This window comes from Myotis myotis, unplaced genomic scaffold (genome assembly GCF_014108235.1).
Source record: "Myotis myotis isolate mMyoMyo1 unplaced genomic scaffold, mMyoMyo1.p scaffold_m19_p_15, whole genome shotgun sequence".
Classification (NCBI taxonomy): Eukaryota; Metazoa; Chordata; class Mammalia; order Chiroptera; family Vespertilionidae; genus Myotis; species Myotis myotis.
Window position 1 is genome coordinate 39,461,480 of NW_023416319.1, and position 283,955 is coordinate 39,745,434.

Consider the following 283,955-nt stretch of genomic DNA (forward strand, 5'->3'; position numbering starts at 1 on the left):
GTGGTGACCCCCAATTTCATTGTCACAAATTGAACATAATTAAAGCATAGTGATTAATCACAAAAACAATATGTAATTATATATGTGTTTTCCGATTGTCTTAGGCGACCCCTGTGAAATGGTCATTCGACCCCCAAAGGGGTCGCGACCCACAGGTTGAGAACCATTGAGCTAAGGAAACTAGTACCATCGCCATAAAAAAAAAAAAAAAAATAACACTTTCAAGAAACACCAGATCAGCGGTTCTCAACCTGTGGGTCGCGACCTCTTTGGGGGTCGAACGACCCTTTCACAGGGGTCGCCTAAGACCATCGGAAAACGCATATATAATTACATATTGTTTTTGTGATTAATCATTATGCTTTAATTATGTTCAATTTGTAACAATGAAAATATATCCTGCATATCAGATATTTACATTGTGATTCATAACAGTAGCAAAATTACAGTTACGAAGTAGCAACGAAAATAATTTTATGGCTGGGGGTCACCACAACATGAGGAACTGTATTAAAGGGTTGTGGCATTAGGAAGGTTGAGAACCACTGCACCGAATGCTTACCAGGTGCTAGTTCCTAATTTCACAATACCCTTTAAATAGGGACTTAAAATGTTTACTTTGTGGACAAGAAAACCAAGGACCCTGGTTAAACTGAGCTCTATAGCCAGCCTAGATTTGAAAGGCGGTTCTCTTTCTTGCTAGAGCCCGTGCTTTGTGCTGCACTGGGTTTTGTCTGGAAGAGCTTTGATGTCAGGGACAGGGCCTGTTCAGCTCTGTGCTCCCAGTATCTGGAACGGCACATAGTACAGATGTTCATTAAATGTGCTGAGACATGTATGCTGTACGGTGCCAGGCCCAGCCTTCCCCAGCCCTTCTAAACAGTAGGCATTGGGACTGGTAATCTGCAGGCACAGATTAGCCTATTTCTGGGAACCAAGCTGAGGTTTCCTTGGAGTGCCCTTTCCCACTAGTGGTTTAGAATTAGTTCCTAGCCCTGAGCTTGGTGTCTAATGTACCTGAAAGTGAATCAGAGATTCCTGAGGACTCATTGACTTTATCCTTCTTCTTTGGACCCTCCTTCACACTGCCCCTGGCCCACTGCATGTTTTCCTCCTCAGGTACCTGAAGGCCTGACCTGGCCCCAGCCTCATTAGTGGGGTCCCTCATTTACCATGAGCACTCTCCACCCAAGACCTGGGTATTTGTTCTTCTCTTAGCAGAGGACTAGGGGCCGGCCTCAACCTACAAACATGTCCTTAGCTCCAGGACCGACCACTTGATCATTTCCACATCTCACTCTGCCTGTAGCCTCCTGCTCCTGCAGGTCCTCACACAATATCAGATCCATGGAAGTCAGCACCAAAAGAGAGAGAGCCTGCGTTTGCAATACCCCTCCGACACTGGGCTTCTGACCATCCTCCTCACAGACCAATTTCACCGCTGAGTCAGCTCCTCCAGCCCCGACCTGCCATTGATTGCATGCTCACCGCTGCCTGTTCTTGAGGCTTCAGTGGACCCGACCGCTGAGCACCCACATGACTGCTGACTGCAGTGCTCAGGTGACAAGTAAAGTCCATAACCCCCTCCTTTCAGTACTGTTCCCCAGCGGCTAATGCCCAGTTGTCATATACTTTGTCACTCAAGGTTACTTGATTCACCTTAGCAAGTTTTCTGTGCTGCTAACTGATGGACACAGAATTGGAGCCCAGGTAACATTGGTTCCTGCCTCCATGCTCCCAGGTGCCATGCAGGAGGTAGATAAGTCATCGCAGGTGGAAGACAAAAGTTTACTTAAACACTTAACGATATTAGCCCAAGAAACAGACCTAGGGCACAAGGGTTCTGCAGAAGCCCATTATAAGAACCTCCTACTAATTCATCTCCCAAGTGTCCCCAGACGCAATGGGTCAAAGAAAGTCCAGGGTGCTGGCTGTAGCCCTCAATGACCCCTTTCTCCCGTGCCTCACTTTTCCCAAGAGGTCAGCTCTATTGGTTCCCTAAAATGTCTTTCCCAAAGTGTGTGTCCTGAAACTGTTATCCTTCAACAAAGAAAAGGAAACTCTGGTTTAACCAAAGCTACTAGTATAAGCTACTAGTCCGGTTTCCTGCAGGACTTTGTAGAGTCTTTACTATGATTATGATCTTTCTTGAAATGGGACATGCACTTTCCCAAATTATTTTTGGCCATGGAACCTCTTCATCTCAGAGGATCTCCATAGAGCTGTATGTACAGGAAACATTTTTGGAAAATGCAAGCTGAATCCACACTTTTACATTAAGAAGGGCGTCTTAAAACATTTTAGTAGTTGATTTTTAAAAAATATCTATCTTTACACTCAAAAGTGTTTTAACTCACCATTTTGAAAATAATGCATCAGCTCCTTTCCTCTACATTCTAGTCATTCCTTCCAGTCCTGAAGATTTATCTTATAAAGTTACTTGTGAGCATATAAATTATCTGGTAGTGCTGAGGGTGGGGTGGATGTGCTGGAAGAAGCATGTTGGGATTGGGAAAACTTTCAGGACAAAAAACTGGCTGGCAAGGAGGATGGTCTGAGGCTCACTGCTCACTTGGCAGCCAGCCCAGGATTCAACTGTGAGCAAGGAACCCAGAAAGGGAGAAGTGCCAGTAGAGAGAAGGGTGTTGGTGTCGGGCTCAGATTCGAACGCTGGCTTGATGCACAGTTTATTGTCCAAAGCCTGGTGGTGGGCACGTGGCTGTGAATAGCCCACCTCTGTTATTTGAATGCTTCTAATTATTGTCCAATTAACCCATTAACAAGAGAGAGACAAACAGAATCAGACCGTATATCCCTCCTGATGGAAAAACACAGCACCTAGTATACCTACTAAAAATGGAACTTGAATCTTATTAGGCCTCCATATCTAACAATAAGTTTGCACTGACAGAGAAACATGTTAAGTGATACCATAGGGTGGCAATCAGCAAAATCCAGCATTGAGACTCTTAATAGGACAATTGACTGGTTTGTGAGCAAATATCCTGCATGAGGGGGGAAAAGTGAAGAGGGGACCTGCTGTTGAAAGTATTACATATGTCCCCTTTTTCCTCCCATTGACCCCTCTGGCCTGCCCCCGTACCCCACCCCAGGCCTTCACCACCCTATTGTCTGTGTCCATGGGTTATGCATATATGCAGACAAGATCTTTGATTGATCTCTTCCCACCCACCCACCCCCACCTTCCCTCTGAGATTCGACAGTCTGTTCCATGTTTCTATGTCTCTGGGTCTGTTTTGTTCAGCAGTTTATTTTGTTCATTAGATTCCACATATAAGTGAGATCATGTGATACTTGCCTTTCTCTGACTGGCTTATTTAGCTTAGTGTAATCCTCTCCAGGTCCCTCCATGCTGGAATTAGATAAGAGACTAGAACCACATCAACCATATGCAATATGTAGATCTTGTTTGGATCCTAATTCAAATAAGTCAACTCTAAAACTATTTATGTGGTAATGAGGGAAATTTGGAGACTGATTTAATAATGATATTTGATAATAGGGAATTGTTCATTATTCTAGGTATAATAAAGATACCATGGCTATATTGTTTAAGTCTTTATATGTTAAATATACATACTGAAATATCCAAAAGAAATTATATAAGCGGGATTTGCTTCAACATAATCTAGGGAGAGGGAAATGGGTAGAAGTATAGGTAGAACAAGATTGCCTGTGAGTTAATAATTGTTGCCGAAACCGGTTTGGCTCAGTGGATAGAGCGTTGGCCTGCGGACTGAAAGGTCCCAGGTTCGATTCCGGTCAAGGGCATGTACCTTAGTTGCGGGCACATCCCCAGTAGGGGGCGTGCAGGAGGCAGTTGGTGGATGTTTCTCTCTCATCGATGTTTCTAACTCTCTATCTCTCTCCTTTCCTCTGTGTAAAAACTCAACAAAATATATTAAAAAATAATAATAATAATTGTTGAAGCTGGATGATAGGCATATTGTGGCTCATTTATACTATTCTTCCTGTCTGAAATTCTCCATAATACAAAGTAAAAAAGGGAGAGAGCAAGTTCATCATACCATATGAGCTCCCGAAATTAGAAAGAAACTAGTTGAAATTTTTCTTTCAGGGTAGTACTAGGTGATACTTTGGAAATGGGAGCATAGTTCAGAATAGGAGCAGTGCATCTTCAGTACTGGTGGTCAGCTCAGTGCCTGGGAGTCAAGGAGGTGACCCTCTTGCAGTTCAGTCACACCAGAGGCGGTCCTGGGCTCCCAGATGTCAATCCAACCTTTTCTGGTTCTACTCAAGCCCTTCCTGAAGATACACCCAGCTACTTCACCTGGTCTGGTCCCAGCCCTTTAACTACCATGAGGGGTGGTGGGGGAGACTAGGAGGCTTAGACAGACAAGTGGAAGGCACATTAGTCCTGGGGCGTGGAGCTCCATAAGAAGCTGTAACTGCTAATTCATGACATGGAAACATGGAAACTCCAGGAAACGTGGAGAGAGGTTTGGTGAACCGCATGAGGCTATCGTAAGCTAAAGCAATACCACTCATGCCCTGAATGGCTCCTGCAGAAGTGAGATGGGTTGTGCCAAGGGCAGCTCTCTGGGAGGAGGCTGGTCATGACCATGGGGGGAGAATGCATTCCATGACCAGAAAAGAGAAGACATTGAACTGGACCGTCCAGGGACTCATGTCTTTAGTTCTGCTGTGAAGTTACCCAACCCTTGGTGACATCATGTGGAAAATCTCCATGTGTGAGGGAGCGGGAGGGGGACTCGTCTCCTGTTCGGGGGTTTTTGCCCAGCTTCGGAATTATCACTGATAAATGGACCTAACTTCACATTTGGATCCTCAGAGGAAGCCCTTTGCAGAAGATGAGGCGAAAGCCTTCTCAGTCTAAACCAGTGCCCAAACATGGGTGAGCAGTATGGAGCCTGTGGGAAAACCATTTCCGGTAATAAAGTAGGAAATCCACGGCCTGCTTCACGGGATGGTGAGCATCGCCGAGGCCGTTCCAGATGATCACTGAAGGTAATGTTGTAGTTCATAAAGCAAAGGCAATGTGCTTAGCTGCACGGGTTTGTGCAGCCTAGATGAGCCTGGGGCCTTTCCTCAGAGACCACTGGCATCAGAAGATTTAATGCTTCTCTGTCACCTGTCCTGGAGGACACCTCAGTCAAGGAACAGGGTGAGCTGGTTAACTACCTGGCACATGCCTCTCCATGCAGCCTTACAAGTCTTGTAGTTGAAGGTGCCTTGTAGGGAGGAAATTTTGTTATGATTCTCAAGGCTAGAGAGCCCAGAGATTTTGGGTCAAACCACTTGTAAACATCACAAGCCTCACCCCTCTCTGCTTTTTTTTTTTTTTTTTTTTTTTTTATAAAGGAAACAGTGTCACTTAAGGTTCTCGGAAGAGAAAAAGCTAAATGAAAGCAGTCTTTAGTTAATTTAAACTAAAGAAAGATATGGAATGCTATGGGGAGTAGCTCACTAAATCAAAGGGAGCTAAACAATCAATTCTCGGGCAAGACATGAATGAAGGTGACCTGGGGCCATAGGTGCCATTGCTCTTGGCACCAGAGCACTGACTGTCATGAGATGATTCTGCTCCACCCCCCTGTCTATTCCAGTCAAGTTTTCAAATACCCAGGAGAGAGGACCCTCTGTGTTGGCTCTAGCTGTGCCTACGAAAACTGTACCATGGTCATGGGGGACAGACGGGCGGGGCGGGAGGGGGCGTGGGGAGTGGAGTTGGTTGTGAGCCAGGAGCCACTGCAGTTTGTGCCTGTTAGAGAAAGGAGGACTTTTTCATACTGCTCTATTGATGGGATCCGCTGAAGCTGTAGATAAAGGAAAAGAGTAATGAAGCATCTCACGGAAGCTGTGATTCTGGCGGTAGCACGGTTCTCCGACCACCGTTGCTCTGTCCGTCTGGGAGAACTGGCCTCCTCTCCAGTCCTCCTCACCCAGCCCCACTCAGAGGGGCTCCTCTCCCCTTCTCCCTCAGTGGCCACTGCAATGAAACTGCCTCTCCTGGGAGAGAGGAGAGCATGGGGGACATACGGCCAGGCCGGCCCACATTCCACCAGAGCGTCTGGCCCCGAAGAGGACAACCCCATCCCCAGCTACACAAAAGTTTCTGTCCCATAGGAGTGGGACCAGATCTTGATTATCCAGCTCTCCCCGGGGAATGACCCACCTGAGAAGCAGGACGGAAGCCGGGCCATGCCTATCACTGGGTTCCCTGGCCTTCTGGTTCTGATAGGACCTAGGGGTGGGCACGAAGGGCTTCTAAAGCAGCAGCCCATTCATTACAGGGTGAATTAAAATCTAGCATCGTGCCTGGGTCTTCACCTCTTTATTGAAAAACAAGAAAGTCGAATCAATCAGAACAAGGGAGAAATGAACAAGTTAAAGAATTCCCATACAACTTTAAGACTGCAGAGTTCAGTGGTAAAAATGTTAAAATCAAGATTTTAAACCCAGTGCTACTCATTCCAGTGTCCTGCTCCTGCCTATTTTAACAGGCCTATCTTGTTCATGTTTGGCTGGACTTATCATTATTATCTTTATTGTCATTTTTAATACCCAAGATTTATTAAAAGTGCATTAATGGGCACTGTAATAAAACATTTGAACATATTATCTTATTGAACTTCTCAGCAGCCCAGTGAGGTGGGTACAGTTAATATCCTCGTTTTACAGGTGAGGAAAATGAGGGCTAGAGAGGTTAATAAACTTGCCCCAGGGTCCTTCTGCTGGTGAGTGACAGAACTTGAGTTTATCTGACTATATAACCTTTTAAGCACTAAAAATATTACATCAATCCAAAGAAAACTGGCCTGCTTAAAACATGGAGCTGCAACATTGAACATCATGATTCAGTATTGCCACATGTCTTCCCCAGGCTGGAGACAGTGTGGTAAGGCTTTGGAGGCTTATATGTTTTGAATTTGTGGTCAGACTTCCAGGCCTTGGGTAAGTAGTGGCTAACCCCGCCGTTAGTCTGGCTTAGCCTGATCACCACGCTTCACCATTAGCCTCTAGTAAACAGACTCTAATTCAACTTATCAGTGGCTTGGGAAGACATCAGACTCCATTGGAACAATCCTGGGAGGATGCTCTGAGCCCTGCCCTGCCCATTAGTGGCTGTACGATTGTGCAAACAACCGTAAAATGGAACAGACCCAGGAAAGGACATTGATTTTCAATTGGCACAGTTCACCAGATGCTGTTTGGTCTAAGAGCTGCTTGACCTCTACTAGTGATGCCACCTGCCCTTGGCTTTGCAGGGTGTGTTCCCAGCGGGAAGGCCTCTCCACTAATGCTTGCTGCTGGAACTTGGGCTGAAGGCGTGGCAGGGTCCCCATATGTTGCAGGGGAGAGGCTAGCCATGCCTGGGCTTGGATTCTCTCTCATATCCAACCTTGGGGCTAAAGCTGACCCCAGGAGATTACAGATGCTCCCACCCCCAACTAATTAAATAGGTGGCCTCCTGCTGCTAAAAGGGAATGAGGGCGCGGGGAGGGGGGGGGCGGGCAGAGGATGCCTGATTTAACTAGGACCTGGCTAAATAGCTCACCAGCCAGACCCAGAAATCACCGATGCGTGCCTAAACAGTCTCTAATGGGTTAGGGTGGTTCTATGCTTGAGACCTGAAGTTCTGTGGGTTTTTTTGTTTGCTTTGGTTTTTTTTTTTAGCAAACTTTGTAGTTGTCAAATCCTGTGGTCCAAAACGTTTGTCATAGAAGCTTTACACGTTATTAAAAATAATATTACCTATTAATGAGTATATCTTACAATCATTTTTATTACCCACCAGCCCTTGTGTTAAAGCACTGGAATAGCTCTGGCCGGGTAACTCGGTTGGAGCATCATCCCATACCTGAAAGGGTTAGGGATTCAATTCCAGATCAGGGCACATACCTAGGGTGCAGGTTCAATCCCCAGTTAGGGTGCATACGGGAGGCAACCAATGGATGTTTCTCTCGTTGATGTTTCTCTCTCTCTCTCCCTCCCCTAAAACCAATAAAAAATATATCCTCCGGTGAGGATTTTTAAAAAACAACAACATCGGAATAAAAGTGACTATTAAAAGACACTATTTTTTCTCTTGGGACAACCTGAAGATGATTCTTCCATCTTAAAAGTGCAAGTGTACACACGGGTGTGCACACATAAAGAACAGGCTTCTAGATTCAAAGCTAAGTGTCTGCCTAAATTCCCAGTGCCCAATCTAAATGGCCATGCAATTATACATTTAGATAGAAGCTAAAATCATGGTTTGGATTAAGGAAAGGAACTCTTAGAGGTTTTCAGGAGTTCAGCCTATAAGTGAGTTATTAGTCCTGTTTTCCATTTTGTTTTTACTACAAATTGTTTAGAAAGAGGACTGCGATGCAAAGAGGAAGACAGCTGCAATAATAGGAAATTAGACAATTAAAATGATACCAAGTTACAGCATAACTTGGCCTTTTTGTCACCAACTTTTGACATTCTAATTAGGGTAAATGATTATGCAAATCTAGTCAGTCACTCATTGCCCCGTAAGCCAGCGTGGCTGTGATTCTGTAAGTAAAGATGTGGATGGCATAATTAAAGCTCTCCTAAAAAACTAATTGGGAATTGGAGGACAGCCTCCAAAGATGCCCTAATTTGTGCACAGCCCAGCACAGCTGTCCTTTTGTCCTGCCTGCCACCAGGACGCCTAGATTTGCCCATCAAGTGTAATAAAATGTGACACTTGAGGTGTTCTCAAGCCCTGGCCCACAGGACGGAGGGAAGACACAGACTGACGCCGAGGGTCACCTCTTGGGTGTATTCAGCTGAGGAAACAGGTTTTCAGGTGGATCCAAACATGGAGCACAGAACACCTGGGCTTGGGAGCATACAGGAAACAAAAGTGGTCATGAGTTAATAATGGTGAAACTGCCGGATGGATACATGGGAGTTGGGGGAGGGCACGTGGCGAGGGAGGTCAGAAAGAGTAACTATAGTATATGCTTTATTCTGTTTGAAATTTTCCCATAATAAAAAATTTAATACATAACTACTATTACATTAACTAAGCAAGGAGGCCTCTGAGGTGGTTCTTATGCCTTATTCACCTACGTAAGCAAACCCAAAGCTAAGCCTGAAAGTACCTCAAGGTTAAGAAATCAAAACCTAGCCCTGGCTGGAACGTCAAAACCAGTGGACAGAGCGTCAGCCTGTGGACTGTAGGGTCCCGGGTTTGAGTCCAGTCAAGGACACATGCCCAGGTTGCAGGCTCAATCCCCCGTGGGGGGCGTGCGGGAGGCAACCAATCAATGATTCCCTCTCATCATTGATTTTTCTATCTCTCTCTCCCTCTCCCTTCCTGTCTGAAATCAATAAAAATATATTTAAAAAAGAAATCAAAACCTAACGACAACCAATCACAAACAGCCAACCAGGCTTTCCCAAATAATGCTTAAACTATAGCCACCTAATTTCCTTGCTCAGCTTCCAAGTCTTCTCTATAAGAGTCTCTTGCCCCATCTCCTGCCAGTGGAGTGCTCCTAACCCCTTCTGGTTTGGCACTGCCCCATTGGAATCGATTTTTGTTCAAATAAACTAATATTTTAAATATGTGTCAGTTTATCTTTTAACACTACCAAAACATAACATCTGTCAGGAGAAGGAAGTTCTTTGTAACAAAAGTCAACTATGGTTAGCCTCTTAAAGGAGGAAGGGTCTTAAAACGAGTATGCTGTTCAGTTTTTATCACACTCACTCCACATCCCACATCCAAACTCGACTCTTCCCAGGTTTGCCCTAGCTTGGAATAAAGAGGAAAGACTGAGGAGAAACTAGGAGAGAAATGGGGCCAGGTGAGAGACCGAAGAAGGGAAACTGGCTGAGTGGTTGGGGTCCCCACATAATCTAGACTAGAGGATAATTGCGAGTTGATTATGAATTAATTCTCTGGCATAAAAAAATACAATCCCATTTGATTTAAAAGGAAAAATAACTTAAGTAGAACCTCCTAAATTTAAAAAATAAAGTGCCTGGTAGTGAAGGGGCAAAATCTCTCATTGTTAATGAGCTCCCCTTGACAGCTGTGAGTGAAGTTAAAGGGAAGACGCAATTGGTGGTTTCAGTGCTATAGATGGAGATTTTTTTAAAGATGGGGAGCCCCTTGCCCTGGTCGGTTTGACTCAGTGGCTAGAGCAGGGGTCCTCAAACTACGGCCCGCGGGCCACATGCAAATACAAATATTGTATTTGTTCCCGTTTTCTTTTTTTACTTCAAAATAAGATATGTGCAGTGTGCATAGGAATTTGTTCATAGTTTTTTTTTTTTAACTATAGTCCGGCCCTCCAACGGTCTGAGGGACAGTGAACTGGCCCCCTGTTTAAAAAGTTTGAGGACCCCTGGGCTAGAGCATCAGCTGTGGACTGAAGGGTCCAGGGTTCAATTCCGGTCAAGGGCATGGGGACTCAGTTGTAGGCTCGATCCCCGGCCCTGGTCAGGGTCCATGCAGTAGGCAACCAACGGAGGTGTCCCTATCACATCGATGTTTCTCTTTCTCTCTCTCTCTCTCCCTCCCTTCCACTCTCTCTAAAAATCAACGGGAAAATGTCCTCCAGTGAGGATTAACCAAATATAACAAGGATGGGGGCCCTTTGTCTACAGGAATCACAGCGCAGGGTAGCTGCAGGCCTTGGAGATCAGCAGTCTTCCCTGGAGCAGAAGGCTGCTTTTATCTTTATGTTTTAGGACTAGCCACGTCTGCGGTGACCGTAATTAATGAGCTAGTGAAAAGCTGCCCCGGCCAGGCTGTGCCCGGTGTTTCCTAGCTGTGTTAGGAGAACCAGTGAGGGCTAATTAATTGGTCTTCAGGTAGTAACTAAATCAAAGGTGTCTTGGGTACCCTGGGAAGCGGAGTCTCCTCTTTTCCTGAGAATCAATCAGCTCAAGATTGATGAAGGGCTGCTAAGGTCAGGCTTAGAAACACAAAACCATCTGCCAACTCTCTAGGGCCAGTACCTGCAGTGGAGCAATTTTAGAAGAACAGGTGTTCACTTTTAACTTACCTCTTCTTTTCTTTATGCTGAAATCACGATTTCAGCTAGAAAGGGCCTCCAGTTGGTTGATGAAATTGTAACTTAAAATAACCTGGCCCAAAGGTATTGTGATAACCTCATTCCGCTCTTGCACAAAGTCATAGACCACTCATCCCCAAGAATGGCCACTCTAGCCTCTCCAGACGCGTTTGGCAGCATCAGGAAGCAGTAACTACAAGGCATTTCCCAGAAAGGTGGTATAGACTAAATATTTGTGTCTCCCCAAAATCCATATGTTGATGCCTACTCTCCAATGGGATGGTATTTGGAGGTGGGGGTCTTTGGGAGGTGGACACGGCTTTGAGCTGTCAGTGTCAGATATTTGGACCGCTGGAGGACGGGTGCTTTATCCCTAAAAGAAGATTTAGGTTGAGCACCAGAATATCCACTGAAGTTGCATTGGGGATTTCTTTCAAACATTTAAGTAATTAATAATGCCAATATTACACAAACTCTTCCAAAGAATAAGAAAAGAGGGATTACTTCTCAACTCATTTTATGAGGCTGATATAACCTTGTCACCAATCTAACGAGGACAAAAGAAAGGAAAATTATAGACCAATATCTCTGATGAACACAAACTCAAAATTCTAAGCAAAATAGAAACAAATAGAATCCAGCAATATTTTAAAGTAACAAAATGTTATTACCAATTAGGATGTACTCCAGGAATACAAGTTTGTTTAACATTACAAAATCAAGGTAATTCACCTGGCCAGTGTAGTTCAGTGGTTGAGCATAGACCTATGAACCAAGAGGTCATGGTTCAATTCCCCAACCAGGCACATGCCGGAGTTGCAGGCTCGATCCCAAGTAGGGACCATGCAGGAGGCAGTCAATCACTGATTCTCTTTTTTTTTTTTTTTTTTTTTTTTTTTTAATATATTTTATTGAGTTTTTACAGAGAGGAAAGGAGAGAGATAGAGAGTTAGAAACATCGATGAGAGAGAAACATCGACCAGCTGCCTCCTGCACACTCCCCACTGGGGATGTGCCCGCAACCAAGGTACATGCCCTTGACCAGAATCGAACCTGGGACCCTTCAGTCCGCAGGCCGACGCTCTATCCACTGAGCCAAACCGGTTTCGGCCTGATTCTCTTTCATCATTGATGTTTCTATCCCTCTCTTCCTCTCCCCTTCCTCTCTGAAATCAATAAAATGTATTTCAAAAAATAAATAAAATCGAAGTAATTCACCCCACTAACAACATAAAGGATAGAATCCATAGATTCGTTTCACTAAATGGAGAAAAAAGAATTTTACAACATGCAAGATCCATTTACTGGAAAAAAAAATTCTCAGCAAACTAAGCATAGAAGGAAAATTCCTTAACCTGATGTAAAGTAGCTATAAGAAAGCTATAATTAACATCATATTCAATGGTGAAGTATCAAACATTTTCTCCCAAAGTTAGGAACAATACAAAGATTTTCATTCTCACCATTTCTATTCAAGTATTGTACCAGAGGTCCAAGACAATGCAATAAAGCAAGATAAAGAAGTAAACAGTATAAGATTGGAAAGAAAGAAGTAACTAAAGTGTCTGTCAATCATAGATGGCATGCTTGGTATATAGAAAATTCAAAAGAATCTACAAGCTATTTGAATTAATAAATTTTTTAAAATAATTTTATTGATTTTAGAGAAGAAGGGAGAGGGAGAGAGAGATAGAAACATCAATGATGAGAGAGAATCATTGATTGGCTGCCTCCTGCACACCCCGTACTGGGGATTGAGCCCACAACCGGAGCATATGCCCTCACCTGGAATCGAACGAAGACCTCCTGGTTCATAGGTGATGCTCATCCACTGAGCCACGCCAGCTGTGCTGAATTAATAAATTTTAGAAAGCTCACTGGAAAGAAGTTCAAATATAAAAATCACTTGTTATTACATATTCAGAATTAAAGAAGATGAACTTTTAAAAGACTTTATGATAGCATCAAAATAAATCCCAAACCTAGGAATAAAAGTAATGAAAGATGTATAAGACTCCTACACTGAAAATTATAAAATATTGCTAAGAAAAATTGAAGAAGACAGATATATGGAATGATAATCCATGTTCATTGATTGGGAGACTCACATTTGTTCACTTGTTTTAACTTTATTGAGGTAACATTGGTTGAGAACATGATATAAATTTCAGGTGTACAGCATTATAATTCATTATCTGTATACTCTATTGCAGTGGTTCTCAACCTTCTGGCCCTTTAAATACAGTTCCTCATGTTGTGACCCAACCATAAAATTATTTTCGTTGCTACGTCATAACTGTAATGTTGCTACTGTTATGAATCATAATGTAAATATATGATATGAAGGATGATCTTAGGTGACCTCTGTGAAAGGGTCGTTCGACTGCCAAAGGGGTCGTGACCCACAGGTTGAGAACCACTGCTCTACTGAGTGCTTACCACCAAAAGTCTAGTTTCCTTTCACCACTCCTCCCATCCCATCTGGTAGCCATCATTATGTTGTTTATATCCATGAGTTTGTTTTTGTTTTGAGTTTATTTATTCCTTTTTTATTTTATACTAGAGGCCCGGTGCATGAAATTCTTGCATGGGTAGGGTCCCTAGGCCTGGCCAGCGATCAGAGCCAATCAGGGCCTTCCAGCTGCCGGCCAGGGCCTTCCCCCTGGTGATCAGTGCATGTCATAGTGAGCGATCTAACTCCTGGTCTCCCAGGTTGAACTCCGGAGGGGACAATTTACATATTAGGCTTTTATATATAGAGAGTCCACATATGAGTGAAATCATATGTTTTTTTGTCCTTTTCCATCCACTTATTTCACTTAGCATACTACCCTCAAGATTCATTGATGTTATCACAAATGGCAATATTATATATTACTCAGCCATAAAAAGATAATCAAACATTGCCTATATCCCGCATCTTCTTTATCCATTTATTCGTCAATGGACAAAATGTGTTTTTCCCACATATAGGCTATTGTAAATAATGCTGCAGTGAACGTGGAATGCATATATTTTTTCAAATTAATGTTTTCATACTCTTTGGATAAATACCCAGAAGAGGAATTGCTGGACCATATGGTAGTTCTATTTTTAATTTTTAAAGGAACCTCCATACTGTTTTCCATAGTGGCTGCACTAATTTACATTCCCACCAACAGTGTACAAGGGTTCTCTTTTCTCCACCTCCTTGCCAATACTTGTTATTTGTCTTTTTTATAATAGTCATTCTAACAGGTGTGCGGTAATACCTTGTAGTTTTGATTTACATTTCCTTAATAATTAGTGCTGTTGAACATTTTTTCATATGCCTGTTGGCCATCTATATATCTTCCTTGGGAAAATGTCTATTCAGATCCTCTGCCCATTTTTAAATCAGATTGTTCATTTTATTTGTTGTTATTGAGTTGTATGAGTTTTTATATTTTGGATATTAACCCCTTATCAGAAGTATCATTTATAAATATCTTCTCCAGTTCAGTTGGTTGCCTTTTTGTTTTGTTTACGGTTTCCTTTGCTGTGCAGAAGTTTTTTAATTTGATGTTGTCCCATTTTTGCTTTTGTCTCCCTTGTCTTTGGAGGGAAGTCTGAATATTAAGAAATCCACTTTCCTCGAGTTGAGCTGTAGATTCAATGCAATCTTGCAGGATTTCGAAGACATCATCCTCAAGAGTTAGCCAACTTACATTTCTAGACACGAAAATTGACTATAAAGTTACATTAATTAAGAGAATGTGTTGATATGAAGATAGAGAAACAGGCCAGTAGAACAGAATAGAAAGTCCAGAAGAAGACCCACACAGTTACTTGATTTAAGGTACAGGCATTACTGCAATTTAGTGAGGAAAGTGATTCTTTTCAATACACGGTACTGAGGCAATTCGTTATCTGTATGGAAAAAGAATGAACCTTTATCCTTACCTCACACCATATATAAAAATTCATTTGAGATAAATCACAGATCTTTATATGAAAAGTAAAATAATCAGTTGTGTAAATGAAAGCATAGGAGAAATCTTCATATCCTTAAGGTTGGGAAAGATTTCTTAAACTGGACATAAAAAATACTAACTATGGGCCTAGCTGGTGTTTCTAAGTAGTTAGAGCGTTGGCCCTTGCACTGAAAGGTCATTGGTTCATTTATCTTTCAAGGGTTGTAGGTTCGATCCCTGTCCCCAACTGGGGTGCATGCAGGAGGCAACCAGTCAATGTGTCTCTCTCACATTTTTTTTAATTAAATCTTTATTGTTCAGATTATTACATTTGTTCCTCTTTTTTCCCCCCATAACTCCCCTCTTCCCAGTCCCCACCCCACCCTCTGCCCTCACTCCCCACCCACTGTCCTCATCCATAGGTGCACAATATTTGTCCAGTCTCTTCCCATATCCCCCACACCCCTTTCCCCCCAAGAATAGTCAGTCCATTCCCTTTCTATGTCCCTGATACTATTATAATCACCAGTTCATTCTGTTCATCAGATTATTTATTCACTTGATTCTTAGATTCACTTGTTGATAGATGCATATTTGTTGTTTATAATTTGTATCTTTACCTTTTTCTTCTTCTTCCTCTTCTTAAAGGATACCTTTCAGCATTTCATATAATACTGGTTTGGTGGTGATGAACTCCTTTAGCTTTTCCTTATCTGTGAAGCTCTTTATCTGACCTTCAATTCTGAATGATAGCTTTGCTGGATAAAGTAATCTTGGGTGTAGGTTCTTGGCATTCATCACTTTGAATATTTCTTGCCACTCCCTTCTGGCCTGCAAAGTTTCTGTTGAGAAATCAGCTGACAGTCGTATGGGTATTCCCTTGTAGGTAACTGACTTTCTTTCTCTTGCTGCTTTTAAGATTCTCTCTTTGTCTTTTGCTCTTGGCATTTTAATTATGATGTATCTTGGTGTGGTCCTCTTTGGATTCCTTTTGTTTGGGGTTCTCTGCGCTTCCTGGACTTGTAAGTCTATTTCTTTCACTAGGTGGGGGAAGTTTTCTGTCATTATTTTTTCAAATAGGTTTTCAATATCTTGCTGTCTCTCATCTTCTGGCACCCCTATAATTCTGATGTTGGTACGCTTGAAGCTGTCCCAGAGGCCCCTTACACTATCTTCGTATTTTTGGATTCTTTTTTCATGTTGCTTTTCTGGTTGGGTGTCTTTTGCTTCTTCGTATTTCAAATCTTTGACTTGATTCTTGCGCTCCTCTGGTCTGCTTTGGGAGTCTGTATAATATATTCTTTATTTCATTCAGTGTATGCTTAATTTCTAGTTGGTCCTTTATCACAACATCGAGGGTCTCATTAGATTTCTTGAGGATCTCACTATATTTATCGGCGGTCTCACCAGTCTTTTCGAGGGCCTTACTAAATTTATCGGTGGTCTCACCAGTCTTTTCAAGGGCCTTACTAAATTTATCGGTGGCTTCTAGACAGTTCTTGAGAGACCTTAAAAGTGTGGTTTTGAACTCTATATCCAGCATTTTGCCTTCCTCCATTTCTGTCCTGTTTCTTTGTCTCCGCATTTTTTATGCTTTCTTGGTGCACCCCCTAGTGGTCTTTGTGTGCTGTCTTGTAGTTAAGCCTTGATTATTGTAGGTAACACTGGGGGGGATTTGACCTCCAGGCCAACTGGCTGTCTCTCTCACATTTTTGATTCTCTCTTCCCCTACCTACTTCCCTTCCACTCTCTCTAAAAATTAATGGAAAAAATATCCTTGGGTGAGGATTAACACACAAAAAAATAATATGAAAGATAAAATTGATAAATTAAGCTTTATTAAAATAATTTCTGTCAATAAAAGACATAATTAAGAAAGTGAATAGCCCTAGCTGGTTTGGCTCAGTGGATAGCGTGTTGGCCAGCAGACTGAAGGGTCCCAGGTTCAATTCCAGTCAAGGGCACATGCCTGGGTTGTGGACTTGATCCCCCCAGTAGGGGGCATGCAGGAGGCAGTCAATCAATGATTCTCTCTCCTCTTTGAGGTTTCTATCTTTCTCTCCCTCTCTCTACCTCTCTAAAATCAATAAAAATATATTTTTAAAGTGAATAAACATGCCTACACTGGGAGAATATATTCATAATACATATATCTGACAAAAGATTCATGTCCAAAATATATAAAGAACCCTTACAAATCAATAAAAACACAACCCAATTACAAAGTGAAAAAAAAATTAGGCACTTTTACAGAAGATCTCCCAAGGTCCAATAAGCCTGTGAAGAGGTATTCCACACCAGTTCTCACTGGGATGTACAATTTAAAACTACAGTGACATGTCACTACACACTCCCCCAAGTGGCTAAAATTTAAAAGACTGATACTGTCAAGGATAGTGAGGATGTGGAGCAAGAACTTTCACACATTACTGGGGGAAGTGTAAATTCATTCCACTATATAGGAAAACCACTTGGTAGTATCTATTAAAGTTAGACATGTGCTAAAGTTCACTTAGCAGTTACGCTTCTACATATGCTATCCACGGTAAATGAATGTCTATGTCTACCAAAAGACATAAGAATGTTCACATCAGTTTTCATAAACAACCTCAATGATCATCAACTGGAGAAGGCATAAACAAATTGTAGCATAATCATACAGTAGACTATTGTATAGAAGAAAAAGAATGAAAGAATTTAACAGAGGTATAAATCTCAAAAATGTTAAGTTGAATGAATGAACCCAAACACCAAACACTATCTACTGTGTGATTCCATATATAAAAATCCAATAATGGGAAACTAATTGAGGGTGATAGAAGTCTCAGAATAATGGTTCTCTTATGGAATGAGGGATAGAAAGTTGTGTTTGTTTTTTACTGAGAAGGGGAATGAAGGAGCCTTCTGGGGTGATGGACTCAGGGGCACCAAGCACATATGAGGGAGGGATGCCAGACCAAAAATTGGGGGCTTAAATAAACCTATGCATGCCAACAGCTGGCTTACCCCACCCCAGGTTCTTTTCCTCACTTGGCTCCCTGAACTGAAAACTTACTCATGTCTCATTAGCCAGAGTTGTGTCACATGATTTATCCTAATCCAATGAGCAGGCAAGGGAATGTGCAGAATGGGGGATTCCAAAAAAAATCAGGACAACCTTGACGTTTGTCATCACCATCATCCTTATCATCCTCATCACAGATTTACCATATATGCTCATGCCATACAGACTTGACTATATCACCTAATAGACCAAAATTACACAAATATTCCTGCATCCATTATTCTGAGCAGCGTCTCCAACTATCAGATCCGAGGTCAGCTCATGGAGCAGCCACTGCAGGGACCAAGGGCCTCCAGCCACCTCCACGGTACCTGTCCGGCTCGCAGGAGATCCTTTCTGACTTGGCTAAGCCTGAGTAGCGCCAGGCCGCTGTGGCTTCCTCAGTGGGAGTTGGGCACTGCCTCCTTCACTACTCACAGTGAGAATCTCCCCGTCCGGGTGCTAGGAGGATGGTGTTCAGATGCTGCATAACTCCAAACAAATATAACAACAACAAAAGCATGAAATGGCTTCAATTTGAGCTAAAAATTGAAAACCATTTTCCTGTTCTTTAACTCTCCTTGCGTTTACCCGATGCCCCTTTGACTGAACGGTCTAGTTCAGTGATGGCAAACCTAGGACACGCGGGTCAGAGGTGACACGAGAACTCATTTTTTTTGGTTGATTTTTCTTCGTTAAATGGCACTTAAATATATAAAATAAATATCAAAAATATAAGTCTTTGTTTTACTATGGTTGCAAATATCAAAAAATTTCTATATGTGACACGGCACCAGAGTTAAGTTAGGATTTTTCAAAATGCTGGCACGCCGAGCTCAAAAGGTTCGCTATCACTGGTCTAGTTTCATTTTCTGCTCCAACGCCATGAAGCTGTGAATCCTCTTACTGTGTGCAGAGGGTGTGCCTGGTCTCTGAGAGTTCGCAACCTCCCACTCACCTGGAGCTCTCTGGCACCAAGGACTGCTCTAAGTCCTATCCCATCAATCAGTGGTCTCTGCTTAACAAAGATGCAGGATAGCCGTTTGCATGTGTGTAAAACAGAAAGTAAGACTGAACAGTCTTCCCCTTGAACAGACTCTCACCACAGTGCTATACACTGTTTGATGTAGGGATCAATTCCCATGAGAAAAGATTACAATATTAATTTGAAGTGAATGACTAACACTACCAAGCCAACTCCCTCATATTGCATAAAATAAAGTTTGTTTTAGCTCCCCTAAAAATCAGTGTTTCTTATTCTTGCAGGTCTCAGCAGCCCAACTTGTTCTGCATATGGTTGCATGTTTAATTAGTGATCCTTCTGTAAGTGTCTGCAATTAGCACCATGATGATTAATAAAATAACTCCTTTAAAGCTCCATTTAGCTAGCAGAACTGCACAATCAGGTATAATTAATTCATCATTAATAAATCATGGCTGATTAACTAATCTGTTTATTACCAACACATTACTGAACAGCTCCCACCTGAGCGCAGCTAATTTTTCTATGCCGAACAGAACTGGAAGCAAACAAAAAACCCCAGCTCCTCCAAAACTGCACTAAGCAGCAAGTATACTGGTATGGTCAGGGAGATTTTGAGACGATGCACATTTAAAAGTTATTGAGCTGCATAAACAATTGTTGCTTGGGAGAAAACGCTGGCTAAATCTGGAGGCCTGGACACCAGTGGTTCTCCAACTTAAGCACACACCAGAACCATCTGAGTTTATTGAAAAACCAGATTTCTGATCCCTGTCTCCAGAGCTTCTGATTCAGTAAGTCTGGCAGGGGGGTCGGGGGGAGGGCTGAGAATTTGCTTTTCTAACAAGCCCCCACCTGGTGGTATGGAAGCTGCTTGTCTGAAGATCATACTTAGAGAACCACAGTTCTACCCTCTCTCTTACACGGGGAATGACTCCCAAGTTCCTTCTGTATTTTTTAATAGTTAAAAAACGTCTTTCAGTATTATTTCTCTGGCCTTGTGTTTACATGCTACCTCTTCAACTGGATTGTTAAAGAATTACTTTCTTTTATTTCTCTCTCTGCCACCACAGAACCTAACAACTACTTTCTAGATGTAGAAACTACAGACAACACCCAGACATGCCTGTACCTCATCCTGAAATCGTTGTTCGTGCCCCAGTCTTTCTAAGCCTCGGCCTCAGTACTCCCCTGGCTGCCGTGGTTCAGTGTCTCTGCCATGCATAGCCCTAATCACTGACCATTGCACGTGCTCATTATCTTTTCATGAAAGGATGGGCCTGGCCCCCCCACTTAGAGTCCTTGGAGAGCGCTGTAAGCTCCTCTCCAATCTCCTTTGCAGCCTGTTCCCCGGCTCTCCACCTGCCAGCTTCTAGCGCGGTGTCTTATACACGGAGACAGCCAAGTACAGTTTACCAGTCATGTCAGATTGCTGACCAGCAGGTGTGCCCCACAGGCTGTGAATTCGGATCCTAAACGGACACCTAACTTTCAGAACACATGGGAGTAACAGCAAGGGGGGTTCCCACTCTGAATGGAACTTGGAAAGAAGTAGTCTCCCCTCTGAGGGTTCAAAGTATTTTTTAAAAATCAGAGAAGAGAAAAACAAGTCAACCTAAAACAGTGGTTCTCAACCAGGTGGTCACTTTTGCCCCCTGCCCCCACCTCAGGAGTATTTGGCAATTTCTGACAATGTTAAAGGAATAGAATGGCTTGACTGTATTCTGATCAAAGTGGAAAGACAGGGCTGGTCAGCAGTGGAGGGTCTGGGAAAGGTTACTCAGAGAGATAAGAGGGCCCAGCCAGGTCAGACCTGGGAGAGAGGCTCAACTGTGCTGAGGCAGGTTACATACGGTGGACTCACATCTCACATGAGTGCAGGCTAAAGTCATCGCGTCTTACAAAAATACTGTAAAAAATGTGTGAGACAACCAGGGAAGTAGAAATACTAACTGGATACTCAATAATATTAAGTCACTAGAGGCCAGATGCACAAAGATTCGTGCAAGAATGGGCCTTCCTTCCCCTGGCTGCCAGCACCGCCTTTGCTCCTGCCGGAGCCGCCTTTCTGCCTTCCCACAGTGCCCAGAGGCCCAGAGCGGCTGGGGCGGGGCAGGACCTTGCATCATTGCCATGGCGACGACACAAGTGTCCCGCCCTGGCCGCTTGGCCGTTAATTTGTGTATGCAAATTAACTCACCATCTCTATTGGGTTAATTTGCATCCTCCTGATTGGCTGGTGGGCATCGCGAAGGTATGGTCGATTTGCATCTTTCTCTTTTATTAGTGTAGATTGTTTCTCATTTTTCAACATTGTAGTAGTTTTCCACTGCTGCACAGCAATCACCACCAACTCCATGGCTTAAAACCCCACATTTCACATGTTTCTATGGGTCAGCAGACCAGGCCTGTCTTAGCTTCTGCAAGGCTGTAGTCAGGGGTCAGGGTGGGCTGGGGTCTCAGTCTCGTATGAACACTCAGCTGAGGAGGACAAGCTGCTTCCACGCTCACTCAGGTGGTTGGCGGACTTCATCCCTTGCTATGGCAGGGCCGAGGGCCTCGTCTTCATGCTGGCTATGCCTCGAGGCTGCCCTCAGCTCCCAGAGGCTACCTGTGATTGCTTCTAGAGTTCCCCAGCATGGGACCTTGCTTCTTCAGAGCCAGCAAGGGAGAAAGAGACACCAACGAGACCGGTGCTACCATCTAATGTAACGTAATCATGTCCACATAATCACATGTGCCCCATCATCTTTGTCGTACTTCATTGGTTACAAGCACTGGAGGCGGCAGGAATCAGGGGGTCACCCTAAGAGTCTGTCTTCCATAGATGTGTATTGGGGATGTGAGGGCGATCTGGCTGCGACATCTGTCACCCCATTGATCGCCAGGGTTGATTCGGCTGATCTGGCTGGCTAGGCGGGTGTCCCCCTCCTCCCTCACCGATCCATGTGCGTCCCTCCCGAAGCTGCGAGCTCGGTCGAAGAGGACGACCTTCCCCCCCGAGGAGAGGACCGGTCTTCGGTCAAGGGTATACGAGTAGCTGCGCTCCCCTGCTAGAACCTCCAAACAAGCTCTCAAGGTCCATAGATGTGTATTGGTATTGAGGTTACTATTTTTTAAAAAAATATATTTTATTGATTTTTTACAGAGAGGAAGGGAGAGGAATAGAGAGTTAGAAACATCAATGAGAGAGACACATTGATTCAGCTGCCTCCTGCACACTCCCCACTGGGGATATGCCCGCAACCAAGGTACATGCCCTTGACCGGAATCAAACCTGGGACCCTTCAGTCCGCAGGCCGATGCTTTATCCACTGAGCCAAACTGGTTAGGGCAACTATTTTTTTTTTAAGAGCTCTTATATTTTACTAGTAGAGCTAAGTACTGAAATATTTGCATTGAAAAAACGATGTCTGAGTGAGATTTGCTTTGGAATAATCCAGGGGGCTGGGGAAGTGGGTTGAAATATAAATAATTGGCCATGAGTTGAAAATTGTTGAATCTGGTAGGTTCATGGGAGCTCATTATATGAGTCTTTCTACTTGGGTGTATGCTTGAAATTTTCATAATAAAATTAAAAAGATAGCATGCATATGAGTTATCTGTTGCTGCAAAATTAATTACCTCACAACTTAGTGACTTACTAAAACAACAAACATTTATTTTCTCGGTTCCTGTGGGCCAGGGATCTGACACAGCTTAGCTGGGTGCCTCTGACATAGGGTCTCAGAAGGCTGCCATCCAGGTGTCAGCAGGACTGCGGGCATCTGAGGCCTGATGAGCTGGGGATCTGCTGCCAAGCTCATTCACGTGGCTGTTGGTCAGGTGCCTCAGATCTTTGCTCATGATGGGCAGCTGGCTTCCCACAGAGCAAGTGATGAGAGGAGGAAAGAGAAAAGAGACACACAGAAGTCTACCAGAACAGCAGATAGTCTTTTATAACCTAATCTCAAGGGATATCCCATTCCGAATATTCTATTGGTCACACAGACCAACCCTGGTGCAGTGTGGGAAGGCGGGGCACAAGGGTCTGAACAGCAGAAGGCGGGGATCATTGAGAGCATTTTGGAGTCAGGCTACCGTGGTGTGTAAGGCAAAAATTGGGTGTTGTCAAAATTATCCTTGAAAGTCCTTTAAATAACCTATTAAACATAGTGGACAGTTATACCAGTTTTTCTCCAGTGCTGGAATGCATCACTGTTTTCTTGAGTGCTAGATAAAAGTATGGTCTTGAACTAGGGATCATGGTTGTTCCAAAAGTAAAAGTTTCCTTCCCCCCCTTTTTTTTCTTTTTAAAATATTTTTTGTTTTCCTTTTTTGTTTCATAAATAAATATATTTTAACACTATAATCACATTTGGCCCTGCCTTGAGCGTATTAAGTTAAATTCAAGTAAATGAAGTGCAGCATGAGGGCATTCTAATGCATTGTGAAAGTGGAAAGCTGATCATATCTTGATGGCATCTGCCCTTTAGGTCCATTTTGCTGACTCCTTGTTTTAGCTCCATAGTCACCAAGCAGCTCTCTGATTATGAAATGCACCAAACAAAAAATACTCCGATCTAAACCATTTTGTGGTTATATTTCTCATCTAAAATTAAGAACTGGTATTCTGTCAAGTTCTGCATAATGTAAAGGATTTTCAGGGAAAATTATGGTGGAAAATGGGAGTAGAAGAGAAGTAAGACCTATTAATATTTATTTAATAAAATTCTTATATCAATAATATATTACTATGATACTGAACTTTTAAGGTACAGAAAAACAATTTTTCCTCATATTAGCTAGAACAGTTATTTGGAGGTATATATATTTGTTTATATGTAAATATTGTGTATGTGTGTATGGTATATATGGTTAGAACCACAAATTTATAACAAACAGGCCCATAATACATATAATTGTTATCCAAAAAAAAGAATTGGTATTCTCAAAAAAAAAAAAAAAAAAAAAAGCCCTAGCCAGTTTGGCTCAGTGGATAGAGCATCGGCCCATGGACTGAAGTGTCCCAGGTTTGATTCAGGTCAAGGACATGTACCTTGCTTGGTTGCAGGCCCTGGACAGGGTGCTTGCAGGAGGCAAACAATCGATGCATCTCTCTCAGATAGATGTTTCTCTCTCTCTGTCTCTCCCCCTATGTTCCACTCTCTCTAAAAATCAATGGGAAACTGTCCTCAGGTGAGGATTAACAGCAACAACAAAAAACAGTTGGTATTCTGGCTCTACATATCAGTCTAGATGCGCTAGGTTAATGTGAACCTGCATGTAATGTGGTACCTTTACATGACAGGCTTTTGAGCCTGCACCCCTGAATCCCCAGACTGTGATGAATTTACCCAAGTCATGCCGCCCAAGGGGGAGCCATCAGAGTGGTCTGTAAGCCTTCCCAAGGTGTGGCAGCTATATTTACTGCACACAGAGTATATGCATGAGCTCCCCACACTTCTCAGGTCCCTTGCTATCAGAGAGGGCTGTGTAACCAGTTTTGGTCGATAGGCTGTGAGTAGAATTGACACCTATCGCTTCTGAGCCAAAACCCAGTGCACTTTTCATACACTCTTTCCCTCTGCTGCAGCAACCATGGAGGCCACTTGTCGACGTGCCAGAATGCACATCGGCCTGGGCCCCTGCAGGACCATAACGGACAGAACCCCTCCTGACCTGTGCTCATTAAGCAAATCATATGAGTGCAAATAAAAGTTTGTTGTATTAAGCCATTGAGCTATTCCCTACATTAGTGTAACCCACTCTAACTCAGTATACCAAGGGATGCCCACGTTGCTGGGAGTGCGTTTTCAGTCAGTGGTAACCTTACACTTGAGTGCTGGGATCCATCTCCCACAGCCTCTCTTCACTTACCCCTATGCGCACTCTTAGTAAGATTGGAGAGGCATGTCTACGGCCATACCACCCTGAACGCGCCCGATCTCGTCAGATTGGAGAGGCAAGAGGCAGGCAGAAGCAGAAGAGGCCAGGAGAAACCTAGCAGGACTAGAGATATTAAAGTGCTCCCAGCCTGCCCTGCTCATATCAGCACGGATGCTAATTCTAGAGGCTCTATGCTCCTGCTAACTAACAATGTCATTTCATTTCCTCTTTGTATCTGTTGGGGTGTGCCTGGGCTTTCCCCACTCCCGCCCAGCTTCCCCGGGGCCACTTCAGGAGCACTGCCGCCACGGTGGCCACCCAGTCAGTCTTCAGCAGGAGGATCGAGTAAACACTAAATATAACAGTTGCCCTGACTATTCTGACTCAGCTGTCCATTGCTAAACGGAAAAATTTTAAATCACTTATAAAACTAAATATAGGGTTTGAAAATATAGGGTGAAAAATCAACTCAGAGGCTTCAAATAGCAACTTTCATGCAAAAAATAATAATAATAATAATAAAAGAGAGCTTAGAGTCATTTCAAGGACTTGTTTCCCAAAAATAGCTAGTAAGAACTTGGCGTACAGCCCAGCTGGTGCGGCTCAGTGGTTGAGCATCAGCCTATGAACCAGGAGGTCATAGTTTGATTACCAGTCAGGACACATGCCCAGATTGTGGGCTTGATCCCCAGTAGGGGGTGTGCAGGAGGCAGCCAGTCAATGATTCTCTCTCATTATTGATGGTCCTATCTCTCTGTCTCCTTTCCTCTCTGAAATCAATAAAAATATAATTTAAAAAAAGAAGTTGGCATTCATTTGAGAGCTAAAATTCAGGCCCTTCCAACTATGCATTTATATGAAATTACGCACACAAGCCAGCCCTAGGCTGGGCAGACCCTCCAGTGGTTCTCTCCCTTGGTGTCAGAACCAACAGATGAGTTGTGGGGAGCTGTGCAGTGTGCGCTGGGTCACTGGCTACTCATTAAGCTAAAGCACTGAAGCTAGTGAATTATTTTCTTCATTGCAAATTAGGGGAAACACAAGATTACTTCTGTAATAAATTCACTCTCACATGCCTTAGCAAACAAATAAAAATAGAAAGCATGGTGCTCTGGACCTGGTGACTCCGTTGGTTGAAGCATCATCCGGTACACCTGGGTCAGGGCATATACCTAGGTTGCTAGTTCAACCCCCAGTTGGAGGACATACATGAGGCAACCGATTGATGTCTCTCTCTCACATCAATATTTTTCTCTCTTTTTCTTTTCCTCTCTCTCTAAAATTAACAACAACATATCCTTGGGCACTGGCCAGTGTGACTTATTTGGGTGAGCATCATCCCATGAACCTAGAAGTCGCCGGTTCAGTTCCTGGTCAGGGCCCATGCCCGGGTTGTAGGCTCAATCCCCAGTGGCAGTGAGGGGGACGGGACTGTGCAGGAGGCATCCTATCGATGTTACCCCCTCTCACATTCATGTTTCTCTCTCTCTCTCTCCCTTCCTCTCTTTAAATTTTTTTTTAAAACCATATTTAAAAAGTGAAAATAAAAATATATCCTATGGTTAGGATTAACAAAAAAGAAAACATGGTAGCATTAAGGTGAAAAAAAAAGGACAGGAATTTCTAACTGATCAGCTAGCAGTTTTTGAGATGGCCGAGAACTGCCATCAGTGAGATCATCTTAAAGAAACACTCTTAATGACTTGAAAAAGTCCCCATCCCAAAGTCAATTATAGGCACTCAGTTTTACAGATTTAACTGAATTTAAAGTTATGTTAAAAACCCGTTTTATTAAGGTAAGAGAAGAATCCATTTTAAGTTATCACTCTAAAGCTGTAAGATAAAGATATTACATTACTTTTAGTGTTTAATTTTACTACCACACTAAATACATATACATTTTTTTAAAATTTTTGGGTTATTTACTTATATGTTCTTATTTTTGGCTATTGAACATGTGTGTTCCAATGAAGGAAATACTTTTTTTATTACATACATTAAAACTATTCCCAATCTTATTCCCCACAGATGAACTGTTTTCACTATCTTCATGACTCATCCTGCCCACATAGATTAATATTCTCACAGACAGCATAACATTGCTAACATTTTATAATCTGTAATTTTCTTTCTTAGTATTATATCATGAAATATTTTTCTGTATTTCCACATAGTTATTGGATCTTTTTAATGGCTGCAAAATATTCTATCACAGTCACCTACATTTAAATGGTTTGACTTTAACCATTTGTTCCTCGTTCTGTGATCAGTAGTCACAATCAAAGGTGACAACATTATTCTTCATTATGAATTACTTATATTTCAGACACACTCACAGGTGGAGCCAAAACTCCATAGTTAATTGGTACCCGTTAACTCTCCATTAATATGTCTTCATTTTTCTATTTCTAACATGTGGATTAAGTAGACTACCATGCAGGTTTGCTAACGGCCCCTGTGTTTTTCTTCATGGAAACAGTCATGGGGGAGAGCAGCATCAGCACAGCGCCTCTAGGCTGTCAGCGTGCCCTCTACAACCACCGCAGCACCTCCCCTAATGTCAACCCGGCCATCCGGACGCAGGGAGATCTCCAGTTCTCCTCCTCGGCAGGAACACTGAAAGGCTGGACAAAACAAAACAAATCACAAATTAAGATAATTTCCACCCTTTTTAATGAACAGCATATAGTGAGACACCTCTTATGACAAGTTCTAGAATCCTCCTAGGTCAGTTTAAAGATAAATGCTTTAAAGATAAAATTCTTTAAAGATAAAATCTGTCCATGGTACTGCCCAGCCCAACCAGTTCTCCTAAGGAGTGAAGGGCCACAAATGCACTTTCATCCGCAAAACACACAGCTCCAGGTCTCCCCTTCCTGAGCTACTTCCTCGATCACCTCCTGTAATGCCCAGGCTCACCCCACCCACAGCCTCCTCCCTGGCTCTGTCTAGGAGTAAGCAAGGACATGTGAAAAGATAGATGCAGGAACTAGATGTCTCGGAAGATAAAGAGGGGTGGTCTTGGCCCTCCTGAGAAGGCCCCGTCTTTCCAGGCCTGAATAAGACAAAGGGAGCTCATTCATTCATTCATTCATTGTGGTTACCAAGCAACCACACTGTCAGGCAGACAAGAGGCACATCTCAGCCTTCCTGGAGCTCAGTGCTTAGGGGAGTAACTAGTCTCACCTAAGAGCAGCCACCTGCTCTCCCCAAATCAGGCTCACAGAGGCCTAACCCTCCCACTAAGCAAGACCTCTAGGGTTGGACTCCTAATTTGATTATTAGGGCTACGTAGCCTCCATTGTCTGAGGCCTATGTTCTCTGCCCCTGAGAAAATATATATTAATCACCAGGAGACTTGGTTCAAAAGCAATTTGCATGATTCAACCCTGTGGCTAGTAATAGCAGTAAGAAGCCTTACTGATTATCCAATCTCCACTGTTCACATCATAGATAACTTCTCTGGGCCAAAGTTACACAGCTAGTTAATTTTCTTCAATAAGCATTTATTGGGCACTCACTGGGCTAGAAGTGTGTCTATGTGTTGGGAGAGACGGGTAAAAGATGTTTGGGATAGAGGATATTTAGAGTAGAGAGGTCAGGGTGAAGGAATTTAAAAACCTTTCATTTTCACGTGGGTGACACAAAACATATCTTCATGTGCATAGTACATTTGAGAAGGAATCCTAGTTTAAGATTAGGCTTTTTTATTTTTTAATTGAAAAAGAGCTGTCTTACCACGCATATCTTTCTTCCCCAGTTCTTGGGACCAGTAGCTGCTGAGAACAGTATGTGCAGACCCTTAAAAGAAATGAGAAGTTATGATACCGCACAAGGGAAACAGGGGCGACTTTGTGGTAAATTTATACGCAATTGCAATCAACCAGTTAGTCGTTGTGTCGGCATGGCCACAGCAGAGTGTGGAATTACGAATGGAGATAGAAAGGAAGGCACAGAATGTGTGGATAAGCGCCTCCAAATGATGCATTCGCAATGCTGCACACTTTCTGAAGGCTGAATTAAACTGCAGGTTTTCATTCTTGTCCTGTCCACACGTGACTGTCAGCCCGTGGTAGGAAAATCAAGTCCTTCACTTAAATCTACACCCTTCAAGAGAGACCATCTGCTTGCTCCCAGGATGCACATGCAAGGAAAGGTGGGAACTCTGACAAAATCCAAAATTTCCATCAAGCACACATTCCCAGATTTTGGTGGCAAAAGAACTGTCTTTCGGTGAGGTATTTTTTTTTAGATGATTGTGCCCAAGGTTTAGATCAGAGAATGGGTAGTAAAATGAAGGAACAAGCTATAAAGGAATAACTGTCAGAAAAGTCTGTGGGGCAGAAAAGGCTGGGTTGGGAAGGGCCCCTCCTTCAGGAAAACTTACTAAATGTTACGGGAGGTCCACACGGTGTGACCAACCATCCCAGTTTGCCTGAGACTGTCCTGGTTTTAGCACCGAAGGCCCTGTATGCTGAAAAATCTCTCAGTTTTAAGCAAACTGAGATGGCTGGTCATCACTGCCCAAAGACCTTTCCACTGTAGAAAAGCATTGTTTTAGGGGAAAAACTTGCCTTCTGTGCCAATTAAAATCTTTGTAAAGCAGCTGTGTATGTGTACATCCACTCAGAACTTCTATTCCATGGGGAAAGGCTTGAGTTGGACTGTTTGGATGTCATTTGGGCATTTTCCTGACATCCAAAAAGTGCTTGCTTACTGAGCTTTGAATTTCACATCTTTTGTTCCTCAGAGAGTAACTCAGTCATCCCAGCCCCTGCCATCTGACCAGAACAGTCTGCCCAGCCTCCTTCTGCCCTGGCCACCACCCCATGTGCCAGCCTCCTCATGGCCCCCTTTTGCTGCTCAGCCCACTCTTCGCACTGTGATAAGTACTTGACTGGCCTTGGGTTTGCATAACCCTATGGGATAGTATCTGTATTTTACAGAGGAGGGGATGGAAACGTTTAAAAGTGAAGCCCTGGCAGGTGTGGCTCGTTTGGTTGGGCATCGTCTCATGCACGGAAAGGTTGCTGGTTCAATTCCCGGTCAGGGCACATGCCCGGGTTGCAGGCTCAATTGCCCGGTGGGGTGTGCAGGAGGCAGCTGATCAATGTTTCACGATCACATTGATGTTTCTCTCCCTCTCTTTCCTTCTCCCTTCCACCCTCTCTAAAAGTCAATCAAAAATCTTTTTGAAAAAATAAGTTAAGCCATTTGCCCAAGGTCAACAGCTAGAAAGCTAGGATGCAAACCAAGGCTGTCTGACACTAAGGTTTAACCCTGCTATACTGCTTCTTTATTTGGGGGGGGCGGGGTGAGGGGTAAGGATATTTTTCCCATTGATTTTTTAGAGAGTGGAAAAGAGGGAGGGGGAGGGGGGAACATCAATATGAGAGAGACACATCAATTGGTTGCCTCCTGCACCTTCCCCAACCAGAGCCAGGGATCGAACCTGCAACCCAGGTACTTGCCCTTGACTGGGAATGAAACCCAAGACCGTTAGGTGCGCAGGCTGACACTCTAACCATTGAGCACACTGGCCAGGGCTGTACTGCTTCCTTAATTCTGTGTTTTTACGTGAAGGGATGGGGGAGGGGAGATAGGAAAACAAAGGCAGCTCAAAACCCAAGCAATCTGAAAGGTCACATGAAGGACACTTAAACAGCTATTTCTTATCCACCCCCTCCATTGTTTAACGCCCCCAGGACCCATGTCAAAAAGTACCTGTTACCGGGTCTTCTGCCACGCCAACCCAGGGTGCGAAATATCTGGAGTAAAAGTCGAATGCGTGGGTCTGCCCACTGGGCTTTCCTTTAAGAGTAAGAATGAGTCCTCTCACCTTCCCTGTATTCTCTACTTGCAGCAGATCCTGTGTGTTCACTTTCAGGTTCTCCAGAAATGACCTTGTTCATAAATGGGATGGGTTAGGACAAACCCCATTCCACAGACACCCCACCACCACCACCACTTCATGGACTCCATAAAGCAGGCCAGGGTGTGGCTGACCCACACGCATCAGCAGGGGCAGGAGGAGGAGCAAGTGGAATACCTTCCTACCCGAGAACAAAGCTCTCTGGCTGCAGAAATCATGGTTTTACTGGACAGAGCACAGCCAGACCACGCCAGGGCTATAGATGGGGGTGCTTGGCCCTCTCCAAAGTGCTGACGAAGCCAAAAATCTCGTTCACCTGTCGTAAGTGTCACTGAGCCGGACAAGGAGCTTCCGGGTGTCTGGGGAGTAGCGGATGTCCTGGACCAGTGTGTCACCTATGGCAGTCTGTGAAGACAGACCAAAGACTTCTCAGGCATGTGCCCTGGGTCCAGTCCTTGATCCCTTGTGTGGGAAACGACCTTCCCTGAACATCTGCAGAGTGCCAGGCACACCCCTGGTCTCCAGTCCCCAAGTTTTAGTTAGGTTTCTGGGCTGAAGGTGTTGCCCAAGGAAAAGGTCAGTTTCCTGGTGATTAAAGAGGCCGTTAAAGGAATTGAGCTTATCTTTTTCTAGCCAAAGATAGACATTATTCACAAGTGTTAATATGTGCCTGAACACACAACTCCTCAAATGGGTATTTTCCCCACAGATCAGAAGAAAGACTTAGAGAGGCCCAGGGTCACACACACATAACCTTGTTCATTTCCAACTAGAGGCCCAATGCATGAAATTCATGCAAGAGTAGGCCTGCCTTCCCCCGGCTGCTGGCACTGGCTTCCCTCCAGCACCCGGGACCCGGGCTTCCCTTGCAGCCTGGCTTTTGTCCAGAAGGTTGTCCAGAAGGATGTTTGGTCTAATTAGCATATTATGCTTTTAAAATATATATATAGACAGAATGGCGGAACAACCTAACAATTGGTCACTATGACGTGCACTGACCACCAGGGGGCGCATGTGGAACATGGCAGGCATCGACTGCAGTGAGATGGTGGAGCAGGTGAGCAGGGGCACCAGACCAAGGCCGGGTGCCAGTCGCTGTCATCGGGGCAAGCCTCTGTGTTTACTGAAAATTCTTTGCTCCTGCGCACCGCAGCCCACCGGGCGTTCACACCTGCTGCCAGCACCGGGCCTGCTCACATCCGCTGCCAGCGCTGGAGCCACTGCTTGCACCTGTCACCAGCGCCCAGCGCCAGCCCCGATCACTCGGCGCCATCAGCGGGTGCAAGCAGCAGCTGCCAGCCCCAATCACCCCTGTGGGCTTCTCCATCTCCCCCTGCTCCTGAGGGGCGATTGAGGCAGCAGCCGCTGCTCGCACCCACTAACAGTGCCTGCCCAGCTCGCACCCACTGCTGGCGCTGGCCCCAGTCACTCTGTGCAGTCAGTGGATGTGATTGGGGCCAGTGCCATCAGCGCGTGGGAGCGGCTGCAGCGGGAGTGGGGCTGCTGGCAGAAAGGAGACCAGGGGCTGCGGCGGGAGGGGCGGAGACCCACCCCAGTGCCCACCACAGCCACGCCACCGTGGCCCACAATTCCTTTCAAGGTGCATGAATTCGTGCACTGGGCCCCTAGTTACAGATAACATTGTTTTGCTTGTTTGTTGGCTTGGGGAGCTGAGGGAATAGATGAGGGGACAAAAGCCCCTTTAAGCACTACCAGTGGCTGTGGGCAGAGTAGGTGACAATGGCGATGACAGAGTAGTTGTCTGGCAGTCATTAGGTGGCTTCAGGTTTTCTAACTCTCTTTAGGGACTGAGCTGCTCCAGGTCCCAAGGCCAAGACTCTCTCCTTCTGGAGTGATGCCTGGAATGTCTGCCTCTGTGACCACAGCTAACCAATGTCCCTCTCTCTAGAAACAAATCCCAGCAGCCAGATCCCACCTGCTCTCCGGGACCTTCCAGTCTCTCTGAAGGGTCATCCAGCCCTTCTCTGCATGGGTTCTATGGCAATAAGATTCCCAGCTAAGAAAGTTTAATTCTCAGCTGGGAATCTTATTGCCAGTTCCTAGGAACACAAAAGGACATCCCGTGATAAGATGAATAACCCTTTGTCATGCCCATTTTGCAAACGCTGACCCGGAGGCTTCGAGAGGTCAGGTTAAGTTCTTTCTGCCATGAACAAGGTAGAAAGAACTCTGAATATTTCCCATTTTCCTGCCATCGTGCTTCACATAGCTCTCCCCACCCTGCCATGGAGGCTAATGCTGACAATGAAGAGTCAGGGGAAACTGGTCCATCTTCTCACCAAATAGATTCAGTACTACAGTTCAGACCTCAAACGCACTGTTCTGTTCATCCACGCTTAGATCGGAACGCTGATACCCGTAGCAGGCCTGTCTTTGGGGATCAAATGGTACCGAATCTTTGTGTTCAAATACTAACAAGTGTTCAAATAACATGAGCACAGGCTTGATTCTTGTCACTAACCTTTATCAAGTCCTTTACTTCATGGCGGTCCTACATGGGGAAAAAGACAAAACCGTTATAAAACAGGCATTCTGCCAGTTGTACACAGTTTATCAATTAGAAAGAGCTGACCTGGGGGTGGGCTGGGTAAAGAGGCAAGTCCAGGATGATACCATCCTCCGCTTTTCTGGCCTTTAGTTCCCCACTCAGCGTGACAAAGGTTAGAGTGCTATTCATATTTTCTGGCAAAAAAAAAAAAAAAGAATCTTATTTTGTCGATCATAAAACTGTTAGAAAAGGAATCATGAAATGGGAAAATAAACTTTGTTATATGCTTATAAGTCTGTTTCAGACACCGTTGTGTTGTCTCAGGTTCTCTAGCAGTGCTGCCCGGGTTTGGTTTGCTGGGGTCCACAGTGGGGTCCCTCACTGGATTCTAATTTGAGAACCAGGAACATGATTGATTAGACTTGGCATCATGCTGCAAGGCTTCAAATCCCAGCTCCTTACTGCTTCCTAGCTATACCCTTGAGCAAATTATTTAACCGGCTTAAACCTCAATTTCCACATCAACAAAGTGAGATAATAATTCAATCTATATCAATTTTATTTTACCAATAAAATAGGGCAATAATTAAGCCTGCCTCATAGAAATATTATGTTTTCTAATGCGATTTTAAAGTATTAACCTACAATTAGCATGGAATTATAAGCTCTACTAGTCAGTTTATAGATGACAAATAGAACATACAAGTTATGAACAACAGTCTGATATGAACAAATCAAGTTTATTTTAAATAAACAAAGCTAGACATAAAATTCTGATTTAAAGATTAGACTATAGATGCTGATATGATAGCCCTCCTTCTGTGTTTCTGATACAACTTGAGCCACTTATCTGACTTCAGTGTACATAACATTTTTGGTGAAAACAGAGATTTGGGACATAATCGTTTTTCACGCCCTAATATTTCTGTAAAACCACTTTGCAGTCCAACTTCTCCCTCTATTTAATCCTTTCTTTACTCCCCTGTCAATATTGAGCCCAAGAATATTGCCCGCAGTTCCTCCGGCATGAACACGTGTCCCCGAATCTGCACTGCACCCTGGCGGAACCTGCCCTGCAACCCCTTCCCTTACTATCCCCATCTACAGCAGTTCTCCAAAGAACCTCCTTTTCTAACTCCCCACTTCTTACAGTTACCCTGTCATATCATCCTGTTCACTTCTGTGTGTTGTCTAAACGTGTTCATAGCTGCCTCCTGCTGCGATTTAGGGCATCTCCAAGCATCTCTCTTCTACCCCGTTCCCACAAAGCCCTCATCTTTACCTGCTGTATATGCAGCTTAGATGGAAAGTGGTAGGATGAAGGACTAGGTGCTGCACCCTATCCTCACAAGTGGTAGTTGTAGTGTAAGTAGTTGGGTGCATGAATCTTTAAAATTCAGAGTAGCCCTAGCCAGTTTGGTTCCGTGGATAGAGTGTTGGCCTGTGGACTGAGGGGGTCACTGGTTCGATTCCGGTCTAGGGCACATGCCCAGGTTGCAGGCTCAATTCCCAGTAGGGGGTGTGCAGGAAGCAGCCAATCAATGATTCTCTCTCATCACTGATGTTTCTATCTCTCTTCTCTCCCTTCCTCTCTGAAAGCAATAAAAATATTTTATAAATTAATTAATTAATTAGTTTGTTAGTTAATTAAAATTCAGAGTAAAGAAGCTCTTGTTTCAGTGCGGGGTGGACATATTGAGGGCAAAGTGTGCCTTTTGGGTCCCCGAAATCATGTGTGTCACCTGTTCTTCCTGTAAACTCCCCTCCACAGAGACTGAAGACTCCAGATTTACAATAAATGGCATTCCAGGGAACAACGCTGTGGCTTTCCAATATGCCTGACACATACTCAGAAAGGCCAAGGTTATTGAAGGTTGATGTTTTTTATTCTGGATAATGTTTTACATGAAATAAACTCTGCAATGTCCCATTCCAGTGTTCATCACAAAGAACATGAGAATTTAAAAAAAAATGCTATTTGCTAAGTGGTAGGTTCATTTTTTTTAAATCACATTACTTATTTTGTGAAACAGCACAGCTGCCGAAGCCAGGGTAGCGTGACCACAGAGAGGGACCTCACTCGCCGGTGTGAACCACCTTAATCCAAAGCAGGAACCTTCAGGGAAAGATAAGCCATAGAGAGACGAGATCATTCCTGTGCAGGTGAGTCACAGACTTTTCGTTTTCTCATTCTTTTCTGAATTTTTCACCCATGTGATTTAATTGCTGAAACATGTTGTAAAAAGAGTGAACTCTAAGCATACATTCTAGGGTTCCTTGGTGCTAGGTCCGGGGCTGACACATTCAAATCAACCAACCCCACACCCCCAGATTAACTGAGAACCAAATCAGAATCTCCCCCCTCGCTCTCCTATCTGCATACAAATAGCAAATGGGCATTTCCCTTAAATATCACCCTCTCACTGGAAAAGCAGCTTCTCCTACCATAAACAATGTTTTTTTTAGAATGCTTATTTAAGGCGACAGGAGATTTGACTTTGGGTGGTGGGCACATGGTGCAATATACAGATCTGTAACATAGAAACCCACACCTCAAACCTATATGTTCATGTTCACCAATGTCACCCCAATCAAATTAATAAATAAATAGTTAAGAAAATAAAGAAAAGCCAGAAAGCGTACTTACTTTGTGAGAAGCTGTCACTTGGGTTCAGTTTTCGGATAAAGGCGGTTTCTGAGAGGTTCATTTCCCTTGCAATTTTTTGATGCATGTCTTCATCCAATTTCTAAATTAGAAACAAAAGGTTATTGAGACTCTAGAAACACAAATCAGACTTCCTTGGACAGCGACTGCCATTCGTTAATAACACAGTTTATTAATGTGAAAACTCACATGCTTAATAGGAAATAATTGCCAAGGAAGCCAGGCACTTTGATAAAGATTGGCACCTCATGAAGAAGGGCTGTAGGTGTGTGCGAAGCTGGAACAGACCTGAAAAACCTACTGGCCTGGCCTATCCTTTGTGAGATTATGACAGTCTATCTATCGGATAGCGTGTGCTCTCTTCTAACAACACTCTCCACAGATGGGGACTTCACAGTCTCCCTTTCTTGTTGGATAAAGATGTTTGGCACACACATTAGACAGGCGGGGCCCCTCTGCCCCCGTTTATGCACGGTTCACTCCCTCTCATGGGCCGGGCTTCAGGCCGAGGCCGCTTCCTGCAGGATGCCTTCCAGACTGCTCTGTCCAAAAGCACTGTCTCCTCCCAGTGCTTTGCCACCTGAAACTCCCCCGTGTGTCCTTTACTGTCAGTCCCCCCACCTCTGACTCGGAGCTCTGAGGGGGCACAGATGGACGGAATGGTGTTAGTTTGCTTAGTCCTGGCTTAGAACAGTGCTTTGTATTCATCCCAGGATAGGAGGGGCTCAATAAACATTTGCTGAAAGGATAATTACATTATTCACTTAATCTTCATTTTTAAAACCCTCAATATAGATATCTTACCCACTTACAGATTAAGAAATTAAACACAGGGGTTGTATAATATCCTAAGATCATGATATGCCTAATAAATGGTAGAATGATTAAGAATGTGGGCTTTGCAAATGGTAACAACCAGTGAATCTAGAGGAAAGGTATTATATGATTGTTCATTGTACCATTCTTGAAACTTTTTTGTAGGTTTTTAATTTTTCAAAAAAAAATGTTTAAAAAAATACCCCTAGCCGGTTCGGCTCAGTGGATAGAGCATTGGCCTGTGGACTGAAGGGTCCTAGGTTCAATTCCGGTCAATGGCATATACCTCATTTGCAGACTCCTCCCCAGGTCAGGAGGCAACCAATTGATGTGTTTCTCTCACATCAATATTTCTCTTTCTTTTCTTCTCTCTTCCCCTCTCTCTAAAAAGCAATGGAAAAATATCCCTGGGTGAAGATTAAAAGAATAAATAAAATAAAAATATATATAAATAATGTGGGCTTTGGAAACAGATAGAATTGGATTTATATCTGGATCAGCCCTCATAGCAGTGCAAAAGTGAGCAAGTCATTTGCTCTCATGGGGCCTCAGTTTTCTCACCTTTAAAATGGGAGTAATAGTACTTTAATGAAGACACATGCATACACATATGTATTTGCAAACACACAGATTCCTCTTAAGAAAAAATGGCTCAGAAGTATGTTTTCCTTTTGAGAATAAAAATAAATTTTTAATCAACATAATGCTTACTAGCTATAGTTTGTATTCCAAAGACAAATGAATTTTTGCTTTGACCAAACCCAGAAATAAGAATTATTACTTTATACTCATAAGTTCATAAGTTCATAATTCATTTATCTGAGTTATGCAAGTTAAGCACACTTTTTTTTTAGTTGTTTCAAATTCTTTTGAAACACTTTCCATATACTTGTATAAGGCATAAAACAGTAGTTATTGTGAAAAATCAGACATGGTTTTTAAACTATCAGCTGATATAAAAAATCCTAGCAATAGGTTTATTTAAAGGAGCACTATATTCAAAAATCTATAGAAGCTCTGAAGTCCTATAGAAAGAAACAGACAGAATTTGACTTAAGAAATTGATAACTGGTCCCTAGCTGGTTTGGCTCAGTGGATAGAGCATTGACCTGTGGACTAAAGAGTCCCAGGTTCAATTCAGGTCAAGGGCACATGCCCAGGTTGCGGGCTCGATCCCCAGTGTGGGGTATGCAGGAGGCAGCCAATCAATGATTCTCTCTCATCATTGATGCTTCTATCTCTCTCTCTCTCTCCTCTCCCTTCCTCTCTGAAATCAGTTTGTAAAAATTGATAACTTATTTTTTGAAAACCCAAACATAATAAATTGATTTTATTTTTACTTAACTTTTTTTTCCGAAAGATTAAATCCAGTAATGCATATAAAGTGTTCATCACAGTGCCCAACACGTAGTAAGTACTTGATAAATGTTAGCTTTTTACTTTGAGTGGCTCAAAGCCCGAGCTTTAACCTGCCACACTACACTGTCTCCCCATAACAAAGACACATTATCATTACCCTTTACCACATTGCAGACAGGAAAACCAAGGTCTACCAGATCAAATGGACTCCTGCAACGTTTCTGAGGGACAGCAGCAATCAATTGCTGAGTATTGTGCTGGGCCAGCAGCAGCAGCACCACTACCGAGGGAAGGTGTTAGAAATGCCATCTCAGACCCCATCACAGGCCTTCTGAGTCAGACTCTCCATTTTAACCAGACCCCCAGATGATCTGTGTGCACATTAAAATTTGAGAAGTCCTGGTGTATAAGATATGGCCCTGTGTTCTTTTTTTTCCAATAAATTTTTATTGATTTCAGAGAGGAAGAGAGAGATAGAAACATCAATGATGAGAGAGAATCATTGACCCGCTGTCTCCTGCATGCCCACACTGGGGATCAAGCCTGCAACCTGGGCATGTGCCCTGACTGGAAATCCAACCGTGACCTCCTGGTTCATAGGTTGACACTCAATCATCTGAGCCACACCGGCCGGGCTGGCCCTGTGTTCTTGTAGGGAGTCAAGGCAGATACAGAAAGCAACAGTGAGCAACACCAGAGAGTACATATGTATTTGAGATACATAGAGTATGTATAGTGTGTAATTGAGATACATAGATTTTGACAATAAACATGCTAGGCCTTTAAAGATGAGGCCTTGAAGTGGACTCAGAAAAAGGGCACTTTTTGGTGAGTTGGGCAAGAAAATGTGGGCAAAGAGCTTTGTATTGGGGATGCTTCTTGGGCAAGTTACTTGATCTCACGTCTGTTCTCTTGTTAAATCTTTGACACGCCAGGATTCTGTGAGCTGGGGTGAAGGGAATTAGGATGTCACACCTGTACAGTCCCACATGAGTAGAAGAAGTGGGGTGGTTGCTGGGGCATCCCAGCCAACAGGCAATACTGCTCTCCCGCTCGGAGCACACCCGCACCTTCCCTTCCCCTGCTTCTTCCCCCCAAGGGCTTTACCTTTCCTTTCTCTCTCCTGAGCTCTAAGGGCCCTTCTTTTGCTTCTGTCACTTTTCCCTGAGCCTATGCAGCTGAGCTGGCTAACTTCTACTAGCTCTGTAATTTTCTAAATAAGCTTTCTCTTATAATTTGGGGAGAAAAAAGAATTGAACTCAGGCACTTGCCATGGCTTATAGAATGTTCTCTGCGGAAACTGGCTCACATGCCTGTGCATACAACACCTGAGAGAAACTGAAAGCCATTTAATTCCCTAGTGCAGAACCTGCAATCTCAGGGCTCAACAGTGAATGACAGGGTGACAAAGGAAAGCTGGTGCTGGTCTTCCTGTGGTGCCTGCCAGTCCTTCCTCTCTCTGATCTGGTCAAACTCTCCCTATCCTTATCCTTCCTTTCTTTATCTATTGCTTCCCTCGACAAGACCCTCTGAGAGCATTAAAGCATCCCACGTTGTAGCCAAGCTCACCATCTTTTGGCAATAAATTTCCTTGCAAATGGGCTGTTTTGCACATCAGCTAGAACACAGGCTTTACTTAAACCTCTCTACCATATGACACCAAATGCAATTTGAACTTCTGTAACTTTAAATGCAATTTTAATTTCTGTGCCAGGACACCTGTTATTTGCCTGAGGGACAGAAATAATGTAGAAAATTTGGTAATCGCAGCCCTCAATACGCACCATTTGCGGCTGAATTTCTACAGTGGCACCAAAGGTCGAGATGATGGTGCATCATGAGAAGGCTCATATTGGTTCAACTTTGAGAACTTTAGAAATAAGAGAAAGAGGCTGCACACTCATTTAAAATACTGAGTTTTTGTTCAAATAATTTTTCCATTTTACACTACAAGCTTATTTTCAAATGCAGCACATAATAATTACAAACCAACAACTTTTAATCCTCTTGCTTTAATATCCATTTCCCTTTGGTAATGTCACATGAGACAAATTTCCAACAGCAAAACAACCATGATTTTTTATTTTATTTATTTTTTGAGTTCCAGTGTACTGCATGGGACACTGAGGTTCCATCACCATTAGGCCCCCCAAAAATTTAATAATCAGAAAATGAGTAAAGTTTTAAAATACCCCCATCTTGTGGCAGTTCAGAAACATGACAGCCTGCATATAACTTGCTCTCAGTCTGTGCCTCTGCTGCAGATGGATTCCAGCAAAGGAAAAACAGTTGGATGTAGAAAGTTCTAAATCACCCAGGAAGAAATGAGAGGTTCCTTCTGAGGCACTGGGACTTCTTATTGTGAAGTTATGTCCACACAATGCAGTGCTCAAGCTGTAGGCCATCTTAGTGGTTCTACGGATGCCTTGTCTCTCCAGCTCCAAATTGAGCCCAAAGTTCATTCTCACTTCCCATACCCCCTACCCTGCCCCGCCAAGGAGAACGGAAGACCAATGACGGTTGGTTAACCAGAACTCTTCAGAGATTTTGCCATAATTTAATTGATTACATTTTTACTTTCACTCAACAGGTATTTATGTGGTGCCTCCCGTGTGCTAGGCCGGGTGTGCTGAGACAAATCAGAATGGATCTAAGATCGTATAGAAGGTGCAGTCTGATGAGGAAGACAGGTACGGAGTGAATGACAAGAGTGATGGTAGTGAGCACAGTGGTTAAAAGCACAGGCCCCGCAGCCAGGCAGTCAGCCACTGAGGAGTGTGTGACCTCTGGCAAAGTACTTCCCCTTCCTCTGCCTCTGGGTCTGCATTTGTAAAATGGGGGTGATAATAGTAAGACCTACTCATAGAGTGGTTGTGAGGATGAAATGAGATAACATTATGAAAAGCAACTAGCACAGTATTGGGCTGAATGTGTCTGAAGTCACTGTTCCCAAAGCTGAGGGTTATGTTCTGGAAGCCAGTGAGGATACTTGGGAAGCAGAAATTCTACATTAACATCTCCTTTGCATTGCTCGCCCCTCGGTCACTGGGCAAAGGAAAACCCTTCAGTGCCCTAGAAGAATCTTCTCTGCACTCCTCAATCTCTTTTCTGGGCATAAAAATAGATATGAGGTTGAAACTCCCTAGAAACCCCAGGAGCCTCTGACGGGTGTGGTCACATCCCGAGAGCCTCTCTAAGGAAGGGCACAGAGTTGGGAAACGGGCAGTGATAAGCCTCCTGACATGAGTTAAAGCCTGGGTTTTGCTGTACACCTGTTTTTTTCCCTTAAATGCATAACTCGCTAAGCTGTAAAGGGGTTTTGGGTGTTCTCTAAATTTAATAAGGAAAACTGGAATGACAAATAGTTCAGGAACTAAAACTCAGCATTCCTCCTTAAAAGCGTGAAGCCAGCCCAGCGGGTGTGGCTCAGTGGTTGAGTGTTGACCCATGAACCAGTTCACAGTTCAATTTCTGGTCAGGACACATGCCCAGGTTTCGGACTCAGTCCCCAGTGAGGGGCATGCAGGAGGCAGCTGATCGATGATTCTCTCTCATCATTGATGTTTCTATATCTCTCTCCCTTTCCCTTCCTCTCTGAAATCAATTTTAAAACCAGGTTTTTTTTAAAGTGTGAAACCCATCCTCTTTGCTATCACTGGCAATGATTACTGGTGTTGAAAAGAATAATAACTAAACAACCAATAAATGCCAGCTGAATTGGAATAAATGTATATATTGGGCACACAACAAAGGTTTTCTATGAATAACTTTAACAGAAAAACTCATATAAACTTCTTTGTAAAAAGGTATCCTCAAAGCAGCAGATCTCAACTTCAGGGCCATTTTATTTTTTATTGATTTCAATTTTGTTAGAGAAAAAGATAAACATAGATCAGTCACCTCCCAAATATGCTCTGACTGGGAATCAAATCTGAAACCTGGATTGGTAGTCTGACCAGAAATCGAACCCACCACCTTTTGGTGCACGGGAGGACATTCCAACCAACTGAGCCACACCAGCCAGGGTGTTTTTTTTTTAATTGATTTTTTTTAGAGAGGAATGGAGAGAAACAGAGGGGGGAAAAAACAGCTGGGGGCAATTTTTGATTGCCATGACTGAGAGATGACTACTGTCATCTAGTGGATAGAGGACAGGATATTAGTAAACATTTTACAATGTACATGACAGTCTCATACATCAAAGAACTACCCAGTCCAAAATGTCAGTAGTGCTGCAGTTAAGAAACCTTGTGCTACACACACACCATATATATATATATATATATATATATATATATATATATATATATATATATATGGCTTTGTTAGAATATGAAGAAGAATAAATATGAGATACCTTACCCTGTTGATCTGTTATTTTCACTAACTATGAAGGCTGGTTTACCGGAAAATAAACAAAATATCACCCCTGAGCACTATCACAGTCCTCTGACCTATCCAGTAGTTGGTCATGAGTTTTGTAGTTTTTTACTCAGCTGTCACCATAATGTATCTATTTCATTTTTAAAATATTGTTTCGATACATTTTCCATGTGTCTAATGGTCTTTATTGCCAAACTGATTGTCACACAGTTTTTTAAGATTTTAAATATTTTAATCAAGTATGTTCCATTTATCCCTTAATTTGTTTTTTTTCCCCATCTAATGTACAGTGTTATAAGTTCCTCATGTGAGAACATTAAAAATGGACTTGTCCTTAAAGGAAAACAAAACAAACCTTTAGAAAATTATAAAAGCTCTTGGGACTCCATTTCCTTCCAGCAGTCTGTTATCAAGTATTCAAAAAGCAATTACCTGGTCTTTAGACTGTCCACCAGGTTTCTCTATGGTTAGTCTCATCTTGGTCAAATTATAAATAATTTTAAACAAAACAAAAAAGAATATCTGCACTTAAAATCTGAAGTATGTCCCCCTCCATAAAATCCAACATTGTCCTCTGAGTTCCCTTTGCACCTGGCACCTTCTGGTCCCCTAGCCTCTGAATAATGAGGAGGCTTACATTAGACTTAGAGCACCTCAAGCGCAGACAAATTTACTAATCTTTGTACCTCCCAGCCCTAGCCCAGAGCCTGGCTCCTGGCAGGTGTTCATAAATATTTGTAGAATATGTCGATGACAGGCTAAACACCTGAATTGTGGTCAGCATTATAAGGTTTAGCCCTATTTGTCGCTGATATTTTCCTGAGTTCACTTGTGTTTCAGGTGATCTCTGTCTCCAGCCATGGGTAAGGAATCCAAGGGCAGAAAACATAGTTTACACTTTCTTTATAATTTGTATTGATTATGAATTGGGGAAAGTGTTAAATTAGCATCCAGGAGAACAGGACTCTCATGTCCACAGAATAGAAAAGCTAGCAAACTAGTCTTCGGGTATCTAGTCAGTTGTCTCTGACAGGCCATCAAATTAGCCTAGTCTCACAGGTCCAAGGCCCAGAAGTGAATTGGGAGACAAGAGAGTGTCCCCGAGCTATGGACTTCCTTATCTTTTTCTTTCTTTCATTTGAACTGAAGCATTTTGCTTTGAATTATGTTAAGTTCTTTGTTAAAATTTTATTTCCTAGTTTTTCCAAATACATAAATAGCATGTAAAATATATTTTAATGAAGAGGTAGATAGAGAGATAGAGTTAGGTAGGTAGGCAGAGAGAGAGAGATCCTTGAGCCTGTTGCTTAATGAGTACATGAGATAAAAGAATGAGGAATAATGCTGATCCTTGTCATCTAGTATATAAATCACTTAAAACTATTTTCAAAAGTCTTCAAGGATGTTACGTATGGAAACATGGGCAAATATACTGAGATTCTTGAAAAGCAGTTTTACTCAATTTCACAATTCCTCAAGGTGGAGTTGTATTTGAAGATTGTTTCTTTTTTAAAAAATATATATTTTTGTTGATTTCAGAGAGGAAGGAAGAGGGAGAGAGAGATAGAAACATCAATGATGAGAATCATCAATCGGCTACCTCCTGCATGCCCCCCATTGGGGAGTGAGCCTGCAACAGAGGCATGTGCCTTCACTGGGAATCAAACCGCCACCTCCTGGTTCATAGGTCAATGCTCAACTACTGAGCCACACCAGCTGGGCTGCCAGATTATTTCTAAAGAAAGCTCATGACTTAGAATCTGGTTATTAATTACTCTCTTGCTAATCCTCGCAAACTGTTGTGTTACTTGGTAAAGCCTGTTAACTTTATTACTTTCTTTCAGCAGTGTGTGGTTGGCTAGTGCCAACAGCAAGGTTGCATAATGAATGCATTGTTAATGTGAGCGGAGGACTCTTGAACTCTTGGTCACCATTTTGCTGCTCCTCTTGAGAAAGAAAATAAGCACACCAAGGACTCAATTTACAGTATTCCCCTATCTCAGAAAACCTGTGCCTCTCTCCACCGTGACTGCACACTGGAATCACACACGGAGAAGGACAAGCAGGGCAGCCTGGGTCGCACCCCAGAGACTCTGCTGTCACTGGCTTGGTCTGAGGCCTGAGCACAGCAATGTGAAAGTTCCTCTGTGATTCTGGTGTGCAGGCCAGGGTGGGATTCACTGCACACGAATGCCCCAGCATGCACTTTGCCCAACTTAGTAACTTACTTAAGATCACGAATTGCTTGCTGTGTTTCTGAAAATTCTCACGTATACATACTCTGGCACTAACTGCTCTGAGTGGAAGGGTATTTTGGCTTGCTTCCTAATAATACCCAGGGACCAACACAAAGCACTTAAGGTCAGGGAATATTTAATTAACTTGTTAATAACTTAACCTAATCAAAAAGCCATTTTTAAAATGAGACTTTCAGTAAACTAAGTTCTCCCTATATTAGAGCTTAATTCCTTCTATCTTTCTACTTTATTCCTTACAGAACATCTCATTTCTTCATCCTGAAAAAAATCTCTAATTACAGGGACTATAGGTAAGATTAGAAATATGCAGTTTGGATCTTTCATGCTAAATGTAATTATCAGCCACGTCTAGTCACATAAAACTCATCTAATTTTATTCTCCTCCACATTTGGTGCTAACTAAATGAAAACCTGAGGGCTAAAAGGGAGCTGTGGTCCTTCCCTACGTGAATCTTCATTTCTCTAGAATTAAACTTGTAGGTGTAAGCTTTCTCGCCTAAATCAATTTGCAGACATGGACGTTGCTAGTGTCATTTGGCCAAAAAAAACACAAAGAGGTAAACAGCTGGTCTGATTTTTTTTAAAAGACCTATTAGTTCTCAGGGAACCTAGCATTCCAAGCACTGCATTTCCAAATGAATACTCACATTTTCCAGGAGACAGACAGCAGCAGGGTTCCCACGAAATGCTTTTGCTGTGAATGCGTCTGCTATGAAAATAGGGAGCTTCATTTTCCTTGCCGGCTGTCTCTGCAGGCTCTCACAAACGCTGGTAATCTTGTTGTTGCAAAAAAAAAAAAAAAAAAAAAAAATCAGAGAGTTAATGTTTTACTTGGTGTACAGAAGCAACTCACAGCTCCCAGATACAAAGTCAAGCAATTATTCTAACACACCTACATTTAAAGATATGTGATCCCTAATTTTTTAAGCCTCTAAAATGAATAGAACATTTTCTTTTCAAATTTTGTATTAGCGTTTCATACTGTTCATATACTTAACAGCATCATCATATTCTTTCTTAAAGCAGCCAAAACTAGCTTAGGCTATGTTTTTGATGAAGGGAATGAAACATCCAAGGGGCACATATGTGTTTATAGTCACCCAATGAATGTTACTACCCTTTTAAAAGAATGTATTTTTTTTCTAATTATAAAAAATATGCTCATAAAAAAAAAAACTTAGCAAATTAAAGTGACCCATAACCATGTAACAACATTTCTTTTTATTTTTGGACTTAGTATAATTAAAGAAGCCTAATGCTTTAATTAATTTTGTGTTATTTTATTAAATCTGTAGATTGGAGACTTTTGTGAGCTCATGATACAGATTAGTTAAAGCTTTTTACTAAAAGAATAATACTTTCTTTTTACTACAAATCTATCAAATACAGAAAAACGGGGGGGGGGGGGGCAGGGAAAGAATATCCTGTACTTCCACTGCCTAGAGATGAACTCTATTAATATTCTGGGTGTTTCCTTTGCTTTACTAGAAACATGGGCTTTGTCATAGTAATGGAGGGATTCCTCCCTCCCAAAGTTATAGTACTTTTTGAAGATTCAGCAAATTAGAGGGTGTTTTGCTTACACCTGAAAGAAAATGACCCATCTAACATGAATTTCTTGTTTTCAAGGAGAACATAAACAACCTGGGAAGCCCTGCTGGCTGCCCGAACCAGGCCCCAGCCCCCTTGGCAGCTCCCAGACCCACAGGTATTTCTGTTTCTTTATTTTTTGAGAATTTTCCATAAGAGTTTATTTGAATCAAACTGACAACAAACTGACCCCCTTCATTAACTTTAATAAGTTTGTACCTTTTTACCCCAAGCAATAACATTATTAATATTTTAGACATTGCTTTTAATCAGAATTTTTACCCTCTTAACAGTACTTAGGCCGAAACCGGTTTGGCTCAGTGGATAGAGCGTCGGCCTGCGGACTGAAGGGTCCCAGGTTCGGTTCCGATCAGGGGCATGTGCCTGGGTTGCGGGCATATCCCCGGTGGGAGATGTGCAGGAGGCGGCTGATCGATGTTTCTCTCTCATCGATGTTTCTAGCTCTCTGTCTCTCTCCCTTCCTCTCTGTGAAAAATCAATAAAATATATTTAAAAAAAACAAAAACAAACAAAAAAAAACAGTACTTAGCATAAATATTTTTCAAGGGAAATACTCTAGATACACTAAATGCTTCAGAAACATCATTTAAATAGATTTACAATAGTCTGGATATGTGCCAGAAGCCAGACCACCCTTGCTGCTTGACACAGTCGCTATGGGGAAGAAACATCTGCACAGCTTATGATTCAAGGGACCTGGCATATATGGCGTACTGTTCTTAATATGTTTGCTCCCCTTCTTAGCCTATGCGTTTTAACCAAGGTCACCTCTCCGAGAAAGGTTGTTTCCCCAGGTGGGGATTTTTATCAGTAAAACCCCTTAACTAAGTGCCAGGTGGGCAGTTAATCACTTTAACTACGAACAATCACGCTTAAGCTACATAATCTTTACTCCCTGGAATGGAGATAACAAACGCCCTAACCTTTGGAAAAGAATGGATAGGATTAAGATCAACTGGTATAAATACAGATATAGCAGGAGAAATAAGCACAGAACCTGGCTGGAGATCCTGGCTAGAATCTGGCTAGAAAATCTGGCTAGACTGCTGATCAACTGAACACTGTCTCCGTGTCATTCCTTCTTCGCCGACTCCGTCCACACCTTTGGGAACCCCTGGACCTGCTGGGGTTGGACCCCAACAATTGGCGCCCAACGTGGGGCACGAACCCACGACCCTGAGATTAAGAGTCTCATGCTCTACGTTGATAGCTGTTTACTACTTGGAATCAGGGAAGTGCCCGGAGTCCTGCCGCTGCCATGAACATGTCGGCCCACAGCTCACTCATGAAACAGCCGCCCATTCAGTCCACAGCCGGGGCCTTCCCGGTCCGCAATGAGCAAGGTGAGATTTTGATGGAGAAAGTGAAACGTTATGTGTCGGGAAAGAGGCCAGACTTTGCCCCTATGGAGTCCTCAGATGAGGAGGATGAAGAATTTCAGTTCATTAAGAAAGACAAAGCCTCAGTGCCCGCGCGGCTGTGTGGGCTGCCGCTGGCTCTGCAGCAGGCGGCGGCGATGGAGCACCGGGGGCCCAGCGAAGGTGCTGAGACATCGGGATCGGACCCGCAGCTGGCAGTCACGATGGGCTTCACGGGGTTCGGGAAAAAAGCTCGTACATTTGATTTGGAAGCAATGTTTGAACAGACTCGAACAGCTGTGGAAAGAAGTCGGAAAACACTGGAAGCAAGAGAAAAAGAGGAAGAAATGAACAGAGAGAAAGAATTAAGAAGGCAAAATGAAGATATTGAACCTACATCTTCAGGCTCAAATGTGGTCAGAGATTGCTCTAAATCATCTTCCAGTGATACAAGCAGTAGTGGAAGTGAAGAGAGTTCTGATTCCTCTGATGATGAGTTGATTGGCCCTCCTTTACCCCCTACCATGGCAGAAGAACCTGTTGATCGTATGGAGCAAACTATTGGTCGTTTACCTCCACCTCTTCAAGAGGAAGATGGTGATGATGATGATGGTGGTGGTGGTGATTCAGAAGAGGAAAATCCTGTTCAAAAGATCCCTGATTCTCATGAAATAACGCTAAAGCATGGCACTAAAACAGTTTCTGCTTTGGGTCTGGACCCCTCAGGTGCCCGCTTGGTGACAGGAGGATACGACTATGATGTTAAGTTTTGGGATTTTGCTGGAATGGACGCTTCTTTTAAGGCATTTTGATCCCTTCAACCCTGTGAATGCCATCAGATCAAGTCATTGCAGTATAGTAACACAGGAGACATGATTCTTGTTGTATCCGGAAGCTCTCAAGCCAAAGTGATTGACAGAGATGGTTTTGAAGTAATGGAATGTATAAAAGGAGACCAGTATATTGTGGACATGGCCAACACCAAGGGTCACACAGCAATGCTTCATACTGGCTCATGGCATCCCAAAATAGAGGGAGAATTTATGACTTGCTCAAATGATGCGACTGTGAGGACAGGGAAGTTGAAAATCCAAAGAAACAAAAAAGTGTGTTTAAACCATGGACGATGCAGGGTAAAAAAGTGATTCCCACCACGTGCACATACAATAGAGATGGTAGCCTCATAGCAGCTGCCTGCCAGAACGAAAGCATACAGGTCTGGGACCGGAACCTGACGGTTCGTCCTAAATTCCACTACAAACAGGCTCATGACCCGGGTACAGACACTTCTTGCGTGGCTTTTTCCTATGATGGTACTGCCCTTGCCTCTCGTGGAGGTGATGATACATTAAAATTATGGGCCATGCGACAGTTTAATAAGCCACTTTTTTCAGCCTCGGGTCTTCCCACCATGTTTCCAATGACTGACTGCTGTTTCAGTCCAGATGATAAACTCATAGTAACCGGCACATCTGTTCAAAGGGGATGTGGCGGCGGCAAACTCGTTTTCTTTGAGCGCAGAACTTTCCAGAGGGTGTATGAAATAGACATCACGGATGCGAGTGTGGTCCGCTGCCTGTGGCATCCAAAGCTGAACCAGATCATGGTGGGAACTGGAAACGGGCTGGCGAAAGTCTATTATGACCCCAACAAGAGTCAGAGGGGAGCAAAACTATGTGTGGTCAAAACCCAGCGGAAGGCGAAGCAAGCCGAGACTCTGACCCAGGCCCACATCATCACCCCTCACGCCTTGCCGCTGTTCCGTGAGCGCCGCCAGCGGAGCGCCAGGAAGCAGCTGGAGAAGGACAGACCGGACCCCCTGAAGTCGCACAAGCCCGAGCCTCCTGTGGCGGGCCCAGGTCGCGGCGGCCGGGTGGGAAGCCACGGCGGCACCCTGTCCTCATACATCCTGAAGAACATTGCTTTGGATAAGACGGACGACGGCAATCCCCGGGAGGCCATCCGGCGCCACGCCAAGGCCGCGGAGGACAACCCGCACTGGGTTTCTCCAGCCTATTCCAAGACTCAGCCCAAAGCCATGTTTGCACAAGTTGAATCTGATGATGAGGAAGCAAAGAATGAGCCAGAATGGAAAAAACGTAAAATCTTAAGAATCTCATAGGAGAGCTGTTTGCATGAGGGGGAGCATATTGAACAGGTGTTGTTTTTTTTAATGCAATGAAAAATACATTTTTTTGAACAAAACAAAAAAAGAAAAGAAAGAAAGAAAGAAAGAGGAAGGAAGAAAGCCAAAGAACAAGAAGCAGAGCCTGAGGAACAGGAGGGGGATTCATCCAGCGACCCCCGACGACGGCAGAACCGTATTGGTGAAGATGTGGAAGAGAGATTGGCTCGACATCGGAAAACAGCGGAACCTGAAGTCGTAGGAGAAAGTGACTCAGAAGTAGAAGGAGATGCATGGAGCGAGAAGACAGTGGTGAGGAAGAAGAGGAAGAAATCGATGATGAGGAAACAGCGGCGCCGTGGCACGATGCGTCAACGAGCACCGGGGAGACAAGATGAAGAGATGGAAGCCATGGAGGTGGAAGATGAGGGGCGTTCTGGGGAGGAGCCAGAATCAGAGTCCGAGTGTGAAGAGTACACAGCAGTGAAGATGAGATGGAGCCTCGCCTTAAGCCGGTCTTCATTCGGAAGAAGGACCGAGTAACCGTTCAAGAACGTGAGGCTGAAGCAGTGAAACAGGAGCTGGAGCAGGAGGCTAAACGCAGGGCTGAGGAGAGGCGCAAGTATACACTCAAGATTGTGGAAGAGGAGACCGAGAGAGAGCTGGAGGAAAACCAGTGATCCCTGGCTGCACTGGCTGCACTGAATACTGACGATGAAAACGGTGAGGAGGAATATGAGGCATGGAAAGTTCGAGAACTAAAGAGAATCAAGAGGGACAGAGAAGATCGAGAAACTCTTGAGAGGGAGAAAGCAGAAATTGAACGCATGCGAAACCTGACTGAGGAAGAGAGGCGAGCTGGGCTTCGTGCAAATGGCAAAGTTATTACCAACAAAGCTGTTAAGGGCAAATACGGGTTCTTACAGAAGTATTATTACCGGGGTGCCTTCTTCATGGATGAGGATGAAGAAGTATACAAGAGAGATTTCAGCGCACCTGCCCTGGAGGATCATTGCAACAAAACAATTCTTCCCAAAGTCATGCAGGTCAAGAATTTCGGGCGCTCTGGTCGTACCAAATATACCCACCTTGTGGACCAGGACACCACCTCCTTTGATTCAGCATGGGGCCAAGAGAGTGCCCAGAACACAAAGTTCTCTAAACAAAAGGCAGCTGGGGTACGAGATGTATTTGAACGGCCATCTGCCAAGAAGCGGAAAACTATTTAAAGGTCAACTACTTATTCTTCCAGCTGTGGGACACAAGGGCTATCAAACTCTACTGCATGTTTATACATTGAATTTTGAATTTTTGGACAGTCTTACAGTTAAAGACATCAATCTAGTTGTAAAGCACTGGTAGAGTCCTGCTCTATCTTGAAATTAAATGAGGAAAACTGGGTCTACAAAGTCATTAGAGAAAAATATTATCTATGTCTTTACGTATATACATTTGGATTTAACTTTAGCAATTGTGGGAAATAGTGGCTTTTTAAAAAAATGTTATGATTAATATAATCCCATGAATAACAAAATAATATCTTTTAAAATCTTGTAGCCCTCTCTATATGTATCCTTCTGTTTTTTATGTACACTTACAAATGCATGCTTACTATATAGATTATGTATACTCATATATAATACCTAGTTAATGCAAAAAAGCAACAAATGAAGGAATAAAGGAACAATAAAGACATAAGACATATAGAAACCAATAGCAAAATGACAAGCTTAAACCCTACCTGATTACATTAAATTACATTAAATGTAATTTAATTAAATGTAATTACATGTAACTCGCATTCCTCATTATTCCTCAGTATAATAAATTCTAATTCCAATTTTTATGACATATTCTATACCAAGTTTACTTAACCTGAGCCTATTTCCCAAACCTCCAGAATGTAAAAGTAAAATATATGTTGATGAATACCAAATTTATATTAATTAGCACATATTAATTTCCTCCTAGATATAAGCACTTGGATTGAACATGGAATCTCTAAATCAACATCCCCAACATTCCTATATTTCCTATGTCAGTTGCTGTCCCTACCACCCAACCCTAAACCAAAAATAATTCCCCTTGACTTCTTTTAACTCACCCATCCATAGCCCCTCTAATCAACCACTAAATCCTGCTGAAAATAGCTCCTAAATATTTCTCAAAGACATCCTCTTATATCTATCCCTAATACCATTGTTCTAGTTTAAGTGCTCATCATCTCTGCTGGGCCTTCTTCTCTCTTCTCCCCTCTCAATATCCATGCTCCCCACGTCAGCCAAAATTATCTAATTTGAGGTTGATTATCAACCTAAAAACAAAAGCTAGGGATCATTTGAGATCTTGCTCCCTGGCATATGTCATCAATTTGGTTCAAATAAACTCATAAAAATTCTCCACAGGTTTGAATTTTTCTTACATCAACATTTACTTGGCGTAATCGACAGGATTCCGAAGCCCACCCAGGACCACCCTGCAGAGCCGGATCCAGTGGTAGGTACAAGCAAGGGCTTGTCTAATAGGAATGAACCACTTTTATTAATAACGATATGACAAACACACATGAAATAGGATGGAACTAGAATTTTTATTATTTCAACTACTAATCACTACCCTATATAACAACCCACTTTAGAGGTTCAGCTCAGCTGGTGTGGCTCAGTGGTTGAGCATCAACCAAGAGGTCACAGTTTGATTCCCGGTCACGGCACATGCCCAGGTTGCAGTCTCCATCCTCAATAGGGGGCGTGCAGGAAGCAGCAGATCGATGAGGTTTCTCATTGGTATTTCTATCCATCTCCCTTTCGCTCCTTCTCTAAAAATTAATAAATACATTTTTAAAAAGAAACTGAGGTTCCAAAAAGTTAACAGCCTCAGAATCAAACAACTGGTAGGTAAGTGTCAAAACTGGGGTTGGAGCCTAGGCCTGTGGACTTCCTGATTATGAAGGCAGTTCTAAATTTTACCATTGATTTTCTTGGTAATCTTTGGAGCTTAATCTCCTGATTCTTCTATTTCTTGGTCCATTATAACTAGGCTAGATGGTTGTGAAAATTAGTTACTTAAAGTGCGTCCACCCCCCAACATAACAATCATTGGCATAGGTACATATATAATGAAACCTGCATTTTTATCTACCAGTCAGAAGCTTAAAATCATGTGGATGGGAGGGCAGGAAACAGTGTGCTACTCTTTTATCTGTGCTGCTTTCTAAGTTATTAATGTGCTTATGACACAATAAAATTAGTACAATAATTTGATTTCAATTCCTTAAGTAGCTATAATTTGTAACTGTTTTCCCTATTCTTCACATCAGTCCACTGGAACAGAAAGAATGTTCAATAATTTTAATTATTTTCAAAAATTAGTGTGGTAGCTCCTTCCATTTAAATTTCCATTTGCTTAGTGTATAATTATAAAAAGTGGGTGAGATCTTTGAATTTCCCTAGTCCCAGATGAGCACTTATATGACTTAAAGAAACAAAAAAGTATTAAGAGTGTTAACAGTGTAATTAAGCCTTGTCTTGAGAAACAATTTGGAATTATGACAAGGAAGATCACTTCTTTCTAAAGATGGTAGGTATATATAAGTCCAAGAACAAGCATTTCACAAAACGTTGGTAAGACAGATTTAGTGTTTAATTAACTACCTTAATTAGTCACACTTCTAAAAACTTAGTTTTGTTATGTTTAACATATATGCTTTTCATATAGGCAAAAAGATTATGATAATCCAGTTTTATGTTAATTTAGAAAGTCATTGGGAGAATATATGAACAACTATCTTAACCAATTTTTAGTTAATATGCCTTCCTCCCCCAGAAGTGCAAACTCTGGATTTCTGTATCTTTCTCTTTCTCTTAGGCTCTGCATGGAATTTTCCTCTCCTCTCCTCTTGATGGTGTAATACATGATCACGTGTTCACTGTCTTGTTTTCCCCTGGGTGGTGTAGGTACTTCCATTTCCTTCTCCCTTTTCATCTTTTCTCTCATTACGGCCCCTAACAAGATCCTCTCCAGGGTCCCTCTGATCTCTATGCTAATAGGAAAGCACTGAAATGACTGAAAGCAAGACAAATAGAGAGAAAAAAAAAAATCCCAAAAGCAGCTGGGAGCCCTTATTTCTAACCATCTCTATGGAAACAATTCCACGGAGATCCAGCTGGAAACAATTCTGTAGGGATCCCTGGAGCAGTGGGCACCGAGCCGTACTTACAGGATTCAACTTGCAAATGGGAATAGTTGATAGCCTTTTTTTTTTTTTTTTTTTTTTTAGAAAAATCGTAAAGTAGGAAGTCAAATAAAATTAGGTATATCTCTATATAGTGTACTTTTTTAAAAACTCAAAACTTCCTACTTGTTATAATGATAAAAAAGCAAAAGGAATATATATGTACTAGCTTCTACATGTACTAGCTGGCTTCAAGTTCTTCCTAAGCACTCACACTGGCAGAGTGCACAACACAAAGAAATTATGTCCAAAGAAAACAGCAAGGTGTGGTGGTAACAAATCATTACAGTGCTTTTAGGATTGTGGCCCATAACCACACAAAGTAGGTATGTGGAAAGGATGCCCCACTCAACCAGGCAGTAAACAGATTGTTCCAATTCAGGCTAGGGATGAAATGGATTACAGAATTCCATCTACCAAATCAGGTGGAAAGACTGAAAGGATAAAGTAGGGAATGTGACTTGAAACCAGGAAAGAACTCCATCTGAAGTGTGAGGTCTTGGAGTCTTTACTAATACAGCAGTTATTTTTAAAAAAGAAGCGGGTGGGGTGCTCATAGTGCCTGTGACCCAGAACAATCACGTTTCAGCCCTATTTAAAAGTCTCCAGCCAATGAACTGTTAACTGCAGGTCTCCTGTTCTGGTAACTCCAGTGTTTTTTAGGGGAAGTAACTTCAATTTGCCGGAATGATGACCTTAGCCCCTGGAGTAAAACCACCTGGGTTCAGATCCTAGCTTCTGCCACTAGGGCAGTGGTTCTCAACCTTCTGGCCCTTTAAATACAGGTCCTCACCCTAGCTCAGCTGTGGGCAAGCTATGGCCCGTTTAAAATGAATAAAACTAAAATAAAAAAAGACCGTACCCTTTTATGTAATGATGTTTACTTTGAATTTATATTAGTTCACACAAACACTCCATCCATGCTTTTGTTCCGGCCCTCCGGTCCAGTTTAAGAACCCATTGTGGCCCTCGAGTCAAAAAGTTTGCCCACCCCTGCCCTAGCTGGTTTGGCTCAGTGGATAGAGTGTCGGCCTGCGGACTCAAGGGTCCCAGGTTCGATTCCGGTCGAGGGCATGTACCTTGGTTGTGGGCACATCGCAAGTGGGAAGTGTGCAGAAGGCAGCTGATCGATGTTTCTAACTCTCTATCCCTCTCCCTTCCTCTCTGTAAAAATCAATAAAATATATTAAAAAAAAGAAATACAGTTCCTCATATTGTGACCCAACCATAAAGTTATTTTCGTTCCTACTTCATAACTACAACGTTGCTGTTATGAATCGTAATGTAAATATCTGATATGCAGGATGGTCTTAGGCGACCCCTGTGAAAGGGCCTTTCAACCGCCAAAGGGGTCGCGACCCACAGGTTGAGAACTGCTGAGCAATTTTTTTTTGTCACTTCTCTAAACTCGGGCACCTCATCTGTAAACGGGATAATAATAATTACTATCTTGCAAGGCTGTAAGGAGTCAGTGAATTGAGCACAGCACCTAGCTCAAGCAAGTTCTCAATAAACGTGAGCTGTTATCCCGGTTTTGTTTTCCTGTCTCTTGTAATGATGACCCTTTCTCTGGGGGGCATTTTGAGGGAGTGGGCTCAAGAAAGGCACGACAGCACCACGGCTTAGTCAATTTTTTTTTTAATATATATTTTATTGATTTTTTACAGAGAGGAAGGGAAAGAGATAGAGAGTTAGAAACATCGATTAGAGAGAAACATCGATCAGCCTCCTGCACATCTCCTACTGGGGATGTGCCCGCAACCCAGGTACATGCCCTTGACCGGAATCGAACCTGGGACCTTTCAGTCCGTAGGCCGACGCTCTATCCACTGAGCCAAACCGGTTTCGGCGGCTTAGTCAATTCTTACTGTCCCACACTTGCCTTTTTTTCAAACTATAAGAGAACGTTTATTTAGAAAGTCACAGAGGTAGAAGAAATGAGCAGAAGAAATGGGCTTCAGGAAACAAGTTACAGACGCAAAGGGAGGGGCCCTTTGAGCTTAGGAGAGAGAAAAGTCAGAGTGAGACCTCTGGGGGCAAGGGGAGGGGAGGGGATGGGAAAGGTGCAGGGGCAAGCTCAAGACTCTGTCCCACTTGAGCAGATTTGAGGCTGAATTAAAGTCATGAAGTGGAAGTTTACATTATCTGAAAGTAACTGGCTTCCCGGGTCCATCCTACACACCCAGATCTCATTGGAATTATTCAGGTTTCTTCACTGCTAACACCCTTTGTGCCCCTACCCCACCCTCTAGGCTTCCCAATGTCCGCCGCCGTACAAAGCGGAGTCGGACTGGATATTGAAGGTCTACACCTTAGTTTCCCCCTATCTCACTTCATGTCCGTTCCTACGTTTGGGCCTTCACTTGCATTCATCTCTTTACCATGACTGCCCTTCATCCTTCCCCAAAATTCAGCTTGCTTTTTTTTAATAAAAAAAAAAAAAATGAAGTGTCACTAGGAACCTTGGTGGCAAGTGAGCATAACCAAAAAGCATTTATTAGGTGTCACTTGTACGCACAATTTCCAAGAACGCAAAGCTCGATATAGGAAACCCGAGTGGGCGGTGGGCGCTGATCCAGTCACTCCGATTGTAAAGGGCGAGAGGTGACAGGCAAGAGGCATGCGAAGGCGAGGTGAGGCCTGCAGGGAAACGGCCGGGAGGGAATCGATCCAGAAGCCGCCCGACCAGGCCGGCTGCGGGGCCGCGGCGCCAGAGCGAGGACGGAGGAGCCCCAGGCCCCCGGCCCACATTGGTCTGGTGGACACCCGATCGCCCCAGCACTGAACAACTATTTTTACTGCATAATGCAAACATGGTGGACAAGGAAACCCTTCCCTGTGTTTGGCGGCTGAACCACGTGGCGCCTTTCCACGCAGGTGACGCTGGGGTGAGCGCGGGACTTGCTGGAATTTGTTGGGGGGGGAGGGAAACGGCGCATAGGGGACCGAAGAACCGCTCCAAACCGAGACACTACCGTTCGTCCAGCAACGCGGGGCGGGAGGCCCACTGCTCCCACTCGTCCTCCAAGAGGCCAGCGAGCGGGGCTCTGAGGTCCCGGTGGTTGCGCCGGAGGAAAGACGGGCGGAACTCCCCGCCCCCTCCTCTAACTGGACCCGCCTCGGCTCCCCGCCACGGCCGACTCAGGAGCCTAGTACCGCGCAAGCGCACTACCTGCCCGCTGCGCCAAAGCGGGACCAACGCTCTCGTCTCGCGAGAACGACGCCGCCGGTCTCCGTTGCTCTCGCTGTACCCACCCCCTCGCTCGCTCGCTCCCATCCCCCAAGCCAGTCGCTGTGCTGCGCAGCTTCCTCCGCGGCAGCCTCCGCCGGAGACGGTTGGAAGAGCCGTTGTGGGGGCGCTACTCGAGGAGAGCGAGTCCTTCCTCCGGCCGGACCCCGCGGGCGCTGCAGTCGCTTGACAGGGTATCTGAAGTAACAGGGGGTAGGTTGGGCTCGTGGTGCCGAGAGCGGAGTCGGGAGAAGGACGAGAGAGATGGCGGGGGGGTGGGGGGGGCGGAGTGTGGAGGTCGCCGTTCGGAAACGGCCCGGCTGCGCCTCCCCGGCGATCTCCCACTTCACGGGGGGCGGCATGTCGGGGGGAGGAACCGTTCATGTGGGATTCCGTGAGCGAAGCCGAAGCCCGGCGTGGGGGTCACCCAGCATTTTCCCATTTCCCCGCTGGTTTGGCCTCCGCCATCTTGGGCACGGTGGCGCGGCCGCCTCGGCTTCCCGCCCTTCCTCTCCGCTTGGGCTCCTCCGCTTCCCACAACGGGTTTGGAAAGCCGGGGGCCGGTCAGAGCGCCCTGGAGGGGGTGAGGGTGGGGAGCGGAGCGAGCGGGGAGCTGCCGGGCGGTGGGTGGGGGCGACCGGGGCTGGCGGGCGCGCTGCCGGTGGAAATGGCGCGGGGCTGGCCCGGCCTCCCTTCCCCCGCAGCTTCGGCGGGGCTCCCGGGGCCGGCGGTGTCTTCTGACGCAGATTCTCCCGAGGAGAGAGGCTGGCGCTGGGGGAGGAGAGCCCGTGGCGACGGAGGCGCTCCGCTCCCAGGTCCGGGACAAAGGCGGCGGCGGGCGCCTTTGTGCCGCGGCCGCCCGGAGGCTGGGGGCTGGTGCCGGGCTCGGCCGCCGGGCGGGCGGGGCGGGGCGTGCTCTCCTAGCTCTCCGGTCTCTAGGGCAGCTAGATAAACGGAAGGTCTCCGGGGAGGAGGACAGGACGCTTAGCCGGCCCTTATAGTCCCGATTTGGAACTTCGAACAGAGTACGTACTCATTTTCCAACCGGGTTTTGTGGTGTTTTTTTTTTTTCTTTTCTCACGCTGATCTTAAACGTATGTAAAGGTTTTGTGGGTGATTGGTTTGTGAGCAGACGCTGGGTGAAGTGTTCAGTAGGAATGTGAAAGGGGGATTTCACATCGGCCGTCTGGGCCCGGTGAGCTGTGTGATGCGGCTGATGGAACTGGGGGGCGGGGGGTGGGGGCAGGTCAGCCATGGTTTTGTGTCGTTTGGCACATCCTGGGTTAGAATTTAAGTAGGCGTTTGCATCTGGAAGGAAGTTAAAGCGATCCGGGATGGCGAAAACGTGTGTATGTGTAGGAATTGAGTTACTGTTCGAAGACCGGGGCGGGGGCGGGGGGGGCATTAGGCTGTAGAAGTAAAATGGCTTGAAAATACAGTTGTTTATTTTCTTTTGGTAGCTCATCATGTTTTTGTTTTTGTCTAGTGTAGAACTGTCGTAATATTTTGAACAAGAGCATAGGCCCAGTCCATATGTGGTGGGATGATGTTGGTCCTCAGAACACAGGAGAACTGGGGCGGTAATTACACTGAAGACAATAGGAAAGGGGGAGGCAGGGCCTGAGAAGAGTTTACAGTAATTCATAGGAATCTTTACAAGAAGTTTGTCTACTTTGGGGGCTTTGAAGGACAGGCCAGAGTTTACCTATTAAGTAGTATATGCTATAACAGCTTTCCTAACAGGACTGCCCCAGAAATCTTTTTTCTGCTCTCATCTGCATCATCATCTGGAAATCCATGTTATTGCCTTTAAATTTTTAACTGTGTGTGTGTTTTATGTCCTCGTTTTAGTAAACAAGTGGCTGAATGTAATAAAGAACAGCTCATTCATAATCCCTTTTTTTGAACTTACCTCCTTTTAGGTACTAGTGGTGTGCCTTTTTTTTAATTTGAGTGAGCACTTTGAAAGGGGGAATGATTTAAAATTAACATATCTTAAAATTTTTTGCCGAAATTTGAAGTTCATTCTCATTTTTTAGGACCAGAGGGTTATCATTTAGAAAGTTATTTATTGATGCATCAATCTCTTTATGTATTGTATGCTTAAGGGGATAGTATAATTTCTGTTATAAAGGAATTTTACATTTCATTTGCCCTCGGTTAGATGCTTTTACTAAGGAACTAAAGTCTTATACAAAACTCACTAAAATTGTCCTAATATTTCAACTGCTAATATTTTTAATTGGTGCTAACACTTGGAAATCTTAAAACAATTGTGATTGGCCATGATGCTGTTGCAAAGAAAGGATGAGATGGATTATCCTGAATAATTTGTAAAAACTAGGTGGTTTCTGAGACTACTTTATTAGGTACTAAAGTTGGTTGTATGCCTTTAAAGTTCATTTTGGTTTTGTAAGTAGAATTCTAGACTCAATTTTTGGGTTTTGAAGAGATAATAGTGTGTGCTTCCGTTTTTATTGTGTACTCTTTGAACACAGGTGATGAAGAATCGCCCTTTTAAAAGTTTCCTCTGAATCTGCTTAACTTTTCCCTAATTTAAAATTGTGTTTAGTGTGTGTGTCTTAATGTTCACCCAAGGATGCTTTTTACTAATTTTTAGAGAAAGCAGAAGGGAGGGAGGGAGAGACATGGAATAGTTGCTTCATGTACACACCCAGAGGCAACCCCAGGTATGGGCCCTGACTGGCATTCAAACCCACAACCTTTTGATGTGTGGGAAGACGCTGCAACCAACTGAGCCACCCGACCACAGTTAGTGTTTTTTAAAGACGTTGTATTTATTTGTTGTTTTTATATAGGTTCTCATTGGCGTAGCTGATCCTGAAAATCAAAACCTGGTTTGCTCACTAGTGCTTGTAGTAAAGATATACTATATCCTGCTTGTTTGTATTCCCAAAACAGTATCTTCACATTGAAAAAATGCTAAATGATAAAAAGCACCATACTAATAACATTTTTTCACAATAGATTAGATTGACTTTGTAAAGTTCTTAGATTTTTCATGAGGATGTGATGTGTAATGTTAGATCTCCACTTTTTTCCTTTATCCTTAAATCACTCTTTATAGGAAACAGCTATTTAAGTTGGTACTGTTTTTGTTTTTACAAAAGTTTAAGAACATGGTAGACCTTCACAATGTCTCTTTTTCCCCCAGACTGATTTGAGGCCTACTTTTAGGGCTACTAGAACAGTGTTTTCCCCTCTCCTTTAGACAGTTTCCAAGGAAACATAAAACTGTGTCCTTTTAAGACTCAGAATACTTTTCTGTCCTATAAGGTTCAACCTGTTATTTTGTGGTACATTTCATTAGTTCTACTGTGCCCTTAAAATGGCCACCATTGAGTGGTTATCACACCGCAGACCAGGCACTGAATAATTCTTAAAATGGTCCAGTGAGGTATAGGCACTACTGCTGCATTTTTACAGTTGGGCACAGCAGTTAAGTACTTTGCTTAAATTAAAGGAGCCAGTGAGTGACAGGCTTTAGGGATTCAAGCCCAGTTTCTTTTCTCTTAAATTAAGTCCATACCAGTTATTTGTGTGCATAAGAATTAATTGTAATATCAAATAAAAATGCATAATCTCACTTTGGGGATTTCTGTCTAGGATTAAAAAACAACAGAGCAGCCTGGCTGGTATGGCTCAGTAACAGCAACAATAAAGAACGGGCACCAGAAGTGATACATATGCAGAGCTGATAGGATTTATAACCACATTTGGGAAATTCTACATTAGTTTATTTTAAATGCAAGAATTCTAAGGAGGGGAATTTCACTCTTTGCAGATGCTGCCCCTAACAGTTGCACTGATAATTCAATCATGAAATTATTAGTGAATCCTGTTGGTATGAAATAATTCTTGAGCATAAAGGAATCAAGTGAACATTGTTTTGTTTACAGGGGAGGAGGTGGTGAGGGAAATTTTTGAAATAACCAGGTGAGTAGGATTCCTACAGTTGCATAATGAAATTTGTAAGCTCTGGTAAGTTTCTGCAGCTGAAGGACTTCTGCATTAGCCTCTTTAAAGTGTTCTGGAATCTTAAACTAAGGAAGGATGGTTGTCTTGGGAAGGGAACTGGGTGGGTGGGTTCTTTTTGGAGGGGAAAGAGGTCTTTTCACTGTACCCTTTTTAATACTTTTTGAATGTGAATATATTGTCATTTTTTAAAATTTGTGTCTAAAAGTAAAGCAGTGAGTAACTTTTTAATATACTATGTTCAGTAACTTAAGTAGCCTTTTTACCTCCATTTTTAAAATTCAACCTAGTTTAGTCATTTAAAACTTACTCTTGGGGAGTGGTTGAATCATTTAGTTACAATAGAGTTAAGAATTTTCCCCCTTCAAAAAATTGGATATGTTCAGAACTATAATGCATCTAGTAAATTTACACTTTTATGATGCCATTTTTTCCAACATTAAAGAAGTACTCGTACTTTTGGCGTGGGTTCTTCATGTGCGTGGATGGTGGTACTATGTGCAACTTTTGAGTGATCAGGTTTCAAAGGATTTGCAGAACTATTCAAGTGAATAATAAAATATGGAAAATGTGAATGAAAATTTGAGAGATGGGGCAAAGGTAGAGTTGATACTAAATGACAGGTTAAGAAATAGAGCTTGAACAAGAAGACTTAGAGTGGAATTCAGTAAACTTTCTTAAAATTAGGCAATGTATAATATTTGATCCTTAGAAATTGAGTGCTTTTTGGTGGGAGGAGTCAAGTTTCACTGCCTTTTCCCAATCTTTTTGCCTGACCCAAAACGGAAAGGTGGTGTTGTAGCATTGTCGTCATTGAGTCCTATGTTACATTTCCTGTTGTGCACCACTGAGAGGTGTTTCTTCAGTACCTCTGACAAGAGTATGTTTTGATTGACTGCTTTATGTGCTTGTTTATTTTTTTATAGCATTTAATCAAACGGTATTGAGATGGATTGGGTTATGAAACATAATGGTCCAAATGACGCTAGTGATGGGACAGTGCGACTTCGTGGACTGCCATTTGGTTGCAGCAAAGAGGAAATAGTTCAGTTCTTTCAAGGTACCTCTAGTATTAGTCAAAGTTTAGTAGTATTTTATTACTCAGTTTTTAATTTACAAAACCCATTTGCTTGTTTTGGGGGACTTTTTAATTTGAGTATATCTTGGTTAATGTATAGTTATGAAATTTGCTCCAGTTAATATTTGATACAGAATGTATAGAATATGTAAAACCTAACTAATGTGCAATAAACTTAATTGAGAGTAATTATGTGTGATTAAATGAACCATGAATTAGAAGATGGAGCATAGTTAAATTTGATTTCAGCTTTTTTTTTTTTTTCATGTAATATAGGTGGGCTGTTAGAGTATGTAATTTATAAAGACACTGATAGAAAAAATTTTTGTGTAATCCAGTTTTTTGAAAAAAATCTTCCATTTGTATTATGGGGTGATGGGAACTAAGCATTTTGTTTTGTTTTGTTTAGACTTGTTTTAAATATTTGATTCAGATGGGAATGTTTCAGCCTTTAACACTGTTCCCCTTGATGGGGTTATTTGTCCTTGGGTTAAAGGGTTGGAAATCGTGCCAAATGGGATAACATTGACGATGGACTACCAGGGGAGAAGCACAGGGGAGGCCTTCGTGCAGTTTGCTTCAAAGGAGATAGCAGAAAATGCTCTGGGGAAACACAAGGAAAGAATAGGGCACAGGTGGGGATGGAGAGTTTGGGATGGTGTTAAATTTTTATTTTTGGGGGTTGTGGGTCACTATTGCTTAAGTGGGGGGTACCAGTAACATTTTTCTGGGATAGTTTAAAAGAATTGATAATTTAACTTGGAAACTACAGATATGGGTGGGGAATTAATGCTAATAGTTTGCTTAAATTAAAAGTAGATTGTTTCCATTTCTCTGTAGGATGTTGTTGATAAATGCTTTTGTATAATCAACTATTTTCTCTAAACATCTATCTTGTGCTTAAAGAAACAAGCTAAAATTATATTTATATCTCAAATGATTGACTTGTCTATGTAAAACTTAAATATATTAATCATTAAGTTTGTAGGTGTAAAAATGTTAATTTTATGGTGTATTTAGGCTAAATTGGGTTATGTATCTAGATACAAAAAAACTTATTGCATTTTGCCCAATATCTTATTTACTCTAATACATTTAAGCTGAAACCAGTACCTTAAACCATTTTTAAATAGGTATATTGAGATCTTCAGAAGTAGCAGGAGTGAAATCAAAGGATTTTATGATCCACCAAGAAGATTGCTGGGCCAGCGACCAGGACCATATGATAGACCAATAGGAGGAAGAGGGGGTTATTATGGAGCTGGGCGTGGAAGTATGTATGACAGAATGCGACGAGGAGGTGATGGATATGATGGTGGTATGTGTATCTAATGAACAAAGGTTCTGTTGTCATTTTCTTAATGTTCCTGACACTTTGTCAAGAAATACAAAAATGGCAGTAATTTCAGTACCTAATAGGTTTTAAAACCTGTTCATGAAAATATGGATTCCCATGGCCAGCTGTGGGACTTGGTTGATGCACATATTGACACCTAGATAATGTATATAGAAGCTAAAATGAAGTTTTGGCACGTTTGGACATTTTCTGGTTGGCATCAGGGTAAAATTAAATCTCTAAATGTATTCTTTATAGATTTTTAATTTTTACCAAGTGTTAACTGCTTTTTTTCACATGTTGGGAGTTGCAATACTTTAGTCAAACTGCTTATACAAAGCAAAGTATGCTTTTGTAAACTATAAAATTTATCTCTTTATTCATGTATTTTCTCAAATTATACAGGTTATGGAGGTTTTGATGACTATGGTGGCTATAATAATTATGGCTATGGAAATGATGGCTTTGATGACAGAATGAGAGATGGAAGAGGTAAATATTAAAGACATACTCATTTTTAGGTGAATTTTGGTAAAGTCAATTCAGGCATATTTTAGTGTATTCCTACTTAGACCTTTATACAGATATATACTTACTGGTAAATTCTCCATTTGATGTTTAGAACAACTATAAGTGTTAAAATCTCTTGGGGTTGTCAAAAAGCTGTAAATAGGAAAAGATGTATATAGGGAAGAAATATTTTGTTGAAATGCTTTTCTACATGTATCAGTTTATGATCTGGAAATGTTTTTTTAGGTATGGGAGGACATGGCTATGGTGGAGCTGGTGATGCAAGTTCAGGTTTTCATGGTGGTCATTTTGTACATATGAGAGGATTGCCTTTTCGTGCAACTGAAAATGACATTGCTAATGTGAGTAATTTTAGTAATTAGTGGTTTTATACTAATTCTGGTATCTACATTTTTTTAAAGCATTTTTAATTTTCTTTTTAGTATCAGAATCCCTTTAGTGTGACTATATAAATCTTCAGTAGTTGATGAATATTTTTGTGTATGTTTTTGTGCTGACCTACATAAGATTGAAGCAAGTAAATGCTACAGTTACAAAGTCCAGTTAAGAATTTAGTGAAAGACTGATCAGCATAGTGGTAGTGACTGGGAGATTGATTGTTTCCCTTGTGTGGAGTTTCAAAAGTATAAATATATTTAACAAGTGAAAAGTTCAAGTAGTTTAGTTTGGCATTCTAGGCTATATGGCGAGCTGAAAATAATGGAAATAGATGCTGCTATTAACTTGAAACCTGGTTGGTTTTATATTGGTTAGAGAATCAGCAAACTTCAGCCCAATAGACCTAGTACTTGGCTCCCAGCGGCCTACAAAGCCAAGAGTATTTGTGTAGCTTTTATTTTTTTTATTTTTATTTTTTTAATATATGTTATTGATTTTTTACAGAGAGGAAGGGAGAGGGATAGAGAGTTAGAAACATCGATGAGAGAGAAACATTGATCAGCTGCCTCTTGCACACCCCCTACTGGGGATGTGCCCGCAACCAAGGTACATGCCCTTGACTGGAATCGAACCTGGGACCCTTGAGTCCTCAGGCTGATGCTCTATCCACTGAACCAGACCAGTTAGGGCTACTGTGTAGCTTTTAAAGAAAATTTTTGCTCTAACTCTTACTGGGAATCTATTGGCCTCAATTCCAGGTATCTGTGTTTCCCTAAGAGTGGTCTTATAGTCTTAGAACCACTAGTGTTGATGTAATTATTAGCCTTGTAACAGGGCAGTAAGAAGGGTTGTTTTAATGAACAAAAACAAAGGCATTTGGTAATTTCGGTAATATAAAAGTAACAAGTTTTTCTTTTCTTTAGTTTTTTTCACCACTAAATCCAATACGAGTGCATATTGATATTGGAGCTGATGGCAGAGCAACAGGAGAAGCAGATGTAGAGTTTGTGACACATGAAGATGCAGTAGCTGCCATGTCTAAAGATAAGAATAACATGCGTAAGTAGTATCCTTGGCATGCTAGCTTGTTTCCTAGCTGTGAACTTGTTTATTACAAGTTCAGACTTTCATAGCTTTCTAGGGAACTTTATATTGAAGCATTAATTCAGACTCTTAATACTTGACAGATAATTAGCGCTTAAGTTATTAAAAGGGGGAAATAGGTATGTTACTTGTCTGAGTTTCGCACCTTTTGCAAATTAGTATTACTTTTAAAAATATATATATATTTATTGATTTCAGAGAGGAAGGAAGAGAGAAAGAGAGAAAAATCAATGATGAGAGAGAATCCTTGGTTGGCTGCCTCTAGGGGACTGAGCCCACATGTACCCTGCCTGGGAATCAAACTGAACTCCTGGTTCATAGGTGAATGCTCAACCACTGAGCAATACCAGCTGGGCAGTACAACTTGTTAACATATATGCTGATCCACTTGGATAAGTTATTCCTGCATGTCATCAAATCAATTTTTAAGCCATTTAATTGTACTTCGACCAGTTATTCCCAAATCTGGCTACACATAATCACTTGGTACTTAACAAAAAGTTTTCCTGGATATTACTCTTAAGATTCTAATTTAGTTCTGTGATTGGGCCTGGAATATATTTTTAAGAAGTATACCAGCTGGTTCTGAAATAATGTATTAGTCCTTTTTATAGATAAGGAAACTTGTTCAAGATTACATCGTTTGAACAAAACTAGATTTTATCTCTGTCCAGCATTTGTTTTATCACTCCCCTCAGAATCTGTAAGCATACACTTAGGTTTAATATTAGGTAGTCAGCCTGTTTATGCTGTGATAAATTTGATCCATCATTTTTCCTATTACTCTTTTTTTCCTAAAGAACATCGATACATTGAACTATTCTTGAATTCCACTCCTGGAGGTGGCTCTGGAATGGGAGGTTCTGGAATGGGAGGCTACGGCAGAGATGGAATGGGTATGTATAGTTTTGTAAAGCAAATGGAGTTCAGTTAGACACTTAGCAATCAATCTCAAACTTGTTTTGTTTTGTTTTTAAAGATAATCAGGGTGGTTATGGATCTGTTGGAAGAATGGGAATGGGGAACAATTACAGTGGAGGATACGGAACTCCTGATGGCCTGGGTGGTTATGGTAAGTGTCTTTGGTTACTCTGGTTCAGTTTGTTAGCCCCCATATGTAGTGCAGACTGTCTTCTACTTTGATAACCTCCTATTAAACAATGTCTTTTTTTCTAAGGTCGTGGTGGTGGAGGCAGTGGAGGTTACTATGGGCAAGGTGGCATGAGTGGAGGTGGATGGCGTGGGATGTATTAGAGCAAAAACCACCAACATAATAGTCCTGACAACAGAATCTGGTCTACTAGACTTTCTTACAGATTTAATTTCTTTTGTATTTTAAGAACTTTATAATGACTGAAGGAATGTTTTCTCAAATCTCATTTGGTAAAGCAACAGATTGTGATGGGAAAATCTGTTTCTGTAGGTTTTATTTGTTGCATACTTTCACTTAAAATAAATTTTTATATTCAAACCACTGATGTTGATACTTTTTATATACTGGTTACTCCTAAGAATGTGCTGCTTTCATAAGATTTGGGTTGGTGTATTTTATTATTAGCTCTACTAGTAGTAGTTGTAATTTTAGAGAACAATGGTTCACCTCTGCATACGCTGCAAGTCTTAATAAGGAGACACCTGGAATAGAGCTTGAAAAAGAGTGTAATAACTTTTAATTTCTCCTGGACAATACTGTATAGATGGTTTCAGGAGTATAAATTCTAATTCTATATAATCTTTTTCAAATGTCACAGGCATAGCTCTGAAATGTTGATGAGGTATCTGGATTTCTAAATATTCATAATTGTGTTACCCAAGAATGGGAGTATTGGAAGTTTAAATTCTAGCCCTCGATTTTAGAATAAAATCCCCTCAGCACTTGACTGAAGTACCAAAAAATGTTTCCAGACGGTGATAGTTTTAAGTTATCCCAAGTGTTAGACTAGGTTAAGGTTCCAAGTGACATATGAGAATTCAGTACAAAGGTATTAACTATGGAGTATAATTCTCACAGGTGTATTTTCAGTTTAAGCCCAATAGTTAAAGCATTTTTTAAATAACTGTATAAATACCTTTAAAAAATGTAAGAGATAAATCCATGTTGTAGTCTTAATTAAAATGAGAGTCCTACAGTTGGATTTTGTATTGGATTATCTGTTTGGAGTTTCAGGGCCATTGTGTTAAATACTATATGTAGCAAGGAAAAGGTGCTTTTTACTTTTAATCCCTTTGATCAATATGGCTTTTTTCCAGATTGGCTAATGGATCAAACGAAACCTGTTAATGTGAATTCAGTTACTGAACTTGTTACTTGTTTTTGCTAGAATGTAATAAATATCAATGTGGGAGATAATAGTATGGCGTCTGTCCTAGAATGCTTTGTGTCAATTACTGATCATAAATCAAAGGTACTAAGTATATCTAACTGAAGATTAGACAAAGTGACTCCTAAGGAGTGATTTCTGCTTTAGAGAAAGTAGCTGTGGTAGCCTATATGGAGCCCGTCAACTAAGCAATGTTTCATTTTAATAATGCCTGTACCTTCTCTCCTAGCTGTATCCCTTTATTATATTAGTCTCATACCACTTACATTTTTTAGAGATCACATGTGCTTTTACTTTCCCATGAGTAAAACTATAAAATGTTATCAATGAAAATTGCTCATCTAAAGCACAATAAGTTTTCAAATCTTTTATTTTTATAAAATTCACATTTTATTTTAAAACATTACAGGGTAGAAGAATTAACAATCACAATTCCTTGGCACCAAGATAGCATTATTGTGATAGTACTGGCTAGATGAGGGAATGATATGTGAAGTTTGCAAATCTTCCTTGAAAAAAAGTGTAGGTTCACAAAGTACAAATGAAAAGCTTTTTAACATAAAATTCAAAATTGGTATAAATGTGTTTTGTTTTTTAAAGAGCTAATACTAAACTTTTGCCTACAAAAATCTCAATGTAGTGGTGATACATGAGTTTTGAATAGCAAAGAACTGAAGGGGAGATTAACCAGCCTTGGAATTTAAGCAAAAATCACATTTTTTAATTTGTTCTAAGCACATTAATAAAAAACACTTAGTATCATAAAAATGTTCATCCATCAATACAAAAGTTTCAATAATATAATTTATCTCTTCAACATTTCTATCAGAGCAAGACCACCTAAAAATCTGTCGGTTCTGCCAGAAGACCTCATATTGGATTATGGAGAAAATCTTAAGTAAAATACTAGTTTCAAACTTTGGCAATTTAAAAAAATAATTTTCACACTTAATGAAAGTATGTACTCTGAGGAAAAAATCCTGCAAAATAAGTAACCCCCATCCTAGGGGGTAGGGGGTAGCCATGATTAAATTCACTAAATACAATGCTCCTAGGAGTAATGTAAGATTATTCTAATATCACATTGTTTGAAAGGTTCACAGGGGTAAAGTGCATGGCTAAAATTTGACTTAAATAAAAAAGGGTAGGGCTCCTAGTAGTGATGCCATTCAAGTGATTTGTATACAAGGGTAACTTGCTTTTTACAGATTAAATTCTTGTATATGCAATAAGCAATACAATGAGATTAGTGTTTATTCAGTCTCATGCTTGAAATGGTTCAAGTATGTATTTCATGGCAGGGCTGAGACCACATCTTCATCCGCTAACCAACCCTGGTTTAGAGGTGCTCAGTATGTGGTAAATTTTTTACTCTCTATGCAGTAGCAGACCACTGCAATATTAATGCGTCTTAAAAACTACTGGAAAGATCTGCAAGTAGCAACTTAAGGTAAAAGGATGATGATTTAAACTTCCTTTCAAAATAAGGAAAAGGTTGTGGCAAAACAAACTCTTTAACCCACTGTATCTGAAAGATAGCAACTACAACACTGGTTTTAGGAGTAAGACCCAAAGGAAACAGCATAAAATATTGGCCTTTTCTAATGCAACGTGAGCAAAGGGCCAAATAAATATAGTTGACACCTTACCAAGCTAATTGAAAACCTGATGAATTGGGATATTAACACATAAAAAATTCTACACAATTCCCATCTTTCTCTAAGAACCATGAAGCTTTAAAGTGCATTAAGAAAATTACAGGCACCATCAAATATCAACTCCGCAATCTGGAGAAGAAAATCTGAAGCCCTGTTTTTAAGAAGGCCTTTATAAAATAAGGCAACTGTGTTAGCTACTATCTGGCCTTATCAATGTTACTAAGAGTTACATGATTATTACATGAACTAGGAATTAGGTTGAAGTTATTTTAAAGCATGCCCTGTTGAAAATTCTTTAATAATGGAAAGGAAATACCCAATTATGCAACTTTTTAATTCCCAATAATTGAAGATGTGAAAGATAAAACTGGTACCAATACTGTCTGAAAGCTGCTTAAGAAGGGCTGTCTGAGTATGTTGTGCACGTGTTCATACATAACATTCATCATCAGTACTTCCATACAATGAGGATTTCGCTTTAGAATCTTACGGCAAATTAGATGAGCATCTCTGAATGAGCAATGCATGACAGGAATCACAAACCCGTACTGGCTTTGGTGAAGAAGGCAAAGGCAGTTCGTTGTCAGAGCAAGCATTACAGAAAATTTCCCCACAGTTTCTACAGTGGTGCTATTAATTGAGGGAGGGGGGAGGAAATCAGAAAGAAAAAAAAAGTGAATAAAGTTAAAAGCCATATTTGCACTGAAACTTTTGGATTTGCTACTTCACTTACCTTTCTCTTAGAGAGTGAGAATTCCTTTTCACAGAGCTTACAATGTGTTGCTTCTTTGTCTTTCAACCAAACCAGTCCCTAGTAGGAGGAAAATGCTCAAATTGGTAACACTAAATTACATGTGGAAACATTTTTAACCAAGAACACTTTACAGGAATGTTTGAAATGAATAAAACTGAAAAAAAGAAAAGACCGTACCCTTTTATGTAATGATGTTTACTTTGAATTTATATTAGTTCACACAAACACTCCATCCATGCTTTTGTTCTGGCCCTCCGGTCCAGTTTAAGAACCCATTGTGGCCCTCGAGTCAAAAAGTTTGCCCACCCCTGGTTTAAACTATGAACAAATTCCTATGCACACTGCACATATCTTATTTTGAAGTAAAAAAACAAAACAGGAACAAATACGATGTTTGTATTTGCATGTGGCCTGCGGGCCGTAGTTTGAGGACCCCTGCTATAAGAGAACAAACTATTACTCTGCAAATAAATAGCTATTTTTCTCTGCCCAATTTCCAGAATGTAAGTCACCCAACTTATACACCACCACCACCACCAGACAGGACATTAGAGGATCCTTTTTCTGGGGAAACTCAACTGCCCCAGAGGGAAGTCCTGTTCTACCATTATTTGCAGAGGATACCCAGCAGTTTGCTAGTTAACAGATTTCTCTAAGCTGAAGCCTACCAATCTATAACAACCAACCCTCATCCATCCAACCATTACACGGGCACCCCAATTTTTTAAAAATTGAAATAGGGGGATTAGCCAACATTTGAGGAATGACGGGCACGAGATACTTTAGCCAAAGAAACAAATTCAGAATGAAATACAGAATGGCAGTACCAAAAAACTTTACAGAAACTATAATGAATATCCTGAGAGAGAGAACAATGCTATTTTTAAAAGGGAAAGTGAGCAAATAAGAGCCTGCTGAATATTAAGAATATGGCAGCAGAAATAAGTCTCTGAAGGCTGCATAAGCCTTGAGATTTCTTTAATGTCCAGTTTACAGGCAACAACAACATAGAAAAACAAGACTATGGGGGAAAAGATTACTCTGAGCAAGCAATCATAAAATTCAGAATGTAGTAAACTGTAGGACAGCTGTCCCAGACCCAACAACTGCTCAAAATAACACACATCACACACAAACCTATTTTCATACGTTTGAAAATCCGGACGTCTAGGTAATATTTTGTTAAAAATAGACATGGATGATAAAACTAAAGAAAAACAACAATGATAACACAAAATATAAAATTGTTACTATAGGGAGAAGAATGCAATCAAGGAACACACATACATGTTCTATTTATAAGCTAAAGCAGAGAATATGTCAGTATTTTAAAGCTGTACTATATGCCTCTTATAAATATATCTTTTAACAACAAAAAATATTTCACAGTCTTTAAATAATAACAGGAAGGCAAACATTCCTACCCATCTCCTTAAAAAGAGAGCAAAATAAAGGCATATGCAGATGTGCAAATTCTTAAAGTCTTTATCTTGGGGTTCACTTTCCAAGAAGTTACTAAACAGGGATAAATGCCTGAAAAAACAACTAGAAGAATTGAAAGTAGTTCCCTTTACGAGGACAGACCTAGGGTGCATAAGGGACAAGAGGATGAAGAACAAGAGACTGCTACCATAATTTGTTTCTAGCACTATCTGACTTTTTACATTATTTTCATGTAACACTTTGATAAGAAGAGAGCCATCTGTCACTAAGTACTCAAGACTATTTTCTGTGTTGTAGAAGGGATTCTTACATCCATCAAACGCATTCAGAACCATATACTGATAAATTATACCAATCACTTTCACATATCTTAACCTACCCAACATTCAAAGCAACCCTATGTAAAATCATAAGGCCATTTAAGAAGAGAAAAACACTTCATGAGAATAGACTTGCTGAAGGTCAAAAACTTAGTAATATAATGGCATAGGAACTCAAGGATTCTCCAATTCAAAGGCAATTTCAATCTGTCATGCCACACTTTGTAGGAAAATGGACAAATTATTCCCAAGGTCATTTCCAATACGAAAATAATTAAAATGTGGTTCTAAAAGTATAGGGAAGAGCTGGATCCCCATCACCCAGGCTCCCTATTCAATGTTTCTGCCTCTATAAATCCTAGGATTCAATAATATACCTTATATTTGTACTAGTGGCCCATCGCACGATATCGCATGAAGTAGGCTGCCCACCGCTTCCGCGGGAGGCAGCAGGAACTGCAGTGTGCCGCCAGGAGCCGCACGGCTTCCGCAGGAGGCGAAAGCGAGCTGCCAGCACCCACGGGAGCCGGGAGGGACCCCCGTTCATTCCATGGGAGGTGGGAGGGAGCTGCGCCGCTTCCACTGGAGACGGGCCCACCATCTCCTCTCCAGGCCTGCACTCAGCCGCGGAGGCTGCGGGCCAGCCCCCCCCCCCCCCCATCCCTGTCCACTCCAGCGCGGTGACGAAGCAAGCAATCCACCAGGCTGCTCATGCTGCCTGCTCTCAGCGGTCGCACTGCCCCCCTGGGACTGGGGGACTCTGGCACGGCTGAGAGGACTGGGCACCACCATCTTTGTGACAGAGTGACAGTTAATTTGCATATTACCCTTTTATTAGATAGGATGTCTACCTTCTACTGAAGACTTTTTTACATAAATATAACCTTCCTACTTCACAAAAACACTTTCTACTCACCTGCAATGCTTTGTTGGCTTCTTTTATATCTTCTATTTTAAGTTTGGATCTAAAAAGATTACAAATAAGTCCAAATTTCAGTACACATAATTAAATATAGGACATCTAGTAATTCATTAGAAAGGTACTGCTTTTACATAGAATATAAAATTGTATATCATACATGATTCTAATAACCTTTGGCTAGTGGGATTATATTTTTATTTTCTGTCTGAAAGCAAAAATGTATTCTTTAAATTTAAAAACTGCTTTTTAAAATACATTTTCATGTGATTATGACAATATTAGTATTAATAATAGCTACCGTTTATTGGTTTATGGTATGCCAGACACTATGCTATAACCTTTGCATGCATAATCTCATTTAATCATTTTTTGAGGGAAAAAAACAACACAAAACTATTTTAAAGATGAAGAAAGTGAGCTCTGATGAGGTTTAGTCACTTGTAACAAGTCACCGAAGAAGTAACTGGGGAAGCCAGAATTCAAACCCTGGTCTATGTAACCACAAAGCCCACATGCTACCATTATACACATTATTTGTCTAACAGATGCAAAAGAGAGGAGAAATTATGGAAGATATAATAGTAATACTTTAATTGAATGTATTGGGTGACACTGGTTAATAAGATCATATAGGTTTCAAGTGTACATTTCTATGACACATGATTGTATACTGCATTGTATGCCCACCACCCAAGTCAAATCATCTTCCATCACCATTTAATATTTTTTTTAACTTTTTACTTTTTTTATTGATTTTTGTTTTTGTTAATCCTCACCCGAGGATATTTTTTCATTGATTTTTAGGAAGAATGGAAGAGAGAGGGAAAGACAGAGAGAGAAATATCAATGTGAGAGAAACACATCCATTGGTTGCCTCCTGCATGAGCCCTTGACCAGGGCCCGGGCTGGGGAGGAGCTTGCAACCAAGGTACATGCCCTTGACGGAATCAAGCCTGGGACCCTTCAGTCAGCAGGCCGATGCTCTATCCATTGAGCCCAAACCAGTTAGGGCCTGTCACCATTTTTTGGCCTCTTTTACCCTTTACTACTACTCCTTCCTTCTCTCTGGTAACCACCATACTGTTACCTATGAGTTTCAGTTTTATGTAATACTTTTTCTTTTGAAAATACACATTAGTGAACATGCATATTACAAATAGCAATATTTAATTACCCGTGAGCCCACTATCCAGCGATGATAATCTCTACATGTTCATGAATGTGTGTATTTTAAATGGAATCATTATTGACACAAATTTCCATTACCAGCACTTACCAATACATCCTAAAAGGCTCAAAGCTACTGACTTCCTATTTAGTATCTGCCACATTATCATAGTAAATGGTTACAAGTATACCATAAAAAAATATAAATTTACGTAATTATCTACGGAACTTTGAATTTGTTTCAAATTTTTTGCCACAAAAATTACTCATGGAAATTGGAATGACCAAAACATTTGTATTATTTTTCTTAGAATTTAGAGATGAGATTACTGACTCAAAAGTTGTATCAAAGACTTGATGAAGCAGAACATTAGGAATTTGCTTCACGCTACAAATGCTGTTTATTCTAAGACATAAAAATATGGTAGGCTTTTATCTGGCTCATACTCTAACATTGGGAATAACCAACGTAAAATTATATAGTATAAAAATATTAACTGAATAATCCAATTTTCTTGTCTGAATTCAGTGCCCAAGGAACACTGATGCTAGTGGGAATAATGGCCAAAACAGTAACTGCTGTTTTGAAAGTACCTTAATGGCATTCACTAAAGAAATACTTCATGAAAACTTACTGGTATTAATATATTGCCAGTTAAAATATTTTCATTCACAAATATGGACTCTAAAAACCTTGCCTCTCTCTAATACAAACTGCCAAATATCCTAAAGAAAAGGGCTATCAGCCTGGCTTGGCTCAAAGGTTGAGCATGTACCTATGAACAAGGAGGTCACGATTCGATTCCCGGTAAGGGCACATGCCCGGGTTGCAGGCTCAGTCCCTGTGTGGGGCACACAGGAGACATCTGATCAGTGATTATCATCGTTGATGTTTCTATCTCTCCCTCTCCCTTCCTCTCTAAACTCAATAAAAAGATGTTTTAAAGTATTGAGCCAACTTCAGGCCCTCATCATCAACAAACTTTTAAAGAGAGATTCTTCATCCTTTGTATTAGGGAGGAATTTATTTTTACTTAATCCAATCTGATAACACAATCAGGAATAGAGGAAGAAGAGTATTTCAGCAGATAAACTGATACAGTCTGGGAAAACTCACAGGGCTATTGGTCCTTCCCTCCAGCCCTGATTAAAGTCTCATCACTGCAGAAGAGGACTAAAGTTGACGAAGGTAGAATGTGTTTTGACTCACAATTAGCCCTACCCATATCTTAGGGACTATGGATCTCAGAAGCAGAAAAGGAAAACTAATAAAGTTGCCCCATAAAAATTCAAACATTAGCAAGGGAAAAACTACATATATCCTAAAGTAAAAAAAAAAAAAATGACAAAAAGTGGGGGGGAAAAGATGAATGCTGTGTATAACAATTAATTTACAAAGGTCCCATAAGAAAAAGATAAGCAATCCAACCAAAATATGTACAAAGTATATAAACTACAATATAAATGGAACACAAACAGAAGTTCAACCCTACTCATGGTTAAAGAAGTACAAATCAGTATTTTCAGTTATCAAACTGGCAAAAATAAACATTCTCTCCTACTTCTTTCTGGAGGAAAGGTTTAACATTGAAGTGATGGGTAATTTGGCACTATCAAAAAATTTGAAAGCACATCCTTTTTGGCCCAGCAATCATCTCTATAAACTTAATTTTCAGATATACTCATTAATAAAGTATATCATGATATATCAACATATACATACAAAGATGTTCACAGAAATACTGGGTGGTGTTCATTTTTTAAATGTATTTTTACTTATTTCAGAGAGGAAGTGAGAGAGAGAAACATCAATGATGAGAGAGAATCATTGATCAGCTGCTTCCTACATGTGCCCTGACCAGGAATTGAACTGTGACTTCCTAGTTCGTAGGTCAACGCTCAACCACTGAGCCATGCTGGCCGGGCAGGGTTATTTAAAAAATTAGAAACAGTTTTTTAAAAATTAGAAAACAGTTTCAATGATAGCACACTCATGACCCTGGCCGGGTGGCTCAGTTGGTTAGAGCGTTGTCCCAATACACCAAGATTGTGGGTTGGATCCCCAGGCAGGGCACAAACAAGAATCAACCAATGAAAGCATAAATAAGTGGAACAAATCAATATTTTTCTCGCCCTAGCTGGGTTGGGTCAGTGGATAGAGCATAAGCCTGGGGACTGAAGGGTCCCAGTTTCGATTCCTATCAAGGGCACATGCCTGGGCTGTGGGCTCAATACCTAGTAGGGGGCATGCTGGAGGAGCCAATCAATGATTCTCTCTCATCATTGATGTTTCTATCTCTCTCTCCCTCTTCCTCTCTGAAATCAGTAAAATATATATATTTTTTAAATCAATGTTTTTCTCTCTCCCTTTTCCTCTCTAAGCCAATAAATATAAATAAAAATGATAGCACATTCATCCTAAGGCATATCTTTATGTACTGAGATGGAAAAACTTATAACGTATTCTTAAGTAAAAAAAAAAAAAAGCACAAACTTCAGAAAAAACATGCATATAGCTGAGTTACACAGGGATTAAGAATGCAGTTTACAATGAAAAATTTTAGCAGTCAAAATAACCCTTGAAAATTCCTTAGTCAATAAATTTCAGTATAGACTGCTGAGTGTATCTGGCCTTGAGCAGTGATTTTCATGAAAACTGAAATTTGAGAAACCATGAATTAGACTGAAGGAAAAACCAAGTCTGAATTCAGCTATCTGAACAGTCAAAAGACCATGCTTTTACTACAACTATAAAATTTCTCGTGTTGAATGATGGGTGAAAAGTAAGACACATTCCTTTTTTAACTATTCTAATCTGTTTTAATATTAAACCTTTATGATCTTACTAAATGTAAACATTTTTTGTTGTGGGGATTCTTCACTGTTGAGTCCCTAGCATTTAGAATAGTGCCTGGCACATAGCAGAAGGTCAACAAGAATTTATCAAATGAATGAATGGAAAAAAGGTAATAAGCACTTAGCACTGGATCTGGCTCAAAGTGCTAAGTAAATGGATGCCAGAATCACAATGCAGTTCTTTGAATTTGTAGAAATGAAAACTGTTAGAAAGCTAACGTTTCCTTTTGTGGTTTTAGTGAACTATTCTTTCCCCTGCCCTTGGAAACTTGTTTCAAGACTTCTTAATGGAATCCCATCTTTAGCAAAATGCAGACCACAGGAAACGAGGGGGAATATGTGAGACAGAACATTTCTCTCTTGTCTTTGTAGGAACCCAACATTTCATTGCAATAGAACCAACCACACTGTTTGAAGCCAAGCCCCTACTCCAAGTGGGATAAAATACCCTTCACTTCCCACAATGTTGGCTCCTTCTCAAAACACTCTGCAAAAGCTGTCTCCAGATATTTTTAAAACTTGGCTTCTGTTGTTCTGAGAAACAACTCCTGAATACTCTTATTTAAAGAAATTAAACAAAAGTCTTAGCTTTCATCTCCTAGAAAATGTTCAGAGCCAAGATCTAATATGAAAACTTAATAAAATCTCTCTACCCTATACAGTAGGTCCTCTGGTTACATCAGAGATCCGTTCCTATGGCCCGATTTAACGCGATTTTCAACGGGAGTCAGAACCCACCTACATAAGCACCTACATCACTCACATGGAGCACAGACACAGCAGTCATGAAGTGAAACAGTAAAAAAATTTAGAAGATAACAATTCCTGACCTTTACTATGGTAAACAAATGAAAAAAACATAAAGCACATATGTACATACGTTGAAATGACGGAACATTTTTTTTTTTATAAATAAATGGGAGATAGCAACGTAATGTAACCACGAAACGATGTACGTCGAGGCCAACATAACCCAAGGACTGTCTGTAATCTTATTTGTTAATCTTCAAAGTTTTTGTTTGGTTTTGTTTTTAATAGTTCTTACCTTTCTTTTCTATATTTAAACTTTTCTGCCTATTTGGTTTGGCACACTTAATAAAAATCAATGACTACTTAGTTGAAGGAAAAAAGAGAAATTACTCGCTAAGTTTGTTGCCAAGTTCTTGAAGAGCTTGCTCCTTTTCATGATATATTTTTTTCAGCTGCTGATTTTCATCCTGGAGGTTAAGGAACTCCTTCAAAACAGTAAAACAACAGAAAACACAATTTAAAAGAAAGAAACAAGAAAACTCCACATTATATACATACCATTAATTAGGAACACAAATCCTTTAGCTTTTTATAAAAAACAGAATTGACTGACAGATCTCAGAGTGGAGGGGGGACAGGAAAAGATTAACCAAAGAACTTATATGTATACTAGAGGCCTGGTGCACGAATCTCGGGGGATGTCCACCTGCCGACTTAGGCCCAATCCCCAGCTGGCAGTCAGACATCCCTCTCACAGTTCGGGGCTCTTGCAGCCTGGGACCCCTCGCTCCTTACTGCCTGCCTTCAGTGGAGGCAAGAGAGGCTCCCGCCACCACTGCTGCACTTGCCACCCATGAGCCAGGGTTTCTGTAGGAATGCAATGACCACCACGGGGCAGCTCCTGCGTTGAGCATCTGCTCCCTGGTGGTCAGTGCATGTCATAGTGACCAGTTGTTTCACCGTTCAGTTGATTTGCATATTATGCTTTTATTATATAGGATATGCCTAGCCCATGGACACAGACAGTAGTGCAGTGAAGGTGTGGGGTGAGGTGGGGCAGGGCAGGTGGACGAGGGCAAAAGGGAGAAGTGGGAGGCATCTGTTATACTGTCGATAAAAATAAATTTAAAAATAAAAAATTTATATGTTCAAAGCTATTTCATAGTTGCTCTATCAACTATCAACTATTTTCTATTCATTTAATCTCCTATTTTTTTAAATATAATTTTATTGATTTCAGAGAGGAAGGGAGAGGGATAGAAGTATCAATGATGAGAAAGAATCATCAATCAGTTGCCTCCTGCATGCCCCCTACTGGGGATTGAGCCCACAACCGATGCTCTATCCACAGAGCCAAACAGGCTAGGGCTCCTTACCAATATTTTTTAAGATGACTATTATATTGTTTCCTTGGTATAAATGTAAATTATGATTTGATTCTGTTTATAAATAACTTTCATCAAAATGTAATTTTTAAAAGTTTTACCACCATTTACTTTTTTAAGACTAATGATTTGTTGGGTCTCATTTCTAAGATGAGATAAAGCATCTTTTTCCTTTTGAAGATCTTCCTGCAAAGTCTGCCTCCATTCCTTCTCAATCTTCAAATCAGTTTCCAGTTGCGCCCTTGAATGACAAACAGACAGAAGCTCAGTACTGCTGCTCACATGACAGTTGTATGTATTCTTTAACAAGAGCATCTTTTGGATTATTTTTGCCTTTATAATTCATTTCTTCATATTTCCTTTCATAAATATTTTTTGATAAACAAATTAAGCAGCATGGCATTTTCTGATCCCAAAGCACCACTTTAATTGCCAACCACAAAAACTCCTTGCTAGACAATAATTTGCATAGAAAATGCCTGAAAGGCCACACTATACTATTACAACTGGTTACAGTAACAGTGTAGTGTGTGAGAAATATGGGGTTTTATTTACATTTCTGTGCCATGTGAAAAATTTTACAACTAATGAAAAGTACTCTTCTGATATAAAAATTATAGCAACTACTAAATCAGTTTAACATCAGTAATAGAAAAACCAGCTCTGGTGCAAAGAGCTACTTAGATTACTGTTAGAAGCTGACCAATTACAAGACGGTAAGACCAAGGAGACACTGGGGAAAATCCACACTGCCTGGAAATGCCAGTCCACATTTGAAAGCACTACTTCAACATTCTAACAACAGGTACAAGCTGACAAAACAGAAGTTGTGAAATTCCTTCATTTCGATAATTATTGCTCACAAGTAGGTATAACGGGAGTATATACTAATAATGCTACAGTTTCTAATACTTTACATTTTAATTACAATATATCATAATACTGAGAATATTACATTATTTCAATATCTTGTGTTAATATTTTTATTACATCTGTTTCCTCAATAAAGTTAGCATTTCCATTTATAGCCAGGTTCTTTTTCAATGAAGTAAACTTCAGATTTTATAATTCGAGTTGATGAGAATACCTCAAAATAGAATTTACAAATTGTTGATAAATACTATTTTACCTCAAACTTCAAAGGAATACATAGGGGCAAATATAATATTACTACCACTAAAATACCCCAAGTACAGAGTGCCTTACTGAGTGAGTGGCCTTATCATCATCCACAATCAGAAAAAACTAAGTGAAGTGAGCTCCCCTCCCCGCCACAGACTCCCTTCCTTCCCCACAGGCCAGCATCTCCTAAACTCTAAGGGTCCCCATGAGACTTGCATCCAGTGGAGCAATGGGCAGCAGCAGCTCATCTTGGGCTAAGCTTCTTGGGCCTGTCTCCAAGGCCCCCTTCTCACTTCTCAGTGAGCTTAAAGCAGCCCTGCCTGGGTCACTTGTCACTTGACTTTTACTTCTCAGTGAGTCCACAGCCCTGTGGGGCTCGCTTTCCTATAACTTTCTGGAAGGCCAACGCAGCACCGCCTAGGATCTCTCATGTTGCTGCTTCTATCCTAAGCCCTTCCTTGTTTCACTGTCCCCAACTGTAATAAATGTACTCTCAAAATAAAAAATACTGAGTGAAAAAACAAATTTAAAAATTTTTTTTAATTACTATAAATATATTGTCAAAACATACTGACCACCAAAAGCAGAAAATCAGAGAAAAAAAGGGAAAATGTAACTATAAAAATTTTAATTTTGTAAATAAAAAGCAGTAGACTATGAACAATGTTAAAAAATTAATAATAAACTTTAGAAAACTTTCACTATAGGTGAAAAACCTAGAGTAAACAGATAAAGAACTCTTACCCAAAAATAGGTGTACACGAAGGGAAAAAAATAATTATAAACTGACAATTCACAAAATAAAGAAATGCAAGCTATCACTTGTAGTCAAAGATATGCAAACTCAATAAAGCATAATTTTTCAGATTAAAGGATTTGTTTAGGTTAACTGTGATATGATGGTGTAGACCTATATTAAGTGATATGTAGTAATACAATAAACAAGATACTAAAGAGCATGTAGCATGATCCCTTCCTAAAAACCAAAACTACATAATATAAATATAACATAATACCAAAAACAAATAAGGATAGTCATCAAAATGTTTTTGTTTTGTTTTTTAAACATATTTTATTGATTTTTTACAGAGAGGAAGGGAGAGGGATAGAGAGTTAGAAACATCGATGAGAGAGAAACATTGATCAGCTGCCTCCTGCACACCTCCTACTGGGGATGTGCCCGCAACCAAGGTACATGCCCCTGACCGGAATCGAACCTGGGACCTCTTGGTCCGCAGGCCGACGCTCTATCCACTGAGCCAAACTGGTTAAGGCCTTATGTAATACTTTAACAATAAAGAATTTAAAAAAAAACATGCTTGAAACAAATGAAAAAAAATAGGAAGTTCCAGCAAAAATAAAAAGGGAAGAGGGAAAGGAAAGAAGGGAAGGAAGGAGATATAGAGCCAAATGGAAATCTTAGAACTGAAATATACAATAATCTCATTGGATAGACTCTCTGAGGGAAGGAAGATGAGGAAAGAATGAACTTCAATACAGAAATTACCCAATATGAACAACAAAGAAAATATAGACTAAAAAATAAAAGTAGGAGTGTCAGGGACCTGTGGGACTATTTTAAAAAAAGATCTGCCTGGCTGGCACGGCTCAGTGGTTGAGCATTGACCTATGAACCAGAAGGTCACGGATCGATTCCCACTCAGTGCACATGCCCAGGTTGTGGGCTTGATCCCCAGTGTGGAGCACGCAGGAGGCAGCTGATGATTCTTTCTCATCACTGATGTTTCTCTTCTTCTCCCTACCTCTCTGATATCAATAAAAATATAGGAAAAACAATAAATAAGATCTAACATTTATGTTTCAGAGTCCAGAAGAGAGGAGAAAGCATGTGAAACTGAACAAATATCTGAATTATGGCCAAAATTTTTCCAATTTTGGTAAAGATAAACCTAAAAATTCAAGAAGCTGACCAAAGCCCAAATAGGATAAATCTAATAAAAGAATCTTGAGAGTAATTAGAAGAACAATTAAAATGACAGTTTATTTTTCAGCAGAAACTATGAAGACCAAAAGAAAGTAGCACAACACTTTTCAAGTGCTGAACAAAAAGATCATTTTAGAATTCTAAGGATACCCTGAAAATATTCTTCAGAAATGAAGGTGAAATCAATCAAGATGTTTTCCAATGGAAAAAAAAAAAAACACATAAGAAAATTTGTTGTCAACACACCTACCCTCAAAGAATGGCTAAAGGAAGTTTTTCAGACACAAATAAGAAACTTGGGACATCAGGAATGAAGAAAGAATAACAAAAAGAAAATTTTCTAAATTATGCTTACAGGTTGAAGCACAAATTATAACACTGTCTGATGTGCTTCTCAATATTATGTAGAGAAAATACTTAAGTTGTATTTTATAATACAACTTAAGAGAGAGAGGGTATAACTTAGAGAGAGAGGGTATAACGTGGAGGTAAGGCTTCCGCACTTAAAGTAATAAAATGTTACCAGTAGACTGTGAAAAGTTGCAATACATAATGTGTAGAGCAAACACTAAAAAAAACCTATACAAAGAAATACACTAAAAAACACCTCAAATCCAGAGGAAGTAAACTCCACTGGGGCATGGATTTTCGTGATCCTTGCATCTCAGCATCTTGCCCCTCAGACCCACGGAACGAACTAGCCCTAGCGCAACTATGAACTTGGAGTAGGTGTCCAACGAAGAGAAGTTGAACCTGTGCCGCAAGTACTACCTGGGTGGGTTTGCTTTCCTGCCTTTTCTCTGGTTGGTCAACATCTGGTTCTTCCGAGAGGCCTTCCTTGTCCCTGCACACACAGAGCAGAGCCAAATCAAAGGCTATGCCTGGCGCTCTGCTGTGGGCTTCCTTTTTTGGGTGATTATACTCATCCCCTGGATCACCACCTTCCAGATCTACCGGCCCCGTTGGGGCGCCCTGGGGACTATCTCTCCTTCACCATACCTCTAGGTACCCACTGACAAATTCTTTGGCACAGCCTGGGACCTGATCATTCTCCCAGGATGGGCTCCTGTACTCCAAGCCCACTTTCAAGGCCCTAATACTTATTCCCATCTCCTGTGTTCTCTGTTGACATACTCCAATAAATGACCCTAATTCTAAAAACAAAACAAAACACTACAGATAAATCAAAAAGGAATTCTAAATAATGTTCAAGTAACACATGGGAAGGCAGGAAAAATGAAACAGAAATAAAAACCAGAAAAATAAACAATAAAATAACAGACTTAAGCTCTAATATATCAACAATACACTAAATATAAATGGGCTAACTACATCATTAAAAGAGAGGCTGGCCCAGCTGGTGTGGCTCAGTGCCTGAGCGTTGACCTATGAACCAGTAGGTCACAGTTTGATTCCCAGTCAAGGCACATGCCCGGGGGGTTGAGGGCTCGATTCCCAGTTGGGGGGGGGGGGGGGGTGCAGGAGGCAGCCGATCAATGATTCTCTCTCATCATTTATGTTTTTGTCTCTCACTCCCTCTCCCTTCTACTCTGATATCAATTTTAAGAAATTATATATATAAAGAGAGGCTGGCAGAATAGACAAAACCAAACTATAAAAAACTTACTTCAAATAAAATGATAAAGATAGGGCTGAAAGTAAAATGGCAGAAAAATCTTTTGTTTAATAAAAACACTCATCAAAAAAAGCGGAAGTGGCTAAATTCAGATAAAGTAGACTTCAAAGCAAATAAAATTACCAGAGACAAAGACGCACATTATATAATGATAAAAAGATCAATTCACTAAGAAGACATAGCATTCATAAATATGTAGACATTAAACAACAAAACTTCGGAATACAACAAACAAAAACTGATAGACCTGAAAGTAGAAATATCTAAGTCCAAGTTACTTGAAATTATAGAAAATTTAACCAATTCTCTTTCAATAATTGATCTGCTAGAGCAGTGGTTCTCAACCTTCTGGCCCTTTAAATGCAGTTCCTCACGTTGTGACCCAACCATAAAATTATTTTCGTTGCTACTTCATAACTGCAATGTTGCTGCTGTTATGAATCGTCATGTAAATATCTGATATGCAGGATGGTCTTAGGTGACCCCTGTGACAGGGTCCTTCAACCGCCAAAGGGGTCACAACCCACAGGTTGAGAACCGCTGTGCTAGAGAGAAAATCAGTAAGAACAGAGAAGAACTTAACATTTCAACCAATAGACTGTAAGATAGCTTAGCAGTTATGTATCAAACGTGCTATGTGGTCTTGTTTAATGATATGTTACACATAATACATAACTCTACTTTCTACTGTTGTTTTTTGTGTTTTTTAAAAATATATTTTATTGATTTTTTACAGAGAGAAAGGGAGAGGAAAAGAGAGTTAGAAACATTGATGAGACAGAAACATCGATCAGCTGCCTCTTGCACACCCCCTACAGGCAATGTGCCCGCAACCAAGGCACATATCCTTGACTGGAATCGAACATGGGACCCTTCAGTCCGCAGGCGCTCTATCCACTGAGCCAAATCAGTTAGGGCTGTTGTTATTTTTTTAATAACAAAAGTAATATATATTTTCTGGGGAGAAATACTAATGTTTATAAAGTAAAATTAAAATATCCCCGTCAATCCCAGAATCTGTATTCTTTATAAACTCTTTTCTATGTGTATGTAAGTATACACATATGCAGTTTTAATTTTATAAAAAATAGGATAATACTTAGCATAGCATACTGTCTGCAACTTTTTTTTTCAACTCAATAACATATACTGACATCCTTCTTACTTAGCTATATACAGACTTATCATATGAAGTACTCATAAAAATGTTCTCAGAAAACATCATGTTCTTTGATAATAGATGTTCCTTGGAGTTATAAAGGCCTATTATACTTAGAATCTAGAAACACAATGGCCATCAGATTAATATTAAACAACAACAGAAAGAATAAAACTCTCCTTGAGCAAAAAGACAGCAATACAGTTGAAAGCGCTCGATAAGCAATAAAGGTAGTAAAAACCAAGTTTTAATCATAAGTATGTTATCTAATTTTTTTAAGAACTCTACAATCCAGCTGGCACCATTAAATAAATGAAAATATATTTTACAACAGGTGCAAAAGAAAGAGGGGTGCGTGGAAATTACATTAATACAAATATTTTTTCCAAGAGCGAAATACTCACAGCTGTTTCTCCTTTTGAGAGATTTGTTTCTGCAGACTGTCGGATTTACTCTGACATTCTTGTAGATATTTCTTATCTTCATCTTCAGCTTCCAGTTGCGCCTTCTCTGCTTGCTGCAATCTGGTGTAATTCAAATCAACTTTGGGTAAAACTGAGGCTAGAACTAGGGTGTAAAAGGGTGAAGAAGACAAATAAAAGAAAAATGGGGAAATAGAAACATTTCTAAATGAAAACAAAGTTTGGGGGGAAACTCACAAACTCAAACGTGAAAGAGCCACACAATGTCTAAAAATTGTTTTGTGATTTTTTCAATATAACATATAATATGCCCAGAATACTATCTTCAAATTTGTTTTATTTCTTGTTTATAATTAACAATGCAAAGCAATACAGCCTTTACCACTTTTGTAGAGCATAATGAATCAACTGTCCAAGTATAATAGGTGTGTTACTGTCTTTTTACAAAACCATGAAAAGCATAGTACTTATGTCTATACTAGGTGAAGAAGCCACATTGTTATATATTATGTTAGATGTGGATACCAGGAATCAAGTGTGCTAACAAGGCCAAGAGCAAAGACCTGCAATTACTTCAAATAATAGTTTAGTCCGCCCCATAGGATCATTACATATTTACTAAATTATACCAAAGCTGTATGTATATGTGTGTTTGTGTTGTAAGATTTAAAAGAATTTAGTACTAGTTGGCAACATTCTCTAGAGATTATTTTTGATCCTCCTCATTGCATTTTAAAAATTGGCTAAAAATGTGATTTCCATTTTTTCTGTTTTTATTTGTAAGGCATTGCTTCTCCCTGTGCTTAGCTCCACTCCCTGACTCCTACAGCCATCTAGGATTTCTTATATGTAACTTCAATATATTTATAAGAGAACATCTACCAAATATTCAAGAGACATTAATTCCTTTTAGAGAATCCTAAGAGAAATTTCTGTTCAACTAACCAAAAATATTGCCTCTTCTTTTCTTCCTTAAAACCATACCAATGGGGAAACCTCACATATTTCAGAAGTATGAATGCTACTTCTAAGGAAAAGAGAGTAACATTCTAGTTATCTCTAAATTTAAAATATTAAGGTGGGGGGTAGGGGACACAAGTGTTTTCATAATGTTATAGAAACTAAAAGAAAAGTCAGCGTGAGGTAGGCCATGAAGCTGTGCTATCACAGAAGAGTGCTCAGGGGAACTAAAAACTTGAGGAGCTGCCCTGACGGGTTTGGCTCAGTGGATAGAGCATCGGCCTGCGGACTGAAGGGTCCCCGGGTTCAATTCCGGTCAAGGGCATGTACCTTGGTTGCAGGCACATCCCGGTGGGGAGTGTGCAGGAGGCGGCTGATCGATGTTTCTCTCTCATTGATGTTTCTGACTCTCTATCCCTCTCCCTTCCCCTCTGTAGAAAATCAATAAAATATATTTTTTAAAAAAACAAAAAAACCTTGAGGAGCTAAAGCACAAGATGATGGCCAATCTGGGTTATAAACTATTTTAAACATATTTTAAAATTAGTAAAAGAGCCATCAAGCAAGGAAGGGACCAATAGTGGGGGTAGGAGGGTGTGAATCTGTGCCAACACATTGTGAAACTAAAGATTAACTTATTTTTAAACTAAATTTTTATATTTTTCCACCAAAAAGTAGCAAAAAAGATAAAACTGCATTTGAAAATCCTGACCTCCAAAGGTCAATACTCAAAATCAGCCCTTGTGCACAGGGTCTAAGGATGTGTTTTGGAAATCCAAGTGCAGCCACTCTGCTTTATGGCAGTGTATTAACACAGCAGCTGATCAAGAAGTGTACAGGGTCCCTAACACCCTTTTAGAAGACTTAATAGCATAAATTCTTTTCTATTTAATATATAGTAAAATTGTTGATTCTCTTTTAGTCTATTTAAATGCAGTGGTTTTTAGAAAGATATATCTTTGACCAGCTTGTACTGGTCCTGAGTGTCACTGCTGGCACATTTCACCAATGACATTGCAATTGTCCTAGTTTGAGTTAACAAATCATTGTCACTTCATAATGGAATGGACAGAAATCAAAGACAGAAAAAGGTAATAAAGATGTCCAAAATGTAAAAATGGGGATAAAGAAAACAAAAAAAGAAAAAAGAAGAAAGAGGATGTCAATAAAAGAATATTCATGTCAATAAAGCATTAATAGTTATGTTTTTCATAAGTAGATTCAAAGAAAGCAATGATAAGACATATGTTGACACCAACATGACAGGTCAATGGAAATACATTACATTTTCCAACAATAAAAGTGAAAAATGCCAATATAAAACAATTAAGTTTAAACAAAATTATCTCTTGGGTTGAGTTAAGGAGCCTACCTCAAAGAAAACAACTAAACTGTCAACTCAGAAAGCCTGATTTCAGATAGAGAGATGGTGAATGACAAAGGATATGACAACCAATATACATGGAAACCAATCAGGAACAATTTCACCATGAATTTTGTTCACTTTACATTTTTTCGAGGTTTCTGTTTGTGTATTTGTTTTATGTAATGTAATAGATTGAACCACATGAAATCGCTGATATTAGGAGGCCTTTAAAATATATACATATAAAATGGCAAGTTCCAAAGAATCAGCTTCATATAAAACAAGTTGATTCCATGCAACAACCAAAACAAAAAAGGGAAAATTCTGCTGGGCTAAAAGAAAAATATGTCCTAATCTAAATTTTCCCAATTTTTTTTTTTTTTTTTTTTTTTTTTTTTTTGTGGCAGATGTCAGAGTTGAATAAAGAATAGGGGGAGAAAGAAAGGAAAAAAGAAACTAAGACTGGAAATGCTGTACCTTTGTTCCAGCTGTCTCATGGCTACAGTAATTTTATTGGTTTTTTCTTCTAGTCGGGCAATTATTTCATTTTTTTCTTGCAAACTATCTTCTGAACCCTATTTAGAAAAACATAAGAGCTATAGTGGTTTTGATTTTTAACCCTGAATATTTGTAAGTTTTGTATACCATTCTGCTATGGGACTCTTACTTTGAAATGAGCAGAGTTAATTTATAGATTAAAATACTCCTATGATATTAAGCAGTAATACTACCAGTCTTCATTTAAAATATAGTAAAGGAAAAGGAAACAGCCTTCAATGTTTTTGGAAGACAACAGGATGAGCCCTTGTAACATACACTATTTTTCAAATTAAATTGTAAAGGGATTTTGGCAACTAGTCTACTTAACAAAAATGTCACTTTATTAGAGAATTCACAATCATAGTAAAGCATTTCAATCAAATCTCTCAGGACTGTACTGTATAAAGAAGTTCACAAAGCTCAGCCTGTGTGGCTCAGTGGTTGGGCGTTGACTTATGAACCAGGAGGTCAGGGGGTTTGATTCCCAGTCCAGGCACATGACAGGGTTATGGATTCAATCTCCAGTGTGATTCTCTGTCATCACTGATGCTCCTATCTCTCTCCCTCCCTCTCCCTTCCTCTCTGAAATCAATAAAAATATATTAAAAAAAAAGTTCACAAAATGTCTTGCATATTTAGATTGAGTTTTCCCAAAAGATTTAACCTTCATGCTGTTAACCTTTCAGCATTAAAAAACAAATTCAGATAGGTGATTTTGTTTTTTAGTTCTTTTATACTTTTTTCATTGCTACATTTCTTAAGCTTCCATTTAGAAATAAAACAAACCTCATTGCTTTAAATCAAACCTTGTATACAAATATTCATTTTCAATTTATATAACAAGAAATTCCAAGAATTTAAGAACATTCCTTACCTGCAACTTTTGGTACATCTCTATGTTAATTGCTTTAACTTCCTCTAGTTGTTGTCTAAGGCCTATCAAAGTATCTTGTTTCTCATGGATATCTTTCTCCAACAATTTCATGGCAAGTTCAATCTCATGCTTCATACTAACTTGTACAGCTAACTCATTCTCCACATCCTGTAATTGCAATATATCCTCAATTCAGATGCCACTTCAAGATGTCAAAAGTCAGATACACAGCAGTTAATGAGACCAAGAAGGAGCTACTATTCAGCCCTGGCCAGGGGATCAATTGGTTGGAGTGTCCTCCTGGCACCAAAAAGGTTTAGGGTTCAATCCTCAGTCGGGGTGCATATGGGAGGCAACCCATCCAACCTTCTCTTGCACATCGATGTTTCTCTCTGTGTCTCTCCTTTCCTCTCTCCAAAATCAATAAGAAAACATATCCTTGGGTGAGGATTAAAAAATACAAGTTCTAGACCTAGCCAGTTCAGTGAACAGACCCAGGGACTGAAGGGTCTTGGTTCTATTCTGGTCAAGGGCACGTGTCTTGTTTGCAGGCTTGATCCCTGGCCCCGGTTGGAGCACATGCGGGAGGCAAGCAGTCAATGTGTCTGTCTCACATTGATGTTTCTCTCTGTCTCTCCCCCTCCATTCCACTCTCTCCAAAGAATCAATTAAAAAATATCCTCGAGTGAGGATTAACAACAAAAGAAGTTTCAATATGTAGACTACTCCTTTTGAGTTATAAGCCCCACTAAAGGGAATAAATCAGGCCCTATAACAACATTCTAAATATTTTCAAATGCAGCCCTGGCTTGGTAGCTCAATTGGTTAGAGCATCATCCTAATACACCAAGGTTGCAGATTCGATTGCTGGTCAGGGCACATACAGGAAGCAACCAATGAATGCATAGATAAAGTGGAACAAATTGATGTTTTTCTTTGTCTGTCTCTCTCTGCCCTTCTCTCTATATATAATCAATCAATAAATATTTTGCTAAAATGAAAAGAACTTCCTACACTCTGTCAATTATTACTATTCTACTGGCTCACGAATATTTTTTGCCACATAATCTCAGTATTGACTTTCCTTAGACAGAAAAATGAAGCAGTCCATATAAGTGAAAGCCAAGATAACTCAAAATTTTTTCTCAAACAATTTTACACCAAAAGGAAAAGATGTTTCCTAACATTAAAGACAAATAGCAAAAGGGATGATAAAGCTGACAATACTTTCTTCTTGACCTGCGAGGTAGTTGTACAGGTATTTACATTATAACTCATTAAGCTATACATTTGTATTTTTCTGTAGGTATTGTATTTCATAATTTAAAAAGGTAAAAATAAGTTAATTTTAAATATGATTTTACTAAAATTTGAATACGTCATTTTATTCTGTTTCCTTTTTTGTAATGCTGGTCACAATCTATTTCACAAACACAGACTGTAACAGTTTAAAAACACTGTTTAAAAAACACAGATACAATGGAAACTTAAAGAATTTGAGGGGATTAAGGGAATGAGATTGATTGCTATCCCACTGAGGAAAATAAGGCTGAAAGATTTTAAGTAGTGCTTGCTTAAGGGTAAATAATATCAGTAATAATAATAACTGTTATGCCGAAACCAGTTTGGCTCAGTGGATAGAGCATCGGCCTGCGGACTGAGGGGTCCCAGGTTCAATTCCGGCCAAGGGCATGTACCTGGGCTGCGGGCACATCCCCAGTGGGAGATGTGCAGGAGGCGGCTGATCGATGTTTCTCTCCCATCGATGTTTCTAACTCTCTATCTCTCTCCCTTCCTCTCTGTAAAAAATCAATAAAAAAATATATTTTTAAAAAATGATAATAATAATAACTGTTATTAATATACTCATATAACTTTAATGTATCCTACCTGTCGTAGCTGAGATTCATCTCGAAGCTGCTTTCTGGCTTCATTGTACATTTCATCTAGCCCCTGCCGAGAATGCTTGTATGTTTGAAGCTCAGTTTCCACATCCACTTTGGTAACCTCGGAAGAAAACTTTTTATTCTAATAACCACTATTGTTAATACAGCACAGAAATACGCAGTCTATAGCAAAGTCCCAAAAAGTAACAATTTCTGACACAAGACAGTCTGTTTGCAATCTGTCTATACTTACCTCTAAGTGCTGCTGTGTTTTCATTAAAATCAACTTATTTTCACTTCGTAATTGATGATTTTCTTCTTGAAGTTTAATGATATTATTCTTTGCTATTGCTAACTAAAAATTATGAAATAGGCAAGAAAAAAATTTAAACAGCTTTATTTATACTTGCTTTACAGGTTATGTTCACAGCTATCAATAATAGAAAATAAAATCCTAAAGCTAGTGAAAATCTCACAGCTACAAAAACTTTCATAAGAAAAATATGCCCCTATTATCCCAAGATACCAATGAAAGAAATTTACTAATTTCTACTATTTCCTTTTGTTAGTCAATATATTATGTCAATCGAAATATACTATGCTTATCTGGTTTACAATATGCCCTGAATAAAAAGTGCCTAAGTAAGCATATAAAGAATTATGTGTTAAACAACTAAACTTTGTAAAGACTTGTGTAAAGACAGAAATCTCTATAAGGAAAAAAAGTTTCACTATCATTGAAAATGACATTCATGATAACCAAATAGGATACCCTGTGAAACATGGCACACTGAGTGACCAGGGCCAATATGAATCAGCTCTCATCATCAGAATTAAACATGAATAACTAAGTGGCTTGGCTCTGAGGCCCAGAATAAAAAGAAGAATCCAAGGAAAGGGAAGCAGGGGCCACTCCACAATGTTGGCTCACAAGTAAATTTCTGAATAATTTATCAAGAATACAACTTGGCCGAAACCGGTTTGACTCAGTGGATAGAGCGTCGGCCTGCGGACTGAAGGGTCCCAGGTTCGATTCCGGTCAAGGGCATGTATCTGGGTTGTAGGCACATCCCCAGTGGGAGATGTGCAGGAGGCGGCTGATCGATGTTTCTCTCTCATCGATGTTTCTAACTCTCTCTCTCCCTTCCTCTCTGTAAAAAATCAATAAAATATATTTAAAAAAAAAAAAAAAGAATACAACTTGAACTTCACAGTGTGCCTAAGGCCAAGAAGAGGCACAAACCAGTGAGCAGCTCTTTCTAATAATCCCAAACTATCAAAACAAAGATGCATTCTTAACTGCAGACATGCAAACAACCATGTGTTCCCTGGTTTGAAAAAAATTGGGCAGGTTTTAAAAAAAATAATTTCAATTCATATGGAAAATAGCACTAATAAAATAACAGACTTCTTCCTCTACCTGAAATAATTCTGAAAATATAAAGCAATACATATGTGGTTTGATAGATATTTTTAAAAGTTATATAAAAATAGTATTAAAAGAAGAGCTAAGATAAATTTCTGGTTCTTGGACTACCAGATAGCCACTTTGAAAATGCAGAAACTGGAGCACGTGGGATGAATTTTACAGATGAGAGGGTGGAAAAATGGTGAATATGATCATGCTTGAAAAGAAAAGTAATCTGACTAGTGGAACAAGAGGGAGAGTATCATTTTAGTAGGTAATTTAACTATAGGTGAAGTATTCTATATGTACCAAAACTACTTTCTAATTAGAAAAACAATGAAATGTTTTCAATACATAAAAAATATGCACCATCTAAATTCAGGTCATCCAGATTTTTTTTTTTTTTTTTTTTATTGCTTAAAGCATTACAAAGGGTATTACATATGTGTCCATTTTATCCCCCCGCCCTAGACAGTCCCCTAGCGTCATCCAGATTTTAAAATGAGCGGCACAGCTTCTTTACAGAAGAGTATGTATGAGTTTCATCTCTGAAGCTCACTTCTAGAAGCTGACTATCTCGAAACAATTCAGATTCACCTGAGATATGTGGTTTCTCTCAAACGTCTCAATCACAATGAAAATGTGTGTGTGCTTATTAATACATTCATACTGAAAATGAAAAAGGATCACAAATACTAGCACTGTGATGACAATACCTCTTCAATCAGCTTAGTATTTGACTTTTCCAATGAATCAACTCTTGAATGGAGACTGCTGACTGTGCTGCTGAAATTAATGAAGAAAAAACTCATTCAAACTCACAAAGGCAAGAAAAAGTACGGGATCCTGGATTCTATGTTGAATGACATTCACCAACTGCCCTGTCTGAATTTTTTAGTGTGGGAAATTTCAGTAAGTCAGAATAACTTGATTTAACTAGAACAACAAAAATTGTAGCAAAAGAATCAATATATTTCTATTAAAATTTCAATTGATGCTGCTCATTTTTTGTCTTCTTAGGGTCCCTTTTACATGTTACTTATACTATTTAGGAATGGAAATTCCACATAAAGATAACTATTATTGCCCTAACCGGTTTGGTTCTGTGGATAGAGCATCAGCCTGCGGACCAAGAGGTCCCAGGTTCGATTCTGGTCAAGGGCATGTACCTTGGTTGCGGGCACATCCCCAGTAGGGGGCGTGCAGGAGGAAGCTGATCCATGTTTCTCTCTCATTGATGTTTCTAACTCTCTATCCCTCTCCCTTCCTCTCTGTAAAAAATCAACAAAATATAAAAAAAATATATAACTATTGCCCTGATTGGTTTGGCTCAGTGGATAGAGCATCGGCCTGCGGACTGAAAGGTCCCAGTTTCAATTCTGGTCAAGGGCATGTACCTTAGTTGCAGGCACATCCCTGCTAGGAGGTGTGCAGGAGGCAGCTGATCAATGTTTCTCTCTCATCGATGTTTCTAACTCTCTATCTCTCTCCCTTCCTCTCTGTAAAAAATCAATAAAATGTGTTGTTTTTTTAAAAAAGATAACTATTATTAAAACTAAATTTAAAATTATTTTTTAAAGGATAAACTTTAATGATGCTTATAAACAGTATTCATCAACAGAAGCCCCATTCTACTTCCTCTCTCCACTTTCATAATAACTTAAAGACCCCCAAAATCACTCATTTTTGAGAAATGCAAATGAGATACGTAATATCAGGTACCCAATCAGCCTGAAGCTAAGCAAATACCTATCTTTCAAGGATATAGTCAAAAATCAAGTTCCACTACATGAAAAAACTTGTTTTTTATATTTTTGTTTAAATCCATCAAGACTAGGCATTATTATACCTTTTACTGAATCTAATTTTCAAGTCCTGCTTGATTTTACCATTTCAAACTTTCTCTAATAAAATGTAATATGCTGTATACATTATAGTAAAAATCTAGAATAGATTCAAAAAATTTTATACCAGCCTCAGAAACAACTATTGGCATTTTAGTTTAGATGTGAAACAAGAAAAATGTTTTTCTATTTATATTAAACTAGAGGCCCGGTGCACGAATTTGTGCACCAGTGGGGTCCCTTGGCCTGGCCTGCAGGCCGAAACCGGCTCTCTGACATCCCCCAAGGGGTCCCGGATTGCAAGAGGGTGCAGGCCAGGCCGAGGGACCCCATCGGTGCACAATCAGGGCTGGGGAGAGACGTGAGAGGTTGGCCAGCCAGGGAGGGGCGGCAGGAGGGCTCCAGGGCGTGTCCAGCCCATCTCGCTCAGTCCCAATTGGCTGGACCCCAGCAGCAAGCTAACCTACCAGTCGGAGCGTCTGCCCCCTAGTGGTCAGTGCACATCATAGCAACCAGTCATTCCGCAGGTCGTTCCACCAGTCAATTTGCATATTAGGGTTTTATTATATAGGATTAGACATACAAACAGATCTCAAAAGACATTCTTCCCAGATTGAGTATTAACTAACAGTTTCAATGAATTTTTGAACCATCAAAATGATATAAACTTCCACCCTATCTAGCCTTTACTTACTTATTTATTTTAAATATATTTTTATTGATTTCAGAGAGGAAGGGAGAGGGAGAGATGGAAACATCAATGATGAGAGAGAATCACTGATTGGCTGCCTCCTGCATGCCCCCTACTGGGGATCCAGCCCACAACCTGGGCATGTGTCCTTGACTAGAAAGGAACCCGGGGCCCTTCAGTCCACAGGCTGACGCTCTATCCACTGAGCAAAACCAGCCAGGGCTAGCCTTTATTTTAAGGGTATAGGGATAAGTAAGAAATTCTATTTTTTGAATCCTCTGAAGATTAAAGTCTGACTTATTTTCTACTGAAAATGAATTCTCTCCAATAATTCTCTATATACTTAATTTAGATTTCCTATGTCTCCTCAACTCCTTCTCAAAGATGTGTAGAGGGAATAGGGTTAAGCTGGCCTGAAAAGAGGGGGACCCTAATACAATAGTCATAAATGTACTAAGTATTCCAAGTATCCATAATACTTACTTCAGTTGTCTATTTAATTCTTCAACATAATTCTTCTGGTCTAATATGGCAGCTATTTGAACATTCCTAGAGGGGAGAAAAGTAGTTTTGTGCTAATTGGAAAGGTATTCATTGTTTGCCAAAAATAATATCTATATCATCTAAAATTGTAAAGTCATAATGGTAAAACATTATTTTGCCTTTAAAGTAAAATTCAAGAATCTTCATAATCATGTAGTAGTAAACTTTGTACTAAGTAACTATAATCTTTGTTAAATAAATTACTTGTTAATACTAGATTTAACAATATCATTAGTGTACTTTTTTAAAATTTTGCATCATTATGATTTATTTTTTATTAAAATATATTGACATATAACACTGTAAATTTAAGGCATACAACATGTTACTTCGATACATTTATATATTATGACTGCCATAGCAATAATTAGCACCTCTATTATATTACATAATTATCTTCTCTTTTCAGTAGTTGAAGTATATTTTAAATTTAAACACAATTTAAATAAACAAACAGCCAAAACCGGTTTGGCTCAGTGGATGGAGCGTCGGCCTGCGGACTGGGGGGTCCCGGTTTCGGTTCCGGTCGGGGGCATGTACCTGGGTTGCGGGCACATCCCCAGTGGGAGGTGTGCAGGAGGCAGCTGATCGATGTTTCTCTCTCATCGATGTTTCTGACTCTCTGTCTCTCTCCCTTCCTCTCTGTAAAAAATCAATAAAATATATTTAAAAAATAAATAAATAAATAAATAAATAAATAAATAAATAAATAAACAAACAAACACAATTAGCTCTTGAAATAAACCAGCATATGTAAGCTTGTAAATAAGCTTTCATCCCTTTTATCACAAAACACAGCTATTAAAATGGGTCTATTAACTATTAACATGTAAACCAGAAGTTACACATCATACTAAAGCCTCCTTCCAAGTGGTTTTTGCTTTGTAAAGCTTACAAATGGAGTGAAAACTAAACAAAGCAGGAAATACAAATAAAGGAAATAAAAACCACATGGTAAATAGATGGACCTCATACTGATTATGAAGAGCTACATAAAAAAATACATGTGAAGTAACTTATGGAAATCGTACCTTTCTTTATTTCCAATATCATCTTCATTCTTTAAATACATGGAAAAATCAATCACTCCAACCTGAATTTATAAATAAAGTTATTTCTATTTAAAGGGGAGAAATATCAGATGTACCTTTAACATACAAATAAATTTCATTCTTAATTTTCCTTTACTGTTTAACAGCACTGTTTACAACTTATAGAGTAAGACCTGTATCAAAGCAGAACAGTGCAAACTGCAAACACTGCATTGGGTACTAGTCACTTCTACTTACTTGTGAGTCTAAATCCTCTCCCTTTACACACAAATTAGCATCTATCACATTCAGGCCAACCAGTAGCCCAACAATTACTGCTCCTTCTTCTTCCATCATTAGTGCATGATATTCATAGAATTCACTGTGAAAATTAAAATAATAAAAACCATAAATCACAAATTTATTTCAAAAACTAAATTTTAAAATCTCAGCACCTAATTACAAACATGGAACCAAAAACATTAGGTATCTTCAAATTAGCCTTTCTATATGTGAATAATTTAAAATTTTTGAAATTTAAATGTCTATGCAGAAAACATAAAAGACAGACTGAAGGATATAAAATTGAAAAAGAAATTCTGAGTGAGAGAGAAGAAAAGCAGAGAGAGATCAAAAGAAAAAGAGGCATCATTGAGGCCTAGAATGTTTGCAACTCTCAAAAGACTGTTACTGATATGATTACAACACTTTTTATTAGAGTTGAATTTTCAATTCTAGATTTAAGACCCTTGGGAGAAAGACTAAGGAAATGAATATATGAAACATTTCAAAACCCATGTTCAAGTCAGTGCATTTGAAATGTGTATTGCAAATGTTCTTAATAAATAACCAATAAATGGTACCTATGGATATTTATATTCTTAAAAAAAAATGTTCAAATAAGAGATCTTTGAAAGAAACCAGACAGTTTAAAAACTAATACTTGAGCCCTAGCCAATTTTGATCAGTGGACAGAGCGTCAGCCTGCGGACTAAAGAGTCCCAGGTTGGATTCTGGTCAAGGACACATGCCTGGGTTGTGGGCTTGATCCCCAATAGGGGGTGTGCAGGAGGCAGCCAATCAATGAGTCTCTCTTATCACTGATGTTTCTCTTTCTCCCTATCCCTTCCTCTCTGAAATCAATCAAAAATAAATAAATATATATACATATATATATTTTTTTAAAAAACATTCTAATACTTGAGCCCTAGCTAGTTTGGCTCAGTGAATAAGAGTGTTGACCTGCAGACTGAAGGGTCCCTGGGTTCAATTCTGGTCAAGGGCACATGCCTGGGTTGCAGGCTCAATCCCTGGTGAGTGGCATGCATGATTCTCTCTCACCATTGATGTTTCTATTTCTCTCTCCCTTCCTCTCTGAAATCAATAAAAATATATTTTTTTTATAAAACTAATATTTGACAATTTATATTCAAAGAACTAGTTATCACTGACCCATGCCTTCCTCAAGAAATCCAATGTAGCCTTGGCTGGTGTAGCTCACTTGGTTGGAGCATCATCCATGCACTGTACCAAAAAGTAGCAGGTTCAATACCTGGTTGCAGGTTTGATCCCTGGTCGGGACACTTGGGAAAGGCAACCAATCAATGTTTCTGCCTCCTCCCCTCCCCTCCCCTCCCCTCCCCTCTTCTCTCTCTCTCTCTCTCTCTCTCTCTCCCCCCCTTCTTCTAAAATAAATTTTTTAAAAAAAATTTTTAAAGTCCCATGTATAGTATTTAATCACTTCAGAAATTATTGAGAAATTGCAGGTGCTTAAAGTATAGTCATTCTCATTTACAAAGTGGGAAAACGAAGATGAACTGGAGTCACAAGTAAAACCAAAAATGACAAAATTCTCCCAAACATCAGACAAGCACTCTAAAAGAACAAGGGTGAATTGAGGGGCTACCATGGGCCCCACTTCCTTTAAGAACTGATTACCTTACTTTGAAAGTCTGTCGTAGGCACTTGGCTTTCAATTTAAACTGATAGTTTAAAGAAAGCCCACAATCCAGTCAAAACAGTAGTTGGATATTCAAGTTCTAAAAAGAGATCCCTTGAATTAAAGCCCCAAATTTCACTATATATTTTTATTCATAAAATTATCTGTAATTTAGAAAAAATATGTATATTAGGCTTCAAAAAAGGAAACTTAGAAATATAAATTTATCATTTTTTAAGCTAGTTCCTAATCATTGTTACATCTCCACCATGGTTTCCTCACTCGTTTCACTCCTCCCTGTGTTTATGCCATCTTGTTGTATTTTACGAGTCCTTTTTCACATCTTTAATGCTTTTTGGGAGACAGGATATCAATGAAATAAAAAATGAAAATGAACATAACTTAATGGTACTAACCTCAAGAGATCCCTCTGAATAATTAAGCAGCGAAGATAATCAGCCATTTTTTTCTGCATGAGGGCTAAACGAAGCCATGCTCTTGCACGACCCAGGGGGGTCCTGAAAAGTAAAACCAACTGGTAAGAAAATAGTCCCAGCCCAAAGAACATAAACCATATGTTCTATCTCTGTTGAGGTACATTAATTTTTTAAAAAGGCAATTTATCATAGTTTTGTCTTCATTTCTATAGTTTTAAACTAGCTTCTTTGAGCATGCAAACCAATCCCTGTGAGCTATTTAAATCTCTAAGGTAAATTTGCACCTATAGGACGTCTAGGAACCATTTAAAGCTTTGAGATAAATGACTCTCTAAAAAGTGAGAATATTCCTATAAGAAATATATTTTCAGATGGACTTAGCCTTCTATAAAACGAATATGCAAAATACATCAATAGGGCAGTAAAATGCCTTCAAAAAATAATTAACACTGTAGCCAAATGGCATAGTATTCCATCGTGTAGATGTACCACAGTTTTCTAATCCATTCATCTACAGATGGGCACTTAGGCTGTTTCCAAATCTTTGCTATGGTAAATTGTCCTGCGATGAACATAGGGGTGCATATATCCTTTCTGATTGGTGTTTCTGGTTTCTTGGGATATATTCCTAGAAGTGGGATCAATGGGTCAAATGGGAGTTCCATTTTTAACTTTTTGAGGAAACTCCATATTGTCTTCCACAGTGGCTGCACCAGTCTGCATTCCCACCAGCAGTACATGAGTGTTCCCTTTTCTCCGCATCCTCTCCAGCACTTGTCATTTTTGATTTGCTGATGATAGCCAGTCTGACAGGTGTGAGATGGTACCTCATTGTTGTTTTGATTTGCATTTCTCAGATGATTAGTGACTTTGAGCATGTTTTCATATGTCTCTTGGCTTTCTGGATGTCCTCTTTTGAAAAGTGTCTATTTAGGTCCTTTGCCCATTTTTTGATTGGATTGTTTATCTTCCTTTTGTTAAGTTGTATGAGTTCCCTAAAATGTTGGAGATTAAACCCTTATCGGTGATAACATTGGCAAATATGTTCTCCCATGCAGTGGGCTTTCTTGTTGTTTTGTTGATGGTTTCTTTTGCTATGCAGAAGCTTTTTATTTTGATGTAGTCCCATTTGTTCATTTTCTCTTTAGTTTCCAATGCCCTAGGAGCTGTATCGGTGAAGATATTGCTTTGGCATATGTCTGAGATTTTGTTGCCTTTGGTTTCCTCTAATACTTTTATGGTTTCCCGTCTTACATTATTCTTTCTCATCAATGTTTCTCTCTCTCTCTCCCTCTCTCCTTCCCCCTTCCTCTTTCTAAAATCAATAAAAACATCTTTTTTAAAAAAGCATCACAAAGCTAAAAAGGTGCCACACTGGTAATTAATTAGAGAGAAATCACCAGGCTTCTTGCTATTTTTCAAATGTTTCTTTTAATTAATTGTCCTTAAATATTAAATCTCATACCTCTCTTATCCAAGTTCTATCATTTATAAAGATAAAAAAGCAGCCCTAGCCGGTTTGGCTCAGTGGATAGAGAGCCGGCCTATGGACAGAAGGGTCCCAGGTTCGATTCCAGTCAGGGGCACATGCCCAGGTAGCAGGCTCAATCTCCAGCAGGGGGTGTGCAGGAGGCAGCCGATCAATGATTCTCTCTCATCATTGATGTTTCTCTCTCTCTCTCCCTCTCCCTTCCTCTCTGAAATCAATACAAATACATTAACAGGAAAAAAAAACCAACATCAAGTGTCACTATGCTGTACACCTGAAACTAATATAGTACTGAATGTAAACTGTAACTGAAAAATAAAACTGTAAATTTTTTTTAAATAAGTAAAAATAAGAAACATCAAATGTAATATCACTTGCTATTTAATTCTAAAAACTGGGTTTGAGCCTGGCCAGCGTGGTTCAGTGGTTGAGCACTGCCTATGAACCAAGAGATTTGATTCCTGATCAGGGCACATGCCCAGGTTGCAGGCTCAATCCCCAGTGTGGGGTGTGCAGGAGGCAGCTGATCAATGATTCTCTCATCATTGATGATTCTCTCTCTCTCCCTCTCCATTCCTCTCTGAAATCAATAAAAATATTTTTTTAAAAACAAAATAAAATAAAAATTGGGTTTGAATCCTAACTCTGCCATTTATTAACTATAATTTCTCTAACCTTTATTTTCATATCTATACACTTATTATAATAATCTGTATCCTAGAAGACTGATTTAAGCACTAAATGAAATAATTCATGTAAAATAATTATATTATCCTGATGCAGTGCTTAATAGTAGCTGCTTACTGTATATCACTTGATTAAGTATAACTTGTAAACATTTAGATATTATGATAGCCAGAAAACACTACCATATTCCCTATAACATATAAACCCTAAATTGTAAACCTGTCTAAAAGAAAGCAAACTGATGATCTGACAGGAAATGCTAAACATAAAAAAGTTATCTCATTTACAAGAATTAAGATATACTAAAGGGAGCTCTTACATCTTAGTCATATCATGACAAGTGTAAGATCTCTGCCCTAAGAACACTTTATGACTGCAAAAATTTCAACACTCGTGAGTTATTAGCTAGGATATTCAGCTTTTAGGACATCTCATATACATTTGTTGAGTGAAAGAGGCAGGGTACCCTACAGGACCTAATTTTCAGAGAAAGAAAGTAATTTGCACATGTCTTATCCATGATAATAAAGGCGTAATATGCTAATTAGACCAGACATCCTTCCGGACGACCTTCTGGACGAAGCCACAGCAGCGGGGGCCGAGGCAGAGTCAGCAGCTGCCGCAGCGTGGGAAACCCCTTGCACAAATTTCATGCATCAGGCCTCTAGTGTTACATAAATGGCTTATCTGAGAACTCAAAACCTCCTGAGCCTTTGCCTAGATTTAGCCTAATCAGTCTCCAACAAGCTGTTACTGTTACTGACTGACTGCCTATTACTGCAAAATAGCTTAACACTCAGGAAACAGAAATACATAATTGACACATCCTACCTTAAAAGGACTTGCAACTTCATGCATTACAATGCTGAACTAAAATCCTATATAATAAAAGGGTAATATGCAAATTGACCAAACGGCAGAACAATTGGTCGCTATGACGCGCACTAACCACCAGGGGGAAGACGCTCAATGCAGGAGCTGCCCCCAGCCCACTGGCCCCAATTGCCCTATCGGGGCCTGCCGCCAACCTCTCAGTCCCTTCCCCAAGCAGGCAGGCTCCGATCGCCCGATGGGGAACAGGGAACTGGGGGTGGGTGGCGGCGGAAGGTAGGGCCGGCTGCCAGGGAAGATGACCCTGATCGCAGGCCAGGCCTAGGGACTGTATTTGTGCATGAATTTTGTGCGCTGGGCCTCCAGTAAGTGATATAATAAGGAATGACTATAGTGATTAGAGTATTTAACAGTTAATTCTTACTGACAGGACTAAGAAAAACCATAAAAGAAATGAAATCTGAGATGAACCATAAAGATTGAACAGAATTTTATTAGGAGAGAATGGAAGGAAGCTATTTAAGGCCAAGAGAAGATAAACTAGAACAGTGATGGCGAACCTTTTGAGCTCAGCGTGTCAGCATTTTGAAAAACCCTAACTTACTCTGGTGCCATGTCACATATAGAAATTTTTTGATATTTGCAACCACAGTAAAACAAAGATTTATATTTTTGATATTTCTTTTATATATTTAAATGCCACTTAAAGAAAAATCAACCAAAAAAACGAGTTCGCGTATCACCTCTGACACGTGTCATAGGTTCGCCATCACTGAACTAGAATGTGAGGTACTTTTAAGGAACAGTAAATATACTTCTGTGGCCTGGCTAGTTTGGTTCAGTGGATAGAGTGTCAGCCTGCGGACTGAAGGGTCCTGGGTTCAATTCCGGTCAGGGGCACATGCCTGGATTGCAGGGCTAGGTCCCCAGTGGGGGGCGTGCAGGAGGCAGCCAATCGGTGATTCTCTCTCATCGTTGATGTTTCTACCTCTCTCTTTCCCTCTCCCTTTCTCTCTGAAATCAATAAAAATATTAAAAATGAAATATATATATATACACTTCTGTGATTAGAAATGAGCAAGTAATAAGATTCCTTACTTAAGACCAGGTAAATCCCGGACACTGGCCCCTATTTCTTCTGCTTCTGGGTACAGCTTCTCCACCAGTTCCAAAGGACCCCAGATAGTTTTATTATAACTCAAAAATGATTTTCTTACTGAAAAAAAGAAAATATGATGAATATGACTTCAACATGTGTATATAACTGTACTAACTTCCTTTTAAATATTTAGTTTCAACATTTCTAACAACATACAATTATTCAGAGACCTTACCTCTTTAATCACCACAGCCCTGTTGATCAAGAAGAGCCTGTTAACCAGGATCCTGATATTTGTCCTTATCAGAAATATGCAGGCAGGTAATTACGGTGAAAAAAAAATACTGTAATAAGGGCTCATTATTTACCAGTATCAAAATAAAGGCTGATCTTTATCAGTTTATTAAGTAAACCAGATAAAAGTCACTTTACTTTTAAACATGTAAAACTTGTGGCTTTACTTTTCCTTTTATTTTCTTCTGAGGTTTGGGTAATATAAAACCATGAAATCACTATCCATTTCTTTCTTAAGACTGACCAGCTCTCCTGCAGATCCCGTGTGCCTACAACATGCACCAGCCGTGGACAACCACAAAATAGGCAACTTTTCCTTGGGGGAGAAAAATCAATCAGCACAAAGTAGCTTTAAAGTGATTCCAACAAAATAAGCCCATGACTATTAGGACATGCCTCGTGTTATCCTTTGAAGTAAAGGAAAATAAATTCAGAAAAGAGTTTAAAATTTAATTATTTTGGCCATCTTTTGGCAAATTCCATTTCAGCAGGTGGGGGGAAATAAAAATCTAAGTTTCTGCTATTTTTAAAAATACAAAGGAACTTTCAAAAAGACTGATAGTATCAAGAACAGGCAAAAATGTGGGGAAACAAACACATTCACTGTTATTTGATAAATTAGTGAAACCTTCATAGATGTCATTTGCCTATTTTGACCCAGTAATTCTACACCTAGGAATTCTAAAGAAATCCTAGCACATGTGCACAAACATGTATACCCAAAGATGACCTTACAGCACAATTTTAATAGCAAAAAACTGGAAACTAAGTGTACATTAAGAGGAGAATACTTAAAAAGTTATGGTGTGCCCTAACCAGTTTGGCTAAGGGGATAGAGCGTCGGCCTGCGGACTGAAGGGTCCCAGGTTCGATTCCGGTCAAGGGCATGTACCTTGGCTGCGGGCACATCCCCAGTGGGGGGTGTGCAGGAGGCAGCTGATCGATGTTTCTCTCTCATCGATGTTTCTAGCTCTCTATTCCTCTCCCTTCCTCTCTGTAAAAAATCAATAAAATATATATTTTTTAAAAAGTTATGGTGTACATATACGATGAAACAGTATACAACCACTACAAGTGTGGTAAGGACACTTACATAAACGGACACATCACCACACCATGCATACCGTCATGTTGTTGTTGTTTTTAAAAGAGGAGAAAAGGGAAGCCACAGAATAACACTTATAGCACAACTCTATTTAGAGTAAAAGAAAAAAGAGACAAAAGGAAAGAGCTAGAAGAATGACAAGAATTCCCTTTAGGGAGGAAAATGAAGGGAAACTGTGTTTTTGCTCTATGTGCTTCTATGTTATTTGATGCATGTACAAAAAGAGTAGATTTCTCTATTGACATATTTTTTAATTATCATAAGCCTTTAATTAAAAAGTGGAAGCTAAAAAACAAATAAACAAACTCATAGATACAGAGAAGAGACTGGTGGTTGCCAAAGGCAGAGGGTAGGGGTGGATAAAATGACTGAAGGAGCCAAATAAATCATGGGGATGTAATGTATAATATGATGACTATAGTTAGCACTACTATATTGTATACAAGAATTACCATAATTAGACCTTTAGTATCTGTAGAAGTGTATATGATGATCACATTTAAGAAGTATAGCCTAGGCAGCATGGCTCAATTTACCTATGAACCAGGAGGTCAAGGTTTGATTCCCCAGAACACATGCCCAGGTTGCAGGCTCGATTCCACAGTGTGGGATGTGCAGAAGGCAGCTAATCAATGATTCTCTCTCATCACTGATGTTTCTCTCTCTCTCCCTCTCCCTTCCTCTCTGAAATCAATAAAAGTATTTTTTATTTAAATTTAAAATTAAAAAATATATATGAATAACCACCTCAATAATGAGAAGTTGCTGCATTTTAATAGGAGACCCTTTTGAGTATTTCCTGATGAGTTGCTCTTAGCTGCCAATCTGACCCACTTTTGCTGCTCCTAATCTTCTCTTCAATGTATACAAAACATAAGCTACAAGAGGAAAATAAATATATAAACTTAAATAATACTGTATTGCCCTGGCCGGCTTGGCTCAGTGGATAGAGCATTGGCCTGCGGACTGAGGGGTCCCGGGTTTGATTCCGGTCAAGGGCACATGCCTGGGTTACGGGCTCCATCCCCAGTGTGGGGTGTGCAGGAGGCAGCCAATCAATGATTCTCTCTCATCATTGATGTTTCTATCTCTCTCCTTCTCCCTTCCTCTCTGAAATCAATAAAGAAATATATTTTTAAAAATAAATAAATACTGTATTATATTTGAAAGTTACTAAGAAAATAATCTTAAGTTCTCAATACAAGAAAAAAACTTGTAACTACATATGGTGATGTTAACTAGACTTGTGATCATTTCACAACATATACTAATATCAAATCATTTTGTTGTATAACTGAAATATGTTACTTGTTAATTATATCTCAATAAAAATAAATTAATAAAAATTTTAAAGAAAAAGAAATGAGTACATTAATGTCACATAGGGTTTTCTCAAATTTTGGTGCCAAGACTCCTTCTCAATTTATTAAAACCATATTTAGATAAATATCCTCTTTTGCTTTTTACATTAACCCACACTTTCATGCACCATAGTCAGAACTTCTAAGCCATCCTAACCTACTCAGGCTCCAAGTACAAACAAAGAACCAAGCTTCTTTTGCTTTATAATAGTCACCTTAATATAACTTATATAGCCCTCTACACAGATGCTGATAATATGAATTAAAGACCAAAACTGTCAACAACTGTTACTAGAAGTGCAGGAAGCCACCACTTGGCTAATACTGTCAATGCACCAAGGAACGCAGAAGGCCGATGGACCTTGGGCAGTGGTCGGCAAACTGCGGCCCCTTGAGTGTGGCTCTTCCACAAAATACCAGGTGCGAGCACACACGTACAGTGCGATTGAAACTTCGTGGCCACACTCAAGGGGCCAAAGAGCCACATGTGGCTCACGAGCCGCAGTTTGCCGACCACTGACCTTGGGCATTAGCAGGGCTGCCGCTAAGCACCTCGTCTGTTGAGATAGTGGTGGCTCAAGGCAATTTCCTAACCTGATAATCCTTTTACTGTTTACCAAACGTTACCTTTGATAGCCTGTATGTATGCATTGCTAAAGCGCAAATGTGTATTCAAGTAAAAAAAATAGACCAGGACAGAAGTAGGTGTGCGTCTTCAAGAAAGAGGCTCCACCTGGCTCCCAATGCCTTCTAAATCCATATTTCTTGTATAGTATTTTCATTTGTGTGTTGCCCCTCCTTCAGGTCCTGAACCCCACCGCAAAGGTCATGGCAAGTAGTTATTTTAAGTGAAAGAACTGGTATTACACAACATATGTTAAATAACTAAATATAATACAAATATTTTACACACATTATTCAATATGAACTGTATAGAAGAATATTCACTATTATCATTGTTTTCAGGGAGCACTCATATTTCTACAATAATCCAATCCAGAAGACATACTCCCATGCACTATGGAGGTTTAGATTTCAACTATCAACTATTTTAATTTTTTATTTTATATATATTTTTTATTGATTTCAGAGAGGAAAGTAGAGGAGAGATAGAAACATCAATGATGAAAGAGAATCATTAATCAGCTGCCTCCTGCAAGCCCCGTACTGGGATCAAGCACGCAACCTGGACATGTGCCCTGACTGGGAATCGAACCGTTACCTCTGGTTCATAGGTCGATGCTCAACCACTGAGCCATGCCAGCAGGGCTCAGCAATCAACTATTTTAATGTATTTGTTCAATAGGGCTCAAACTAATAAGAAGAGTTCATATCAGGATCACCAAAATTAACATTTTAAAAATAATGCCATAAATGTCCTAGAACAGTGATAGCAAACCTTTTGAGCTCAGCGTGTCAACATTTTGAAAAACCCTAACTTAACTCTGGTGCCGTGCCACATATAGAATTTTTTTGATATTTGAAACCATAGTAAAACAAAGATTTATATTTTTGATATTTATTTATTTTTTTTAATATATTTTATTGATTTTTTACAGAGAGGAAGGGAGAGAGATAGAGAGTTAGAAACATCAATGAGAGAGAAACATCGATCAGCTGCCTCCTGCACATCTCCTACTGGGGATGTGCCCACAACCAAGGTACATGTCCTTGACCGGAATCGAACCTGGGACCTTTCAGTCCGCAAGCCGACGCTCTATCCACTGAGCCAAACTGGTTTCGGCTTGATATTTATTTTATATATTTAAACTAGAGGCCCGGTGCACAAAAATTTGTGCACTCGGGGGGGGGGGGGGCGGGGAGGGGTCCCTCAGTCCGGCCTATGCCCTCTCGCAGTCTGGGACCCCTCAGGAGATAATGCCCTGCTGGCTTAGGCCTGCTCCCGGGTGGCAGAGGGCAGGCCTAATCCCTAGGTGCAGCCCCTGGTTGGGCTCAGAGCAGGGCCAATTGGGGAGTTGGGGCGCCGCCCCATCATGCACAGAGCAGGGCGGATTGGGAGGTTGCGATGCCACCCTCAGTCACGCTCAGGGTAGGGCCGATTGGGGGGTTGGGGCACCGCCCCCGTCACACTCAAGGCAGGGTCGATGGGGGGGTTGCAGCGCCACCCCGTCACACACAGAGCAGGGCCCATCAGGGGGGCTGAGGAGCTCCCCGCTGTCACTCACAGAGTAGGGCCAATAGGGGAGTTGGGGCACCGCCCCCTGTCACACACAGAGCAGGGCGGATCAGCGGGTTGGGGCGCCGCCCTCTATCACCCACAGAGCAGGGCCGATCAGGGGGTTGGGGTGCCGCCACTCTCATACTCAGGGCAGGGCCGATGGGGAGGTTATGGCTCTACCCCGTCACACACAGAGCAGGGCCCGTGGGGTGAGGGGGTTGGGGCGCTGCACCCTGTAACACACAGAGCTGCAGGGCAATCAGGGGGTTGGGGAGCTCCTCCCTATCAGGCACAGAGCAGGGCCGATCAGGGGGTTGGGGCACCTTCCCCTGTCAGGAACAGAGCAGGGCCGATAGGGAGGTTGTGGCCCCGCCCCCTGTCACACACAGAGCCGCAGGGCGATCAGGGGGTTTGGGCGCAGCCCCATCACGCTGATCCCGGTGCTGGGAGGCATATTACCCTTTAACTATACAGAATAGAGGCCTGGTGCACAGGTGGGGGCTGGCTGGTTTGCCCTGAAGGATGTCCTGGATCAGGGTGGGGGTCCCCACTGGGGTGCCTGGCCAGTCTGGGTGAGGGGCTGAGGGCTGTTTTCAGGCTGGCGGGTGACTGAAGCTCCCAACTGCTCCTTTTTTTCTTTTTCTTTTTTAATTCTGGGCCAGCTTTAACTCTGAGGCTCCAGCTCTTAGGCCTCTGCTGCTGAAAGCAGGTATCTGGTTTGTTTCAGTTCTATAATTGAAACAATGTATAACTCCAGCTCTGAGATCCCGGCTTGCTGAAAGCAGGTTTCTGGGGTTTTGTTTAGCTTCTATATTTGTTACAATGTTTCAAACTGCAGGCTCAGAGGCCGGCAAGGCAGGCAGGGAACGTTGGTTTCCTCCCTCACTGAAGCAAGCAAGCCTCATGTTAGTTTCAAGCTGCCTGGCTGCCCGCCGCCATCTTGGCTAGCAGTTAATTTGCATATCGCCCTGATTAGCCAATGGGAAGGGTAGCAGTCGTACACTAATTACCATGTTTCTCTTTTATTAGATAGGATGCCATTTAACAAAGAAAAATCAACAAAAAAAATGAGTTCGCGTGTCACCTCTGACACGAGTGTCATGGGTTCGCCATCACTGTCCTAGAAGATAGGAACCAATTCAGGGTATGTTGAAAATTTTAAAAATTAAATATGCTTTTTAACCAAACACAATCAAGTAAGCATTTTCAAAGACTACCCATTTCAAAACATAAAACAGTACGACATATTCTCCCAAAACCAACCCACTGAGTATTTTAAAATATAAAGTAACAGTAATTATGGCCTCAAAACCACCACATTTCTAAGGATGTTTAAGATTGGGGGAGGGGGAAATGATCTTAAAGTTAATTAATTTTTTAAAATGATACCTTTAAGACCGTGTTTCAGACAGTGTTCCATAACAACAAAGAACTGCTGCAAGGGGGGATAGTCAGAATCCAAAGTGCGGCCAAAGCTGAGAGCAGATTCAATGAGTCCTTTGATGCTCAGTTTAGCCATGTTTAACAAGTTCGCTCTCTCTACGGCTGTGGGGTCTTTTGTAGCTGAAAGCACAAGAAAGGAGTCCAACTTCATTTGCAAGACATGACATTGAACAATATACTAGTACAAACCCTTTCCTTCCCCTATGAAACCAACGGCTGCTTGCGTTTCCTTGGTCGACAAATTAGTCTTCCTAACGAACCTACAACTTCTCTTTATGTTTCTCTCACATGCGCTAGAACTCTATCATGCCCACTCCAGTCAAAGTTAATGAATTATCCCCAAGATCCTGCAAACTGGCTAGTCTCTGGTATTTATTTTACTTTCATGGTACCCCTTTTCAGGGAGAATAAGCTTTTGTTTTGTTTTGCTTTGTTATTGTTTTCATGAATTTCTGTAGAGATAAGTTTAGACTAATAGACAACATGTTTAAGGGTCTCATGCAAAAGGTGGCTAGCAAGAACCATCCAAAGATGAATTCCCAGGCAAAAAAATTTTAAAAAAAGTTCAGAATTATATTGGTAACAAAATAAAAGGTAGTTAAAATTCTAAGATTCCAGTATTACGAGTAACAACCATGACAGGTATATAAAAACACACTGAGAAACAAGGGGATACAGGGGAAGCCACTCAATTTCCACTCATTTTAACTTGTTTTTTTCATGACAACTCTCGGCCTGTGTTGCATGACTCCTTCCTTTTCCCCGAGGACATAAAAACGGGGTCCAGCTTCACAGGGAGGTTCCTGAGCTCGGCTGATTTGGCTGAATCACAAGTTAACCGAGACATTTCACACAACTGATCTCAATGGCTATTTTCGGTTGACAAAAAGGTATTTTTTCCTTCCCCCCAAACTGTATTGTCAGCTTACTCAGAAATTCAGACGCTACCCCACACTCTCATCACTCTCATCACTGCTGTGAGGGGCAGGAGTATGGTCAGCACACAGATGGCAAAAGCACGTGCGGAAAAATAAAGCACTTGGCGAAGCGGTCCATCCTCTGACAGGTTCAACCCAGCGCCCGTTTTTCCTTTTCCCTGAACCAGAAGTCGGGGCTCCCAGGGACCCCGCATCCTGCTCTGACCTCAGGCAGGAGACGCCCACGGCCCCACCGGCCCGGGCCCCGCCCGCAGGTGGGACTCGCCGCACCATCTCTCCAGCCGGCACGGAGCCAGGACCCCCCTTCCCCTGGGGACGAACCCCCCGGGTGTTGCAGAACCGACGGGAAGTCTCCCTCGTTCTCAACAGCGCTCGTCACCCTCCGATGCGACGCCCAGACAAAGGCCTGCGCCGCGGCGGGAGGCAGGTCGGTGCCGGGCGCCGGCGGCCGCCGCGGAGGAGCGCTCCCCCGGCCGGCCCCTCCCCGCCCCGCCTCGCGGACGTGGCCCCGCATCTTGCCGGGTCGGGAGCCCCTTCTCTGCCTCCCCATCTCCCCCCACCAGGTTGTCCACAGGCTCGGGGGCCCCAGGACCCCCGCGGAGGGCTCACCCGGGCGCTGCAGCCGGCGCTGCCCCCTCCCCCCACCCCCAAACCTGGGGGGCCTTCGTCCCCAACTCCCCCGACCAGGCAGCGGCACCGCCGGCCCGTCCACGCGCACGGGAGCGGTCGGACCCAGAGCCCTCGGCCTCAGCTCCAGAGCGGGGACCGGAGGACCAGCGCGGCCGCGCGTTGCCATGGTGACCCCGGGCGCCCCCGGGTCCCCGGCGGCCCCCGCCCAGCCCCAGGCCCGGTTCCGGGCCCCGTTCCGGCCCGGGGGCCTCGGTGCCCACCACCCCCAGTCCTCCTGGTCGGGCCGCGGCCTCCAGCCCCGGACGCGGGACCCAGCGGCCGCTCCCGGCCGCTCCCTTACCCATGGCGGCGGCGGCGGCGCGGTCTCGGGCGGGGACAGCCGGGGCCCCAGCGGCTCCCCTCGGGCGCGCGGCGGCCGCCACGGCGTCAGCGCCAGGCCCGGGCGGCCCACAGCGCTCCCGGCGGCGGGAGGACGCGGGGCGCGGCGCCGCGAGGGGGCGGGGGCCGCAGAGCCTGCGGCCGCGGGAGACAAGCCGCCTGCGCGGATCCCTCGGCGTCTGCGGCGCCGGAAGGACCGGAAACGGAGCGGAGGGGTCCCGGTGCGGGCGCCGGAGGGCGGGACCCGGTCGTGCCGCGGGAGCGCGTCCACGCAGAGGCGGGCCACGTGCGCACGTTTTCGCCCGCGGGGTGGCTGCGTCTCACCGGCCGCACCTGCCTGCCTCCGGGGCACCTGCTCGGGCTCCGGGAAGCAGCGGGATCCGGGAAGTCCGCAGCCGGAGCAGCCGGCAGGCCGCTGCCGACGCTGTGCGGACAGCCCGAGGCTCGGCGGTCACCGGGACCTGCGCGGTTTATAAAACGCAGCGAGGAGACCAGGCTAGCGGAGGGTCACCTCGTGGATGATCAAATGCCCAACCTCTGTGCCGTACGCCTGACCCTGGTAGAACATTGAATGTCAAGTACAATTGACCGTTTTTAAATGATGGGGAAAAGCACTGAGGGACGATTTTACTGATCAGAGGAAACAGGTGTCTTCTCCTTTGAGGCCGAGGAAGCAGCGTCGTGGTGACGACCCTGTGTGAGGCTGGGCCGGCTGGGAAGGTGTGCTGTTCCTCAGATCCGCAGGTGCTAGGAACAGGCCGAGATGTTTCGCGAAAATGGGGCGAGGTGTTCTGGTCATCGCTTTGGCCATTATCAAGTCCTCTTATGCCTCTGTACTGCTTTGGGGTTTCAGTTTTTTTTATTGTGAGGCGATCATACATGGACAAAATGTATAAAACATATACACAGTTTAAAGAATCATCGTAAAATGACCAGCTGGGTAACCACTACCGGATTGAGGGAGCATCCTCCCTGGGAACTGCCACTAGGCCCCCCTCACTCACCATCCCCCTGGAGGTAAATACTATTCTGACTTTTTAAAGAATAATTTCTTTGCTTTCCTTTAATATATTTTTATTGATTTCAGAGAGGAAGGGAGAGGGGGGAGAGAGAGACATCAGTGGTGAGAGTGAGTCATGGATCGGCTGCCTCCTGCACACCCACTGCTGGGGATTGAGCCCTCACCCCGGGCATGTGCCCTTTGGAATTGAACCCCGGGACCTTTCAGTCCGGAGGCCGAGGCTCTATCCACTGAGCAAAACCAGCTACGGCCAATTTCTTGCTTTTCTGTATGTTACTACCAATCAAGTATGTGCCCTTAAACAATGTAGTTTATTTGTAAACTTTTCACAAATGGAATAATACTATGAATTTTGTTACTTGTTACTTGTTTCACTTGCTGAACATAATCTACGTCCATGAAGAATTTCCATGTTGGGTTGTTCTAGGGCAGTGATGGCGAACCTCTTGAGCTCGGCGTGTCAGCATTTTGAAAAACCCTACCTTAACTCTGGTGCCGTGTCACACATAGAAATTTTTTGATATTTGCAACCATAGTAAAACAAAGACTTATATTTTTGATATTTATTTTATATATTTAAATTCCATTTAATAAAGAAAAATCAACCAAAAAAATGAGTTTGCGTGTCACCTCTGACACGCGTGTCATAGGTTTGCCATCACTGTTCTAGGTTGTACATACATCCTGGTGCAAAACAGCCTTAAAGGCATATGATTAAGAATAGAATTATTGGAAATTGGGTACACCTTTCTTAAATTTACTAGACATACCTTTCTTAAATTTACTAAATAATGCCAAATTATTTTCAAAACTCCTCAAAATTAACACTCCTATCAGCAATGTAGCCTTTCTGTAACTCCATCTCCATTCTAATGCTCGAATTGTGAGAATTTCTTCATTTTTGGCCAATCTCGTGGGTAGACGAGTATACTGGGTTTGTTTTATATTTATCCCACATGACATTGAACACTTTTCTCATGTTTATTTACTATTTGGAGATTCTCTTTTGCAAAGAGACTGTTCAAGTTTTGAGCCTATATTTCTATTGACTTATTGTAGGGTCAGGCCAGGATAGGGCCCAATTCCCCCTCCCAGTCTGAGGAGCACAGCAGCGGGAACAGAGTGTTTCCCACGTCCTCGATAGCTAACAAGCTTCACGGGGCTGTCTGTCCTTGGTCTGCTTGCAGGCCTTTCCCTTACCTAGTTTCTGCTAGATAAGCACCCAGCCTACTCTTGCCAAGTCCAGAAACTCAGCCGAGCGGCTGCTATGGGCTGCCAGAAGTCAGTAATAAAGGCTATGTCTTTCCCCTCTGATCCCCCTGCGTGGTTTTTCGGACTAGCAAAGAACAGCATGGCGCTCCCTGGGTTGGAGCTCCTGCAGTACACTTATTTTTCTTATACAAGTTACTAAGTATTTACCTAGTACTTTAGTGTCAGTTACTAGTATGTATTGCCAATGACTTCTGTTTAATATCTTCTCTCTTTATGGTGACCTTTGATAAATATAAGTTCTTAATTTTTCTTGGGGATGGGATAGAGGGGCACAATGGAAGGAAAAAAGAGGACATCTGCAATACTTTCAACAGTAAAGATAAATTTAGCCCTAACCGGTTTGGCTCAGTGGATAGAGCATTGGCCTGCAGACTGGAGGGTCCTAGGTTCAGTTCTGATCAAGGGCATGTACCTTGGTTGTGGGCACAGCCCCAGTAGAAGGTGTGCAGGAGGCAGCTGATCAATGTTTCTAGCTCTCTATCCCTCTCCCTTCCTCTGTAAAAAATCAATAAAATAATATTTTTTGGGGGGGAAAAAAAGATAAATTTTTTTAAAAAAGGAAAGAAATCCTCCCTCACCCTGAGGTCATGAAGATACTCTCTTTTATATATATATATTATTGATTTTTTACAGAGAGGAAGGGAGAGAGATAGTTAGAAACATCGATGAGAGAGAAACATCGATCAGCTGCCTCCTGCACATCTCCCACTGGGGAAGTGCCCACAACCCAGGTACATGCCCTTGACCGGAATCGAACCTGGGACCCTTCAGTCCGCAGGCCGACGCTCTATCCACTGAGCCAAACCGGTTTCGGCTGAAGATACTCTCTTTTTACGAGTTACATAGGTTTGCCTTTCAGATTTAGGCTTGTAATTGCACCCAGAATTGACTTTAGTTAATGGCAGAAGATAGGGTCAAATTTCACTTTTCCCATATATTTGTAGTCAACTTTCCCATCATGCTTTTGCCATTGATCTTCCATGCCCCCTCTCTCCTATCAATGAGCATGTATATGCAGATCAGTTCCTAGCCAGGGTCTCATTTGATGTTCAAAACCCACCCCAGTTAGAAGGAATAATCTCCATTTTGCAGATGAAACCAACCTCAGAAAGATTAAATAACTTACCCAGAGTCACAGAACTAGTAAGCGACAGCACCAGATTTTGAACTATTATAAAAGTAGCTTCCATTTTCATGATCTCAAAATATATCTGAGGTTTTCAGTGTTTCCAGGAGTCTACAACTCATGACAAGTCCAACCCCTTCTAGTATCTTGCTGTTAAATCTGAAATACAACTGAACTGTTCACTTTTTTTCTCTCCAAATGATGGGTAAAAAATGGAGGAATTCTAAGTGCATTTAGAAAAGCAAATAAAATTAAGTATATATATATACATTTAAATATATTTTATTGATTTTTTACAGAGGAAGGGAGAGGGATAGAGAGTTAGAAACATTGATGAGAGAGAAACATCAATTCAGCTGCCTCCTGCACAATCCCTACTGGGGATTAGCCCGCAACCAAGGTACATGCCCTTGACCGGAATCAAACCTGGGACCCTTCAGTCCGCAGGCCGATGCTCTATCCACTGAGCCAAACCAGTTAGGGCTAAGTATATATTTTTACTATTTTATAGAGCAATAAGAACAAGGGAAAAGACCTCTAGTTCCTAGATTGCTGCCCCTCAGAGACTTTATAGGTAGCAAGTAGACATTTAATTCAGCAACAAATCTGCTTTATTTAAAGCAAAAACATTTCTCCCTTTGAGAACATAGTCTTAAAATAAACATTTGCTGGATATTCTAGCCCCCTTGTGTTGAACAGAATTGAATTTAGTGTTATGTTTAACTACACTTAATAGGGTTAAGTAAAATATTAATCTGTTCTGAGTCATTGATCTACTAAAGCTAAGAATCCAGATTTTTTAAGATTTCAAATATTATGTAACAAAAATACTAAAGTATAGGGGTGAAATTAAATGTCTAGAATTTGGTTTACAACATGTCAGCTAAAAAAAAGTCAAGATGTTGCCTTGGCCGATGTGCTCAAATGGTTAGAGCATTGGCCTGAGGAACAAATAGTCCTTAGGTTCAATTCCCAGTCAAGGGCACATACCAAGGTTGCAAGTTGGATCCCCAGCCTGGTCAGGGCACCAATCGATGTGCCTCTCTTGCATCAATGTTTTTCTCTCTTTCTCCCTCCCTCCCTTCTACTCTCTCTAAAAATAAAATGAGGGAGGGATAAATCAAGGGTGTTTAAACAACTGCAGGAAAATCTTCTATTTAATATGGGTGATGGGTATATAGGAGGTCATTGCACTACTCTATTTTTGTGTATGTTTGAAGTTTTATGATTTTTTAATTGATATTTATTTATTTTATATTTAAATAATGGAGGAATTCTAAGTGCATTTAGAAAAGCAAATAAGAGAGAAAGGGATTTCAGAGAGGAAGGGAGAGGGAGAGAGAGATAGAAACATCAATGAGAGAGAGTCATTGATTGGCTGCCTCTTGCACGCCCCACACTGGGGATTGAGCCCGCATCCCAGGCATGTGCCCCTGACTGGAAATGGAACTGTGGCCTCCTGGTTCATAGGTCGACACTCAACCATTGAGCCACGCCAGCTGGGCAAAGATTTTATTTTTATTGATTTTTAGAGAAACAGGAAGGGGGAGAGAGAGAGAAACATCGATGTGAAAGCAAACCATCATCAGCCGCCTCCTGCGGGACCCCTGCCGGAGATCAAGCCTAAAACCTGGGCATGTGCCCCGACCAGAAATCCAACTATCTACCTTTTGGCGCACAGGACAATGCCCAACCAACTGAGCCTCCTGGGCCAGGGCATGAAAAGTTTTAAAATCATCATAAATATAACCTAAAAAAATCAATGTAAACATCTTTTGTTATGTACCAAAGCAATATCCATAAAAGAGCCGTCAGGAAAGACAGACTTTATCCCCTGCACCCATCTTGGTTCAGGCTTCTCAGGATTGAGTCTCCATCACTTAAAGGTCAGTGGTGACTTGAGTGGAATTGGATGGGCCTGTCCTATTAATTACAAGCAGTCTTTTTTTTAAATTGATTTCAGAGAGGGAGAGAGAGAGAAACTTCAATGACGAGAGAGAATCATTGATCGGCAGGCCCCCTTCTGGGGATCGAGCCCGCAACCCGGGCATGTGCCCTGACTGGGAATTGAACCATGACCTCCTGGTTCATAGGTCGATGCTCAACCACTGAGCCACACCAGCCGGGCAGTCATTTTTTAAAAATATGTTTTTATTAATTTGAGAAAGGAAGGGAAAGAGAGAAACATCTATCAGTTGTCTCCCATATGCACCCCGAACGGGAACCAAACCTAAGACCTGAGCATGTGCCCTGACGGGGAATCAAACAGGCAACCTTTCAGTGCATGGGACGATGCTCACTGAGCAACACTGGCCAGGGCTACAAGCAGTCTTTTTAATCAGCAAAGCTGCCCACTGAACCCAGGTAGACCAGCTTGTCGTATCCTGCCATAAGGCTCCCAGTGATAGGACCAGCTGGCCCAAGATGTGATTTGCTTTCAATGACAACTGTAATGCTTCTGAATATTAGTATAGCACCTAGAAAATGTGTACCACACCGAATGGGGAGCACATAGCAACTGGGAAAATTGCTGAATTACTGATCAAAACACCTGGATTCTAGCAATGACTTACTCAGGGCCATATGCTAATATAGACTGACTGTGCTAGGTACTCTGTAGGGTTTAATCCAATTGAGAGAATATCTATGGAAATTATTGGCAAATTTTAAAGCATGCTACATATGCCTACTGCTGCTTTAAAAAGCAGTAAACAGTATAAAGCTACGTAAAACATTATTATAGTATAAAGATGAAAGTAATTATTTTGTCGGGGGGAAAATCAGACAAGGCTTTTTGGAGAAGGTGACAGTAAAGTCTTTCAGACTGGGTAGAGTTACATAAATGATAATGGAGGAAAAGACAAATCTAGATAGAGGAATCGAATGGGGAAAGGAAAAGACGTACAGGGAACAGCAAAAATAGTTCAGTATAGTACAACAAATATATGAAGAAAGATTAGAGAATGACTTCTGTTACAAACCTGGGCTCCAAGTTCCTAGTGGGATAGGAAGGCAATTTTTTTTAAATATATTTTATTGATTTTTTACAAAGAGGAAGGGAGAGAGAGAATTAGAAACATCTATGAGAGAGAAACATCGATCAGCTGCCTCCTGCACATCCCCCACGGGGGATGTGCCCGCAACCCAGGTACATGCCCTTGACCGGAATTGAACCTGGGACCTTTCAGTCCACAGGCCGAGGCTCTATCCACTGAGCCAAACCGGTTTCGGCAGGAAAGCAATTTTAATAGCTCACAACTAGCTCTGTTTGTAATGGAACAGAGTGGAAATATTAGAGTGTATCACATATAAAAAGGGTAAATATTTTGTGAAAAGTATTGTTTCAGATGCACACACATACACATATCTATGCAGTTATGAATATTAAATGTATTTTTTGTTGTGGGTGGTGGTAATTTTTGTTTTTTAAACACCAGGCTAGATCATCATATACCAAGCTACCAGTAGTTATAACTGAAGGATGAGATTACAATGAAATTTAATTTTCTAAAATCTGCAGTTTTTGAAATTCTCACTAAAATCATGTACTGCTCTGAAATTAGAAGGAAATATTTTTTATTATTATAATCATTTTTTAATCCTCACCTGAGCATATTTTCCCATTGATTTTGAGAGAGATGGGAAGAGAGAGGGTAAGACAGAAATATAGATATGAGAGAAACACACCGATTGGTTACCTCCTGCATGAGCCCCAACCAGGGCCGGGGCCAGGGAGAAGCCTGCAACCGAGGTATGTGCCCTTGACCAGAATTGAACACGAGACCATTTGGTTCACAGGCTGCCACTCCTATCCACTGAGCTAAACTGGCTAGGGCTAGAAAGAAAACATTTAAAGAAAGTACACAAAGACTACTTTTTTCTTTAAAATTTTTTTTTTTACTTCAGAGAGGAAGGAAGATGGAGATACAGAAACATCTCTGATGAGAATATTGATCAACTGCCTCCAGTACACCCCACACCGGGCATGTGCCCTGACTGGGCATCAAACCATGACCTCCTGGTTCATAGGCCGACACTCACCCCTGAGCCACGCCGGCTGTGCCACAGACTTCACAGTCAGGTAACTGCGAAGTAGACGGTGGTGTTAACCCAAATAGGGGTCACAATGAGAAGGTATTAGATCAGCAATTTTCAGTCTTTTTCATCTCATGACCCACAAACACTACCAATATTCTGTGGCACACCAAAAAATATTTTTTTTTTTGCAGATTTGACAAAAAAATGTTAAGTATAATTTTGATTCATTCACACCAGATGGTTATTGTTGTGTTGACTGTAGTCATTTTTTTAAAATCATGTTCCTTCTTTTATGTATCAAAACTCATACTGAGCAATGAGTTCTGGGTTGCAAGAGGCTTTATTTTTAGCACCTGTATGTAGTTTTTGTCCACAAATTACAAAAACAAACACAAGTGCTATCATTTTTTTTTTGTTTTGACAATATAAAGAAAAAGAGGTCAGTGCCCCTGACTAGTCAGGTATTGCATTTAAAAATTTTTACGGCACACCTGTTGAAAATGACTGCATTAGATGAAGATGGGAATATTTATTTCATGTGTACTGTCTCTGAAATGCTCATAGAAGATTCTGAAAGCATGAACTAGAAAAGAGCTATAACCAAAACTTGTAAGGCAGGTAGGGTGGGGTATAGATGTGGTAAACAGCCACACGACTGTGGTTGAAGCCATGGCTGTCCAAGGAGAGAAAGAGGACCAGACCAAACACAGAGCTCTGGGGAAGACCCACCTTTCAAGAGGGAGAGAGGAGGAGGAAAAGAAAGGTTGGGCACCATTAGTGCACCCAAGGGTTGCCGTTCAATTCCGGTCAGGTTGCAGGCTCCATCCCCAGTAGGGGGCGTGCGGGAAGCAGCTGATAGATGTGTTCTCTCCCTCTTCTTTCCCCTCTCTGAAACAGCAGTTCTCAACCTGTGGGTCGCGACCACTTTGGCAGGGTCGAACGACCCTTTCACAGGGGTCGCCTAAGACCATCGGAAAACACATATATAATTACATATTGTTTTTGTGATTAATCACTATGCTTTAATTATGTTCAATTTGTAACAATGAAATTGGGGGTCACCACAACATGAGGAACTGTATTAAAGGGTTGCGGCATTAAGAAGGTTGAGAACCACTGCACTAAAAAATAAATAAAAATCTTTAAAAGGGAAAAGAGCCGAAACCAGTTTGGCTCGGTGGATAGAGCGTCGGCCTGCGGACCGAAAGGTCCCGGGTTCAATTCCGGTCAAGGGCATGTACCTGGGTTGCGGGCACATCCCCGGTGGGAGATGTGCAGGAGGCAGCTGATCGATGTTTCTCTCTTATCGATGTTTCTGACTATCTATCTCTCTCCCTTCCTCTCTGTAAAAAAATCAATAAAATATATTAAGAAAAAAATAAAAAATAAATAAATAAATAAAAGGGAAAAGAAAGGACTCAAAGACAGCAAAAGGGAGCTGTCAGGAGGCAGGAGCTCTGAACTGACTTAGGAATGAGGTCACTGGAATAGCTACATTGTCATCAAATCTTGGCTTTATACTGTAAGCAAGGTCTTGTTTATTAGGCTAATGGTGCTTTGGATCCGGAACTCAACAAAGCTGAATGCTCAGTGACATTAGCGATTGGATTGCTGTCTTAGTCCTTGGCATGAGTATCAACACTGCACTATTAGCTCTTTGATTGTCCAGTTTGGGTTTAACTTCTAGCTTATCCCAAGCCTCCAACTCACAGCGCCTTATGCATAGATGATGAATCCTAACTCTTTCAAATAATTAAGTGGCTAGCCTGGCCAGCCTGGCTCAGTGGTTGAGAATTGACCTATGAACCAGGAGGTCATAGTTCGATTCCTGGCCGGGGCACATGCCCGGGTTGCCAGCTCGATCCCCAGTGGGGATTGATCATTGATGTTTCTGTCTTCCTCTCCGAAATCAATAAACATATATTTAAAAAAATAATAATTAAGTGGCTAGAATCTTGTAACCAAGACAGACTCACGAATGACAGAAAATATAGAACTCTTCCTCTGGTTCTTCTTCCATAGCGCTTCACTTTATAGGCCATCCGAACCTGTAAAGAAGCACCTACTGACTAAACCAAAAACTTCTCACTCACCTCACTCCCAGGAACTGACATTATCTTAGGATCCTCCCTGTTACGTCATGTCAATACTCCTTGGTTTCATCATTAGAGCATTATTTCACTTGTCAGTACTGGAAAAAAGTGCTGGACAATGCTGAACTTAATTATTATCCAGTATTAGTAATTAACACAGTACAATCTAATGATAGAAAACAATTTATTTAATAAAAACTTCCAGTAATAATTGTTTAAAAAAACATGTGAGGTAGAAGTAATTGAGATAAATTAGAGCTTTCCCCCAGAAGATGGATACGCTAGGTTAAAATTGGTCACCATACACATCATTAAGTACTTTGAGATAATTATGTTTTACAAAACATCTTTATACAAAGAGAAAAATTGAGTAATACCCCAAAACAAAGGGGCATATGAAATTAATAGGTGAAAATAGGGACATACATTTTATATTTGTCATCAATTCAGCAAACAAAATTTCTAAAGAAGAATTATTTCCTTTTATATCAAAATCTACATTAGAATATTGAATGCTAAAAATAACAAGTGGGAGAGCAAAAGAGAATCAGAAATTGGGAAATAATCCATTGTAAAGTACTAATTTAAAAGACTATGTTTCTTCTGAAATTATTTTGGGGTATTATTTAAAATGAGAAAAATAAAATAAAAATAAAGAAAAAATAAAGAAATTAAGATGTTTTGTAACCCTGTAAAATACATAGGGAATATAATATTCCAGTAAATTTATTAAAAATAAAAAATAAAAGACTAGGTTTCAAATGAACGCTAGCTGGTTTGGCTCAGTGGATAGAGCATTGGCCTGTGGACTGAAGGGTCCCGCGTTTGATTCCAGTCAGGGGCACAGGCCCAGGTTGCAGGCTCGATCCCCAGTAGGGGGCGTGAAAGAGGCAGCCGATCAATGATTCTCTCTCATCACTGATGTTTCTATCTCTCTCCCTCTCCCTTCCTCTCTGCAATCAATACAAATATATTAACAACAACAAAAACATGTCTGACACCAGAAGGCAAAAGTCAGGGGGGGAAAAACTGAAAAATGGCCTTTTGATCAGGGACCTCAAAACACTGAAAAAACAGCCCGGCCTGTGTGGCTCAGGGGTTGAGAGTCAACCAGGAATCAAGAGGTTCCCGGGTGGTCAGGGCACGGTTGCAGGCTCCATCCCCAGTAAGGGATGTGTAGGAGGCAGCCAGTCAGTGGTGTTTCTCTCATCAATGTTTCTTTCTATCCCTCTCCCTTCCTCTCTCTCTAAAAATCAATAAAAACAAAGTTTAAAAAAAAGAAAATTATAAATATATATATATATAAAATGTACACCTATGTTCTCATCACAAGATTGTGCTTAAGTGAAAAAGAAATCAATTTTATCTCTATTTCAAATAAACAAAATACGATAAAAATCTACAAAATCAAACTAATCCTGAAATTTTAGGTGTCAGATCCGAAAAGAATCCATTTCTAAAGCAGGTAAACATTTAGCACATTCTTCTTTTTTTTTAAATATTTTTTTATTGATTTCAGAGAGGAAGGGAGAGATAGAAACATCAATGATGAGAGAGAATCATTGATCGGCTTGCCTCCTGCACGCCCCCTACTGAGGATTGAGCCCTCAACCTGGGCATGTGCCCTTGACCAAACCCAGGACCCTTCAGTCCACAGGCTGCCATTCTATCCACTGAGCCAAATGGCTCAGGCAGCAGATTCTTTGCAGGTCACACAAAAACACATACATAGTACTATAAATGTAGACTTTTCACAGTTTTGAGTACACCTATACTGAAAAAATAAATAGTGCTAAATGTGGTGATACAACGTTATGTTTAACAACATTATACAAAAAAAAACAAAACAAAGAACCCTGGAACTTTGAACAAAGTACATTTACATCATTTCATACCTCGGGATAAGAGTTATCTCCACCACCTAACCAGGCACTGACGTTACAACATGCCCCAATTACTAACAGTAGGCAATTGCTAGAGATCACGATGCTCGATGAAAAATGCAAGGAAAACAGTGCTCCATCATCTTTGAAAATCACCCAATATATAACAAAGACTTTCATGTTCTCCTGATGGAAGATCAGTGATGTAAAATAAATTAAGGAAGATATATTTAACACACTATATAATTACATTAAAAGATTTGTGACATTTAGTATTTTATAATTTAGTTTACAGGACTGCTAAAATAATTACAAAGATTTTTATGGCATTCTTTGGATATCAATGTACTTAAGCAATATGGTTTATGATCTCAGCCTAACATATTCATATAGATGTATTTTTATGGTAAATCCTCAGAGGATATTTTTTTCCATTGATTTTCAGACAGAGTGGAAGGGGGAGGAGGGGAGAGAGAAACAAGGATGTGAGAGAGACACATCAATTGGTTGCCTCCGCATGCACCACAACCGGAGGCAGGGATCAAACCTTCAACCCTCAGTCCACGGGCCATTGCTCTAACCACTGAGCAACCTGGCCAGAGCATATTCATATAATTTTTTTTTAATATATTTTATTGATTTTTTACAGAGAGGAAGGGAGAGAGATAGAGAGTTAGAAACATCGATGAGAGAGAAACATCGATCAGCCGCCTCCTGCACATCTCCTACTGGGGATATGCCTGCAACCCAGGTACATGCCCTTGACCGGAATCGAACCTGGGACCCTTCAGTCCGCAGGCCGACGCTCTATCCACTGAGCCAAACCGGTTTCGGCCATATAATTTTTTTTAAAGATAATCTATTTTTGCCCTAACTGGTTTGGCTTAGTGGATAGAGCATCGGCCTGCGGACTGAAAGGTCCCAGGTTCAATTCTGGTAAAGGGCATGTACCTTGGTTGCAGGCACATCCCCAGTTTGGGGTGTGCAAGAGGCACCTGATCGGTGTTTCTCTCTCATCAATGTTTCTAACTCTCTATCCCTCTCCCTTCCTCTCTGTAAAAAATCAATAAAATATATATTTTTTTAAAAATAAATAAATAAAGGATAATCTATTTTTGCCCTGGCCGGGTGACTCAGTTGGTTGGAACATTCTCCCATACAACAAAATTGCTCAGTAGTTAGAGCACTGGTCCTCAGCCTGAAGGGTGTGGGTTCGATTCCTGGTTAAGGGCTCGTACCTCTTGCAGGTTCAGTGCCTGGCCCCCAGTCCAGGCACCTGCAGGAGGCAACCAGTCCATGTTTCTCTCTCACATCTATTATGTTTCTTTCTCCTCCCCTGCCCATTCCTCTCTCTAAAATCAATAAAAACATATCCTCGGGTGAGGATTTAAAAAAAGATTTGTTTTTTAAAATAAATGAAAATATGACAAGAAATACTTCTCCTTTTTTTCCCCCTCACCCAAGGATATGCTTCTTATGGATTTAGAGAGAAGGGGGGAGAGAGAGGAAGAGAAAAAGAGAAAGAGAGAGAGAAATATCGATCAGTTGCCTCCCAAATTGCCCTGACCGGGAACCAAACCCCCAACCCAGGTATGTGCCCTGACTAGGAATCGAACCCACCACCTTTTTTTTTTTTTTTAAATATATTTTATTGATTTTTTTACAGAGAGGAAGGGAGAAGGATAGAGTTAGAAACATCGATGAGAGAGAAACATCGATCAGCTGCCTCCTGCACATCTCCTACTGGGGATGTGCCCGCAACCAAGGTACATGCCCTTGACCGGAATCGAACCTGGGACCCTTGAGTCCGCAGGCCGACGCTCTATCCATTGAGCCAAACCGGTTAGGCCCCGGCACCTTTTGGTATACAGGTGGATGGATGTTCCAACCAACTGAGCCACACCAGCCAGGGCTCCATTTTTTAATATAATGCTTTGTCCTAGATTTTTTTTTTTGAAGTTTATAAATTGGGGTGAGAGGACCCAAAAGAGATATCCAGTTTTCCTAGATGTGTCTAGGAATCATTCACCCTGTTCATGAGGCAACAGATCAAGTCCCTTTTCTTCCCCTTTCTCACTTCACAAACTACCCTTCTCCATCTTCTTCATTATTTCACTTGTTGCTTAAAATTACTTCCTGTGAATTGTTTTCTCTCTCCCCTTTGTAGAATCAAGACCTTTGAAATATGCACATGGAAAACACAAGACATGGAGTTTTAATTCACACAAGTACATAGCAAAGTACTCAGAATAGCACAATCAAATGTGACCATGTAGGAAACGAAAAGGATATTAATTTTTCTGAGTTGAGATGACAAAGTAGCTTCCCCAGCGGCGGATAGCGGGTCAGTGAGGACACACATCCCAGGAGAATCAGCTTATGTTTGGCTCTGGTTATAGCAACATTAAGACGTCGCCAGTCTTTCAAGAGTTCACCGAGCTGAAAGAAACAGAGTTTCCCGTTATTTGAGCTTTCTTATCTATTTGAGTTGGTTCTGGCAAGGAACACAATTTGTCTGGAACTATTTTATTACTTTTAACCAAGAGGAGGTAAAAATGTAAAACAACAAAACCAAACCGGGAATTATCTATAAATCGGGAAGTATGTCTAAGGAAGCCTTTGTGGTTAAAATGCCCCAAATGCAACAGCCAAGAGGTGGGAGCAACTCCATGTGTGTCCATGGATAAATGGATAAGGAAACTGTGGTATATGTATGCAAAGAAATATTTTAAAAATATATATATTTTATTGATTTTTTACAGAGAGGAAGGGAGAGGGAGAGAGAGTTAGAAACATTGATGAAAGAGAAGCATCGATCAGCTGCCTCCTGCACACCCTCTACTGGGGATGTGCCCGCAACCAAGGTACATGCCCTTGACCGGAATCGAACCTGGGACCCTTCAGTCCGCAGGCGCTCCATCCACTGAGCCAAACTGGTCAGGGCATGTCTGCAAAGGAATATTATTCAGCCTTTAAAAGGAAGGAATTCTGCAGCATGCTAATGAGCCAAAAGTACATTATTCTAAGTGAAATAAGCCACATGTGAAATGACAAATATTATATGGTTCCACTTATATAAAGTAGCTGGAGCAGTCAAATTCACAGAGACAGAAATTAGAATGATGGTTGCCAGGGGCTGGAGGGAGGAGGGATGCAGGAGTTGTTTGTTATTCGTGGGCACAGCGTTTCTGTTTGCAAACAAACAGAGTGGCCACCTGCGGCGCAGCCGTGAGAACATGCTGAACACCACCGAACGAGACGCTTAACAACAGTTAAGGTGGCACATTTTATGTTCCGTGTCTTTACCATAAGTTCCTAAAAAAAGAGAGGAAAAAAGTGTCCCAGAAAAATCAGCAGAAAAAAAAACAATGAACTCACAGTTCCATCTTTATTACTTCTAACAAACGATACTAGAATGATACTTTTGTCTCTTCCTTGGTATTTGTCTACTGTGTTCACTTCAACCATCCCAACAGAAGAGTGTGCCAATAAATCATTGATGATCTTTAACTGCTGCCTGTATGGTGCAATGATACCAATATCAGAGGGATTACATCCAGCCTAAACAGAAAAGGAAACAATTCAAAATTTAAACTCTTGATTTTTGTTATTTAAGTTTACTAAATTTATTTAATTAAATGTTTACTACATAATGTGCCCAATTGATGTTTATAATAGATATTCCTATCACGAGGCGTAAATACAATTATTGAATTTGTTCTAAATCGACATTTACATTTCCTGAGATGAAACAATTTCCTCAAATATTGCTCCCTTGATTTTTAGCGGCTCGTGGCGGAATAATGGTTTGCATGCCACTAGCACAGTGCCGCCACACAAAAGGAGTACAGAGAAATACATTTCGCTCTCTGCCAGCCCCTACCTGAAGCTTCCAATCCCCAACCACACTGGCTACAGCACTGTACTGACACAATCAGAACTATTTGATGTTACAAAAAGTTATCCTAAAAGGAAATCCAAAATGCCATAATAAAAAACTAGAGGCGCCGAGACACGTTTGGCTTGGTGGATGGAGCGTCGGCCTGCGGACTGAGAGGTCCCAGGTTCGATTCCGGTCAAGGGGCGTGTGCCTGTGTTGTGGGCACATCCCCAGTGAGGGATGTGTGGGAGGCGGCTGATCGATGTTTCTCTCTCATCGATGTTTCTGACTCTCTATCTCTCTCCCTTCCTCTCTGTGAAAAATCAATAAAATATATATATATATTTTAAAAAACCCAAAAACTAGAGGCTCAATTCACGAAATTCATGCAAGAGTAGGCCTTCCTGGCGCTGGTCTCCCTGGGTGGGATGCCTTAGGTAAGAGTGATAAAAGGAACGCCTGCTGTGAGGCCGCCCGGGGAGGCCTGTTTTCCCTCCTTCACTGAATCCACATGGCAGTTCTGGGAGAAAGGTGCTGTCAACCTCAACTTACAGACCAGCAGGAATAGCCAGGAGGTGGAATGCATCGCCTCCGCCCACAGTAGGGCCTGCTTGGTGGGAAGGAACTGAGAATCTTGTCTTATTGCTGTTTCTCAGGGCCTGTTGTGTCCACTTGAACTGGCTCAACTAGGAAAAGTACACGTTGATACCGCTGAGGCTTCCTGGTCACAGGGGTCACAGATGGACCGCTGAGGGTTGGAAGGATCATTTCTGGGGCTGGAAGGCTCCTTCCTCCTCCTCTCCTGGGGCAGGTGGTCCCTCCCCACCATCCCCACTCCTTTCTCTGCTCCGTTCTCCTGCCTCTTTCTGCTCATCTGTCTTTGTTTATTTATGGCTTTTCTGCTCTCTCCCCCCCACCCCCCCCAAAAAAGAGTAGGCCTTCCTTCCCCCGGCTGCTGGCACCGCCTTCCCTCTGGCACCCGGGACCCAGGACCCAGGCTTCCCTCTGGCCACCAGCAGGCATCTGGGACCCGGGCTCCCCGCACAGTCCCGGCTTCATCCGGAAGGATGTCTGGTCTAATTAGCATATTACACTTTAATTATTATAGATTACATGTCTGAGATAAATTTTCTCAAAATTAAACAATCAGACTTCCGTCCTCTTAATAAACAAAGGCAAATGCTACTGTATCTTAAGTTCCTTACATTCCAGCATCCTATTACATTGCAAATATTAATTTGCCCTCAAAATAAAAGTATAAATTACCTTAATAAAAATTGAGGTCAGGAAAACTATGAGTTTGGCTTCTGTTATATTGCTCACACCACTCTTTTCAACTTGTTCTGGTGCTGGAACCTAAACAGAAAAATATGCATCCTGCTCATAAAACAATCTCTAAAGTTAAGAGCATACAGGTAGCTATAGGGACTGCACTGCCAGTTGTAGAGACACATGAAAAATTTCCTCATCCTTTAACAAAAATGAATGCAATTATTCGTTTTCAGAAAGCCATCCAGAAGCAACCATCTTAAACATACCACAATTCAGGCTGAAATTTCTATGAATGGGACCACACAGTGGGCTTCACCTGCTTTACTTTGCAATCCCCTATTTTAAGGAATCAAAGGCCAGAAAAGACAAGGAACTTGCTCAAGGTCTCACAATAAATCATGGGATCAGGAATCAAAACTGAGATCTGGCCCTGGCCAGTGTTGCTCAGTCGGTTGGTTGGGCATAATTCCATGCACCGAACACTTGCTGGTTCTATTCCTGGTTGGGGCACATGCCTGGGTTGCACGCTCATTCCCAGGAAGGGATGTATAGAAGACAGTCGATCAATGTTTCTCTCTCACATCCCTCTCTCTCTCCCCCTCCTAATCGCTCTAAAATTTAATTTAAAAATCTTCAAAAGCAAAAAACTTAGATCTGGCTCTAATATCTGTGCTCTTTCCATTTTCTTGTTGCCTTTTATACAAACAATGGAGCAGATAAAGTTCCCCAGGTTCGACAATACCTGGTAAAACTCCCCAAGTACTATTTCGCTCCTACACGTCCCTAATTAACCTCCATTATTATTATTTATTAATTTTATTTATTATTTTTTTACTTTAGAGAGGGAGGAAAAGAGAGAGAGAGAGAGAGAAACAATGATGTAAGAGACCAACTGGGATTGAACCTTGGTCACCCTGATGGGAATCAAACCTGTCACCTTGTGTAGCCGGCATGGCTCAGTGGTTGAGCACCGACCTATGAACCAGGAAGTCATGGTCTGATTCCCGGTCAGAGCATATGCCCAGGTTTCGGACTCGATCCCGAGTGTGGAGCATGCAGGAGGCAGCGGATCAATGACTCGCTCTCATTAATGCTTCTATCTCTTACTCCTCTTAAGTAATGTTTAATTAATGTTTCTATCTCTTACTCCCTTCCTCTTTGAAATCAATAAAAAAAATATATAAAAACAAACCCCTGCAACCTTCTGGTGCATGGAATGATGCTTCACCCAACTGCGCCACACCGGCCAGGGCTAACCTTGATTACTTTCAATACAACTTATTTGGGATCCTGATGCTAAGAAAGAAAAAGCCTGAATAACAAAAATAAAGAACTTGAGTCATTACTGGCGAGGTAAACAATGGTAAGTTATAACTAATACATTGGCGTTGTGGTTTACAAAAGCAGTCGTTTGTGATATTACCTTATCTGAATAAATTCCCCAGAATCTGCCTGCCCTTAGTTGTTAATTCTTGACCCTGAAGTTCTCCGGGCCATTATTCAAGAGAATGAAGATCCCAGCAGGTGTGCACAGTGCAGTGACACCTGTTTTTAACAATCGGCTAACTCCATCCATCTTAATAACAAATGGCATATTTTAGAGTAATATGCATATATATAAGTAGCCACTATATTTTTATTTGAACTTATGAAAATATTTCCGAATCAATGCTGAGAAACACTATATAAAAGCAAGTTATAGGGATGTAGGGTCAAAACTTTGTTCTGAGAACTAGAAATATTACTGGTAAGTCATTTAAGACCTTGTGAAGATTTTCGTTTAATGGCGAGTTTGTAAAGAGGTGTTTTTTGTTTTTTTGTTTTTTAAATATATTTTTATTGATTTTTTACAGAGAGGAAGGGAGAGAGACAGAGAGTTAGAAACATCGATGAGAGAGAATCATCGATCTGCTGCCTCCTGCACATCTCCCACTGGGGATATGCCCGCAACCCAGGTACATGCCCCTGACCGGAATCGAACCTGGGACCTCTCAGTCCGCAGGCCGACACTCTATCCACTGAGCCAAACCGGTTTCGGCTGTAAAGAGGTTTTTATGTGCATATGTGGGGTCAGGAAGTACACAGGAAACCCCTCACTTTCGGCTCAATTGTGCCGAGAAACTAAAACTATTCTAGAAAAATAAAGTCTATTTTCTTTAAAGTCTTTAAAAGGACAAAAATTTATCCTATCTTCTATTTATTGGTAAACCCAGCCTTTGATAGCATCAATGCCAATTTCTTTTCTAGAACATGTAATTATACACTTGAGTTCATTCTCTAGCTTTCCTACTTCAAAAGTCAATTTTGACATCTATTGATCCTCAGAAAAACCTCCCCCAATGATACTGGATCTACAAAAAAAAAAATTGTGTGTGTTGCAAAAGTGTGTGAGAGTATACTAGTTTTAACTGATAAGCTCTAATGAAGCTTTTTTTTTTTTTTTTTAATGAAGCATTTGCTACTGAAAACAGGAATTTATAAATAGTAGGATAAAAGGAGAAAAACTGAAAGGGGAAAAGAAGTTTGGTTTCTTACCTGGTCTGTATTAAGAAAACAAACAGGATTGTTTGGTTCAAATGCTCCGATCAGCCAAGGATTTTCAGAATAGTCGGCATAAAATTCCAGCTCCAGCTTCACGTCTTTAAAGTTGGGCAGGTTTATCACCGCACTGGCCACTTTGTCGGATCCACATTCCAGCTTTCCCTCATAGGTCAGCTTATTACTTAAGGACATGATTTTACTAAGGGATGATAAAAACAGTTTGTCTCGGCAGATGGAAACGCACATGCACATCACTCGAAGCTGACACTGGTACAGTACCTGTTCATTCTGTACTGCACAGTTAACTGGACGACAGCGTTTTTATTCCGCTCCAGCCTCTTGAACAAGCTTTCACTCATGCCAAGAGCTCTGCCAACATAAACGCGGGCCTGTCAGTGCACTGTGACGGTCCCTTAGGGAGAATCCAGTTTACAATGAAAACTTCAGCGCCTGCTTACCGTGCCTCACGGTTGAGCACCAGGGGAGGAAGCTGCTGGTGATCCCCCACCAACACAAATCTCCGTGAGAAGAAAAGTGGCCCCAGGCAAACTGGCTGGCTAATTTGAGAGGCTTCATCCACAATACAAAAATCAAAAACTTTACGAGAAAATATTGGATGGTTTATTCCCATACATGTTGTTGCAACTATAAGCTAAAAACAAAGAAAACTGATCAGTTATTTAATATGTCCAAGAAATGTAATTTCTTTTTTTCCCCATTTTTGAAATTAAAATATATTAAAAAGATTTTGCCCCCAATAACAGGAACACCCCAATATTATTTAATTCTGAGACATAGCATGTAAAAATATTTTTTACTACATATTGAAAAAAAATCAAGTAAATTTTCTGGACATTATAACAATTCTCAAATTTACAGATCAAAAACAGCTCCAACAAAAGCCAAAGGAACAGGAATGGGAAGCCAAGTAGACAGAAAGCTTTTATACAATAACCACTCTAGCCAAACACCACAGAAAAAAACTGTAGCCCTAGCTGGTTTGGCTCAGGGGCTAGAGCATTGGACTGTGGACTGAAGGTCCCGGGTTCTAGAAAAATAGAGGTCACAGTCAAGGGCACATGCTCAGGTTGCGGGCTCAATCCCCAGTAGGGGGCGTGCAGGAGGCAGCCGATCAATTATACTCTCTCATCATTGATGTTTTTATCTCTCTCTCCCTCTCCCTTCTTCTGAAATCAATAAAAACAAAATATTAAAAAAAGAAAAGAAAAAACTGTGGCTTCATCCCCCACTGATGCTAGCAGAGACCTAATGGGGGGGCTAGACTCCAACTGTCCCTAGTTTATAAGGCTCCCCATTCTTGATATGACCAAATTGTAGAAACGGAGAACAGTTAAGGGGTTTCCAGGTTTAAGCAGGGATGGGGTGGGAAAGAAATGGGTGTAGTTATAAAAATGCAACATGAGTGATCCCTGTGGTAATGGACTAATTATTCTGTATCAATGTCATCATCCTGGTTGTGAGTTTACTACAGTTTTGTAAAATGGTAAACATTGGGCAAAGGATATACACGATCTCTGTATTATTTCTTATAGCTGCATGTGAATCTATAATTATCTCAAAATAATTCTCAAAAACTTGAAAATAACTGGCATATACTATGGAAGACAGTATGGAGCTTCCTCAAAAAACTAAAAATGGAACTCCCATTTGACCCATTGATCCCACTTCTAGGAATATATCCCAAGACCAGAAACACCAATCAGAAAGGATATATGCACCCCTATGTTCACAGCAACACAATTCACCATAGCTAAGATCTGGAAACAGCCTAAGTGCCCATCAGTAGATGAATGGATTAGAAAACTGTGGTACATCTACACGATGGAATACTACGCTGCTGTAAAAAAGAAGGAACTCTTACCATTTGCAATGGCATGGATGGAACTGGAGAGCATTATGCTAAGTGAAATAAGCCAGTCAATGAAGGAAAAATACCCTTAAGCTGAGGGGTCTACACTAACTCCAGGTCGTGAGTGTCAGAAGTGTTGTGAGGGAAGCAGAGTTTTCCTTTACTAGGATATTTTAAACTAGAAGATGAGATCCCTGAATAATAAACCAAAAACCTCATTTCCGTTCAGAAGCAAGCCAGCAAACTATAAATTAGTAAATTGGTCCTGTAGTTTACATGAATTAATCATGTGCAAATTTGGTCAGTGTGACTGAATTTCCCAGAGTGCTGCTTCTCCCCAGTCTGGCTACAGAAATTAATATCAGCATTCATATACCATGCTGTACTTACATGGCTATTGTAGAGTTCTTCTAGAAGTGCTAAGGATTTAATGGACTTTGATCTGCAAATTTCCTCCTCTGTAAATTTCTGGATATCTGGATGTACCTTCTGAGTCTGACCCAAGCGCAAAAATCCTATTTTAAACTTCGCTAACTTCAAAAGAATATTGTCAACAGCAGAATGAGTATAACTGGTCAACAAAACACTAAAACCACAGGCATACAGAATTCTTACCTAAAAATGAATAAGAGAAAGGAAAACGGCATTACTTTTAATTCCAGACCATTTTTAACATGCTTATGTTTTTCTAACAGAATTAGGAAACTTAATAGGAAGCATATCTAAGAGTTGAACCAAATAACTTTTTTGAAATTATAAGGCCAAAATGTTTTATGAAAGTATTATGGAAAGTAATAAAACTGAATACATATGAACTTTCAATTGGCATACAGTATCAATCAATAAATATTTGCTATCATCATTATCATTAATCAGTAAATTACTACTCAGAAATTTACCAATGTGGAAAAAAAATCCAAGAAAAATCTATTTTAACCACCTCTATATAATTTATCATTTTTTTAAAAGGAAAACATACAATGATACATATACCACCAACATAAAGAGACCTTAGACAATCCAAAATGCAAGAAATCTGCAACATGATTACAACTATTGGTCATTTAGCTTTTCTATTTCTCATGTCATTCTACAAAGGTAATTTGAAATAAAGGCATCTCGAGTTAATATTCAGCTTTTTAAAAATATATATATTTTATTGATTCCACTAGAGATTGAGCCTGCAACCCAGGCATGTGCCCTGACTGGGAATTGAACCATGACCTCCTGGTTCATAGGTTGAAGCTCAACCACTGAGCCACACCAGTCAGGCAATATTCAACTCTTTTGATCTCAAACATCACACTCTCTGAACAAAGGAGAAGCTGATTTACATATTTAGTTTCTAAGCAAAAGAGCAATGACCTTACAAGAGTACATATTGTAGTGGTCTTTCCTGTTCCAGGCATGCCCACGATGAGTGTGTAGTCTTTGGAAAGAAGTACCTTTTTCATTGCTTGCCTCTGAGGTTTATTCAAACCTACATTTAAATGTAAAAATATCAGAAAAAAGTATATTGAATTTCAATGAACAAATTCACTATTTTGTAAGAATAGCAGCCTCTATTCAAGTTTCTCCAATACATCTTTGCAAAGCAAGAAAGTATGGTGATGTTAAAAAATATATGTAAACTACTTCCAAAGAGACTGTGTAATAATTGTAACTGCATATAAATCATTAAAACATTAGACTGTAGGTTAAATTATAAATAGAACAAAAAAAATTGGAAGAGGACATGCTGATTATAGCTTACCTTTTAGAATAGAGGCAACTGTGTCCTTCGTATCATGTGGAAGAATGGAACTGAGGTAGGAAATAAACTGAGGTTCACGAAAGTCAATAATTAAATCTCGAAGTTTTTGGCTGAAAAGAAAAAAATGCTTTCAGTAATATTTCTTAGGAAAGTGGGGTAAAATTCAGATTCATTCACTGTTACAAACCTGGCATCAGTATTTTTCATCAATTTAGAAAGATTTCCTAATGGGGTATCTATATCACAATTTTTTTCTTCCTGGTCCAATCTGAACAGAGTTGATTCTGGGAGTACTGACAGGTTCCTAAAACAGCAAAACAGATGCACATGAATGTTTTTCACTTAACATAGTAAGTTGGCCTGTACAAGAAAAATATTACTATCTGCTAAAAGAGTAAATGGGCTGCCCTCGCTGGTTTGGCTCAGTGGATGGAGCATCAGCCTGCGAACTGAAAGATCCCAGCTTCGATTCTGGTCAAGGGCACATGCCCAGCCTGCGGGCTCAGTCCCCAGAGGGGAGCATTCAGGAGGCAGCCAATCAATGATTCTCTCATCATTGATGTTTCTCTCTCTCCTTCTCCCTTCCTCACTGAAATAAATTAAAAAAAAAATATTTTTTAAAAAAAGAAAAAAGAGTAAATGGGCCAAAATATCTATTAAAATGGATACCATTTCCATTGAGTTACCCAGAAGTCATTGCATCCCAGTCACTGATCTCCATCCATTAAGAAATGGTGACATTTGCCTGCACTTCAAGCAGGGAAAGCAGGCAGTATAAGAAGGAGAAGATATGGATGTTGACGAACATGGATATTAGACTCTGCCCCCAAATTTTATAGCAACTATTCTATTTACTTAATACTTTCCTTTAAATCAACCTGTTTGTTTGAACTGAGATAAATATACTTTATATCACAACTATTAATGAATAAATTATTTTTTTTTAAAGGGAAAGAACAAAATGGTGAATGCCAGAATGCTAAGGAGAAATGCCGGGGTTCTTGTTCCAGCATCTAGAAGGGGTCAGCAATCTGGAGAAGGGGCCGTGTGTAACTTAAAGAGTCCAGAGACGAAATACAATTTTGAAAGGCATTGGGGGTCAGAGGAGCCTAACTAAAAGGAGCTAAGATTTCCTCGTCTCAGGACCCCATGCTTTTTATTAACATAAATTGTCCTGAGGCGAGGCAGAGATATACACTTCAAAGGATTAGGGTTTTGTATACACAGTCCATTGTCAGAATTGGGGGAATTAGCCTACCACTGTTCAGGAGTTTGGCCAGTAGGAGGCAATAACACACAAATTAAGATGCCCTGAGCTGTCTGGCAGCAAACAATCATCCCTTTTCAGGTTTGGGGAAATGCCTTTAGTCATTCCCAACAGGATTACAACATATGTGACTCAGCCCCTGTTGAGTCCCCAAGTTCCATCAACCTTTTGATGAAACCCTTGCAATTATGACATGCTAGAATTGGCTTCCAGCAGAGAAATAAGCTACATATTTAACACAGGCTATCTATCCTGCCCACAGGACATGTGGTTGTGAGAATGAGGTAGGACTATGTCCACATTAGCACTATGGGACGTGATGCACTAACGAAAAGTTCAGCCGTTTGGAAGTCCCTCAAACGTCAAACACGAACCTAGCACGTGACCCAGCAATTCCACTGTGACTTATCTACAAGGGCAATAAAAATATGTTCACATAAAAATTTGCAAGTGAATATTTATAGTAACACTAGCCATAACACCCAAAAGTGAAAACAATTCAAATGTCTATCAGCTGGTGAATAAATGAGCAAAATGTGGTCTATCAATGTAACAGAATATTATTCAGGCATAAAAAGAAATAAGGTTGCCGAAACCGGTTTGGCTTAGTGGATAAAGCGTCGGCCTGCGGACTGAAAGGTCCCGGGTTCGATTCCGGTCGGGGGCATGTACCTGGGTTGCATGCACATCCCCAGTAGGAGATGTGCAGGAGGCGGCTGATCGATGATTCTCTCTCATCGATGTTTCTAACTCTCTATCTCTCTCCCTTCCTCTCTGTAAAAAATCAATAAAATATATATTTAAAAAAAAAAAGAAATAAGGTACTAAAGGGGAACAAAAAGAAATGAGGTACTGATAAATGCTAAAACATGGATGAACCTCATAAACATGCTAAAAGAAGCCAGACCAAAAAATAAAAATAAACAACCACCACATGTTATGTGGTTCTATTTACAGAAATATCCAGAAGAGGTCCATCCATAGAGACAGGCAGCAGAGCAGCAGTTGCCAGGGGCTTGAGGGAGGGAGAGTAGAAAGTGATTGCTTAACGGGCACATCTTGTAACCAGACAGAGGTGCTGGTTGCACAATACTGTGACTGTGCTACATGCCACCGAACTGTGCATTTTAAAATAATTAATGGTCAATTCTATGTTATGTGAATTTTACCTCAAATTTTTAAATAAAGAAATGAAGTACTGATATATACTGGTCCATGAAAATGAATCTCAAAATAGTAGGCTAAAACAAACAAAAAGACTAGGGTAAATGAAAAACGCCAGTCACAAAAGGCCACACACTGTGCGCTCCCGTTACATAAGATGTTCAGAACAGGTAAAGCAACAGAGACAGAAAGGAAACTGGTGGTGTGGTTGTCTAGGGCTGGAGGAGTGACTGCTACAGGGCACAGGGCTTCTTTATGGGGAGATGAAAATGTTCTAAAATTGATTTTGGTGATGGGTCTAACTCTGAACATACTAAACACCATTGAATGATACGTGTAGAATGGGTGAACCTGCATGGTATGTGAATTATATCTCGTAAAGCTGTTCTCCCCCACCCCCCCCAAAAAAGGAAGCATTTCATTACCTGTCTAATAAGCAGGTTACCGTTGTCGCGTTAATCTCTTTCACGTATCCCCTAGACAAAGCAAAGAGTGTTCTCTCTTCTCCACTTAAAATAATCCTGTCACCTGCCATTAGGTTTGTGACAGGCATGGCACCATTTTTTCGTTGGAAATTATGTAAATACTGTCCGTCACAAAGTGTCTTTACATGTTCTGTTCTAATCAGGTTTCCAATGCAGTTGCCACTTTGCTCCCTATGGAATAGAAAGAGAAAGCTTCCATCTATATCACATATATAAACACTATATTTGTAGTTTTCCCCACTTTTCTTGTTCATTGGGCCCCCCAAAACTCTAATGCTAATACTGAGTCTGTCATTTTCACATGTTCCACAATCCACACTGAAATTTTAGGAATGCTCCTGGCCGGCGTGGCTCAGTGGTTGAGCGTCAACCTATGAACCAGGAAGTCACAGTTCAATTCCCAGTCCAGGCACATGCCTGGTAGCGGGCTCGATCCCCAGTGTGTGCAGGAGGCAGCTGATCAATGATTCTCTCTCATCATTGATGTTCCTATCTCTCTCTTCCTCTCTGAAATCAATAAAAGTATTTTTTAAAAAATAAAATAAAATTTTAGAAATGCTAAGGGAACATTCTATTAGCTTGGAAACAATCTCCCACCAATAGGCCGCTAGACAAGTGCTAGGGAGCACCTCCCGTGTTGCACGCACAGGCTGGGACCTCTGAGCAGCCTGTGTGTCAGCACTTTGATCCTGAAAGGACACCCTCACCCCGTGCATCACATCACAAAAGACAAACAGTGAGGACCCATTCCTAAATCCTATTTCTTCAGTGTTTACATGAGGATTTATAATTGCTGTTATTAAAATAATAGCAAGCAAACTGATAATTCCACTGCTTCTAGGAAATAAATATTGAGCATTTACAATCTCGCAGGCACTACTATTAAACACTAAACAACTTCAGAAGCTTTTTGGCATGTGCACTTGACATAGTCACTGTACTTTTGTAGTCTATGTGTAACTACTCAAACATTCTCCACTGTGATGTTTTCAGTGTTAAAGTCTAGTATTAAGGAAATAATGATCCAATTATTTCTAAAGTCACATAATTATCAATATTCATTCTGGAAAGAAACAAGTAGATGAAAAGTAACTAAATATTAAAGAAAAATATAATGCAAAGATATACAAAACTGCAACTTTACAATTAACTTGGAAAAAAAATGGATCTCACAAAATACAAGATTGACCAACAGTAGAAAATATAAGCCTGTATCAAATAACTTATTTAACTTTATTTAAATACATTAAATTTTTGCCTGGCCAGGGTGGTTCAGGGCCCACCCATGAACCAAGAGGTCAGGACACATGCCTGGGTTTAGCCCGATCCCCAGTAGGAGGCATGCAGGATGCAGCCAATCAATGATTCTCTCTCATCACTGATGTTTCTCTCTCTCCCCTCCTCTCCTTCCTTCTCTGAAATCAATAAAAATGTATTTAAAATTGGACTTCCTGAGGCATATTTTTCCTTCTGAAAATAGCTAACAATGGTGCTCTACTCAGAAACAATTCATTGACAGCCATCCGGAGTTAGCATGAATATATGAAACTGCGTGTCTTTAGCACACAATATAACCAGTGTTTGTCACGAATTCCAAATGCCATTCCACTGATCCAAATTACTGAAGTCTGACTGTGTTCAATGTAGTACTTACATTTCTGATGAAGAAGTCAACCATATATTTTGGTTATTTTTTTTATTATCCTTTGATTTTGACTCCAGAGTTAACATTAGACACCACAGGCTGAAATACTCCAAGTGTGTGACCTTGAGGTGCTGGGTTTCCTCTTTTATTTTGGCCAGCATGCCAATCGGGGCTGAGCTGCCATCCATCTGCTGTTCCACTGCTCTAAAGACAAAGCTCCAAGTGAGACATGTGTATAAAACATTTTGCTGGCTATGAAATGAGATACTTCTAAAATAAGTACGTATAGTGATGATCATCATAACTTCAAACCACAGACTCTAATTTTCTTTAAAAGTAATTTCAATATTCTACGAGCCAAATGGTTTTTCACGAAACAAAATGCTTAAGAAACTCAATACTGCATTATTTTGCCTTCAATGGCGGTGCCCCTAACAACTACTTGGTACAGTCTAGTCTTCATTCTTATGGGCAGCAAGTTTTGGCTTTGTGTACAACTGCATTTCTCAAAGTCCCAGTATTTGTAGAGCCAGCTCTGTGCCACAGGAAAACCAGCATAAAAACTAGGAGAATTATCTGGAATTTCATTTTGCTTAATGCTAATTTCTAAATTTTTATATAGAAGCCAATATCTCATAGGATAGCCTACAAAACACTGAGAATAAACACAAGATTTCACAACAATATGCTTATAGTAAAGGCCCCAACTTCCCATGGTTCACAGTCTTCTCCCATTAAGAGACCCTTTGATACAATAGTTTTAAAAGTTCTTTCTGTGAATTTTCAGGCTGAATTAGAATTTGGGTTCTGATTTGAGCTTGTCTAGTCTGTATTTAACATCTAACTACTTTTTTGTGTCCTTTTGCTGGCCTATGAAGGTATAAATACAAATGACTGTTTATAAGAGCTAAAATTTCCCACATGTAATAAAATAGACATAAAATTCAAGGCCACTGGATCATACCAAACTTTGTGTCTGGAAGAAACATTTTCCCTGTTTTTTTAAACTACAAAAGGCCTGAAATTAAAACAGCAACTAAGAAGCGAAAGACTTCTTAAAACACCATTTAAGTTGTACTCAAAATGCCTGTGCTACATACTGATCTTTCTTAACCAAAGTTCAAAAAGCATTCTATTGTTCCCCAAGGAAATAGGCTTGTTATAAAATACTAGAGGCCCGGTGATCCCTAGGCCTGGCCAGCGATCAGGGCCAATCAGGGCCTTCCTTCCCTGGCTGCCAACTGCCGGTGGGGGTCTTCCTTCGTTCTGTGCCACGCCCTGGTGGTCAGAGCATGTCATAGCGCGAGATCGAACTCCCGGTATCCCAATTGAACTCCCAAGGGGACTCTTTGCAATTAGCCTTTTATAGATATAGAAGATGAACTGTGGCCCTAGCCAGTCTAGCTCAGTGGATAGAGTGTCAGCATGCAGACTGAAGGGTCCCGGGTTTGATCCCAGTCAAGGGCATGTACCTCGGTTGCAGGCTCTTGGCCCTGGTCGGCAGCATGTGGGAGACAACCGATTGATGCATCTCTCTCACACTGGTGTTTCTGTCTCTTCCTCTCCCTTCCACTCTCTCTAAAAATCAATGGAAAAATATCCTTGAGTGAGGACTGAACTGTGTTTTTTTTCCTAGTTCCTTCATTTTACAAATACACACAGAAAAGAATGGCTATAATGAAATCATCAATGCCAGGCCAGCCAGCAATGTTAAATCATTTTAAGTTGAGTGAATACTTAAATGAAATTAGTATTTTTGGAAGACAGTGTGTTTACCTGCTATAAAGAGCACAGTTACCCACTTGTGAACAGTATTTACAGGTTTGCTGTTCCTCAATTATTTGTGGCAAAGGAGTAAGCTCTGTCTTCTCCTTTCCAGTAGCAGGTTTGCTAATACGGTGAAACAAAGAGAATGCCATCTGGTTTCTTAGTTTTAATAATTCTATGGGGGGAGGAAGAAAAAAGAAAAATTAATTAATTAATTACTTAATTCTATGGGGGGGGAAGACAGATGTCTTTTAAGAATTAAACTTATATATCTTTTCCATTGCATAAATAAAACTTCAGATTTTAAAACATTTAAAAAAGTAAAGAACAACGTTCATTTTTCCCTCTACACTAGAATAACCACTGTTAACACTTTAGTATAATTCCTCCAATTTTTGTTCACTTGATAAATTCTTTCAAAAATCATGTATCTCATAATTAGTACAAATTGTGAAGTTGGTGCTTTATTCGCTGAATGCTAAGGATAAATACAACTATCTAGAGTATAGGGTAGAAAATTTAAAATAAAGTTTTATATGATCAAATTTTAAAAAGTTAGTATTTTCAACTCTACTGTATATTGTTAAAATTCTTTTTAAAAAGTACCATAACTACAAATTAAAACCTGTATTAGGCCTCGCAAGTACAGTGAGCTACTGTCAGGTTAAACACAGGTACACCTTGTCTCATTGGGCTTTGCTTTATTGCACTTCTCAGATTTTGTGTGTTTTTTACAAATTGAAGATACCCAACACCAGCAAAAAGATTATGACTCGCATGATGTCTAGCATTTCTTAGTAATAAAGTATTTTTTAATTAAGGTATATATGCTGTTTTATTAGACATAATGCTACTGCACACTTAATAGACTACAGGATCATGTAAACATAACCTTTATATGCACTAAAAACCAAAAAATTCGTGTTACTCGCTTTACTGAGGTGATCTGGACAGTACCCACAGGTATGCTGTATGTATCACTAACAGTTGAAGGGGGAAACAAACAAAACCCAGAGAAGTAAAAATGGAAGAAGCAGCTCAACCTCTTTTATCAAGATGTTTGGCAGGCACAGGGTACATCTGGCCGGTCTTGAGGTAGAGGAGCAGGCCAGCCTCCGGATCAGCTCTTCTCTCTTGACTCAGCAGTGTATACAGAACCAGCTGTGACAACAGTGTACATTTTGTCAAATAAAACCTTAACTTTCTGCTTTTCCATATGTGGTTTGCAATCAATACATACTATAATTTTAAAATCAAAAGGTCAATTAAGCTATTTTCATTTTGAAAATTACATTGATTTCAGAGAAGAAGGGAGAGGGAAAGAGAGACAGAAACATCAATGATGAGAGGGAATCACTCGGCTGCCTCCTGCACACCCCACACTGGGGATCAAGCCTGCATCCCGGGCATGTGCCCTGACCGGGAATTGAACCCGGACCTCCTGGTTCATAGGTCGATGCTCAATCATTGTGCCATGCCGGCCAGGTTGCACTGATGTTTTCTGAAAGGTATCCTGTGTAGATGTTACATGAAAACAACAGCTCCATGGTAAATTAGGTTTAGGAAATATTAGGTTAACCATAGCTGACACAAATCATATTAAGACTTCTCAGAAACTTTAATAGGCTAATGTGCATCATTATATCTACAAATATACTTGGTTTCCCCAACTTACATGACCAAGGAATTCTTTTTTTAGGAGCATCTGTTTAGACTGTTAGTTTGGCAACATAAACTTGCCAATATTATCTGACAAGTTCAGAGGTATTCGTTGCTGGAGAAAACTTTCTGCCGTAGCCACGTTTATCTATATATGTAAAAGGCTAAGCAACTGGCCACCAGGGAGCAGACGCTCAGCGCAGGAGCGACAGCAACTTTGCAGAGTGCCTTCTCGCACTCTGGGACCCCTCAGGGGATGTCAGACTGCTGGTTTTGGCCTGATCTCTGCAAGCCAGGACGAGGGACCTGACCTGCCAGAGGGACCCCGCTCACTCTGCAGACACCCTTCAAGCCCTGGCGCTGCCCCGGGTGTGGCCAGCCAGAGAAGAACTGCAGGAGGTGGGCTCCAGGGCATGTCCGGCCCTTCTCGCCCAGTCCTGCTCGCCAGCCACCTTCTAATGAACTTCCTTTCAATGTGCACAAATCTGTGCACCGGGCATCTCGTCTATGCATCAGACAACTGGAGTACTCTGAATGTATCACAAATTGAAACGTACTATATGAAACTCAACCATTACCTAAATTGAACCAAAATATATAAAGCAGACTACATTTTTAAATCTATAAATATTCAAGTTTCTCATTAAGATTTATATACCTGACTTCGGTGTTCAATAGAATTTGATTCTTTTCCAGTTTTAAGTTCCAATGGCATTATTTTATATTTTGTTTTACATCCTCGATGAATTTTCACACCAACTGTAACATCTATCTTGCCCTTTAATCCAAACCTAGGGGACCAAATGCTTTCTTCAATATCCAATGACTTTATGACTTCAATATTACATGCTGCATTATTGTTACTACCATCACTTGGCCTAAAAACAAAACACAAAAACACTTCATTAGAACACTTAGCTCACTTCTCATCTGCTACCATTGATTTTTCACTGCACTCAGTGAATGTGGGGATGGAAAAGGGTCTCTATATCTTTATAGCAGTGGTTCTCAAAGTGTAAGCACTGGCATCATCTGGGAACTTGTGATCAATGCAAATTCTCAAGCCCCACTCCAGACCTACTCAATCAGAAATATTAATGGGTGAGGCCCAGCAATTTGTTTAACAAACTCTCCAAGCAATTCTGATGCACACTCAAGTTTAGGAACCACTGTCCTCTAGGCTCCAACTAATGTATATACATTTTCTTGTATTTGTCATCTGTCCCTTTCAGGTCACTGCTATTGCAATCTTCCCAACTCAGCCTTTACTTCCTCAGGCCTAGATTACTGCACGTCTCGCTACGTGAACTGCTGGAGCCACAATACCAATCTGAATATTCTGATATACAATTATCACACAGATTGATATATAATTGCTTGCATGTGGTTGCACCCTAGGTAGCAACGGATGTGTTCCTTCATGTAACACCATATTAACTTGGGTAAGAATGAGTTTGATCATCCAACACTTACACCCCTGGGACAATCCTGGAGAGACGAAAATAAGTTTTAAAGCCTTTTACATTTCTCTTATCTAAGATTTACTTATTTTTAGAGCAGTAAGTCATTCTACAGAAGAAAATTCTGATAATGGCTAACTTTTATTAATCCTGTTTTAGACTCTAAGCCATATAAAAAACTAGGTCTAACATAATAGATACAGAGGCAGAGCTGCCTCAAACAGATTGTCAAACTGCAGCGGGAAGGCCGGGGAGGGTTGGGGGGCAGGAGGTAGGGGGGTAAGAGATCAACTAAAGGACTTGTATGCATGCATATAAGCATAACCAATGGACATAAGGCACTGGGGGATAGGAGAGGCTAGGGGACTGTCTAGGGTGGGGGGATAAAATGGACACATATGTAATACCCTTTGTAATACTTTAAGCAATAAATAAAAATAAAAAAAATAAAAAAACTAGGTCTAACAGAAATCTTACATGAAAAGGATACATTTTCTAGTAATAAAGCATTTCATATCATATAAAAATGGTATTTAAAAAGTATAAGAGCCCTGGCCAGTGTGGAAAGATACTCAGGACTGTAATTTGTAAAATAAGCAAACAAAAAGGCTAGTTGCAATAACTCAATCTTTAAAAAGATTTAATTCAAAATACAGAACAGAATCCTGGTCTAAACATATGAACCAGATAATCAAAATGGGTTTCTTACAAAGAGAGCTGCATCTGCGGGAAGTCAGTTGAAGTGTATTTCTGCATGAAATCTCCAGCCCACTTAGAAAAAGAAGGAAGATACTCTTCTACTTCTTGTTTTACTTCATCTTGATTCAAATTTAAGCGGTACCTGGAAAGTAAAACATTACATGTAAAAGCTTAAATATGAAAACAGTGAAAAGGACAAAGACATCCAAATAAGCAACCCAAGTACCTATGGACTAAAAGGTAAACCAAGTGTGGGCTATACGCACAAAGGGTTACTATTCAGCCTTAAAAGGGGGGAGAGCAGAGCCTGTCAGTCCTCTGAAAGAGCTGGGCCAGCAAGGAAGACAAAAGGAGCAGGCCACTCTGCCAAGAGCAGCTCCTGAGCACGCCAGGAACCTCAGCTTGAGAGAGAAGCTGAAATCCCTCAAGCCAGGGAGCAACTGCTGACACATGTCCCAAACGATCCCACCTTCCGTCTGACAGAGGCAAAGGTTATCCTTGCAAAAGACTGTTTGAGCTCTGGCAGCTTCCAGTCGGTAACAGAGGATGTAGGTGAGAATGTGGGGAAACAAGGACTCAGGTATTGCTGGCAGAAATGTAAATTGAAGCAATGCCTATATAGAGCAATTTGGCAATACATATCAAAACTTTTTTATTTATTTATTTATATTTATTTATTTTTTAAATATATTTTATTGATTTTTTACAGAGAGGGAGGGAGAAGGATAGAGAGTTAGAAACATCGATGAGAGAGAAACATCGATCCGCTGCCCCGTGCACACCTCCTACTGGGTATGTGCCCGCAACCAAGGTACATGCCCCTGACTGGAATCGAACCCAGGACTCTTCAGTCTGCAGGCCGACGCTCTATCCACTGAGCCAAACCGGTCAGGGCAAGGGTGGTCACTTTAGGTGTCTGAGTTTGCAAGGCCAGGCCTCCACACAGACCTTCCCAGAGAAGGTCAGGTAGATTAGCATGTGGCCACGCCCTCCCTTTTTTTAAAATATATTTCTTTATTGATTTCAGAGAGGAAGGGAGGAGAGAGAGAGAGAAACATCAATGATGAGAGAGAATCATTGATTGGCTGCCTCCTGCACGCCCCCCACTGGGGATCAAGCCTGCAACCCAGGCATGTGCCCTTGGCCGGAATCGAACCTGGGACCCTTCAATCCGCAGGCTGACGCTCTATCCACTGAGCCAAGTTGGGCAGGGCAATATCAAAACTTGAAGTGTACCCAGACTGGGTCCTGAGCAGGAGGGGGCAAGATGCTAGAAAGGACATTACTGGGAAAAACTGAAAATGTGGACAGATCAGATAAAAGTATTCTATCTATGTTAAATTTCCTGAAGTTGGTAACTGTGCTGTGGTTACATAAGAGAAAATCCTTATTCTTAGGAAATACACACTTAAATATACATCATGGTTCTTTACTTCTAGGACATGAGCCCTGAGCCCACCAGGCCCAGCATCAGCAAGAACGTGTCATGAGCAAAGTCCTCAGCCAGTAACAGGCTGCCACGCCGGGCACTGAGGCCCCACACCCAGCTGTCACCACCTGCCTGGCCCGTCACCACAGCCAGGTTAGGGAGAGAGGCCCGAAGGAAGAGTGAGCAAGGCCAGCTTTGCCCACTGCAGTGGGGGCCCCAGGATGTCCAGGGCCCTCCTCAGCCTGCTCTACGGCCGGTGTCTTCATGGTTTACAGCCCATTATGTATTCCATGATGAATACCACTTAATCTTAGAAAAAGTAAACACACACATACACACAACAGGTGAATACGAGTAAGGAGTATATGGATGTTCTCTGTACTACTCTTGCAGCTATTCTCTAAATTTAAAATTATTTCCAAATAAAAATATTTTTAAATGTGTAAATGTATAAATCCTCTAGTCCAACAATTCCACTTCTAAGTACTGAGCCAACATACATGCCCGCATAGCTATGAAATAAAGGATGTACAAAGGTATTTATTATAGCATTGCTAATAAAAGCAGACTGAAACCCATGGGGATGCTTAAATAAATTATGGCATATCCATATAATACATTATGCCACTATTAATTAAAAATGAGATAGCTCAGCCCTGGCTGGTTTGGCTCAGTAGACAGAGCGACGGCCTGTGGAAGGGACCCAGGTTCGATTCCGATCAAGGGCACATGCCTAGGTTGTGCGCTGGATCCTTAGTGGGGGTGTGCAGGAGGCAGTCGATCCATGATTCTCTCTCATCATTGATGTTTCTGTCTCTCTCTCCCTCTCCCTTCCTCTCTGAAATCAATAAAATATATATATATACTAGAAGCCCACTGCACGAAGATTCGCGCAATAGGCCTCCCTTCCCTGGCTGCGGGCACTGGTTTTCCTCTGGCACCCGGGACCCAGGCCTTTGGTCCGGCCGCAGCGGAGAAGCCAAGCCTCTTCAGTCTTCAGTCTTCGCTCTGTGCCTGCGTATGCAAATTAACCGCCATCTTTGTTGGGTTAATTTGCATAGTCGCTCTGATTGGCTGGTGGGTGTAGCTGAGTGACACCAATTTGCATGTTTCTCTTTTATTAGAGTATATATATATATATATATATATATATATATATAAATAAATAAAAAGATTTAATTTTTAAGTGCATGATAATGTTCATGGTATACTACCATCTACATAACAAAATATGAATACACACACACACACAACACACATATAAATATTTGAAACCTCTGGAAGGACATATAAGAAAACAACAGTGGCTGCCTCTGGGGGAAGGAACTGCATGATGAGGAAAGTGAGGATAGAAAGGACTTACGTTTTACTGTACACACTCTTGTACATTACAGTAACATATGGTATACGTTATGCCCTATTTAGATATAAGATTTTTTTTTAAATCCTGCACAAGTGAATAATCTTATTCCTAAATAAATTTCTCCAGCCATCCGGAAACCATTCTTCACTGTCACTAACTCCTTAAGTAGACTTTTTTACAGATCAGGACTCTTTAAAGTTTCCACACTAGTCTGTACTGGCTATTTAATGTCTTCTGCATATAAATTCTCCCTTTTTAATTTTGTGAAGTCACAGCAAAATGACATATAACAGCCTAGTTTTTCCTGAGATTAGTAAGATACTTAAAGTGAGATCTTCAAGCCTAGACTCTTATAAATATGATAACATGGTAGAACATGAACAGATCAAAATGTGTTCTAAGAGCTGTACTAGGGTAGAAAAGGGCCGAGGAGAGAGGGTAGAGAAGAACTTTGGATTATTTTAGGATTTGGGAATTTAACAAAGTATTGAAATGAAACACAAGTTTTCCCTTAATGTCTTAGAATATCATGATTTTAAAAAACCCACAGTACTATAATTCAGTGACCCAAAGATGTGCTAAGAATGCATTCCCCCACATTTCTGACCTTCATAGTTCTTATATGTATATATTTTTTTAATATACTTTTAGTGATTTCAGAGAGGAAGGAAGAGGAATAGAAACATCAATGATGAGAGAGAATCATGCACGCCCCACACTGGGGATTGAGCCTGCAATCGGGCCTGTGCCCTGATTGGGAATTGAACCGTGACCCCCTGGTTCACAGGTCAACCACTGAGCCACGCCGGCTGGGCAGTTCATATATTTCATATATATATAATATATATATATATATATTAAACATTATGTTTCTGCATATAGAATGAACCAACTTCTTTTTTTATATATATTTTATTGATTTTTTACAGAGAGGAAGGGAGAGAGATAGAGTTAGAAACATGGATGAGAGAGAAACATCGATCAGCTGCCTCCTGCACACCTCCCACTGGGGAAGTGCCCACAATCAAGGTACATGCCCTTGACCAGAATTGAACCTGGGACCTTTCAGTCCATAGGCCGGCACTCTATCCACTGAGCCAAACCGGTTAGGGCAGTTCTTATATATTTTAAGGTTTCCTCTTTCTTACCCTGCAATGAAGCTATCAGCTCACATGTTATGTGACTATGAAGGTGACTCTCCCGCATCTCAGAAACCAGATAAGTAAGAATGTTAGCTATCAGTGAAAAATAGATGCTAAGGGAATCAGAGAGATATTCCATGATAATGAAGTGAACAAGGGTTTTTTAAATACATGAACAATATGAATTCTAAGCAAGACTGCTCAGAAACCTTGTTTTCCTTCATCCCTGTATACAAGTTGGGTTCTGGATGAATCAGATTGCCGGATACCTAAACCCCCAAGGTGGTTTAAAAGATGTCCGCAAATTCTTCGACACCTTTCAAAAGATGGCACCCAATTCCCCTACGTTTAAGGGAGAGCTGCATGTAGTGACTTGCATCTAAGGAATCAAAAAAGCAGCCGTGACAATATAGGAATCAGACACTAGGTGAGAAGGCACTGTGCTTCCTGCTTGCTCTCTTTCTTGGACCCTTCCCTCCAAGCAGCAGCGGCATGGCACGAGGACACGCAGCCTTATGGACACCCACGTGGCGGAGAACGAGACCTCCTGCCAACAGTCAGCCCGGCACTGAGGCCTCAACACAAGGGCCGTGTGAGTCATCCTCCTGCACTGGGCAAGCCTAGATGACTGCAGCCCCACCTGGGAGACCCGGAGCCAGAGCCAGCCCGCTAAGCCACCTCCGAATCTCTGACCTACAGCAACTGTGAGGTAACAGGCTAGGCTAGAAGCTTGCCATTTAAGCCACTAAGTGTTGATGTGACTGGTTTCAGGGCCATAATCAATCCAGTATACAACAGATAAGATAATCATTTGCTGATTAGGGTGTGACACAAAAATTCAAAATCTGAAACGCAAAGTGGCAAATAGGCAATAAACAGAACTCAAAGCAAAAGCTTTATTAAATCTATTTATATTCTGAATGCTGTGCTTTGTGGTCATGAACAAGTGACAACTTCTCGGTGCTTCAGTTTCTTCATTTATAAGAAGCTGCAATCAGACTATTCAAGATATGCATAAAAGCCAACACAGTGCCGGACATACGGCAGCGCCTGAAATGTTTTACGACACCAGATTACATGTCATCGCTAAATCATTTGTGTAAAATTTTGGAACACATTTTTCCCCACATAAACAGTAAAGCACAGAATTACTATCTGGGAAAATAGACTGATGTCAGAATCAAAATCATCACTAATTGCCGAAACCGGTTTGGCTCAGTGGATAGAGCGTCGGCCTGCGGACTGAAAGGTCCCAGGTTCGATTCCGGTCAAGGGCATGTACCTGGGTTGCGAGCACATCCCCGGTGGGGGATGTGCAGGAGGCGGCTGGTCGATGTTTCTCTCTCATCGATGTTTCTGACTCTCTATCTCTCTCTCTTCCTCTCTGTAAAAAATCAATAAAATATATTAAAAAAAAAAAATTTAAAATATTTTTTTAAAAAAAAAAAAAAAAAAAATCATCACTAATAAAAACTTGTCTCTCTGTGAGAAAAGATGGGCTGCAGTGGGAGTCAAGGGAGAAACAGAGGGCAGAACATGCCAAACCCTCTGAAGGTAGTCAGTCACTCATAAAACGCCAATGATTAACCACCTGTGGGTTCATATACATCATTTCCATTGTCACAAGATGCAAAATAGGCATTATCACCGTTTCAGAATGTTTAAGTGATTTCTGCAGTCATCAAACTGTCAAAGCTAGAATTTCAAATGAGATCTGACTTCCAAACCCATACGATTTTCTGCATGTCACCCTGTTTCTAAAGGCAAAACGCTTTACACACTCTCAGAGTCCGTTGTACTCATGTACAGAAAATTCAGTTATTTTTAGCTTAAGAGCTCCTATTGTGCAATTTTAGAAGCTCTTCACAGAACTGGAAGGGGAGACTGCAACTCTGGAATCTGCATTTTAGTATTACACTAATTTACACTGAATAGTAAAATGGCCAAGCACCTTATGGATTCTAGGAGAAGTTATATAATAAAACTGTACCTGCAGTTCTCTTGTAACTACTTACATTTCTTTCAGATGCCTTATCTCTTGAACAGTTTGAAAAGCAAGTTCTTGTAGCTTTTCTGGGGCAAAGCTATCACTTATTGCTTTCTGAAATACTTCATGGAGAACCGTACCAATCAGCATTTGGCGTGTGGCTGGATCAGAGCCCTAGTAAGAAAAAACACAAAAAATTTTTTATTTTACAACATATTAAAAGACGTGAATGTATACTTATTACCTAACTCCGTGGTCGGCAAACTGCGGCTTGCGAGCCACATGTGGCTTTTTGGCCCCTTGAGTGTGGCTCTTCCTAAGCCTTAGGAGTACACTAATTAAGTTAATAACAATGTACCTACCTATATAGTTTAAGTTTAAAAAATTTGGCTCTCAAAAGAAATTTCAGTCGTTGTACTGTTGATATTTGGCTCTGTTGACTAATGAGTTTGCCGACCACTGACCTAACCTATTAAACCACCATAGCCAAAGTGTACTACTAAGACAAATACCAAAACATCAACCAATGTATTTTTCTGGTGGGAGGAATTATAAGTGACTTTCCCTTTCTTTCTTTTTTTGTTAATTCTCACCAGAGATTTTTAGAAAGAGTGGAAGGGACAGGGAGAGACAAAGAGAAACATTGATTTGAGAGTGTCACATTGATTGGTTGCCTCCCGCACCTCAGACCCAGACTGGGGTCAGGGATCCAGCCTGGAACCAAGGTACGTGCCCTTAACAGGAATTGAACCCAGGACCCTTCAGTCCTCGGGCCCACGCTCTATATACTGAGCCAAACCGGCCAGTGCGACTTTCCCTTTCTTCTATTGAGAATGACCTGAATTATTTTACAAGTATGAGAGGGTTTTTGTTTTTTTAAAAAATCACTATATTTCTATTTAAAAAATTAACCAATATGAAAAAGTTCAACATATTCTCAAATATTTAATATATTCCATTTTATAATTTATCCAAATAGAAAAAGTAAATAAAGGCATAGCTCACAAATTCTTGAAAGCAAAAGATATTATTGAAACATAAAAATTTAACTTACAGTAGAGATTTTTGGCAAGAACGTTCTCTCTATTTAAAAAGAAAGTGTTTTTCAAGTAGCCTTTTTATTAACCAAAACTAGATAAAGTCCACCAAACCATCCATCAGGAACTTTAAAAACTTACAGAGGAACTCTTTGTACTACTTTTGGTAAATTCTATGTTGAGTCTAAATTATTTCAAAATAAAAGTTTTTAACAGAGTCATATTAGGTCCGCCTTATAATACCTGATTAAGAGAGAAGTTGATATTCTCCCACAACTGAAGAAAAAAGTGGATAAACTAAACTATAAATAAGTAGCAATTAACAGTATTAGAAAAAAACCTACAGAGGTATTTTTCCTTCTTTAGCTCTTGTTGCTCAGCTGTCATTTTGGGTTTCTACACACATGTAGATTAATTGTATAATTAAAACAATACGCTGGGAGGAAGAAACTTCTTTTTTTCATCCTCACCTGAATATACTATTTTTTTTAGAGAGAGAGAGAGAAACATCAATGGAATTAATCAGTTGCCTCCTGTACAAGCCCAACCAGGGACTGAACCCACAACCTAGGTAAGTGCCCTGACATGGAATTGAACCCGTAACCTTTCTGTGTACGGGACAATGCTCCAATCAACTGAACCATCCAGCTAGAGCAAGGAATAAATGTTTAACAAGTAAAAACTCAGGTTCTGCCCTGGCTGGTGTTGCTCAGTGGTTATAGTGTCGACGGAAGAACCAAAGGGTCGAGGGTTCAATTCCTGGTCAAGGGCACATACCTGGATTGCAAGTTCACTCCCCACCCCAGTTGGGGAACATTAGGAGGCAACCGGTCGATGTGTATCTCTCACATGGATGTTTCTCTCTCTCTCTCTCTCTCGCTCGCTCTCTCTCTCTCTCTCTCTCTTTCCCCCACCCCTCCAACCTCTCTTCCACTCTCTCTGAAAAGCAATAGAAAAAATATCCTCAGGTGAGGATTAACAAAAACAAAAAACAACTAAGGTTCTTCAACAAATAAACGGCATAGAAACAAAGGGGGCAAGTAGAAGGCAGAAATAATACAGATAAAAAGAAACTTAACAGACGTATCAACATAATACAAACAATTTGTTTGGATACTGATTCTAACAAACCAACTGAATAAAAAGATATTTTTGATGAAAGACATTAGAGATAAATTGAGCAAAATGTGAGAAATTTCTGTGGCTCAATTGGTTGAAGTGTCATCCCATACACCAGAAGGTGGAAAGTTCGATTCCGGGTCAGGGCACATGCCCGGGCTGCAGGTTTGATCCCATCCCAGTCAAGGCATGTGCAGGAAGGAAGCAACCGACAGATATTTCTCTCTCACATCAATGTTTCTTTCTCTCTCTCTTCCTTCCTCTCAATAAAGTAAATATTGCATTTATGTATATTTTTTAAATGTCAGCTTTTAGCCCTGGCCAGGTGGCTCAGCTGGTTGGAGCATCATCCTGTACACCAAAACGTTGCAGATTCAATTCCCAATTAGGGCACATATCCAGGTTACAGGTAACAGCTGATCGATGTTTCTCTCTCTCTCTCCCCCTCTCCCTTTCTAAAATCAATAAAAACATATCCTCAGGTGAGGATTTAAAAAAAGTCAGCTTTAATTTACTTGCAAAATAATATAATGTTTGGGAAAGCAGAATGGATACATGGAGGTTTATTATAATCATCTCCATGTATCTTTGAAATTTTCCATAATAACTTTTTAAAAGGAGACTATCACATTTATTTTTAGTTTATTGGAAATGTCTAGATGTATTAAATTTAAATTTTTGTCACTGAATTACTTTTCTTACCATTAGAATTATTTTATTAGTGTTGAACAAGATTCAGAGAATTCAGGCACATGGCCTTGCGTCCCAGCACTGCCACTTACTAGCTACATGACTTGAGCAAGTCATTTAAGCCTCTGAGCCTGATTTTCTCATCTGTAAAACGCAGCTGATTAATACCATCTCTTCACAGGATTACTGGAAGGATTAAGTAAAATAAAAGTGTAAAAGTGCTCTGCAAACTCTAAAATCCTGCAGAAACTTCAGCTGTTGTATTACTCACCCTGAAAGTTTCACTCAGGACAGCTCTTCTCAGACATCGAATACTACTGGCTACGCTTGTGCCAGAAATCAGCATGTCTGGGTACAGGATCAAATATCCAAAATCTTCATCTATTATCCAAGTGTCAGACGTGCAGTCTCCCTCCAGGTGAATGATGTCCCCTGGCTCCACGGGTACAGAGCACCTACAAATAAAGCAAAGTATCAACACAGTTTAGGTTCCGGCATTTAAGCTTATTAAGGAGGCTTCAAAATAAACAAATATGTTGTCTGAAGAAATAAGTATTTCTAAATGTATGAATCTTTTTAAAAAATTCAATACCAGGATGCAGTCTTCTGAATCAACTCTTAGTCACACCTTTGAAACACACCTTTTCCACCCTTGAAACACACCTGAGAATACGCATGGGTTTTCCTTTAATCCCAGAAAGGAAAGCTGCGTTAGCATCAGCCAAAGCTATCAAATCTTTAATGGTGTAACATAGAGCTCCAAGTATGGATGATGCTGTTTTAATAATTAATTATCTCCTTCTTTTTATTATTATTATCTCATTCTTAAGATTTACATCATGTCTACATCTTCTATGAGTCTTGAGGAGCCAAATCCAATGTAGCAAGAATAAAATCATATTTATCTAGTTCATACCATCCAACTTGCAGCCTCAACAGAAAATCTAGGCAAAATTAGACCTGACTTCTCTGCATCTCCCCGTCACCCCTCGCATACCACACTTTACTTGGGTAGAGAAATATAAGGTCAAAGAATGTTCTTCTGCTGTAATTCATCTTGCTCTTTGTGAGAATATGAGGGGGTTTTTTTTGTTTTTTCTTTAAATATATTTTATTGATTTTTTACAGAGAGGAAGGGAGAGAGATAGAGAGTCAGAAACATCGATGAGAGAGAAACATCGATCAGCTGCCTCCTGCAGATCTCCTACTGGGGATGTGCCCGCAACCCAGGTACATGTCCTTGATCAGAATCGAACCTGGGACCCTTCAGTCCGCAGGCTGATGCTCTATCCACTGAGCCAAACCGGTTTTGGCGAGAATATGAGTTTTAAGCTGTGATCCTAAAACAGAAAGTACTGGGGAAAAGGATGTAATCATTTAATAAGCCCCTTTGTCATTTCAAATGACAATAAAAATCAACTTTTGGAATAAGGGACTTGACATGCTGCTGGGGTAACAGGCACAAGTTTTATGTGGAATTAGTTCAGGTTGAAAACTACCCCCTCTATTAATAATTAAATTATAGTGACATCCACACAAGCCCATGTGATGGGTTTTAAGATGGAACCTTAAGAATCCGCCAGATCAGAGCTCAAAGTCACACAGAAATTACCAGTCATTCCTAAGTATGCACAATTCTTTACAGTCTAGCGACTGGGAAGCAGTGATGATTAGATGCTTTTCGTGGTTTCCGTCTTCATTCTGCACAACACTGACTGCTAATACCAGGTACCGGTTATCCACTCCTCGGATCAGGACTGTTTTAGAAGAGGAAGCTTCCGCCTTCTGAAATCTAACGAATACACACAGTGTAGCACAAGCATGAAATAAGAAGCCAGCAATCTCCTTTATCTACAGTCCAATCTTCTAGTTTGTAGGTTTGTCTCCTCTGGAAAGCTTAGCACAATGACCATTAGCTAAAATGGTTAAAAATTAAGAGAGCAAAGACATAGCAGAATTCCTATTATATGACTTCCCAGAAGCAGTGTCATTTAAAACATACTTATGACATGGATATTTCCAAATATATTATCCATGATTATAAGGATTAAAGTGGTTCAGACTCATCAAAAGGTTGCCAGTTCCATTCCTGATAAGGGCACATACCAGGTTTTGGGTCCAAAACCCTGTGAAGGTGTGTATGGAAGGCAACTGATGTTTCTCTCTCACATCACTGTTTCTCTCTCTCCCTTTCTCGCTCTAAAAATCAATAAAAACCTTTTTTAAATATATATATTTTTTTTTATTGATTTCAGAGAGAGAGGGAGAGAGAGAAACATCAATGATGAGAATCACTGATCAGCTGCCTCCTGCACGCCACCTACTGAGGATGAAGCCTGCAACCTGGGCATGTGCCCTTGGCCGGAATCAAACCTGGGACCCTTCAGTCCACAGGCGGAAGCTCTGTGCACTGAGCCAAACCGGCTAGGGCAATAAAAACTTCGTTTGTTATAGAACTGTGAGCCACATAATTATATTAATCTTTAAATTGGGACAAACATAGAAATCATCTAGTCCAATCTACTATTTAATGCAGTTAATCCTTCTGTGAAATCTCTTGGGGAATCAACCAGCCCCTGCATTGTACAGAAAGCAAACTTTATACAGTAGCTCGTTCCTTCATAGAGTAACTCGGAAATTTCTTCTATAACGGGCAAGTCGATATCACAATACTTTTTTTACCCACTGATCCCAGCCGCCTGAAAACTACCCAAAATAATCTCTCCTCTAGAAAATATTAAATTCCTCTAAGTCTTTCCTGTTTGATGGCAGCAAGACTTCAACAGAGTCCAAAGTCATCATCTCTCCAACTATAACACCAAATGCTTTCACATTTCCCTAAAATTCTCTTTGTCACCACCCTAGGTTCTGTTGTTTTGGCACCTCCCCATTCACCTCACCCACAATTTCCCAAGGCAGCTGGGACGCCTTAAGGATCTCCCCAACCCCAAACGCAAAGATCCGTTACCAATAATCAGCATCAGTGTTGCTGCTGTTGAAAATAACCACCCCTAACTGTGGGTCTCCCCCCCTCTTGCTCCCCCGACCCCCGACCATATAAACCGAGATGGGGGTGCAGAGCCTCCAACTAAACATGGAGAAAAGCATCTCGCAATATCCTTTCATGAAGACATTTAAGCGGCTGGGACTCTCCAACTTCGGGACAGACATGAAATCGGGGGAAATGAGCCGCTAGACAAGGAAAGTCTCCAGGCTCTGATCCGTGTGGCCAAAGAGGACCCCGGGAAGCAGACCCCCCACCCTCACCCCCACCCCGCCCTGGAAACGCGTGCGGCGCGGGACCGCCTCTCCCGCTCCTTCCGTTCAAATCTCCCGCTTGGCTCCCGGACCCTCCCCCCGCTCCGCTCACAGCTCTGCCGGCGGCTCAGCCTCCTCCCCGAAAGTCTCCTCCATCAGCAGCTCCAGGTCACCCAGCTGCTCCATCCCGGGCACGGAGACCGCAAACGGTCGCCTGGTAAAATCGGGGGGACCCGCAGCCACTGAAAAGAGAAAGCAGAGCCGGCCCGCGAGGCGCCGCGCATGCGCCGACTCGCCGCGGCCCCAGTGCCCTGCGCCGCCTGCGCCTCCAGCGCCTCCAACGGGGGAGGTTCCAGGAGGCGCACCTGGCCCGCAGAGCCCCGGGGGAAGGCGGCTTTGCTCTTTTGCCTTCGGCTTTGGAAAACAGCTGCTTCATAAATCTGGCCCAAACTATATGCGCCCGCTTCTATCTAGACAGGCCACCCTACCCCCAGTGCACTGGAAGGTCGTGGGTTCAATTCCAGTTAGGACACATGCCCAGGTTCAGGGTTTCATCCCCGGCGGGGTGAGTGGGGAGGCAGCCAGTCAATGTCTCTCTCACATCAATGTTTTTCTCTGTCTCCCTTCCTCCCTCTCTAAGATCAATTAAAAAAAAAAAAAGACACAGAATGCAAATTTTTATTTAAAAAATACCTGCAATCCTTTTTATTGATAACATAGCTGAGATACTTATTTTATATATTTAAATTATCTTGAGATTTGATAACAATATTTAGCTACAGTGTAATTCAAAAATGAAAATATACAAAAAGGTTTTAGGAACACATGTATTTATACCTGCATGTATACTTATAAATCATATAAAGATACATATTTATTTTAAAATAAACACTTTGAAAATGAAACCAGTTCATCTAAATTTTACCAAGGTATGACAAGAAAGCTTTTATGCAAAAGTAAAAATTGAAGCAGAAATAACACTTTCAAGTTAGTATTCTAATGTCTTAAAAATCACATCAATTCTATAAATCGCTATTTCTGAGGACAACACTGTAACTGTTCCCCTTCCATTTCTATCATGCTTATAATAAAACATAAAAAGGACTCTAAACACAATAAATGGAATTTTTACATTTTAAACCATTTTAACAAAGAATAGCAATTCAAATGATTTTTACATTTCTACTTAAGTTTATATTACACTAAAACTATTTTACATGGAAGAACTAGTTGATGTATCATGACAACATTTTAGAAACAGTCTTCAACATTCACATCTATATTAGTGGATATTTCATAGTGCACTGAAATAAATTTTCTAGTATACACTAAATCATCTAACAAAACAAATCTACCAGTATAATGCTAATCTGTTTTGAGAGCAGAAATACACTGACTTTTTAAAATATTTAAATCAGTCATAGTATCTGGTAATAACATTTCAGCAATACCTGAAAAATTCTTCACTTGTTGAGTCTCTAAATGGCTACTTTTTAAATACAATGTTTGCTTTTTGAAAAAGTGAAGAGAAAAAAATTTGTTCTTTTATCCAGTGGAGCAGAATTATAAGAAGAGAAATAATAAGAATAATATTTCCATGCCGGCTTCTAAGCTACAGCTTATTATAAAACTTAAAGGTTCAGTTTTCATTATTCTACTGCAAAGCCTGTTTGTTGTAATAATAATAAACAATGTTAGAGTCTTTGAAAATCATGATTACAATGAAAAGCTTGGAACAGCATGATAAAGCTAATGACAACCTCTTGAGTCCCATTTTAAGTTAGTTCTACTTACAAATAACACTTTCAAATAACCTAACTGATTAGCCAGCATCAGTTTAGGAAATTTTTTCAATGTTCTGTGCTGTAACTTTTGGCATCAAAAGGTATAGTAAGCACTTTTGATTTGTAATGAGTAAAAAAATCAAGTACTAAAATACCAGTGGTTCCTGTGAGAGGGTAAATGTCCCTCTTCAAGTAATGTTCTCCCCCAAATTAAACTAATATTTTATTTCTCCCTCTGAGAATTTACTAAGGAGAGGAAATCATGATTTTTTCTTTAGTTGAGGTGAAAAAACTGCTTCATGAGTTCATATGTTGTAAAAGCCACTGCTTGAGAGGGAATGCAGCGAATGTAGTTCAGAGATAAGCCACGATATAATCCTCTCCGAATTCCATGGTGTCCATAGACATATTTCATAGTCTCCCGCATGGTACTGAAAGACAAGAGTTAAAAGATGACACCTGTAGGCCCACTCATGAAGGGACAATTTTAAGATCCATAATAGCATTTTAAAAAGAAGCCAAAATGACATCTTTAATAGGTTTTGGAACACAAGTGCTAAAACAAGCTAAAAATTCACAATAAAACTGCAATTAATTCCAAACTTGTACAAGCACTATGCATAGAATTGCCAGGCTCATTAATAACATATATAATTTGTTTGTCTGTGTCTATGACATTTACTGGCAACACTATTCCATAATAATATTTGAAATACTGATGTAGTCTTTTTAGTTTCTCAAATATATTTTTATGTTTTTAAATTTTTATTGATGTCAGAGAGGAAGGGAGAGGGAGAAAAAGATATAGAAACATCAATGATGAGAGAGAATCACTGATTGGCTGCCTCCTACACACCCCCTACTGGGGATCGAGCCCGCCACCCGGGCATGCACCCTTGACTGAAATCAAACCCGGATCCCTTCAGTCCGCAGGCTGATGCTCTATCCACTGAGCCAAACTGTCTGGACAATAAAGACTTTCTTGTTCAAATGGTGTTTTTTTCCTTTCAAACAAATGTTTGGGGCTCTTTGCCTTTTCTTTTTTTAAAAGGAAAATCTTTTTCTTTTTTCATAATTTTCTCTATTGCTTTCAGAAAGGAAGGGAGAGGGAGAGAGTTAGAAACATCAATGATGAGAGATAATCATTGATCGGCTGCCTCCTGCATGCCCCATACTAGGGATCGAATCCGAAACCCGGGCATATGCCCTGACCGGGAATCGAACCGTGACCAGCTCATAGGTCAATGTTCAACCACCCAGCCACGCCGGCTGGGCTGCCTTTACTTTTCAAATCTTCAAAAAATCTTTTAAGTCAACAAAGGCCATTGAACAAACATTCTGCTCTTCCTGAGGGATAACACATCACCAATCAAATAGAACGATTCTAAATATTTATAGAAAATTCTAGAGCTGAGCTGTGCAACAATGGTAGCCACCTGACTTTAAATGTGGCAAATCCAAATTGAGATGTACTATGAATATAAAATACACTCTGGCTTTAAAACGCTTAGAATATCCCTAGCCAACTTGGCTCAGTGGATAGAGCGTCAGCCTGCAGACTGAGGGGTCCCAGGTTCGATTCCAGCCAAGGGCACATGCCTGGGTTGCGGGCTCGATCCCCAGTAGGGGGCGTGCAGGAGGCAGCCGATCAATCATTCTCTCTCATCATTGATGTTTCCGTCTCTCCTTCTCCCTTCCTCTCTGCAATCAATAAAGAAATATATTTTTAAAAAATAAAACGCTTAGAATAAAAAAGGGATATATTACCCAGCCGGTGTGGCTCAGTGGTTGAGTGTCGACCCATGCGCCATGAGGTTACTGGTCCAATTCCCAGTCAGGGCGAATGCCTGGGTTGTGCGCTCAATCCCCACTAGAGGCAGCTGATCTATATCTCGCTCCTATATAGATGTTTTTCTCTCTCCAGCCCCCTTTCTCTCTCTCTAAAATCAATAAAAACATATTTTTTAAAAGGGATATAAAATATTGCAATATTGAAGTTATATTTTAGATTAAATAGAAGTATTTTTTTAATATTTTTATTGATTTTTTACAGAGAGGAAGGGAGAGGGATAGAGAGTTAGAAACATCGATGAGAGAGAAACATCGACCAGCTGCCTCCTGCACATCTCCCACTGGGGATGTACCTGCAACCAAGATACATGCCCTTGACCGGAATCGAACCTGGGACCCTTCAGTCTGCAGGCCGACGCTCTATCCACCGAGCCAAACCGGTTTTGGCGAAATATTTTTTAATTTCATGTTTATTTTTATACAAGTTTTAATGTGGCTACCAGAAAAATTTAAATTACATACACCAATGATCCTCTCTGGTGATTAATATTTCTGTCTCTCCCTCTCCCTTCCTCTCTGAAATCAATAAAAAATATATGTATTTTTAAATCTTACAAGGTAATCAGGTTAAACTATGGGAGATAAAATGGGAGTTCGCCGAAACCGGTTTGGCTCAGTGGATAGAGCGTCAGCTTGCGGACTGAAGGGTCCCAGGTTCGATTCCGGTCAAGGGCATGTACCTGGGTTGTGGGCACATCCCCAGTGGGAGATGTGCAGTGGGCAGCTGATCGATGTTTCTCTCTCATCGATGTTTCTAACTCTCTATCTCTCTCCCTTCCTCTCTGTAAAAAATCAATAAAATATATTAAAAAAATAAATAAATAAAATAAAATAAAATAAAATAAAATGGGAGTTCTAGACTACTGGTGAGACACAATCCTACCTCACTACTTACTTTAAACATTACGTTTCCTAAAGAAAAGAAACAATGACAAATGGAGAACTTACAGGCACTTTTCAAATTCTGGAAGAACAGTTCCTAATTGCATTCGCCTACGAGTTACATCAAATGGGTAGCTGAAAGAAGAATAAAGCAAAAGTTAAAAATGATTTTTAGTTTTCTGCTCAACAATTATTGAATACAAAGCCCTATATATGCTAAGAAATAATGTGCTCCTATTCTCTTATTGTTTTGTCTAATATGGGAGTCTGGATACAGGCACATAAATAAATAAGTTAACAATACAGAGGTCTCCTAGGTTAGATGGTTCTTCTCTCCCATCACAATATCAAGCTTCATTCATTCCTCAAAGTCAAACTAAATGCCACTTCCTGAAGAAGCCAACAGGGTGCTTTTCACGGCTGTAACTTGAGACGGGGTTTCTCATCATCGGCACTACTGACACTTTGGGTTGGACACCTCACAGAGGAGGGCTGCCTGTGCATTGTAGGATGTTCAGGTGCATCCCTGGCTTCTACACACTAGATGCCAGTAGCACTCCCCCAGCTGTGACAACCAAAAATGTCTCCAGGCATTAATAAATGTTCACCGGAGTCAAAATCACCCCAGCTGAGAACCTTACTCTAAGAATAGTCACCACATCCCCTGTATAAAATAGACCAACCAAAAAAATTTCTTTAAGGACTAAAATTAACAATATAGTTAATTATATTTAGAGGACAGAGAAAATTCTATGTAAAAATTGCTTGAAACGAAATATACAAAAGTAATCTCTTTTCAAAGTAGGATTCCAGGAGATTTTTTAAATTATTTTATTTTGCTAATATTGACTACTTATATTAGGTTCTGTGCTAAACAATGTATGTACTTTATCTCATTCCATCTTTACAACACCTGCATGACATACGTACTGTTATCTCAGCATTAAGGTAAGAAAATTTTAACAAACTGAGTCTTTCTAGTGTTACAAAGCTGCTTTCTACTTTCCTACTCAAATATATACATAATATATACATAAGTGATATATGACAAAAAATAATCATATACTTTTATATACATTTAAGTTTATTATGAGTTATTTAAAAAAACAAAACAAAACATGCACCAACCAAGCAGCTCAAAAAATAACATTACCAATAGGTGAACTCCCTATGTACGTCAACAGCATCTCCAGGAATTATTTTTTAATGGGGTTTGGGGAGAGGAAAAACTTCATGAGGATAAAGGGACCAAAGCCTCAACCTGAATGATTCAGTTTCCAAGCAGGAACAGATGTGGGTAGAAGAAATGGATTAGTATAACGGAGAGAATGTAAGAGGACTAAGTACAAGGAGCAGAACTAGGGAACTCACATTGAGGAAGAAAGAAAATAGCACTGTAGGCAAAGTTCTGAAGAAAAAGTGATTAAGACATAATGAGTACACAGATATGTAAAATGTGAAAAATGATTTCAAGGTATTACTAGGACTAGAAGATCAATGTTTATCAATACAAAGAGGAAAGAAAGGAATACCTGAATGACAGAGTTGGCACTGACTGTAGAAGTCCAAGTAGAAATATCCAAGAGCTCGCCAGAGAAGTAATAGTGAGTCAATAATGGAGACTTAAACAGAACTGGTTATCTGTAGGGAAGTGACCTTGAAGCCATAAAGACAGATAAGCTAATTCTAGATATTTAAGGGGAGAGCAAAGGTCTACACCAATAGGTAGGAAGAGGAGGGCATGATCAGCAAAGAACCGAAAAAGGGAAAGTTAAGGAGCATGATTGACAAGAGCGGGCACTGTTAAAAAAAAAAACCAAGGAACTAGAACAATTGAAAGGAGATTAAAAAACCTGAGAAGAAGCCTCTGAATCTGTGAAGAATTAATGGTATAGAATATGGTTTAAGAAGAGAAGTGGGAAAGAGAAGACAGATTTTAAGGATCTAAGTTGGAAGTGAGTAATAAAGAAAAAAGGCAGTAAAACCAAGAAGAGAATCAAAATAGCCAGAGGTGATCATATCTCTGCAAATGAACGAGATCCCACAGCAAGGTTTCCAAAGCAAACCACACACACCTATCTTCTTCTTTACCTGCAATCTAGTGTGATCTGTTCTCACACACAAGTACACCAACTTTGCTTTCACAAAAGTAACAATTGCAAAATCCAAGAAACACTTTCCTTTTCAGTACTTGTCTTACTTTGACTTTTCTTTTTCCATTGGATCCTCTGTTTTGAGTCTGTGACACTACTACTTCCTGTTTTACAGGATACTCCTCAGTCACAGACAGCTTTTCTTCCTCCTATTCCTGAAAAGTTCCTAATTCTAAATATTCCAGCCTCTTTTATATCATCTACACAATCTCTATTGGTCTAGAGAAATTCGTTGAAGCCACCTTTCCAAGTACTTTATAGTAGTATCTTTATGTTTCCACTAGCACTTAAATTAACATAGAACTCCACTGTATTGCTACTGTCTCAGTAACAGTATAGGCAATAACTGTGTTTTTCCTTCAGTGAACCTCCCAATGCCTCATACACTGTCTGACAAAGCAGGCCTTGGAGATTTTAGTGCAAGAGAAGTTGTGCCTTACACACACAAACACAAACACAATGGCTCAAATTTCAGAAACTTCATTTAGGTGAAATCATGAGAAAATATGAATGAAGACTATACTCAGTGTTTTTTTCTACCTTTCTTTCTTATAAATGAATGACAAGAAATTGGGTGGGTTAAAACTAATTTGGTCAATTTGGCACTAAATTATTTATAATACGCTAAAAGTGCAAACAGACACGTCTGAAAAGAAACGTATTAAATTAAGACATATTTTGCAAGGAATCCTGTGTTTTAATAATCTATTAGAAAAAAATGATTAACCAATGCTGAAAATCAGGATTGGGTAACTGCAATTTGACTGAATTAAGTTGATGAAGAAACTTACGATATTGTCTGTGCTATTGCTCCAGCAACACCACCACAAAGTAAGTTTATGTGAGTTTTCAAAACTAAGACATTAGGATTGTCTGATGAAGGTCTGCCAAGAAGGGTAGGAGCATGGGAAAGCCCAACACTCTTTAAGGTACCAAAAGTAAAAAATGAAACACCTGAAAAACAAAATATAAATTCACCACGATGCTTAACAGAACATGAGCTGTGAAAAGATACCATTCTTACAAAATAACCAATTAACTCAAGAAACTAACTATGCATTTCCTGTTTCCTGATATTTGGCTTACTCTAAGATAAAAAAAAAAGTCTATAAAAGTAATCTGAAGACAACAAAATTACCACCTATAAAAAATTATAGCATTGATTTTCACACACTAATATATACTTCAGTTCACTGAATAAGGGCAAAGGTGAGTATACTGCCACCTTATATAGGAATAAAATTAAACTATTTTCCAAGGTTTCACATGAATAAATATTAAATTCATGATTAATAATTACAAGTAAATATGACAACTTCTATTTGTAATAACAATAATGATAACATAAAATAGAGGCAAAAAATTCAGAAGTAACAAAGCATTTTTATTTTAACTTGGTATCTAATTTTGTCTTCAAGGAAGAGTTATGACCATGAGACAAATGTTCATATTGCCTCTAAAGTCATGTGAAATCTGATAAATGTTGAATTAAGTTACTGGTAATATGAAGGTGGTATTGCTGAAAATTTACATGATTTTATAATAGACCTATTAAAGTTATACATTAATAAGATCAAGAATAGAATTCAAGCATTCCTATCACCTAAGTATTAATCAAGACATCCTGATATCTCCTAAATTTTAAAAACATATTTAAAAAGATACTTGATGCTTAAGAATAAGCATTTACAAAAATTCTGTCCAGGATAATACCTCAATATATACATTTATTCTTTATACAAAATTCTTATGATCTTATAGTATTTTGAAATGATGATATATAATTTTGGAGTATTCCTTCACTTTTATCTTTGGGAAATCTATTCTAAGAACTTAATCTAAATACAGAAAAAACTCACAACAAGAAAGTTCCCAGCAAAATAAACATATGAAAAAAAAATTAGAACTACTTAAATTATGTGGAATCATATTTAGTGAAAAATGACACAATTAATAAAAACTATGTTTGCCCTAGCTGGTCTGGCTCAGTGGACAGAGCATCGGCCTGTGGACTCAAGGGTCCTAAGTTCAATTCCAGTCAAGGACCAGATGTGGGACGTGGGCTCGATCCCCAGTAGGGAGCGTGCAGGAGGCAGCCAATCAATGATTCTCTCTCATCATTGATGTTTCTATCTCTCTCTCCCTCTCCCTTCCTCTCTGAAATCAATAAATATATATATTTTTTAAAATAATTAATTAAATAAAAACTATGTTTGTGAAGAGTATTCAAAAATATAAAAAATATTTGCAAAATGGGGACGAATTAAGAAATTATATATACATATATATATATTCATTAACTATGTAAGTATATATTTTAAAAACTGAAAACTAAAACAAAAACAAGCCCTAGCTGATTTGGCTCAATGGATAGAGCGTCTGTCTGTGGACTGAAGGGTCCCAGGTTCGATTCCAGCCAAGGGCACATGCCTGGGTTGCGGGCTCCATCCCCAGTAGGGGGCGTGCAGGAGGCAGCCAATTGATGATTCTCTCTCATCATTGATATTTCTCTCTCTCCCTCTCCCTTCCTCTCTAAAATCAATAAAATATATATATATAAATAAAATAAAACAAAAACAAAAAAAATAAAGACAAGAAAATATAGCAAAAAATTAAAGAGTTCTGCCTCCAGAATAATGGCAATATATGTATTCTGAGGGACTTTGTCACTGCAGAACAACTATATCCATTGCTGGGGTTGCAAAAAGAATGAGGTCTCCAAGAAGCCCCAGAACCACCACCTTCCAAAAATAAAAGCTGGCCCATGAGAGTGGTATAACAAGTCCATATTGAAGCCAATAGCAGCAGGGCCATTGAGATGGATCCTGCCATTGGTCCTAAGGAGGAAGGAATCACTGAGTCTGAAACTCAGAGATTAAGATCAAGTAATAAGCTCACTATTAAAGACCACGAAATATAGGAGAAGGCAAATAAATCTGTGTATTTATAAAGAGTAGGGAGACTTTGGCTGGTGTGGCTCAGTTGGTTGGTCATTGTCCTGTGTCCTGGTCAGGGCACATGCTGGGTTTAGTGCTCAATCCCCAGCAGGGGACAGTGCAGGAGGCAGCTGATCTATATCTCGCTCCTACATAGATGTTTCTCTCTCTCCCTCTCTCTCTCTTTCTAAAAAATCTTTAAATAAATAAATTCAGGAAGGTTGAAAAAAAGAGTAAGGGTGTAAGTGTTTAGAAAAATAAGCAAACAAGGTAAGAAAGGAATTTAAAAAAGAAAAAGAAAAGCAACACATAGAAATCAAATAGCAAGGTATAGAAACAAGTCCAAATATATCAACAATCACAATAACAATTAAGTAGACTGACAATTAAAATATCTTACAAGCTAGATTAAATAAAATATCCAGCTACAAATGATTACAAAAGAAATACCTAAAACATAAAGACATGAAAAAGTAGAAAATAAAAAGGATGAAAAAAGATATACCAGGCAAACATTAACTTGGATATGGCCAAAAAAATAATTATGAGGTGGCCCTGACAGGTTTGGCTCAGTGGATAGAGCGTCGGCCTGTGGACTGAAGGGTCTCAGATTCGATTCCAGTCAAGGGCATGTACCTTGGATGTGGGCACATCCCCAGTAGGGTGTGTGCAGGAGGCAGCTGATTGATGTTTCTCTCTCATTGATGTTTCTAACTTTCTATCCCTCTCCCTTCCTCTCTGTAAAAAATCAATGAAATATATTTTTTAAAAAATAAAAATTATGAGGTGGGTAGGAATTTGAACAATGACTAAATGCTACTCAGAATTTTTTTTAAAGTTTCAAATGGTATGAGGTCATGCTTTTATAAAAGCATAAAGAGCTCAATACAGCTATATTGTGGATGAAATAAAGTGGATTTCCTTTAAAACAATTTGAGATGAAGGTGGAGGGAGTAATAAGGAGTTAAAGTAAGACTGGTCATGAGTTGATCACTATTGAAGCTAGGTGATAGGTACATGGTGGTTCATTACACTATTGTCTACTTTTGAGTATGTTTGAAAATGTCCAAATTTTAAGTAAAAACAACTAAAAGAAACTCATTGGATGCAGCTAAAGCAGCATTTAGAAGAAAAATGCTTACATTAGGAAAGAAAACAAACCTAAAAGTTGAAAGTTGCCGAAACCGGTTTGGCTCGGTGGATAGAGCATTGGCCTGCGGACTGAAAGGTCCCAGGTTCGATTCCGGTCAAGGGCATGTACCTGGGTTGCGGGCATATCCCCAGTAGGAGATGTGCAGGAGGCAGCTGATCGATGTTTCTCTCTCATCGATGTTTCTAACTCTCTATCTCTTTCCCTTCCTCTCTGTAAAAAATCAATAAAATATATTAAAAAAAAAAAAGTTGAAAGTTAATGAGGTAAGCATCCAACTGAAGAATAAACCCAGAGAAAGAAGGTGATAATTAAGGCATGAACAAAAATCAATGAAATTGACTAGAGAAGAGGACATGTAAACAAAAATGAAAAGTGGGACATAACTATAGATAGACCAGATGTGAAAAATTATGAAAAAATAAGGAAAACCCTAGCCAGGTAGCTCAGTTGGTTAGAGAAACATTCAGATACACCAAGGTTTTGAGTTAGATCCCCAATCAGGGCACATACAAGAACCAACCAATGAATGCATAAACCAGTGGAACACAAATTGAGGTTTCTCTTTCTCTCTGTTTCTCTTTCCCTTCATCTCTCTTTCTCCCTAAAAATAAATAAAATAAAAATGAAAAAGAAATTTTTTTAATCTATTTCTATTGATTTCAGAGCAGAAGAAAGGGGGAGAGCGAGATAGAAACAAAGAGAGAATCATTGTTCAGCTGTTTCCTGCATGCCCCATACTGGGGGTCGAGCACTCAATCCGGGCATGTGTCCTTGCCCTGACCAGAAATTGAACCATGACCTCCTGGTTCAGAGGTCAATGCTCAACCACTGAGCCACACCAGCAGGGCAAAAAAGGAAAACCTTTTAATAAAAAATTGAAAACTAGCCCTAGCCAGTTTGGCTCATTGGATAGAGTGGACTGAAAGGTCCCAGGTTCGATTCCGGTCAAGGGCACATGCCTGGTTGCAGGCTCCCTCCCCAGTAGAGGGCGTTCAAGCGGCAGCCGATCAATGAGTCTCATCATTGATGTTCTCTCTCTCACTTCCTCTCTGAAATCAATAAAAATATATTTTAAAAAAATAAAAAATTTTGAAAACTAGCACAAAACAGTAAAGGTAAGGTATGAATTACCAAAAATGGCACGAAAACTGTACAACCCTATAATCATTCAAGAAACTAAGCCAGTATTTAAAAACCATCCCACAATTAAAGCTTTCAAGAAACAAGGTAATTCCAATCATTTTATACAGATTCTTCCTGAGGATGGAAAATGAAGAAATACTCTTTAATTTATTGTATGAGATCTTGAGGATATTACAAAGTAATCTCACTTATAAATATAACTGTAAAACTTAAAAAGACAGCAAATTGAATCCAACAGGATATAAAAAGATCAATGCATCACAACCAATTTGGGTTGACATTAATGTCATGAACCATATTAACCCACTAAAGGAGAAAACTATATGATCACCTCAGTAAATGCGAAAAAGGGTATCTGACAATGTTCAACACCAATTCAGCTAAAGTTCTTATTAAAACTTCCTAAACCTAATAAGTGGTACACACTACAGTAAACATTATGCTAAATGAGAAGTATTAGAAACATTCCCTTTAAAATCAGTAATGAGCCAAAATGCCCAGGATCATGATTTTTATTCACCGCTGCATTGTAGGTCCTTAGCTAGTATAGTAGGAAAAGACAAACATAAATAAATTTTTAAAAAATAAGAATTAGATGAAGTACGAAAAATAATATTATTTGCACAGGATCTGACTGTCCACACAGAAAATCCTAAACATCTACAAGTAACATGGTGGGTGGCTATAATATCAACAAGTGGGATAACGGCAAGTTATAAGATCATGTCAAAATTAAATCAAGCAATAAACTTATGTAATTTTCTAAAGGACAAAGCTTATAAGGTGTCAATGACTAGATCTAGCAAAAATGTCCAAAAACTGTATGAAATTTCATTCAAAATCCTAACAAGAATGCTTTTGCAACATCAAAAACTGATTTCAAAGTCTGTGGAATAACAAAATATCTACATTCCTGGAAGGAAAAAAGCATAAATTCCTGGGACTTGTCCTACCAAATATGAAACTGCACGCTATTATTGTTTTAAGAAGTAGCACTGAAAATCACTGGGGAAAGACGGGACTAATTAATAAATGGTGCTGAGTCAAATGGTTACCCTAAGGAGGAAAAAAATAATCCTGACAGATTAGTGGCTTAAATATAAAATGCTAAACTTAAAAAATCATTCTTAAAAGGAAATGAAAAACCAAGATTCTGCCAAATTTGAAACTTACCTGCATATGGAGCCATTCCTAATATAGTAGGCATCAGACCTCTGTAAAATCCAAGGAAACCGCCTTCCTTTTGAATGAAGAAACAACAGAAGTAAGATTACATTTCTTTCATTATGATAAACATCAAAGAACAAAGGCATACATTATAGCCCTGGCCTGGTAGCTCAGTTGGTGAGAGCATCGTCCTGATACTGCAAGGTTGTGGCTTTGATCACCAGTCAGGGCACATACAAGAAGCAACCAATGAATGCATAAATGAGAAACAACAAATCAATGTTTTTCTTTCTCTCTCACCCCCTCTCCCTCTTTCCGTCTCTCTAAAAATAAAAATCAATAAGTAAAAATGTTGCCCTAGCTGGTTTGGCTCAGCGGATAGAGCGTCGGCCTGGGGACTGAAGGGTCCCAGGTTCGATTCCGGTCAAGGGCATGTACCTGGGTTGCGGGCACATCCCCAGTAGGGGGCGTGCAAGAGGCAGCTGAATCGATGTTTCTCATCGATGTTTCTAACTTTCTATCCCTCTCCCTCTCCCTTCTTCTCTGTAAAAAATCAATAAAATATATTTTTTAAAAAATGTTTTAAAAAGCATATATCACCCTATCCAGTTCTGCTCAGTGAATGGAGTGTAGGCCCTCAGACTGAAGGGTCCTGGGTTTAATTCTGGTTACAGGCTCCATCCCTGGACCTTGTCGGGAGCGTGTGGAAAGCAACCAGTCATTATGTCTCTCTCATATCGATGTTTCCCTCCCCGCCCCCTCCTCTCCTTTCCACTCTCTTTAAAAATCAATGGAAAGCCCTAGTCAGTTTGGCTCAATGGATAGAGCATCGGCCTGCGGACTGAAGGGTCCCAGGTTCAATTCCGGTCAAGGGCACATGCCTGGGTTGTGGGCTCCATCCCCAGTGGGAGTTGTGGGAGGCGGCCGATCAGTGATTTTCTCTTATCATGGATGTTTCTATCTCTCTCTCCCTCTCCCTTCCTCTCTGAAATCAATAAAAATATATTAAAAAGAAAAAAAATCAATGAAAAAAAATCCTCAGGTGAGGATTAGCAGGAAAAAAAAGCATACATCATAACAAAAATATTCTGGGACCCACCTTGAAACACAGATGTGTTTTCATAAATATTATTATTATCAATTATTTATAAATAATAGAATAATTATTTAGATAATATTCAAAATATTTTTCTAAATATAAAAAGACGTTATAAATGAGAAAAGTAAATATATACCTTTGCATAAATTGTTTTGAATGCATGAATAATTCCTGTGTAAGTGTGTTCCCCTTTCACCTGGAATGCTAGGCGAACTCTAACCATGTCAAGAGGGTAAGTACAGATAACTGCTGTCATACCTGAAAAAAGTAGAAACTTAAATGTACAATTTTTTGACACATATATCTCTTTCCTATCATTATATCACATCATATATGTCATATCATTTGTTGTGTTCTCAAATTATAGCAATGATGAAAGCCTAATGAAATCAAAGGTGATACTGATACAATTTTATCATAATATCATAAGCTGAAAACAAACTTATAAATAAAGGGTCAATTTGTAAAATCTTTTCAAGCTCTGCCCATTGTGAAGATATATTGTTAGCATAAAACAGTACAGTGTATTTACTGTATTTTCACAAGTATTTTGTAAATTCTATTACTTGTCTATTTCAACATAAGATAGCAGAAGGAAAAATTATCTCCATATCAATAGGCAAGATGACATGTCACAGGCTCAGGTCTATGAACAGCACATAGCAATTGAGCAATACACGTTAGCGAATATTACTCACCAACACCATCATGTCAATGTAAAATACTCAAATATTTCTATACCACCTGGCCACCTGGCAAATAGCTGTTGCTTTTAGAAAGGGAAAGGCATTGCCCTGGCTGGTTTGGCTCAGTGGATAAAGTGTCAGCCTTCGAACTGAAGGGTTTTGAGTTGTGGGAGGCGGCCGATCAGTGATTTTCTCTCATCATGGGTATTTCTATCTCTCTCTCCCTCTCCCTTCCTCTCTGAAATCAATAAAAATATATTAAAAAGAATATATATATTCCATCAAGGACACATACCCAGGTTGTGGGATCGATCCCCAGTAGGGGGCATGCAGGAGGCAGCCGATCAATGATGATCGACTGCCGCCTCCTGCACGCCCCCTACTGGGAATCAATCCCACAATGTGGGCATGTGCCCTTGACCGGAATTGAACCTGGGATCCTTCAGTCTGCAGGCCAACGCTCTATCCAATGAGCCAAACCAGCTAGGGCAATAAAAATATTTTTTAAAAAAAGAAAGGGAAAGGCATTTATAAACACAACACATAATGTTAAAGCCACAGAGAAAAAGACTAACGCATTTGGCTATGTAAAACTTCTATATAAGGGGGTTAAAAACAACTTTTAGATGAACTTTTCTAAAAAATCACAAATAGCCGAAACCGGTTTGGCTCAGTGGATAGAGCGTCGGCCTGCGGACTGAAAGGTCCCAGGTTCGATTCCGGTCAAGGGCATGTACCTGGCTTGCGGGCATATCCCCAGTAGGAGATGTGCAGGAGGCAGCTGATCAATGTTTCTCTCTCATCGATGTTTCTAACTCTCTATCTCTCTCCCTTCCTCTCTGTGGAAAATCAATAAAACATATTTAAAAAAAAAAAATCACAAATAAGGTCAAAAGACAAATCTAAAACTGGGATATAAAATATTAGCAATATTTCACAGAAAAGAAAACAAATGTCCTAATTCCAAAACTCATAAAAATGAATATTTAAAGAATAGAAACAACTAAGAGAAATACAAATGGTCACTAAAATTTGAAATGCTAATCAATCTTATTCATAATTAATTTCCATGTATTAAAATTTTTATAAGATCCAGTGTTGGTATGTAGAGGAAAAGGCCATTGAAAGCATTATAGAAATCAGTTTGCCAATGTCTGTCAAAATTTAAATATACATATCCTCTGATAAAGCAATTTCCCTTCTGAAAATTTATTCTACAGATATAGTCACACAAGTACAATGTGTTATTTGTAAAACAGAAACTGAAAATATCCCAAATGTCAATCAATAGGGGACTGATTAAATAAACCATGGTACATTACCTTAGAATATAACACAGTTCTAAAAACAAAAAGAAAGAAATTTGACCTCTCAAAAAAAAGAATATAATACAATTCTTTAAAAAAAATAAGATCTATGTACTGATATAGAAAGGGTCTTGAGATAACTAAAAGAAAAGTTCTTATCCCATAGGGTAGGATTAGAAAAAAGCATACATAAGAAGTTATTAATACTGATTGCTTCTAGGGAGTGAAACTATTTTCACTGTATAGGAGTAGGTATTACTATAGTTGTTATAAGTTTTAAAAAGTTTTAGAAAAACAAAACAAAAACATTTTCAGAAGGAGAACTGTCAAAGAGACTGTATGTTTTTCCTTTGTTGTAAGTTTATTCCTTACCATCTCCTAATGTAAAATGCTCTTTTTGAGTAGAAATATCAATGATTTCTTATATAATTGAATACAGAAAGTTAACAAATATATGCTGCTTAATCAATGTCACACATATCAGCTAAACCAAATTAAATTTGTTAGAAATAAAATATACCCACTCCTCTTACCTGCCATAGATCCAGCCATTAATCTGTGCACATGACCAGAAATTCCCAGCTTTGTAGTAATGAACTAGAAACCAAAAACATCAAATATTTTTAAATAAGATATTTTAAAAATGCTACCCATTTCACTGTTTAATAATGAAGACTTATTTCAAAAGAGTTACAGAACTAGTAAAAAGAAAATCAGTATTAAATGGGAGTGAAATGAGCACACTTATATGAAGCTGGACAGCGCTACATCACATTATGAAGAGGTCAGATATTTCCTCATAGCCTCTAATTTTGTACTTTTACAGAGCAATCTACCTTAGAATTACTGAATATACTATACATTGATGACCACAGATAACGTGTGAATGGGAGTAGTAGGAATACAATGCTTCTTCAGACAATGCAGTCTTAATATACTGAGGGCATCCATTCTATCTGACAGGCTAGCTTAGAATGTTGTCACATCTCTAAAGTTTACTTTCATTTTAAGATACACTGTGAGCCCTGGCAGGTGTGGCTCAGTTGTTGGAGCATTGTCCCATACACCGAAAGGTGGCAGGTTTGATTCCAGTTCAGGGCACATACCCAGGTTGTGCATTCCATTCCTGGAAGGATGCTTATGGCAAGCAACCCATCGATGTTTCTCTCTCTCCCTCTCTATCTAAAAAATAAATAAATAAAATTTTAAAATGGAGTCATTAAAAAAAAGATACACTGTGAAATTTAACATACTTAACCGCTTTCTGTGTTAAGATGTCTGAATATTTAAGAGGATAAACTTTCAGTCAGCTAGAAAAAAGAAACCTGATCAATGAGTAAGACAGAAAAAGCTGTTAACTTATTAGATCTTTATTTATTAACAAACTTTTACAATATGATCTTGCCATTTTAGTAAGAAAATCAGCCCTAACCAGTTTGGCTCAGTGGATAGAGCGTCGGCCTGTGGACTGAAGGGTCCCAGGTTCGATTCCGGTCAAGGGCATGTACCTTGGTTGCAGGTACATCCCCAGTAGGGGGTGTGCAGGAGGCGGCTGATCGATGTTTCTCTCTCATCGATGTTTCTAACTCTCTATCCCTCTCCCTTCCTCTCTGTAAAAAATCAATAATATATATTTTTTTAAAAAAAAGAAAATCAAAAGCCACAATGTTCCTCTCCTAAAATTGAGACACAAAAAGCACATTAAAGAGCTATTAATAGTTTAAGCATTTATTATTATCTACTTGAAGGATACTTTGGCTCTTCTTCATAAGTGTGAATATAAACAATTTTCTCAAAAATGACTAATAATTCTGAAATAGATAACTTCAAAAACCAAGTTATATTTAAAATTTTAAACTATCACAAGTCTTACTCCTTCAAAAAGGCATTAATTTAGCCATCTTCCAAAGTAACTTTATAGGCCAAAGCAAATGCCTTCTCAACTAAGCATGATATTTAAGGAAACAAAAGAAAACAAAACTTCACCGTTTTGTAGTGCTCGAATGCCATAAACTGGATTGCCCCATAGGGAAAGATTCGAATCATCATTGCACCATTCCCTTTATACAATCCAAGGTATCCCTCCTTTTGGGGAACAGCACGCAATGTAGAAAATACTCCTATTTTTAGAAAGATTTTTAGAAAAAAAATATTGAAACAGAAAACTATCTAAATTCAAATTTTCATGACAATCACAGATAGATTACTAATGCCATCATTCATAATATAATTTTGTTTGATGAATTACATGAATAGTAATTTCTATATATAAGTTAATACTACTTAAAATGCCTCACTTGCTCAAATTACATAAATATAAAACATATAATAGCAAAAACAGCTACAAATTATAGTAAATTATATTTGTAATTATCATAAATTATATTCAACTATAGCAATCTAAAAAATATTAACAACAGAAATATATTCAAGGTCTATATACAGCAGTGCAGATGATCAACTCTATCTGGAAGGATGAAAAAAGTTTCCCAGACTGCCCAGATACATGTGTGGTTTGTTTACATAAGAATACTGCTAAATAACCCTAGGTGGTTTGGCTCAGTGGATAGATATAGCATCAGCCTGTGGACTGAAGGGTCCCAGGTTCGATTCTGGTCAAGAGCACATGCCCAGGTTGTGGGCTCGATCCCCAGTAGGGGACATGTGGGAGACGGCCAATCAATGATTCTCTCTCATCATTGATGTCTCTATCTCTCTGTCCTTCTTCCTTCCTCTCTGAAATCAATAAAAATATATATATTTTTAAAAAATACTGCTAAATAAAAGAAACAAATAAAAAACTATTAAAGCAATTTAAATTTGGGAGCAAATTTTCATTATTAGGACACTTTAAGAATGCTGATAAAGGCCTAAGTCCTGATCCTAAACATTGATATTTTTATTCTATTAATTTTAGGGGGTATAAGGACACGTATGTAATACCTTAATCAATAAAGAAAAATAATAATAATTATACATGCAAAAAAAGTAAAAACTAATAAAAAAGAGAAAAAAATAAGATTAATCACTAATCCCATTTGTAGTACAGACTTCCAATAAACATATCACTGAATACTTCCATTATTAAAGTATTTAAATATTTTTATTGATTTTTAGAGAGAGAGGAAGAGAGAAGAATAGAGAGATAGAAACATCGCCGAAACCGGTTTGGCTCAGTGGATAGAGCGTCGGCCTGCGGACTGGAGGGTCCCAGGTTCGATTCCGGTCAAGGGTGTGTGCCTGGGTTGCAGGCACTTCCCCAGTGGGGGATGTGCAGGAGGCAGCTGATTGATGTTTCTCTCTCATCGATGTTTCTAACTCTCTATCTCTCTCCCTTCCTCTCTGTAAAAAATCAATAAAATATATTTTAAAAAAAAGAAAAAGAAACATCAATAAGAGAGAAACATCATTGACCAGCTGCCTACTGCATGACCCCTACTGAGTACTGAGCCTGAAACTTGGGCATGTGCCTTCACCGGGGAAGGAATCAGTGACCTGTTGGTTCATGTGTCCACGCTCAACCACCGAACCACACCAGCCGGGCTACATTATTAAACTATTTAAATTCAAGCTCTTTCCAAATTTTTGAAACAAAAATTTGATCGAATATGAAAGTAAATCACTAGGCTCATTTTGAATTTTATTTATTTATTTATAATATATTTTAACTGATTTCAAAGAGGAAGGGGAGGGAGAGATAGAAACATAAATGATGAGAGAGAATCACTGATTGGCCGCCTCCTGCACATTATCACACTGGGGATCGAGCCCACAACCCAGGCATGTGCCCCAATCAGGAATGGAACCGTAACCTCCTGGTTCATAGGTCAAACAATATTTATTTATTTTATTTTTTCCAAAAATTGCACCATGGTAAAGCAGAATTCTCACTAATATGAAGTACTCTTTGGGCCAGGGGTGGGGAACCTTTTTGTGCCAAGGGCCATTGGATATTTATAACACAATTCACAGGCCATTACAAGATTACCAACTTAAAAATTAGCCTGCTACATTTGGTCAAACATTTAATTAACTCACCCCTCATGCCTTGGCAGAGCCAGGCCAAATGATTTCGCCGGCCCTCTATGGCCAGAGGGCCGGACGTTCCCCACCCCTGGTTTAGGCACTGGCAGTACTGCCCTCACTACACACTCACTGGACAGTAGCAAAAACCCAAGAAATGAATGGCTAACACATTTTTTAAAAGAAGCTAAAGAAGTTTTATTCAACAGCACATCTTCTGCCCAGCTGGTATTGCTCAGTGGTTGAGCATCGACCTATGAACAAGGAGGTCTTGGTTCAATTCCCGGTCGGGGCACATGCCCAGGTTGCAGGCTTGATCCCCAGAGTGGGGCATAGGGGAGGCAGCTGATCAATGATTCTTTCTCATCATTGATGTTTTTTATCTCTATTGCCCTCTCCCTTCCTCTCTGAAATAATAACATATATATTTAAATAGCACATCTTGCTGTAGCTGGTTTAGCTCAGTGGATAGAGCATTGGCCTGCAGACTGAAGGGTCCAGGGTTCAATTCAGGTCAAGGGCACATGCCTGAGTTGTGGGCTCGATCCCCGGTGGGGGGCATTCAGGAGGCAGCTGGTTAATGATTATCATCACTGATGTTTCTCTCCCTCCCTCCCTCTCCTTTCCTCTCTGGAATCAATAAAATATATTTAATAATAATAAAAATAATAAAAAGCCAACAACACCATTTTTTGGCTTGTATATTTTAAAGATACCTCAATCTCCCCACAAATTCTATTTCAAATTTTGCATACTTTGTAAGATATACTGTAACCCTTGGGATTCAGTCCTGTAGAGCATGAAATCTAATGTGCATATGTAATCTAATGATTACAAATCAGTAAACAAGCTAACAAAGATCAGCATGGGAAGAAGATTAAAGGAATAAAACAATCCTGCTCAGACATTCCTATGTTGGGTCATTGTAAAGCACTCCAAGATACTGAGTAAAATAATTTATCTCCTTTTCACCTTCAATTTAGATAACAAAAGAAAATAATTTCCTTCCTTTTCAGTTTTATATAATTTCTCAATAAATTCAAAGGTCTCATTCTTTCTACACATTAGCAGCACACTGTGAAAATATAGAATTCTTTGCTGGACAGATATAGTATCAATTTTTTTCTTTCAATTTTAAGTAAAAAATTAGTATTAAAAATATTGACAAGAAAATGAGCTACAATTAATATAAGATATAAAATATCCATTCAAAAATATTTTTTAGGGAATCCTTTCCTCCTCCCTACGTGGGAGTCCCTTCTGGGCGACTCTTTCCCTCTCCCTATGTGGGAGTCTGTACTTGTTCTTCAATAAATCTCCACCTTTGCTATACAAAAAAAAAAAAAAAAAAAAAGAATTTTTTTTAGAAAAATCACATTTAAAAAAAACCACTGAGAAAGAATTGACCCTTGCTGGGTAGCACAGCTGGTTAGAGACTTGTTTCGATAAGCCAAGGCTGTGGGTTCAATCACAAGTTGGGGCACATACAAAAATCAAATAGTGAATGAATAAATAAGTGGAACAACAAAGATGTTTCTTTCTTTCTCTCTCTCTAAAATCAATAATAGCCCTAACTAGTTTGGCTCAGTGGATGGAGCGTCGGCCTGCGGACTGAAGGGTCCCAGGTTCGATTCCGGTCAAGGGCATATACCTTGGTTGTGGGCACATCCCCAGTGGGGGGTGTGCAGGAGGCAGCTGATTGAGGTTTCTCTCTCTTTGATGTTTCTAATTCTCTATCCCTCTTCCTTCCACTCTGTAAAAAAATCAATAAAATATATTTTTTAAAAAATCAATAATAAAAAAAAAAGTATGTGGCATCTTCAAAAAATAATAATTGATTCTTATCCACTCTGTTAACCCCTAGAGTGCCAGGGAGCGCGATCGGCAATTTTTTTTTCTACTAGTATTTTATAATACAATCAGCAGCCGAAACCGGTTTGGCTCAGTGGATAGAGCGTTGGCCTGCGGACTGAGGGGTCCCGGGTTCGATTCCGGTCAAGGGCATGTACCTGGGTTGCGGGCACATCCCCAGTGGGAGATGTGCAGGAGGCAGCTGATCGATGTTTCTCTCTCATCGATGTTTCTAACTCTCTCTCTCCCTTCCTCTCTGTAAAAAATCAATAAAATATATTAAAAAAAAAAAATACAATCAGCAAACAATATATGTCAAAGATGAAAACAAATGTAGTAAAGGTTTCCTGAAGTTTTTGAATATGTAACTTCATTTACTTGCGATTCATAATTTTTTTCCTAAACTGCTGTAAAATCAGCAAAAATGCCTTGGCAATTTTATTTTTTTATTTTTAATTTTTTTAAAGTCACCACTGTTGGCAGAAATTTTTTTTAAAATATATTTTATTGATTTTTTTACAGAGAGGAATGGAGAGGGATAGTTAGAAACATCGATGAGAGAGAAACATCGATCAGCTGCCTCCTGCACACCCCCTACTGGGGATGTGCCCGCAACCAAGATACATGCCCTTGACCGGAATCGAACCTGGGACCCTTCAGTCTGCAGGCCGACGCTCTACCCGCTGAGCCAAACCAGTTAGGGCGAGGATGTATCTTTTTGATGCATTTACCAAAAATGTCCTCCAAAAAGGCTCCAAAAATTATTACTACCATCAATGATATATTATTTTTTTAATATATTTTTACTGACTTCAGAGAGAGGAAAGAAGGAGAGACAGAAACATTCATGATGACAGAGAATCATTGACAGGCCACCTCCTGCACACCCTCTACTGGGGATGGAGCCCTCAACCCGGGTATATGCCCTGACCAGGAATCAAACCTGGGACCCTTCAGTCCGCAGGCCAACACTTTAGCCACTGAGCCAAACCGACCAGGGCAGTGATATATTATTAGTGTCCATGTTAATTAAATGGATTTTTATGTTTGTAAAAAACAACTAAGGGCTTGATATTCTTTTAATAATGTACATTTACCCATATATACTAACTGCACTGGATTCTGCTTACACTAAGATTTCTTGAAGGCATATTTAACTAAGTGTTTAAGGGAATAACCATATCTCCATCACTGATTTTACTTTTTTAATCAGGCTATGCTGTTAACATGTCTGTCAAGGATGTGACACATTAATCCCAATAAACAATGATTCAAAGATTTTGGTTTAGAGGATATCAGCACCCTAAAATGATTATAACCACTACTGCAAATGAAAAGACTAAATTGGATAAGAGCTAGCCCTTGTAAAATATGCCCCCAAACTTTAATTCCCTTTTGGATCCTCTACTGTAATTCACAAATGGAAACAAAGCCTGCAGATGGATAATGTTTTCATTCATTTTTTCTTTAGCATCTATTAACTCACCTAAATGTTTGTAATGATGATTGTGAGCTTGTAATAAAACTTTTACTCGATCCAGAGGAGCAACTGTTGTTTTAGCACAGCATCCTGCAATACCTAAAAAATGTAAGAGGTTAGGGAGAAATTGCATCCATTTCTTTCCAGATGGAAATCATTATGTGTTCAGCCAACATACGCCCTCTGATCTTTCACGTGTTCTTCCACTGCCCAGTAGAAGTGATATGATGTGCAGATGATTAGCCCTCGCTCTCTGTAACTTACTAAATGAACATGTCATACTTAAAATTAAGTGTGGCCCTAGCCAGTTTGGCTCAGTGGATAGAGCGCTGGCCTGTGGACTGAAGGGTCCCAGGTTCGATTCCAGTCAAGAGCACATGCCCAGGTTGCGGGCTCGATCCTCAGTAAGGGGAGCGCAGGAGGCAGCTGATCAGTGATTCTCTCTCATCATTGATGTTTCTATCTCTCTCTCCCTCTCCCTTCCTCTCTGAAGTCAATAAAAATATATTTAAATAAATAAATAAAATTAAGTTTGAAGGTGTAAATCTGTCTCCTAATAACTGGTGAACACTGGGAATCTTGCTACATGTGGTTATAGAGACACTTGAAGGTATTTACTCAACTGTAAGGCTCTATCTGAAGCAACCTCCTCTTCTTTTGTATAACTTTTACATTGAAACAAACAACTTTTACCATAAAATTCAATCATCCTTTCATACATTCAGCAATTATGTATTTGGCCCCTACCATATGCCACCGTGCAGTCATGTGGATGATAGTAACATACATACAGGACAGCCCTACTAGCTTGGAATGCTCCTAAGGAGATAATGTATAAAGACTTTTTAAAATATATATATATTTTATTGATTTCTTACAGAGAGGAAGGAAGAGGGATAGAGAGTTAGAAACATTGATCAGCTGCCTCCTGCACACCTCCTACTGGGGATGTGTCCACAACCAAGGTACATGCCCTTGACTGGAATCGAACCTGGGACCCTTCAGTCCGCAGTCCGACGCTCTATCCACTGAGCTAAACCAGTTAGGGCTGTATAAAGACTTTTTTGCTATGTTGTTTGAGCTGCCTTCCTCACCGCAATTCATATGTTGAAAACTAATTCCCAATGTGAGGTCATTCAGAAGTGGGGTTTTAGGAGGTGAATGGGTCCTAAAACCTAGGGGTTCTGCATGTTTATGTTTATAAAACATAATATGATTCAACCATTATTAGGGCACCAACAATGGGATTACTGCCCTTATAAATAAGGCCCCAGACATCCCTGGCCCCTTCCACCTTCTGAAAACACAGCAAAGAAGGTGCTGTCTAGTCTTCACCAGAATGTCAAGTTCATGATCTTGGACTTCCCAGCCTCTAGAACTATGAAAAATAAATGTTGTTGTTTATAAGACACCCAGATTATGGTATTTCTGTTAGAGCAGTTCAAATGAAATAAGACACCTTACATGTACATGATTCTTGATTTAAATGGGTTACATCCTGATATTGTAAATCGAAAATATCAAGAGTAGAAAATGCATCTAAATTAAGGGTGGCCGAAACCGGTTTGGCTCAGTGGATAGAGCGTCGGCCTGCGGACTGAGAGGTCCCGGGTTCGATTCCGGTCAAGGGCATGTACCTGGGTTGCGGGCATATCTCCAGTAGGAGATGTGCAGGAGGCAGCTGATCGATGTTTCTCTCTCATCGATGCTTCTAACTCTCTATCTCTCTCCCTTCCTCTCTGTAAAAAATCAATAAAATATATTTTAAAAAAATAAATTAATTAATTAAGGGTGAATTTTACTGTGTATAAATTATACCTTAATAAAACTTATTTTAAAACAAACTAATCTCCTTGCTTCCATATTTACCCTCCTACAGTGATTTTCAACAGAGAAACCAAAGTGATCCTTTTGAAATATGTCATATCATTTTTTGCTCATTGGTTAGAGTGTCAGCCAGTGGAATGAAGGATCTTGGGTTTGATTCTGGTCAAGGGCATGTACCTTGGTTGCAAGTTCCATCCCCGGCCCTGGTCAAGGTATGCAGGAGGTACCAATCCATGTGTCTCTCTCACATCAATGCTTCTCTCTGTCTCTCCCCCACCCTCCCACGCTCTCTAAAAATCAATGGAAAAAATATCCTCAGGTGAGGTTTAATAAAAACAACAGATTCTTTTGTAGTTTCAGATACTTACTGCCTCCAATTCTTTTCCTCTTTTTAATAGATTTTAATTGGTAACTAACTGTAAGATACATAGAAAAAAGTGCACAAATCTTAATTATGCCACTTAACGAATGGTGAATTCAATCATGTAAGGACCACCCAAACCAAGTTTCAAATCATGAAACTTTACCAGACTCCCAGAATTCCTTTCTGCACACCCATAATCACTATTTGTCCCTTCTTCTCAGAAATAACCAATCAGCTTTCTGGCTTCTAACAACATGGACTTAGTTTTGATTGTTTTTAAACTTTATACAAATAAAACCACACAGTATGCCTTGCTTTGTGTCTGGCTTCTTCTGTTCAATATTATGATTGTGAGATTCATCCACATTGTTGCATGTGAGAGGAATTTATTCATTTTCAGTGTTGCATAATATTCATCATATGATTATACCATATTTTGATAATCCTATATAATAAAACCCTAATATACAAACAGATCAAATGGCAGAACTACCGGTCGCTATTATGTGCACTGATCACCAGGGGCAAAGGCTGAACGCAGTAGCTGCCCCCTGGTGGTCAGTGCGCTCCCACAGGGGGGGCGCCACTCAACCAGAAGCCAGGCTCATGGCTAGCAAGCGCAGCAACAGTGGCAGGAGCCTCTCCCACCTCCTCTGCAGGCAGGCAGTAAGGAGCGAGGGTCCCGGACTGCAAGAGCCCCGGACTGTGTGAGGCCCGCAGGCATCAGGCCTAAGCCAGCAGGAGGACACCCCCCAAGGGGTCCCAGACTGCAAGAGGGCACAGGCCGGGCTGAGGGACACACACATACTGCACAAATTCTGTGCACTGGGCCTCTAGTGTGTTATAACATTGAGGGACATTTGGATTGCTTCTAGGTTTGGGCTACCATGAATGTCATGGATATGAACAGAAATATATATGTTGAAATATACCTAGGAGGGGAACTGCTGGATCATATGGCATACAAATGCTCAGCTTCATAGGTAACTGCCCAACTACTTCTCCAAACTGGTTGTACCAATAGCATAGAAGAGTCCTGGCTGCGCCCTAGCTGATTTGGCTCAGTGGATACAGTGTCAGCCTGCGGACCCAAGGGTCCCGTGTTTGATTCCGATCAAGGGCACATGCCTGGGCTGCGGTAGGGGGCATGCAGGCAGCAGCCGATCAATGATTCCCTCTCATTTTTGATGTTTCTAGTTCTCTCTCCCTCTCCCTTCTTCTCTGAAATCAATAAAAATATATTTAACTGGCTAGTGTGGCTCAATTCGTTGATCATTGTCCCATACACCAAAAATATATTTAAAAAACTATATATGTGTGTGTGTGTGTGTGTGTGTGTGTGTGTGTGTGTGTGTATATGAAGGGTCCTGGTTGCTATCCTCACCTACACATACCATGATTCTATATCAAAGTCTAATCAAATCACAAAATGTAACATGTCCAAAACTGAATTACTCATCTCCCTGCTACAACTATCATGAAAATCGCTACAACCATCATGAAAGTTGCTCCAACCACAGTCTTCCATTTCAGCAAATGAGCACAACCTTTCAGCTGCTCAAACCAAATGAGGCACTCTTGACTTATCTTCCTTACCCCATTTCTAATCTGTTAGAAAATCCTATTTGTTCTATTTATATCCAGATTATCACAACTTTTCACCACCTCTCCTGTTACTGACCTGATCCAAGCCACCACCCATCATCTGAATTACTGCAATAACCTACAAACTAGTCTCCTTGCTTCCATATTTACCCTCCTACATTGATTCTCAACAAAGAAGCCAAAGTGATCCTTTTGAAATGTGTCATGTCATGTCCCTTCTCTGCTCAAGATTTGCAATGCCAGCATGTTTCCAAAGTCTGGGTGTAGCCACGGGTTCTCCAACTGCATGTGAGAGCAACCTGGAGAGACTGACAGCTCAGGTTAGCATAATACCTGCAGCGGCCACTTGCCTTTCCTAGATATTATTTCCTAGATATTAAAACAACAACAACAACAAAAACGCCTACAATGCCCCCAACTTCATCCCAAGTGGAAGTCAGAATCTTTACAATGGAATGCAAGGCCCTTCCGTTTCTGCCTCCCTTTTCTGTCTCTAACCTCCTTCCCCCATCAGCACCACTGCTGATCTTTGAACAGAGGAGGCCCTTTCCCACTTTGACGCCCTTGCGCTCGCTTTTCTCTCCTCCTGACATGCTCCTCCTTAGCCATCAACTAGCTAAACTCTCTCCCCTCTTCAAGTCTGCTCGAGTGTCACCCCCCAAAGGAGACTGGCTTCGACCATCTTATTTAATATGCACCCACTTAGCCTCTCCATGTCCTCGCCCCATTCTCCTTTTTACTTCCTCCCATTGCATTCAGCACCTTCTAACATACTATACAACTTATTTTTTTCATTTTGCTTATTGTCTTTCTCCACAACCAATGCAAACTCCAGGATTCTGCTTTGCTCCCTGATGTACAATGAGCATGTAGCAGGCACACAGCAGGCACTCAAAAATGTTCCTTTTACAAATAAATGAATGCCCTTTTCCAGCAGCAGAATAAATTCTTAAAATTACTGCAGCAGGCAGATAGGATCTTCCTATAAGACCTCCTAATTTGAATTTTTTTTTAATTCTTAGCCTTAACAAGTAAGTGATGACAACCCACACCGTCAGTTAAGAAAGGGTAAGGATTGGAACACCTCTCTGTGGGAAGGCAGAGGAAACTCCTCCGAGACAACAGGAACCTCCTGGCCCCACAGTCACACCAACAGTGGGGCTGCACCAGCCACCTGCCCAGTAGCGGTGGCAGAGTTGACCAGAATCCCTGGAACCAGTTTTGCATAATTTCCCAAGTCATGTTTAAACGGCTCTTTGTTTTCTTTCAAGCAAACAGCAAAATTCAATCCTACACGCAGCCCCCTGTGGTCTTTACACAAGAAGGCAGTGCCCTGCATGTTTCACTGAGATCCTGGGGTCTCTGTGAGAGACTCCCCTCTTCTCCCTAAGAACGGGTGCCTGGCTCTGCCCTTCCGGACCCTTCCTGCCCGGGACCCTGCGGTCACTAGTCAGGTGATTATTAGAAAAAGGTGACAGCATCTGGCAGGGCATGGGAGCTGCCATTGTCCAAGGCTGTCGCCGCGGGCGCGGGCCCTCGGCCTGCCCCTGCCACCCCGAGCGGCCGGGTCCTCCCGCGGACACCCACCTCCGGCCAGGAAGGAGCGCAGCCAGTAGAAGTCTCGGCGGGCGGTGGGCGCTGCGGCTCCTGCCGCCTGCGGTATCGCGGGAGGCGGGTCGGCCGCAGCCAGGGCCGCCGCCTCCGCCGCCATCGGGACCGGGGCCGCGTCGGAAGCTTTAGTCGCCAATTTACAATCCCAGGGCCGGAGCCACGGCCATTGCCGGCACTGACAGGGCTCCGACCGCCGCGAGGGCGGGGCGGAACAACACCCAGCGGCGCCGGGGAGCGCGGGCTGATGACGTACAGGGAGCGGGGCAGGGCCTCTGCCGGAAGCGGAGTTGCCCTGACTTGCAGCTTCCTCCTCTGTTCAGACGGCAGACGAGGAGCGTGGCGGAGATGGGCGCCTCCGTCCAACCCAGAACTTTCTCCCCGTCCTTTGAACTGTGTTGACCATTGATCTGTACCCGCCCTGCGGGCTGTACTCTGACTTCCCTAAGGTGAACCCTGTCCAGCGCCAGCCTTCGCTTCTTGCCTCTTTCTAGGAACCGCTGACGTTGCGCCATCTCCCGCCAAGTTGGTTCCGCCTCTCAGAGCTCATTAAACCTCAACTTCTACCCTGTCTAACCTCCTAAGCCAGGGGTGGGAACCCCTGGCACGCGAAACCCTCTCTTATAATCTTCCATTTACAATTTTTTTCTTAATATCAACTTTTTTATTTTTCAGATAAGTTCAGTGTAGGTGCATCTTAGATAAATAAATAATTTTACATAACAAGTTATCTTAAAGACCATAGACATGGATTGACGAGAGAGGGGAAGAGCAATTTCTATACCTCTGCCTTAACTCTCCCTGCCTTCCTAGATCCGACCAGTGTTTTGGTTTCATCCACATACGCTTATGAATCTTTGTTTTCAGTGATGAATTTTGTTAAGTCTCGTAATAGGAGTAGCCTAACTGATGAAAGTAGTAGCTCGTGCATATCTCTGAAGGTCACGAAATATAAACCTGATGTAAAATCTCTGTCATCACAGTATGGAGTTTCCTTAAAAAACTGAAAATGGAACTCCCATTTGACCCTGTGATCCCACTTCTAGGAATATATCCCAAGAAACCAGAAACACCAATCAGAAAGGATATATGCACCCCTATATTCATAGCAGCACAATTCACCATAGCTAAGATCTGGAAATAGCCTAAGTGCCCATCAGTAGATGAATGGATTAGAAAACTGTGGTACATCTACACGATGGAATACTATGCTGCTCTAAAAAGGAAGGAACTCTTACCATTTGCAACATCATGGATGGAACTGGAGAGCATTATGCTAAGTGAAATAAGCCAGTCAATGAAGGAAAAATACCACATGATCTCACTCATTCATGGATAATAGAGACCATTATAAACTTTTGAACAATAATAGATACAGAGGCAGAGCTGCCTCAAACAGATTGTCAAACTGCAGCGGGAAGACCGGGGAGGGTTGGGAGGCAGGAGATAGGGGGGTAAGAGATCAACTAAAGGACTTGTATGCATGCATATAAGCATAACCAATGGACATAAGACACTGGGGGATAGGGGAGGCTAGGGGACTGTCTAGGGCGGGGGGGGGGGGGGGGGTAAAATGGACACATATGTAATACCCTTTGTAATACTTGAAGCAATAAATTTTAAAAAAATCTATTTACTTCTAAAAAAAAAATCTCTGTCATCAGTGATGCAGCAGCAAAAGTCCCACTGATAATATCAAATGGATTCATAAAGTTTTTTGTCGGACTATCAGTGTACATGTATACATTAAAAAATAAATGTATTTTTCATCATCATATACTGTGTTTTTGTCGCTTGAATGAATTTTATTTCTTCAAGGTTCTTCACATACGTACACCTTAAGAGATATCAAGTAGGCGTACATGTTCTCAAAAAATTAGGGTTGGCACTCAGAAGAATTTTGAGTCAGAGATTTTGCTGGTTTTGGCACGCACTCACAAAAAGGTTGCCCACCCCTGCCCTAAGCATTCGCTCCACCCTACCACCTTTTCCGAAGAAATGTTGCTAAGGCAGAGTATTCTTTCTTCGGAGCCCTACAAATTACACCAATATTAACGCCTTTCTCAATCCGTGCCTTCTGCTTAGCTCTCAACTCCCACGGAGCTCTCCTCCCCACCAATCCCAAATCTCTGCCCTGAACTCTTAGAAAGTCCCAGTTTCTGCTCCCTGGCCCACTGTGTTTTTTGTTGTTGTTGTTTTTTTTTAATATATTTTTATTGATTTCAGAGAAGAAGGAAGAGAGAGAGATAGGAACATCAATGATGAGAGAGAATCATCGATCCGCTGCCTCCCGCTCTCCCCACACTGGGGATCGAGTCCGCAAGCCGGGCATGTGCCCTGACCGGGAATCGAACTGCGAGCTCCCGGTTCCTAGGTCGACGCTCCACCACTGAGCCACTCCAGCCGGGCTGTGTTTTTGTTTGTTTGTTTTAAATATATTTTATTGATTTTTTACAGAGAGAAAGGGAGAGGAATAGAGAGTTAGAAACATCAATGAGAGAGAAACATCGATCAGCCGCCTCCTGCACACCTCCTACTGGGGATGTGCCCGCAACCCAGGTACATGCCCTTGACCGGAATTGAACCTGGGACCCTTCAGTCCGCAGGCCAATGCTCTAGCCACTGAGCCAAACCGGTTAGGACTCACTGTGGTTTGTGTGTTTTTTGTTTTTCCAGTCATTTAAAGCTTGATTTTATAAAACACAAAAAGACATTAACAGTTCTGTATCAGCGGAATTGAAACAGGAGAATAGCGACAGATTTGTAAGTGTAAATTATATACATTAGTCAAGTAATTGAGGGTTTTCAATATAGAAACTATACAAATGAAATAAATGGCAAAAGGACCTGCTAGGAAGACTGTGACTGTGGCTGATCAGTTACTTTAGAACTAAACAAAGATTCTGATATTCGGACTTCTTTTGCTGTTCCATAGTCACCTAGACTCGGAGTCAGGCTACTTGACTGAAAGTTCAGGCATTTCGCTGAATAGCAAAAGCTTCCCATCTCCAGTTTCCACCTTCAAAGGAGGTGACATTCCAGTGCTGACGAGACCTGCTGGTTCCCTTCCACGAACAGTGTCAACCCTACGGAAATCCTGTCAACCCCCTGGAAAGTCAAACAAGCACAAACAAACGGACAGCACGCACAGTGCAGTGAAGTACAAGGCTAAGTTTCCCCACCTCAAAAGTATCAATGAAACAAAACAAGAACTACAGTTGACTCGGCCTCAGGACACACGTGTGGGATTCCATTCCGCCCCGGGGCCTTCAGTCGTTGGCGGGGATCTTGAAGGCCACCCTGCTGTTCACCTTGTGGATGGTCGTCGTGAAGGAGCGCAGGCGGACCTGCTCAGAACCGGCAATGAACTGCGGTCCGGACTCTTGCCACTTCTCAGGCACAACCAAGTCTTTGTCTGTGTAGATCAGCAGGTCAAACGAACAGGAAGCCTCCAGCAGCGGCAGGAAGGTCACCGTGGCGGTGATCTGTCCGATCTCCGAGCGGATCTCGTCCTGGGTGGCTTTCTGAGACTTCTCCCTGGGTGCACTGTCATCTCTGGCCGTCTTGTCGCACTCGATGTCAAACTGCCACCTCTCCAGGACCTCCCCGTCTTCAATATTCGAGATGACCACCACCAGCTTCTGCACGGAGCGCTTGTACAGCCGATCTTTCAGCTGCTCCACCACTTCGTGAGCGCGGGGTCCGTGGTGACCAGCAAGGCGAGCCCGTACTTCTGCACGCGAGTGAAGGTTTCAGACGGATGAATGCCGCGCTGACACAAAATGCTGTTGATGCCAAAGGAGAAGAATTCGGCCACGATGTCGGCGCTGCCGCGCAGGGTGATGCCCTGCTCCCGGGACAGCTGCCGCGCCATGGCCAGGCCCCGGTCCCCCCACCCCCTGCCCCCACCCTCCCCGCACCAGGCCTCCGCGGAGCCCCAACAGCTCCCGCCACTCGGTTCAAATGTCTCACTGTGTTTTTTTAACCACCCCGTTGGGCACTGTTCTCTTACTGTAAGCATCTCATCGGTTCCACCCTGGTCAAAATTCATTTCTAGTCTTTGTGACCAAAGTTGTTCTGACCTTTTATCGTCTCATAAATTACTATTTATTATTTTCCTCAATACTTATGGCTCCAGCCTTCCTAATTACTGGGCACTTGTCTCCTCTTCCTCTTTCGATGGATATGCCTCTGCAAGGTGTTTCTAGCCACATCTCATCGCTAATGATGAGTCCAGTCTTCAAGTTTATTTCCTCCCAGATTCCCAATTTTAAATTTCTACCAGAAAATACAGATCCATATAATAATGTGATTATTTCTAGTTTACATGTCTAATGTAAAGAATCAAAAGCTCCCCAAAGCGGAGATGGTTGTACAATATTGTGAATGTAATTAATACTACTGAGCTGCATATTTAAAAATGACTAAATTGTAAATTTTATATGAAGTATATTTTATCACAATAAAAAAATACAAAGAAAAAGCTCCCTAAGGTTTTTTTTGTTACAACAAAAGAGAAGTGTCTAGATTTTTATATTACGTAACTGCCCCAGTTTCTAGTGCTAATGTGTATCTTTCCCCTGTCCTATAGGCTGTACTGGTATACTTCTCCTCCTCCATTTCCATTCCCAATGAGATATACCTTACAAATGTAATTAACCACTTAATGGCTCCAACTCCAAACTCAATCCAAGATCAAGAATGAAAAGTTGATACAGATAATAATTGACAGGTCCAGTAATTTATTTATTTATTTTTTAAATATATCTTTATTGATTTCAGAGAGGAAGGGAGAGGGATAGAAATATAGAAACATCAATGATGAGAGAGAATCATTGTTCGGCTGCCTCCTGCTTGCCCCCTACTGGGGATCAAGCCCGAAACCCAGGCATGTGCCAAACCGCTTAGGGCTCCTTCATTTTCTTGATCAAGTCCCTCGATCCTGTCTACCTTAATTTCAACCAAACCATCCATCATCATTTTTGTCACCAGATTTAAATGCCATGCCCGATTTATGAAGTTTCTGAAATTCCAAATCTTCCTTATCACCAACCTCATCTCGAGTGACAAAACCTTCCCTATTCCCTGGGAAACGATGCTTTTTAATCTTTTTCTCTGGCGCTGAAGCACCCAATGTGTTCTTTATTTGCGCTATGTCATTCTTTATTTCTGTTTTCATAGTTATATCTTTTCTCAGGCTGTTGAGCATCTTTAACATCATTATTCTGAATTCTATTTCAGATAAATTTCTTATCTCCATTTCATTTATCCCTTCTTCTGGTGAATTCTCTTGTTCTTTCATTTGTGGGTTGTTTCTTTGTCTCCTCACTTTGCTGCCTGTTTGGGTTTGTGACTATGTATGAGGTGGATCTGCTATGCCTCTCAATCTCCAGTGCAGGACAGTGCCAAATGCTGTCTCTGCCTAGAGGCTAATTGTTGTTCTCAGTCTCCTAAGAGGTAAGGTGTTTTCCACTAGAGTGGGTCAACTATCTTCCCCCCAGACAGTGTCCCCTGTACAGCAAATGTCTGCGGGAGAAAGATGGTCTCCGCAGCCTGAGGGAACGGCTCAGCACAGGAAATCCTCGTGTCTGCCTTCTGAGCTCCCACCCCAGAGCCCCTGATCCTGGCTTCTGCTCACCCGGCTCCGGTCCACTCTGCTCTCCCTCTGCTGGAGCACAAGGTGGGTGGCTCCACAGGCAATTTTGTGCATTGGCCCTTTAAGAGGATGCCTGAACTTCCAGCCTCCTCTCCTTGGCAGCCAGCAATCCCCTGCTTTTTACAGCCAGATGTTGTGTGGGTGCCCTTCTCAGTTCTGGTGCTCTCTGCTGGGGGGGTCCCGCTTGGGGATTAGCCCCCAGGGTTCTCAGTGGCAGCCCCACAGCTGAGAAATCTCTCCGGCACTTCAGTGTCTGTCTGTGGGAGCCGTGCCAGCCCTTTCTCGCCTCCACCCCTCCTTCCAGTCTCTATGTGCTCTCCACTTTCGGTCCTCAGTTATCAGGGTTCTCTCCAGAGAGTCTTCCGTTGACTATTCAGAAAATTTTTCTGTATTTTAGCTATAATTTCAGTTTGGTCCTGGGGGCATGTCCGTGTGGCCATTTTTAATCTCTCACTAATCTCATAGTTTTAAATACTATCTATATGTTGATGACTCCCAATTTCCAGCCCTTCCCACCCACTTCCCAACTGTATTTATTCATATTTTCATTATCTCCATGTGTATATCTAAATGTCATCTTTTATATCCAAAACTCAATTTCTCATCTTCCTTTGCAAACGTGCTACTCCAACAGCCTGTTTTTAATTTTATTTTGATCTCAGAGAGGAAGGCAGGAGGAGACAGAGGTAGAAACATCAATGATGAGAGAGAATCATTGATCAGCGGCCTCCTGCATGCCCCCCACTGGGGATGGAGCCTGGAACCCAGTCATGTGCCCTTGACTGGAATCAAACCAGCGACCCTTCTGTCCACAGGCCAATACTCTATCCACTGAGCCAAATTGGCTAGGGCAACGATAGCCTTTCTTTCTTTCTTTCTTTCTTTCTTTCTTTCTTTCTTTCTTTCTTTCTTTCTTTCTTTCTTTCTCTCTCTCTTTTTTCTTTTAAATAAAATTGAATTTATTTAAGGAAAAGGAGATGGAAGGTGGGGATATCCAATGGGAAGGGCTACACTGAGAAAAGGAGGCCTTGGAGACAGGTGCAGGGGGTGAGCCCAGGATGAGCAGCCGCTGTCCATGCTCCCCTGGTTTCAAGTCTTGTGGGGTCCCTTAGAGGTTAGGGGATATGCTCCTGTGGGGGACTGGCATAGGGGTGCTCCTTGGAGGGAGAGCATGCACTGGGTCTTTTGTCCTGAGTGTATTTATCTCCTTCTTGCAGGTGGGAATCTTAGGGAAGGTCTCAGGGGAGGATCTTAATGGAATACTCATCAGCTTTCCAGGTGTGTGCTTTCAGAGTCGTGATCTCCACTGATTGGTCTGTGCCAGGGCCGGGGGTCATTAGTCAATATAGCTGGTCCTGAGGTAGCGAAGGCATCACTTGTCTGGTTTTGCTGCTTTTCTGGGCCTAGAGCTGAAATACCACTGAGGCCTAAATGTTATCTTTAGGGAGGAAAAGGGTAGGGGGTCTAAACCACCTGACCAGCCATATGAGAGATCCAGGGTCCAAGCAGCATGACCAGTGATATGGCAGGGGAGGACAGGTTGCCCTGGGGGCAAGGTTCTTGTTTTCCCAGTTTTGCCCCTTGCTAGGTATCAGGGCTTTCTGCTCTGGTGAGTTTCTGTACTAGGCCCATTGTCCTTGCTCTGCTCATGTATATCTAACATTCCCCCCTCAAGGATTTTTGGCACTGAATTCTTTCAGAGAAAAGGGATACAGGGTCTCTTCTGTAGCTGCTACCTGCTGAAAGGGGGCGATGTTTTCCTTCAGAGCCAAAAGTTCCTTGCTCTCTGTCAGAGGGCGGATGAGGCCTGTGCACTAAAGGAGGTTGTGATGGGGTCCAGAGGTGGTATTTCCTACATACAAGTAGGACTTGTAATAGGGGATATTCAGACTGAGCTTCAGTCGATTTTTCTCTTTCTCTCTCCTCCTTCCTCTCCCTGGGACTTGTCTGCCAGTTGATGCCTTCACTGCCCTATTGTCCACAGTAGGGGCATAAGCCGCTCACTGCTTAAGTTGTCGATGGGCGTCCTAAACAGTTACCACAGTTTTCCAAAAAGATGGCCGTCGTCCTCTCACAACAGCCTTTCTTCACTTCATTAAATAGTAACACCATTCTTGCCGAAACCGGTTTGGCTCAGTGGATAGAGTGTCGGCCTGCGGACTGAGAGGTCCCAGGTTCGATTCCGGTCAAGGGCGTGTGCCTGGGTTGCGGGCATATCCCCAGTAGGAGATGTGCAGGAGGCAGCTGATCGATGATTCTCTCTCATCGATGTTTCTAACTCTCTATCTCTCTCCCTTCCTCTCTGTAAAAAATCAATAAAAAATATATTTAAAAAAAAAAAATAGTAACACCATTCTCAGTTCATCAATTTTGATTAATTTCCTAGTCTTCCTGCTTTCTTTTGCCTCCTACTGTCTATTCTCAATACAGCAGCCAAAGCAATCCTTTAAAAACTAAAACAGATCTTGTCACACCTTATCCCAAAACCCCTCAATGACTTTACATATCACTTACAGAAATTCTTACAGTGGTTTACTGGTTTCCTTATCATATCTCTGACCTCAAATCCTAGGACTCCCTTGAGTCACACTGACTTCTCTGTCCCTCATAAATACCAGGCATTCTCCCCTCCAGGTCTTTGCACATGCTGTTCTTTATGCCTGTATGGCTTTCCCCCTAGATAGTTCATGTAACTTCCTCATTCTCTCCTCTCCTTTAAGTATTTAAACAAATATTACCTTTTGGGGGGAGGCCTTTCCTGGCTATAATATTTAAAATTACCACCCACTTCAGCATCATTCCTGCCAAAACTCACTATCTCTTTTTTCTGTTTTAGTTTTTTTTTAAAATATATTTTGTATTGATTTCAGAGAGGAAGGGAGAGGGAGAGAGATAGAAACATCAATGATGAGAGAGAATCACTGATTGGTTGCCTTCTGCACAACCCCTATTGGGGATCAAGCCCACAACTCAGGCATATGCCCGCAGCCGGAATCAAACCCGGGACCCTTCAGTCCGCAGGCCGACACTTTATCCAGTGAGCCAAATCGGCTAGAGCTGTTTTAGTTTTATTTTATTATTATTTTTATATTATATATAAAATGTTTTTTATTATGTACACACACACACACACACACACACACACACACACACACACTAGAATATAAGCTCCATGTATGTAGGGATTATTTGTTTTGTTCATTGAATGTCATTTGACACTAAATAGATAATAAATGATGGTGGATTTACTTAAAGACTAATCCTGTCTATTTCTGTCTTCATTTTTCAGATTTCTAGCAACTACTAAAGAGACTTAAAAAGTGGGGGGTGGCCGAAACCAGTTTGGCTCAGTGGATGGAGCGTCGGCCTGCGGACTGAGAGGTCCTGGGTTTGATTCCAGTCAAGGGCGTGTACCTGGATTGCAGGCATATCCCCAGTAGGGGATGTGCAGGAGGCAGCTGGTCGATGGTTCTCTCTCATCGATGTTTCTAGCTCTCTGTCTCTCTCCCTTCCTCTCTGTGGAGAATCAATAAAATATATATTTTTTTAAAAAAGTGGGGGGTGGAAAAAAAAGTGGGGGGTGGGGGAGAAAATCCCCTCTCTCAAAGAATGTACTATTTTATGGGACATATATGACTCTAATAATAAGATAAATATAATCTTTATATATAAAACCCTAATATGCAAATAGACTGAATGGGGGAATAACCAAACAACTGGTTGCTATGACATGCGCTGAACACCAGTGGGTGCATGTGGAACATGGCAGGTGTCAGCAGAAGGTGGCAGAGTGCAGAACATGGAGGGCATCAGCTCTGGTGGGATAGTGGAGCAGTTGAGTGCGGGCGCCAGTTGCTGTCATTGGGGCGAGCCTCTGATGGTTACTGAAAATTCTTTGCTCCCACGCGCCCAGTCCCGCCGGACACTTGCACCTGCTGCTGGCACCTGGCACTGGTCCCGATCCCTCAGCACCGTCAGCGGATGTGGGTGGCGGCTGCCAGTCCCAATTGCCCCTCAGGGCTTCTCCACCTCCTCCTGCTCCTGCTCCTGAGGGGCAATCAGGGCCCGGCAGCCACTGCTCGCACCCACTGCTGGCGCCTGGATCCAGTCCTGATCACTCAGCGCTGTCAGCGGGTGTGAGCAGGGCTGGCACCATCAGAGCATGGGAGCAGCAGTAGCAGGAGCGGGGCTGCTGGCAGACAGGGGGCTGGGGGCTGTGGCAGGAGGGGCCAGGCAGGGGCACAGAGGATGGGCTGAGACCTGCCCTTGTGCCCACCACAGCCTCGTGGCCCACAGTTCCTTTCAAGCTGCACAAATTCATGCCCTGGGCTCCTAGTACAAAATAAAACTGGGAATACAGAAGAAAGATTGACCATATTTATCAGTAATCAGGGAAAGAGGTAACTGAACTGTCCTTTAACATAGCTAAACATGAGTGAAGCCAAACACATACACACACAGGGAAATTCAACATGTCCAAAGACCCCAAACCTAGTCAAGTTTGCTTGTCTTAAGATGCTTGAGCCCCTCCCCTCTTCATGACTCCCCAACACTTGTATGGCAGACCAGACCACTGACCGATAACATTAGAAAAGGAGGGCAAGGTTATGTGAACAGTTTTCATCTTGGTTAATCTTGGGCTAAAGAGTTTAGACTTAATTCAGTGGATAATAAGAAGCTGGTGACAGCTATGCTTTAAAAAACTAATCTGGGAGAGATGAATAGGACGATTGGGGAGGCAAACACTGACAGCTCTGACAGCAAGGGAGCCAATAATGAAGCTTTTGCAACAATCCAGGCAGGAGGGCTGATGGGAACATAAAAACATAGTGATAAAAAAGGAAATAGGCCGAAACCGGTTTGGCTCAGTGGATAGAGCGTCGGCCTGCGGACTGAAAGGTCCCGGGTTCGATTCCGGTCAAGGGCATGTGCCTGGGTTGCAGGCATATCCCCAGTAGGAGATGTGCAGGAGGCGGCTGATCGATGTTTCTCTCTCATCGATGTTTCTAACTCTCTATCTCTCTCCCTTCCTCTCTGTAAGAAATCAATAAAATATATTAAAAAAAAAAAAAAAAAAAGGAAATAGATGGCCTGGCCAGTATGGCTCAGTGGTTGAGCATCAACCTATGAACCAGGAGGTCATGGTTTAATTCCTGGGCAAGGCACATATCCGGGTTGCAGGCTCGATCCCCAGTAGAGGGCACGCAGGAGGCAGCCGAACAATGATTCTCTCTCATTGATGTTTCTATCTCTCCCTTTCCCTTACTCTCTGAAATCAATAAAAATATATTTTTTTAAAAAAGAGCCCTACCTGGTTTGGCTCAGTGGATAGAGCGTCGGCCTGCAGACCGAAGGGTCCCAGGTTCGATTCCGGTCAAGGGCATGTACCTTGGTTTCGGGCACATCCCCAGTAGGGGGTGCGCGGGAGGCAGCTGATCAATGTTTCTCTCTCATTAATGTTTCTAACTCTATCTCTCTCCCTTCCTCTCTGTAAAAAATCAATAAAATATATTAAATAAAAAAGAGAATGGGGGAACTTCACTTTTCATTGTACACTCTTTTTTATTTTTTGTTCATTCTTTTGTATGGTTTGATTTTTTTCCTATTTATTTATTTTTTTTGGTATAGTAAAAGTGGAAATTTATTGAAGAACAAGTACAGACTCCCACGTGGGGAGGGGGAAAGAGTCCCCTTTATTTATTTATTTACTTACCATTTTTTATGGTTTGATTTTTTTAAATCACATTTTGGTTACATATATTTTTAAGCTTCAAATATTTATAATCAGTATAAATTCCAACACAATACACCAACATGATTTTGCGCATTTGGAGGGGAAATATTTCCTGGTTAAGTGGATAATTGTGCAGATGGCTTCTAGAAGACCTTCATTCTAAGCAGCTTTATAGTGAAACATCTCATTTTGAAGTCTGGACTTCCTTTCTTCAGTTTGTTTTAATCTACATTCACTGAGTACAACTTGCATTGATCATTGGGACCCAGCTTTTTCCAGGGATCTGTCCCAACAGACATCTGGATTGGACAATGCCAGGCCCAAGACATACAGTGCTGTCCCAGCACCTCCACTCCAGTAAATACAAAGAGGGGCATCAAGTTGGGTGCTTGGCCTAGGATCTGGCAGAGCATGCTTGTGGCAGAGGACCTGGAAGCAGAGAAAACAAAACCACGTGGCCGGGCGCAGGTAGTCAGTGCACAAGGATGAGCAGACTGGTTATATTTTTGACTGTAGGTAATTACGTCTTAAGAAATTGCATGCACTAGCCCAGTGGTTGGCAAACCGCGGCTTTTGAGCCACATGCAGCTCTTTGGCCCCTTGAGTGTGGCTCTTCCACAAAATACAAGGTGCGGGCGCACACGTACAGTGCGATTGAAACTTCGTGGCCCATGCACAGAAGTCGGTTTTCGGCCTGGGTGAGTCTATTTTGAAGAAGTGGCGTTAGAAGAAGTGGGGGGTGTTGGTCAGTCGGGGGACGGGAGACCCAGCGCAGTGGGGGTGGGGGTGAGGGGGAGGTACATTGGTTTTTTTTCCTGTTTTTTAATTGTTTTATTGCTTAAAGTATTACAAAGAGTATGACTTATGTCTCCTTTTTTTCCCCGCCCTTGACAATCCCCTGGCCTCCCCTACCCCTCAGTGTCTTATGTCCATTGGTTATGCTTATATGCATGCATACAAGTCCTTCGGTTGATCTCTTACCCCCGCCCCGTCCTGCCCCGCAAACCTCCCCGGCCTTCCCGCTGTAGTTTGACAGTCTGTTTGAGGCAGCTCTGCCTCTGTATCTATTTTTGTTCATAAGTTTATAATGGTCTTTATTGTCCATAAATGAGTGAGATCATGTGGTATTTTTCCTTCATTGACTGGCTTATTTCACTTAGCATAATGCTCTCCAGTTCCATCCATGCTGTTGGTAAGAGTTCCTTCTTTTTTACAGCAGCATGGTATTCCGTCATGTAGAGAGGTACATTGTTTTGAGGTACGTTCACTGAGGTCGACCCCTTCCAACTCTCCCATCCACGCTCCTCTATATGAAACAAGTATACAAGACGAGTGTGAATGGGAGAGTTGGAAGGGGTCGACCTCAGCGAACGTACATCAATCAGACTGAGGACGTTTTTAGCAAAGGCCAGTTTAGGAGTACCCTAATTAAGTTAATAACAATGTACCTACCTATGTAGTTCAAGTTTAAAAAAGTTGGCTCTCAAAAGAAATTTCAATCGTTGTGCTGTTGATATTTGGCTCTGTTGACTAATGAGTTTGCCGACCACTGCACTAGCCAGCTTGTCTCAGTGGATAGAGCGTCAGCCTGCGAACTGAAAGGTCCCAGGTTCAATTCCGGTCAAGGGCACATGCTGGGGTTGTGGGCTTGATCCCCAGTGGAGGCCCTTAGGAGGCAGCCGATCCATGATTCTCTCTCATAATGGATGTTTCGATCTCTCTCTCCCCCTTCCTTCCTCTCTGATAAGAAAAGATATTGCATGAACCCTGGTCGGGTAGCTCAATTGGTTAGAATGTCATCCCAATATGCCATGGTTTCAGCTTGGATGCTTGGTAAGAATCAATCAATGAATGTGCAAATAAATGGAACAACAACAAAACGATGTTTTTCTTTCCCTTTCTCTCTCCCTCTCTAAAAATTAATAAATTTTAAAATAAAGTGCATGATGTGATGTAATTCTTACTATTTTTGACTCTAGAAGTAATATTAGGTATTCTTACACTGTGACATCAGATTTCCATGACTAGTGTGCAATAGGCAGGTGGGAAGTGTATGAACATGAGGTAAAGGTTGATCAAGAAAGCAGGAATTTGCCCTTGCTGGTTTGGCTCAGTGGATAGAGCATTGGTCTGCGGTCCGAAGGGTCCCAGGTTTGATTCCAGTCAAGGGCACATGCCTGGGTTGTGGGCTCGGTCCAACGTGCAGGAGGCAACCAATCAATGATTCCCTCTCATCATTGATGTTTCTATCTCTCTCTTCCTCTCCCTTCCTCTCTGAAATAAATAAAAATATACTAAAAAAAAAAAAAAAAAGAAAGCAGGGATTTTAGAAAATTGCTTCATGTTTCTCTTTTATTTTGGCTTTAGTCATCTGGTATTTTAAAAATGAAAACTGGCCGAAACCGGTTTGGCTCAGTGGATAGAGCATCGGCCTGCGGACTGAGAGGTCCCGGGTTCGATTCCGGTCAAGGGCATGTACCTGGGTTGCGGGCACATCCCCAGTGGGAGATGTGCAGGAGGCAGCTGATCGATGTTTCTCTCTCATCGATGTTTCTAACTCTCTATCTCTCTCCCTTCCTCTCTGTAAAAAATCAATAAAATATATTTAAAAAAAAAAAAAAAAAAAAAAAAAAAAAAAAAGAAAGCAGGAATTTGCCCTTGCTGGTTTGGCTCAGTGGATAGAGCATTGGTCTGCGGTCCGAAGGGTCCCAGGTTTGATTCCAGTCAAGGGCACATGCCTGGGTTGTGGGCTCGGTCCAACGTGCAGGAGGCAACCAATCAATGATTCCCTCTCATCATTGATGTTTCTATCTCTCTCTTCCTCTCCCTTCCTCTCTGAAATAAATAAAAATATACTAAAAAAAAAAAAAAAAAAGAAAGCAGGGATTTTAGAAAATTGCTTCATGTTTCTCTTTTATTTTGGCTTTAGTCATCTGGTATTTTAAAAATGAAAACTGGCCGAAACCGGTTTGGCTCAGTGGATAGAGCATCGGCCTGCGGACTGAGAGGTCCCGGGTTTGATTCCGGTCAAGGGCATGTACCTGGGTTGCGGGCACATCCCCAGTGGGAGATGTGCAGGAGGCAGCTGATCGATGTTTCTTTCTCATCGATGTTTCTAATTCTCTCTCTCCCTTCCTCTCTGTAAGAAAAATCAATAAAATGAAAAAAAAATTAAAAATGAAAACTGGCATTTTCTGGTCAAGTCTTTTTATAGCTCATCAAATTTGTACATTAAGTTTCTAACAACAGAATCTAGTAAGAAAAAGAAGCATTGCCCAACTAGCAGGGCTCAGTGCTTGAGTGTCGAACTAAGAAGGTTAAGGTTGGATTCCTGGTCAGGGCACATGCCCAGGGTTGCGGGCTCGATCCCCAGTGTGGGACGTGCAGGAGACAGCTGATCAATGATTCTTTCTCTTCACTGATGTTTCTATTTCTCTCTTTCTCCCTCTCCCTTCCACTCTGAAACCAATAAAAATATGTTTGTTTTTTTTAAAAAATATGTTTTAAAAAAGAAGAAGAAGAAGAAATAAAGAAGTAGAGCCCTCGCCAGTTTGGGTCAGTGGATAGAGCATTGGCCTGTGGACTGGAGGGTCCCATGTTCAATTCTGGTCAAGGGCACATGCCTTGGTTATGGGCTTGATCCCCAGTGGGGGGCAGATGGAACTAAAAAAGACCCCTAACAGCACAGCAATCTTGAGAAAGAACAAAGTTGGAAGGATCACAATACTGGATATCAAACTATACTACAAAGTCATTGTAATCAAAACAGCCGGGTACTGGCACAAGAACAGGAATATAGCTTAATGGAACAGAACAGAATAGAGATCCCAGAAATTGACCCAAGCCAATTAATATTTGACAAAAGAGGCAAGATCAGACAATGGAGTTAAGACAGTCTCTTTAATAAATGATGTTGTGGGGAAAAATGAAACTAGACCACCAACTTATCCCATACACAAGGATAAACTCAAATGGATAAAAGATTTAAATATAAGTTGCAAAGCCATAAAAAAAATCCTAGAAGAAAACATAGGCAGTGGAATCGCAGACATATCATGTAGCAGAATTTTCGGTGATACATTTCCTATGGCAAGAGAAGCAAAAGAAAAAACAAACAAATGGGACTCCATCAAACTAAAAAGCTCTGCACAGCAAAAGAAACCTCAACAAAATGAAAATGGTACCCACTGTATGGGAGAACATATTCGCCAATGATTCATCTGATAAGGGGTTAATTTACAAAATATATAAAAAACTCATGCAACTCAACACCAAGAAGACAAACAATCCAATTAAAAAATGGGCAAAGGACCTGAATAGACAGTTCTCCAAAGAGGACATACAAATGGCCAAGAGATATATGAAAAAATACTTAATGTCACTAATCATCAGAGAGACGCAAATTAAAACATCAATGAAGCATCACCTTACACCTGCCAGAATGGCTTCCATCAATAAAGCAACGAACAAGTACTGGTGAGAACACGAGGAAAAGGGAACCCTAGTACACTGCTGGTTGGGAATGCAGACTGGTGCAGTCGCTGTAGAAAACAGTACTGAGTTTCCTAAAAAAATTAAATATATGCCCAGGTGGTATAGCTCAGTAGTTGAGTGTCAACCTATGAAACAGGAGGTCGAGATTCCATTCCCAGTCAGGGGCATGTTTGATCCCCGCCCCACTTGGGGCCTGTGTTGGAGGCAACTAGTTGATGTGTCTCTCTCAAAAGGATATCTCTTACTCTTGTCCTCCCTCCCTTCCACTCTCTAAAAATCAATGGAAAAAATACCCTCTAGTGAGGATTAAGAAAACAAAAAAGTTGTGGTGCATGTACACCATGGAATTTTACATGGTAATAGAAAAGAAGACTCTCTTACCCTTTGCAACAGCATGAATGGACCTACAGATTATTATTCTTTTTTAACAGTTTTATTTTGATTTCAGAGAGGAAGGGAGAGGGAGAGACAGAAACATCAATGAGAGAGAGTCATTGATCAGCAGCCACCAGCACGCCCCACACCAGGGATCAAACCAGCAACCCAGGCATATGCCTGGACCAGCAATCGAAGTCTGACCTCTTAGTTCACAGGTCTATGCTCAACCACTGAGCCACACTGCTGGCCAGGCTAGAACTGGAGATTGTTATGCTAAGCGAAATAAATAAGCCAGTCAGAGAAAGAGAAATATCACATGATTTCACTTCATGTGGAATCTAATGAACAAAATAGGTCCAGAGCCCTTGCCAGTTTTGCTCAGTGGTTAGAGTGTCAGCACGCCCATGGACTGAAGGGTCGTGGGTTGGATTCTGGGTCAAGGGCATGTACCTCGGTTGTATGCTGGATCCCTGGCCAAGGTCAGGGTGCCTGAAGAGGTAACCAATGGATGTGTCTCCCTCACATAGATGCTTCTCTCTTTCTCCCCCAGCTCCCTCCCTTCCATTCTCTCTAAATATCAATGGAAAAATATCCTCAGGTGAGGATTAAAAACAAAACAAAAAGGCCCAGACGCATGGAAAGGACTAGCACAGCGGTTCTCAACTTGTGGGTCGCGACCCCTTTGGGGGGTTGAACGACCCTTTCACAGGGGTCGCCTAAGACCATCGGAAAACACATATATAATTACATATTGTTTTTGTGATTAATCACTATGCTTTAATTATGTTCAATTTGTAACAATGAAAATACATCCTGCATATCAGATATTTACATTACGATTCCTAACAGTAGCAAAATTACAGTTATGAAGTAGCAACGGAAGGAAATAATTTTATGGTTGGGGGTCACCACCACATGAGGAACTGTATTAAAGGGTCGCGGCATTAGGAAGGTTGAGAACCACTGGACTAGCAGATTTCAGAGGGGGTGGTTGGGGATGGAAGAGATTAACCAAAGAATTTATATGCATATATGCATAGCCCATGGACAGAGACAATAGTGTGGTGAAGGCTTGGAGTAGGGCGGGGGTCTGGGTAGAGGAAGGAAAATGGGGCACGTCTGTAATACTGTCAACAATAAAAACAAAACTTGCCATGTAGATGGAAAAAAATAAATTGTAACAAAACCTGTTTTCTTGGAAACAGTTTTTACAACTTTGCACCTAGGGATGACTTTGTTCCTTTATAAAAACAGCTTCCCAATAAAAAACCAATTAGCCCAAGCAAAAAAAAAAAAAAGCTTCTACTGCTACAATTATCACAATTAAAAATAAGCATAAACAAACAAACAAATATATAAGCAGAAATCCAACTCAAACCACAAATCCTGATATTCTGAGGCTCTGGGACTAAAGTCAAAAGAAGTGGTTTCCAACCACATTGACAAGAATCAAGATGATTTGGGGAGTGGAGAAAAGCAGAACTGAAGGGAAGTGGGGAGGTCATGTATCTTGAAGTGAGGCCATCGGCCACTTTCTCCAGGATAATCTCTGAGGCAGCATCCGTGGTATATGCTAACTTGTCTCCTCTTGTTCCCTCACTCAGACTCATCAATCTCTGTAGACATCCTCCGCTTACTTCAGAATTAACTAAGACTTCAGGAGATGAGCAGGTGCCGAAAGCCGGTCCATCCTTGCTGCTTGACACAGTAGCTGTAGGGAAGAAACATCTGCACAGCGTATGTTCCAAGAGACCTGGCGTATATGGCGTACTGTTCTTAATATGTTTGCTCCCCTTCTTGGTGCTATGTGTTTTAACCAAAGTCACCTCTCCGAGAAAGGTTGTTTCCCCAAGTAGGGATTTTTCCCTGAAGTTAGGGAGGGAATAAAACCCCTTAACTAAGTGCCAGGCGGGTAATTAATCACTTTACGAACAATCACGCTTAAGCTACACAATCTTATACTCCCTGGAATGGAGATAAGAAACACCCTAACCTTTGGAATAGAAATTGATAGGATTAAAATCAACTGGTATAAATACAGATGTAATAAGACAATAAAACACAGAACCTGGCTGGAGATCCTGGCTAGAGAACCTGGCTAGGCTGCTGATCAACTGAACGCTGTCTCTGTGTCATTCCTTCTTCGCCGACTCCGTCCACACCTTTGGGAACCCCTGGACCTGCTGGGGTTGGACCCCAACAAGCGGGGAGTAAGTTCAGTATCCTAGCTTCAAGCAAATATCCCTAAATGTCAAACTTCTAAGTGTCAGAGCTGGGGTTTGAATGCAGGCACCATGGCTCTTCAGCCTGTTTTGCAGGTGGGTTTCAGAGGACCCTCCCAACCTTGCCTTGGGTCTGTGCAGAGAACTCTGTGAAGTTCTACTCAGAAGACAGGGTGGCTCCTGGAGCGAAGGCCCAGCCAGAGCCTAGGTCTGTCTGGACAGGAGGAAGGCCAGGTAGGGGAACACAGTGTAGATACCTGGGGTGCAGCCCTCCGATAGTTCTAATTTTAATTTTTGTTCTTCAGTTTCTAATCTGTAAATGAGCAATCCTTCCCCCAGATATGGTGTGAATATCAAATAAGACCATTTAGGCATGGTACCTACCACTGTGCTCAGCACATAGTAGGTACAATATTTCTCTCACTGCCGTAGTAAGTGCACCCCTAGCCCTCCCCTTTAGGGAGCTTATACTGTAGAGCAGGGGTGGGAAACATCTTGCCCAAGGGCCATTTAAGGCTTGATAAATCATTTGGTCTGGCCCAGTCAAGGCATTGGGAGTGAGTTAATTAAACGTTTGACCAAATATAGCAGGCTAATTTAAAAATATATTTTTTTAAATTTATTTCAGAGAGAAAGGGAGAGGAGAGATAGAAACATCAATGATGAGAGAGAATCATTGATTGGCTGCCTCCTGCACGTCCCCTACGGGGGATTGAGCCTACAACCTGGACATGTGCCTTGGACCAGAATTAAACCTGGGACCCTTCAGTCTGCAGGTGACGCTCTATCCGCTGATAATGTTGTATGGCCGTGAATGATGTTATAAATATCCAAATGGCCCTTGGCAGAAAAAAGTTCCCCACCCCTGCAGAGGAAGAGACAGATTTTAAGTAAATAATCACAGAAAGTCATGTAAAATCGAAACTGGGATAAGTGCTTCTGAGAGGAGGCTTAGTGCATGAAGATATAAGACCATAAAACAGGCATTTGACCTAAGCTAGAAGGTTAGAGAAGGCTTCCTTAAGGGAGTGACGCTTGAACTCGGAGGTGAAGGATGACTAGGGCATAACTGAGGAAAGGAGGAAGAAAAAGCATCCCAGGAAAAGGAAACAAAGCCTATGGTGAGGGAGTTGAGTGTCTTCAAGGTTTGATCACAACCTAGAATGCATGACCACACTCAGATTCAAGGTTCACAATTCAAAGGCCTTCCAGGGATCAGGCAGGTAGGTCACTTCCATTGACAAATGTATAAGACAACAGGGGGAGCTATAGACTGGATATCTATAGAGGCTCTTGCTTGCCTAAAATGAATCTTGTCTGCAAATAAAGTGTACTGGTTTACAATGTAGAATTACTGGTTTGCAAGTAGAGAAGAAAGCCACTGTGGCTAGTGGGAAGAACTAGGTTTGTGATTAAGACAGAGAAATAGGTCAGGTCTTATAGCCAATGGTAGCTATAAGGAGTTTTGTCATTTGCCTAAAAGCAACATGAAGCCAACGTGTTAAGCTGTGGTTGTCATGGTCAGGTATACGTTTCAAAATGATCATTCTGGACCAGCCGGTGTGGCTCAGTGGTTGAGCGTCAACCTATGAACCAAGAGTTCACAGTTTCATTCCTAGGAGTCAGAACACATACCTGGGTTGTGGACTCGATCTCCAGTGAGGGGTGGAGGGTGGGAGGCAGCCAATTGATGATTCTCTCTCATCACTGATATTTCTAACTCTTCCTCTTATATCCTCTCTGAAATCAATTTATAAAATATATTTTTAAAACATAAAAAAAATAAATAAATAAAATAAAACATGATCATTCTGCCCTGGCCGGTCTGGCTCAGTGCATGGAGCGTCGGCCTGTGAACTGGGGGTTCCGGGTTCGATTCTGGCCGGGGGCACATGCCTTGGTTGCGGGCTTGATCCCCAGTGGGGGACTTGCGGGTGGCGGTCGATTGATGATTCTCTCTCATCATTGATGTTTCCATCTCTCTCTCCTCCCTTCCTCTCTGAAATCAATAAAGAAATATATTTTTTTTAAAAAAAGAAACATTCAAATCTGTGAAGAATTTTTGTGAGTTTATTTGAGCTAAACTGTTGACAAGGGCCGAGAAGCAGAATCTCAACAGACTGAGATAATGCTCCAGAGAATGGCGGTTTTGCACCTTATTCTGTGGTAGGCAGTTAGACAGACATGAGCAGATCAAGGACCTTGGGCCAGGTACACAAGGTCATCAGGGTGGACAGCCCCAGGTGCCAAGTAATGGACAATCAATTGTAGGGTGGAAACTTGCCCCTGGGGTGACTTTTCCTCCCTACCTAAAGGCTGGTCACAAGGTTTAAATCCCCTGATCTTCCCTCCCTAGAGATAACATTATGCCTCAATTGTATTTCTGCTCCAGGCCCCATGAGCAACAAAACCAGCCATGGATGACCTCGGGACCAGCTGCACTGAATAATAACCCCCTGCCCTGGTGCCGGCCAATCAATCAGTGCAGACCACAACCCTGAAAGGACACACCAGGAAGATTGCTGAATTTTCTATTAAGGTCTCCCCCTGGGACTTCCCCTGAAATCTCCACCCTTAGGACAGAGGACCCTGACTCTCCCTCCAGGAGCATGCCCACGCCTTTTCCTCCCCCTCCCTGCCACTTCTCTGCCCCAGGCACCTTACCATTAGCTTCCTCATTCCCAAACTCCAAGGGCCCTTCCTTTACCTCCAAAACTTGTTTCCTAAGCCCATTTCTTCTAGGAATTATTTTTTCTACGTCTGTGATTTTACCAAATAAATGTGCTCTGATAGTTTGGGTCTTGGCTGTGAATTCTTTCCTAGCCAGAACTCAAGCACTGAGGTTGCTGAACCCAGTTTTGGTCTGACCCCACCAATTAGACAACTGGTGCCATTCCCACCACCTACAACAGTTCTATATATTCCAATCAAAAGAGAAGATGTAGCCCTGGCTGGTTTTGCTCAGTGGGAAGAGCATGGCCTGCAGACTCAAGGGTCCCGGCTTCAATTCTGGTCAAGGACACATGCCCAGGTTGTGGGCTCCGTCCCCAGTAGGGGTGTGCAGGAGGCAAGCCATCAATGACTCTCTCTCATCATTGATGTTTCTATCTCTCTCTTCCTTTCCCTACCTCTCTGAAATCAATAAAAATATATTAAAAAAAAAAAAAGAGAGAGAGAGAGAAGATGTAGCCCTAGCTGGTTTCACTCTGTGGATAGAGCGCCAGCCTACAGACTGAAGGGTCCCAGGTACGATTCAGGTCAAGGGCACATGCCAGGGTTGTGGGTTTGATCTCCAGTGGGGGGTGTGCAGGAGGCAGTGGATCAATGATTCTCATCATTGGTGTTTCTTTCTCTCTCCCTCTCCCTTCCTCTCTGAAATCAATAAAAATATTTTTTTTAAAAAAGAGGAGATGTACTAGTAAGTGGGCTACATGAAATTTACTGTTGATAGATTAGAGAGGCATAGAAAGCAAAGTGGGGAAATCTCTGAGATTGTATAAAAAGTGAGATGATAGACACACACATCTTTTACATAGGTGGGTACAGGATAGTTAAGAGTCAACAACTGACATGATAAAACAGTGAGAGAATTTATGGTCTCTTCTGGGTCCTGGTTATGCCCTGTGGGGTCTGGAAAAAGGGAAGTTACCCTGACATTCCAAAGGAATGTTATCGTAGATGCAAAAGACAATACACAGGCTTAGTTAAGGTAAAGATTGACCTTTGTTAGGGAAGATACTGGCCTAGGACATGACTACCCACCATAATCTGCTTTCAGTTAAAGTTTTAATCTCAGACCATCCTTTGTGGTTACTTTAGGTCTCTTGAGTTTGCAAGGCCACCATGCAGGCCTTCCCTGAGCTAGTCAGGTTATTATGTGCCCCCTTTTTGTCCACAAAGGGATAAAATGGATGGAATTTGGTAATGGATTCCACAAGAGGGCTGAGGCTCTGGCTTGTGTGGCTCAGTTGGTTGAGCATCCTCCCATGCACAGAAAGGTTGCAGGTACCATTGGTTCAATTCCAGTTGGGGCACATGTCCAGGTTTCCGGCTCCATTCCCTCACCCCCCATAGAGGGCATGCAGGAGGAAGTGGATGGTGCTATCTTTCTTTCTTCCCCTCTCCCTCCCTCTCTTTCTAAAAATCAATAAAAATTTTAAATAGCTTTAAATGAATTTTCAGTGGGGAGGAAGAAAATGTCCAGAAATAATTGTCCGTTGTTTTTAAAGTGCCTACTATGTGGAGGTTACCATGTGTGACAGAAAAAGAAGCTTCGCAGTAGAGCAGGTCCCAGCATGTCTCAGGTGAAAATGAAAGGAACAAAGTCCACGGCTTGGGAGGTTAGAGATAACGGGCTGGAGTTTACGGAGCAAAACCTTCAGGGCTGCAGATTCAGCTTTGAATCTTTAGCTGGATCAGGAGGAGGCCTCAAGTGCTCGAGGTGCCAAGAGGGTTCTGAAGGAGGGAGTAACCAGAGAGAGAAGGTGGGGAAGGTGTTTTAGTTGGACCTATAGGTGAGGAACTAGGGTGGCCTACAGGTGTCACAGAATTCCAGGGAAGAGGCATTTTAAGATGAAGTAGCCCTAGCCAGTTTTGCTCAGTGGTTACTGCAGACTGAAGGATCCCGGGTTTGATTCCAGTCAAGGGCACATGCCCAGGTTTCAGGCGTGATCCCCAATACGGGGTGTGCAGGACGCAGTCAATCAATGATTTTCCCTCATCATTGATATTTCGATCTCTTCCTCTCCCTTCCTCTCTGGAATCAATAACAATATACTGGGGCGGGGGGGAGATAAAGTGGAGGGGGAAGAAGAATGAAGCTGTGTTGTAAATGAAACCTCAAGTGAGTGGGTCAGTGAACTCAGGGTAACTAGATGTTATGGGAACACGAAATAGCAAGAAATAGAATGTGTTGAGATAAATAGGGCTAAAGTTAGACGGGAGAGCAAAGTCAAACAAAGGAGGTGACTTCTAAACAGCAGAGAAGGAGCTAATGAAATTGAGACTGAAGATGCCAGAACAGAAATCTCATGAATGAAGTAAAAACTGCTTAAATAAAATAGCAGGAAGACTATGGGCTCAAAGGCACACATTAATGAGCAGCCATATAGCAGGGAAGAAACTTAAGAAGGAAATAGTACTGCTGAAGAAGGGAGGGAAAAGTAACTAAGAAATCTATTGCTGGAGGGTTTCTATTGATAGACTGGGGCTAAGGGCAGCTTTGGAGGTGAGCAACATAAAGACTTAGGACAGGTTCCAAGGTGGGAAGAAGCTAAAAAAACTCCCAAAGTAAGGATTGCTGAGAAGTAATAAGGACCTCAGGCAAGCAAGCAAAAAAACAAACAAAAACCTCTGGTGTATTAAGGTCTTCAGATTTTTTTTAAGACTTTTAAACAATTGACTCCAGAGGGAAGAAGGGAGAGAGATATTGAAGACTGGAACTAATTACACTTTCCCTTCTTCTCCTTGGGTATACACCTCATTGTATTATTTAGTTTTCCATGACTTGTTCAAACTTTTTGTTTCTATTATAAATATCAGGCCCCTTTTCTAACAGGTTCAGATGGATCTGCTATTACTAGGCACTATGTTTAAGGCTCGGATATCAAGGTGGCATTCGATACCTTTAGATATCTATCATCTACACACTGATGACTCCCAAATTTGTTTTTCCAAGCTATATTTCTATTCCAAATTATCCCAAAATCGGTACAATTTAAGCAATCTATCTTTTTATTTATTTATTTTTTTAGTGGTCATTTAGACATTTTTTACTATTGTGAAATAGTTGTGTTGCCACAGCACAATCCCACCTTCAGGGCCTTTTGCCCTTCTCTCTCTCTCTCTCTCTCTCTCAGGGCCTTTGCCCTTCTCTCTCTCTCTCTCTCTCTCTCTCTCTCTCTCTCTCTCTCTCTCTCTTTCTCTCTCTCTTGAGAAAAAGCAGAGTTTTATTAGAGAAGGTAAAGTAACAAAGCTCTCTGCATCAGAGTGGGTTGCCCTGCCCTTGCTCTTTTCTATGCTTAAAAAACGCCCAGCTTCTGCCTTATCTCTTTCAGATCAACTCAATGAGCTGATTGCTCTATTTAAAATTGCAACCCTCCCTAGTACTCCTAGCCGGCTTTCCAATTCCCCCTCCCTCTTACTGTGGTCATCTGACACACTGTACATATTCTGCATATTTGCCTTTATCCCCCCTTCCCCCCGCCCCCAACACACACACACTCCCGTTCCGTGACCCAGTGCATGTTCCACAAGTGAAGAGGTTTCAATTTGCTCCCAGCTTTGCCCTCTGAGTTTAGAACAGTGCCTGGCACATAGCACAGACTCAACTCACACTTACAGAATGAAGGGAATGAGTGCTACAATGACAGCTTTCCAAGTCTTTGTGTGCTTTTCCCATTTCAATACTTTTAAAAATGAATCCTTTAAATGAACTAACAAAAGCCAGGATATTGCAACTCCATGACAGTCCTTTCCCTTTTGTTCTTTTTTTTTTTTTTTAATATATATTTTATTGATTTTTTACAGAGAGGAAGGGAGAGAGATAGAGAGTTAGAAACATCGATGAGAGAGAAACATCGATCAGCCGCCTCCTGCACATCTCCCACTGGGGATGTGCCCACAACCCAGGCACATGCCCTTGACCGGAATCGAACCTGGGACCCTTCAGTCCGCAGGCCGACGCTCTATCCACTGAGCCAAACCTGTTTCGGCTCCCTTTTGTTCTTTATGAAAATCAAATTTTGACTCAAACTCTCCCAACATTCTTTTTTTTTTTTTTTAAATATATTTTATTGATTTTTTACAGAGAGGAAGGGGGAGAGATAGAGAGTCAGAAACATCGATGAGAGAGAAACATTGACCAGCCGCCTCCTGCACATCCCCCACCGGGGATGTGCCCGCAACCCAGGCACATGCCCCCGACCGGAATCAAACCTGGGACCCTTCAGTCCTCAGGCCGAAGCTCTATCCACTGAGCCAAACCGGTTTCGGCTCCCAACATTCTTTTTATCTAGGTCCAAAGAGATTGTTTCTGACAAGTTGTTCACAATTAGGCTTTGGGAAACATGGGCTGTGAAGAGTCCATTTTGGCAGGTAAGATTAATTTCAAATGCTACATTTCTGAATTTTCCAACCCAGATCTGACTGTGGCCTTGGAAACATAGCAGTGCAGTCACTTATTTGTTCTGCTTGCAAACCTGGAATGTGTGTTCTTCCTGGATAACAGGCAAATTTTACTTAGCACTGTAGGCCTAGTTCCTAGCTCAAGAATATATCTGAATGAACCCATCAGTGAGAAAGGTTGAACATGTAGGATCTTTCTCATTAGAACAGTCTGGTTATGCTTATTAAAGGAAGTATAACAAAGAATAAAAATTATGTACAGGATGGGGATAAAATGACGTGGAAGACAATGATAGAATGACTTTCTCAAACACTTTAACCAGCTAGGTCAATAGTTGGATATTTAAAAAAAATTTTTTTTAATTGATTTCAGAGAGGAAAGGAGAGGGAGAGAGAGAGATGGAAACATCAATGATGAAAGAGAATTATTGATCAACTGCCTCCTGTATGCACCCTACTGAGGATCAAGCCTGAAACTCTGCCCACAATTGAACCTGGGACCCTTCAGTCTACAGGCCAACTCTATCCACTGAGCCAAACCAGCTAGGCCTTCAGTTGAAGTTTGACTTCTTCTTAAGTCAATGATAAGAAGAATGATAGTTCCGTGAACATAATTTTCCTTAGCACTGTGACGCCCATTAAAGGTCGGACTCCCTTGTCTGTGTAATGACTGACTGCTGGAAGAAGCAACAGCCACCAAACATTCTGGAAGAAATTCAGATGCCCCAATCTTAGTTTTGGCATAATGCCACTGGCTATCTCTCCTAATGCTGAAAACTTACTTCTTGCCCTGGCTGGTTTGGCTCAGTGGATAGAGCGTGGATCTGTAGACTGAAGGGTCCTAGGTTCGATTCCAGTCAAGGGCATATGCCTGGGTTGCGGGCTTGATCCCCAGTGGGGGGCGTGCAGGAGGCAGCCGGTCAATGATTCTCTCTCATCATTGATGTTTCTCTCTCTCTCTCCCTCTCCCTTCCTCTCTGAAATCAATACAAATATATATATATTTTGAAAAAACTTACTTCTTTCTGGACCTTCCATCATCCATAAGTAAGACCACCGTCAAGGGACAGGGCTAAATAACTAACAAAAATGTTATGACGACCTTTGCAGACTTTAAGCAATGAGTCAAGAGGACACAACCCTCTTCTGGCATCTGTCTTTGGTGTTGAGGGCAGTTTTCCAATGCTAGCGACCCAGATATTGCTCCATGGTGTCATTTCTGACCTGGCACCCCCTTATGTATCCACACACATTCAATTTAGAGACCCTAAAACTTTTCTCTCAGCTCGAGAGCACCTCGAAAAAAAGATAATGACTAGACACCTTTCTCCCTCTCCAATACTCTGCTTTGACCTCAAAAAAAAAAAAAAAAAAAAAAAGAGAGAGAGAGAGGAGGGTGAAGGGGAGGGCGTAGGGGAGGGGGAGGGTCGAGGGGGTAGTCCAACTCCAGTTTGGGGAAATCCAGCTCGCGTTTTGTCTCTCGCTCAGCGGTGCAGGGTCCAGCGAAGGCAGAGCCCCAGCTCCACTCTCTGAGGTCTGTCCTGGGGAGACTGCAGCTCCGGGGGGCTGACCTGGCCGGGAGGGACCGCTCCGGTACCGCATGGTGCTTGCAGCCGCTGGCCTCTCTGCTCACGGGTCTGCCCCCCCGGACGCGCCCCAGCCATGCATCGCTACCTGCCTCTCCACTGTGGACCGCTGGGAAGCAGCCGGCCGCCCCGGGCGCTGGAGCCCTGACCGTGCCCGGAGCCGGTAGGTGTCCGTCCCGGGCCCGCCCGCGCGCTGGCGCCCGCCGGGGACCCGGGCTCCAAAGTCGGGACGAGCGCGAGCTGGAAAGTTTGCTTGGAGCTGGCGGGGCGCCCGCTGCCCGGGGAGCCTGACCCGCCAGTGCGAGCTGGGACCCCGGCACAGGGCAGGGGCGCAGGGACCCGCACGCCCAGGCCGGAGGGGGGTGGAGGCGGCGCTCTCCTCCACTGGACGGGGGCCGGGGCGCCGAGTCCGCGGGTCTCGGGGGCCGCAGGGTGGGCAGGCTCCCAGCGGCGACCCCCCACCCCGGGCCGCTCGGGGAGCTTTTGTTGGGGGTGGGGAACAATGCCCCCGCCGGCGGTCGCGGCCGTCAGCCCGGGGCCCGGCTGCGGGGCGCAATGGGGCTGGCGCGGGCAGCGGAGGCGCCTGGGGCTCGGACCCCGCGCTCGGCTGGGACCCGGCTGGGGTGGGGAGGGCAGTGTGGCCTGGAGAGATCCCTGCGTTGCTGGCGATGGAGGCGCCTCTAGGGAGAGTCGGAGGTGGGGACGCCTCGGGGGAAGGGGAGGGAAGGGTCGGGAAGCTCTGGGGGGAGCCCGCGGTGCCTGGCGGCCGAGCGCGCCTCTAAGTTTGCTGCCTCCCCCGGCTGATACCGGGGACAGACGCGCCGGGAAGCCGTGTGGGAGCTCGCCTCCCGAAGCTTTTCGGGAGGAAACTTTGGTCAGGGGTGACCCGGAGTTCCCCGGGTCCGGGAGGAAGGGGACGGGCAATTGAATGGGTGTTTGGTCAAAATGGCTTTTCACAAACTCTTGTGAGGGCCACCCGGTCGCCAAACGCACTGGCGCTGCCGTCACTGCAGCCCCGTTGGGGCGCTATCCCGGGACGGGCCCCGCGGGGTGGGACGCGCGCGGCACTGGGGCCGGGACCAGCCCAGCGACACGTGGGGGCCGGTGCGGGGTGGCAGGGCCGCCACGCCTGGTGGGGTCCAGGCTGAGACCCGGCTAGTTCTCCCTCTGCCCTCTCCCTTTTCCCTCCCGTCCCTTTCCCCTCCCTCCCTCTCTCTCTCCTCTTTCCCCCTCTCCCTCTCTCTCTCCTCTCTCCCCCTCTCCCTCCCTTCCTCCTCTCCCCTCCTCCCCTCCCCTCCGTCTCTCACCCACCCTCCCAACCCATTTAGCTCCTAGAGAGGCTGTGTGCGGTCCATATATTCCTACCACGTGAGCGGGGAGCCCAAATTGGGCATTCCTGACCCAGTAAAAATGAATGTATCACCGAGAGAACAGATAGCGCTTCATCCAGGAGTGCCCCCCCGTACGCCCCAATTCAACTCGTCCCCCTCCCAAATTAACCGTCTTGCATCGGCCACTCTTGTGCCCTCCCCAGCCTCCCTGTCGGCGCAAAATGATCTGCATAACCCACTGGAATAATGGTCCGTTTGTGAAGCCACGTTTGAAAAGTGCCTCCAGATCTTGAGTGGGGGCGAGAGGAGGTGCCCTCGCCGGTGTCCGCGGGGTGCGCAGCGCAGCGGCCCGCGCGCGGATGGGTGGCCGGGCGGCGCTGTGGGGCGGCCACCGCGGGTCCGCCGGGAACCAAAATGTGCTCCCCCCTCCCCCACCCCCTCCCTACAATCTCAAGTGGAATAAAAACGTTGCCTCCCTTAGGCCTCAGGATGTTAAAAGGAATATGGAAATGGCTCTTGTTAACCAGTTTGGGTCAGAGTTATTGAGGGCATACTAGGAATTTATGACTACAATTAAACGAGGGGGGGGGGTACTTGCAGATAGGTGTGTAAATTAGGAGATATTTGGAGCTTAGTCCGTATTACTTATACTTCGGTCACATCATTTTGGGTGCGTTTCCTGACTTTATTTTTGCTGGCCACACAGGTGAAAAACCAAGTCCCTTCCCTCCCCAATTAAAGAGATTTTAATAAGGCGGTTTGCCAACCCCTGACAGTGTTTAATGCCCTGTTCTGGTCTCAGTGAATCTTCAGAGTCAAGTTATAGGGATGAGTCCTCATACAGTGTCCCTTCTGCTTTGAGAAGCTCAGTGGCTCAGCCTTCCGGCCCTGGGTCCACCATTCACCATTTTAATACGAGTTAAGCAGCGCTTCCAGCTCTGGTCCGCCAGAATGGATGGCTAGGAGGTTTGGATCATCATGGTCTCTGCCCTTTGTTCCTTTTCTCTTCCTGCTCCAATCTTCTTTATCTGGTTTGTCTCTCCCCTCCCCCACCCTCTGCTTCGCTTCTTTATCTTTCTCTCTCTGTATGTTTAAATTTCTCTGTTCCTCCTGTTTTTCTGCCTTTAGTCTTTAATGTTTTGATCCCAAGTGGTCTGCTTAATATTCTATAGTTTCATTCCTATACATTTCTTTCCCTTTCTCCGTCTTCTGGCCTTTTAAAGGAATCTTTTCCTTTTTAGACATTTTCTTAGGCTTTTCCCTCTCCGTCCCAATGTGTTTTATGCTTTTCTTATTTTTAGAAGGGTCATTCCATCTCCATTTTAACTTCTCCCTTCCTTTTTCTGTGGCCCTTTTTGGCCCTTTTTCTTGCTCCCTGCAGGGCAGCAGGGTTGTTTTACATATGGAAGGAGCCTTTGACTGAATCTGCTGGTATTCTAGTGCGTTTCCTTGAAACAGCCTTTCCCTGTGCGAGGCTCTCACACTTCCTGTGGTAGAAACTATCTAGGAACGGCAAGCAGCCCGCCCACCTCCTCTTCCCTTACGTAGAACTTACTGGAGGAAACGAAGCCAGGTGATACCTTTTAAAAATAAATGTTTTAAGTCTGGTCTTTCTCAGTCAAGTGCAGTAGTAGCCTTTCGGTTCCCAGGAGCTGGGAAATCAGCATTACTTTTGCAACTTGCTATATATATGCAAATACTCGCCACTCATTGGGCCAGTGCTGCTAGTGAGAAGGAGTGCCATATAATTTTACATTGACATGCGGGCTGGATGATTCCATCAGGTCAGCAGCCACTTCCTGCCCAGGGGAATTTGGGAGATCCAGAAGGAGGGAGGAATATAGGTGAGAGAGGACTTTTTGACATGGTGCTGTCATCTTGTCCTTTACAGACAACTGATTCAGTTTAGGAAGTCAGCCTTTCATTTTTCTAGGCAAGGTGATTAGTTCAATAATTGTAAGAGAAAAAAAAGCCTCTGTTAAGAGTAAGACTGTGACTACTTAGTAAGCTCAAATGACATAGAGGCAAAAATCAGATCCTGTTGAGCAATTGGGTTGTGAATACTAGAGGTCACCGGTTTGGTTCTGGGTCAGGGCATGTGCCTGGATTTTGGGCTCCATCCCCAGTAGGGGGCGTGTGGGAGGCAGCCTACCTACCGACATTTCTCTCGATGTTTCTATCCCTCTCCCTGGAGGGGAAAAGTCAACAAGAACACATTTTTTAAAAATTAAAAATTTGTGTGAGTAATGAGCAGATCCTTATAGGCCAGTTTATCATCTTCACCCTGGGGCCTGTTCTTGCCACTTCTCCAGTCGGCCCTTAACCTTACTTTCTCTACGCTAGCGTGGTGTTGCTTCATGTTTCAAAGTGTGTTGGCCTCTTATCTCTTGGCCTATAATATTTGGATCTCATACATTCCAGTCTCCTATTTCACAATGATATTTTAGGGAAAAAATTTTTTAATTGTGGGTTAGGGGTCTTGGTGCCCTCTGGTGAAAGATTGGTTAAAAAAGTAATCCCACATTTTTTTTTTGGGGGGGGAGGGGGGCAGGTGTTGTTTCATTTTGTTTTCTCTTCCAGAAAAATAAGAACTCAGAGGATAGTGTCAATTAATTGCATATGGTTTCCCCTGATGGGCTACTGTATATGTTTAATAACAGGGACACCATTCTCTTATTTTCTGCGTCCATCGTATTATCCTGTAGCACTCAGACTCTAGAATTCTCCTCGGATAGCTTAAAACTGATTTTGAGAAATAATTGAAATGTCAGTTTTCATTAGAAATGAAAAATGGAATTAGTATACAATTGTAAATGTACTTTTCTGACTTAAATACTCTACAATGAATAAAAGCACCCCCCCCAAAAAAAAAAGAAAAGGGAGCAATTAATAATGTTTACAAATTATTAAGGAAAATATATTTAAGGAGATATGTAGGGAGAATTCCATATTTAAATATGGACCTATTTTATGAATGAACTACATTTTTCCCCCTCACACATTTCAGAAAAACCCCCCAAAAGCTTGCTGCCTCTTCTTCTAGAGCTCAGCTCTGGGAATAACTTGGCTTATTACTAAAGAAGGTTATGTTTCATTAGTGGAGCCGAGGGTGATGAAGGTGGAATCTTATTTTGTGTGTGATTGTCTGTTTCTTTGGCTCGGTGGTACCCAGTGATTTCCCCCCTGCAGTTGGATTTTTCAGGGGGCCTTTGGCCTCTTTCACCATCTCATAGAAAGGCTCTTACCATTTAAAGAGGCCACGTCTCCCCAGTCCATTTGCTTATACTTTTTCCATTTCCTTGTCTGGCTTTTTCAGGAGATAAGGTTTGAATGGTAAACATTATCTTAATTACAAGTCTGAATTTCTAAAGCACTTCAATTTAAACATAAAAGAATATGTAAGAGACAGATTGATTTAGAAACGACTCTTAAAAGCAGATCCCACAACACCCTCTGGCATATCCAGATTACTTGCTTTCATGTATGAATTTTAATTTTCATGGATGCTTACAATGCCTGGATTATATGTTCCTAATACATTTTTAGCAATGTGTTCTTGATAAAGCTAATATTGATATTGTTGAATTTCTAGAGAAGGGAATGGATTGCTTTTCATTATCTGAAAAAAAAAACAAAAGATTGCTGACTTTTTGGAGATTGATTGCAAGTGGAATGGCTTTTGTTTTCTAAAGCTGTTGGTACAAGAAAGATCATCCACGCATTTCTCTGATAACATTTGGAGAAAATATCTGATAGTTTTTCACAGCCAAGAATTAGTGCACGTGGGAGAAAATTATTATTTTTAATATTTTTATTGATTTTAGAGAGCAAGGGAGAGGGAGAGAGAGACAGAAACATCAATGATGAGAGAGAATCTTCAATGAGCTGCCTCCTGCACAGCCCTTAGTGGGGATAGAGTCTGCAACCCCGGCATGTGCCCTTGATTGGAATTGAATCTGGGACCCTTCAGTCCTCAGGCCGACTCTATCCATTGAGCAAAACTGGCCAGGGCAAATTTTTATTTTATTTTATTTTATTTTTTTAAGAAAAAGGGTAAAACAGTATTAGTTGCCAAGAACTCAAACGAAGCATTCTCTGGCCTGGTGTTTGTATTTGGCACAGATTTATCAAAATGTTATTTTTCTTGTGGTTAATGTTATCATTACCGTCTATTTAAAAAGTCTTTTAACAGGCAAAATGCTTTGCCTCTGTTGTGCTCTGTGATTATACAGTGTGTGGTCTACAGTATTAGGTGGGAAACAAGAACTAGATTTTGCTTTGCAGGGTATGTCAGACTGGGTTAAACTGGTTCTATAATAATAATAATAATAATAATAATAATAATAATAATTACCATTAAGCCTATTTTTTCTTTAATTTTCTTTTGCGTTAGGAACACTTTTTTTTTTAACCTCCCATGCATTAAACACCTATTATTTGCCAGCCCTGTGCTAAGCCTTTAGACATAACATCTTATTATATTCTCATCATTACCAGTGAGGCTGGTACTATGATGCTTACTGTCTTATTACACATAAGGAAACTGAGGTTGTAGAGAGACCAAGGAATTCTAGAGTCACATGGCCAGTAATGTTTCTGAGCTGGAAACTGAAGCCAGGTCTGCATCTTTCCAAAGGGTCTACCTTCCCCCGCTTCCCTCTTCCACCTCTTACCCTGCCTTCCCCTTCTATCTCAGATATCATGATGAAACTAGCACCACCAGGCTTTCCCTGTAGGAGCCCATTGATACCTCAAAACAACTCCTTTTCAGATGCAGAAACTTTGACTCAGTTAAGTGGTTTGCTGAAAAACATAGCTGGTGATTACAGGTTCAAATCTAGGGTTTTTGTGACAAGGGCTCTAGGCACTAAACCAGGGGTCCTCAAACTACGGCCCGAGGGCCACATGCGGCCCTCAGAAAACATTTATCCGGCCCGCCGGGTGTTTTTGCCGCCTCTGTGTGCATAGGAATTTGTTCATAGTTTTTTTTTTTAAATTATAATCCGGCCCTCCAACGGTCTGAGGGACAGTGAACTGGCCCCCTGTTTAAAAAGTTTGAGGACCCCTGCGACTAAACCAACCAGTGCATCCCAGGATTACCTGGGTCAGCACAGCAAAAACAAAAGCAAAATTTGAGAATGATAGAGGGCTGTCAGGTAATAACATTAAAAAAAACAAAAATAAGTAATAACATTTTAAAATAAATGAGCCTATCTCAGACACTTTTACAAAAGGACTTTGGTTACGTTTTTTAGAAAGGACATTTTTTTTTTTTTTTTTTAGAAAGGACATTTCAATGAGAAAAAACAGGAAGGCATAATTTCAGTTGGAGAGTTGATTAAAATGAATAAATTCATCTTTATGAAAAACTTTATATTGTCTCATTTTCTTTCTCATTTTGCCACAGACTGTGATCACTTGGTTGTAGACCAGTGTTTGGTAACCATTCTCCTACCCCATGCTGTCTCACAAATCCAACAACCTGGCAGCTGTTATAGAGAAGTAGCGCCCAGTGTGTTGTCAGAGTGTTGATTCTGTGATCTTTGGAGAGTCTACTGATGTGTTTTGTATGGTGAGCTTCATTCTCATTCATATCTTGGTCTTATTTTGGGTCAGGGCAGGCAACATGAGGAGATGAAAAGGCAATTGATGATGATGGCTCTTGGTCAGCCCCTTTCCTTTTCTCCTCTTTTCTTGCTTATCTAGCTGCCCTAGTATTCTTTGATGTTTGAATTATTTCATTTTCTCCTTATTTCCAATTTCCTTGCCTAAGCATTCATCACGAGACATTTGGGACGCTGGGTAGAAGGAATTTTAGAACCAACAGTCTTTGGATTAAGTCGGGTGAAAGAGAAAAGAGGCTTATCATTTTTGGGTGTGGGCAGTGCCTACCAGAGAGCCTTCCTTATACATCATAGGTACTCAACAGTTACTTGTTGGACCAGTGAGTCTTATTTGTAACCTAATCTGTTAATATTAACTTCTAAGATTTTATATTACTTTGTGTGCATGTGAAAAGCTCAAAATTTGTTAGTTGAAATGTGGTATTAATATTTCTGTATCTCTAAGGAGTAGAGTATCTTGGATTATATAAGCCTCTTCCTCTGGCTTTAGGCCAGCTTTGCTGTCAAACCAATGATACCTCAGCCTGTGTGGTGATGAGCTGAGGAAAGAGATTAAGAAATATTTTTGTTGTTGTTAATCCTCACCTGAAGATATTTTTCCATTGATTTTTAGAGAGAGTGGAAAGGAGTGGGAGAGAGAGAGAAACCTCATTGTGAGAGAGACACATTGATTGGTTGCCTGCCACACGCACCCCCATCAGGGCCGGAGTTGAGCCTGCAACTGAGGTACATGCCTTTGACTGGACTTGAAACCGTGAACCTTCAGTCCACAGGCTGACACTCTATCCATTGAGTGAAACCAGCTAGGGCAAGAAATACTTTTTTTATAGCAAAGGTGGAAATTTATTGAAGAATAAGTACAGACTCTCACATAGGGAGTGGGGAAAAGGGTCCCACAGAACTGACTCCCATGTAGTGAGGGGGAAGAGTCCCCAGAAATACTTTTTTAAGTACCGTAAACAAATTTGTGAAGATTGGGATTTGAGCTTTAAACTCCATGTAGCAACAATAGTGTGGTTTCTGCTCTAAAGAAACCCCCATGCTTACCTTATTCCAAGAAATTCATCAACTTCATCAATTGTCACAGTAAATAAAGTAGCTTTACTGTGAATCTAGAATTTAAAGAATGTTTTAGTGATTTTTCTGTTTACTATATCTTTTGCAGTAAAAATTCCAGTTTCCTCATTTTAATTAATAATTGGTAGTAAATGTTGTGTTTCAAATGGGAGAATGCATTGGGAAAAGACTCACCTGCAATGTTTTTTTTGTTATTTCAGACCACACTTGGTGCGAGTAAGCCCAACCATGGTGCAGCCAGATTCTTCTCAAAAGTGAGACCTTCCGAAGGACCAATGACTCTGTTCCCCGTGTCCTTTCATTTTCTCCTCCTACTCCATCACTATGTCTCGATCCCGCCACGCCAAGCCTTCCAGATTAGTCAGGAGGGAAGATCTAAACAAAAAGAAAAACAGTCAACTGAAGAAGACCCTCAGGCCAGTCAACAGAAATGTGGCATCAGGCAAGACCATGAGCCCCGGACAATTAAAGCAATTCATTCAAGAAAGGGAGGTTAAGAAAAAAACGGAACCCAAACCACCACCCATGCCAGTCAGAAGCCTGCTGACAAGAGCCAGCGCAGCACGAATGAAGTTGGAGAGGACTGAGGCTCTTTTTCGGAACCCGGAGTCCTTAACTTGCAATGGGTTTACAATGACTCTCCGAAGAACCTCCCTTAGCAGGCGACTCTCCCAACCCCCACTGGTCATAGCCAAACCCAAGAAAGTCTCACCTCCTAAGAATTTAGAAAAGCAACATAAGTGTGATCATAAGGTAACGCCCTCGGAGAATGATTCTGTACCAACACAAGACCCCCTAATCCCTCCTGATATAGAGAATCTAATGGACATACAAAATGCGTCTTTAGTTACAGATGAGAGCCAAGGGACAGCCCAGTCTTGGTGCCAAAGGGTGGAGGATTCCAAAATAAATTTTCCCACTCACAGTGGCCCTGCAGCAGGCATCCTTTCTGGGGCGCAGGAAGGGACACATGGTGGTGAAGGACTGTTCTCTAAAGAGACATTGGATGACATCAGTGATTCCCCAAGAATGTTTGCTCAGGACACTCTGTGTGCTCCTTTGCCCCTTCGAGCAGACCTTAATGTTACCTCGGAAGGAAACAGCAGCATTCAGGTAGAAGATTTGGGTTCACAAGTAGAATCTCTTAAGCTATCTGATTCTTACCCGAATCCCATCCAAAGTGAACATGATTGCTGCCCCACCTCCAGCTTTAATAAGGTTATACCTGAATTGGACCTTAGAAACTACTTGTCAATTGATGGGTCAGTATATTCTACCTCATTATTAAAACTCTTCTTGGCAGGTTCAGAACAAGGAGCCCTTGGTGCTGAACCAGATCCTCTGGAGACCCTCAAGGCTACTCCAGATCAGCGGGCAGTTCCTGATAACACCCCTGTCTTAGGACAGGCCTTTAGTGCAGTTCCACATCAATGGGAAATTCCTGGTGCTAATCTGGTTCATGGAGGGGCTCTGGGTGAGACCCCAGACCCACCAGAGATCGCTGGTGCTATTTCAGTCCAAGGAGATGTCTTTGGTGCCATCCTCAATCAGGAAATCCTTGGTCCATACCAGATGGGAGCGAGTACTGCCTCAGACCCATCTGTCTTTCTTCCTGCTCCTCTAAACCCAGTTGCTACCTATACCGCTCTCCCAGAATGGCCTGATCCCCAGAGCACGGTTTCATACGGGCTTGAGATCCAAGGTACTATGCAGATTTTACCTTTGGGCTCAGGTCACACTCCTCAACCATCCTCCAACTCAGAGGTAAATTCCGAACCTCCAGTCATGGCTATACACAATGTGGAAAATGAGAAGCAAGTCCATCTATGCTTTCCACCAGCTGACACTCAGGGGTTTGCATTAGCCCCTGAAGGAGGACTCCACGGTGCTTCACAGACCCTTGCCCAAGACGCCCAGGCTGGTCCCAGCAAATCGGAAGGAGGGAGCTCCCAGGTTGGCACCACAGTGGTGTCTACGCCAGTGTCACTTGCCAGTACCTCCTCTTCTCCTTCCCACACAACTGTGCTACCTACTTTGGAAAAGAAGAAACGGAAGCGATGTGGGGTCTGTGAGCCCTGCCAGCAGAAGGCCAACTGTGGTGAATGTACTTACTGCATAAACAGAAAGAACAGCCACCAGATCTGTAAGAAGAGGAAATGTGAGGAACTGAAAAAAAAGCTGCCCGGCCTTGTGCCGAAGGTGAGTAAATACCCAAGGGCCTGGGAGACGCCTGGGAGACTTGATAGAGGGATCTGTGTGGGGATAGCTCAGTATCGGACCCTTTTCCTGGGCTGTAAAATGTTGCTTTAAGTTATCGATTAGAAACGACCTACCTGCAGTACGTCTTGTGCATTGACACATGAGCTTATTTTTAGAATTTGTCTCAGAAAACCAGAACATACAGTTTTTTCATTGTAGAGTTGGATAGAGACACAGGGAAATGGTATGAAATGTGATTTTGCAAACATTTCCACTGTGCCTCATTTGGCTAACTATGTGTCTTTTTTGGAAGTTACAGGTTTAAAAATTAAGAGTGGAACAAATACATTAACTTCTTTGTAGCCTGAGAAACCAGAGGAATTAAACTTTCTTTTTTTTTTTTTATGATCCCCCTTTTAAAAAATTTATGATTTTTAGCATTGACTGGTTTGGCTCAATGGATAGAGCGTTGGCCCGAGGACTGGAGAGTGCCGGGTTCCATGACCGGGTTGCAGGCTTGATCCCCGGTGGGGAGTGTGCAGGAGGCAGCCGATCAATGATTCTCTCTCTCATCATTGATGTTCTATCTCTCTCCTTTCCCTTCAATAAAAATATGTTAAAAATAAAAAATATTTGATTTTACACAGAGAGGAGGGGCAGAGAGAGGTAGAGAAAGGAGAGAGAGAGAGAGAGAGAGAGAGAAGAGAGAGAGAGAGAGAGAAAGAGAGAGAACATGACTTTGTTGTTCTGCTCATTTATGCATTCATTGCCTCTTGTATGTGCCCTGACCAGGGAATCAAACCCGTAACCTTGGCATACTGGATGACTGAACTACCCAGCCAGGGCTTGAATTAAACTTCTTTTGAAACAATAAACTGTTTGCATTCTTTATTTTTTTTTTAATATATTTTATTGATTTTTTTACAGAGAGGAAGGGAGAGGGATAGAGAGTTAGAAACATCGATGAGCAAGAAACATCGATCAGCTGCCTCCTGCATGCCCCCTACTGGGGATGTGCCTGCAGCCTAGGTACATGCCCTTGTCCGGAATCGAACCTGGGACCCTTGAGTCCCCAGGCCGACGCTCTATCCACTGATCCAAACCGGTTAAGGCTGTTTGCATTCTTGATCTTGAAACTTTGCCTTAGAGGTATAACACAATATAGCTTTCCTCTCAATTTTGACAGGTGATTTCTACCTACTCTACGTTTCTCACAGGGTTGTGGGATTAGATGGTACTTAGAAGTTGAGCCTGGCACAGTTAGTGTGCTTGCAGTCCCAGCTTTTCTGGAAACTGAGGCAGGAGGCTCTCTGGAGCCCGGATGCTGGGCTGTAGTGCCTGCACTAAGTGTGGCAGCAATATGGCGACTTCTAGGAGTGGGGGACCGCCAGGTTACCTAAGGGGAGAGGTGAACCTGCCCAGGGCAGAAACAAGCATGTTAAAGCTGGTGCTACTGGATGTGGAGAGAGCAGAGCGCCTGAGGAAGGGCTGCTTCGTGACTAACACATCCAACAGTAACTTGGGCTTACTCCTCACGGGTGGCAGCATACCATGACCGTCCTGTGACATTTCGCCCAACAATAACAAAAAGCAAACAGCTGGTGCTGATCACCTGTGAATAGCCATGCTAGTCTGGGCAACATAGGGAGACCCCGTCTCTTTTGCCCCTCCCTGATTTAGGGAATCCTGTATCTCCTAATATTCCCTGTGATATATAGATATTGGTCCTCATGGCTACATTTCATGAACCTAAGGTAGTAAAAGTATTGGTTGATTTAGACTTTACTTAGAGGATTATGTAGAGCTTGGTTAATACTCAAACTTGCTTTTCAGACCTTGAAAACACCCATCAATTATGGTGTTTTATGATTTTTAGCTCCCTCTTTGAAGTTAATATTTATTTTGTGTCCATTACGAATACAGGTATGGTAGACGAGATTAAAAAGTATTGAGAATTTAGGGTCTGGCTGACTAAAAGGTTGCATTTAAAAAGAAAGGATGAATGCCATGATTTCCATGACAGTCCTCCATTAATATTTGTGTGTAAGGAAATGAGAGTGGTAAGTACAGGTTAGCAGTGAGTTTGATGTTCCTTCCTCTGGCAAACAGCAATACAGTGTGGACTAAGTCACCCTTTAAGGGCAGATTCCTGGGGTGGAGATAGAGTGGGCGTCCTTTTCAGAAAACTGGGGAGTCTGACCAGGACTTGTAGAAAAGCTAGGTTGCATTTAGTGCAGGTGTGTATGTGTGATCTAATCCTATGAATGAAATTTCGGTGTCATAGGATATGTATACTTTATTGATAGGTACTGTCAAACTGCCCTCCCAAACGGCCATATCAGGACACACTCCCATCAGTGCAGTGGGTTATAAGAGCAGAAAGTCCTTCTTTTGGAGTGGTTATTAAAGGCTGGTGGCAAGCTTTATTTCATACTAGAGGCCCTGTGCACGAGTAGGGTCCCTAGGCCTTACCTGCGATCAAGTCTATTCTGTGGGGCAACCTGTGGGGCAGTTCCGGGTCCCCTGCTGGCACCCACCTTGGCCGGCCTGGCGCTGCCCACTCGCTGGCCCTGCTCCCCTATCGCCCTGCCACCTTCGTCACTGGTCACCTCCCTCTGTGGGGTGACTGGTGTGGCGATTACCCCCCCCCCCCCCCCACACCCAGCTTGGCTGGCTTGGGGCCTGCAGGCTGGGGGCAGCTTCTGCATTGAGCGTCTGCCCCCTGGTGGTCAGTGCACGTCATAGCTCCCGGTTCACCATTTGTTTGGTTGATTTGTATATTAGGCTTTTATTATATAGGATTTTTACTAATTCTCTCCCTTTAGTGGAACAGAGTCTCAGTATGTTGTTACACTGTAGGCAGATTCTTTTTTTTTTTTTTAAATATATTTTATTGATTTCTTACAGAGAGGAAGGGAGAGAGATAGAGAGTTAAAAACATCGATGAGAAAGAAACATCAATCAGCTGCCTTCTGCACATCTCCTACTGGGGATGTGCCCACAACCCAGGTACATGCCCTTGACCGGAATCGAACCTGGGACCTTTCAGTCCGCAGGCCGACGCTCTATCCACTGAGCCAAACTGGTTTCGGCTGTAGGCAGATTCTTTCCTTTTTAAAAATTTAATTTATTGGGGTGACATTGGTTAATAAAATTATAAATTTCAGGGGTACAACTCTAGAAGACCTCTCTGGGCAAATTCTTTTTAATTCTTTTTTTTTTTTAAATTAAATCTTTATTGTTCAGATTATTACAGTTGTTCCTCTTTTTTCCCCCCCATAGCTCCCCTCTACCCGGTTCCCACCCCACCCTCTGCCCTTACCCCTCTCCCCCCCACTGTCCTCATCCATAGGTGTATGATTTTCTTTTTTTTTTTTTTAATATATTTTATTGATTTTTTACAGAGAGGAAGGGAGAGAGCTAGAGAGTTAGAAACATTGATGAGAGAGAAACATCGATCAGCTGCCTCCTGCACATCTCCTACTGGGGATGTGCCCACAACCCAGGTACATGCCCTTGACCGGAATCGAACCTGGGACCTTTCAGTCCGCAGGCCGATGCTCTATCCACTGAGCCAAACCGGTTTTGGTGATAGGTGTATGATTTTCATAGTTTCTTGGCTTGGAGCAGCATAACTCCAGTCTTCACATGCAGTCTCCCTGGCACATACTTATGTCCAAATGTGTCCTCTTTATAAGGACACCAGTCATGATGGATTAGGGCCCCACAACACTTCAGGATGACCTTAACCAATTACTAGTCAACATTGCAACTTGTCAACCTTTTCTGTTTCATTCTTTTAAAAAATATATATATTTGAAGTTTATTTTATGTGCAAAGAGATAGCATTCTGTCGTAAGGTAGCTGTCTTGAAAGACCCATTCATGGAAGTTCACTTAGTCCAACCTAATGAAGCCTATGTCCTTCGGGTCCTGATGGAAACATTGGTGGCACATGTTGAGCCCGTATTTCCAGACCAGACCGAGCTGGTTTGAACAGATGCTGCGAGAACGAGAACCCTGGCCGGATTTTCTCGGGTGGCTCCAGTAGAGTTTCTGGTGACCCATCTTGCTCTCTCTGTAGCAACGAGGAAAATAGTCTATTTCATTCTTGACTTAAATTATTTATCCAAAAACACTGACTTATTTGACTGAGCCATTTGGACATTTGACCAAACATATTTAAGGTGGACATTTAAGGTGTTTCTAAAGTATTTTATTTCAAATCTTACTGCAATGAATAATCTTCCTTTACTCAAGAATCTTCACAGTATGAGAATCGTTCACAATGTTGCCAGTAACTTAAGGTTTTCACAAACATACATCTAAAACACTTAGCAATTTCTCCAGCAGCGAGACCTCCCTTGAAAGCTCCTCTGTTGCCAGGAGACATCATTGCCAAAAATGTTCTATGTCTAATACATATAAACAAATTGGCTCTCTTTCCTAAACTTGCTACTCATCTTACATTACATGGTGCAATGGCTCACCTGTATGGTTACCCAAAATGGAAAATTCAGTCATTTTTGAGTCCCTCCACTCATTCTTCTTGATTCTCTTGTCCGACAAGATCTGAGCACTTCTACCTCTCCATTTTCTTGGCCACTACTACAGTTGAGGCCTTTATCTCTTACTGGAACAAGTTTAGTGTTGTCTTTATTCTCAGCAAGTATTTATTGCACTTCTACTTTGGGATTGTTCACTGAGTTGGGGGGGGGCAGCGGGGAGGGGAGATACAGTTGTGAGTGAAGCAGCTAGCAAGGAAGTCAGGATGTTGAACAGCAAGCTCTCATTAGTGCAGTTTAAGTTTTTTCTGAAATCCCGATTCTCCTACTAAAATACATGTAATACTCTTCTGTATGTGTGGGATATCTTACAAATCAAAAGAAAATAGAGCAAAACTTTTAGTGCCTTCAATTATAGATGAAGCTATTTGCAAACCATCAGGTTTATAAATTTAGATGTCAGTGTGAGGTTTACGTATATAAACTTGCTCTGGCAAGCAAGTGGACACTATTGTAAAGTTCTGTTGGTGTGAGAAAGCACAATATTTGTTAATGGATGGATGACTTTGGCTATTGGTCATAATCTCCTAAGTGCCACACACTGCATCTGATTACATGGATACTGATTGCTTTCAGAGACGAAGGTAAAGGGAGAGAGAGAGAAACATCAATGCGGGGGAGAATCATTGATCGGCGGCCTCCTGCATGACTGCCACTGGGGATTGAGTCCACAGCCCAGGCATATGCCCTGATCAGGAATAGAACCGTGACTACCTGGTTCATTGGTGAACATTCAACCATGGAGCTACATGGCTGGCCCACATATTTCATTAAAACAAACAAGAAAAACAACTTTCAGCCCTGCCAGTAGGGGGGTGCAGGAGGTAGCCGATTCATGCTTCTCTGTCATCACGGATGTTTCTATGTCTCTTTCCCTCTTCCTTCCTATCTCTGAAATCAAGAAAAACATTTGAAAAAAAAATCTTTCAGCTCTAGCCTGTTTCACTCAGAGGGCAGAGCTTTAGCTTGCGGACTGAAGGGTCCTGGGTTCGATTCTGCCCAAGGTCAAATGCCCGGGTTGTGGGCTCAATCCCCAGTGTGGGAGTGCAGGAGGCAGCCGATCAATGATTCTCTCTCATCATTGATGTTTCTCTCTCCCCCTCTCTCTTTCTCTCTGAAAGCACTAAAAATACATTAAAAAAAATCTTTCATACTGACATAATTCAGAGTTATAGAAAAGTTACCAGAGAAATACAGAGAATTTGGTATGCCTTTCAGCCCAATGATAACATGTTAACATACTACTTTGTCTCTCTCTCCTTATTTTTTTTACTTTATCTCTTTTTATCTCCCCTGTCTCACTGTCTAAACATGGCATATGCCTTTAGGGCAGGGGTCCTCAAACTACGGCCCACAGGCCACATGCAAATACAGACATTGTATTTGTTCCCATTTTGTTTTTTTACTTCAAAATAAGCTATGTGCAGTGTGCTTCGGAATTTGTTCATAGTTTTTTTTTAAACTATAGTCCGGCCCTCCAACGGTCTGAGGGACAGTGAACTGGCCTCCTGTTTAAAAAGTCTGAGGACCCCTGCCCTAAAGGCATATGCCATTCAGCAAAATGTTAACTACTAATGTCAGGGAGAAGTAAAAATAGTATTTTGCTTATTTTTTTGGGTCATGAATTGCATTTTTGTCTCATAATAATTGAATTTCTTTTCATTGTACAACAAGGTAGTTAGATAGCCTTCCAAAAGATAGCCAAAAGATATCTAGCGATATCTTCTGGCCAAGAGATAAAATGTTATTTTTCTGCCAAGCTTATTTCAGAAATGCAGATAATTAAAACCACTAACTTTATAACTCAGTCATCTAGGAATTTGCTCTTGGCTATGGATTCCTCGTGTGTATTTGTAACTTAGTATTTTGAGACATGTGCAATCCCCTATTTTTATTTTATTTATTTATTTATTTATCTTAAAAATATTTTTATTGATTTCAGAGAGGGAGAGGGAGAAAGAGATAGAAACATCAATGATGAGAGAGAATCATTGATTGGCTGCCTCCTGCATGCCCCCCAATGGGGATCAAGCCAGCAACCCAGGTATGTGCCCTTGGCTGGAATCAAACCTGGGACCCTTCAGTCCGTAGGCCGACACTGTATCCACTGAGCCAAACCGGCTAGGGCTCCCCTATTTTTAAATAGTGATAGAAGTAAAGCGGTGGGGGTGGGGGAGGTTTTTTAAAGATCTAGACAGTAGAGGCTTTGGCCAGCATACACTTTCACAAATAATTTTTAGTATGTAATAATGGAAGAAAACAAAACATAGTTTTTGTACTTTTGCTTTTGAGGGTGGGATATTGCATTCTGTATCTTTAGGTTGATGTTTTGGTATAATATAACACATTTAATGAACATTAATTGGATAAATGTTGGCAAAATGAAACAATCTCTCGTGTTTACTCTAGTTCATTTTCCCCTAAAATATTAAAGGGTTATAGTATGTATGGTTAAACAGCAGTGTATTAAATAATACTGTAAAGTATGGTGTTTATTACCATGCTATCTTCTTAGCTAATGCAAATGACACCTGGAAAAATAGTAATACCTACTTATGTTTATGCTTGAAAAGCTGAAAGTATGATACAAACTGAACCCCTCACTGTCCACCACCTTATGGGTAATGTGATAACAGTCTGGGTCCAGATATGTTATTTCAGAATTGGTTGACATATGTGTCTTATTTTGTCCATTTTAGTGAGAGAAGGGGTGGGGCCATCCTCTGTTGGCCACTGCTTTTCTTAGTGTTCTCAAGCAGCCGGGTCTCCTTTTGGCAGATGTTGTCTATGGCATATGGAACACATTTTTGCTACCAACTCCTTCAATTGAGGGCAGATGTTCTATGTCCTTAAATATGCCTTTATGGAATCTCTTTGGATCACTGCTGAGACTTCAGTAGCAAACCCAACCACAGAACTGACCATAAAGGAAAAAAGAAAAAAGCCTTTGGGGTCTAGGATCCTTGCCTGTGTAAATCCCAAGATAACTGTGCTGATCTTGACTGATGCTTACCCTGGGTGTTAATTTCTGGAATCTCGTTACTAGGGTTCAAATCTTACCTTGCCACTTTGAGTATATCAGCTTATCTAGGAAATAAATGTGTGAAGCTGATGAACTAACACCTTTATCTAGTGTCAGCATAATACAAGTTATATTAGTATGTAATAATGAGCACCATAGTGTGGTTCATGTTTATTTTGCTTTGGAGTTTAATTCCACGTCTCTTTTAGTTGATCTATCTCTTGGTTGTTCATTCCCAAGTAGTATTTCAAGAGTTGATGGCTTCAAAGCTTCAAAAGTCATTCTCCCCATAAAGTAGCCAGGCATTGTGGCTCTGTGATGGATATGTGGCACAATTGTTACCAGGAAGGAGAGAAAGCCAGGTCATGTCTTTTTGTGTTATTATCATTCTAAAATAAGATACAACTAGCAAATAAGTCAAGCTAATCTAAACAATGCAGATTACTACCTTGACAATGAGACTCAGTGGTTAAGTCATGAATATCCAGAAAGTCGTGGCTAATTATCATCTGCTCTTCAGGTCTGTTAGGAAAGCAACAAAATCTTTTCTGATTTAATTATGTCCCATTAATAGTGCCTCCTGCAACCAAACCTTGACCTCGTTCATAGGTAGAGGCTCAAATACTGAGCCATGCCAGCCAGGCTGAATTTTTATATAGGCTGTTGATTTAAAAAGTAATAAAACTGCCCAGCCTGTGTGACTCAGGGGTTGAGCATTGATCTATGAATCAAGAGGTCATTTGATTCCTGGTCAGGGCACATGGCCTAGGTTGTGGGCTCAATACCCAGTAGGGGGCATGCAGGAGACAGCCAATCAATGAATCCCTCTCATCATTGATATTTCTACCTTTCTCTCCTTCTCCCTTCCTTTCTGAAATCAATTAAAAAAAATTTCTAAAGTAGTAAACCACACTAAATCAAAGTAATGTAATTTGCATTTAGAAAGCTTAGAAACAGGAAAAAAGTTATAATCCTATCAAGAGGCAACCACCATGAATATATTGTTATATTTATTTCCAGTATTTTTTTTCTGCATGAAATAATGCAGTTGAAGTCCAATGGTTAAATTTTTTCTTCTCCTTTTGTCATTTAGTATAGCATTTTAAAAAATATATATCTTTATTGATTTCAGAGAGGAAGGGAGAGGGAGAGATAGAAAGATCAATGATGAGAGAGAATCATTGATTGGTTGCCTCCTGCACGTCCTCTAATGGGGATTAAGACTGCAACCCAGGCACATGCCCTTGACCGGAATCGAACCAGGACCCTTCAGTCCGCAGGCTGAGACTACCACTGAGCCAAACCAGTTAAGGCAACATTTTTATTTGTAATTTGAAATTTGTAAAGATTTAAAAATATGCACATAAATGAACATAATCTACAATTTTTTTTTATTTCAGTCTCTTAAAACTTTTTATATGGTAGTGGACTCTTATATATATATATATATATATATATATATATATATATATATATTTCCTATCTAATAAAAGAGAAACATGGTAATTAGCGTACGACCGCTACCCTTCCCATTGGCTAATCAGGGCGATATGCAAATTAACTGCCAGTCAAGATGGCGGCCGGCAGCCAGGCAGCTGGAAGCGAACATGAGGGTTGCTTGCTTCAGTGACGGAAGACTCCAACATTCCCCGCCTGCCTTGCCGGCCTCTGAGCCTGCAGTTTGAAACATTGTAACAAATATAGAAGCTAAACAAAACCCCAGAAACCCACTTTCAGCCAGCCCTGATCTCAGAGCTGGTGTTGATACAGTGTTTCGAGATTATAGTACCCAAACAAACCATATACCTGCTTTCAGCAGCAGAGGCCTCAGAGCTGGAGTCAGAGCTAAAGCTGGCCCAGAATAAAAAAGAAAAAGACAAAAAGGAGCAGTTGGGAGCTTCAGTCACCCGCCAGCCTGAAAACAGCCCTCAGCCCCTCACCCAGACTGGCCAGGCACCCCAGTGGGGACCCCCACCCTAAAGGGTGTGTGACCTGCTGCAAACAGCCATCATCCCCTCACCCAGGCTGGCCAGGCACCCCAGTGGGGACCCCCACCCTGATCCAGGACACCCTTCAGGGCAAACCAGCCAGCCCCCACCCATGCACCAGGCCTCTAACCTATATAGTAAAGGGTAATATGCCTTCCGGCACCAGGATCAGCATGACAGGGGGCAGCGCCCAAACTCCCTGATCACCCTGCGGCTCTGTGTGTGACAGGGTGCGGTGCCCCAATCCCCTGATCGGCCCTTCTCTGTGTGTGACAGGGTGCGGTGCCCCAACCCCCCCACCCCCCACCCCCCACGGGCCCTGCTCTGTGTGTGACGGGGTAGAGCCATAACCTCCCCATCAGCCCTGCCCTGAGTGTGACAGTGGTGGCGCCCCAACCCCCTGATCGGCCCTGCTCTGTGGGTGATAGAGGGCAGTGCCCCAACTCCCCTATTGGCCCTGCTCTGTAGTGACAGGGGGGAGCTCCTCAACCCCCTGATGGGCCCTGCTCTGTGCATGACAGGGGGGAGCTCCCCAACCCCCTGATCTACCCTGCTCTGTGCGTGACAGGGTACGGAGCCTCAACCCCCCTGATGGGCCCTGCTCTGTGCGTGACAGGGGGTGGCGCCGCAACCTCCCCATCAACCCTGCCTTGAGTGTGACAGGGGGCGGTGCCCCAACCCCCCAATCGGCCCTACCCTGAGCGTGACTGAGGGTGGCATCGCAACCTCCCAATCCGCCCTGCTCTGTGCATGATGGGGCGGCGCCCCAACTCCCCAATCGGCCCTGCTCTGAGCCCAACCAGGGGCTGCACCTAGGGATTGGGCCTGCCCTCTGCCACCTGGGAGCAGGCCTAAGCCAGCAGGGCGTTATCTCCCAAGGGGTCCCAGACTAAGAGAGGGCACAGGCCGGGCTGAGGGACCCCCCCCCCCTCCTGTGCATAAATTTTTGTGCACCGGGCCTCTAGTATATATATAAAAATCTGGGTTCCCATGTTAGATTATTTCCTCAACACTGGAATTAGTCTTTTATTTCAAACTAAACATATCAGCATAAGCAAAATACTTAGTTAGCATTTCCCTAAGGATTTCTAAATCTTTATCACTTTTGGAAACCTAATGTTTGTGGTACAGGTATTTTTTTTAGAAAGCCAGGTTCATTTCCTGCTCCCAAAATCAGAAACTAGAGTTTAATTACATTCTTTCTGGTACACATATCTTAATACTTTCTCAAAGATGGGGATTGAGCTGGCATATCAGTATATCTTCTTACTAATGACTGGATACTGGCCACCTCAGATTAAGTACTTGTATTTTTAGCTACTATGGAAAAAAACAATTTAAAATTTTCTATTATTATATCAGTGCTTTAGTCTTGCTAAACTTTCCACATATTTTTGGTTACTTGACAAGAATTCCGAAGACAAATTTCATCCTATTTTTAATGATCCCAACACTTGTCTTTATTTTCTTTTTTTCCTTTACAGGGATGTTCAGATTGAACAGATTGTTATTTTTTTTAAAATGTCTTTATTGTGTGTGTGTGTTTTGTTTTGTTTTGTTTTGTTTTAAGAGAGAGGGAGAGGAAGGAAGTGGGAGAGAGAGAAAAAGAAAAAAACAAAACCCCACATCAATGTGAGAGTGGAACATCAATTAGTTGTCTCCCGCACGTACCCTGACCAGGAATCAGACCCGAAACCTGGGCATGTGCCCTGACCAGGAATTGAATTGGCTGCATTTTGTTGCGTGGGGCAATGCTCAGCCAACTGAGCCACACTGCCCAGGGTCCAACACTCATCTTTCCTATGATGCTTCAGCAATCCTAAAAATAGAATTACTACATCAGAGTTTTTTCATCTGGATGGGCTGTAGTGCTCCCTTGATCCCATCTCCACAGAATTTATATGCAACACATTGTTTTTATATGCAATTTTTTAAAAAGATGGTTCATAGCTTATCACCTCCTGGAAATTACATGCAACATATTTTTATATGCATTTTTCTGGAGACATGGTTTTATTAGCTTTTATTAGAATTTACAGAAATGTAAGTCACGCTTCTACTCCCCAATACAAAACCTAGTAAAAGAACCATACCACATTTTTGTAGACTTCGAAGGAATGAAATTGACAACTGTTCCTATAGTTAAGTAACAAACTATTACTTAGAATTTGGATATTTCCTTATGTGGTTATCAGTGTGAGAATAGGTCTGTTTGCCATAGAGTGATAGACTGTGGTGTGCAGAAGAGATGTTCACACAGGGTCAGGCAGAGTGCCTGCCACATAGCAAGTTCTTAAACATAGTAGTTATTGTTGTATCGGTGAAGGGATTTGCATATTACTGTTAACCCTTTTCCCTCCTGCCACTTGGTTCATGTTATTTAGAGGAAAGAAATTGAAGTCCTCAGAAGTGGCCATCAAAATGCAAAAGCATTTCTTCCTGCTGGAGAAGATGTGCTATTAATGAATTGGTTTCACTGTTCCCATGTGCTAGAGAATTACAGTTGTGGTTTGCAGCCAGACGCCGATGCCACAGCTATTTTCTTGTCCTTGCGTAATGAGAGGGTTTTGGTGTTTCTGCTGTATTCGACACATTTACACTATGCAGCTCATTTTCATATTGTATTTCATATGCAACACCATTTTGTGGTGAGTTTTCTACTAAAGAGCAAAAGTAGGAAGAATCAAGGCAGGAGGAAGTGGGAGGACCAGACAGGGAAGCCCAGAGTTCATCCCAGCCGTGGAATTTTGGATGGAGTTGATAGTTGAGATTTAGAGAGAAAAGCATGTGTTATTTTCTTCTGTAGTTGCAGGAGTAAGAACTTATTTGAAAGTTAATGCAGAATTTCAGGGAGATTTATCTACTAGGCAACACAGAAATTAAATTACCTTCTTTATTCACCTGATTCCATTTTTCCAGGGACCCTCCCAGTGCACTATTAGATGTTAAACAAAAAATAAAAACAGGAACACAAAACAATAATGTTTAACTTTCCTCTTTTTATTTTTGTTTTTTGGTAATCTCCAACCAAGGATACTTTAAGAGAGAATAGAAGGGAGGGAGCAAAAGTGGGCAGGGAGTGGGTGGAGAAGAGAGGGGAGGGGAGAAGGCGAGAAACATCAATGTGAGAGTGACACATCGATTGGTTGTCTCCAGCACATGACCCACCATGGCTGGGGATCAAACCTGCAACCCAGCCGAAACCGGTTTGGCTCAGTGGATAGAGCGTCGGCCTGCGGACTGGAAGGTCCCAGGTTCGATTCCGGTCTAGGGCATGTACTTGGGTTGCGGGCACATCCCCAGTGGGAGATGTGCAGGAGGCAGCTGATCGATGTTTCTCTCTCACCGATGTTTCTAACTCTCTATCTCTCTCCCTTCCTCTCTGTAAAAAATCAATAAAAATATATTAAAAAAAAAAAAAAAAAAAAAAAAAACCTGCAACCCAGGTACGTGTCCTTGACCTGTCCTTGACCGGGAATTGATCCCAAGACCCTTTGGTGCACAGCTTACACTGGCCAGGCCTCCTTCTCTGTCTTTTTTTTTTTTTTTTTAATATATTTTATTGATTTATTACAGAGAGGAAGGGAGAGAGATAGAGAGTCAGAAACATGGATGAGAGAGAAGCATCGATCAGCTGCCTCCCGCACATCTCCTACTGGGGATGTGCCCGCAACCCAGGTACATGCCCCTGACCGGAATCGAACCTGGGACCTTTCAGCCCGCAGGCCGACGCTCTATCCACTGAGCCAAACCGGTTTCGGCTTCTCTGTCTTTTTAAAATATTTTTTTAATATATGTTTTTTTTGCCCTATCTGGTTTGGCTCAGTGGATAGAGCGTCAGCCTGCGGACTGAAGGGTCCCAGGTTCGATTCCCATCAAGGGCACATACCCAGGAGGCAGCTAATCGAGTATTCCCTCTCATCATTGATGTTTCTAACTCTCCCTCTCTTTTCCCCTCTGAAATCAATAAAACTAGTAAAAAATGAAAACAAGTCAATGTTTCTCTTCCTCTCTCCTTTCTTTAATGTGTGTGTGTGTGTGTGTGTGTGTGTGTGTGCTTTTATTGATTTCAGAGAGGAAGGGAGAGGGAGAGAATTTCTATCTGTGACACGGCACCAGAGTTAAGCTAGGGTTTTTCAAAATGCTGACATGCCGAGCTCAAAAGGTTCGCCATCACTGGTCTAGGCTCAACCACTGAGTGACACCGGCTGGACTGAAAAAAAGAATATTGATTATAAAATACACAGGGCAGACTAGCAATAGTAAGAAGCAAACTTTAATACATTATTCACAAAAGGGGAAAAATTTCTAAGTAGCAGTAGCCTCTGTGATTTCGTCATTTTTTTAAAAAAATATATTTTATTAATTTTTTACAGAGAGGAAGGGAGAGAGATAGTTAGAAACATCGATGAGAGAGAAACATCCATCAGCCGCCTCCTGCACACTCCCCGCTGGGGATGTGCCCGCAACCAAGGTACATGCCCTTGCCCGGAATCGAACCTGGGGACCTTTCAGTCCGCAGGCCGACGCTCTATCCACTGAGCCAAACCGGTTTCAGCAGATTTCATCATGTTTGACAAAAACCCATAGATGCTATATTTTCTTTCTAAATTAATGGATCTAGATTGGCAGGAGTAGGCCTGTCAATTTCAAGTTAGTACTAAGAATTGTTTGAAATTGGAGAGGTGGTATATCGGTCCCATTAGTCTCAGGCATTATCGACGGTTCACCACATTGTCAATGATTCTCATTTGGCAACAATTGAAGATCATCACTCAATTGTTCCTTAATTCTTGTTACTGAAGAGCAGTTACTTTCGCCAGCAGGATGCCAGACTGCTAGGGAGTAGGGTGCATAGTAGGTAGACCTGGCCCTTTAGAGGGAAAAAGAGCTGCTGAAGATAAGCCTCAGGGAAGGAAATTGGGGAGAGGGAGGGAAGACTGTGAAAGGGGTCAACAGCCCTTACCCAGACTAGTATTACTTGATCCAATCTGAGAGGGATTTCTCTAGTGTTCGTCATCCAGGTTCCTATGTCTCACAAGAAACAAACCACATTAACTTTAAGATCTCCGTTCGAATTGTGAAAAGTAAGCCATCTTTTCCTTATTCTTATTGACCGGAAGTTTACAATATGGTACTTGGAATATTTTTATGATTTTATCACTGTAAAACCTATAACTTCCCTCACTCCCAAAACACACACACACACACACACACACACACACACACACACACACTCTACACCAGAAGAGAAATATATAAGGATTTAATGGGAGAGGAGAGTGGCTAATATTGGAAGGATTTTGTGCTGCAGAGGTGTCAATTTTGAGGAAGAGTGAATTAACTTGCGATGACTTTAGAACTCTCCTCCTAGGCAGTGTCTGTATATCTAGTTTCTTGTGGGTACAGAATTGCTTATGCTTAGGAAGAGAAATATAATTTTGAAATTATTCATAAATTGACCTCAGAGACGTCCTGACTGGTTTGGCTCACTGGATAGAGCGTCAGCCTGTGAACTCAAGGGTCCCAGGTTCCATTCCGGTCAAGGGCATGTACCTTGGCACATCCCCCGTAGGGGGTGTGCAGGAGGCAGCTGATCGATGTTTCTCTCTCATCAATGTTTCTGACTCTCTATCCTTCTCTTTTCCTCTCTGTAAAAAATCAATAAAAATATATTTAAAAAAATTATTAAAAAAAAATTTACCTCAGAGGGAACAAAACATTTTTTTTTACAAAAGCACACCTACTGTTACGTTGATTTAAAATACCAATCTTTTGAAAATATGAGTTATTTCTCTATCCTAAAAATGAACCATGTGGTTTGAAGACATTTCTTGGGGGGGGGGGGGGGGGGGGGGTGTTGGTCGTTTTTTAAAAAAAATTCAATTATAGTTTACATTCAATATTGTATTAGTTTCAGGTGTATGGTAGAGTGGTTAATCATATACTTAAAGTTCCCTCTGAAGACAGTTCTGTTAAGTTTATTTTGGGATATTTACAAATATCCATTGCTGGGTATTGAAAATGAAGAGCAGTTAGTTGTATAGAGAGCAGCCTAGATGGTTAGAACTAGGCTCAAGTCAAGTTCTAACTTGTTGTGTAGCTCGAGATAAGTAATTACCTCTTTGGGCCTTCGTTTATCTATAAAATAAAGTAGTAGTTAGGCTGCTTTTTCTGATTTTTAAAAATTTTAGTTCTATTATAAATCATTGATTTTTAAGAGAAAAGAGATCTCCTTTTGTATTATTTTGAAGGATCTAATACACCTGTGTTATTATAAAATTGAATGTCAACTCATGCAATTTAATAATCATAACCCATTGTGGGGAAAACAAATAGATCTAAGTGAAAGAATAAGTTCTGAATAAGTAAGACTACCACACAAGGTTTCTTAGTTTCTAAGTTGTTGTACTTGCAACAGGATTTAGTTGTATGAACTTTGCCCTAAATAATAATAATAAGAGAATGGCTCTCTTAACGCCCAATCTCTCTGCTAGAATTCTCTCCCTCAAAGTTCCCTGTTATGTAAGCCATTAGCTGAGCCTGTCAACTCTTTAACTATAGGATTTAGAACAGATGGTCACCACCAAGTGAGGTTACCCATCTATTCTGTATTCAAACACGTGCAGATCTTCATGGTGTAGTATCAGTTGGAATCTTGGAGTTAGTGTGAGCTCTGCTCACTTTCATTAACCCTCACATTTCGCTGGGATGGATTTTGTCATAATTCAGTAATTCACTTTATGGAGCACTGCACACAGACCTTCGATGTTTGCTCAGGCCACTAAGGACAGTGTTGTATGGCTTCATGAGTATCTCAGGACTGTCCATGGGGCTTTAAAAAATGAACTTCTCACCAGTGTGGATATTCAGTACACCTAACACTAGGAGCCTGGTTTGGTTGTATTTTATTTTATTGAGGCAAGCAAACATATGGATTACATAGGTAAGAGATTGATTTTAAATATGTAACTATATCTTAATATATCATAGCCACTCTACTAAGTATTGAGTAATCAACCTGGTAAAATGTTGATGCTTTTTTTTTTTTTTAAATATATTTTATTGATTTTTTACAAAGAGGAAGGGAGAGAGATAGAGAGTTAGAAACATCGATGAGAGAGAAACATCGATCAGCTGCCTCCTGCACATCTCCTACTGGGGATATGCCCGCAATCCAGGTACATGCCCTTGACCGGAATTGAACCTGGGACCTTTCAGTCCGCAGGCCGACGCTCTATCCACTGAGCCAAACCGGTTTCGGCAAAATGTTGATGCTTTAAAAAATTTTATTTAAATATTGCAGAGCTAAAAAAAAAAAGTAAAGGGAAAAAGAAATGAGAAATGCAGGGCTGCTCTAGCCAGTTTGACTCAGTTTGACTGAAGAGTCCCGGGTTTGATTCTGGTCAAGGGCTCGTACCTCGATTGTGGGCTCAGTCCCTGGCCCTGGGTCAGGGGGCGTGGGAAAGGCAACCAATGTTAAATATTTTGACAGAAATCAGATCTCTCTCACATCCATGTTTCTCTCTTTCCCTCCCTTCCACTCTCTCTAAATAAAATGATCAATGGAAAATAATTCTCAGGTGAGGATTACAAAAAAGAAAAATGCAGGGCTTGTCCTTGTATGTATGCATTATTGGTGGGAATGTAATGGTATAGTTGCTATAGGAAATGGTTTGTGCCCTAGCCGGTTTGGCTCCGTGGAGAGAGCCTTGGCCTGCAGACTAGGGTTTCGGGGCCGATCCCCAGTAGGGGTTGTGCAGAAGGCAGCTGATCAACGATTCTCTCATTGATGATGTTTCTATCTCTCGCTCCCTCTCCCTTCCTCTCTGAACTCAATTAAAAAATATTTTTAAAAAAGAAAAAGAAAATGGTTTGTCAGTTCTGGGAAAAGTTAAAGAGAATTATGACCCAGCAATTCCATTTCAGGTATCTGCTCAAAAGCAGGGAAATTAGGCCTCAAATAGATACTTGTACACCCATTTCATAGTGGTATTTACAATAGCCAAAAGGTAGAGACAACCCAAATGTACATCAACAGAAGAAGTGATAAATAAAATTTATATACACAATGAAATATTATTCAGCCTTAAAAAGGAATCAAATTCTGATATATCTTACAACCTGGATCAACCTTAAAAATACCATGCTGCCCTGGCTAGAGCATTTTCCCGTGCACCAAGTTTGTGGGTTCGACTCCCCTGGGCTGCCAGTTAGAACAAGAGGCAACCTTTCGATGTTTCTATCTCTCTGTCTCTCCAAAATCAATAAAAACATATCCTCCGGTGAGTATTAAAAAAACAACAAACAAAACCCAAAACATTAAATAGCCAAACCAGCTAGGGCTTCAACTGTTTCTTAAGAAAACATCTTTTTAAAAATATATACATTTTAATTGATTTCAGAGAGGAAGGGAGAGGGAGAGAGATAGAAACATCAATGGTGAGAGAAACTCATTGATTGCCTGCCTCCTGCACGCCCCCATTGGGAACCTAGCCCGCAACCCAGGCATGTGCCCTTGACCGGAATCGAACCCGTGACACTTCAATACGCACCAGGCAGACGCTCTATCCACTGAGCTAAGCTGGCTAGGGCTTAAGAAAACATCTTGCACCAATTCTTAAATCTTGTGTTTGATCCTGTTTTTCTACCTATTTCATCGTTGCTTCATTCCCCACAGAGTTCCTTCATGCGGTTGAGGTGGCTTTGGTGGGTGTGATTAGGTCAGGATCTGCTGGTTTTGCTCCCAGTAGGCTTGCTTCTTACATTGGTTAAATATTTTGAGGGTGATGGGTGAAGGAGAGGTGGTTTAAAATGGAAAGACAATGCATGTTGGAGTTCCCATTCCAACATAGAAAGTGTGCTTTTGTGGCAAACCGAAAGGCTGGGAATGAAGGGTGGTGAAATACAAGCCTTCTTGCCCTCCCCATTTCTGGTTGTGGGGATCTGTTCCGAATCCAACTGCAAGTGGAAAACCCACCTTTGGCTGAGCAGCCAGGGAGGCCCTCCAGCCAATGCCCCAAATGTGCTGCTGAGAGTTGGGACCCGTGAGGGTGGACCTGAGGCCGGGTGGCTGTGATGGGGCTCTAACCGGCCTCTGCTCTGAATGTTGGCCGTGACCTTGAGACTTGCCCGCTCACAGCAGCTGTACTGGTTCTTGCTCGATTGCCACTATTGCATGGCCAGAGCTAAACTCCTCTGGCTCTGCCATTGACAGGACCTGGCAAGTTCCAACTATGGTTCCAGCTCTCCCTGTACCTACCACCCACTGGGCATGGGGGCAGCTCAGGTGTGTATGTTGGTGGCTCCTTGTTCCACCTCTGGCTCAGGTCTCAATCCCTGGGAAGTGGGGAGCTCCCTGTCCATCTGCCTGGCCTGCAGAAGGGCTGGGGAGGGGGGCGGGCGGGGGAGGGGGGGGATGTTTAGTGACAGTTGAGGGAGAGATTTCTTTGGGGAAATGAAGGTCACCAGAAATGTCCAGAGCAAGAGATAAATCTTTTCTCTCCAGCCACACAGAGTGGCAAGTGTATTTTGAAAGGTCCTCCCCCCCCGCCCCCCCCCATCCTGTCCTTTTCCTTTCAAGTGGCTTTATTATTATTTTTTTAATCCGTCTTTGTCATTGGACATTTATTGACAGAAATCAAATTGCTGTGTTTCTGGGCAAAGCGCCTGCTGCAAAGAGGTGTGGTTCCGGAGGAATGAGACACGCAGCCCAACAGCTGAGCCTACACTGTCCTCACATAACCTCCTGCCTTAAATATCGCCAATATTTAGCCTTGCCTTATAAAGTAAAAATGCACAATACCTTCCAGAGTTTCAGCAAGCCCAGCTGCCCCCCCCCTCAGCCCAGCTATATCTCCTGTATGTTGGAGGCAGGGCCACGCCGCTTCCCCCCTCCGCCCCCTCCCCACCGCAGACCTGCCCTCAGAGCCACCCAGGGGTTGTTACTCATCAGGGAGACTCGGCCAGCCATCGATCCGATGGCGGAGACCTGGGGGATTGGTGTGCATTGTTTTTGCCGAAGCCTCCCGTGAATTCCCTGCGACCAGATCCTCCGCAGCGAACTCCATGTCGCAGCTTGTGGCTGCCTGTGTCCTGTGGTGAGAGCAGACCCGCACAGGAGATCCTTTGTCTGGGAAGGCTAGGCAGAGAGGATCACTTTGGAGTTGCTAAGCTCTGCATTGCCATTGGCTGCACTCTTTGTGGGGCTGTTTTTGCAAAAGGCATGCCCAGCACGTCTACAGTGCTGGCAGGCCAGGGCTGCCTTGAAACACCATGATAATAATACCAAAAAGCAGTTTGCAGAACTGTTCACTGTAGAGGCTTCCTCTGCAGAAGCAAGCAAGATGGCTACCTCGTGGGCTTCGCTGTGAAGAATGCAGAGGCTAATTAAGACAGACTTTAAGGGGAAGAAAGGGTATTTCCCTACTTCATCTTTCTGCAAGGCTTTTTTTTTTTTTTCAGTGACTTTTAAAGTATACATTTTACATAAGCTCCTGAGCTTCTGCTTTAGCAAACATGTTGATGCTTTGAAAGGGTATAAGTAGTTTTATAGAGAAATGACCAAAATAATTTTGGGGGGTGGGAGTTAATTTTTTTTCCCTTAAATAGAGGCTCATTTTGCAATTTGATTTTTTTTTTTTTTTTTTTTTTTAGGTTATAAAGGAAAACAAGAGGCCCAAGAGGGAAAAGAAGCCCAAAGTTTTAAAGGTAATCAGCTATTGATTAAATCATATCAGTTTATTTTTCCATTTCATATAGTATTTTTCTGTCACTTAGGGGTAAATTTGCAGTACAGGGGATGTGAATTTCCCCAGATTTTCAGTAAATGAATTTTCACTCCAGTAAAGTGTTTTCTCTTTTTTTTGATGTGCTGCATAATGTGCATATTAGCATCCTTTATTTTCAACTCCACACAGATCTGCAGAAGGAAAAGTTTATATGCAAAGTGTTGTGAATAAAATTTTTCTCTTTGTAGCTGCCTTGGTAGCATCTGCATTTGTGGTGTTTCACCAGAGTGTCAACTTAAGCTCTTAAGAAGAAAGACACTCTTTGAAGTTGACAGCTATGATCCATTATGATTTTATTAGACTTTCCATTAGATACTATTTTAAAGTGTGTGATTTTTCTTTCCAAAGGAAAAGATCCTTAGAGATTTTAGTTCAACTGAAAATGTATAAGCCTTTGAGATCTTACAGCCAAATTATACTTGCTTAATCCTAAATTATCATTATATCATCTTTAATTTTGACATTCATAGAGCTGTAGGAATATGCATGTTTTCTTTATTTTCAGTAGTTTACCTAATGAGTATTTAGTAGTAAATTAATTTGGTATAAGCTAGCAATTCCTGCTATGAGCTTTGTACAGCACTTAAAAGGGTTAATTTAAAAGCATAGGGCATTGCTAAAAGTTGGAGGCTAGCTTTAGTCTAGCAAAGAAGTGTTAAAGGTTCCACTTCAAGCAGTATATTGCTATTATGAATGTAAGCAACCTTTTTCATTCAAGAAGACATTAAGCAATAAAGCTGCTGGTCTTTAAAATTATATTGTGCACCTATAATGTAAAGCATTTTAACCTGATCATAGCTTTTCTTTTACAAATGAAGTTTTAGCATTCAAAGAGGAACAGCATGTTGGACTATGAGTATGGCAGATTTTCATTTCATTCGTTTTCCAGTGTGCATCTTGAAAATGTTATTGGCACGGAGAACCACATCTTGCATTGCTTTCTAATTCTGTCTGATCACCTCGAGTTTCTGTTTCCTGTGCGTACACAGCTTTGCCACGTACATTTTTCATCAACCAACAAGTATTTATTTAATATTTACCATACAGTCACCTGTGTCCTAGGCATGATGAATGAATGAAATTGCTTGGCACAAATTCTCAGTTGGCCTGAACAAATAGAATACTGATTATTTTCAAAGTAAACCCTCTTCTGTGTGTGTTTTTTTTTTAATTTTTTTACCCCTGCATATTGACCCACCCACCCCACCTATATAAGTACATAATGAAAAGCCCTTCTTAGGTGTTTTGTCTTAAGGTCTTCAAGGGAGAAATAGTTTTAGCCCTACTGTTAATAAGTGGCTTTGAAATTGGTGGGAGGCAAGGGTGAGGCCAGAGGATAGAGGGAGAAACTATACGGGCAGACTAATATAGACTAAGCTTGGTAGCTTAAGTTACCCACGTTTGCTAGGAAGTAGACTTGGGGTATGGTAGTACTATTTAATTCTGTGTTTGTTTTGTCAGTGTGTGGGTGTCCTGTCGCCTGAAATAAATTTCAGAAATAAATATACTGTGTGTTGCTTTTTTTGAATAATGGCAGTGGACTCTGACTTTTTGAAAAATAAGTGCCTTTGGGTGGTTGAATTTCATGTGCCACAACAGAACTGAATTCTCGCTCACTTTCCTCTGCAGTTATCCATTATTGTACAAGAGTAGGGAAATGCTCTAAAGGGGGGGAAAAATTTTTTTTCTGATGTTGGCATTTTAAAATATTTTATCTACTATTCTACTGACACATATTTTTTGATATTTTAAGAAAACATTCTCTGCTTCATAGAAGAAATGCTAAAATACTTTGATATTTTAGCTTGGTTGTGTAAAATACAGCGAGAGCAAATGTAGAATATTATAAAACCCTGAAGGGAGATGTTAGCAAAACGAATTCCACATTTGGGGGGGGGGGGGGAGTGAGTACAACCTTCAATTTAAGTTTTTATGGATACGGACTTAATTACCAGCTGGCTGTACCCAGGAGATCAATGACAGGACCTACAGGTTACAGCTGGTCTCCTTTCGTAATTCTCTTTGCCTTTGGCATTGTGCCAGAGAACGAGTCTGCTTCCTTTGACTCTGGCCTCTTAGATGTTCAAATATCCTGGGCCCTTTGTTCTTTGTTAGGGTAGATGCTGTAGGTACCTTGACCAACTTTCATCCTCATCATGTATGAGGAAGTCGTTGGATAATAAAGAGTCTGATTAAGGAAACTGGGTATAGAATTGAAGCTTGTCCTATCCAACTCTGAACCTGCTAACTCATAAACACAGACTAGTTGTGGGGCTGGAATTTCTTGGGGTGTCTCACACCTCTCCTTTGAACAACCTGTATTCATGAGCTATATTTGTTCTACTGCAACTCAAAATTATAAATTACTGATAGGGATCTCAAATTCCTGACTAGAGCGACCCTTTTCCTCTAGCTGAAATGACCGTTTCTGGGAATCAAGTCAAGTGATTGAGGGGGTGGCAGGTCAGCACAAACTTCTGCCCCTCCACATGCTGTAGGACCCGGTTCCTGCTCAAGCCCTGTTGATGATCACGGGGTTGTTTTCATATATAAACGGCAGCTTGTGAGCTGTGCTATAATTTTTCCCGTGACTCTTGAATAAGATAAAGGTGTGAAATAATTTCAGGCCTTGATTCTTGAAATTTGACTCGTGAGTGGCATCATTTGGAAGTTCACTTGGTCAAAGCATTTACGTAAAATAACCTTTGCTTTGTGTGTTGCGGGTAGAAGGATATATTCCCTTCTTAGAGAAAGTCAGTTTTGAGGTAACATCACTTTGGTTAGGTTGTCAGTCTTTGCCCCTGGAGAAAGTCAGGTTGCACGCTCAATTGGGGCTGTTGAGGGTAATTTCATAAAGGGATTGTTTGAAAGGTGTGGGCAGGCTTAGGGAACAATGATGGTTCTAATAACGTCAGAGAGCTTATTGCCACTCCTGGGCCTGAAGGGGCGAGGGGTTGGGGGCAGGTAGAAGAGTTGCAGCTGAATACAGTGAGCAGAGATTTTGTTGTGGACTTGGGTAAAGGGATCTTCCTGCAGAGAAAGAGCTATAGCGTGGAAGGTATGGATAAATCCCCTGCCCTCCAGTTTCCTTTCTTTGGTTGCTCCCACTCAGAAGGGAAAAGGGAAAGGAAAGGGAGCCCACTGATGAAATACATCTTGGTCAGCCTTCCCTGGCATGTAAGGCTGGAGTGTGGGCCTGGTGTTGCAAACAGCGTGTTCAGCATCACTAATGACCAGAGGGCAGTATGGTGGGGCCAGAAATAGTACTAGAACCATGCTTATGTTAGAGGGGAAAATGGGAGACATCTGTGACACTGTCAACAATAAAATAAACTTCAAAAAAATTTTAAGCCCTAGCCAGTTTGCTTTAGTGGATAGAGCGTTGGCCTGCGAACTGGAAGGTCTCAGGTTCGATTCTGGTCAAGGGCACATGCCCGGGTTGTGGGCTCGATCCCCAGTGAGGGACTTGCAGGAGGCAGCTGATCCACCATGATTCTCTCTCATCATGGATGTTTCTGTCTCTCTCTTCCTCTTCCTTCCTCTCTGAAATCAATAAAAATATATTTTTTAAAAAATTTTCTTTTACGAAAGAAGGTAACATTAGGCAAGGCTGGGTGAAATATATAGCACTCTATTATTTTTGCAATTAAACTATAAATCTAAAATCATTTCTAAATACTGTTAATGTGAGCATCCCTGTGAGAGGACCCCATTTGTACATACTGTAATTAGATACTCTTTTGAAGCTGGTAAGGGACATTTTCTAGCTATTTGACTATAAAATACCTTCAAAATAGTATTTGGAATACTCAGTGAACACATATGAAGAACTATCAGTGAGTATTAAACCAGGACACAGTCTACAGATGATTTAGAAAAGAAAAAATGAAAACTAGGTGATCTTCCTGCCAGCTTCTGCACTAGCAGCCCTGCTCTTCAGTTTCCTTCCTTCCTTGATGGTGGCGATAAAGGAGAACAGGTGATGGTGGAGTGATGGGGAGTGGGGAACATATAAAATGTATATTTCACTTAGAACAAACACTGGCATATTTTATATATATACTAGAGGCCTGGTGCATGAAAATATGTGCACTGGGGGGGGTGGGGGAGGGGGGCGTCCCTCAGCCCAGCCTGTGCCCTCTCATAGTCCGGGACCCCTCAGGGGATGTCCACCTGCTGGTTTAGCCCCACTCCCCAGGGGATCGGGCCTAAGCTGGCAGTCAGACATCCCTCTGGCAGCCTGGGAGCCCTCAGTGGATGTCTGACTGATAGCTTAGGCCCACACCCCGCGGGGGAGCCACAGTCAGACATCCTTAGCACTGCCAAGGAGGTGGGAGAGGCTCCTGCTGCGCTCACAGCTCTCAGCCTGGCTTTTGGCTGAGCAGAGCTCCCCCTGTCAGCACACTGACGACCAGGGGGCAGCTCCTGCGTTGAGCATCTCCCCCCTGGTGGTCAGTGTGCATCATAGCAACCGGTTGTCCCCTGTGGTTCTGCTGTTAGGATCAATTTGCATATTACTTTTTTATTATATAGGATTTGTTAATCTTCACTCGAAGATCTTTTTCCATTAATTTTAGAAAGAGCGGGAGGGATGGAGGGAGAGAGAGAAACATCAATGTGAGAAAGACACATCAATTGTTTGCCTCCCACATGTGCCAACCTGGGCTGGGGATCGAACCTGCAACCCAGGTATTTGCCCTTGACCAGGAATCAAACCCGAGATCCTTTGGTGCATGGCCTGGTACTTGTAACTACTGGGCCACATCGGTCAGGGCCATGCTTACATATCTTGAAATACGTTTTAAAAGGAAAATCAAATCATATATCAATCCTGATTTCATACATCATCCTGATTTGCATGACATGGTGACATTCAAAATATTTATTATTACTATCATTGCACATAATAAATGCTTAATAAATCTTCTTTTCTGAACACCATTATTATTAACATTCTTAAATATATTTTAGTACATACTAAATGCTGGGGCGAAAATAGTTTCTGCCTTCAAGGAGACTAACTGGTGCTGAGGAAATGCGGGCCAATAACAAAATTAAAGACAAATGGATAGATTGCAAATTGTGGTTTGGAAGCAAAAAAACTGCTGAGATAGGGAAAGCACCATCTAGGGACAGTTACTTGATATCTTTGAGAACTATTCCCTTCATTTCTAAAGCAGCACACGCCAGTGCTGCTTTAAAATTACCCAATTAACTATAATGGAGTTACCTTATTTATTTAAAAAACCCATTGAACTATAATATAGTGGAAGATAACAGTAACTAAAGGTTTTTCTCTGCACAATTATCTAAAATTTTGTTTCAGTTAGTAAAACAAATCATTGGTGAAATGATAAACTTCTCTTAACTCTGGTTACAATGTAGCATTCCATGACTTAGAGCAACCTGTTGCAAGTTTAAGTGATAGGCCGTTATTATTTAGGGAATAAAACGGGCCATTTTGATAGAGTCCTCCCGGGAACGAGGCAGTGAATCTCACACTAGTGAATATAACAGACCAGGGGGGCGGGGAGATTGAGAGTGGGTGGTGAGAGTATCTACAAGAGGACACCAGCTTAGTGTATATACACTGGAAGAAAATAATCTCAATACAGGATGTTCACATACATTTAATAATTTAGACGTATGTTTCAACACATGGTCCTCGTTTTCCTCATTATGTCATAAGCTGGCAAAAACTGTCAAAGCCGTGTGTTCATCCATCAGTGTTTATTCACACAGTCAAAGGCACACATGGGGCTTCTGGTTTGCATATGGGGAAATCGTAGGATCGCGTTTTGCCCAGAGATGATCAGACTGGTTTCAGGCCTGAGTTGTCACTAATCCAGCTCACACACAGTCAAATCATTCATTTATCATTGGAGCATGTACATTTCCAGTGACTCAAGACTCCGTCCTGTAATTTCTAGGAATGTTCCCAACCAGAGAGAATCAGAGTGAATGAAAGCCAAGTGGGGTGAATGGGCCTGAGGAAAATTTCATTTAGGCCACAAAGAAAGTCTGTTGAATTCTTTCTAGCACAGAAAAGAACATATGTCTTGCATCTTGAGTACTTACGCTCCTCTGACACTGTGTTTGTGTTCATTGTGCTGGATTCGTACTTTTTTTCCTGTGGTCTGCCTTCCTTACTGTATAACTCTTCATATTCTGACAAAACCTTACTAGTATCTTCATTCATTTTCAGATTTATAATCCATTTAATAATGCCTTTTAATTTCGAAGGTATGTCATAGAAATAATGTTTTTGAAGATTTGATGGCAAGATTTGCCTACCTATGCAAGAGAATTAAGATTACAGCATCTTCTTTAAACCTGTACTGATGCTTTATGTGGGGTTTGTTTGCACTTTTTGTTTTTGTTTTTTTTTTAAATATTTTACTGATTTTTTTACAGAGTGGAAGGGAGAGGGTTATAGAGTTAGAAACATCGATGAGAGAGAAACACCGATTAGCTGCCTCCTGCACACCTCCCACTAGGGATGTGCCCGCAACCAAGGTGCATGCCCTTGACCGGAATCGAACCTGGGACCTTTCAGTCCGCAGGCCGACGCTCTATCCACTGAGCCAAACTGGTTAGGGCTGTTTTTATTTTTTTAAGTTTATCTTTATTGTTGAAAGTATTATAGATGTCCCTTCTTTCCCCCATTCACCCCCGCTTCCTCCCACCTGTCTGTCCCCCTGATGCTTTATAGCTTTAAATACTATCTCCTTTAGTCCTTTGTGAACTAAAAATAGGTCTTTCTTTTGTATGTGACAAATTTTAAGGGAACAGATGCTACAGTTCTATCAACTACTTGGGGCCCAATTCCCTGGATCCCCGGCTGCCGGCACCGGCTTCCCTCTGGCACCCGGGACCCAGGCTTCCCTCGAAGCCCTGGCTTCATTCGGCAGGACGTCCAGTCTAATTAGCATATTGCACTTTTATTATTATAGATATTTAAAATTTAGTGATGTCATATGAGCTTGATTAAAGTATAGGTTCTTATGATTCTAAGGAATCAGATGTTAAACTCATTTTAGGAACTTAGTTTTAAATAACTAAATTATTTTAAGTATTATGTTGTGTGAGTGTTTAATGTTAAACATAGTATACACACACATAAGATAATGGAATTGTTAGGGAGTTAAATGAATTTAATACATGTAAAGTGCTAGGACAGTAATTTCTCAATCAGTGATATTGTATTCAAAGGTGTAATATATGTTTCAAAAAATATTGAGTGTGTCTTTCAGAAAATGTGTATTTTCTTAGCAGTATATTCATAAAGACTAGAACATCATCAGTATAAAAAAATAATGGTTAGTTTGAGTTCTAGAACTCAGTTTAAAGCATAAAGGTAGACTGGGATGAGCACATTTGAAATAGGATACAAGTTACAGTGAAGTTTTATACCTTAAACATGATTTCTTCCAGATAAAATCACATAACATTCTTACTAAATTATTAACAAATTAAGTATCTGAAGCTGGTTGTTTTTTGTGTTTTTAACTGTCTTAGAAATGTTTTGTCCTTAGCCAGGTAGCTAAGTTGGTTAAGAGCATTGTCTTGATACACCAAGGTTGTGGGTTTGATCCCCTGGTAATGGCACATTTAAGTAAGAATCAACCAATGAATGCATAAATAAGTGGAAAACAAACTGATGTTTTTTCTCTCCCCCTTCCTCTCTCTAAAAAATAAAATAAAATAAAAATCAATCTATGAAAACACCATTTTTTTAAATTGATTTCAGAAAGGAAAGGAGAGGGTGAGAGAGAGATGGAAACATCAATGATGAGAGAGAATCATTGATCAGCTGTCTCCTGCACAGACCCCACTGGGGATTTAGCCCGAAACCCGGGCATGTGCCCTTGACTGGAATCGAACCTGGGACTCTTCAGTCCATAGGCCGACACTATACCCACTGAGCCAAACCAGCTAGGGCTGTAAAATATTTTAATTTCATATCTTGTAAACTCATTCTACTTTAGAAAAGGAACATAATTCATCTAATAACCGAGTATTCCAATTCTTGAAATAATTTTAAAGTCATTCGAGATATAACTTTCCCCTGGAAAACCATATCTGAACATTTCTGAGCATTTACATTTTGATACCACAGTGCTTCTGATTACATTTCATTTTACAGTTTTAACTATGTATCTCCTTATGGTATCAGTAGTACCCAAAGGAAGGTGCATGGCCTTTAATGCCCACAGTTCTGGCATTATTTACTAACTGACTTAGAGATATTTAATTGAACTCTTTTTTATTTTTAATAGATGTTCATAGATTTCAGAGAGGAAGGGAGAGAGATATAGAAACATCAATGATGAGAGAAAATCATTAAATGCTGAATACCCCCTCCTGGGGATCGAGCTGGCAACGCTGGCATGTGCCCTTGACCAGAATCAAACCCAGGACCCTTCAGTCGCCAGGCTGATGCTCTATCCACTGAGCCAAACTGGTTAGGGCTGACTGAACTTTTTTTTATATATATATATATACCTATTTTCATTTATTTGTAGAAGAGGAACAATAATTCACAGGGTTGTTTGGTAGATTTCATAATTTTTCATTTACTGAATTTACACCACATATAGTAAATGTTAAATTAACGATAGCTATCATCATTATTGTTTTTATTATGATTATTAATATGAAATAGGATTCTTTATAGAAAATTAATGGGTTTACATTTTAAGTTGTTTTCATTATTATTTTATTTTTACATATATATATATATATTTAATATATTTTATTGATTTTTTTACAGAGAGGAAGGGAGAGAGAGAGTTAGAAACATCGATGAGAGAGAAACATCGATCAGCTGCCTCCTCCACATCTCCCACTGGGGATGTGCCCGCAACCTAGGTACATGCCCTTGACCGGAATCGAACCTGGGACCTTTCAGTCCGCAGGCCGACGCTATATCCACTGAGCCAAACCGGTTTCGGCTACAAAAATATTTTTATTGATTTTTCAAAGTGAAAGGAAGAGAGAGAGATAGAAGCATCAATGATGAGAATCATTGATCAGCCACCTCCTGCACATCCCCTACTGGGGATTGAGCCGGCAGCCTGGGCATGTGCCTCCACCGGGATCCAACCCAGATCTCCTGGTTCGTGGGTCTATGCTCAATCACTGAGCCAAACCAGTGGGCTGTTTTCATTTATACTTTTAACTAGATTATAAACCTTTTCAGTTTGGAACAGCATTCAACTTCGTGTTCTGCGTAGTGTCTTCATGTAATATCTTGTGCCTATAACTCAATAAATGTCAGTTTAGCCCTAACTGGTTTGGCTCAGTGGATAAAGTGTCGTCCTGCAAACTGAAAGGTCCCGGGTTCGATTCTGGTCAAGGGCAAATGCCCGGGTTGTGGGCTCGATCCCCAGTTGAGGACATGCAGGAGGCAGCCGGTCAATGGTTCTCTCTCATCATTGATGTTTCTATCTCTCTCACCTCTCACTTCCTCTCTAAAATCAATAAAAAATATATTTAAAAAAATCTTTTGATTTGAAGATCAAGAGATCTAGCTAACAGCCCTGGCTAGTTTGTCCCATTGGATAGACCATCAGCCCTCGCTCAGTGGATAGAGCATGCATGGGCCCTTGGAATGTAGGGTCTCGGGTTCTGTTCTGGTCAAGGGCACCTACCTTGGTTGAAAGTTCCATTCTCGGCCTTGGTCTGTTTCTGGGAGGCAACCAATCGATGTTTCTCTCTCTCTCTCTCTCTCTCTCTCTCTCTCTCTCTCTCTCTCTCTCTCCCCCCCTCCCTGACCATTCTCTCTAAAAACTAATATCCTGGGGTAAGGATTAAAAAAATAATAGTAATACATAAACAAACAAATCTGGGTAACAGTAAAATTCAGGATTGAGTTAGATTCCACATTTAGCTGTTGAGGTCTTTGTTGGAGACTGTCCAGTACTTCCTGGATTGGATTCTAAATTCAAAATCGGAGGAGATTAGCAGACTAAAAAAAATAAAAGTAGTTGAGTAGACTCAGAAATCAAACTGATCTGCTGTATCTAGAGCAGTTGGTTGCAGGGAAATGGAAGACAACAGGATGCCTTAATTATTAGCTCACTGAAATGAACAAATGAAAAAATGAAGCAGTGGTATTTGTAGAGCCATGGGGAAACACGGAAGTATTACTGGCTTGAAGTAAGGGTTCTGATGAACCTTATAAAAGTCTGAGGCTATTTGTTGATTAAAATGATTAGAACCTATTTCAAATGTTAATTTCGTCATTCCACCCATGAAATAGAGTTTGCGCCCTCACTTAATGGGTGGTGTGAAATGGCTAGCTGCTATTTCATCAGACATTTAATCCAGCTGTCTAGGGTTTATTTAAAACCTCTGACATTTGATCACTTCACTAAAACAACTGCGGACTTCTGGAAAGGTGAGTTAGTTACCTGGGCCACTTTTCCTAAGATAAGTTTCATTATGACACATGATACAGTTATTTAGGCAGAGGTCCTCAAACTACGGCCCCGGGCCACATGCAAATACAAATATTGTATTTGTTTCGTTTTGTTTTTTTACTTCAAAATAAGATATGTGCAGTGTGCATAGGAATTTGTTCATAGTTTTTTTTTAAACTATAGTCCGGCCCTCCAATGGTCTAAGGGACAGTGAACTGGCCCCCTGTTTAAAAAGTTTGAGGACCCTTGATTTAAAGACTGGCAGGCCCTAGCCGGTTTGACTCGATTGATTGAGCTTCGGCCTATGAACTGAAGGGTCCTGGGTTCGATTCCAGATCAGGGCACATGCCGGGGTTCCGAGTTCAATCCCCAGCAGGGGTTGTGCAGGAGGCAGCCAATCAGTGATTCTCACCATTGGTGTTTCTATCTCTCTCTCCCTCTTCCTTCCTCTCTGAAATCAATAAAAATATATTTTAAAAAATAAAAATAAAGCCTGTCAGGCTAACTCTGCTCAATATAATGTCTAGTGAAAATTTTTAACTTAAAAATTAAAATTAATATCTGTGACGATTAATTTATGTGCTCCCCAAGGTCAGAAAACAACAACAATATAAACGATGTGTTTTCCTATTTTGACTTTTCAGCCAGAAAACACAGCCACATCAATTGGTCAAGCCGTGTAATATGCTCAACTCTGACATGAGAAAGTACTTTATCTTTCTACTTAATTTTGGCGACTTCATTAAAAATTTTTTTAAAAAATCAACATAATTTTAAACAACAGGAAAGCTGTATAAGAATAGTACAAAGTATTCTCATACGCCACTCACCCACTTTACCCAAATGGAAACATTCTATCTTCATCTGTCTCTCCACATAGATTTTGTCCCCCCTGAATTCTTATATAGAGTAAGTTTTAGACATGATGTCTCTTTATCCTTTTTTTTTTTATAATATATTTTATTGACTTTTTACAGAGAGGAAGGAAGAGGGATAGAGAGTTAGAAACATCGATGAGAGAGAAGCATCGATCAACTGCCTCCTGCACGCCCCGCACTGGGGATGTGCCTGCAACCATTGTACATGCCCTTGACCGGAATCAAACCTGGGACTCTTCAGTCCCCAGGCCGACGCTCTATCCAGTGAGCCAAACCAGCAGGGCGTCTCTTTATCCTTTAATACTAAAGTGCGTATTTCATACAAGAACCTCTTCTTCCATAACTATAGTACAATGATCAAATCAGGAAATTAACATTGATAACAATACTATTGCTATTCAATCTACTCATCAGATTTTATCAATTGTACTTAATAATAAGTTCCTTAATTTGAGTTTATTCATTGTTTGTTTATCCTTTTTTTTTTTTGCTTATCCATTTTTAACAAGAATGCCACAGGAACAAGTTTGTGTTCTTAGGGAATCATATCTAGAGATACATTATTATGTCAATGTGTTCCATTAATATGTTTTTAGCATTGATCACTTCTTTAAGGTGGTATCTGTCAAGTTTCTCCAGTACTGAATTATGTTTTCCTTCTGCGATTAAGTATCTTTTGTTGAGATATTTCATGTAAGTTCTGCTACTTCTCATTGATTTTTCAGTATCCATTCATGATTCTTATCTGAATGAAATACTAGGATGGACCCCATTTTAACGTAAACTTTCTGTCTGTTTTGTATTTTGTTACCTTTAAGGCACTTTGATTTTCTTTTGGGCCTAAAAATGGCATGCCTGAAGTTTTAATAGATTGAATGAACAAAGCTTTTCAGTCATAATGAGAAAATGCTGTGGCTCTATTTAATGTCCTCATGCACAATGGAGCAAAATGGGTACTTTTGGCTGCGAAAGTTGGAGTCAGGTCACTACGTGGTAAAATGTGGGTATATCTGGGGTGTCGAAAAAAATGCAGATAATTAGGATGATGAGGCTAATTGGGCATAGAATGCCAAGGGAATGTGACAGACTTCATTCCTTCTTTATCTTGCCTTTTCTGGCTTTAATCTTCCACACAGTCCGATCTTACCAAGCACCTAATACCAAAGAAAGCAGCCCAGCCCAGCTCAGAGAAATGCAGTGGGGACAAAGTAAAACAGAAGGTAATCAGTAACAGCTAACTCCCATGTAGGACCACGTAGCTTTGAAGAAAAGTATAAAGGATCTTGTGGATGCCCAGTCAGGGCACATGCCCCGGGTGTCGGGTTTGATGCCCAGTGCGGGGCCTGCAGGAGGCAGCCGTTCCACGATTCTCTCTCATCATTTTTTTTTTTTAAATATATTTTATTGATTTTCTACAGAGAGGGAGAGAGATAGAGAGTCAGAAACATCAATGAGAGAGAAACATCGATCAGCTGCCTCCTGCACATCTCCGACTGGGGATGTGCCCGCAACCCAGGTACATGCCCCCGACCGGAATCGAACCTGGGACCCTTCAGTCCGCAGGCTGACGCTCTATCCACTGAGCCAAACCGGTTTCGGCTTCTCTCTCATCATTGATGTTTCTATCTCTCTCTCCCTCTCCCTCCCTTTCTGAAATCAATAAAAATATATTTTCCAAAGAGACTGTTGAATTTAATTATAAAGAAAAAGAATAAAATATGTTTTTTATGAACCTGATAGGTAACAAATTACATTAAATATCTTTCAGGATAAATACAAGAAACAGAACTCACAAAATCACATCCGGGTGAGGTATATAGTTTATCAGAATGGCAGCAAAAGTATACTCCAATCCCATATACAATGAATGATCTGAGGGAAACATCAAAATTAATTTTGTTAAGGAAGAAAATGCAAGCATAAATATGATTTAGATACAGCGGTTCTGAACCTGTGGGTCGCAACCCCTTTGGCAGTCGAACGACCCTTTCACAGGGGTCGCCTAAGACCATCCTGCATATCAGATATTTACATTACGATTCATAACAGTCGCAACATTACAGTTATGAAGTAGCAACGAAAATAATTTTATGGTTGGGTCGCAACATGAGGAACTATATTTAAAGGGCCAGAAGGTTGAGAACCATTAAATTAGAAGGAAATCCAATAAAAGTTTTAAATTACAAAAAAAAGTTTTTCATTACACACACAAAAAAAGCAACCTTGAAATTCAGAGAAGTGCAGGAAGAGATGAAAGTTCTCCTAAATGCTCATTGTTTCTCCTTCCAACCTCCTTCCTCTCACAACTGAGGTATTTAGTAGTTTTGTGTATATTCTTTAGAGAGTCTGTATACATACAAGTTATTCATGGTGGGGCATATGTCAGTTATTTGTTCCTTTTTATTACTGCATAGAATTCCATTGTAAGAATATACCACACTTTGTTTATCCATTCTCTCATTGAGACATGGGGATGGTTTCCAGTTTGGGGCTATTCGGAATAAAGCTGCTATTTACATTCTTTTTCAAATTTTTATTGATTTCAGAGAGAGGAAGGGAGAGAGAGATAGAAACATCAATGATGAGAGAGAATCACTGATTGGCTGCCTCCTGCACACCCCTCACTGGAGATGGAGCCCACAACCTAAGCATTTGCCCTGACAGAGAATTCAAGTGTGACCTCCTGGTTCATAGGTCGGTGCTCAAACATAGCCATGTCAGCTGGGCATGAACATTCCTATATCTATATATATCTATATATCTATCAATATTTTACTGGCCATGTTTTCATTTCTTTTGGGAAAATAGGAGTTAAATTTCTGAGTCATGAAGTAGATGTATGTTTAATACTTTATGAGTGACACTTTTCTCAAGTGAATGTACCATCTGATGCTTTCACTGCAATTATAAGAATTTCTCTTGCTTCACATCTTCAACATTTGGTTTGGCAATGTTTTCATTGTCATTCTAGTGCTAGCTACAACCTTGTTAATTGTTACCCATCATATGGCTTTATAATAATTACCTTAATTTATTTTTGAATAATATTATATATAGACATAAAAATAGTAATATCATGCATTGTGGTGACATTTTTGGAAGAACAGAATTGTCCAGGAGAGTTAATTGGCTTCAAGTTTTTCATCATCCCATATAATAAAAGCATAATATACAAATCGACCAAATGGCGGAACGACTGGTTGCTATGATGCCCACTGACCATCAGGGGGCAGATGCTCAATGCAGGAGCTGCCCCCTGGTGGTCAGTGCACTCCCACAGGAGGAGCCCCGGTCAGCCAGAAGCCCGTCTCAGCGGTGGTTGCCTCTCCTGTCTCCACTGTAGGCAGGCAGTAAGGAGCAGCGAGCCAGGCTCACAGCTGGCTAGCGCAGCTGCGGTGGCAGGAGCCTCTCCCACCCCCACTGCAGGCGGGCGGTCATGCACAAGGGGTCTGTGAGAGGGCACAGGCGGGGCTGAGGGACCCCCACCCCCCGCCCCCAGTGCAGGAATCTCATGCACCAGGCCTCTAGTTATAATTACTAATAAGGTAAACATACTTTATTGAACACATTTATTGAAAGATGTTATATAGTCTATGCATGTCATGTAATATTGAACATCACTAACAGCATGAAAGAAGTTAAAAGTGAGATGGGGTGGGCGGGTTTTTTTTCTTTTTTATGCTAAGCATTGGTGGGGAATTTTAGTAGGAGGAATTGAATTTCATGATGTTTAACAATAGGTGGGTGAGAAGAGATTAACCATAGAATTTATATGCATCACCCATGGACACAGACAATTGTGTGGTAAGGGCCTCGGGCATGGGGTGTTGGGGAGGGGGCCAATGGGGAAAGGGAGTGGTGGTGGTGGTAAGGGTGCAGGCTAGAAGGGGTCAGTGGAGAAAAGTGGTTACATCTGCAGTACTTTCCGCAATAAGATAAATTAAGAACAAAGATGTTTGCCCGGCCAGCTTGGCTCAGTGGTTGAGCACCCACCTAAGAAATAGGAGGTCGAGTTTGATTCCAGATGCCCGGGTTGCCTACTTGATTCCCAATGTGGGGCGCGCAGGAGGCAGCCAATCAATGTTTCTCATCGTTGATGTTTCTATTTCTCTGTCCCTTTCTCTTCCTCTCTGAAAGCAATAAAAATCTATTTGAAAAAATAAAAAGAGAGATATGTAATAATCGTGTACAAAAGCTTCTAGTTGGTCTGAATAAAGTTCATATTTGTAATTAAGATAGTTGACATCCCATAATAATGACAGTACTTGGAAACGAGAGCACTTAAATATCATTGGTGATGTTTATGAAATCTGGAGAATGAAAGAGGCACCTGGAAGTTTAAATGAAGGCAAACACTTACTAAGTGGTTAACTTCACAAAAGAAGGAATATAAGTGTCCAAGAACTAATTTTTAAATGGTCAGCATCTATAATAAATTGAAAAATATACATATTATAATATTTTATTTTTCCCATATGAATTTGGCAAGGTAAAAACAAGGTTAGTAAATATGGGGAAAATGAGTTAAAATAGGATAGTCTTGGTACTCAGAAAATAAGTTGGTACTATCTTTCTGGAAAGCTGTTTGGAAAGAGTGTTTTTAAATTTATGTATAGATTTTAGAGCGAGAGAGAGAGGAAGCGGGGGAGAGAGAGAAAAACATTGATTTGTTGTTCCACTTTTTGTGCATCCATTGGTTGCTTCTTCTGTGTGCCCAGATGGGGATGAAACCCAAAACCTTGGCATATCAGGACTACACTCTAACCAACTGAGCTCACAGCCAAGGCTGGATAGGGTTTGAAAGTATGTATGTCTACTGCAATCTAAGCAAAGAAAGAGACTTAACAATGTATTTTTTGGAGTGAAAAAAAATTACAAAATTACATGGTGTAGATCTCATTTTTGTTTTTAAAATGCAATGCACCAGCCCTGGTTAGAGCATCAATCCGTGCACAAAGGTTAGAGGCAACTATTTCTGGTGGGTCAGGGCCTGCAGCAGAGAAAACTGATCCGTTTCTCACATCGATGTTTTTCTCTCTCTCTGTATCTCTTTCCCTTCCTCTCTGTATTTTTTTCATGTAATATTTATATACATAAAAGGGCATGGGGGGAGGGGGGAAAGGGGGACATATGTAATACTTTCAACTATAAAGATGTAATTAAAAGAGAAAAAAAGGCAAGTGGCAGACTGCTTTCTAGTTTTCCCTGAGTAGATGACTTGGAGGTTTTCTCTATATGTATCTGCTGGGTTTTGATGTTTCTGTAACAGGATGCAATAAAATAAAAGAAATTCTAATTAAAAGAAAAACTGCAAACCCTAACATTATAACTAAAGAACAGAGTGAGTAAAGCACAGCGTAAGGAATGTAGTCAATAATATTAATAACTATGCCTGGTGCCGGGTGGGTCCTGGGAATATCAGGGGAACACTTTGTAAAATATTGATTGTCTAACTACGATGCTGTAAACCTGAAACTAATACAAAGTAATTTTGACTGTGAACTGTAATTGAAAAATAATAAAATAGCAGCACACTGAACACTGTGAAGACCAACTGCTCTATATGAAAGTTCCATTTAACCTCGAGGGAAGAAAGGGTTTTAGGGAAAGGGGAAAGGTCTCTAGACTATGATAGGTATATGGGCTTTTGTTTTGTTTTGTTTTTGCTTTTTGGGGCTATCATTTCTAATTTATAAAAATATTACAAAACTAGTGTAAAGAATTGCCATATACAGTTTACCCAACATCCGTAAATGTCAACATCTTACATAACCACAGTACCACGATCAATATCAGGATATTAACATTGACACTATACTAATTACTATTGTAAGACCTAACTCAAAATTGGCCAATTTCCTCACTAATGTCATCTTTTTTTTTTTTTTGTAGAATTCAATCTAGGGTCCCTCATCATGTTCAGTTGTCATGTCTTGCTAATTTCCAAATTACAGTAGTTCCTCAGTGTTTTAAAAGTCTTTAGTGGCATTGGTACTTTTGAGCAATTCTGGTCAGATGTTTTGTAGAGTCCGTCAAGTTGAGTTTGCTCCCTCATGATTAAATTTAGGATGAGAGGGAATAATCAATTGGCTGCCCTCTGCAGGCCCTCCACTGGGGATCCAGCCAACAACCCAGGCATGTGCCCTGACCAGGAATCGAACCATGACTTCCTGGTTCATAGTTTCTATGTTCAGCCACTAAACCATGCTGGTCGGGCTTGATATAATAATTTTAACAAATTTATTTTTTTTTCTTTTTTATGTTCTTATTTTTAGCATTCCCAAAATATTAAACTTTATTTTTATTGAAACATTTTTAAGTTTTATTTTTCCTTAGCTTTATTGATATGTAATTGATATATACAATCACTCTGTAAGAGTAGGGTGTACAATGTCGATGATTTTTTTTTACAGCATTGATGATTTTGATATATGTGTATATAGTGAAATGATTACCCCATATTTGTGTCCTTTTAGAATGTGACTGAATATTTTCCCCCTTTTAGTAGCTTGTAGCCTTGGTCTCATTTATTGCTAAATTTTCTCATATCTGCATTTTTCAATTTCTTGTTAAATTTAGAGGGTCTTAGATGCTATTTGAATCTCTGCTACTCAAGAACTGCTAGCTAGCCCCTGGCAAGGGTCCTTTGCTTACACATTAATCCAGCTTTCAGTCCCTCTGGTTGCTTTTTCCCAAGCTCATTTGTTTGAATCAGTTTTGCAAGTAAAGTATCAAGAGGCCTTGTAGGAATTGCTTCATTATTAATGTCCAAATGTACAACATCTGCTGCGGCTTCCTCATGCCTGGAGCCTCGCGTTCTCAAACCTCAGACTCCTTGGCTGTCGTCTCATTGGCTAACAGCATCAACATGGTTTAAAAACAGGCCACTGGAGTCTACCTGGTAGCTTTCCAGAGAGGTGTAGAATGGAGGTATTTTGGGATCAGGTTTTAACTACGTAATTCATCAAAGAGAGATGAGAAAAATGCAGCGATAGCAGAAAACACTGTGTTCACAGAGTAGGAAACCATTTTTATTTATTTACTTTTTAAGTACTATCTTTATTATATATTTTTATTGATTTCACAGAGGAAGGGAGAGGGAGAGAGCGATAGAAACATCCATAATGAGAGAGAATCATTGATTGGCTGCCCCCTGCATGCCCCTACTCTGTATCAAGCCTGGATCCTGGGCATGTGCCCTTGACTGGAATGGAACCCAGGATCCTTCAGTCCACAGGCTGACGCTCTATCCACTGAACCAAGCCAGCGAGGGCTAGGAACCCATTTTTAGATGCTATTTTGTTGATTTTTATTAAGAGCCTTACAGCTGTGCCACCCTTTCCTGTCGTCCTCAGTTGTAGGATATTAAAATTTTGTGATTTTTCTATTTTATTTTGTAACATCAATCTTTTAGGAACTGTGGAATTCAGAACTTTGCTCCTTCTTTCTGATTTCTTTTTTTCTTCTTTTCCTTCATTGGATTTATATTCCATGATATATATGATGATTAAAAGGAATTAAAAGTAATGTAGTCCCAGATGTAAGTTTGTCTTTTTTATAACCCTCAAAAGACACACCTAAGAGGAAGGGGGAAAGTGCAGTGCCCCTTTTTTGTAAGTTTGTTATGACTTAAGACTTTAATAGATTTTTAAATAATGGTTTCATTTTTATCTGGCATTTTATGTGCACCAGGAAATACATGAAACAATGACAGCAATGGTGTTTTATTTTAAATAATGTGTGAGTTCAAGCAGATGATAATCTAGTAGACACTTATTATATCTTTCTTTAATTGTAAATTTTTTGTAATGGACAATTCATCTTCCCTGATTCACCCAGATGGACCTAGTATTAATAGTTGTCAGACCTTTTTTTTTAAAAAAAATATGTATAATACAAATTCAAGAACTTCGCATAAGACTTTTGTCAAGTTCAGAATTCTTTCAAGAACACTGTTAATCACCAGTCAAGTGGTTAAGAAATAGAACATTGCCAGTGCTGTAATCATCTGTGTATGTCACTGTACCACCACCTCCACTTCCTCCCAGTCTCCCAGAGGAAATGTCCTTCCTGAAGTTGGGATAATAATTTCCTTGCTCTTCTATATAAAGTTTTACCACTTCCGTATGCATCCTTAATATAGGTGGTTTAATAATATAGGTGGTTTTTCTTTTTTTTAAAGTTTTTTTTAGTTTTATTCGCCCCACAGGCTTTATTTTTTATTTTTATTTTTTTAAATATATTTTATTGATTTTTTACAGAGAGGAAGGGAGAGGGATAGAGAGTTAGAAACATCGATGAGAGAGAAACATCGACCAGCTGCCTCCTGCACACGCCCTACTGGGGATGTGCACGCAACCAAGGTACATGCCCCTGACCGGAATCGAACCTGGGACATTTCAGTCTGCAGGCCAACGCTCTATCCACTGAGCCAAACCGGTTAGGGCCCCCACAGGCTTTATTAAGATTCCACCCATTGTCCTACTTGTCCTCTGCAGTGAGAATATTTCAGGTCCAGGATCCAATTCAGGATCACCTGTTGCATTTCAGCTGTCATGTTTCTTTAATTTTCTTCATATGCGTCAGTCTTCATCTTTCTTTGTCCTCTGAACTTTGACATTTTTCAGAAATGGGGCCAGTTATTTTGTAGTTTGTCCCTTGGTTTGGGTTAATCTGATACTCCATTAGTCTCAGGTTATGCATAGGTGGCAGGAATACCCTAGAAGTGACGCTGTGTTCTGCAGGTGATCCTAGCAGGTTGCAGGCGATTGTGACTCGTTCCCTTACTGGTGATGTTATCTTTGATCACCAAGTCCTGGACATGTCCTCCAAGTTTCTAGAAGAGTACTAACTAACCCGTGGGGAGATTATTTGAAGTTTTGAGAATATCTTATTCCTTATAGTACACAGATGGCTCTTACTGAATCAAATTACCATATTGATTTTCAAACTCTATCATTCCTTCTGCATTTATATTAGTACACATTTTACTAATTTATTTACTTCTGTCCGTGTGGATCTATGGATTCTGATTTTATTCAATGGGTTATAATTCATTACTATTGTTACAGTACTTACCCTGATGCTCAGACTGTCCCTGATTTGGCCAGTGGGAGCTCCTTCAAAATGGCTCTGTGCCTGTCACTCTTTGGGCACAAGATGGTCCAGGCTTACTTTACCAGCCCCAGGTCTGGCCTCACCCCTTTTTGCTAAGAGGACCCGCAGGCCAATGCTCTATCCACCGAGACAAACCGACTAGGGCCAAGTGTTGGTACCCTTTTTAATTTTTTTAATTGATTTCAAAGAGGAAGGGAGAGGGAGAGAGAGGTAGAAACATCAGTGATGAGAGGAACATCAGTCATTCATGGGCCGGCCGCCTCCTGCACGCCCCCTACTGGGATCGAGCCTGCAACCGGGCATATACCCTGACTGGGAATCGAACCATGACCTCCTGGTTCATAGATCAACGCCCAATCTCTGAGCCACACCAGCCAGGCAAAATGTTGGTACTCTTGACATTGTCCCAGAGGTCCCTTAAACTATCCTCATTTTTAATTTGTATTCATTAATTTTTAATGTGTTTTTATTGACTTCAGAGGGGGGGGGAGAAAGAGATAGAAACATCAATGATGAGAGATAATTATTGATCTGCTGCCTCCTGCACACCCCCACTGGGGACTGTGCCTGCAACCCAGATTGAACCCAGGATCCTTCAGTCCCAGGCTGACTCTGTCCACTGAGATAACCTCTCCAGGGCCAGGCTCCTCATTTTTTAAAATTTATTTTTCTTTTTGCTCAATTGGGTGTTTTCCACTACCTTGTCTTCCAAATCACTAATTCGATTCTCTGCTTCATCTAATCGGCTATTTATTCCAACTAATGTATTCATTTCAGTTATTTTATTCCTCATTTATGGCTGTTTATTGTTTTCTATCTTCTGGTTGAAGTTCTCACTGAGATCAATGAACATCCTTATAATCAGTGCTTTGAATTCTTACCTGATTAATTGCTTGTGTCTATTTCATTTAGTTATTTTTCTGGGGTTTTGTCTGGCTCCATATTTTTCTGTCTCATTTGGACTGTGTGTGTGTGTGTGTGTGTGTGTGTGTGTGTGTGTGTGTGTTAATATATTTATTGATTTCAGAGAGGAAGGGAGAGGGAGAGAGCGATAGAAACATCAATGATGATAGAGAATTATTGCTCAGCTGCCTCCTGCATGTCCCCCACTGGGGATCAAGCCTGCAACCCAGGCATGTGCCCTTGACAGGACTCAAACCCGGTTCTCTTCCTTCCGCAGGCCGATGCTCTATCCACTAAGCCAAACCAGCTAGGGCTCTCTGTGTTGGTTTGAATCGCTTTTGGTGGAACAGCAACCTCTACTGGTCTTGAAGGAGTGACCTGTGTAGTAGCTGTGTATCCTGGGTGTTTTGACAGGTCAGCTGATGCTGGAGCATGAGTGGCCACAGGCAGAGGGGAGGGACAAGACTTAGCAGAGTCTGGACCTGTAGCTGGAGTAGTGACAGGCCACACGACTTATCAGGGTCTGGACTTACAGCCAGAGCAGGGACCGGCCACCCTGGAAGCTGGAGCTGGTTTGAGCCATAGGGATTCGCAGAGGTAAGCCACTGAAGCGGGTGTGGTCTGCAGGGAGTCCAGGGGACAAGCCATAGCTGAGTGCGAGCTGTAGCTAGAGCCCTGTGAGTTGAGTTGGGGGGAATTCCTGGGCCTGGAGAAGTCTGTGTGGCTCTCTCTCTCTCTCTCTCTCTCTCTCTCTCTCTCTCTCCCCCCTCCCTCCTCTCACTTCGATAACATAGAAGCTATGTAGTCGGCCCTCAGTTCTTCAGGAGTAATTGCTGTCTGTAGGTGTAAATTCCATGTGTTCTTGGGAGAAGGTGAGTTCAGGGTCTGCCTATGCTTCCATCTTGGATTGAAGCCATAATATTTATAGTTTTTAAGGATAAACTTCTATGGGAGAAATTCCTAGGAGGGAGATTCCAGTGGGGGCATATAGTTAAGACACTTTTCCTTAAAAACGTATCTTTTTTATGATTACAAAAGTAATCATGTTTATTATAAAACTGACCTCATTATACAAATTGATTAAAAGTCACAGAAATGTATGATGCCAAAAGTGAAATTAACTAACCCCATACCAAATAACATGCGCTTGGTGTATGTCCCTATGGCTGTAGTAACATTTATTATTATTTTAGATTGTGCTACATTACTTCTTTGCAGCGTTGTTCTTTTCATATTAATTTATTGTGTACTTCTTTGGGTGTTAATATATGATGATCTCCATTGTGATTGACAAATATGGACTTAAGAATACTACTGAAAAACATAAAGGGAACTAGCAGTAAATTTAAAATAGAACATGTCTTTTAAACTAATAGAGGGGGAAAGGCAATGGAAAAGAAAAATAACCCATTTAGCAAAAAACCTACCAACACCAAACATTTATTATTATGATAAATGTCACCATCTAGAAGAAATGCCACTCTTGTGTAAATAAAACAGCGTCTAAATTAAGTGATATGTTGTCCATTAGGGACACTCCTAAAGCAAGGGGAATTGAAATGCAAAGAATGGGCAAAAATATTCCAGAAAAATGTACACAAAAATAGAATGTACCTCTAGGTGTGACATTTTAAGTTTTGGTAACTATTACCCTCTGTAAATTTAAGCTTGAACCAAGAGCAATAAGGTTATCACACCTAGATATTTTCAATCACTATTCTTTGTTAATCTGACATTTAAAATTGACTGCATTGTTTTAATTTTTAAATTGTTACTGAGCTTTTCCAGCTTTATTGAGGTATAACTGACAAATACAGGTGTAAGATATTTAAGGCATGTAATGTTGATGATTTGTTACATGTTCAGTATACAGTATTATATGTACGTTGTCAGGAATTCCCCTAATCGAACTAAACACTTCTATCACTTTATACATATATTTACCTTTCTTTTTAGATAAGAACATTTCAATTCTACTCTTTTAGCAAATTTCAATTATACAGAACAGTGTTACAAACTATATTGTCAGCATGGTATACATTAGATCCTCAGACCCATTCATCTATTTTCACTTTTGTTAATCCTCACCAGAGGATATTTTTTAAAGATTGATTTTAGAGAGAGTGGAAGGGAGGGGGAGAGACAGAGAAAGGGGGAAACATGGTTTGGTAGTCTCCCGCACAAACCTGGTTGGGGACTGAACCTGCAATGGAGGTACATGCCCTTGACCCGAATCAACCCTGAGACCCTTCAGTCTGCAGGCCAACGCTCCAACCAGCTAGGGCAGCCCTCATTCATCTTATAATTGGAAGTTTGTGTGTACCATGTTACTAACCTTTCCCTGTTTCCCCTACTCCCCTAGCCCCTGCCAATCACTTTTCTATTCTCTGACTCTTAGTTACCTTTTTAGATAGCACGTATAGGTGATAACCCTGCAATTTTTATCATTCTGTGTCTGACATTTCACTTAGCATAGTACTCGTCAGATTCGTCCATCTTATTGCAAATGAGAACTTTTGAAAAAGTTGACTAATAGGCTGGCCCCATTCTGGGGCTCAGCCCATCCGGTTTTCCAGATGACCAAAAATAAAATAAATTAAAAAGTTGACTAATATTCTATAACCCATTTTTCTGTGGACAGACACTTAGGTTGTTTCCTTACCTCCACTATTGAGAATAATGCTGCCATCTCATTGTGGTGATAAATCATTGTGGCTTTGATTTGCATTTTCCTGGTGATTAATAATAATTAGCACCTTTTCATGCACCTGTTGGCCCTTTGTATTGTTGGGAAGATACTCTTCTCAACCCTCCCTGCATATACACACAGAAGTCTATATCATTTGTTCTTCAGGGTTTTTTTCATGATATGTTTTAGAGTCTTAGACCTTTGCCATTTCAGTACATGATATTTTAATGACTACTTAAAATTCCATTATATAGAGATAGCATACTATCCTTTATTCACCCAGTCCTGTGTAATTTTGAAATATTTGCCATTATGATGCGGCTCAAATGAGCCTTCCATAAATATTCTTTTTTTAAAAATATATTTTATTGATTTTTTACAGAGAGAAGAGAGAGGGATAGAGAGTTAGAAACATCGATGAGAGAGAAACATCGATCAGCTGCCTCCTGCACACCCCCTACTGGGGATATGCCTGCAACCAAGGTACATGCCCTTGACCGGAATCGAACCTGGGACTCCTCAGTCCGTAGGCCGATGTTCTATCCACTGAGCCAAACCAGTTAGGCAGGGCCATAAATATTCTTGTATATATTTTTTTATTATAGAAAACTCCAAATCTAAAAATATTTTTAAAATTATTACTTTTATTAAAAATGGAAAAATTAGCCCTAACCGGTTTGGCTCAGTGGATAGAGCGTCGGCCTGCGGACTGAAAGGTCCCAGGTTCGATTCTGGTCAAGGGCGTGTACCTTGGTTGTGGGCACATCCCCAGTGGGAGATGTGCAGGAGGCAGCTGATCGATGTTTCTCTCTCATCGATGTTTCTAACTCTCTATCCCCCTCCCTTCCTCTCTGTAAAAAATCAATAAAATATATTTTTAAAAAAATGGAAAAATAAGGAGAAATTTCCATCATTGTAGTTATCTATGGAAATACTAGTAAAAGTAGGAAAAAAGGACTAAATCCATCACGGTATTGTATGTGTGTGCGTGCGGGAGAGAACTAATGGATGTGTCTCTCACGATATTTCTCTCTCTGTCTGTCTCTCCCTCTCCCTTCTACTCTCTCTAAAAATCAATGGAAAAATATCCTCTGTGAGGATTAACATGCACACAGAAGAAAAGGAGTTAGATTAAATAACAAACTACAGACCAAAGCTCTGGTTAAGAGGAAAGGTGCCACAGAGTCAGTGATGTTGGGCCTGCAGGAGGCAAGAACATGCAAGTACATCCAACATAACTTTCCTAACCAACCCTGACATTTATTTATTTATTTATTTTAAAAAATATATTTTATTGAGTTTTTACAGAGAGGAAGGGAGAGAGATAGAGTGTTAGAAACATCAATGGGAGAGAAACATCGATCAGCTGCCTCCTGCACACCTCCCACTGGGGATGTGCCCGCAACCCAGGTACATGCCCTTGACCGGAATACGAACCTGGGACCCCTCAGTCCTCAGGCCGACGCTCTATCCACTGAGCCAAACCAGTTTCGGCAACATTTAAAGATTCTGTTTCCAGAAGAGCCACCTCCTGAAAACAAGTATTGGAAAAATTGACATTTGGAAAGGAGGAAACTCTATTCCTTTATTCTAAAAGAATATTTGCAGATGAATACAGCAGAGTTGGAAAATCTCTCCAGATTATTCACCATGTAAGATCAGTGCTTCTTAAAAAAAAAAAAAAAAAGAATCATTTGTTTTTATTAATTTTTTAAAAATATTTTTTTATTGATTTTAGAGAGGAAGGAAGAGGGAGAGAGAGAAACATCAATGATGAGAAAGAATCATTGATCAGCTGCCTCCTGCACACCCCCAGTGGGAATCGAGCTCTCAACCCAGGCATGTGCCCTTGACCAGAATTGAACTTGAGACCCTTCAGTTCACAGGTCGATGATCTATCCACTGAGCCAAACCAGCCAGGGCTCTTTATTCTTTTTTGTTTGTTTGTTTATTCATTTTTATTTTTAAGATAAACATCCAACTTAAAAGAATGAAAGACAGAAATACCCATGTGAGAGAAACACATCTATTGGTTGCTTCCTGCATGTGCCCTGACCAGGGCCCAGGTCGGGGACCAGCCTGCAACCAAGGTACGTGCCCTTGACTGGAATCGAACCCGGGAAACTCCGGTCTGCAGACCGACGTTCTATCCACTGCGCCAGTCCACCTATGGCAATATCCAACTTTTTTTTTTCTCTTTTAGAAATGATTTACTTATTTATTTTTAGTTTCTAAAACAGCGGTTCTCAACTTGTGGGTCGTGACCCCTTTGGGGGTCGAACGACCCTTTCACAGGGGTCGCCTAAGACCATTGGAAAACCACATATAATTACATATTGTTTTTGTGATTAATCACTATGCTTTAATTATGTTCAATTTGTAACAATGAAAATACATCCTGCATATCAGATATTTACATTACCATTCCTAACAGTATCAAAATTACAGTTATGAAGTAGCAACGAAAATAATTTTATGGTTGGGGGTCACCACAACATGAAGAACTGTATTAAAGGGTCGCGGCATTAGGAAGGTTGAGAACCACTGGTCTAAAGTTTTACATTTGACCTCTTTTTCCCCAATTGACTAGCCCTCCCCTCCCCTGACCCACGTCCCCCCCAGCCATTCCCACCCAGGCAAGCCTCTGCTGCCTCAGTGCCTGTGTCCATGGGATATGCTAATATGCATGCATAAAAAGTCCTTTGGTTGCTCTCTTTTTAAATGAAAAATTTCAGACATAAAACAAGTTGAGAGAATAAGGCAATGAGCACCACTTTACCCATGTTCTTAATCCAATAGGTGTCTTCTTTTTTTATGTGTATGGACTCATGAAAAGTTAGGTCTCTTAATAAGAGCATTCTATGCAATCGTAATACCATTATTAGAATTCCCTAATAGTAGCTAATATCTAGTCTATGCTTAGATTTGCTCTTTTGTCCCCAAAGTAAAACTCACGTTTTGAGCTTAGAGGATAAGCACCAAGACCAAAGTCCAGGATGAGGAGATGCATTGCAAACAAAGTGCAATCAGTTGATATGATAAATATCTTTGCACAGATAGTAAAGGAAGGAATGCTCAGTTTTATCTGAGTAAGGCTGGGGGATGAATAAAACACTTGATTCTATCACTTGGGTGGTTGTTAAGAAATACTTTGCTCTACAGATCACCTTTCTTCCAAGTTCTCCATGTTTTGGGGCAAGTTGGAGAGGGACAGTTGAATGACCAAAGGTCATTCTTTGTTGCTACGGGAGCCCAGACGGGCTGCTTCAAGTAACCTAGGCGGAATCTAGGCTGGAGGGGGTGGGGCTGATGTGGGAATACTGTTGCTGCTAGAGACATTCTGTAAAATCGACCAGGGCTAGGAACTGGAGGCCCTGCTTGCAGGATTGAGAATTGTGAATTGTGCTCTGAGGATTAAGGCTTAGGTTCCCCTACCAAGCTGCTCCTTGACTCTTCATAGAATTTTTACCTTCAGACCCAAGGGAATGTTGTAGTGATTAACAGAGATGGGGAATCTTTTTTTCTGCGAAGGGACATTTAGATATTTATAACATTGTTCGCTTAATATAATTTACTTAATATAGATTTATGTGGCCATGAAAAAAGCTCCTAGAGTTATTGAATTTCTGCTGCCTTGGCAGGGCTAAGCCAAATGATTTTGCGTGCCTTATATGGCCCTCTGGCAGACCGTTCCCCACCCCTGATTTAGACTCTTGATTTTCTAGGGTAATGTTGGTGTTTAGACAGGTGCAGTGTGGAATTCAGCCTAAAGCAACGACATTTGCATTTTAAAAGAAACCCTTAAATAACTGCATTGTGTAATACTTGAAATTTGGTAGTGCAACTAAACAGCTGACTGTGTGATTCGATTTGATTTTAATTAATTGAAATATAAAACTGAAGTAAAGTGAAATATTTGTCAATTAACTATTTGTTTTATTTTGCCATCACTACATTTTACGTGGTTATCATTGAAAATTTAGCTTGAACGGAGATTTATTACGTGTGAAATATACATTGAATTTCATAGACTTCATATTAAAAAAGTAAATATCTCAGGTACTTTTTAATATTAATTATGTGTTGAAATAATATTTTGTCACGGTGGCTTAAATAGAAATATGTGAACATTTATTTCACTTGTTTATTTTTACTTTTCACAACCATTAAAATGTGGTCTCCATAGCCTGGCTGGTGTGTCTCAGTGGTTGGGCATCGACCTATGAACCAGGAGGTTATGGTTCGATTCCCAGTCAGGGCACATGCCTGGGTTGTGGGCTCTACCTCAGTGTGGGGCCTGCAGGAGGCAGCCAACCAATGATTCTCTCTCATCATCGATGTTCCTATTTCTTTCCCCCTCTCCATTCCTCTATGAAATCAGTAAAAATATATATTAAGAGAAACGTGGTCTCCATAATCGCTAGTACCTTTTCTCTCCTATGACATCCTATGAATATTTGAATGAATGCACTGAGGAAGAAGCAGTAAGAATGGAGATGCAAGATGAATGGGATAGGTTTTCAGGAAAACTCTGCTGAAGCTGTGTTATTGGTTCTTGTCTTCTTGAAGGAAATATTTCAACAATTTATTGGCCCCACAGCAAAAGCATCCTTAGGACAGGGAAACAAGGAAGGGCATAGAAGAAGCAGCAGGAGAGCCTAGGCTGGGCTGCCTCAGCTCACTGGGAAGTCAGAGAAAGGGGGTCTTGGAGACAGGTTTAGGGGGCCCAGGTTGAGTTGCAGCTGTCCATTGCTCCCTTGGTTGCAAGCCTCATGGGGTCCCTCAGAAGTTAGGGCATACGTGCCTTTGGAGGAAGGAGAGGAGGACTGGAATGGCACAGGCATGCCCACTGGAGGGAGAGAGTGCTGGGATCCTAATTGTCAGGTATATCATTGCCAAATATGTCCTCCCCTTCAGTGGGCTTCCTTTTCATTTTGTTGTGTCTCATCATTGATGTTTCTGTCTCTCTTTCCCTCTCTCTTCCTCTTTCTGAAATAAATAAACTTTTTTTAAAAAAAGGACAAAGACATTACAAGGGGAATAAAATTATTAGTTTCTACCCCTTTTGCCCTGTGTTTATACTCAGGATGCTCCTGACTACAACTAAAACTTGCTTAAACAGCAAGCAATGCATTTTCTGACATAAGAAATTGAGAGACAAGCGATTTCAGGTTAATAAATTCAGCAATTCGAGCTTATCAGAGTTCCATATCTGTTTTTCTGCACTTCCGGACATTTTTAAATGGAATGCTTCACGAATTTGCATGTCATCCTTGCGCAGGGGCAATGCTAATCTTATCTGTATCATTCTGATTTTAGTATACGTGCTGCCGAAGCGAGCACTCTGGACATTTTTATTCCTTACAATGTGTTCACATCACTAGAACTTTAAGAGTCAAAACATTACTCAATAGCATATTTCAACAAAGATTTTTTATTTAAAGCCTTGGTATTTAGGGAAGGTCTTGTTGGAGGTCGAATCAATAGAATATTCATCTGCTTTATGCTGTTGTACCAAAAAGAGATTATTCTCTGAATTTGTCTGTCTTTGGGTGTGGACACTAGCTGGATTTGTTATCAGTCTCCCTGAGTAGGGTAATTTAAGCTATTTAACTCTGGGGAGCACTGCAAACCATTTATTCTTAAGTGTTCTTGGTTTAGGAAAGATAGGATTTACTAAGTGGCTGCAAATGGCTGTATCTTGAGTTTCCCTATTCTGCTAGTCCTGGAATTTTCCTAGCTTCTTACTATTCTGTCACAGTTGGAGGCTGAATTTGGTTCTTGAATGTACAAGGATCCTCAGAAGATTTATGGGTTATTAGGTTTTGAGGTTAAAGCAGATTTGGGGAAGTAGTAACTAGTTAATTTTTAGACATGGCTGAGTTGTAATTGCCTAGTGAAGATGTCCAGTTGGTGGATGACAGAGTTTGAAGTGTAGGAGACAGATCTTTTCTTACTGCGGGAGTCATCAGCAGATAGGTGTCCGTTGAAGGCAAGTATTTAGCCTCTGGGGAAGGAGCTACCAGGGAAAGATTTACCGGTTTTGTATCTCTAGAATGCTCGGTTTCAGTTAGGAATGTGTAAATACTTGTGTGCATATCACCATCAGCTAAGTGCTGAAGAAATACTCAGTATTCTCAGAGCTTTTGTGTTTAGAAAGTCTAGACAGAAAGAGTAGTTATTTTTTTCTTCAAGGGGAAAAATTGGAGACCCAAGGCCACATGGACAATATGGAAGGAACTGGAACTCACAACTTTTAGTGGTATCCTGTAGGATCACGAATGAACTAATGATCTATGACCTCTGGATGGAGTTAGATGAGGCAAATCCCTTGAATATTATCTTTGATCATGATGACAGAGCATTCTAGGCAAGAAGGGTTGATAATAGGATTAGTCATAGGACAAATCTGAAAGCTTTAGTATTTATAAGTGTCATTAAAAAAACCCCACAAAACTAATATATTTGGTGCCTGACTCTTTCTTATTGAATAAGACCATCTTCAATTTGTGTTTTCTAATTGTTTTTGTTTTTTTTTAATTAAAATGTGGCAATTCATACTGGGGTACTATTTAATACCAATACATTTTCACTGAATCTTAGTCTCCTACTTATATGAAACTGAAATTTTTTAGGAAAAGGGTTAGGAAAAAGGTAAAACATATAAGGGCTATCCAGAAATAAGGAATGTTATTGTCCAAGGAACATTTGGAGAGAAAATGGACAGGGATCTATGACCACATTTTCCCTACTTTTCTTAATAACTTTGTGTGAACTCAGTGCGCATATATTGAATTTGGAATGAGGTGAAGATATTTTGAATATCAATACTATGCTGCTACAAATCACAAGCAGATGAATAAAAGTAGGCCATTGGATTCACAAAGACAATAATTCTGAGAAAAGAAACTAACATAGGAAGTTGTTCTTTCTTTTTTGGGGGGGGAGGGGTTGTTGTTCTTTTAAGTTTTAAGCATCTATGTTCAGTAAACATTATTAAGTATTAATAACTAATTGACTTTGTTATAATGTTAATACTTATTTGTTGCTGAAATTAGAGTTAAGCATTAGGATATTGTTAGACCTCTGGTTTGAATCCTGGCTCTGAAAGTATTGATTTGACATTGACTAACCTTTCTAAAACCTTATCAGAAACTTTCTTATAAAAAAAAAAAGGAGATATTAATGCTATTAATCTCAGGAGGGAAAGCAAAAAAGATAATTCATATAGAGTAGTCATAATGATGTATGGCAAGTAGTTAATGCTCAATACATAAACAATAACTAATAATATTCTTAATTGTGGATTGGAGCCTGGAATTACTAGGATTTTGTTATATGTTGAAGGACAGGTTGAAAGGATCTACCTAATATTTATGTTTACCTTACAGTTCTTTTGTAAACATTAAGATCCAGCAGTATATGCAAATGCATGATTTCATATAAGCCTCGCAGTAAACCTGTTCAGTAAGTGCTATTACCAACCCTGATTTATCTTAAAGGAAACTGACTCAAAGAGATTTCATAGAGCAAGGGCTTGCTGTAGGCCACATGGTTGGTAAAATATGGATCTGGGCAAGTAGCCAAATTTGTCTGATTCCAGTAAAACCCACGTTCTTAAAAATATTATGAAACCATTACGGTATACAATGATATACTGAGCACCTGAGTCGGGTTGTTAAGTTCAAGCATGGGTAGGATAGTTCATGACACGGCAGTGGCTTTCCTTTTAGACTCCTTGAAGGAATAGGCTCAGGAACACACCTGCAGTCAAGGGTGAGGGGTGATGTCCTGTGATAATGAAGTTCGAGGGCCTGTGAAGGGCATAGAGATTCATCTGAAAATCTGGAGGGTCTCCACAAGAGCAGGTGAAATCGGTGGCATTTAAGGAATGATTGACTTTGGTCACCAATAACTCACACCCTTGGGAGTAGCCACTTAAGATACCTGAATGAGGAGGCGATTCGATAGAGCGGTAGCTTGAGGCCGATTTGGGGTCTGAAAGATTTTTGACTGGGCGTACTACCTGGTGTTTCATAATTCCAGAGGAAGAGGGCCAGAGACAAGGAGCCTTGTTGTAGAGAGGTCTTCCTCTTCGGTCAGCCATGCTTTCCATACAATTGGAACCAATCTCCAGTTGATGGAATTTTTGATTAATTAGAAGTGGCTACTCCCTCTAGTAATTGTGTCCCCTCCTTTTTGCCCCACCCCCAAGATAAAAGATTTACTTTGGGGGATAAGACCCTGTGGCCAAATGAGGGTGGAGTTTTTGTTCCGGACAGGCTAGGCGGATAAAAAGAAGAGTAGTAGAGCTCTGAATCTCTAGTGGACAAGTCTGGATCTCGGGAGGAGAAGTGGAGATCATCCGAAATCGCTGTCATGGCTCCAGTTCAGCACAGGAGGGACAAAGACCAAAGGCCTTGTGGCTCAAAGGTAGGACAGGTGGGAAGGAGTGCTGACCCAGTCCCTTAGACACCCCCTTCCTGCCTTTCTATGGCCTTTGAACCCCTCATGGTGGCTGTAGGCAAACTTGAGAAACAGAATCATAGACAAAACTAAAAAAATAGTAGGGCTACAAAGCTTGGTAGACTAAATATTTTCTTTTTATGCCCAAAGGAAAAAGAGAACTTAACGGTTGGAATTGTGGAGTAGACAGTTTCTAGGAAAATAAGGTAGCTGTTTTGCAGGTTCCTTTTGAAGGAGGAGTTCATGTGTGTTAATTTTTTTTTAAATCTTCATTGTTGAAAGCATTACATATGTCCTCTCCCCCCTCCCATTGTGCACGCTAAATTTTTACTTTAGAATCTCTGTGGGTGGATCTCTGGTGAGTAACTGATTCATCTTTTCTTTTGTTTTAAATTTGGTTTTGTTAGCAGGTGGTTGTGGCAAGCCTTGCACAGTGGTTGGTTGCAAAGCATGGGCTTTCCTCGGTGCTTATTATGGAATATGGGGGGTAAAATATAGTATCGGGCATGATTGCATCATCCTAAAGTCAGCATTAATAGAGGCACTGGTGGTTCTACCTAATTTTTTCTCAACACACTCAATTTTGAGGTTGAGAACATTGATCGTGTGTCACTTCTGAGTAGGCATAAATAATCTGTGGGCATGAATACCTTGTGCTCTACATGCTACTTTTTGAAATTGCTTTTTACTCAAATGGGTGGGGGGGGGGACATCTTAGATATTACAATGGGGCCATAGTATATAAACCGATTATCTATAGTATTAAAATTTCATAGGGAGAAGTACTGGTGCGGGGGGGGGGGGGGGGATGTTTTAAAGGACTCCTAGGGTGGGGGTGGGGAGGGCAAAAAAATAAAAAGCAGGTGGAGAAACACTGACCTACCTGTGCTAAAGGTCGTAGTCCTGTTGGACCAGGTCTGTGAACATGCTTTGGAAGGCTTTATTTCTTCTTGTGATCTGAGCACGTGCTTCCCGAGACGGGAAACGCAGCACCTATGGAATGTGAGTGTTGTTGGGAGGGACTGCAATCAGATCTGCCCTGCCCAAGTGGCGAAATCATCTCCTATTAAAATGCCTCTTTGCTTTATGCCTTTTGAGCTCCTACAGGAGTCGTTTGAGGATCATGATGAGAAGAATGTTGAGAAATGAGAAAATGGAGAGGGTTTGAGAACTGTTGGACCCGGATGTGAACTAAGGAGTTCAATGTTCCTGTGGGCTGAGTGGGTAGGAAGGGCCCTGAACAACCTATGTCTTGGGATGGGCCTAGAGGAGAAGACAGAGAACTAGGGGACTTTGAATTGCTGTCTTGTAAAATGTGCCCTTGGGCTCTCGGTGAGGTGGAGTGGGGTGGGGTGGTTAAGGATGGAAGTGAAAAAATGATGGGGGAGGGGGATAGAGGAGAGGAGAAGAGACAAGTGTGTGCAGCTGGCATGAGTTTGTTGTTCCTAAGGAACTTGAGGGTGTAAAACAGTCACTTTTCCATTATTAATCTTAGAGGGAGGAAGAGAGAGAGGGAGAAAGGGGAGGGGAGAGAGAGAGAGAGAGAGACATTGATCAGCTGCCTCCCATCCACACCCTGACCAGGGATCAAACCTGCAGCCTGGTTATGTGCCCTGATAGGGAGTCAACACGAGACCTTTCAGTGTACCTTACCACACTGCAACCAACTGAGCTACACTGGCCAGGGCAGTTCTCCGATAGGCTTGAGACACTTGACTACTTCTTCTTCTTCTTCTTCTTCTTCTTCTTCTTCTTCTTCTTCTTCTCCTCTCTCTCTCTCTCTCTCCTCCTCCTCCTCCTCCTTCTTCTTCTTCTTCTTCTTCTTCTTCTTCTTCTTCTTCTTCTTCTTCTTCTTCTTCTTCTTCCTGTTCTCCTCCTCCTCCTCCTCCTCCTCCTCCGCCTCCTCCGCCTTCTTCTTCTTCTCCTCCTCCTCCTCCTCTTCCTCCTCCTCCTCCTCCTCCTCCTCCTTCTTCTTCTTCTTCTTCTTCTTCAATGTATTTTTGATTTCAAAGAGGAAGGGAAAGAGAGAGAGAAAGATAGCAACATCAATGATGAGAATCATTGATCGGCTGCCTCCTGCACACCCCGCCACTGGGGACTGAGCCAGCAACCTGGGCACATGTCTGCCCTTCACCGGAATCAAACCTGGGACCCCTCAGTCCGCAGGTTGACGCTCTATCCACTGAGCCAAACTGGCCAGGGCTTTTAAAAATATAGATTTTTATTGATTTCAGAGAGGAAGAGTTAGGGAGGGGGAGAGAGAAACACAGATTGGTTGCCTCCCACACACACCCTGGGCCAGAGATTGAACCTGCAACCCCTTCAGGCCTTGGGCCTCTGCACTGCCACTGAGAAAAACCGCCCAGAGCTCTTCCCCACTCCTGCTCAGGTGGACACACTGTTAGTTTACAATCCCCCTTGATGGGCATATTTATGCCACAGAAATTGCTCAACACTACAAAACAGGGCTCCTCCCACACTTCCCAAGCTGATTGTTAAACATTTACCAGCACACCACTGAACACAGCATCTCTAAGACAAATGTTGACAGTTCTACATATCCTTCCTGACATTTTATTTTTTAATTTTTTTTTTATTGATTTCAGAGAGGAAGGAAGAGAAGGAAACTTCAATGATGAGAGAGAATCTTTGATCAGCTGCCCTCAGCACGCCCCCTACTGGGGATGGAGCTGACAACCCAGGCATGTGCCCTTGACTGGAATCGAACCCGGGATCTTGAGTCTGCAGTCTGACGCTCTGTCCACTGAGCCAACACAGCCAGGGCTCGCTTTTGATTTCTTAAAGTGGAGGTACTTTCAGGCTTAGCTTTGGGTTTGCTTACGTAGGTGAATAAGGCATAAGAACCACCTCAGAGGCCTCCTTGTTTAGTTAATGGAACAGTAGTTATGTATTAAATTTTTTATTATGGGAAAATTTCAAACAGAAGCAAGGCATATACTATGCTTACTCTTTCTGGCCTCCCCCGCCATGTGCCCTCCCCCGCCCCCTAGTGCCTTCCTGACATATTGTAAACAAGTATCGGCCCATTGACATATATGTATACTCTGCATCCCTCTTTTCCTTCTGCTCCACTTTGTAATTCGGCACTACGTAAACTATTCTGCATTTAGCCTGTCTTCACTCAGTATACCCTAGGAATCTTCCCATGGAGAGCTTAATCAATTTTTGTGTAATGTTAAAGGAAATGTGTTAAAATATCAAGATAGAATTTAGTCAGGCCTGGGACTCGAGCACCTTCTATTTTCTCATTGCCAAGTGTTGCTTCTAACCTCTTCCTACCCACCACTTGTGTTAGTTTCTTTTTAATCGTTCCGAGTTTTCTTTATACAAATATGAATATATATAACTTCCCTATACATTGTACACAAAAACAAACATTGCATATACAGGTTCTATATCTTTTTCAATACATACTGGACATCCTGCCCAATAGCAATGGAATTGTGTGTTTTTTCTGATAGCTGCAAGGTATTATGTAGCTGTAGCACAACTGAATTCATCTACTATAGATGGGCCTTTGGATATTTTCAGTTACTTGTTAAAACATACAAAGTTGCCGAAACCTGTTTGGCTCAGTGGATAGAGCGTCAGCCTGCGGACGGAAGGGTCCCGGGTTTGATTCCGGTCAAGGGCATGTACCTCGTTTGCGGGCACATCCCCAGTGGGAGATGTGCAGAAGGCAGCTGATCGATGTTTCTCTCTCATCGATGTTTCTAATTCTATATCCCTCTCTCTCTCTCCCTTCCTCTCTGTAAAATATAAATAAAATGTTAAAAAAAATAAAATAAAACATACAAAGTTGTCTCCCTGACCGGTGGTTCAGTTGGTTGGAGCATCATACTGTACACCAAAGATTGCAGGTTCAGTTCCTAGTCAGGGCACATACCTAGGTTGTTGGTTTGATCCCTGATTGGGGTGTGTATGGGAGGCAACAGATTGATATTTCTCTCATCGCTGTTCCTCTGGGGTGAGGATTTACCTAACATACTAATATATGCAAACGTGTTATGTACAGGTATAATTAGAATACATTCTCCAAATTGAAGTTGCTGTGTCAAAGAATAAGCTGCATTTTTAATTTTCATAATTATTGCCAGACTGCACCATTTTCAGTCCAACCAGCTTTACATGAGACTGTAATCCCCACAGGTTCCCCAAGGGCCTAGGTGGTCAAACTTTTTCACATTTGCTGTTCTGATAAGTAAAAAATAGCTTAGTTTCATTTTAATTTGCATTTTTCTTGAAGTTGAGCACCTTTTCAGTTGTTACCTCAGGGTGGTAGTGAGGATTGAGTGAGTGTTATACACAGTAACATTCTTTGAATTGTTAGGTCGCAAAACCTCATTTTTGTCACGTTATCTAATCGCCATCACAATCTATACAATCCCTTATGAAATGAAAATAAGTCATTCCCTGGGTGACATAATTCCTCAGGATTGCTCTTCTCTTCCCCATCTTAGGGTTCAAGATTAGCCAGTGATAGCAATTAAGCTGCTTTCTTTTCAACGCTCGTACTTAAAAAATAAATGTTTAGACATTTTTTTAGATGTATTTTAAAATAAGACGATGCTACATATATATTTTCAAACACAAGCAAATTTTTATTTTGAGAGTCACCGAAGTAGACAAAGTGAGCGTGGAGGAAGTGAGCCAGCTGGGCTGCATGGGTTTAGGAATGAATTTACAGTGGCAAAAGAAGGGCGCTTGGAAAGCAGAGATCCCTAGAGGGAGAGGCGGCCTCCTTGGGTCTCTGGGTACTCGGTCCTAAGGGCTTGTTGAATATTTTTAAAATTGCTTTTTCATTCCATGCTCATTCACTTTTTTTGTTTCTGGCAACAGCTTTACTAAGACATTTCACATGCCATACTAGCCATGTTTTGGCCGTTCATTTTTGACATGGCCCGAATTTGGACACCCCCCCTCCCCCCGCCCCCTCCAAACCAGTAGTGGTAAATCTGTTTACTCGGGCTACTCAGTTTCACTGTGAATGGCAGGTTTCACTATGAACACACAGTTTCACTATGAGCAGCAGGGGCAACCGTTTTCTTAGGGCACATGCTCACACACACTATTAACATTTAATAGAATGTGTTTGCAAGTGTTCGGGGGGTGATTTCTGAGGATACAGAAGAGCAAAACTTACTAGCCCCTAGTGAAATGTAACATGTTACCTTGTTTTCTTAAAGTCCAAGTTTAGTAGTTGGCAGTGTATAGAGCAGCCGTGGGCAAACTACGGCCCGCGGGCCGGATTCGGCCCGTTTGAAATGAATAAAACTATTGAAAAAAAAGACCGTACCCTTTTATGTGATGATGTTTACTTTGAATTTATATTAGTTCACACAAACACTCCATCCGGCCCTCCGGTCCAGTTTAAGAACCCATTGTGGCCGAAACCGGTTTGGTTCGGTGGATAGAGCGTCGGCCTGTGGACTGAGAGGTCCCAGGTTCGATTCCGGTCAAGGGCATGTACCTGGGTTGCGGGCACATCCCCAGTAGGAGATGTGCAGGAGGCAGCTGATGGATGCTTCTCTCTCATTGATGTTTCTAACTCTCTATCCCCCTTCCTCTCTGTAAAAAATCAATAAAATATATTTAAAAAAAAAAACACAACAAAAACCCATTGTGGCCCTCGAGTCAAAAAGTTTGCCCACCCCTGGTCTAGAGCATGTTTCCTTGTCATTAGACTTGTGATGCTCAGTGTTTTTAAAAAGGCCATATGAGATATAATTACATAATAAAGGTCAGTTATGTTTAATTACACTCATTAATTAATGAGGGTTGTTGTGCTTTTGACACGAATCTTATTTTAAAAAATATGGCTTTATTGCTTTTAGAGAGAGGAAGGGAAAAGGAGAGAAAATTCAATGTGAGAAACATTGATTGATTGCCTCCTTCCTGGCCCTTACTGGGGATGGAGCCCCAAGCCTGGTCATGTGCCCTGGCCAGGAATCAAACGCTCAACCAAATGGGCGACACTGGCCAGAGCTGGCACATACACCTTTCAAGGACCTCAAGGTCTTCTCTGTAGAGGAATGTATCCATGAAAGTTTCAGTGTGTTTGGATATTTATGTTAATAAAACTTGAAACAGCAAGTAAAAAATAAATAGCCTCCCCCTTTTCCTTTCCATTTCTTCATAGTAAGTGCTGTTAGTATTGTAGCTTTATCCTACCAGCTTTTTTGTAGCGCTAGACAAATATTTGTGTGTTCGAATTAAAAGGCATGATAACATCACATCTGTGGCTTATGTATTGGGGTTAGTATATTATGGATATCTTGCCATGCAATGACTACATTGAAATATAGAGTGATGTCTTTACATTATGTCACAATGTGAATGCAGTAACAGGTTGCTCACACTTTCTTGAGTAGAAATGTTATGTGACATTATTATTTGCTTACATACATTTCTATCTTTTTGTTTTTGCCACTTGGATGGATGAAAAGTGTTTATTGGCATTTGCTTGACTTCTCATATTTAAGTAGGTTTTGAGTCTTTGAATTTCAACTGGAGTGAATATGTCCATTCTGTACGCGCACTATTATTATATTGAATCATTGTCCTTATTAATTTTTTGGAGCCCCTTTACATGATGAATAAGAACTCTTGCCCTAACTGGTTTACTGTAACACCATCAATCTGCGGACTGAAGGGTCACAGGTTTGATTCCAGTCAAGGGCACTTACCTCGTTTGCAGGCCCAGTTGCAATAGATTTCCAACATTACGTCGAATAAGAATTGGTAAAGTTGGACATCCCTGTCTTGCTCCTGTTCTCAGTGAAATGGTTTTAGTTTTTGCCCCATTGACTATCGTGTTGGCTGTAGGTTTGTCATATATGTCCTTTATTATTTTGTGGTATGATCCCTCTACTAGTATTTCCACTTTGCTGAGAGTTTTTATCAAAACTGAGTGTTGGAATTTGTTGGAATGCTTTTTCTGCATCTATTGATATGCTCATGTGAGTTAGTCTTTCAATTTATGTGATGTGTCACGTTTATTGATTTGCGAATATTGTACCAGCCTTGCATCCTTAGAGTAAATCCCCCTTGGTCATGTTGTATGATGTTTAAAAAAATATATATATATATATAGTTTTCTTGATTTCAGAGAAGGAAGAGAGGGAGAGATAGAAACATCAACGATGAGAGAGAATCATGATCGGTTGCTTCCTGCAGACCTCCTGCTGTGGATTAAGCACGTGCCCTGACCGGAACTGAACCCTGACCTCCTGGTTCAGAGGTTGACACTGAACCACTGAGACACACCAGCCAGGCATGATCTTTTTAATATATTGCTGGATCCGATTTGCTAATATTTGTTGAGGATTTTAGCATCTTGTTCATCATGGATATTGGCCTGTAAATCTCTTTCTTTGTAGTCTTTATCTGGTTTTGGAATTAGGATAATGCTGGCCTCATAAAAATGAGCTTAGAAGTGTTCCTTCCTCTTGGATTTTTTGGAATAGTTTGAAGAGGATAGGTGTTAATTCTTTGGAATGTTTGGTAAAACTCCCCTGTGAAGCTGTTTGGACCAGGGCTTTGGTTTGCTGAGAGTTTCTTTTTTATTATTATCACTGCTTCAATTTCATCAGTTGTTATGGGTCTATTCTTCCTAATTAAGTTTTGGAAGATTATACTTTTCTAGGAATTTGTTTATTATGTCCAGGTTGGCCAGCTTGTTGGCATATAGCTTATCATAGTCTTTTCTTACAATCCTTTATATTTCTGTGGTGTCAGTTGTTATCTCACCGTTTTCATTTCTAGTTTTATTTAGTCTCTATGTCATACAAAAAGCAACCAATAATGTGTAAATAAGTGGAATAACAAATCAATGTTTTGCTCAATCTGTCAAATCAATAAATAAAAAAAAGAAATTAGATATAGTTTTTTTCTACTAAGATTGATTAGTGTTGTTTTATACAGTTGGATAATGCTTACATATTTTATGTTCTGGATATAACTATTTGCAATTCTGAATTCTGGTCAGTTTTTAATAAATGCTCCTGATTTCTCTGTGGAATCAGTTGTATCATCTTTATCCAACAAGAAATCTCCTAATTTTTTATATTCATTTTTTTTTCTCCTTGGCATTGAATAGAACGTCCAGTGCCATGTTTAAATGTTAGTAGTATTAGAAGTTATCTTTCTCTTTGCTTCTCCCATTAGTGTTTTAAATATTTCATACATTGGCTTTTAGTATATTCATAAGGTTGTGCAATCATCATCATGTCCATTTTTTTTAAAAAAAATACTTTTTTTATTGATTTCAGAGAGGAAAGAAGAGGAAGAGAGAGAGATAGAAA

The 283,955-nt window shown here is 41.2% G+C and overlaps 7 protein-coding genes, 1 long non-coding RNA gene, 4 other non-coding genes and 3 pseudogenes across 29 annotated transcripts; 6 read left to right on the forward strand and 9 right to left on the reverse strand.

Annotated features, from left to right (window-relative positions):
• Positions 1–26,634: 26,634 nt before the first annotated feature.
• Positions 26,635–58,570, reverse strand: PBLD (phenazine biosynthesis like protein domain containing). Of its 4 annotated transcripts, none has more exons than XM_036336906.1 (10): positions 57,036–57,189; positions 45,380–45,508; positions 35,899–35,998; positions 35,269–35,367; positions 33,336–33,445; positions 33,225–33,254; positions 31,059–31,147; positions 30,710–30,773; positions 28,609–28,671; positions 26,635–27,494 (listed from the first exon to the last, which is right to left on the reverse strand). In XM_036336906.1, the coding sequence occupies exons 2-10, from the start codon at positions 45,461–45,463 to the stop codon at positions 27,402–27,404; spliced, it is 732 nt and encodes a 243-aa protein (XP_036192799.1). In that variant the 5' UTR covers positions 45,464–45,508; positions 57,036–57,189; the 3' UTR covers positions 26,635–27,401. The 4 variants fall into 4 exon arrangements, with proteins under 4 accessions (XP_036192799.1, XP_036192797.1, XP_036192798.1 ...); XM_036336904.1 differs by having other exon boundaries at positions 30,595–30,773; XM_036336905.1 differs by lacking the exon at positions 35,269–35,367 and having other exon boundaries at positions 30,595–30,773.
• Positions 47,608–51,055, forward strand: LOC118670285 (annotated as a pseudogene).
• On the forward strand, positions 47,860–49,855 carry LOC118670067 (WD repeat-containing protein 70-like). The gene is given in 2 exon segments (XM_036336892.1): positions 47,860–48,775; positions 48,778–49,855. Coding segments are annotated over 2 exon segments (1,962 nt in total). The 3' UTR covers positions 49,824–49,855.
• Positions 57,363–69,006, forward strand: HNRNPH3 (heterogeneous nuclear ribonucleoprotein H3). 4 transcript variants are annotated; one of them, XM_036336900.1, is made up of 10 exons: positions 57,363–57,502; positions 62,212–62,345; positions 62,860–62,998; positions 63,497–63,681; positions 64,105–64,191; positions 64,456–64,571; positions 65,532–65,667; positions 66,513–66,608; positions 66,692–66,784; positions 68,863–69,006. In XM_036336900.1, exons 2-10 carry the CDS (start codon positions 62,234–62,236, stop codon positions 68,970–68,972), a joined length of 1,074 nt encoding a protein of 357 aa, XP_036192793.1. In that variant the 5' UTR covers positions 57,363–57,502; positions 62,212–62,233; the 3' UTR covers positions 68,973–69,006. The 4 variants fall into 4 exon arrangements, with proteins under 4 accessions (XP_036192793.1, XP_036192795.1, XP_036192796.1 ...); XM_036336902.1 differs by lacking the exon at positions 68,863–69,006 and adding an exon at positions 66,890–67,186 and having other exon boundaries at positions 63,497–63,636; XM_036336901.1 differs by lacking the exons at positions 57,363–57,502; positions 68,863–69,006 and adding an exon at positions 66,890–67,188 and having other exon boundaries at positions 62,234–62,345.
• Positions 68,386–111,702, reverse strand: RUFY2 (RUN and FYVE domain containing 2). Of its 7 annotated transcripts, none has more exons than XM_036336895.1 (18): positions 111,488–111,699; positions 109,526–109,699; positions 103,197–103,314; positions 99,071–99,172; positions 96,974–97,097; positions 96,716–96,777; positions 95,625–95,690; positions 93,323–93,389; positions 91,452–91,553; positions 91,203–91,319; positions 89,313–89,480; positions 88,376–88,473; positions 85,555–85,674; positions 79,400–79,529; positions 78,294–78,388; positions 73,125–73,173; positions 70,425–70,502; positions 68,386–70,321 (listed from the first exon to the last, which is right to left on the reverse strand). In XM_036336895.1, exons 1-18 carry the CDS (start codon positions 111,489–111,491, stop codon positions 70,178–70,180), a joined length of 1,818 nt encoding a protein of 605 aa, XP_036192788.1. In that variant the 5' UTR covers positions 111,492–111,699; the 3' UTR covers positions 68,386–70,177. The 7 variants fall into 7 exon arrangements, 6 of the variants coding, with proteins under 6 accessions (XP_036192788.1, XP_036192787.1, XP_036192789.1 ...); XM_036336894.1 differs by having other exon boundaries at positions 93,323–93,392; positions 111,488–111,698; XM_036336896.1 differs by lacking the exon at positions 89,313–89,480 and having other exon boundaries at positions 93,323–93,392; positions 111,488–111,702.
• A 7,557-nt stretch (positions 111,703–119,259) lies between these two features.
• LOC118670375 lies at positions 119,260–119,382 on the reverse strand. The gene has a single exon (XR_004972284.1). It is a non-coding gene; the product is annotated as a small nucleolar RNA SNORA40 (small nucleolar RNA).
• A 1,590-nt stretch (positions 119,383–120,972) lies between these two features.
• DNA2 (DNA replication helicase/nuclease 2) lies at positions 120,973–156,646 on the reverse strand. 2 transcript variants are annotated; one of them, XR_004972211.1, is made up of 22 exons: positions 156,558–156,646; positions 154,800–154,979; positions 153,459–153,642; positions 150,370–150,515; positions 144,431–144,562; positions 142,920–143,139; positions 141,646–141,763; positions 140,612–140,777; positions 138,845–139,039; positions 137,131–137,361; positions 134,462–134,578; positions 134,275–134,384; positions 133,892–134,001; positions 132,912–133,136; positions 131,110–131,303; positions 130,931–131,020; positions 130,646–130,850; positions 128,105–128,194; positions 126,337–126,519; positions 125,251–125,397; positions 122,971–123,163; positions 120,973–121,030 (listed from the first exon to the last, which is right to left on the reverse strand). XR_004972211.1 is itself a non-coding variant. In XM_036336908.1 (21 exons), the coding sequence occupies exons 1-21, from the start codon at positions 156,629–156,631 to the stop codon at positions 123,098–123,100; spliced, it is 3,183 nt and encodes a 1,060-aa protein (XP_036192801.1). In that variant the 5' UTR covers positions 156,632–156,646; the 3' UTR covers positions 122,692–123,097. The 2 variants fall into 2 exon arrangements, 1 of the variants encoding a protein (XP_036192801.1); XM_036336908.1 differs by lacking the exon at positions 120,973–121,030 and having other exon boundaries at positions 122,692–123,163.
• A 704-nt stretch (positions 156,647–157,350) lies between these two features.
• Positions 157,351–185,596, reverse strand: SLC25A16 (solute carrier family 25 member 16). 4 transcript variants are annotated; one of them, XM_036336913.1, is made up of 9 exons: positions 185,344–185,596; positions 179,967–180,059; positions 174,593–174,726; positions 173,140–173,203; positions 170,750–170,871; positions 169,521–169,587; positions 163,907–164,069; positions 161,029–161,097; positions 157,351–158,688 (listed from the first exon to the last, which is right to left on the reverse strand). In XM_036336913.1, exons 1-9 carry the CDS (start codon positions 185,465–185,467, stop codon positions 158,535–158,537), a joined length of 990 nt encoding a protein of 329 aa, XP_036192806.1. In that variant the 5' UTR covers positions 185,468–185,596; the 3' UTR covers positions 157,351–158,534. The 4 variants fall into 4 exon arrangements, with proteins under 4 accessions (XP_036192806.1, XP_036192802.1, XP_036192805.1 ...); XM_036336909.1 differs by lacking the exon at positions 179,967–180,059 and having other exon boundaries at positions 157,351–158,660; positions 185,344–185,593; XM_036336911.1 differs by lacking the exon at positions 157,351–158,688 and having other exon boundaries at positions 161,025–161,097.
• Positions 183,997–184,119, forward strand: LOC118670362. Its single transcript, XR_004972274.1, has one exon. It is a non-coding gene; the product is annotated as a small nucleolar RNA SNORA44 (small nucleolar RNA).
• Positions 185,597–188,138: 2,542 nt separating the features above from the next.
• On the reverse strand, positions 188,139–189,238 carry LOC118670250 (annotated as a pseudogene).
• Positions 189,239–196,897: 7,659 nt separating this feature from the next.
• On the reverse strand, positions 196,898–197,167 carry LOC118670329 (annotated as a pseudogene).
• Positions 197,168–224,244: 27,077 nt separating this feature from the next.
• LOC118670378 lies at positions 224,245–224,372 on the forward strand. The gene has a single exon (XR_004972287.1). It is a non-coding gene; the product is annotated as a small nucleolar RNA SNORA11 (small nucleolar RNA).
• Positions 224,373–226,686: 2,314 nt separating this feature from the next.
• On the reverse strand, positions 226,687–226,857 carry LOC118670075 (40S ribosomal protein S29-like). Its single transcript, XM_036336915.1, has one exon. The coding sequence runs from the start codon at positions 226,855–226,857 to the stop codon at positions 226,687–226,689; it is 171 nt and encodes a 56-aa protein (XP_036192808.1).
• Positions 226,858–242,335: 15,478 nt separating this feature from the next.
• On the forward strand, positions 242,336–244,623 carry LOC118670076. 2 transcript variants are annotated; one of them, XR_004972212.1, is made up of 3 exons: positions 242,336–242,464; positions 243,021–243,074; positions 243,973–244,623. It is a non-coding gene; the product is annotated as an uncharacterized LOC118670076 (long non-coding RNA). The 2 variants fall into 2 exon arrangements; XR_004972213.1 differs by lacking the exon at positions 242,336–242,464 and adding an exon at positions 242,515–242,781.
• Positions 244,624–272,401: 27,778 nt separating this feature from the next.
• LOC118670407 lies at positions 272,402–272,508 on the reverse strand. The gene has a single exon (XR_004972308.1). It is a non-coding gene; the product is annotated as a U6 spliceosomal RNA (small nuclear RNA).
• Positions 272,509–283,955: the final 11,447 nt, after the last annotated feature.

Coding starts and splice junctions, on each gene's coding strand:
- PBLD (XM_036336904.1), bottom strand. CDS start 45,463: ATGAAGCTCCCTATTTTCATAGCAGACGCATTCACAGCAAAAGCATTT. Junction 28,672..30,594: donor GGCAGAAGACCCGGTAACAG/GTACTTTTTGAC, acceptor ATTTCTTTTAAG/GGTCTGCACATACTGTTCTC. Junction 27,495..28,608: donor GGGGAAGAAAGATATGCGTG/GTAAGACAGCTC, acceptor TGTTTTGTCCAG/CCTTTCAGTGTTCCTGCCGA.
- HNRNPH3 (XM_036336900.1), top strand. CDS start 62,234: ATGGATTGGGTTATGAAACATAATGGTCCAAATGACGCTAGTGATGGG. Junction 62,346..62,859: donor AATAGTTCAGTTCTTTCAAG/GTACCTCTAGTA, acceptor CTTGGGTTAAAG/GGTTGGAAATCGTGCCAAAT. Junction 63,682..64,104: donor AGGTGATGGATATGATGGTG/GTATGTGTATCT, acceptor CAAATTATACAG/GTTATGGAGGTTTTGATGAC.
- RUFY2 (XM_036336893.1), bottom strand. CDS start 109,730: ATGAAGTTGGACTCCTTTCTTGTGCTTTCAGCTACAAAAGACCCCACA. Junction 91,554..93,322: donor ATACTAAGCTGATTGAAGAG/GTATTGTCATCA, acceptor CATAATTTTTAG/TTAGCAATAGCAAAGAATAA. Junction 70,503..73,124: donor AAGCCAACAAAGCATTGCAG/GTGAGTAGAAAG, acceptor TCCTCCTACTAG/GGACTGGTTTGGTTGAAAGA.
- DNA2 (XM_036336908.1), bottom strand. CDS start 156,631: ATGGAGCAGCTGGGTGACCTGGAGCTGCTGATGGAGGAGACTTTCGGG. Junction 141,764..142,919: donor CTATTGAACACCGAAGTCAG/GTATATAAATCT, acceptor CTGTTGTCACAG/CTGGTTCTGTATACACTGCT. Junction 131,304..132,911: donor AAGAACTCTACAATAGCCAT/GTAAGTACAGCA, acceptor CTTTGTTTTTAG/CTTATAGTTGCAACAACATG.
- SLC25A16 (XM_036336913.1), bottom strand. CDS start 185,467: ATGGCGGCGGAGGCGGCGGCCCTGGCTGCGGCCGACCCGCCTCCCGCG. Junction 173,204..174,592: donor CATTCGAGCACTACAAAACG/GTGAAGTTTTGT, acceptor TTTGGTTTCTAG/TTCATTACTACAAAGCTGGG. Junction 169,588..170,749: donor TCAAAACAATTTATGCAAAG/GTATATATTTAC, acceptor TTCATTCAAAAG/GAAGGCGGTTTCCTTGGATT.
- LOC118670075 (XM_036336915.1), bottom strand. CDS start 226,857: ATGGGTCACCAGAAACTCTACTGGAGCCACCCGAGAAAATCCGGCCAG.